The 288,358-nt window shown below is 40.1% G+C and overlaps 15 protein-coding genes and 1 pseudogene across 25 annotated transcripts; 7 read left to right on the forward strand and 9 right to left on the reverse strand.

Annotated features, from left to right (window-relative positions):
• Positions 1-2,502: 2,502 nt before the first annotated feature.
• On the reverse strand, positions 2,503-7,202 carry rtn4rl2a (reticulon 4 receptor-like 2 a). Its single transcript, XM_063476887.1, has 4 exons — positions 7,033-7,202; positions 6,237-6,463; positions 5,880-6,113; positions 2,503-5,702 (listed from the first exon to the last, which is right to left on the reverse strand). Exons 1-4 carry the CDS (start codon positions 7,088-7,090, stop codon positions 4,842-4,844), a joined length of 1,380 nt encoding a protein of 459 aa, XP_063332957.1. The 5' UTR covers positions 7,091-7,202; the 3' UTR covers positions 2,503-4,841.
• Positions 6,493-61,953, forward strand: cryba1l2 (crystallin, beta A1, like 2). Of its 3 annotated transcripts, none has more exons than XM_063476888.1 (6): positions 6,493-6,565; positions 53,685-53,761; positions 53,853-53,971; positions 58,790-58,931; positions 59,153-59,295; positions 61,348-61,953. In XM_063476888.1, the coding sequence occupies exons 2-6, from the start codon at positions 53,687-53,689 to the stop codon at positions 61,493-61,495; spliced, it is 627 nt and encodes a 208-aa protein (XP_063332958.1). In that variant the 5' UTR covers positions 6,493-6,565; positions 53,685-53,686; the 3' UTR covers positions 61,496-61,953. The 3 variants fall into 3 exon arrangements, with proteins under 3 accessions (XP_063332958.1, XP_063332959.1, XP_063332960.1); XM_063476889.1 differs by lacking the exon at positions 6,493-6,565 and adding an exon at positions 49,416-49,421; XM_063476890.1 differs by lacking the exon at positions 6,493-6,565 and adding an exon at positions 53,355-53,455.
• On the reverse strand, positions 44,708-47,582 carry LOC134628748 (beta-crystallin B1-like). Its single transcript, XM_063475503.1, has 5 exons — positions 47,487-47,582; positions 46,962-47,080; positions 46,339-46,471; positions 46,089-46,231; positions 44,708-44,885 (listed from the first exon to the last, which is right to left on the reverse strand). Exons 1-5 carry the CDS (start codon positions 47,580-47,582, stop codon positions 44,714-44,716), a joined length of 663 nt encoding a protein of 220 aa, XP_063331573.1. The 3' UTR covers positions 44,708-44,713.
• A 1,193-nt stretch (positions 61,954-63,146) lies between the features above and the next one.
• unc93b1 (unc-93 homolog B1, TLR signaling regulator) lies at positions 63,147-77,940 on the reverse strand. Its single transcript, XM_063475504.1, has 13 exons — positions 77,802-77,940; positions 75,268-75,384; positions 74,971-75,112; positions 74,710-74,863; positions 74,465-74,626; positions 72,761-72,890; positions 72,570-72,666; positions 70,872-70,996; positions 69,415-69,597; positions 68,972-69,245; positions 68,770-68,891; positions 68,560-68,682; positions 63,147-65,871 (listed from the first exon to the last, which is right to left on the reverse strand). The coding sequence occupies exons 2-13, from the start codon at positions 75,382-75,384 to the stop codon at positions 65,626-65,628; spliced, it is 1,875 nt and encodes a 624-aa protein (XP_063331574.1). The 5' UTR covers positions 77,802-77,940; the 3' UTR covers positions 63,147-65,625.
• A 1,396-nt stretch (positions 77,941-79,336) lies between these two features.
• On the reverse strand, positions 79,337-83,478 carry timm10 (translocase of inner mitochondrial membrane 10 homolog (yeast)). Its single transcript, XM_063475505.1, has 2 exons — positions 83,263-83,478; positions 79,337-80,515 (listed from the first exon to the last, which is right to left on the reverse strand). The coding sequence occupies exons 1-2, from the start codon at positions 83,331-83,333 to the stop codon at positions 80,320-80,322; spliced, it is 267 nt and encodes an 88-aa protein (XP_063331575.1). The 5' UTR covers positions 83,334-83,478; the 3' UTR covers positions 79,337-80,319.
• A 14,634-nt stretch (positions 83,479-98,112) lies between these two features.
• On the reverse strand, positions 98,113-129,007 carry ctnnd1 (catenin (cadherin-associated protein), delta 1). Of its 7 annotated transcripts, none has more exons than XM_063476893.1 (23): positions 128,955-129,007; positions 119,907-120,054; positions 116,485-116,559; positions 116,266-116,391; positions 115,753-116,042; positions 115,548-115,638; positions 115,072-115,262; positions 114,742-114,994; positions 113,970-114,041; positions 111,842-111,992; positions 109,666-109,867; positions 107,222-107,339; positions 106,924-107,080; positions 106,096-106,113; positions 105,716-105,781; positions 104,141-104,268; positions 102,148-102,298; positions 101,809-102,004; positions 101,490-101,674; positions 100,670-100,717; positions 100,281-100,363; positions 99,471-99,525; positions 98,113-99,002 (listed from the first exon to the last, which is right to left on the reverse strand). In XM_063476893.1, exons 2-23 carry the CDS (start codon positions 120,045-120,047, stop codon positions 98,944-98,946), a joined length of 2,856 nt encoding a protein of 951 aa, XP_063332963.1. In that variant the 5' UTR covers positions 120,048-120,054; positions 128,955-129,007; the 3' UTR covers positions 98,113-98,943. The 7 variants fall into 7 exon arrangements, with proteins under 7 accessions (XP_063332963.1, XP_065327211.1, XP_063332961.1 ...); XM_065471139.1 differs by having other exon boundaries at positions 99,429-99,525; XM_063476891.1 differs by lacking the exon at positions 128,955-129,007 and adding an exon at positions 128,700-128,873.
• A 7,129-nt stretch (positions 129,008-136,136) lies between these two features.
• card14 (caspase recruitment domain family, member 14) lies at positions 136,137-149,675 on the reverse strand. Its single transcript, XM_063477330.1, has 20 exons — positions 149,462-149,675; positions 149,084-149,221; positions 148,673-148,998; positions 146,514-146,621; positions 146,248-146,367; positions 145,818-145,943; positions 143,485-143,634; positions 143,278-143,397; positions 142,206-142,306; positions 141,685-141,740; positions 141,206-141,266; positions 140,534-140,759; positions 140,323-140,449; positions 138,627-138,867; positions 138,452-138,515; positions 138,232-138,343; positions 137,932-138,096; positions 137,391-137,509; positions 136,998-137,113; positions 136,137-136,344 (listed from the first exon to the last, which is right to left on the reverse strand). Exons 1-20 carry the CDS (start codon positions 149,673-149,675, stop codon positions 136,137-136,139), a joined length of 2,898 nt encoding a protein of 965 aa, XP_063333400.1.
• Positions 149,676-156,664: 6,989 nt separating this feature from the next.
• ccdc40 (coiled-coil domain 40 molecular ruler complex subunit) lies at positions 156,665-171,109 on the reverse strand. The gene is made up of 18 exons (XM_063477331.1): positions 170,981-171,109; positions 170,490-170,577; positions 170,257-170,372; positions 169,997-170,080; positions 169,058-169,277; positions 167,617-167,774; positions 167,383-167,505; positions 165,262-165,383; positions 164,761-165,004; positions 164,477-164,659; positions 163,447-163,692; positions 160,698-160,911; positions 160,434-160,603; positions 160,253-160,344; positions 159,705-159,819; positions 157,680-157,868; positions 157,439-157,597; positions 156,665-157,042 (listed from the first exon to the last, which is right to left on the reverse strand). The coding sequence occupies exons 1-18, from the start codon at positions 171,107-171,109 to the stop codon at positions 156,803-156,805; spliced, it is 2,892 nt and encodes a 963-aa protein (XP_063333401.1). The 3' UTR covers positions 156,665-156,802.
• Positions 171,110-174,136: 3,027 nt separating this feature from the next.
• On the reverse strand, positions 174,137-212,077 carry LOC134629514 (testis-expressed protein 2-like). Of its 3 annotated transcripts, none has more exons than XM_063476900.1 (13): positions 211,913-212,077; positions 211,325-211,416; positions 188,587-190,108; positions 187,825-188,025; positions 187,310-187,634; positions 186,966-187,204; positions 186,458-186,622; positions 185,573-185,672; positions 179,505-179,631; positions 178,097-178,204; positions 177,596-177,805; positions 177,163-177,283; positions 174,137-175,952 (listed from the first exon to the last, which is right to left on the reverse strand). In XM_063476900.1, exons 3-13 carry the CDS (start codon positions 190,093-190,095, stop codon positions 175,803-175,805), a joined length of 3,255 nt encoding a protein of 1,084 aa, XP_063332970.1. In that variant the 5' UTR covers positions 190,096-190,108; positions 211,325-211,416; positions 211,913-212,077; the 3' UTR covers positions 174,137-175,802. The 3 variants fall into 3 exon arrangements, 2 of the variants coding, with proteins under 2 accessions (XP_063332970.1, XP_063332969.1); XM_063476899.1 differs by having other exon boundaries at positions 178,097-178,210; XR_010094064.1 differs by lacking the exons at positions 174,137-175,952; positions 177,163-177,283; positions 177,596-177,805 and having other exon boundaries at positions 178,104-178,210; positions 179,234-179,631.
• Positions 212,078-212,856: 779 nt separating this feature from the next.
• LOC134628751 (myeloid-associated differentiation marker-like) lies at positions 212,857-214,086 on the reverse strand. Its single transcript, XM_063475506.1, has one exon. It carries the CDS (start codon positions 213,822-213,824, stop codon positions 212,949-212,951), a length of 876 nt encoding a protein of 291 aa, XP_063331576.1. The 5' UTR covers positions 213,825-214,086; the 3' UTR covers positions 212,857-212,948.
• A 10,335-nt stretch (positions 214,087-224,421) lies between these two features.
• On the forward strand, positions 224,422-227,197 carry LOC134628752 (perforin-1-like). Its single transcript, XM_063475507.1, has 2 exons — positions 224,422-224,957; positions 226,030-227,197. The coding sequence occupies exons 1-2, from the start codon at positions 224,422-224,424 to the stop codon at positions 227,195-227,197; spliced, it is 1,704 nt and encodes a 567-aa protein (XP_063331577.1).
• Positions 227,198-233,675: 6,478 nt separating this feature from the next.
• Positions 233,676-236,099, forward strand: LOC134629819 (perforin-1-like). The gene is made up of 2 exons (XM_063477332.1): positions 233,676-234,211; positions 234,929-236,099. The coding sequence occupies exons 1-2, from the start codon at positions 233,676-233,678 to the stop codon at positions 236,097-236,099; spliced, it is 1,707 nt and encodes a 568-aa protein (XP_063333402.1).
• A 746-nt stretch (positions 236,100-236,845) lies between these two features.
• LOC134629820 (perforin-1-like) lies at positions 236,846-239,154 on the forward strand. Its single transcript, XM_063477333.1, has 2 exons — positions 236,846-237,381; positions 237,987-239,154. The coding sequence occupies exons 1-2, from the start codon at positions 236,846-236,848 to the stop codon at positions 239,152-239,154; spliced, it is 1,704 nt and encodes a 567-aa protein (XP_063333403.1).
• Positions 239,155-245,375: 6,221 nt separating this feature from the next.
• On the forward strand, positions 245,376-255,332 carry LOC134629822 (perforin-1-like). The gene is made up of 2 exons (XM_063477334.1): positions 245,376-245,911; positions 254,162-255,332. Exons 1-2 carry the CDS (start codon positions 245,376-245,378, stop codon positions 255,330-255,332), a joined length of 1,707 nt encoding a protein of 568 aa, XP_063333404.1.
• Positions 255,333-256,083: 751 nt separating this feature from the next.
• LOC134628753 (perforin-1-like) lies at positions 256,084-259,829 on the forward strand (annotated as a pseudogene).
• Positions 259,830-271,111: 11,282 nt separating this feature from the next.
• Positions 271,112-275,792, forward strand: LOC134628754 (perforin-1-like). Its single transcript, XM_063475509.1, has 2 exons — positions 271,112-271,644; positions 274,712-275,792. The coding sequence occupies exons 1-2, from the start codon at positions 271,112-271,114 to the stop codon at positions 275,790-275,792; spliced, it is 1,614 nt and encodes a 537-aa protein (XP_063331579.1).
• The last annotated feature ends 12,566 nt before the right edge of the window (positions 275,793-288,358 follow it).

Raw genomic sequence — 288,358 nt, forward strand, 5'->3', positions numbered from 1 at the left:
TGAAAAAGGAAAAACCATGTATCAGGGAAGGTTCTTGGTTCAAATAGGAAGCAAAGTACAGAAATATGAGAACAACAACAGACATGACGTCAAGTGCGCTTTACAGAAAGAGATGTGTGAAAGCAGGAACGCAAAGACCTCATGTCATCTTCGATTTGTTGCACAGGAATCTGAGAGGTGGTGTAAATTCAGCTGCTCAGCATAAAGTCGAAAGACATGCAAATTGCGTATGCACGTGAGAAGGTGTGTGTGTGTGTGTGTGTGTGTGTGTGTGTGTGTGTGTGTGTGTGTGCGTGAGAGAGAGAGAGGGATGAGGCCCAGCAGGTGGAAATAAGTGTGACAAAGTAGTGACGCACTTGAACAAGTGCAGAGAAACGAGCTTCCTCCTCGTTTCTGTGCTGCTCCCTCACTTCTCTTCAATAACTCTGTAGTCATTAATATTCATCTATTCAACATACTGTAGCTTATACAGATACATTCATGCCCTGCCTCCCCACTCTACTCGCTGTGGTTCTGATTTTGCCTGATTGAGTGACATGGACGTCATCCAATCAAACCCACACAGTTTAAATGGACTCTACGACGAAGTGCGTCATAGAATTTTTCTGCCAAACAAAAGCTTGGAGACCAATAGGAATGTGAAGGATGAGCTGTCTGATGTGCTTGTTTCATCCTTATATAGGCATGACAAGCTGTGATTCCACGGAGCAAGCTCCATGCCACAGAGAGTGGTGTGTGTGCAGCAGGAGTCTGTGACTTTTGTATGTAGCAGCTTTGTGTTTGCACAGATTGAAATCTGCCACACACATGCTGTTGGACAATGTGAAAAGATTAGGAATTCGTTCCCATATTTGCATCAAAGCAATGAAACAATTTAAACCACTTTTTTTTTTAAATTTTATTAAAGATGTTTGCAATCTCTACTAAATCATCTATAGTTAAACTAAAACTCCCACTTGCCAAGTAGGTAGGTAATTACCCTGCCAGCTTGATAACTCTGTGCACGGTCCATTATTGCTGCATTCTACTAAAAAAAGAAATACTTCTCATTAATTTGTATAAATTACGATTTACTTCCAGAGCAGCTGGAAGGGATCTCAAAGCACAAAGTTTTTTGGAAACAAAAAGAATTTTGTATGGGTACTTCTTAGTTTATATACAGCCTTCATTTCTCAGATACTCCCCAAAACACCTTTTTTTCCTCCCACTTTTCTCACTTATATCCAGATTTAAAGATATCCCCAGCCTGATGAAAGAGTTTAGTAATGTCCACCTCTCAGATCACTGAAATTTCTTGTATTTTCTACAATTTCCTATTCTCTCTGGATTCAACCAGTAGATATGCTACATGCAAAGTGTCCTGTGTGGCTACTTTGTACCCAAAACGTCTGTGGTCTGTGTTTCACTCTCTCTAAAATGGATCGTTTATGGTCACCAGAGGATGAATCATAATTACTTTGATGATCTGCTGATGTATGACATCAATAAATGCTTTAGGATTTTGGCAATCTTTGAAATTTCTTTAAAACCAGACTGTGCAGTTTAGATCTAATAAATCTGGTATGACAAGATTTGATGTATGGAAAAGGTTAAATGAAAATAGGCACACCACTGTAATACACATCATATACTTTGCTGTAACCTGTCAGCTCAATTATCATCATTTCACTTTCCATGTTTTTGCTCTGCTTTTATTTTCCACCTTTTCTTTGGTCATAAAAGTGTCACAGTGGTAACTTTGAGCATGTATCACAGGATGTCTGTTATAGAATTAAAGTATGGTGATGGTCATCTTTCTTCTGAGTGGGTGCAAAATCAATTAGTTCAGCTGTATCCAACATAAGTCAGATTTTCACTCAGATTGATATCTGAGGCTTCAAATGACCAAGTATAATGGAGTTCATTACACTTAAAGTGCAACTTCCTCCCAGACATTATGATCAGAGGAGAGTGTTTGAGTGTTGTAATAAAGTTTTGATGATATGCAAAATCTCCTTTAATATCAGTTGTTTATTGAAAAATGTTCCAAAATTTTTACTTTTCTCTTTTTCCTTTTTTGGCAAAAATAACCCTGTGGCCATAAACAGTGCTTATGATCATTATATTTTGATTACTATCATTATTGGTGTCTCTTTTTGATTATGTGATCTTACTGCAAGAGCAGGTGCTCCTTATGAGGCAGGTTGAACCTTAAACAGTGAATAGTTTAACTCTCCTCACTGTTTTCACCCCCACATTTCCTGTTCTCTTTCTCTGTTGAGTAGTTGCACCGTTAAGAAAGCTGGATAGCTGCCTGGAGGACTTACACAATGGCAACTGTGTCTGTGTGTCCACGTGATTTTGTGTGTGCGTGCATGCTTGCATGCATATGTGTGCGTGCAGTTTGATTGCTTTGGGTGTTTGACTGGACAGTTGCCAAGACATAGAATGAAACACCCACACATTTTTAGAAAATGCTTTGTTAAAACAAATATGAATTTATTCTTTCTTTATGGTGCATCTTTGAAGAACATCTTTTATTTTCTTTTACAGTAAAAATAAATACCAAATAAGCAGATTTTTCATATAGTATCATTTCTTTTTCAGATACAAAACATAGAACATGCAGACAGAAAAACAAACAAAAATTGGAAATGGTATAACTGGCACTTTGGTCATCTGACAGTGACCTCACTGTCATGGCCACTGAAGAGCACCCGGGCTCAGTTTGACCTCCTCCGTTAGACTTTGAAAGAGACTAAAAAGCTGACAAAGATGACACTGAATATTTTCCAAAGTCATTCCTAATGGGGAACTCAGTTGGCAAAAAAAAAGAAATTCTCAAAGAGGAACTAGTTTTCTGTAACCCTTGCAAGGCCAGCTGGCTTGTACGTGGCTCACTACCTCCTACTCTTTCACTCCTACTACATCTTTGCCTTGCCCTACTCACCACCGTCACAGCCAGACATCACCTCCTTTCATCCTGTCTTTACCCTCGAGAGATCAAGAAATCTTTCTGATAACAGTGAGTAATTTAAAAGACTGTTAGGAAAAAGAGTAGCTGTGCATGAGTACACCTACACTATCTTTCCCTTTTTTCCAAGTCCTTACAGTAAATTGTTTTCAAGAAGAAGCAATTAATAAACCCTCCTGATGGATATCTAAAATTTTCATGTATAAGGTAACTTCCTGCTGTTTCTTTTGTTTTTCCCTTCTTGTGTTGCTCCATCAGAGCATTTCTCCAGTCTGCTGCCTCAGCACATTTTTCCTGTTTCACCTCATATCATTTCCATTAGTCTTTCTGCATGTCAGTCTTTGAGCCTAAATTTAACTCTGATTTCTGTCTCTCTCCAGACTCTCTCATTGCTCTCTTGGTGTATTTACAAATCAGCCAGTTTGCGCTTTGTCTGTCCATTTGGCATCGCCTGTTGATGAATCACAAAAGTGAGAAACCTACTGACGTACTTGCCTTTTGCAGTGTTGCCTACTTGTGAATCCATTCATCCCCATTTATGCACACACACAGATGCCTGTTAAGTCAGAGCTTTCCATGTGGCCAAGTGATCAGTCCTTTCAGTCCAGTGTCGTCACCACACTTCTGATGCACTGAGACAATTTGTGCATTTTTGATCCCACATTTGTTTTATGATGGTGCATGAAGTGCACCTCAGAATTCCTTCAGTTAAAATATATTCAGCAAAAACTGCCCCAAAGAAAAGAATGATTCAAGAAGTATTCAATATATCTTTTTTATCAAGATCTTCATCTGCATCCAAGTCAACAATCATCACACATTATATCAATATGTCACAGAAAGACATCCAAAAAACAAAATCTCTGGCTTCCTGACAGGAAGCATTCATTCCCTGTGGTTGTCGCAAAACAACACTATATATACAGAAAATGGTGAACGGTATGAGTATAATGGATGGAACAACTACTGATGAGTAGATTTATTATTTGTCTCCTGCAAATTGCTGCTTCTACCGCCAGCACTGTCCTCTGTTCTGTCTCGCTGTTTTTCTGCTTCTTTTCTTATTGCTGCCTGAACACTCCCCTCCCCACCCACATCTTCTTCTTTCTAAAGCTGTTTCCATTGAAATCTCCTCCCCTCCTCTCACTGCCATTTTGTCTCCCTTCCCTCTTCTATGACGTCCGTGCATCTCTCTCTCTCGTTCCTTTTGCTCCCTCTCAGCCTCACAGTTTGTTTCCCTTTCTCCTCTCTCGCTCTAAGGCCCTCAACTTCTTTGCGCCTGGTGCTCTGTCCTGTAGAAGCACAAGCCTTCACAGTTTTTCTGGATCAAGATGAACATGATTGTGATGAACCACAGATATTAGTTTGAACACTCACAGTACACATAACTATTTACATGACACTTTAAGTGGTTACAGTATTTTCATTACTGTGCACTGATTCTAACAGTAATTGTAGCATTTGCAGCAACCAGTTAATTGGATGCACTAAAAGCACTAGTAGTTTTAAATAAGTTGAGGTGACAGAATTGACAACATCATTCACAGCTGCTATCAAATTGCGTTTGTACTAGAGATGGACTCAGCCCTCGTAGCCCTGATTACAGGGCATCATAACATGACATCATACAGGTAAGGCAGAGAAAGCCATACCTGCAGAGCATTGTAGATAAATATATACCTTAGCTGAAGAACTCTTAGCAGCCCTGAAAAGTGTTAAGCCCTGTAGTTGGTAGATTTCAAATCTAACCGTCCCCCCATCTCCCTTGCTGTGCCTTGAGGATTTGCTTACAGCAAAGCGGGCAAAGGGGGTGTAGAAAGTCTAACAGGGATCCTCACAGCCTTTAAAACAGGCTGGAAGGGTAGGGGTGTGGTACTAAGAGTCAGATTCAGCCGAATAGCAGGTGGAGGTTGAGGCAGAGGGTGAAAACAGAAAGGGCTAGTAGTAAAAGAAAAGAGGGTGAGGAGGATCTGGGAGAGGAGGAAGATGGAGGCAGGTCGAACTCAGGTGGACATTCAAGCTCAAAGCACCGCAGGGTGACACCTGAGTCCTCATTGCCATAGTTTGCCCAGTACTCTTCTTGCTCGAGTTTGGGCAGCGCCAGCTCATCCTCTCCCAGCTCATACTTGACTGCTGAGGTGATTGTGGACGGGCCCTTTCCGTACAAACCGGCCTTTACAGTCTCTGAGGCTTTCTCGAAGACACCTTTAGTGGATGACTGGGGCTTGTTCTTGTGGAACCACCAGCGGGTCTTGGTGCTGAAGGTGGTGGTGGTGGAGCCGGCAATGGAGCCAGGGTCAGGCAGGGGGCAGAGGGCGAAGTCCATCTCACGAAGGAAGCGGAGATCCTGGCCACGACGGGTGGAAGGGGAGGAGCAGATGACTTCAGATGAGGAGACACGGGCCTCACGGAACCACTCCCACAGGGCACGGGCCTCACAGCCACAAGACCAGGGGTTGGCATTGAGGCGGAGGAACTCGATGCCCTGGGTGTCCCTCAGAGTCTGGCTGGGCAGCTCAGCCAGAGAGTTATTGAAGAGGAAGAGCATTGTCAGGCGGCCAAGGTCACGGAAGGCCCGACGGTTCACCTGTCTAATGCGGTTGTCGTGGAGGAGAAGGCGATCGAGGTTGACCAGGCCACGGAACACGTTCTCTGAAAGGGTACGGATACGGTTGCCATGCAGGAACAGCTGACTCAGGTTGATGAGGTCAGAAAAGATGTCATCCTGCAGGAAGTGAAGATTATTCTCCTGCAAATTGGAGAAAAAATGGGGTTTAGGCTCAGAAAATCAGACACAGTGAATGTGATTGGTAATATTGGTAACACGTGTGATGCTGCATGTGAAGGCACATGTGTGGGTGGATGCATGTGTTTCTATGTGTCAGAGTTATCTGTATGCATGTGCATGGCTTTCCAGCGCCCCTACCTGCAGATAAAGGAACTGCAGACTGTAAAGCTTGTGGAAGATGTCATGGGGCAGGGCAGTGAGCCGGCAGCGGTGCATGTGGAGGCTCTGGAGCTTCTCAAGGCCACGGAAGGCTCCCCCCTCCAACCTGTGGAGGTTAGGGTTATCCCCCAGGTCCAACTCCTCCAAGTCCCTCAGCTCACTAAAGGCCCCTGCCTCAATCCACGTGATGTTGTTGGAAAACAGCCACAGAACCTGAAGGGAGAAAACGTATTTATGAAATTAAATTTTGATTATATTTTTCATTATTTTTAAACTTTCAGTGTGGAAAAGCAACAACTTCGCACTGTAGATGCTGCTTTCTTGATTCTTTCTTACCTGAGTTCCGAAGCCAAAAGAGCCAACTCTAAGCTCCGTGATCCTGTTGTTCTGGAGAAACACGCGCTGCGACTCATACGGCACTCCGACAGGAACGGCGGTGAAGTTCTGCGCCTGGCAGCTCACAGTCATCGGCGTCGGATAGCACACACACAGGTGCGGACATGCCGATGCCGGACTTGGCTTACCAAGGACTAGCCACACCACCAGCCAGAGGGAGAGACCGCCTAGAAAGAGCGGGGACAGAGAGAAGGAAGTGAGTGGGAGCTGTCCATGGTGCGATAATCATCCATTACCATTCAACGAAACATCATGCAGAGTGCATAACGGTAAATATCTGCCTTCATTTTTAGATAAGAAAAATATTTAATTGTTTTAGGCGATTATGGCTTGCATCTACTCATATTTTCTCTGAGGTTTCGCAGTAAATTAAGTTTACACCTTGGCACTACACTTACGCCGACCGTTACGCACAGCGTAATCGGAAAGGAATTTAATCAAATCATAGCAACGATTTCTCAGAGTCAAAGAAAAAGCTCTTAACACACTTGTACATCCAATTTAGCTCAAATAAATCACCAAACAGGCAGAGAGCTGACAGACTTTCATTTCAATTTTGTATCATCCATCCATATATCAATTTTGGATGTTCTGATTCATATAAGTCAAAGTACTTCACGCATTCTTACATTTAAAAAAAAAACTTAAAAGTGTTTAAGTTCTAAAGCAAAGCAGCATTGACTGTCATTTGAATCCAATGCGTATCCAAAACCATAGAAGATAGAGAGAAACTTACTTTTGCAGCTGCGCATGATGGAGCATCGTCGGCTCCGAGAAAAAGTAGAGGTTTCCATCCTGAACCAAAGCCCAAAGCGAGTTAGCCTAAGACCGCGAAGTAAAGCCTGCTATCTCCGCTGATGCCCTGGTTCCCGAGTCGGAGCGACTGAGAGTGTGCCGGTTGATGGCTACCAGTGTCCCATATATACTCAAGCACCTTGTCATTGCCTACGGCAGTAGGCACCGTGGAATCTCCTACGTCACTGATCGGGGTCATGAATGAGTGAGGGCGGTAAGAAACGGAAAGGGGAGGGGCCGACCGTAGGGGATTCTCTTGGAGAGTTTGCTCGCGCGTAAAGGCTGGTTGGAGACGTGCGCTCAGACTCTGTGAGAGGAGGAGACTTTTCGACGCACATTGGGAAAAGAGGGAGGGAGTGCTAAAGAGTGAATGTAGAAGCAGTGTAGGGAGGGGTGAATGAGCCAAGGCACGGTGCCCGGTAATGATGACTGAGTTGTGGAGGAGCGGAGGACGGGTAGGAGAAGAGCGCATAGCTTGTTTCCTGGCCGACGCTTATTATGGTCTGCTTCCGGCGCGCAGCAGCCAGACAGAAAGATACAGAAAAAGACTTAGATGGTCCTGTCTTAGGAAAGAAGGATGCCCCCGAATCATGATTCAACCATAAGGGAGAGCTTGGTGCCAGAAGAGAGTCACTCAAAACAACAGTGATTGAATAGTGGCCTGTTTGGTGTGGAGGTTAATTACGACATACTCCAGTCATACTGTTGGTAGATTAATTATAGCTCCTGACATAATTTGATGATGAAGATATCAAATGGCAGTCATTAGCTAAAACGAGATAGAAGTGGACATATGAAAGCGAGGTTTCATTTACTATTTAAGGACATTTGGGCGTGTTAAAGCAAATCTGAGATATAAGGATGAGAATGGGGTTATCAAACACAATTCCTCTCTCTCTGCTAATGTCTTTCTTCTTGTTTTTCTATGTTTTTATTGCACTAGTTGAAATATTGTTAATTAGGTTAATAATGGAGGGGTGATTGGCTAGTAATGAATCCAAAAAGGAAAAAGACAGTAAAACACAACAGATGCCTTCATATTCATGCCACTTGAAAACTGTTTTGCTGTCTGTCTGTGCCTCAAGCTGTCATTGCTTGTGTTCAGCCACCAGCTGTAAGATAGCAAGATAGCATCAGATGTAACAGTGCCACCATGTGATAAATTATGCTCTCATTTGACTTTTATTTGATCACATTAAGTTTTAAACATGCAGTCCACCATCTGAAGGAGTGTACTGGGTATGCAATCAAGGACAAAAGTCTTTTGTAGTCTTTCAGCTTTTTTAGATAAACTACCCTGTGATGGACTGGCAACCCAGGGTATGCCTTGCAGATAGCCCCCACACATTACCTGGTTTGGACAATCAGTTAAACAAACTGTTTGCTGTTTTGTGCAATTTTAACCATAATATGACATTAAGCAAGTATATTTCATAACTAAGCAAACCTTTTGGGGGGCATTCCCCACCTAGAATCCAGCCCAAACCTCAGTTTTTATCCAGCAATAACAATAAAAAGAATCCGAGTTTCATTTCAGCAATAAGGGTCAGCACAACATCTTTGATCTATATATCCTAACATGCATCTTACATGTAACTGATTTTCACTCCTGCTGTGGCTCAATTTCCTCACCAGTGAGTCCAGCTCCACTATTTGAAACACTGGCCTAAGGGGACAGACATGCCACCAGGTATTGCATCTGCAGTCAGTAGGACAGAAGTGATTGCAATACGTTTTTTTATTGTGAATTTTCTGCTCATTTGTTGAAGACTTGCAATCATTTAAGGTCTCTTCAGACTGATGAATGTGCTTTCCTGTCTACCTTCTCGAGATGACTCAGTTTTGCTTTATTTAATCATGAATTCGATTGACATGCAAGAGTTGAATAAAGCTGCATAAAAATCTATGGATAAACTGTTACAGTGTGTTTTTGGCGAGCACTTTGTTAATGTGCCATTACACAAGCAACACTTTCAAAATACAGGAAAATAACCTTCACACTAACAATAACTGTGAAATTGCATCATTCAAGCCGCACTAGAGTGGATCAGAGTTGACCTTGAAGAATAATTTCAGCTTTTCTTTGTGTGTCTGACATTAAAAATAAATGTAGACCGCTGCTCAGACCGAGAGATGTGAGCATGTAGACAACAGAAGCATGCCCATTCATAGAAACACACAGGCGGCTCAACAGATGAGCGTATGAGTGAGGAAAGAGTCACACATTTGGGCATGTGCACGGGTGCATACATAAGCACACACAGTTTGTAACTGCCATTCTACACAAAGCCAACTGAGCCGCAGGCACGATAAACAAATGAGTAATTGAGGGGATCCATTACACGGTGTGTGCTGTTATTCCTTCACACCTCCTGCTCTGTCCTTAACTGGACTTGTGGACACGCAAGCTTCAGTAGCCGCTGGTCATCCACGACCAGCACCTCATTGGCTTCCCCTTTCCACACACCCACGCCGCCAGCTGTGGTAGTGTGTCTGTCTGTGACTGTCTGTACTTGCGTGTTAGCATGCTTGCCTGTTGAGGCAAACTTTGTCTAAATGCCACCGCAGTGTGTCAGTCAGTCAGTGTTGTGCCAGTCACCCACACAGCAGGTTCGCAGTACTGTGTAGGCACGGTTTCGGTGTGTGATGATGATCGCTACGTCGTGTTTGTGTAATCCCCACACAAAAAACAAACCGAGGCTTCCCCGGCCTGCTCCCACTCCAGCACATCTCCTAACCCGTCTATCTGTCCATTTGCCTTTCTGTCTTTCTATGTCAGTCCTACATCGCTTTATCCAATCTATGCTGGGCTCTCATCCACCATTAGTAACGAACTGAGGCGTGCGTCACTGCACCTGCTGCACTCTAAAATAAACTGATTTCACTGTCAGCCAATCAAAATGGGCCTCTTGTACTCTTGTCTGCAGGTGTGCCTGCGCAATTCTGTCCCGTGTGACGTCACACTGATAGGAGGTTGCAGTGGATGCCAGTGAGTGTAATGGGATACTGTAGTAAAGGTGTGTCTGTTGCCAAGGTAACAACACATCCCTCTCTTCTCACGCCTTATTTGGAAGATATTAAAAATGGGTTATAGCTTCCTGGTATTGGATTTTAGCCCCATTGTGAACAGTTCACTTAAACACTCTCGATTAGCTGTTCTTTCTTTAGAGTTGTTGATATAATGAAGTTCAGTAAAGGTGGACGACTTCTGCTCGCTCATTCCTTCCACGAAACTTAATCAAAGAACTATTATTGCATGCACAACTTGTAGACTCAGTGTATTTGTGTCCCATAGGCCCAGAGTAATGAGAAGAAACGAGAAAGACAGGAGGATGTGACCACATGCCTTGCGGTGGTTGCGTTAGATAAATAAAATATCTAATAAGTGAAATACAATGATTCAAAGACACAGACAGCACATAGACAGTGCAGTGTCACGCACACAAACAGCAAAACAAAAGGAGCCCCGGACAAGTACTTCTTGAAGGTGACTCAACATGTCATATTGTTTTGAAGCAAATTAATACATTGCTCACTGGCACAGTCCGTCTATCTTCCACACGCGTATACAGAGGCACCAGCATTTTTCAGCATCTGTCCAATTGTCACAGACAAAGACGCTCGTGCTGTTCTCCCTCATCTTGCTCGCCTCCCCTTTCCTGCATCCCTTCGCTCTTTGTCTTCCAGTACTCCCTCCCTTCTTCTTTATTTTTTATTTTTTTGCCAGTGTCTTTCATTTGTTTGGTCTCTTGGCGTCACCACTTCCGCTTAACCATATACTGCGACTGTCTTTCCACACACTGGCACACACTCTGCAGCACAATGGTTACTGGTGTGGCATTTAATTAGTTCCTTCTACTTATAAGGCAAGTAGTTTTTTGAGTTTCAGAAATATAAGACAGCCATTCAGGGAGCACGTCATCACTATTGTTATTTGATGTTAGCCTCTTTTTTTCCAAAGTTGACTCCGTTGTTCTTCAATAATAAGATAAGTCAGTGTAGAATAATGAGATGTCTTCCTTTTACAAGAAAAGCTTGCTCACAAATTTGTTAATGAATGTAGATAAATCAGTAGAGAATAATGAACTTGCTACAAATTAATTAATTCCACTTGATATCATTATTCTCACAGGGTAATTAAATTATAGCTGAATTTGGTTTATCATTTTTCTTAGTCCCCTCTCAAATAAACATTCATAAGCCTACCAGTCTTTTTGATCTTTGAGTTGTATATAAAAAGCTTTGTTTATTCTTCTTCATATTAAGCCCGTGAAAACAGTGGTCTAAGGTTTTCTGGAAGTAGAGAATACCCATATTAATGGCAGCACTAGCTGATTTCGGTCTGAGTTTTAAAACCTATATTATTATTATAATACAGCAACGTTTTACTGCTCATTTAAAAATACAGAATGAGCCATTGTTTAGTGTGACTAAAGCAAATGAACAAAGTCATAACATATTGCCTACTGTTGTGTACTCCAGCACCCTCAGTAAGCAGCCAGTATGCACAAATCAAGACTTTCCATGTTAGTTTTTTCTATAGTTTTTGGTTATCATCTACTTTAGATACGCTAGCTGATTATTTAAGAACATCCCCAACATTAACATGTAAAATAATAACAGTGATAAAATGGTGAAAATCATGTTCATTTAAAATTTGAGGAGCTATGCTGAAGATATCCCGCAGAGGTTTCGTACAGACAAATGCATTTATTCATCATTTCTTAAGAAAATGCAATATGTGTTTCTTTTGAGGTACAGTTCACTGCATACAGCTGTTGTGGTTCATTGTTTATGTTCCTTGCTTACTGCTTTGATATCATTCAAAGCAGTATCATTCACTTTTCACCATCCATCCACTTTTTTGATCCAGCTCAGGGTCACAGGAGGGCTGAGGGTTATTCCATCTGCGACAGACATTTATTAGGAGCTCTGTGATGGATTGCCGTCTGGCGAGACTCTGTCTGTATTGTGATTTTTGTGGACCTACACTACAGAATCAACATAAAATCTACAACAACCTGGGTTCATGCAATAAATCCAGCTAAACACTGTTGGTTGTCCAGTTGTGTTGTTAGTTGCAGGTGTGTCTTTATGTTTCTCAGGTCACACATTGTAATTGTTTGTAATTAATCATTTTAGTCACAAAGGTTAAGACATAGTGTGTATAATATAAACAGGGGCCACGCGACTCGTTGGCACACTGTGGCAGATGGCTGGTTCTGCCGAAGGTTACTGTCATTAAAAGGGAGTTTTTCCTTCCCACTGTTGCCAGGTCGTTGCTCATAGGGGTTTGTCTGATTGTTGGGGTTTTCTCTCTACTGTTGTACAGTCTTTACATTGCATATAAAGTGCCCTGAGGTGACTGTTGTTGTCATTTGGCTTTATATGACTTGAACTGAATTGAATTTTATTAAGCTGAAATAGGCTAAGTCCCTTTGCATTGCACTAAAATTTATTAAATCAATGTAACTAAAATTGACTGAATTCACATAAAATAAAAATAGATTAAATTAAATCAAGTTAAATTAAAATAATGCTGTCCCAATACCTGTGCTGAGTTACGTAGATAGGATTGGAGTCGCTCTGCTTTTTTTGGTCAATACAGCTTCCTTTCCTCATCTTTCATCAAGAGAACAATTGTATAACTCTCAGCCATACATGTTTGCATGCATTCAGATCAATGTTTTCTACTCCTCCTCCTCCTCCTCCTCTTCCTCCTCCTCCTCCATCATCCCTCTCTCACTCACTCGCTCACTCACTCCATTTCTCTTCAGAGCTAATCTGCTCAGTGTCCACTCACTGCTTCCTGTTGGTATTACAAAAAACATGAAAGCATTTTCCTGACAATATCTCTCCCTCTATTGATCTACAATCATGTGAAAAGAAACTACACCCTTTTTTCAGTTTTAAGGTTTTACATATCAGAACATAAACAAATCATTTAATTTATTCCAAAGCTATTTAAATATTCCCCCAGATGAACAACAACACTTGACATATTACATCATGTCATTATTTATGATTATTTGATTATCAGCTAAGCTGGCCACCTCTATAAATGCAGAAGTTTTGACAGTTTTCTTGGAGCTATAAAACAATATATGTTAACACAATGCCAAAGAGGAATGACATCAGCAATTATCTTAGAGAAATAATTGTTGCTGCCCATCAATCTGGGAAGGGTTTAAAGCTATTTCTGAACAATCTGATGCTGATGCTGATAAAGATTATTCAAGAGTAGAAAGCATTCAAAACAGCTGTCAGTATTCTCAGGAGAGGACATCTCAGCAAAATCACCCCAAGGTCAGACCATGCAATGAAACTGCAAATAATCAAATTCAGTTCAATTTATTTATATATAGTGCCAAATCACCACAATAGTTACTTTATATTGTAAGGTAAAGACCCTACAAAGAGCTGCATCTCAGACACTACAGGCCCCAGATAGGATTTTAATTGTTAATGTTCACGAAAGGGCAATAAGAAGAAGACTGAACAAGTATGGCTTGTTTGGAAAGGTTGCCAGAGAAAGACATTTCCTTCCATCCATCCATTCTCTTCCACTTACTCTCATCAGAGTCACAGGGGCACTGATGCCAGCTAGCATAAGACAAAGGGCAGAGTTCACCCTGGACGAGACAGACAGCCATTTACACTAACATCCAAACCTATGGGCAGTTTAGAATCATCAGTTAACCTAACCCCTCTAACTGAATGACTTTGGACTGTGGGAGGAAGCCAGAGTACCCTGAAAGAACCCACGCAAGCACAGGGAGAACATGCAAACCTCACACAGAAAGGCCCCGGCCAGGGACTCAGGACCACTGCACCACCGTGCTGCCCTAGAAAGCCATTTATCTAAAAAAAAAAATGACAGCACTGCTTTAGTTTCCAAATTTGCATCTGAACAAATCATATTGTTCCACTTCTGGAAGACCAATGTGGAGATGTTTGGTCATAATGCGCAGTCCCATTTTTTTCAAAACTAAACACAGCCCTCCACCACTGTGCTTGACAGTTGGTATAAGGTGTTTGTGCTAATATGCTAATGATCTGGGGGGGATTCGCAGCCACTGGGCACTTTCCAATCAACTCCACCATAACCTTCTTAGTATACCAAAGTATTCTAGAATCAAATGTAAGGTCATCTGTCCAACAGCTTAAGCTTGGACCAGCCCACACTGGGTCACACAGCAGGACAATGATCCCAAGCACCCCAGCAAATCTACAACAGAATGGCTGAAAAAGAAAAAAATCAAGATGTTGCAATGACCCAGTCAAAGTCCAGAATCAACCCAACTGAAAGCTGTAGTGGAACCTTAAGAAAGCTGTATATAAACAAATGCTTGCAAACTTCAATGAACTGAACCAATGTTGTCAAGAAATGTGGGGTAAAATTCCTACGTAAGAATGTGACAGACTAATAATTTCTTGCAGGAAAAACATTGTGTCAAGTTATTGCTGCTGGTGGTAACAAGCTGCTGAATAATGGGACCTACAAAGTTTTCACACACTGCTTCTTCCTTTTATTAAATGAATAATGGCATGCTGTATGTCATGTTTTGTTGCTCATATGAAGTTGCATTTGTCTCCTGATACTTAAAACTTTAGAACTGAAAGAGGGTATGCTTTCTTTTTCATGTCTATATCTGTCATTTCCTCATTTTATAATGTAGCTAATTTCATATTACTAATATATGTTATTATATTTTAAAATTAAATATGACAGCATTCCCCAAAGCATGCTTGAGATTGCACTTTATTAACATTTTTATGACTAGATTTATAATGTAGGAAGCCATGTACACATGACACTATCCTTGATGTGCTGATAACTCATTAATCTCTGCATTTCATTTTATTCAGTCACATTTGCAATTTTGTATAGTTTTAGGTTGCCACCTTTTTAGGTGGCTGTTGCATTTCCTGACACCAGCGTTATTTAATCTGCTATGATAGCAAACACAAGCCCTTAATGACTCAGCTGAAACAGAAGAGTAGCACTCCCTTGGACTCACTCTGCGTAATTATATTGTATTATAGTATAACATGAAGTGCTGATGAATTATATGTACAGTGCATTCTTTCCTTCTCATAATCAGAGAGGACCACAGCTGGACTCCAGCAGCCTTAGATAGTGTTCAAACAGATTTAAGTTTTCTTCATAGACTTTCAATAGTTCAGGTTCTTGGCATTAAGGGATTGAGTGAAAATGTTTACAGTAGTATGGGTGGAAAGGGGAAAGGGGGGGGGGTTTAAACTATGTTTCTATATAAATATATATCATGTTATGTTTCAATATTAAGGCTTTGTTAAAGTTGCATACATGAAAACTAGACCAATCAGCCACAACAGTACAATCACAGACATGTGAAACAGATAACACTGCTGGTATTGTTGCTGCTGGGAAACCTTGAGTCCTGGCATTCATGCTTATGGTGTCTTAACAAGTTCCACCCACATAAACATTGGAGCGGAATAAGCTTAAACAGCATCATAGTAATGGTCCTCTTCATCATGACAGTACACCTCATTGCAATAGCTGAAGTGCAGCTTAAGCAACATGGGAAAAAGTCCAGATTGTTCACCCAAATTCCAGACTTATCATTGCCTAGTCTTTTCAATCATTGTTTGGACTCCACTGGAAAAAGGTCTTTCCAAGGAGGTCTTCCCCTTGCAAGCATTTAAACCCAAAGTATTCATACCAACACTGTGTCACCAGTGTCGAGACCTAGACAGTACCTCTTACAAAGGGTATCTGCAAAATCTAAGACAGGAAGTTTTAATGTTGTGGCTGATGGTACATAATCAAAAGGTAAAAGTTAAAGTATTATCTTTAAGTAAATCCTTGACAAAATGCATATTTAGCAGATTCCAAACGGTTCTGCTGGAAGTGAAACTATTACAGTATTAAAGCCACTTGGCAGCCACAGCACTACCACCTGCACCTCATCTTCGTCTTTTTAGTGTCAGCAGTAAAAACAAATGTTCATTTCGCATGTAGTTCTATAAAAAAAAAGCAACTTGGGAGGCTCAATAAACAAGAGACGCAATTTGTTATGCTGAGTTTACGAAAACCTGCAGCCACTTCTTAGATAGCAACATAATCATTCATTTGGAGCCTCTCACCACCTGGCAAATGTAAGTCCAATTTACACTATTGTTTGGCTCCGTTTTTAATTTTTACCAACTCCCAAAGAAAATGACTCTTTAGCTGCTCCACCAGCTGTCCTCCAGCTTGTTCCTAAATGAGCAGAAAGTGTAAAGTTGGGTTTTGATGGAGATGATGCTCATTGCCAGCTCCATATTTATTCTTGGATTCTAGTCCAAAAATAAAATATGTAAGAGTAGCGCTGCATGCTTCACAAGTTTAATTAAATTGTATTTAAACTTATTTTGGGCATTCATGAAGCTCCTCCAGTTTTTTCATTGACTGAAAAAATGTGTTTTCAATGTTTAACCTTCAATTACACCCTCGCTTTAACCCAACTTTGTTCTGGCTGGCTCATCCTCACAAAAATAGAGTTTGAACAGCAGGTGTGTGGGGTGAGTGTCTTAGATGGCTAAAGAAGTATATCCCCTCATATAGAAAACACAGACATAGTACAGAAAACACAAAACTGCCTGAGCATTTGTCTCACAGGGATTACTTATACATACAGTGGCATCATTACTTAAAACTATGGCCATATTTAATATAAATTTCAACCCCGGTAAGAATATATCATTACCAGTGCTGGGTGTAACGAGTTCCAAAGTAATGCATTACTGTAATCTCATTACATTTTTCAGTAAATGTACTGTGCTAAATTCAGTAATCGCATTACAGTTACAATTATGTTTCTATTTGCGTTACAAGACCCTCTGTGAATTACATTCAGAGAGAAAGAAAAAACTTTTTTCCCCACACAGGTGTGCTATAATGAGCAGGGAGAAGGAAAATAGTGGTGCGGTCTACAGCTTTTGGAAAGTGGAGATATGAACACTGGCTTTACTTTTATTGCATGAAAGGGCAACAGTGCAGTAGTAAAGTGCAAACTGTGTCCAGCACAGAAACTTTTGCATCATATTCAAAAACAGCATCAGCTCTTTGCAAGCATCTGAACAGACAGCATGCTAACACAAAGCTAGCCAAGAACTGAGAGCCAGGTTAAAGCTAATTGTATACTGACTCCAGCCCAGCAGCCAGAGTCTGATCTTCAACAGGTAACAAAGGCAGTTACAAGCAGCACTGTGGCCTCCTTTTTTCCATTTCATTCACTTTGCTTTATGCTGTTTATTGTTATTATTATTGTTGTTGTTGTTGTTGTTGTTGGGGGGGGGGGTCAAACATAAGCACTAAAAGAAGCATGTATGTGTATGACTTGTGGACTGTAGTGTGAGGTTTAAATAATTTCTGATAATTGTGTGACAATCCATTTCATGTTTTGTTATGAAGTAACACAAATGTAATGTAACAAGAAGTGTAACAGATAACTTTTTCCAGCTAGTATTAAAGTAACATACTTCATTACGTTGCTTAAAAGTAATAGGTAATACACAAATCTTTTTAAATTAATGACTCCAACTCTGTGTATGACAAAAAGGCAGAGAATAATAGGTCCTCTTTAAATGCTTTTCACTGAAAACAGCTGCCTACTGTAGCTAAAAATGCCACTATAAGATGAAAATAGTGAAGTTGTGCAGCATACAGAACACCTATGATATATGGTTAACAAATGACAAGTGTTACAATTTCCAAGCACTTAAAACAGTAATTGATAATCTCATCGATGTCTGGCCTTTTAAAATGCCAAACATAAGGTTGAACCCATAGTACACATATAAAAAGATGGATGTAGCCACCTTGATGCTGGCTGATGATATTTTGTTGCGTTAAGCTGAGTATTTTAGCCATCTTCATGTTTTGAAAGTGGGTGTGAAAAGTGAGGAGTGCACGTGACTGAAAAACTATTCATGTTCATATGGTAGCAAGGTAAACCCTGCATTTATGTTTCTTCTGAGCAGTAATTGGCACTAATATTATACAAAATGAACATTATGTAAGATATGTTTATTCCTGTGGTTCTTTCTGGAACCAGAAGAGTTGCTGCCTGCTGGGTACAAGAAAGAAAAATAAATATCTATCCATTTTCTTAAAACACGGGATCGTCACAGGACTAAGACAGAGGCAGCTAACAATTCAGACTCACATCCACAGCCAGATTAAAATCAATGATTGATCTAAAAAGTCCTAAGACTCTTAGAGGAAACAGGAACCCACTTGTTGTAAGATGACAGCTCTAACTACAGCTTCAACGGCCACCCTTATATATAATATGCAGTACACATAAAACACACTTCTGTTTAAAGAAAGCCAGCTCACACAGAGTGTCTGGGTCTTGGAAGGATTCACTGCAGAGAATCTATGGCACAGCTTGCGTGTGGTGACCCATAAACACTCCACTCTCCTTTTTTTTCTTTTAAAGCGTGCTTAATCTTCAGGGAGCAGGTGAATGTTAATATGGTTGATTAGGATCTTGCATAAAGAACAGATAGTAATCAGCTGAGGCAGATTTTCTGTGTCTGATAAAAAGCTATTTTGTTTCACTTTCGTCTGATCTGTATCAGTGTTTAATTTGCTTCACTGTCCTCTCTTGCCTCCATCTGTCCCTGACGTCTGTTTGATTGAATTCACTGAAGCTTTGCTGGCATCATTATAGTCCTGCTGATGGTAGAACTTCTGAGAGTCACAGTTTTATTCTGTTCTCACATTTCTCCCACTTGCCTGACGTCATCGTTTCTTCCAGATATTACCTGTGATTATTTCACCTGTGTTTTTGTGTCTGCCTACGTCTGCACATACATTTTCTTATTAACACTTCTCTCCAGGTGTTAAATCTTCTGGTCTTGTGAAAATGTTTTCACTCCTACTTCAGGATGCTGTGTCTGTTTCAGTTTCATTGAAATAAGGCAGCCTTTAATAACTGCTCTCCTGTAATAGTAGTGCCAAATCAAAACTGCATGGATCAAATCTGTAGTAATGACATTAGGAGGAAAGTAAATTGTAATGTTTTCAAACAGTAGCTTTATAAATTAATATGAGACTGCATTAATGGATGCACTGAAGAATGTAGGAATGTAACCTCTAACAAGGCTGTGAATCTGAGAAAATCTACCAAGGCTTAGATCAGACCAGTTCCAAAAAAAATCTTTCACCAGCAAACAGGAAATGGGAAACTCAGACAAGCCACAGCAACATGACAGGATAAACCAACAGACAATTAACCTCAATCCATATGTGAGGAGCAAGTAGGCTGACGTCAGTGATGTGACGCACAGAGACCAAGGCGAATCTCTCAAATCCCAGCAACTACCCATGGGAGGTCAAAATGAAAAAATAAGTCAACGAGATGAGTATCAGAATAATGGATTCTCAGCAGAAGTTATTCAGACTACAGTGAAATATTCAGAAGATGAAATCTTTTCACATTTGATGTGTGAAGCAGATTCTGACTAATCAGGAAATTTTCTTGTTACTGAGCATCAGGAAATATTAATTACCCCCATTTTCCATTATCTATTTTACGCCAGCAATTTCAAATGATAATGTGGCTGAAAAGTAATACTTTTCTTCAGTGTGTGCCCCCATTCGACGGGTAATGGTGAAGAGGTTGATGAAAAACAAGCAGTGTGAGAGAGGGTGGCAGAACGTTCGGTTCAACAATGAAAGGAGGAAGGAACAAAATTTTCAGTCCTGTAAAACGACAGAAAATAATGACAGGACCCCCCACTGGCGTACCAATCCTGATGTTGGAGCTGATAGAAGGGCTGAAAGGCACGGGGAGAGATTAACATGAAATGAAAGAACGTGGAAGATAAATCACTGAATGAGAGTAGTGACGTTAAAACTGAGAAGGGGGTGATTTTGACATCGTGGGAAAACATAAGTGACAAAGAAAAGAGAGGCTCAGGAAATAGCCACTACCACCAAGAGGAGCCAAGACAGTACGTGAGAATAGAGCTCCTCCTTATTGAACTTGTCCATAAGCTGCACGGCAGATATTCCTCAGGAAATGCATTATGGTCATGTGGCATGTGCTGGAACCACTCAGGGTGCTTCTAGTGAACTTTTAACATTAATCTTTAAAGCAAAGGTCATAATAGTACATAAAACATTGCTACTATACTTAAGTAGAATTTTCAGGTATCTGTACTTTACTTGAGTAGTTATTTCTCTGACACGATTTACTTTTACTCCCTACAGTTTTAAACATCTATACTTTCTACTCCTTACATTTTCAAAATGGGCTCGTTACTTTTGGTTTGACGCCTAAACAGTAACACATGGAAGGCAATCCTGTTTGCATGTTAATCCCATAAAAAGAGATGAAAGAGGAAAAACTGTGTGCACACTGTGTGGCAGTGGGGGTGTAAAAGTGGGCACAACTGCAGGTGTCCGTAAGTTGCGGTTGCTGCACGTGTAGCTGGCCATGCAGAATACGAGTGAGCATAAAGGGAGTAACATGTTGTGGCAGGTAATTTCAAATGCAGCATTTCTTTTTTTTTTTCTTTTTTTTTTTCTTTTTTTCTTTTTTTTGCCTGTCCCATTTGGTTCTTTAGCCATCAGAATTGTTGTCTGACGACCAACAAGGATACCCAATGGATTTATTTTGCCAAATGGATCATCATGGCATTGCCGTATTGGTCCATTTGATCGACCTTTGTTTTTATTGTTTATTTTATTTTATTTTCAGTTGTTACAGACGGGACAGACATGAGTGGGGGATAGGAAAAGGGGAAAGAAAGAGAGGAAGGAAAAGAAAAACAGAAGGGAAGAGGGACAGTGAGAAAGGGGAAAAAAAAATCTCCTGGATCACCTGTTGAGAGAAACAGAAGAGAAAACAAGCAAAAAAACAAAGCAACATACTAAACACAACATCATCGCATTAATCTAGCTAAGTGTAAACAGCAGTAAATACTAAATATTGAATGTTATTGTGTAGCACGCAGGACAGACAGCGCACAATGTGCTTTGAAGTAGCAGCCAAGAAAGGTGTAGTTTAAGTCTACGAACAGTGAACACCCGTGTGCACACCTGTGTGGATCAGCGCGCTTGTAGTCAAAAGGTTTCCCCATGTAATGGTCTGCTAGAGGGTGTAGAGGGCCATAGCCCCGTCCCCCAGGGCATGAAGCAGGCATGGAGGAGGTCCAGGCTCCAGACATCCAGAGGCCCCAGAGTGCGAGAGCCCAAGGAGGACCACCGGAGGGGCATCCGTGCCACCCTCCTGGGAAGGGCTGAGGGGATCCCCAGACGAGGGGTCACCCAGTAGCCACGGAGCAGAAGCCAGAGGGGGCTGCACTGGCGTGCCCGCCGGATCTGCCGGCAGCCAGCTGTGCCAGGAATGCAGCATTTCTATCAGCAACAAACATCAGCAAACACACAAACTGTTTGTGTGCAGTTTGTCACACAGTGTGTTGCTATAGCTAAAAGGCCAGCTGCCGTATTTCACAGAAAGAGATAATTTCACTCAGAGATGGAGAAAGATAAGAAAGACAGGACAGGAGAGGAAGAAGAGAGGTTAGATTTAAAGGTAAGGACTGCTCAGTGGTTGTGGTCGCAAATTTTAAAGCCATCCTGATAACCTTATCCCACCAACGAGGTGGTGATCCAACTTTTTTAGATCCAATTAAAATCAATGCATTCAAAAAGAGTCTCTGGAAAAGAGTAGAATTCTTGGAACAGAGTTTAATACACAGAATCACATGAACAGCAGAAACGTACATTTACAGCAAAACAATAACAGAAAAGCGAAGCGAGGCCTGGGGTGAAGAGCCTTTAAGCACAAACAGCTCAGACACACAAAATGACAGACAGGGAAAAAAAGCAGTAGCAGCAGCCCGGGGCATCTCGACCCTCCTCTTTATGTAGGGTCAGTGACCCCTCCTGCTGATGTTGGGTATTTTTCCATTCCTTGCTTTTTCCCTGTTCCATATTAAAAATTAAACTAATAAGTATTTTCTCAACTCTACAAATGTCAACATTAACACCAATTATCAATATGATATGTTTGTCAATACTTTTCCCCAATCAATTGTCAATTTTGCACTTTGTTCTTCTTAAATCTCCGTCACTTGTGTTACATAACCTTCTGGCACTGCTCCATAACTCTCCGAGCACTGTTCCCAACATCAATCATTTTAATTGCGTCCTTTTTGACAGTTTTATGACCAAAACTACAGAAAACTACAGATATCGGATAAGACTACGGATATCGGAGCAAACGTAGCAAAAGACTCATTGCCCTGAAATGCAGAACTGACCGCCACAGGAAATCCTTTGTGCCAGTGGCAATAAGACTGTTTAACTCTTCCTCACTCTGTAGGTGATTCTCCTGAGACGATTACCTATGTTATTCTGTTCCCTCCCAGACCGTGCAATATTACCCAAGAGTACTTATTGAATATTTGTTTTCATCCCCCCATCATATGCTGCTACTCCCTTTATTCTATTGCACAATACTTTGTCACTTTCTAGAATCGCCTGCACTGATAGTTATTTATTCACCAGGATATAGTTATGTATATTACTTCGTTAGAGTTATCCGATACTATGTCTTGCACTATCCTACTGTATATTACTGTACACTATTCTTATTGTATATATTGTATATCTTATATCTTATTCATCTGTTCCTCTGTCTCTCCTGCTGCTTTGAGCATGTACATGACAAAAGAATTTCCCTCGGGATAAATAAAGTTGTTCTTGTTCTTATTCTTATATCAAACATACAGCAAAGAGAAAACAATTAATCTTCCTGACAGCTTTGTCAGGTTCGCTGCCAGGGGTGGGCTACTATAACCATTAAAGAAGGGTTTTTCACAGTTTTGGCAACTGGAGATTGGAAAAAAAGTGTCCCAGGTGCACTCCCAGGCAGGCAGAGTTTGTTTACTTTATGGGTTAGAGATCAGTGCTTCACCACCTTCTGGCAGCGGAGAGGCTCCCAGGTGCAGCTTCAGCAGGGCCAAGTTTATTTAACCCTTTGTTTGGACTAGTTACCATTGGTCATAATACAGTCAGAGGTTACTTATTGATCCTAATCACTACATTTCAGACAGTATTGATCACATATGCTCATTCGACAAGTGGCACAAACTTCACTAATATACTTGTCAATAATAGTGGATCTTGTGATTTTAAACATGCAGGTTAAATGCTTATCAATGTGATTCCATTTATATAAACACTCCAGTGCAGATATATATATATAGTATATGAGTATATATGATTACATAGTGTATATGTGAGTATATGTCTGGTGCACACAGATATATATGTCATAAAAATCCACAACATGGTGTTTCATAAATTGTCTGTACATGTGAGATTATGTTTTCTCATATTATGAAACCTGCTGCAAAACAAACCGAGGTAGACTGACTGGGTTATTTAAAGGTTGCATGAAGAATCCTCTGCAGGTTACTCCAGAATAAACAGGTTAGTTTGCTGTACTGTGATGGGTTTAAAGTAAAGAACAGTCTGTGACTGGTGCACAGTGGCCATGGTTTCACGGTCAGAGTAAGGTACAGAAAGGGTAGCAGAGATGAGTTTGAATTTAAGCTGATGATCACTGAATTTCACTTTCATACCAACTTTATACCATCGGGGAAAAGACAGCATAAACAGTGTAGAGTGACTGAAATCAGCCAGCCCAACTCGTGAAACATCTGGTTGAATTCATGTGTGTACGTCCACAAAGAGCAGCAGGTCAGATGATCACAGCATGTACACTGAGAAAATCTACCGGAGCGCTCAATAGAAGTTTGTGTGGGGAAAAGAATTGTGATTCTTTTCCCCACACTGAGCCATTACAACTCATTTTAGGGTTCCTCACCTGCCGAGTCCCACTTTAACCTCTTAAGTCAACCTCTACAGTGTAGGTTACAGAAAATAGAGCTATTTTTTTATTTTCCTTCTTTTTCTCCGCTCATGTTCTATTTAACTGATTCAAGCTCAGGGCATTTATTAGAATTCAAGTTTAGACTGAAGTTTGTATTTCTATCTACTCATATTATTTTATTATTAATATTATATAGCACACGGTTCAGTTAGCCTTGCATAAAAAAAGATGGTAGATGAGATAAGTACATTTCAGAGCCTATACTTTTTCACTTTTACTTGAGTAAAGAAATTGGAATATTGGAGTAAATAGTGGAGTATTTTTTAACACTAGTATCTGTGCTTCTACTTCCACTTCTGCTAGTTACCATCATATTCATAATTTCTTTGGAAAAAGAGAAAGCTCTTTGTATAAACAGCCAACACTGCATTTAAAGGGATAATAATCAACATTTGGCAGCAGCACTCCAGTCCTCACACTGATGATGTGGGGTTCACACATCCTCCAACACTGACCAACAGGAGCTGATGTCTGTAGGATTATTAGCAGCTAAATTTAGTAAGCTAACAAACACTGTGTTGCTCCCTATAACTCCTCTGCTTAGCAGTCTGTCCATGAACACACACACATCAACACATTTTAAATCCAGCCCCAGTTCCAGAAAAGTCAGGCTGAATGCAATGATTTGCAGATCTCATAAACCCTTATTTTTATATCTTATTCACACTAAATAAGAAAAGGTTTAAATGCTTAACCTGAGACAACAATTTGATGATAGCAACACTTCATGGAAAAGTTGGGCTGTGGCTGTAGAGAGGAGTATCAGCCATCACACTCTTCTACTACAAAGCCACGCTGTTTTAATTGATGCATTGTGCACTTTAGTAATGTCTTGCTGAAATCTGCAAGGCCTTTTCCGAGAAATACGTCATCTAGATGGGATCATATGTTTTCCTGAAACCTGTAACGTTGATGGTGCATTTCCAGACATGCAAACTGCCAGTTTATTAGGCACTAATGAGGCACCCTCATCCCATCAGACATGCAGCCTTTAAGTCCCCCTCCTCTTCAGTCTAGAGGATGTAGTATAGGAATTTCAGAATTTCTAATTCATTGGCATTTCTGTATCATGTTTATATGTCTTGTTTACATACAGCTTATTCTTTGCATGAGAGATTTTAAACTTTGTGTATGGCATGGTGAACTGTGTTCAGAGACAGTGATTTCTGGGAGTGTTCCTGAGCCCATGCAGTGATTTCCATTACAGAATCCATTACAGTGCCCCTCTAAAAATCACAAGCTGATTTTTGTGCTGGTTTTTGGCCTTGTCCCTTGTGCACAGAGATTTCTTCAGATTTTCTGAATCTTTTGGTGATATTATATACTGTAAATGATGATGTATAATTCTTTACTATTTTACATTCATTATTACATACCTTATTCTGAAATTGTTCCACAATTAGTGGAAATATTTTTTTGCAGATTGGTGAACCTTGGCATATCTTTCCTTCAGAGAAACTGCCTTTCTAATCTTTTTATACTCAGTCATTTTACTAACCTGTTGCCAGTAAAGTTGTGAATAACATATGGCTTTGTGAGATTTATATATTATTATACTTACATTTTATGCAGCACTTGAACTTTTTTCAATTCAGTTTTATTTATACAGCACCAAATCACAACACAGTCACCTCAAGGCACTTTATATTGTAAGGTAGACCCTACAATAATATATACAGAGAGAAAAAACAACAATCATATGACCCCCTATGAGCAAGCACTTTGGCGACAGTGGGAAGGAAAAACTCCCTTGTAACAGGAAGAAACCTCCGGCAGAACCAGGCTCAGGGAGGGGCGGGGCCATCTGCTGCAGCCGGTTGGGGTGAGAGAAGGAAGACAGGATAGAAGATAAAAGATAAAAATTTCTTTGGAATAACTACTACTTGGTGTCATATTGTTCGAGTGCAGCGGAGCCTCCAAACACTGCAACTGGCCCTGCAACTGTTGAACAACTTTAACTTTCAAATAGCCCAGCTTCTGTCTCTGACAGCACTGTCATCTGAACTTGTGCATTACTTAGACTGACCAACATAAACATTGATATTCATCTGGCAGCATAATGTAAAGGCTGGATAAAATGACAGTCTCCACATCACCTGTTCTTTATAAGTTCAAACCAACATTAGTATTCTTATGAAGTACAATCCAGAAGTTCTACAGTTCTCGCTAATAAAAATTCAATATCATACCCAAACAAAATTTGCCTTCAACATTGCCACGTTGTGTACCGATGTAATTCATCTGTCTTTTTGCTCACTACTTGCATGTGTGTCAACATGGGCCTGAAACTTGACAGATCAAACTGGTGCAATATAACCCAAAAGAACTTTTAAAGTGTTAGAGTGTAAAGTTTTCAGGCCTGAAGGCAGTGCATCAGGTCAGAACTGCAAACAGAAAGTTGTCCCTAATGATCAGACAGAGTTTCACTGTAACATCCTGGGGCATCTGATATAGAACATTCAGAACAAACAGTCTGAACTCTGGTGCATGCCATTATGCCACTGTAGATCAGAGAAGCTCAAGTGCAAATTGGTCCAGACGGGACTTTGAGGGAGCGATGTAAAACAAGCAGAAGTTGGAAGCAGTTCTGCACTGTACGAGGTAAGAACCTTAAAGGGGATCTCAGATAAATTTAATTACGTTTTTTTTATGCAGGACTTTATGACTGTACCTCTTAGATAAGGTAAAGAGGGAGCTGTCAGATTGTGTCAAATGGTTTGCATTAACTGCAGATTTGTTTGGTAATATAAACCACTAATGCACAAAACCACAAAATGGTAAAGTAATTTGCATTTTAACAACATGTATAGATCAAAAGGTTCTATGCATTTTTCCAGCATTGCACACTAGTAAAGGAAGTGGGGGAATGTGAGGGATGTTTTTATTGGGGTTGATTTAAAAACCTGCAACCATGAAAAAAAAAATATCCAGATTGTGTCAAAGCTAAGAACCAAACAATGAATAAAAGAAGTCTAGAGAGACTAAACCTCTGTCTGTGTTTATCAATTACAGCATCAAGTTGGTAAATATTTCTGGATAGAGCCACACAAAGCCAGTTTTGTAAAAATATGGCATGATATGCATGTTTGAAATATAAAATATTGTAACTGTAACTGTTCACCTTAACCTAGAAGATCATAAAATAACTTCAATTTAAATCTTATTTAATCATTAACCTTTAACCCTAAACTTAAGTGACTAGCAACTTTACTTTGAGTGTGACTCAAACTAAACAAAAACTATACAAGTTTCTTCTTTTATATTTAGAGAGCAGACACCACACACGACGCAAGTCCTCCCATCACTTGGGACCCACATGCTTTCATTCAGATCTTTATTAACCTCAAGCAGACAGGATTCAAGCCCTGTTTAAGCCTGTTTCTGTTCCACCACAGTTGCAGATAATGGCCTTCAGAACAAATATATGAACAATTGATGGATGGGGTGTTTTTTTAGTTCTATCCTGCGGGCTGGTGCTTCTAAGGCCAGTCCTCCCTCTCTTCCTTCTCTCGCCTCCTCTCCCCTCCATATCCCTAACCCTAGTCATCAGCCCCCTCACCTCTCTTTTTGCATCCGTCTGTTCCCCTTTCATCTGTTATTTTTAACACTCAGCCATGCCTCATGCGTGACGCAGATGGGCGCGTAATGCGGACACAGTAAACTAAAGAAGGAAAAGGCCTTCGCTGGAGGCATAGAGAGAAAGAGAGAGACAGAGAGAGTGAGGGAGAGAGAGAGAGAGAGACAAGGGAGGGAGAAAGGTGGGAGAAAGACTGAGTTAAAGACCACTAGAGGCAGATAGGTGGTGAGATATATTAGAGAGAGGCTGTCAAGATTCATTTTACACATATCGCACAGCTAAACAGGTAGATTTCCCAGAACATGTCAGACATGAGTGAAATACCGCGTCAACAAACTAGAAAACATAATCAAGGCTGCATTATTCCCACTTCTTCCCTCTCCTTCACTACCAGATCTTCCTGAAAGCTTAACACACCCACTCGTTTGTCTGAGCAAAAAGAAGAGGAGTTACATATCAATCTTGCATCACTCAACAGTCAGCCTGAGACTTTTCATAGAGGCACTGAATGAGCATCAGCACCACATGACGCACACCAACTGTCAGGCTTGAGTATCTATGCGCTTGCACGTGTCCGCTTATGTGTGTGAGAAGTAGTGCAAATATGTGAATGGTTCATTTGAGTGGCTGCATACATATCTAGAAAGTAGCTCCACAGAATCATACAGCAGACCAAAGAAATTTTTACTTCTCCATATGCTCTGCCACCTCACCTCTCCTCCCTCCAGTTTATAATAATGAGGTAACATTACTCATAATTGGACAATGAGGCTAAAATCATCAGTAGACTCCTACTCGACATACGTGTTCAAGCTGTTTCCACACTTATACATCACAACTTCTGCACGTAACAATGGCTGCATCCAGACTGTGATTACTAAGGCTGTATGTAGGACTTAATTATTAAAATAGTAAAATTAGTACAGATGACGCATTCTATTGCAAACAAAATCTTGTATTATAGCAGCTAACAATGCAAAGAATCCTCCAAATGATTATTTTATTTTATCTGCCTGCAAATCTGAAGGGAAAAGCAGTAAACAGTTACTGTGCAGTGAGTGGGAAGCAAAGGTAATTATTTCATACTTAAATATAGAGGATCAAATGAGACAGAAATTTGAGTAAATTGGAGAATACATAACTCCATACACTTTTTTCTCCTTATTTAGTTTAGGGTCACAAAGGACCAGGACCTGGCCCTGTGATGGCCAATCCATGCCATCACAGGGCCAGTGGCAGGATACGCTCTGGACAGGCTGCCAGTCAACTGCAAGGCTAACACAAAGAGGCAGGCAACCATTCACAGTCACGTTCAAACACAAGCCAGGGGAGAACATGCAAACTCCACACAAAATCGCCCCAGCAGGCTGCTATTTCTGAAGCCACAATCTTCCTGCTTTGAGCCAACAGTGCTAATCACTGCCCTGTGTTCAGAATATACAAATATAAAATAAACAAATGCATAAAATTATAAATATAAAAGATCAATATATATTTTTAAGTGGATGTAAAACACACCATATAGTTAAGCAGGATGCTGAAAATACAGAGTAAGCTGATGATCAGACATGTGTCAGTTCAGTTGGGGGTGCCAGTGGGGGGTTGTCAGTCAGACTTCACTTATCTAATTTCAGGTATTCCTCTCAGGATTCTTCACACATTGGAGGGTCAGGGCAGCCTGAGAGGTGGAATCTGGGACCAAATCCAAAAGCACTCGCTGCTGCTCCTGTAACTTATTACTGTGTGCAGAGAGCATCCCTAAGAAGCATGCAATCATTTTTATCCAGTTAGAGCTTTGCTCGTGGCTTCATCATAGTTTAGTAAGGAAAATAAGCCCCTGCAGTCTCGTTTGGTTTTGAAATTGTTAATGGACATTGTGTTTGTTTGCTTTTGTTTTATTTTATGTTTGTTTTCATTTTGCACATTAGAACAAAGTAAATCCCCAAAAGTTGATTCTGTTCATCTAGACATAGCATTTTGTCATGACAGTTTGCATATTAGTGATCAAGGAACTGACCTCACAGCCTGTTGTTCATTCAGTGTGCTAGTTTCAGTCATTGTGCAAATGTACTGTTTATAAGGGTGGGAAAACCTGCAGTCAGCTGAGACTGAGGAAGTCACTTGGATGAGTGATGAAACGTTTCTCCCACTGAAAACATCACGTCCAGATGAACAGAATCAACTTTTTGGGAGGTTCAGCGTTCTCAGGGAAAGATAAAAGTGATATTATACATGACAAACTGTTGTGCGTTTCTTTCTTCCTCTAATATGTCTTACTGTTTTTTATTCATTTCTTATTGCATTTATTTATTTATTACCTCAAGTTAATTTAGCATCCTCATAGGCCTCCGAAGTGAAGAAACGACTGTACATTCTCGCTTGTGTAAATGAAACTCAATTACTCTTTCAATCTCAGTCTGATCTTGACTACAGTTGAAATCTAATAATAACTATCCTTTCACCAACTCTTGAGACCTTGTGTGAACAAAGTCATTCTTTTGACTTTAGCAGGTGCAGCTTTCTACACTAGAAAAATTGTGTTAAATCCCATTGTTGTTGTAAATTCCATTGTTTGTCACCTCCAGGTACAGGTACACTAGAGTCAGAAAATTGATTTAGCCATATTAATCCACCGCTCAGTTCTTGTGTTCCTGTGAATTGTGACAATTGTCTTGCAGCATGTTGTAAAATGACACTGTTGGTGAATGAAATATGTGCAGTATCATTGTGAAGGATGTTTCAGTGGCCTGGATATTAAATTGCCAGCTGTAGAATGTGTCTGAAGTCCTTGGAGAGGAAACTCTCTACGGTTGTTGTTGCTTTGTGAATGTAGCATGACATCACTCACAGCACTGTAGCAAGCCTGGAGAGAAGATCACTGTAAGAAATGGTATCAGTCATAGATAATCCAGACTACACACTGCACCGTTTACTGAACATGTAGAAGAAAACTTTCACACACTTTCTCAGTTCCACTGGCACAAGGACAATTATGGGAAATGTTTATTGTTTAAATTGCCTACTTATTTTTCTTGTGATGATTTTATTAAATATGTTTCTCTATTTAATTGTGTTCCTATCTTTTGGGTAATTTTTGCCTTATTGATCCACTTGGTCTTTTCATCCACCCATTTTTTTCAGCGTATCCAAATCAGAATTATAGTGCAAACGTCAGGTACGCTGCAGACAGGTCAACAAGCCTTCACAAGACTAAAGATACAGAGATGCAACTTATTGTCATTTTAGAATCACTAGTTAACCTAGGTAGGACGTACTATATTTTATTTTAGCAAGATATATTCTAATTTATTTAAGTAACTTTGTTCTAGGCTATTGTAACACTTGAATTTCCCAGCTCCGGGATTGATAGATCACATCTCATCTTTTCTAATCTTATATGGTAGCGCTTCTGGGTCTGGGCTATTTTTATATTGTTAGAGAAGACTATCAAAAAAAACCTATGCTTATCTAGTCCCTGTAGTGAAGAATATTTTGAACCCTTGGCTTGTGTCTAAGCCCCACCTTGCAGGTCACACCCAAATTAGTTTTTTCCAGGAAATGTCTCATTTGTCAATGAGATTATTGCTGAGCAGCAATGGAAGCTGTCTTTTAACATAGCTGTTTTTGACACACTGCTCTGCTTTGCTAGCTTTATCAGTTAAATCTGATTCCCACAGGGCATAGAGGGTGTCTCTATGCCCTGTGGGGCATATGGTAATCAGATCCAAACAAACAGTGGGTCAAAGTGTTCGTTTGTGTTAGATGATGTGAGACAAGGTTGCTTGCACTCAGAGGAAGATTTCAATTTTGATATATGTAACATAAAGAACAAACATGAATAATTGGTTCAGCTGTTATTTAGGATGCTTTTGTTGCTCCTAATTTAGGATGGATTTCAATATGCAGGCATCCATTCATGTGGATGCCTTCATGCGGCTCATCTTTTTGAGCCACATGAGACACATGTTGCAGCCCGTGTATCATGACTTTGTAAGTTTCCACACTGGAAACAGCTTTGGCAGCAAAACATTAACCTGCACTTATGATAACAGCAAGTCCTTGATTTCTGGATAAAACAAAGGCTTTAGAAACTAATCTATCCTACAGAGCTGATTTTTAAAATCTAGAGTCAGTTCAAAGATATAAAAGACACAGATAAAGTTGACCTGTTCATGTTTGTGAGGACTGGCCATGCAATGGAGGCTTGAATAAAAGCCCTTAAAGTAGTTCACCAATACAGTCTTTTTTCTGATTTAGATGTGTGGATTATTTCCCCAAATTTACAGTGTGGATTAATAAAGTCTCAAGATCTCAAGAAGATTTCAAGATCTCAAGAATATGACTGAGGGGAAAAAATTAAAATTAGCAAAATGGAATTTAACAACTACAGAAACTGTCTTACATGATGCTATAGCTTATTTTAGAAGGGCCCCTGGCAGTACAGCTGCAGCAGCGTGCTCAGCATGGTCTGACGCACACTGTTTCTCAAGACGCTGCTTTTATAGTCTGTGGCTGCCAATCTAGCACTAAACTAATTTATAGTAGTGCTTCAAAATAAATTTATAATAGTTTGGTAGTGGAAAAGCATATCTAGTTATACTAGGGGAATGTTAAACTGTCTGTTTTCAGTCTGCCTAAAATCAACACATTCTGCAAACATAACCCTCCCTCTGCCCTCAACCCAGATTTCATGAGTGATGGGGCCATATGACACACACTATAGGTGTGGGGATCTCCACGTTTCAACCCTACTGTGGCCTAACCCTGCTATAGATGAGGTGCTGAATCACTTTTAACCCCTATCCTGCGCACAGTCAGGGAAAATGAGTTACTAACCTAGTGTCCAGTTAAGGTATTGAATACCAATGTGACTCATGCTCTGAAGTATGAGTCTGGAGACTGTCTAAACAGCGCTGGTTTGTTTGTGCCATTCCCCATGCTAATGTTGTGGTTCAGTTGCTGCAGGGATACTCAACCAGAAGTCTGATTATGACCCCATTTCCAGTTCAGAAGCTGTGTAAAATGTAAATTTAAAAGAAAATGCATTGATTTTCAGATCTCATAAACCCATATTTATCCACAGTAAAACACAGAAAACATGTCAAATGTTTAAATGAAGAAAATGGACCATTCTGGGTACGTACATCACAAATAATCTGTAAATGTCTGGGAAGACAGGAATGAGAGGAAAGTTGTCTCATTCGTGTCTGATATATGATGCTCACCAGTCATATATCATATTTTGTTGTTTCATGATGCACCAAATGTTTTGAGTTGGTGAAAGTTCCAGTTCATCATCCGACTCTTATAATAATGTAATCGATGCCTTATGCAATTTAGCATATTTGCAGAAGCAGTTCATTGCAGATATTTGCTTCTGAGAAAGTCTGCCTCTCTGAGATGCTCTTTTTATACCCAATCATGTTACTGAACTGTTGCCACCCACTCAAGCAAAATTATTACTACCAATTATTAAAAATTTCCTTTAGCTGTTTTTCCTGTTTCCTGATGCCAGTTCCAAACTCATAGGTCCAGGTGTGCCTTTGACTTTTGTGAGAACCATGCATTGTTACTCCAGTTTACAACTACAGAGAAGATTACAAACGAATGGTACATTTACTATATCAGGACTTTGCACATTTTATTTATTATGTATTTATTATTTTTATTCATTAACAAAAAATCTTTAAGAAATTTTTCACAAGGCTTCCAGTTTGTTTGCACAGTTACAAGGCTGAGGCAGTAATTAAAGCATAACTCATGAAAACCCCTAACTGATGCTGTGGAGGTTAACAGCTCTCAGAGTGTTTCCTCTGTTGAGAGACGTTGCTGAATGCTAACCTGGTGCCAAGCAAACTAAAGATGCAATTGGACACCAATCCTCCCTTTGGAGAGAAACTTGGCAAAACACTGATCCAAACCAGAAACAGCACCAGAGTTTATTGGATTGTGTGAAATTGTCTAATAAAGCAAATGAGGAAAGGTTAGCAGAGTGGCAACACATTCAGGTGTAAAGCTAAGTCAGAACACTGCAAATAGGAAAGGTGGCATGTCAGGTGTCAGGTTTGAAAGTTACTGGCATATTGCATATACATTTGCTAACATTTTATACGGAAGAAATTACCCAAAGCAACCAGAAAGCTCTGCTGTTCTGAGATCTGTTGTAAATGTAGATTGCTCAGCTCCTTGCATTCCTTTTAGCATGAGTCATCCTATTCATACCACAGTCCATTCAGGTTTAAGCAGATGAGAAGTTATACATGTAGTTATTGTCAATGAGACCAAAGGAACGACTCTTATAGGGTGAGATGTTCCACCTCCTGAGGTCATGGGCATGAATTTGTTTATATAAGGTCTTGAGAGTAGGTGTATTTATTTATACAGTCATCTTTTGGTTGCACAGATTCATTTTATAGCTTACGTTATTATATGCACTTTAAGGTCGATACCTAAGTGAGTTTATTCTTATAGAAGAAATGTGATGAGGAACATTCTTGGCTATCAAAGTGTGAGCACACATCTCATATTCTACATCAGTTTCTAATGAATTATTCTGTCTTCTTAATTCATTTTCTTCTTCGTGTTTTGGCTGCTCCCCTTTTAGGGGGTTGCAGCAGTGGATCATCAGCCTCCATCTCACCCTATGCCTAGCATCCTCTCCTGTCACACCATACCTTCTGCATGTCTTTAGCGCGTAATGAATTTGCCAATGCTTACTGATGCGAGTGATAAGATAAGATAAGATAAGATAAGATAAGATAAGATAACCTTTATTAGTCCTACACGTGGGAAATTTGTGAAGGACTACCTGTGTGAGCAGTCAGCCAGGCCGTCAACATTAAATCCCAATACGGAGTGAAAGTGGAGCTTTACAAACGGATTGTGAGAAAGATTTGCTGAACATGAGTGTATCTGTGTGTGCATGTTAATCCTTTGCTCTCTTTCACTCTTCCCATTATTTAGCAGCATTGTACCTCAAGGAATCATTAAGCTCTCATAAGCCTTCCCATAATGCTCTGCTGCTGAGACAGTCCCAATTCACAGAGTGACATCAGAAGCAGGGCTAGAAATAAGAGTAGCCTCGTGTGTGTGTGTGTGTGTGTGTGTGTGTGTGTGTGTGTGTGTGTGTGTGTGTGTGTGTGTGTGTGTGTGTGTGTGTGTGTGTGTGTGTAAGAGAGAGAGAGGAAGAGAAAGTGTGAGAATGTGTTAGAGTGTGTTAGAGTGTGTGCATGCATGTTTGTGTGTGTGAGGGCCAGCTTGCGCTCTGGTCTACTCACATATGAAGGCCCATATGTGTGTGTTAACTTGTGTGTCTGTGCATGTGAGTGTGTGCGTGTCAGTCTGACGTCAATACTCCTCCGATCCATATTTAACTGCATAGTGAGGAATGCTCACAGCACCTTGTAGGTGTCTTTTCTCAGTGTATTTATAGAATGAACTAAACTGGGTGCCAGTGTGACAGGTGAAGTGTGCCTTTCCCTCCATTTTGAATGCTTGAGGACGGCTGAGCTAAAACGAGAGTGTTTATTTCTGGAATGGGTCTGCAAGGAAATGCATTCTGGTAAAAATGGGTATTACCCTTTTTTTACATAGAAGTTTGAGTGAATGTTAAAAATATGAGGAAAGTGCATCATCACTTATTAAAATAACTCTATGAAGCCATTTAGCCATTACAAGAACATTAAACCAAAACGACTCAAAGAGAACTTATTTATTGAGCTCATTGGATGTGTCTTTACATGGAGATATATTCACTTTCAGTCAGCTGGAAAACTTCTTCCCATTGGTTTTGCTATTTATGTTGCTTTTTCCACCTACATGTTAGTGTGGTGATGACTTTGTGCTGCATTCATTCATTCTGAGAATTCTCCATTGATTGCACAATATGCATTCATATAATAACATATAATATAATAATTCCTGATGGCTGCTTCAGGAGAGAACTTTATAAAACAAAATGTAATAATGCTAAATGTATATTTTAGAATAACTAGTTCCAAAAATGACTATAAACATTAATTTTTCACAATGTTTCTTTTAGCAAGCAAACCTGCATTTGCAGCATTAGTAAATGTCCAACCTAACCTGCTCCACAGAATGTTAGGTTCAAGATGACATATACAGAATCACTGCTTACTAATGAATTAGTTCTCAGGGGGAAAACCATGTTAGAAGATCCCTCAAACCTTAGTGTGTGGTTAGTAATAAGGTCTACAGTTTTAAAAGACTAAAGGTTTAGAAGATAAAAGTACTTGCAATCAACTGGTAAACGTGAATGTGTTTATAGCCAACACCGTGGACTGACTAATCAAATAGATGACCAAGTGATGACCATCACTTGACCACTTAATCCATTTGTGGGGCTAAGGGATGAGTGAAGACAGATAAGGAAAAGACATCCTGATATCTCTTTGTTATTCATGCCCCAGAGGTCCTTATTTGCAATTGCTTTTTAATCTGCATTATATTAAATTCAGGGAAAGTAAAGCAGCTTCAGGTGCTACTAATGGAGTAACAAAGCAATTAGTTTTTTAATCAGGCATTTAAGGCAAAAAGGAAAGCATCAACAACCAGGTGGGCAGGGCTTGGCAGAGTCGACCATTTCAGTGAGTAGTATTTTCACATAAATGCAGCTGTCCCCAACGTAAGGAAAGGTCATTTGGAAGAACTGAACATCTTTTACTGTCATACAGAATATGATCAATCATCTATTTGGTGATCAGACTCTAATGAACCATCATAGCAGGAGTCCCAGCAGTTATAGAAATTAGGACAGGACCCTTTGGAGTCTTGCTAACGGTGGTGAAGATGAAGATGAGGGCTTGGATGAGGCTTTGAATGACCAGGGCGAGGCAGAGCTGGGGAGAAGGCAGGTTGTACTAATGAGAGTCTGAAAGGCAGAATGACAGAAGAGCACTATTATCTATTTGGAATCACCCAGTGGTGAGCTAAAATATTTTATAATAGATTAAACTTGTTAAGTCATGTTGTTTCCCAGGGAGTAAAAACTGGGAACTTTACTGGAGCAATTTTCCTTTTCTGTTGGAATATTTTTCTCTGTATTTTGATTTGTGAGCTTTATTTCTCTAGAGCATGCACATGCTATAGCATTGTTTACAATTAGTATGTTGTCAGGTGGTTGCTAGGCAACACAATGACTTCTTAACATCATGCCTAAATGCAGTTTTGTGTATGTAAATGTTCAAACTGATATGAATCTTTTATAAAGAGTTGACTACACATTGATCAGTTTTGTCCGTTGGTAGGTTTTCTTTTAGTTAATATGTTGAAATATCATATCTGATACATATAAGAACCTTACACATATCAGATTATGAAAGAAGAATGTTGTGGCTGCCATAAATCTGGTTTATAAAAGTTAGAAAACTTTTTTAAAAATGTGTTTGATAATATTGACACATAAAATTGAGTCCATCTTTCTAAAAAGAAAGATTTGGGCTATGAATTTATTCACCCATAGTTCCTGTACAGTCCAGATTATCCAGTCATTACACTTATTCATCTTCTCAAACTTTTTTTAATGCATTGGCTGCATTTTTAAAAAATATTATGCTTTATGCCTTTGTATTAAGGATAAAAAGAGGGTATAAGATAAAAAAAATTATCTCAAAAGCATTAATTCTGGATAGCAAGGATCGATTTCTTTGAAGCTTTATATGAACTTAGTTATTGTTTTTGTATATTTCATTCTAAAGTTAGTTTAAAAGTTAGTTGTCCTTGATTAATGTGTTAAGAATTGCATATTTAAATGTATTTCAAATAAACTGGTATACTGAAGCATGTTGTTGTACAGACTTAAAATTCCCCATTTTGAAAGATTATGTTTTAAGGCAGATGCCAGGAAGCCGAAGTGCTGCAGAGTTACTTTGATCTCTCTCACAGAAATCCTTGCACATTGAAAATGATGTCAAAATATGTATGGAGAGCCACTCTGCAGTTCCAAGAAAAAGAAATGGAAAACATGACAACCTTGGTGGGCCTATGTATGAAAAGGGAAAAACTTTGAGTGTTATTTAGAAAAAGAAAACATGATGTTGTTGTTAGTGTCTTCGCTAAGATGTGACTTTCAGTATTTTAGAAAACATTTTAATTGAGAACTGATGCGTAACTGTGTGTCAAATCCCTGAAAAAAAAATCCAAAACATTAAAAACTCTACCCACTAACAGTTGTTTTTTTAGTTAGCAGTTGCAGCCGTTTTACATTTTAATTATTGCAAATATTGCATTCATTAATAATACTGAAAATTTCTGAAATATGGAGAGCATTTAAGGACTCATTCTTTAAAATATAAACAATCTCAATCATCTTTCAGAAAATGACTTACTGTGTCGTTAGTTTTAGTTTTACAGTCTTTGATATTGTGACCTTGTTTCATCTCTTTATGTTTTGAATCTAGCGAGAATGAATAACAGCAGCTCCCACTTCAGAAGGCTTTGTTGTTGCAACTAGGATGAAAAACTCAGAAACGAGTAAATTCTTCCAACTCTGACCCAGAATCAAGTCAGTGATGACATTTGAAATGCAAAAATATATGAATTATTAACGAGCGTCTGCAACCCACAACCCTTTAAATTTAACCTCGGGGATTTTAATTTAAGTTCAGGGACTGAACGTGTCTTAATACTTCATTCAGAGTTACTCTAAATCCCTCTCCAATAAACACACACTATTTATGTATATGATATTTTAATCAGTGCTCCAGATCATTTCAGCAAAAATGATCACCTAAAGTGATTAGTCAGTAACAAAAAAAAATTTCATGACCAAAAAAATGCAAATATGAAAAAAGGATATAATTATTAAGAATACAAGATCAATAAAGCTGAAAGTGTGACGAAATAAGCTAAATGGTTTGTAATGACAAACATAAATTAGGGTGCTTTTAAAAGAGGTTCTAACAGATGAAGCATAAAGAAATGGAAGCAGTTTTTCCAAGTTCAGTCCACACTTGCAGTGATTGCCAGTCAGTACATTGAGTCTGATATGGCCTGGAGCACCAGCCTAGCACAGAGGTGATGTAAAGAGGCAGCCACGAGACCTTTGAAGATGAACAGAAACATATCCCTCTGACGACTTTCAGACGGACGGCAAAGACCACCCAACTTTTTCATATGACATACAATGACGAGTACTATAAACAACAGAAGTAATAAACATAAGGGAAGGAAGGATTTACAAAGGAAGTTTTTTTTCTTTTTTTCTTGGGGGGGCAGTGAGCTAATGCAAGAAAGCCATGAAAAAGTAGTCATACACCTTTATCCTGAATGCATCACCACTTCATTATATGCAACTGCTTTCCTGCAGGATAAAAGAGACAAAGAAAGTGGAAAATGAAGAACATCTAGTCCTACAAATCAGTGGAAGGTGTAACGATCTGCAATAGAAGTAAATAATCACAATATTTATTTTTTTATCTTTTACACAAGTTCTGTCCAGCATGGCAAAGGAAGTTTCACTAGCTGGGCCCACGTCCTCATTTTAGGTTTAAGTAGGTAAAAGTGAATGCTTGGACATGAATTGAGCTGCAGTTTGGGGAAGGCCTCGAAGGGGACTGGCGATGGCTCCCGGGCCTGGCAGATCCCCATGTACTAAATAGAAGTGAAGAAGTTAAAGAATGGAGAACAAGGAGGGAGGGAGGGTGGGGCACGTAAACGAGAATGATCGGCTTGCAGAACTGGGGGAACCTATATAGATGACAGCCGGAAGAAGCGTGTTTGGAGGCGTGGTCCCGCTCCTGAAATTCCGATACATAATCTCCAGTTGTTAACTGCAGGAATTCAGAGATGCACATAATCAACTTTAAAAACTTTTCAATGATAGAACACGAGATGAGTCTGATGATGATCAAACTTTGATCAAATGATCAAAATTTAAACTACAAATTAGTTAAACTTTGCTCAGATTAGTTTGTACTGTGTGTCTCAAAGATAAGCCTACTGAAACTTTTGTCTTGCACATCTGCCTTGTCATCCAGTCTTCGTGGCCAGGCTGATATTTGGGAGGCACCAAAAATCAAAGCAGCCCTGTCCCACACTTTAAGCTTTACTGCCATCCACATACATGAGAACAAATGCACTCACCTGCCAGCTGTTACGAGGAAGAAACAACATGTGTAAACCTGCTTTTAATCCTGTTTAACATAATAATCTATGGGGACTGGTTCACTTTTCAAGTGGTCTTTAGAGAAACTCCAGCCTTTGGCACTTCTGCTCTGCCTTTATTTTTGAACCCCGGAGGTTGCCAGTTGGCTTAGCTCAGACATATTTCAACAGTGATTTTGTGGGCCTGCTAAAGAGGGCATTCCTGTCCACTCTTTGACCGCATCCTATCATTGTTGGTTCAGCCCTCACTTTTGAAATGAAAGCCATGTTATGAATGATTTGAAACAGCAAACACTGACTCATTGTGCAGCGCTGCAAAGCATATGCAGCCCTGCACAACAACTGATATAGTCACCTGGGAATGAAACACTGAACCTGACTTGGGCGCTTATCCTAAAATTCATACTTGCAGTTTTAAAGAAAGCAGACACATAAGCATTTGCACAACAAAAAAATCCCTGTATATGTTTAATAATAGACAAATCAAACATACAAGACACGACGCCTCAGCCAGACGATTGTCTGACACTTAATCAACCGTAAGTGAAAACTGAAGGCCTCAAAGAGTAGGATTGCAGGTGCATCACGCTGGATTTCATCAGAATGTGCAGGTGTTTGAACTTTAAGGACTTCTTGCATGTTTTATGATCATACAACTAGACAGCATTATTTTGACTGCAAAGAAAGGTGAATGGAAACTGTCTCTCTTTTCAACAAGGTAGTGCTGAAGGAGAGAAAAAGAAATAAGCTTCAAATTACTTCCTGGAACTGTGACATCAAAATGGCATTGTGCTATATTAGCTATTGTCCTTTTAGATTATGTCATTAGTGTCAATAATCAAGTTTTGGTGTCTATTAATAGAAAGCAGTACAATGATCAATGGGCTGGATGTGGTGAAAACTAATGGAGGGAGATATTTCTGTACCATATCTATCATTTCTGGGTTAATAGTGATTGAATAATAGCCTAACGCTGTTTACTGAAAGCTGCCTTATTATATTTGCATGATTTCAAATACTCAGCAATACAAAAGCCCTCTTCTATAAAATTGATGTCATTGATGATTCCCTTGATAAACCGCAAAGCATCGATATCGTGTGCAGATTACATCATGAATGATGGAGTTTGGTATTCATGAATATTTCATAAGCTTGAGGGGAAGAAGAAAGCATTGCATAATTTATCACATATGGAAAAGGATGTGCGAATACTAAAATGCAGTCATATCTGTCTTTGGTGCTGACGTTGGCACAGCTGGCCATTAATAATCTCTTTGGTGAGAAAGACCTAAAGTGCTGCTGTAGACAGAGTGCTGCGGTGGCACAGATTTTGATTTTCTTTTATAGAATAACAAATTGGTCCAAATTGCTTTCCATCAGTACAAATTAAATCTGCATCTTTGGAGCAGGCATTATGCCGGGTGAATACGCAGTGGGTGGACTGGGGATAGAAACTGTAAACTGCCTCTAGATGTTCACTAAAGTAACAGATTTATTGAGATGTTCTATTCTTCGAGTTACTTGGAATCAAGAAAAGTTGATTTTCTGAGAAAGGCAGACTCTTCCGACTCTTTAGTGTGGTGTTTAATAACAGAGTCATCAGCCACAGCATTAAAGCCTCGCCCAGTTTTGTGAACGTCTCCCCCGTGATGCCAAAATAGCTCTGAACCATGGGAAGATGGACACAGGGCATTCGTTTGCCTCCTGTGGTTTGCAGTGGTCGGGTGCTGGCAGTGTATCATTTAAGTCTCATGTGCTGTAATGTCACCTGTTTTTCTAAAGCATCATGGAACTTCCAACTTCACCGGATAAAGCGCTCTCGGTACAGTTGTTATGAAGGGGTAAATTAGCTTTTTAATGCTGCAAAGTTCAGGATTTTAAAAAGGGGAGTCTGTGGGGAATTTTAACAAATAGCTTTTAACAATTATTAAGTCCAAGATACTAAATATGTTTAACATTCTAGTTTGCAAGTCACACAAGTGAGCTGTTGAACTTTACAGTGTGCATGAACATTGTTTTAAATAAGTTAGAAGTTAATGTTCAGTCCTCTCTCAATGATGTTATGAATACGCAAATCTATCTATTTTAAATATATATGCGAATGTTTCTTACGTCATGGAGAGAGCAGCACAGGTTCAACTATCCACGTTACACTTCAGAAAGTTGGTAACTGGGGCAGGATCGACTTCCAATCCCCTTAAATGACTCCTGCTCGCATATACTTGTCTTATTATAGGGGAGCTCCGAAAAACTTTCTACTTCCAGCAAATTAATCTGAAAACAGCTTTCATCTGTCAAACTGTGCAGATGCACCACTCTGCACAGTGAAAGCTAAAAATCAAAAAGAAGCACAGAACCGTGTTTCTGATCCATAACCAAGTTTTTTAGCTCTTAAAATATGAAGGGATTCTTTAATATTGATACGTTGTTAACCCTCTCTTGCCAACTCAGATCTAAAGTTTATTTTCCTGTTTTGTTATTTTCCCTGTCAGCTGCATGATCAAACACTTCTGGAGATCCTGAGATCAGGTTGTATGTGATGTACAAATGCAGCCACCACCATTTTTTGAAGTTTGTCAAACATTTGCTGAAATGGTCACCTAGTAAATCATCATCCCAGGTCATAGATGGCAAGGTTTTGAGTTTTTGGAATGCTTAAATTCTGTCCATAGTTAAATATTTTTCTTCTTTGATTCTTAGTATTTCTTCTTTGTATATCTCCTCAATATTTTGTGTCTTAAGTTCCTATTTCAAATTATGGTGTTTGTTAAAGTTTGCTAGTTCCTTTGTTCTGTTTTACCTTCTATGTCTTCCTTCTCTGTTGTGTCTTTGTGTTAAGTTTATTTTCATGTCTGAGAATCCCATTTTAATTAATTTTCCTACCTCTTTTATTTTAGTAAGTTGTCTTACAACTAGTTATCTAGTTGTACTTCCTCCTGTCTTTTATGTGGATTGTGTACTCCCAGTTGTCTAATCCCTATTAGCCCTCAGTGTGTGAGTATATAAAGCAGTCTAATTAAATAGCTCGATTTTTGTTAAATCCTGCATCCCTCCCGATTCCGTACTTGGCTCTTTTTCCTTTAGCCATGTGACAAAAATATACCTCGGGTTTCAAATGACAACAAATTAAACTCCATCAATTGCCGACATTTCATACTGGCATCACAAAGGTTTCTGAAACAAAGTGGTAATAAAGCTAAAATCTCTGTACATCTGATTCCAACAGCCTCTGTAAAGGTTATTCAAAGATTTAGGTGTGCTGGACCAGCAGTTATGTCAAATATAGATGGAAGAACTGAATCACTCAAGAGTCCATCTGGCCTCGCTGGATGATGTGTAGAAAGTGAAGAAAGAGAATGACCGTTTATTTAGACTTAGTGTGCTGGAAATCATGGTGGACTGTTTTTCCTCTTCTTTCCTTATACGATGGAGCAGATTTCCTTAAAACGATAATTTCCCGGGTTCACATCTCTGACTTTGATCACAGAACTCCCACCAACTTGTTCTTCAAACTTTTTGTTTACAAAGGACAACCAGTCAGAACCAACTTTGCTTAAAGGAATAGATGAGCTGCTTTCAGGCACAGAAGAACCGAGAGGCTGCACCAGTGCACATGTGAACAGAATAGTGATTATTTTGAACTGTGAGTGATACAGAGCTACTCTAGCAGAGTCCAAGAGTAAAAACATGTTGATGGACATGATGGATCCACTTTAAGATGAGTCAGATTGTTCTGAAGAAATCTCAGGCAGTATAATTAAATGTGAACATTTTTATAATAGGCTGTATTATGATACTATTAGGCTCATGGACTAAAATTAGTTAGACTCCCTGGACTAACTATTCCTGAAAACCAGCTTTAATTGGCATGCATACATCCCTTGGGCCACTCGAGGCTAAGAGAAACGAGTCACAATAGCAACAGTAAAGCTGTGTTTAAACCAGATAAAATTAACTTGGTGTGCTTATTATACGCTGAGTTCCCTTGTTATACAGTGAGTGGCAAATGCAAATACACAGGACTTATTTTTGAAACACTCTAATGTATTAGAAGTTAGCTCATACTTATTGAGTTTCCCTGTTGTTCTTTTGTGGCTCTTTAGCCATTGAATCCAGCACAGTGTTCATCAGCTATGATAAATAGTTCCATGATAGCCATGAGAGTGCTTTAAGGCTCCACAGAGTTGTAGACAATGACTGACTCAGCTGATTCTGCTGTGGGGTGTTGCTCCCACTGTAGACGGGGGAAAAATATTGATTGTAGCAGCTTTAATTTGAGGATCTGTTTTTACTAAATATAACAGGGTCTCATGCTGGGTTCAGTTTTTTTGTGCATTTGCTAAATATATATAAAAGTCTGTTGAATAAAATGTCATTCCAAGTAAAGCAGGTAGTGAGATGATTTATTGGGGTTTAAGGCTGGTGTGGTAGCAGGATCTGAGCAAAGAGCAGTCACCGCCATTTGTCTCTGTGGTTGTTTTCTTCTGTCTCAGTGCCCCCTTCACACAAACAAACACAAATACACGCTGGTACCCCTTCAGTCAGGCTCTGACAGGTCGAGCGAGCGCTGACGTTGGTGAGATGTGGAATAATATATGTGAGGGGAGAGAGGGAGGGAGGGGAGGAGAGAGAGGAGAGTGGGGAGCCAGAGGCTGACAAATGGAGACGGCGAGAGAGGAAGAACAAAAATGGAGAGAGCATTTATTATCAGAAGCAGTCTCTGTGGATAGCGTAATTATCTCCTCCTAAACTTTGAATAACTTTTCATTGGCCGCTAAATTACAACTATAAATGACAACCTAATGTACTCCCCCCATCCTGCACTCAAACCGTCAAGAGATTTTAGGACAGAGGAAACATTATTACACCCTCTCCCTCCTCCTCTCCTTCTTTGCTCTTCCTCCTCCACCTCCATCTCTGTGCCCGCCCTCGGCCTCCGCCTCTCCTCCAGTCCCTCTCTTCCTCGCCCTCGCTGGGTTTCACTTGGAGGACATGGTGTAGCAGCCGTGTGGGTGCCACTGCATGTCACGAATGCGCCTAATGGACTGCATCTGGGGGCAGCGGGCACCAAACTCATTGAAATGCCTGTAATCACCCTTCTCCAGCAGAAACTGGCTGCCACGGTAGCCGGGGAACTGGTAACCCACCCAACTGAGGAGAGAAAAAGGGAGAAGAGAGGCAAGGATAGGGAATAAATAGAGAGGGATTACAAGGTTGGACAGCAAACTGTTCAGCAGAGAAAACGTGAGGCAGCAAAAAAGCACGAGGTGAAACAGAAGCAGCAGACAAGTGAGAAACGTGATGAAAGATGCTAGAAGGACACATGCTAATAATTTAGAGAGAGTAAACATCGAACAAATGAAGTCATCGATCTGTTTATCGTGCTTCTAGGTGTTAAAGCACAGAGTCGTCTGCTTTCCAGCTGCCTGTTTGGAGACTGCGGGTAGCAGTCCAAATAAAGTAATCACAGCAGATAAAACAACAGTGTACGCTGCCTGCCACGCCTCTGGGAGCGCAGACAGAGACATGGAGCTGCTGACGTTCGTGACACCCTCATGTAGCTGCTGATGAAAAAGCCTCTATTCCTGAGCACATTCCCAGACAGAGTGCTGTTTCTGTCAGTTTAAGAATGACGTCACCAATGTAGAAATGGTACAAGGAGCTGGACTTTTTTTGACGCAGCTGTTGCAAAAGCAGAGTGTGGTGTTTGTAGTCAGTGCTGCTGAAAAATGCATGATTTATCAACCAGAAGGCTGGAAAAGGTAGCAGAGTTACAGCTTCACAGTCAGCCTTAAAGAAAATGCAGGTCTTCTAGATTTCTGTTTGTTCACAAGGCTGATAGCACTCATATTTGGGGCTTGAAACAGTTCAAGCCTTGGTCTTTCACACTTGGAAAAAACACCCCCAGACTGTTAAGGTTCGCTAATTAAGATGTTATACATTGTTTATTGAATTCTAAAAGAATAGGAAGTGTAAAAACTTCATGAAAGCTGAGTTTTATGGGGTGCTTTGCTAGCTTGTTACCTCTTTGACAGAAAGACTTGTTGAAGCTGCTGCACCCAAATCAGGCCCACAACCACAAACTTTTGTTTTATACCAATGTTTCATGGTTTTGTTGGAATCACATAGCATATAGCAAGTTAATTTGTGAGCTTTGCATGTGCTGTTAAGCTGACTATTACTTTCAAAAAGATCCAGGTAAGCTTAAGCCCTGTTTCCAGTCTTTATGCAAAGTTAAGCTAGCTGGATGTTGGCTTTAGCCTCATATTTAGCACACTACAGAGTGGTATTATTCTACTCATTTAACTCTTTAGAAAAATGCAATAAGATGTTGTAATTTCACAAACTACTCACGTTCCACAGCTGACCATGATGCTGCCCACCCTGTCAGTGAAACCATAGGAAAACAGGCTGGGAACGTCATCATCCATGATTTCCATCTTGCGGCCCTTGAACTCTCCAACCTCATACAGGCATATCTTGTGCTTCTCGGGATCCTGCGAGGTGGCGGCCACGAGGAAGGAGGAAAAGAAAATAAGGATGTAAAAATGTAAAAATAAGGAGCAAACTTCCACCAGTTGAGTGGCTGGAACATAGGACTCACCATGCGGACAGGCCTGAAGGACAGCAGGTAGTCATTCTTCTGGCAGTTGCTCCAAGAGTCCCAGCGGGGGTACTCGCCCTTCTCCAAGATGAACATTTCTCCACAGAAGTTCATCTGCTCAAAACCCACGAAGCTGAGGACGGGGAAAAGGTCAAGATGAAGAAGAGGAAGGAGAGTGATCATTGAACGTCCCTCAAGAAGAGTCAGCTCACTGATTACACTCAAATGAATGAGCTGACTCCTCTTGAGGAGTGTGCAGCTTGTAAAAATCTTATAGCATCTTGGCCTCTGCTGCTTTGATTTTTAAATTTGTCCCTTGTTGCACTACTCCTTATCTCCTTGCTTATATTTTCTTTTATTAAATGACATACTTCCATCACTGGTGCGTTGTGTGCTTTATTATGTTAGCAGCCAAAGTTCTCTCCACTGCTGTACTCTCTGCAAAATCACCCGGGATAAAAGCATCAGCATAATGCCAAATGCAAAGTGGGGAAATGTCGCATAATGGTGGAGTGTAGCTGTTAAATCACCTGCTCTTCTCTCAGAGGAGTGTGGGTGCTGCTGGGTACCACACTAGCACATGTGGGTGTATACGTGTCACAGCACGCAATCGGAGTACTTACGGCCCACAGTCGACACGCAGGGAGCGCACCTTGTCCATGCCCAAGTCACACACGTTCATGCACTCGCCGTTGATCTCAATACAGCGGCCCTGGAAATTCTCCTGGTCGTAAACCCACATCTGAACGATTGCAGTGGGGAGCAAAGAAAATAATAATGGAAGTCACTGAGGTTCAGATTCATGGGAAGATATATGAAGCAGGAAGTGTGACACGGGGAGATAAAGATGAAGTGCCAATGTTGTTATGACAGCTACCTCCACAGTGATTTAACACACTGGGTTTTTTTTCTGTCAGTTATAGTTGTCAGCCACCCCCTCAAAGAGCTATAAGAACCAGCAGGTCGCGCTAACAGACGTCAGCTCACAAGGTAAACTGTTACAGTGGTGTGAGGCCAGCTGCTTCCCACTGTGTGAAAAATACTGTATGCTGTATTTGTGATGTTTAATCATCTGTTTTACGTGTGTGTGTGTGTGTGTGTGTGTGTGTGTGTGTGTGTGTGTGTGTGTGTGTGTGTGTGTACTGTACCTTGTAAGATGTTAAGCCCATCTCAGACATCTTGGTCTGAGCTGCTTTCCCATCAGTCTGGGAAGCAGACTTGGATTTCTCTCCTCCAGCAGACATGACGACTGGGAATAAAAAAATAAACTGTTATAGCTCTAGTTTGACTTTTACTGTCACACTAAGAGGTTGTACAAAAATTCTTTTCTTGAGAATGGGGTCTAATGATTTGTTATTCAGGAAACAAGACCTTTAGCTTTCACATGTTCATCTGATCCTGTTGAAGTTGAATTAGGAATGACCAAAAATAGCAAAAATGAGGGTCGTTCTTTACAGACTCTTTTCTTTATACATTCGTTATTTTTACTATTTTTACCTTCCTGTTAGAAAAAATTAATGCCCTCAGCTCAGAAGGTTCAAAGATTCATACATCCTAAGTCATTTCTGTACAGTTTCTAAGCATGCTGCATTTACAAAGCTGCCACATGTGTGTTGAAGTAATCGGCATTAAAAGAACCAATCAGAAAATGTCCCAAAAACCTTTACACAACTAACATCTACTTCACAACAAAAGCTAAAAAAACACTCATCAAAAGCAGATTTTAGTAGCTTGAAGCTTTTCTTGGCTCTGAGTCTGAAGTGTTGCACATTCAATGCTGCATTTGTGAAACCAGCTTGATTCCCAGATCCCCATTGGAATTTAAAATGTAAACATTAGTTTCTAAACTCCGGTGCTTTTTTCTGAATATGCCCAAGTGCATTTACTGACAGCTGCTGGATGTGTACAAAAGAAAAATCACATTTTCGCCAACATTTGACTTCAGTTATAATTAGCTTCCTAGATTGTCCCCTGGGTTAGTGAAAAGTTTCTATCTTTCTGTTCTGTTCTGTATGTTTGTCCACTGTCTTACCTGTGGCTGTGTGTGCGTAAAGGAGTAGACTCAGGCCTGAGACTGGTGGTCTGTGTGAGAGTGCGCGGGGCCCCTCGTCGCTTTTATATGCTGGCGCCCAGAGAGAGGGGATTATAGACACAGAAACAAACTCGCTGAGCTCACAGCCCCCACAGAATAGAAATACCCCCATCATCAAAGAGAGAGAGACGGGCAGAAAGAGAGACAGAGCATATGGTTGAAAGAATATGAGGAAGAAAATATGACAAACTCAGATATATCAGATATATCAACACATGTTCGACCTCAGATGACCGTATCTGGAGTTATAATCAGGATCGACTTTTGTTTTAGCCAAATGCTTAAACAAGCAAATGTTGAGAATTTTGAATTTCAAATGAAATCAAATACATTTTTGTGTTCAATTTTTTTCTTGTCGTCAGTGATCTGCTACATTTTGATAGGTTAACAAAAGGCAAAATAACCTTATCAAAGCTTGCTCATTGTATGAACTCATGCACCGAGTGAAAGAAATGACAGTCAAGCTGGAGTAACGTGAGATAATGCACTTTTCTACGCCCTTACAGTTTCAGTGTAATGACAGCCAAGCTGACCAGGTTCACATTAATGAGCCTATTGCAAAACCATTCCCTCCTGTTCCCTTCAGTGCTATAAAAACAAGAGGCGCTGGGAAAAACAATAACAGGAAAAACAATAAGCTGTGAGAAGCAATAACGGTCCAGTGCCTGCACCTCAGGGTGAGCAAAGAGGTTCAAGGTTTGCATGGACAATAATCTGATTCTGTCTCTGTTCATCTCAGTAGGAGAAGGCTTTTATACCAAAGCTTTGCCTTTTTTCCCTGTATGGGTCAGTAAAATATTACAGTGAGTGTTAGCTGGAAAATGTAAAAAGTGTTTGAGATGTTTATTTCAAAGCACTCACAAGAGAACAAGCACAACAGTCGTAGTAGTAGCAGGCGAGGTCGCGTGCTGTTCTTCATCAAGGCTTCAGATGACGACAGGAGGGAAATAGGAGGTGCAGCTGAGTGCCACTTGAGATTGTGAGCATTCAGGTAAAACCATTCATGTCTTCAATTCAATGTTCAGACTTATTAATTTTAAAACTTGAATTTGCTCAAATCATTACGCTCAATTAAGCATCATTGAAAGGTCAGTGGAGGAAGTGATGCAGGAGTGAATCAGACCCAGTGAAGTGGCTGAGGACTGCAGAGAGTCTCTTGAAGAAGAAAAACAAGGGAAGCAGGAAACAGCACAATAATACACATGAAAATGGATTTAGCAGAGCCGTGGAGGGGTCAGCACTATTACCTCTTAGCTGTTAGCTGGTTCTGGGTTTAAACTGATTGGGGTATTGCATGTAGGTGTCTTCCCACACTTCAAAGACATGTTGGAGACAGATAGACAGAAAATAATTTCTATGAGCAAAAGTGAAAGTAAATTATAGGTCTGGGTGGTGCAGTGGTTAGCAATGTCGCCTGAACCAGCCGGAGTCTTTCTGTGTGAAGTTTGCATGTTCTCGCTGCACTTTTGTGGGTTTTCTCTGGGTGCTACAGGTTCCTCCTAGAGTCTAAAGACATGCATGTTACATTAGCTGGCGATTATATTTCACTATAGGTGTGAATGTGAGTGTTATCTGTGTCTCTGAGTTGCTCCTGTGATGGACTGGTGACCTGTCTTTACCTCGCCTTTCTCCCGATCACAGCTGGGAACACCTGTTATTTAACCACTACTAATTTAACCACCTGTTATGTGTCTGTTCCTTAAGCTAAAGATGCAGATTCAATTGATTTGTTTCTGTTCTGGTTAGAGAAAGCTTTAATGTTTTCTGAACAAAGTTGTACACTCTGTTGTATGATATTTTCCTTTTTTAACTTCCTGCATACAATACCCTTCATAACCTAGATCAAGATTCTTCAAGAATCTTTATTTTATTATATTTAAACCCATAAGATGATTCATATAATCCAATAGTCCAATGCATTGTTTTTGTAATTGGATAAACTATTTCCAGCTGTTCTGAAATGATTTGAAAATTTTGTTCTGATGACCAGTTTTTCTTTTAGCATATTAAACTTATTTTAGATAACACAGTGTGCTGTTGGAACACAGAAGTGATGGCTGCTGAAAATATACCTGTGTATGTTTTATTACATTGAAGTTACAAGCTATGATTATTGATTCCATTAATTATTATTTACAAACCTTCTGAATAGTGACATATTATAATAGGTGAAAGCAAACTGACTTCTTTCAAAAACAGAGCCATGTCCAACTGGCCATAAACATACAAGCAGTTGTGTATATAATAAAATTCCCATTACATTTTAAAGCAGGAAATTAATGCATTTTTCAGCATAAATCTCTTTGTAACAATCTAACAAAACTTCAAATACTATGCAGTATTTATACGAAAGGCAGTCTTTCATAAGAAGTGGCTGTCCTTTATAATACAATATAAAGTCAGATCATACATGCAAGGCATGAGTACTAACATGTTTTAGTAGATCTGGCATCGAATATTGAAATAGCCAACAAAACTGTGACATTTTCCATGTGCTTTGATAAAAGATCTTCTTCAAAGAGCCCATTGATCGATATGTGGAGCACAGCGGATGCACATCCACAAATGTGAAATACTCCGAATAATGGCTGAATACTGGTTTGATTGATTTTTCTCACTTGGGGAAAAATATGCCAGATTAGCTTTGCCTTTAATGACATTGTATGCTTTACTCTTCATACGTAAGCTTGTTTTTATATCCCGTGTTTAACAAAGACAGCCCATTTTGCTAAATGACTCAAATCCTGTTTCATCCCCTTCACCCAGAGCTTTTACAACAATTTCTACAATGACTGAAAATCCATCCACTGACCCCTCTATGTGTCTATTTTTCATCATATAATTTTTGAAGCTGACATTTACAGCACAGCACTAAAAAACTTCTCATATGTGTATCAGTGAAATGAAAGTTTAGTTAATTATAGTTGTATGTATTAGAAGAGAAAAGACGGTGGAGGCAATGCTATGCCGTGGCCACGTATGGCTGCTAGTTGAAGTGGGCCACTGGTGTTTATTGACTATTGACGTTGACAGAAGTAGTAGGATGAATTCTGAAGTGTACAGAGCTGATCAGACAGTGCAAATTGATATTGAAAAGTGCAAGATTGTCACTTGATCTCAGCCCAATAAAACATGCTTTTCAGTCACTGAAGACAAAACTGAAGGCAGAGAAGCCCACAACACAGCAGCAACTGAGGGCAGCTGCGGCCTGGCAGAGCATCTCACTGGAGGACACGCAAAATTGCGTGATCTAGATGGGTTTTAGATGTCAGGTAGTCACTGACTGCCAATTCAGGTATTAAAAATAATAATTACATTTAAAATATTTTTGTCCAATTAGTTTTGAGCCTCTGAAAATACGACTACTAAACATTTAATGTGATACTTTTGTAAAACCCCTTCTGCTAACAGTAACAAGTATCAGATTTCATGTTTTTTCCCCCAAAGGTCTGCTTAATGCTTTCTCCCTCCAACACCCAAATGAAACCTCTGTCCAGCCTCATTCATGTCTTTCATGTAAAACAGCAGATCGAAGCACTTTGTCCAAGACAGGTTTCTTCTGGACAAACCAACACAGTGTGAGTAAATTTTGATAGAGCACAGCAGGATAAAAGCTGGGAGTCGTGACTTAGAGGTCTTTGAGTTAGCCACTGCCTTTTCGTGTGTGTGTTTGCCTGTGTGATGTTAAACATGTTAAGGAGAATTTGAGGCTCTGTTGATGAAATGTCAAGCAGCAAGGGGCTGACTGAAGGAGGTGGATGTTGCTGTGGTGACTGCAGTCCTACGTTTAAAACAACTGAAGGGTCAAAATGATCTGTCAAAGGCTCGCAGTGATGTTAAAACGACTTTGCTTGTATTTTTTCACAACTTTTATGCTTTCTTTTATAGAATCTATATAACATGTATTATTAATTAACAGTTATCAATAACGTATTGAATTTAATTATTCGGTCCCAATTTCCTCCACTTTTGGAAGCCACCATTTAAACAGACTCCCCGGATGACTCTCCAAATCCTCCTCATTCTCTGCCTATAGCCCCGGCCATTGTTGCTCTATACGATGGCACTGCTGACCTATACGAATAGACTAAAAACAGCCACGCATTCATCGCCCGCATCTCTGTGACTGCGCTGTATATGATCTGCTGAGTCGACAGGCCCCATAGGGTTACAAAGAGAGAGAGAGAGAGAGAAAGAGAGAGGGAGGTAAGGGGTTGGGCGTGTGGGGGACATGGAACGCGAGCACTGAGCCCGTGCGTAAATTCGCAGTTGCGCGTGCACAAACCGCTTTTACGCACGACCCCAGGAGCGATTATTTTCTCACCTGCGGCAATTTCCCCACACTTACCGGAAGTTTTCCTCAAGCTACCTTCAAAATAAATGTTGAGGGGCTCCACATATTAGGTGTCGTCGATATGATTAATATACAAAATGCACTCAATATATGCGAAGTGATTATTTTATTTATCTTCTATAAGCAAAATTTACTAATCTCAGAACTTAAAGCTGATGACTTCAGAATGCTTGCTGCTGATGCTGTGAAAGTGATTCAGTAAGTTGTAAATTTGTTTGAATCAGAATAAATAAGCAGGAATAAAAACAACACTAACTTGAGGACTTAAAAATGTAATTGAATATGTCAGCAGTTTAGCTTCTCTGTGACAAGCTGATGGAAAATAATAATAATTATATATATATATATATATATATATATATATATATATATATATATATATATATATATATATATATATATATATATATATATATATATATATTCTAAGAGTATAAAGAGCTAGTGCTGTACTTTAATTTTGAAGAATTTAGCCGGAAGACATCGGTCATGTTCCTGTCCTACTTCAAACACTCACCGCTTTCACGTCATTGGAAAAGAAGGGCGGCACGCGCACACTAACGAGCATGAGCATCCCGCGTGAACGCCAGTATAAAATAGAACCTCCAGGTTCAGACCAAAGTCTATGCAAAGAGCATTTAGAGTGTGAGGAGTGTCAGCAGCGCATCCAGGTAAGATGCCGGAAATTTCCAGCTTCAAAACTTTCCCACGGGAGTGGATTAATTGATTAAACGGGCCTGGTTGGTCGTATTGTAGATATGAGAAGGTGGAGGTTAAATTTATACAGAAAGAAATCTCAAACAGAAACTGTTGCTGTGATTTTAAAAACTACTCCAGACATGCTGCATTTTAATGCTCGTTCATATTCTCATTCATGCTCTTTATCTCTCTTTACTCTAGAAATGAATAGAGTCGTTAGAGCCCACATGACCTCACCTATGATGTTCCCTAGAATGGACACTGCTCCTTTCTTTAAGGTGAATTCACACACTTTTTATTTACACTCATAAATGTAAAGTGTAGACATGCCCAGCTTCACCCATTCTCCGTGTCTCCCCCCGTGCGCAGGTGACTGTGTTTGAGCAGGAGCATTTCCAGGGCAAGTGTCTGGAGTTCACTTCTGAGTGCTGCAACATCCACAACTGTGGTATGGACAACATCCGCTCCATCCGAGTGGAGAGTGGAGCGTGAGTCACACAGCCTGTACGCCTGCAAGTCTCTGTGGACAGCTGACTGTGTGTGTGTGTGTGTGAGAGAGAGAGAGAGTGTGTGTTTATGTAATTGTGTTTCTGTGATACAAGGGTAGAGAATGAGGCACCCACTACCAAACATGCCACCACAAAGGCCACTGCATCCTACATGTAGGGTCCACACACCAAGGCAGTAATGGGGGGTGAAAAGGAGTCTTTTATTTTAAAGACATTCAAATTGCTTTCACCATTTCTGGCTTTAAAAGCTGTTATACATTCCTCATCATTCATTCTTTAAGGCCACATGAGTGGTTTAATTTTTATAGCTTGCTGTGCACCTTTTTTTTTTCATTGCTTGTATGTGAAGGCCAGTGTCAGGATCTCTCAGATAAAGATGATGCTTTTAGAAAGAACTATCTATTTAGAGTAGCTTTAAAAAAAAAGATATCCATTATGTACTACCAGTGCTGTTATAATAACCTTTTGTGAAGTACTGGAAGGACTGGAAACGCTTTTGTGTTACTCAGATATTAAGATTTCTTAATGAGTTTAAATATTTTAGAGCGGGGATGTCAAACATAAACCCTGGGAGGCCCTAATCAACCCAGCAAAGATGGGTCCACTGGACAGCTTTAAAAAATGTGAAGGACTGTGCAGATTTTAAACTTTTTACTGTATTTTCATAGGTTTTACAGCTTCTTCTATTCATAAAGACCTCCTCCGTTGTCATTCATAGTAGTGAATTAACAGGCAATAAAACTATTATCTACTGTAAAACTTCATTAAAAGTGTGAATTAACAAAAACTTTATGTTTTATAAATATAAAACAGTTAGTTAGTTAGACACTAGTTATTGAGCTACCAGAACTTTTACAGTAATTTTACGCATTGATTATGGAAAAACTGAGACGTACTGTTGGAATTGCAATTTTATTTCTTTAATTCTACGTTAGTTCATCTCAGGGATTAAATATTTAGTTCAGTGTCCTTCACTGGTCCGGCCCACGTAAGATCAAAATGTATGTAAAACAAGTTTGACATCCCTGTTGTAGAGTTTGGAGTTTTCAGTGGTGAGAAGTAAGTTGAGTACCTGCTTTGAAGTACTTGAGCAGAGTATTTCTATTTATGTGAGTTTATATTTCTACTCCATTTGGTATCAAAATATCGTGCTAATTTTCAGCAACAAATAGATGAACGTGCTGACTACCCAACCATCATAAACCATTAAATAACTCACTACAGAAGTTGTAAAGAAATCATCTATTTAAGAGACAAAAATCTGAATTACATTTTAAAATTATCCTCTTGCCTGTGATGCTCTGTGTGCATGTACATAACTTTGCTTTTAATTATAATGAAATGAGATGCTTGCTTTGTTCAAAGCTCCAGAAAATACACTGGACTGTTCTGCGGACAGGAGCAATGGGCCCTTCCAGAAATCATGACCCAAACACAAACAAAACAAAAGCCACAAGCAATTTTGTTCTGAAAGATTTTATGTAGGACATATTTTCTTCATTCACCAGCCAAGAGTGGGTGCAGCTAGCTAACATTAGCACAGCTGAAGGGGAACACCCTCCTTAGAGACTCTTTCTTCTGTGCGGTGAGGTTAGCGGTGACAGTGGACAGAACAGAAAATTGCTCACAACAGGGTTTGTGGGTATTTTGGGCTTGAGTAAGACTTCATTTGATTTTTGGGTGAACTGTTCACTTATAATTGTGATTAATAACTTTTTTCCCCTCCATTTGAAGAAAAGAATCATGTATTTCAAATCTTTCCTTGTAGCTGTTTTTCGTCTTACCTAGCTCTCACTTTCTGACTTTTTAGTTCACTAGCTAACTGCTAGCTGGTGTTTTTAAAGCCTTTATTGCAAAAGAAAATATTGATAGTTAAGCACAAAAGTACATTTGCAACATGCTGTTGAGTACTGGGCTAAAATTTGCTATAAAGTTCTGAAAAACTGAGCAGAGCTGCACATTCAATCAGTAGCTCCTGTTGTTTTATCATTAAAAGGACTGCTCCACTTTTTATTTTCTACTTTAAATTTACAGGTTTAAATAGTTTTACACTGTCATGATACATTTATCTTAGGTTTAAACTCAGCCAGGCCAAGAGTAATCAGTAGCCCTCACCATCCTGACTCGTGGATTCAAACATTATGTTCTTGGTTGAGCATGAACATGTGTGACATTTCCATCTTTTGCAGGTTTGTTTGTGTTTATGTAAAACATAACAAGAAGCTCATTTTGATCATATATTCTTAAGGACTTTAATGTGACCCACATATTTGTTCCTAAAATGTATAGAAATGTGTCAAAACAAGAAGTATATGAAAAGTTTAGCAAACATTGGTGACTGCTTTTCTGGAAGTTGTTGTCAAAGCATTTTACAGTCCAGTAATTTGTTTAGAGGTGTATCACGTTGTCATTTTACTCTGAATTAGCAAACTAATTTCAAATTAACAGAAAGTTTTATCAGACTCACAACTTAAACTGTGAGGCTCAAGTTGTGAGTCCTAAAGGAAAGTGTAGTCCCTTCCTCTGTAAATAATGCAGCTGTCTGCTGGTGATGTCTCACAGGGTCAGAAAGCCTTTGGACTTCTCTTAATTTAGGAGCTGAGCACTAGACGTAACACTCTGGGACATTTATGCATGCATTTATTCTTAACGCTGAGTGTAAGAGCAAACTTGTGTCTGACGCACTTAGGACCAAATCGTTGCTGCTTGTATCCTCATACGTAACCGCCCAGGCCTTAGTCATGGTGTGTAAAGCCTGCCAGAGTAGTGATTCTCCAAACACATGCTGCTTTCGCCAGTTCTATCTTATCAGTGGAAAACACACACTGAAAAGTAAAAGATGGTGAGCACTGCTTTTCACTAACAGTGCAGTGTCAGCTATTTGTGCTCCCTTCCTCTGTGCAAATGTGTTACTATTTCGTGGGAACAAAAGTGGGGACTTCAAACTATATACCAGTTTTTAAATTGCGTTGATAGGCCAAGTAAAACCAGAGTCATGATAACAAAAAATATATGCGATGTTTTTTCCTGAATACTATCGCTATGTTTACTGCAGGAAGAAACAGTAAAACTGCGTTTTCTAAGGAAAGCACCCAAAAGCACTCTCTGCTTGCAAACAAAAACAAAAAACCCTTTCCTATTGATGGAAAAATTTACCATGTCGACCAATCAGAAAATGATTCTATTAATTCAAGTCGCATGCACAATAGTCCACTCTGGTAAAAGTCACTTTTATCAAAAGGCACAGACTATGGAAAAATGGGCAATGTGACAGCGCCTCAAAAAGTCGAGACATCTCGAACTATCTCGGCTGGCCTAGGGAGGGTCATTAAGTCCACATTCTCAATGATCAAGTAAAGTTTACTTAAGTGTTTTTATCAAAAATACTCCTCAAAAATCGTTTGGCAGTTTTATTGTGTGGACACAACTCAGAGTTTGGTTGCAATTTTTTTTATCTAAGGCTAATTTAATTACAAATAGATACTTTTTAAAAACATTGTGTTGCAGTGGTGCAGTAAGCACAGAAAAGAACTATATCTGCCTGAGCTGGAGGCGGCAGAGCTGAAGATGCTTAGATTTTTGTTGGGAGTGACCAGGAGGGACAGGATATGAAATGAGTATAACCGAGGATGTAGAGAGCCAAAGCTGAGGCCATGTGGACATGTGCAGAGGAGGGCTAGAGGATATACTGGACAAAGGATGTTAAAAATGGAGCTGCCAGGCAGGAGAAACGAGGAAGACCACAGAGAAAGTTTGTAGATGTATTGAAGGAGGACATATGGGGTCGGTGTAACAGAAGAGGATGCTAGGGTCACGGGGAGACGGAGGCAGCTGATACGCTAACCCTAGCATCCTCTAAAGGGAATAGCTGAAAGAAGAAGGTTGTAGAGTAGTGATCCAAATTTTTAGACTATTTAAAATGAACTACAGGAGAGTAAAAATACCATCAAACATTGTAGCTTGATTACTTCCTCTTTTATCTGTGTTAATATACATTCTTTCAGATACATTTACAGAACATTATCTGAACACTGGGGGGGAAAGTTGAGCTGAAACTTCTTTTAGTTTGTTGATACATTCGAGTTAAAAGTTTTTTATGAAGTATTGACTGGGCCTGGGTGGTTTGGGTACAAATCCCATTTCAGAGCAGGTAGGAAAAAAACACTGACAGCTGTTTGGTCAATAAAAAAAACAGAAGTTGCAGTGCATTGTGTGAAGTTCTCTCCATTGTCTTTAAAAAATGTATGCTAGTCAGACTCAAGACAGGCAGTCTTTTATTCACAACTTTTTCTTTCTCAGACATCATTTGGTGGGAAAAAAACACTTTCAGGATTGTTTTTCACTTTTTGGTCCTTTGTCTTGTAGGAATAGGATGACATGTGGGACTGCACAAGAATTTTATCCCTGGTGTTTTTGAAGTTCAAACATATCAAACATTCAGATCTCTCTAAATTAGTACGTATTAACGCATTCTTGCTCCACATTAAGTCTTGTTAATGGCTGATAACTCATTGTGGGAAAGTTACATAAGCCACTGATGATGGCTGACCGGTTGGTTGTAAATATGAGTTCGAGAATTCTGTTTTTAATTTTGCGTGTGCAAAAGAAACAGGAAAAAAAATCCAAAATAGGACACTCACAGCTTACGACATGATGCATCAGCACTCATGAGGCTGACGAGCAGGCCCTCTCATCCTGTCTGATGTCACTTGTCTGATTTATGTTCAGACTGATTTCAAACTGTGCTGATTATCATTTTTGCGCTGATATTTTTATCTCTGCCACTCTTTTTTCCAGCTGGGTGGGTTTTGAGCACCATGATTTCCAAGGCCAGCAGTTCATCCTGGAGAGGGGCGAGTACCCCAACTGGGAAGCCTACAGCGGCTCTCTGTCCTACCACACCGAACGCTTCATGTCATTCCGCCCCATCTACTGTGCTGTGAGTAGCAGCAGAGAGAGGAAAGGGTTGGGGGATACAAAAATGAAAGGGTACAAGATAAGTGGCAGTGAGAGAGATGATGATAGTGAGTGACAGAAGGTGCAGTGAGCCACACAGCGGGTGACTGAGACAGCTCAAAAATAGAAATGAGACAGTTCAGAGCTAAATCTGTGCTCCCTCTGCGCTAACATTAGTCTGTTTCTTTTTCTCTATTTCCAAAGTCTCACCACAGCAGCCGTATGATGATCTTTGAGAGGGAAAACTTCATGGGCCGTTGCACCGAACTGTGTGACGACTACCCCTCCCTGGAGGCCATGGGCTGGTTCATGCCCGAGGTGGGCTCCATGCATGTGCAGTGTGGCGCGTAAGTCAGACACGTTCCTCCGTAAATCTTCAAGTTTAGGTTTAAGTAAAAGCCAACATGAGTGGCTTCAAAGATGCTTGCTTTCCAAGTGCTTGCACATTGGGGATCATTGGGCATCGCTTCATAATGTTTCCATTACAATATAAAATACTTTGGGGAGTAAATAAAACTGATTTGAAAGCAGCTGCATAGATAGAGGAGAACAAAATCGATTAAGAACTGAGATTAAAAACACACCCTACTTTACATGCTAAAGCCAGTTTCACACTCCTGAAATGTCTAGAGTCGTTCTTTCTTACATGACTTTTCTTGTGTGGTATTTTCTCTCAACTCGAAATGCTCAATGTTTTGATGAGGAAGTTTTGAGGGTATTCAGGAGGTAGGTCACATGATCCACCATTTCACCAGATTATCTGCTAATCTCTCAAATGGGCCTGACTGTACATTATATCTTTAATTTGTGCCTCCTCGTCTCGTCTCCACCTTCTGACTGTGACCTAGAAATGATCTCAGATGTCAGTACTGAAAATTGTGTCAGTTACTAAAATGCACTGGAGAGGAGAGAGAGGAGGCTGCAGGTCTTACAAAGACCAAGTGTTTTTACCTCAGATAAAAAAAAAGAATATTTTGTTTTAATAGGTTGTTTCAGTGATTTAAGGTGGTCAGCTATGTGATCAATGCATGTGTGAAAAAGGCTTCACTGTCAACGTTCCGAGCAAGACTTTATTCTCTTCTAGGAGACATATTTTTATTTTAAAATACACGCTTAGTGTTCTACATTTCATACATGAGCTTCAACAAAAGGTTGAGAGAATAAAACTGAGGCTCTGTTCCAAGTTATCTATTTGAAACATGGATCGCAGAGCAGGAGATGCTTTGCGTCAGCAGTGCTGTCAGTGATGTTTAGGTGAAGATGCTCGCCGATGCACACTCTGAGCAGTGTATTAGGGAGTTAACAGTGTAACAACTCAGAAGACAGGAGACTGTAGAATAAATATATAATCCGAGCTTAGATCGTACAGTAGGAAGTCAGTCAACAAAGCAACAAATGGGCAAAAACAAAGAAGAAAAAGTAAAAACGTGAGAATTACTAGCTGCAGAACGCTGCAAAGTCTGAGTGCGCAGAAGTAATTAGCTGATGAGAAGGAGGTTCGACTAGGTAAACACAGATGATGCTAATGTGGGCGGGGCAGATCATTACAAATGTGGAAGAACTAACAAAACGGAGAAAGTAAAACTTTCTGAACACAAAAATATCCCTAACCGCGACGGGCAGGTGATAAACTCTCTAGCATCTGGTCTGATTGTGTCAAACATTTGCGCTGTCACGTGTATGTATGGCATGTGAAGTATAGAAAAGTTCAGAGAGCTACTTTCATCTTTATTTTTGTTTTTTTAGCAGCTTTAAAAGGATGACACAGTTATTTTTAACACAGTTAACAGAGACAGTCGTGTGAATCAGGCAACTGCTTTGGCCAACTGGGAAATATCTCAGCCTGTAGCGTAACATTCAGTCTTTTATAGATGTCCGTGTTTCCCCTGGGGTGAAGTGCAATATCTTTTTATTATCATCTTCAGCCTGGCCTCTGTTCTTTTCTTTATGACAGAATGTCTGCAAAATAAAAAAAACATTTTAATGAGCATGCTAAAATAAGAAGGGTCTACACTGTCTGCTTAACAGGGTAGCGGCTCATGTGCCGATGTGACAACCTCTCACATTTCTGGTGTGTCCTGTCATATCAACTGCCGGACTTTGGTGTTATTTATTATGAGTGTCACCGCCTCAAAGAGCAGCTAACATGACTCTGTATTTTTGTTTACACATTTCCACTGAATTCGTCATGACACATTTGTTATTTACGACGATTTTTCATCAAAACAAGCCCTCAAATAAAATTGGCATACGGTTATGTGCCTGTCACAGATTTGTTGACTAATCACTAAAATCATATAGTTGTGCAGTAATATCAAAGATATGTTTGCATTCATTTAGTCATCCACATAGTGACTGTTCTTAATGAATCTCCTCCTCCTGCCTCTGCGTTTCCACAGCTTTGTGTGCTATGAGTACCCCGGCTACAGAGGCCAGCAGTACATCATGGAGTGTGAGAGGCACAGCGGAGATTACCAGCACTGGAGGAACTGGGGCTCTCACTGTCAGACTCCAAAGATCCAGTCCATCAGACGCATCAGGCACTGAGAGGCGGCAGATCAGGACAGCAGCAGCAGAACAACCTGGGCTCTGGCTAACACCTGTGTGTTCAAATTTAGGGGCCCAAATCATTAACCTACAGTTCTGTGACACAAACCATTAGTGATGTAGCAGCTACCTCTTTATTCCAGCACGTGTATTTGTTTCTCTTAAAAATGAAGTGTGTTGTTTTCCATCCATCCGTTTACACAATACAGGCTCACGGGACGGTTGGAGCCTATCCCAGCTTACATGGGACAAGAGGCCGGGTACACAGAAAAACAAACATTCAGCTAATTTCACAAATATGTCTTTGGATCACGGTACAAACCGGAGAACCTGGAGCAAACCTCATAGGCACAGGGAAAACATGCACACTCCATGCAGAAAGGACCCAGCCGGGCGGTGGATTCAAACCCTGGACTACCTGCTCCACTGCTACCACTATGCCAGCTACAGTTTTCTTTTGGTACATGTAAAATAAAGATCAGAGTGAGAATGTGAGACGTTATTCCTGTGTTGTGTGAGAATGCAGGACAGTGTTCGGTATCGGATCAGCTGATCTCCAAATGAGCACTGAGAGTGAGGTGACAGGACAGTAACAAAAGTCAGTGAATAATAATGACTTGATCGCATACTAGACTGTGTAAAACTATTAAGGTGTCAGTCGTACCTGAGCTGAAGAATCAGCACTACATGTGTACCTTGTGGCGTAGTAGCTCATCCAGCTCACGAGCCACCAAAATTCACAGGTTTTTGTAACATTTGAAGTACAGAAAGAAAGTGGTACGATTTCTTATTTGTTTTCTCTTTTGCACAAACAAAAGAAACTTCAAATCCACTGAGAAGTCAACGAGGTGCACAAACAGCCATTATTTGCCATATTACTGGTGTTACAATAAAAGCGACACAAAGGCCCCAACCACACCTTCCTCATATGGGAGTCAGCTAATGGAACCAGTCCCTCCATGATCACAAACACTAAGCTCAATATCATCAAAATAACAGGATACGAGTGTTACACGGCATGTGTGGCAGTGAGATTTCAAGCTATTGCATCATTTTGTATTTTTAATCTTTTTTTTTAATTATTTTGTATTTGGAGTTCTTCAACATGAAGAATCGTATGTTATGGCACAGGCTCGTGAGCACCTAGCTTAAGACATTATTTTGCCTTAAATAAACCTAATTAAAAGATTTATGTATAGATGGTAGAGAGGCACATACAAACACTTCTATGAACATTATAATCCAGACAAATACTCTGGGATGAGTAGTGATATTTGCAAAAATGTCAAAGTGGCCAGTCAACAAATAAACTTGAGATGACAATTGTGTTTAGGTTTGATTAAATTCTGCCCAATACTGTAGGAGGAGCAGTGATTCTTGTGAACTGTAGACAGACTGACAAGTGATGAATACCTCATGTGGCACTGAAGTAGCCTATTATTTATAAAAATATGCTGTGTGACAATAATTGCAAACCAATTTACTTCAGTCTTGTTGTTCCTTGTACTGGTTACACTCTGGTTACATTTTCAGGTTTCCATGGCAATGACTAGCCGTCACCACTACCTTAATAAAAAGTCAGTGACTTTGACAACACACCACCCACTAGTCAGACGTAAACATCACAGTCAACAATAGTTTGATTCAGCACATCTTTTTACTTAAAACTGCATGTTTATACTGGAGAAAAGCACAAAATACATTCTCAGGGTCAAAAATTACATAAACTGAACAACATCAGCACAGCAATGGTGCAGCTAAGCTCTCTAAAACGCTTGCAATACAATATAAAGTTAAATTAAATGTTATATGTCCACCGTAGGATGTTGATTACATTCCTTCCTCCTACAGTTGGTTAAAATAGAAATCTGTACCTTGATGACTGGAAAAGAAGAAGCTGTGGTTCAATTACATCCAACCTTACTATACAAAACTACTACAGAAAACCACAAATACATACACACACACACACATATATGTATATATATATGTGTATATATATATATATATATATATATATATATATATATATATATATATAACATTTAGGCTTGCAGTTCTGAAAGCTTAGGGAATACAGAGTGCTGTCAAGTAAATCTAAAGTTACCTCAGAAACCATGAATACAAAGTAAAAGAGAAGACATGAAATCCATTTAAGTAAAAGAGACACAATAAGAAAAAGTTTTGGTATATATACACAGCAAAGGCTGCACAGTGATGTGGAGAATTCCCTCATTTTTACAAGGCAAATAGTTGACAGGTGAAATTTATGATGGTGTTCCAGCATGTGTTTCTGCATGCCATGAGGGCGAACCAGCCATAGATTGAATAACAGTTTAACTTAGACTTCAGTTTTCAGTCCAGAGGAACCGCAGTGCCTTAAACTTGTATTCTTTCTTATGGCCAGCAGAGGGTGACTCCTCTGGCTCCAAAGTATTGTCCAATATATTAACATTTGAAAGAAATTGACTGTAATGCTCACTCCATTTGTGACCACAGCAAACACTTTCCTGATAATTTCATGGAGTCAATTTCTAGTTTCAAGCCTTATTTTCAAATCTTATTAAATACAGCATGATGTTCACTTTGTAAAAATACTTAAACTAAAATAGACTGAGTAAGCTTTAGGGTGTGGAGACATTGTGTCAAGTCCCTACTTTACGACCATAGTGTTTCTTTGTCATATCTACCTCTTGCTTGTCATGTCGCAATTTTCTTTTAGAAAACATAAAAACATGACGATGCCTATGATTATAATATTGAGTTCAGGGCTCTAAAGGGGACTCCACTAACAAAGGACGTCTTCAAGGCACTCACATCCATCTTTTAAATAGCCTACACTTTCACGTCTTTGAAAGTGTAGCCGTCATTAGAAATAATCATTCAGCACAGAAAAGCAGTTACTGTATAAGCAAAGAGGTTTCTATGTTAGACCCTTTGATACTTTAGTGAAATGATACTGTATGTATGCAGGTTCAAAAAGCATATTTGGCCCTTTACTGTTTTGACATGTACAAAACACTAAGTTATGTATGAGTGTTTGTCTTTTTAATTTAATTTTCTGACTGACATCTCTGACCCTTCATCTAATGCCCCTGAGAGAATGACATTAGTGGGTTTCCATTTGTAGCACTCTATTTTAAAGTGCATGAACCTTATCTGGACTTAGCATCGTCTTCGGCTAATCGGCAACTTGTAGCAATAACAACAATTATTAGCAGAGCAAAGTTCACAGACACAATGCTAATGTACTCTCAGCTTTAACATGCACTGTGCAACTAGTGTCTGGAATGCCCATCGTATCAGCTGCTACAAACCAAGACGCAGCAAGCAATGTTGCAGGGCTACAGGCTAATGTTAGCATATAGCTCGTGTAGCTGTAGCCCTTTCTGTTTGTTTGTTTCTGAATATTATTTTAGATTTCTTAAATGTATACCTTACTGGGATTAGTCAGAAAAGATTGAACTACACACATGCTGAATGCTGCACTTCATTAAATATATTCAAGCTCATCTTCTGCATCTCACAGCAGACAGTCCTCTGAGCTTCTGACAATGCCTTGTGTGATTCCAGATTCTCTGACCAATGTGCAAACACTATTAAATGAAATACTGAAATTATAAGGAATTTAAAAAACAAATATGGGGCTTTTTATGTTGCTTACAAGAGGCAGGCTTGTTTTTCTATCAAAACACACTTCACCTTGTGATTAAGCTCAGAAAATCAATTCCTTCATTTTGCCGCTTGCTTTCAAGTCTTTCTATGCAGATTTTTTTTCAATAATAAACAACAAATTCTGATGAAGAAGAAGCACAAAAGCAAGTGAAATTGCTCTCTGCACTTATCATTTGGTTAGCCAGTCTACATAGAAAGAAAAAGGACTCAAATTTTTTTGTTTTATCCAGAATGTGCTGATGTATTATAACAATATAGCCGTTGAAGCCGGTGTACTTTTCTTATTGATGACTGTAATTTCACTTAAGCAGTTACCTATAGCTTTCCTTCAAAGTTAGAAAACAATAAACTATTGGGGCTTTTTCTTAATTTTTATATTTTCCACTGAAAAACAAAACAAAGTTACAGAAAAATAATGAATAAAAGAGCATCTAGTGCTATTTTAACTCTTCTTCTCAAATCTCTCCGTCCCTCTCATTCACACGGCCGTCGTCCTGTCCACGGCCCTCAGCTCCTCTTCTCCTGGCTCTGGGTGAGTTAGCTCCCTGATACCAACCGTCTTGGTCCCTTTCCTCCCCGTCCAAATTTTGCACTACATCACAGTCGTCTTCCTCCCTCTCGTCTTCTCTGTCGTCCTCCTCGCTCCCCTCCGAGTCGGACTCATCGGAGTTGTCCTCTTCCAGGTAGCGGTAACCTTTGACCTGAGGACAAAAAGTTGAATTAGTTGCTCTGATGTCAAAACATGTTTCTAGCTTAGTATGCCGTAGCATTTTTCACAATAAAATGCACTGATCCTTGGATTACCTTCTTCCAGAAGAAGGACAAATCAATTTTTAGCAATTCTAATCTAACCACATAACAAAACACTATATTCTACTTATATAAAACGCTTATGCAAGCAGACAATCTCTTAACAGCCTGTTCTATCTACTTCTTTTGGTCTGCCATCACTCAGAAACCTCAAAATAAAACTTCCATTTACTTTAATGTAAAACAAATAAAATCCTTCAAATCTTGATTGATGCGCCTTTTTATATTTTTGCGTGAAAAGCTAAAATCTAAAATCAACAGAGAAGGAGTCAGCGAAATAAATCAGACTGAATCCACAAAAATGCCATCTCAAGGATTTTCTGTGTGTAAATACTTGTTTCTGATAGGTCACTGTTATACACAGCAAAATCCATGCATAGAATATAACACAATTATAGCAACAACCATGTGTATTCAGTGACTTCACACATGTTTAAACAGTGACACGGACTTGATAGACATGTAATATTATTTTCAGATATTGTCCTAAAGGACACCTTCATGGGTAACACTGCTCATACATTTGCAGATAACTGTAAACTATGTTTGAAAAACTAATTTGCCTTTGGTGTGAGTTTTTTTTCTACAAAAGAAAATGTAGGAAAAAAAGAAAGAAATAATGAGCTTATATCTACTCATTCCTCTTCAAAGAAAAAGTTCTTACAGACTGCATGGGGGAGTTTTTGGCATGCCCCAAAGTAATTTCAGCCAGAGCATAAGAAAAATAATCAGCTGCCTCTTAATTAGGGTTTCATTTTTGTCAGATTATCAGAAATACAGGAATATGCATGGATGTCTGTCAAATACGGTAACATGCACTAATTGCCTGTATTGTCTGCTTACAAACACAGTCACCTCCCAAAGGCCCACAGAGACCTTTATGATATGTTCAGTTCAATATCACAGAAAAACTCTGATTGTTGTTGAAATCTAAAGAAACGATGACAGCTCGTGTAGAATATGCGTCACTGCTCAGTTTGTGGTGTAGTTGATAAACAACACTGTATTTAATCTTCTTTAAACAGACTATTTTTTGCCTGCTGCCTTATTGCAAAACCAAAAATTCAGATCAATCAGAATATTTTTATTCTGATTTATGTATAATATCTAAGTATATCTTAAATCTAAACTAATATATCTTAAAGCCACTATAATATGTCCACAGAAAAGTCGACATACTCGAGGAGCTGACGAAGGAACATGAGAAGTTGGAGTCAGGTGGCAAAACAAGATCCTCGCTGCGTAGCTTCAGTTTACAGTCAATTAAATATCAATTAAACATGGAGTTGGTCACAGCTGCATAATAAATTGCTACGGCTGTATTTTATTACGTGAGGTTTAACAGTGCTCAGAACATGTTTCATATTTAGGGACACTTTTAATTAAATTGATAACATGGCACAATGTGACAAGATTTTGAATTATCTTTTAACCACGCACACAGAATCTATGAAAAGCAGAGAGTCTGGTGAAATTAAATGACTGAAACAACAAATGAATACAAGGTTTTAAAGAGTGTGCCTGTGGCCATGGTTTGCATATTCCAGCTGCGTGCCAGTGCCTGTTTTACAAATTGACACTTCACATGTGCATCTTCAATTATAGCCTCTGCCCTTCAGGTGGATTTTAGGAATTGAGGCATCCTCCAGCGTGATGTACTGAGACCAATTTCAAGGTGACAAGGAGGCGGATGGAGGACAGAGGAGATGAAATTAGAGAAATGAGAAAAGCCTGCCACACCTGAGTGCTGCAGCTGATCAGCATTCTGCTCATTCATGAAACTGCATTTCGCTCCAGCACTACTAAACCACTCCTTACTGTTTGGCCACTGTGACCTGTGTTTTCAGGATGAGCCCAGTAAAATTCAAAACGTGACCTTTAATCGTAACTTGAGGTAACTTCTCTGTCTTGTTATGTTTGAGTAATTTTGCCTGTAAGAATGTGGAAGCTTGGTAGGGGTTCTCTGCCATGTTCTAAACAGTTTTCCTCTGTTTGTGACTAGCAGCAGAGGCTAATTAGTTTATAGTCTTCGATGTTTTTATGTTTTTAACACAGAGCTCTGATTTCTTTTTTTTTTTTTTCCATGGTTTTGGTGGTGGTGTTGGAGCAGAGGTCCAGGGGTCCAGAGGTCTAGCCTTGGAGACCCTGAAGTCTAGCTTCCTCCTTATTTTATTCCCCTTTTTCCTTCTTTAATTATATAACTTGTTGACTTATAATGATTTATAGCAGAGGAGAGGCCTGTCCATTAGTTCTGACTTAAAGTTTGCTAGTGCCCACTCTTTATGTTACACCGTGTGTCACCTTATACTTCAGGTAAAGACTATAACACACTGTGTGAGCAAAGAAACCTCTCAAGGTTCCCACTGAGTTTGTCATGTCCCCAGCGCCCTGCATGCTCTAATCAGGTGCCCCCAATTTTTTTTTTTCCGGAGAGAAAACATGTCGGACAAACTCTCCTGCTGTGTGGAACGTGACAAAACAACTTTGATTTTCCTGAAAACATGCAGAGATCATGTTTGAAAAGGGCTTATTACAAAGACCAGATTCATGTATTGATCCTCGATGGACTGACTAGTTACCTTGTGTCGCGGCCGAGGGATGCGAGGCAGTCTGAATGGCACTTTCTTGGCCAGGCGACGCTCCATCACCCAATAGCAACAGCAAGCCAGCAACAAAGTGACTAGTAGTATGGAAAGTTTTGCCTTAAAGGAAAGTGAAGAAAAAAATAGGTTAGAATAGGAACAAAAAATGGAGGGAAAAACTAACGACATAAACACCGAGTCACATACCCTCATAGGAAGACCATACCAAAGGTAGACTATAAAGATGGCGATTGCCTGCCACCAGTGATAGATGGTGTAGACAAAGTCCAGGCGTTCCTTTTCTTCAGCGTACAGCATTCCGAGAAGGGCTGGAACACACAGAGGAACTCATGTTGTCACGTGTCATAGCTGAAGACATGCAAACACAGAGACCATGGATGATACTCACTGCTGACGCCTGTCTTGTTCAGGGCGGTGCCGAGTCCCCATAGCGCAGAGATCACTAGTAGAGGGGCCTCATACTTGAGGCGATTCGGCTCTGGAGAAAATGCCATGAGAACCACCACAAGCACTCCATGCACAAAAGCACCACTGATGAGACACACCCAGCGTGGAAGCAGTAAGAGGGAAAGGCTGAGGGAGGAAAAGACGGAGGCGGAGAGGCCGTAGACGACGATGAGAAGCCACAGTTTATTTAGACCCAAAGCACACACACCGTAAGACTGTTGAGAAAGAAGGGGTGGGAGATACATTCTTTCAACATTTTATGTCCTGATTCACGACTCTGCTTTCTCTCATGACATCCTTAAATCCTACAACCTTACATCTGTATTTCCGTTTCTCTTTAACAAACTTAAACTACTGTACAGACAATCTGCATGAGTTTAGTACCAGGGTGAATCCAGAGATGGCAAACAGCGTCTCGAATCCACTGTAGATGAAGAAGGGGCAGAGCAGTCGCAGGCGGTAGTCCCTCAGGTGTTTGAAAGGCAGCTGAAAGATGTTTCCCCAGCCTATACTGCGAAGGTCGATCTCTTCTGTTGGGCGGTAGGCGGCCCCACACAGCCCGAGGAACTGTGAGTAGCAGCACACAGAAATCACTTTATTCAGAATCATTTTCAATGGAGCTTGTGCTTCAGTTTGTTTTTGTCCCATGGTGAGGTTTTAAAAAAAGTCTAAGAATAGAACAAACACAACAGATGCCTGAGAGCAACATTAGCTCTTAAACTAGCAGCTGGTACCCAGTTAGTACAGACTAAAGCCAGTGAAAACGTGTTTTAGCATCTATTAGCTTATTGTTTTAGTTTTACAGTCTCATCACTTTCATCATTTCCAGCAATTCGTTAAACAAATTGTAAGCCAAATGGATGCTAGCTTCCCAGCAAGAATCCCAATTCACTGACTTTAAATACCAGAGCTCTGAGTATCCTTACGAGGTGTTTTCCAGTGCTTTGTTCATATCTTGCAAGTAGCCACAAGAACGGTTATAAAACGTCTGATTGGATCACCCTACATGGTATAATGTGAGCCTAACAATACTAGAATACTGTAAAACAACTAATATAGAACATTCAAGCACAAAAATTACAGCTAATGAATGTCCTAATCAACTCTGTTACAAAACCACCACAGGCCTTATCTGTGAGGATGCCTGGAGTTGCGTCGCTCTGCTGCATCTCTGTTTACGGCTTTATAGTTTGCAGCTTTCCTTATGGTAGCTCTCCTGTGATTTCTTTTATAACATCAATCTGAAAGTCTTGTTTATTGAATATTTATAGCTTCTCGTGGGTTACACATGCTAACTGTGAGAGAGGTTCTCAGCTGCACACAACATGCCATATTTTAGACATCAATACAGGTTTGAAAAAGGCTTAATTTTTTCCTTTATTTATAAAGATTTGATATTATCTAAGGATTAATTTCTCTTCTCTGTAAATCCAAACATTCTTAAGAAAACTTTGCAAGTCTTTTATCACATGTAATTCCATCTGAAATGGTTTCCTCAGAGCATTTTTACATTTATCTTTTAATGAGAAAGTGATGTACACAGGGATTTATAAGAATAAGATTACCGTTTCAGCTCGGTGTTAATTCCATCAGAGCATTTTTGGGTACCCAATTCAATTCTCTCTCAGTAATTTGCTCTTTGTTTTGGTTTTATATGCTTGTCTAGTGACTACTTAATGCTGATGTTTTATTGTTGTTTTGCAACAACGTCACAACAGGAAACAGCGACACAGATTATACAAAAGCCTGTCTAGATAATTAGAAAACAAACACCTAAACAAACTGAATACCTCCGACCTCGAGTCCTCGTGTTTATGTGCATGTGTAGGAAGAGAACTTACAATGATCATGGAGAGGAAGGCGAAGCCCATGAGCACGCTCTCCACTTGGATGAGCAGCATGGAGCTTGGCAGTTTTTTCAGCACGGTGGTGTTGAAGCCAGGGATCAATCCGGTGACTTTAGCACCTGGTTTAGGGACAGGAAAGAAATTAGAAAATAACTGATGTCAGCCAAACAGCCTGTGTTAATCCTACAGACTGTTAAAGTGTCTGTACATTTAAGGAACAGACTTTACTTTTATTGCATCCGTACTTTATAAAATTACAAAAATGCTTTAAAAGTCTCTGAGTGGATGAAAGGCAGATAGGAATGCTGATTTAATAAAACCTAACAGAGCTGCAGACTGAAGAAAACAAAGTTATTTATGCAGTTGTGATGTAAATCGAAGAGGTCAGCCACAGTCATGTGATCCTCTACCTCAGGTCTGTTTCCTCCTACTGTTAAAATGTGTGTTTTTTAGCCAGTAAACCTACTTCCGCTTAATGAAAACATCTGAATGGGGAAACTGTGACACAGCCTGTCAGTTGGTGATGTTTCTCTTTAAGTTTCATTTTGAATAATACCAATGTTACCAACTATTTTTATTTTTTACCACCTGTTTAGTTTTGCACTGCTGATTTTTTTTTAAAGCAGCTGTGATCAAAGTGCTTAAATAGTACTGAAAGTACTGTGCAAAAATCTTAGAGGCATAGAGCAATTTATTGAACCTGCATAAGGCAAAAACAGCTTGAACAATTCTAGCTTGCGGGCTTTTTGAAGGACATTCACAGCTCTACTTTGGCTGTTTCTGCCTTTTGTTCATTTCTCTGTCAAGATGATCCCCCACTGCTTTAACAATGTTGAGGTTCAGTGCTCTGGGGAGACCAATCCATGATGTGTTTTTTTATCCAGGTTTTTTTTTCTGCACTGGCAGTGCAGGGATCATTGACATGTGGAATAATTAGGCTCAATCATTACATCACTAGCAGTCTTTGTAGATAAGATTGAGTACTGAACATCAGATTTTAAATTTGCACTGAAAGTTGAAAATACAAATTGACATTTTATTGCTTTTTGAAATTCACAAATCCAGCAGGCACAGAACAATATGTGGATATTTCAACCTGTTTCCAGCACCTGGTGAGATAATGAGCCTCCAGGTTTGGCTGTGGTTTGGTCTCTGAGAGAAGTGTGTGGCTCTTTTACAAGCCTCTTGCTAATTTTACTTTTAGTACTTGGATTAAACCAGGTAACATAAAGTGGCTGTGTCAGCTTTTTCTTTTTTAAAAATAATTACGTTCTGCCTAGTGAATATTAACACTCGGGCAACAAAGTGTTTGTCTATGATTACACTCCACAAGGCACTAGGGGAACTAATAAAGAGTAAGACGGGAAGACTGATGGACTTCCTCGTGTGTGTTTACAAAATAAAAAGCAGGGATGGGAGTTAAAATCCCTAAAATATAATTTGTTATAAATAGAAAAAGCTACATAAATGAACTGGTTTTAAATGACAGCCTCACACTTAACAGGATAGATTGTTTTCTTTTCTTTTTTGGAATGATGATGGATTTAGTTGAAAAGTTGATAAACATTCCTATTTCCCATACTCTTCCTCTCACTATTAACATGGAAGTAAACTGAACTTTTATTGTCCCGAGCTTATTGTGGTGTATGTGTACTGAGTCGCTACTGGAAGTGAGGAGGCAAGTGTCTTTACCGCAGTCTTTCACTTGGGCGAGGATGTGGGAGTTTTCATGGAGGTAAACGCTGTTGAGGACGAAGGCCATGGGGAACTCGGCGAAGACAAAACTCAGCTGATGTAGAAGAAAAGAAAAAGGTTTGCCCATTTGTTCAGCAAACAGTATGATATTAATGAAATCATTAATGAAGGAAAGCTGAAAGACTCACATTGAAAATTATGTTAAAGACCGACTGGAAGACGATGATATAGCTGTGGCACGCTCCCTTTGGGAGCTTCTTCTGCTCCTGCACGTGCTCCTCCTTATAGTTGACGCATTCATAGTACTGCTGTGCCATCCTGCACATATGAGAGAGTGTTTATGGTGTTAGAAAACAAATTTAGAGGCATTTATTTTCTACTTATCTTCAATTAATCACACAAGACCCTTGTCTTTGTGTATGAAGTGTTTAAATTGATCTATGCTACAAAATCACATAGGCTGTGTCTCTGTTTCACACTTTAACAACTACGCTTCGCCCTATAACGGTCTATATTCAGGAGGTGTAAAGAACCCGAGAACAAGCTTTACATTCACATTTCCTCTTTTCGGATTTAGCGACTTCATAAAAGGCAAAACACATCAGAGCAACAACAAAAAAAAAAGAATTCTGCCAGCAGCATTTATACAAAAAGAAAGATCAATACAAACTGAACACGCGGTGACAGAAAAAAGATCTCGGCTTGTAGTCAGCGCAGCACGGCTCAAAAGAAATACAACAAAGAGCCTGGTAAATTGTTCTTTCAGTCTGCCATTGATTAAACTGATACAAGGTTTTGTTACATCTGTCGGTGAAAAGACATTTTAAAAAATGCTCACTCGATGATGCTTTCTGAGAGCTTTGTTGTGCCAGAGGGACACGTGAAGTAGGGACGGGTATTCTTTGAAAGTTGTCTACAGTCCACTTCAGCCTGAATGTATTTTTAACTGTCAGTGTCTTCATAGAGCAGCAGCTCTTATCATCCACATGAAACATGTAAACATTAGACCTTACATCTAGCAGCAATATGGAGCATTGCTCGATTAGCTACTAGGAAAATTGTGCCAGGCTCTAAAACTCCAGGAGTCCCATTTTTGCTTGAAGAGCTACAATAGCAAAATGTTCTTTACAGAGCTCTACTACTGCCTACAGTTGAGATCTTCTTCTGTCGCTCTGTTAAATACTGTAGCTACTCATGATAAACACTTAGTTTCAAGTAATGATGTCTGCATATAAACAAATAATTCCTGTGAGCCAAAAGTGTTTAGAGCTTCAGACTGCTCTAAACACTTCTATTGTAGTCTTGGCTGTTTCATGTCACTATGGCACATGGATCTGGCTGTGACCACAGAGGCCTCCATTTGCTGTTCAAACCTTCTGCTCATGAGCAAGTCAGACAAAAGCTGGGATACAGGACTGGAGAGAGGAGCTGAAACGGCGTGTTTCTCACAGAGAATGAACCGAAGAGCCGCACTAAAGCCTTTTTTATAAGGGTTTGGGTTTTTTTTTTTTTTTTTTTTTGAGATTTCAAGCGTCCTCTTTCATCTAAAAGTCTGCTGACAAAGCCCACTACACCACTGTATTGTGCCTCCCATGGAGACTTTGTTGCTCTTTCTGCTAGTTTGTTGTTTTACCTGATCGGCTGTTAAAAGGCCCGTGATTGGCTCGCTTTTAAAAGAATGAATGAGGCGAGAGGAATAGAAGGTTTCTACTTCCCTCTCAGAGCACTGGAATAGAATATCCTGAAAGGTTACTATAGTTTTGGGGGTTTTTGGTTGGTTTGTTTTTTGTTTGTTTGTTTGTTTGTTTGTTTTTATTTCTTTAAATCTTAAGACGCAGCAAGGGTTAAGGAAACACTTCCACCCACCCGAACTTCTACTTCTTCTTTCTCACCGTGTGATATAATTTCCCAAGGAGGCCCACAGGGGCACAATGGCTACGCCGATGGCCACAGCCGATGGAACGAGGGTGTAGTAACGCTCCCAATAATTGGTAGAGACGAAGAGAGCGTAGATCCCCGAAGCCAGGAACATCATCCACTTAGTACCTAGAAACCTGGATGTGAGACGGGGTGTTTAAAGGAAGAGCAGGGACATTTATATAAAGACATGTTTTAAAACTTAGGTTTATGTTGCTACCTGATGAGGAGAGGCGTGTACAGGAGGCCTATGATCGGTGTGACGTTAATCCCCATCAGCATCTTCTGGTCGATGTCCTGCAGGCCGAGGTTGCTGTACTTTACCTCACGGTAGGTCGTATCATAGTGGAGGATCAACTGCATCTGCAGGAGGCCTGTTTCACACATGTACAGGTACAGTAAATGTTCACGAGTATTCAAGTTACCCTGTCTGTGTGTGCCTGTTTGCCAGTTTCAGCACCCCATCTTCAGTGAAACTCACCCATGTACACACTGTACACAATCATGGCTCCAATACTGGCTGCAACAACATTCTTGATGATTCCCAGCCTCTTCCTTCGATAGTACTTCTTCTCCTCCTCCTCCTCGTTGTAATCTGCCTGTGGGCCCAAAAACTCCTCCATCTCAAGAAAGAAGGACAAAAAGTTATGCAACACTTAAGCAGAGGCAGAGGCGTGTTTATCAAATTAAAATAGGATTGTTCTGATCCGTAGTACTCCGAAACTGATAACCAGAGAAGCTGGATTTATGAAGGTTTTCTGAAATCAGCTGAGCTCACCTGGCCCTGCATGTTGTCTTCGTGGTCCACATTGAGCATTTCATTCACGTTGCCATTTGGAGGCACTACAAACTGATCATCATGAGGGATCAACGCTTCATCGCCAGTTGCCTCCATCTGGTGACCAGAAGAAGCAGCACGCTATATTAATAATTCACTGCACCTTCTGCCATCATCGAAACCAATCGGCCACCTGCAGCCACCGTGGTTTTCAAGCTGCTGCACATGAACGAAACTCTAATTATAGATGCTTAAAGTTTTCAGAATCAAATTAACTGCAGACGTAAATATCATTAGTGTAATTACTATAAAGTTGTATTAAACACGCCTGACTCCAAATCACTTTAGATGCATTTTCAGATTTATTTTTAAGTATTTTGTTCATTTATTTTTGTTTTGAGTACTCTGAGACAAAACATAACTGGCTAATTTTAGCACATGTATTTATGGCTTTAAACTGAACACGTTATAAAGTGAGATTGTGTTGAAATTCACAAAAATGCATAAATATTTTATTGTCACGATTCAGCATGTTTTTTCCCCTGTAGCATTACAGAAGCCATACTTCCTCTTAATTGTTTCTCAATACAACGTGCCAAAACTTTTTAAAGCTTGAAAAGCTATTTTAATACAAATATTAAGAAATCATACAATAGGGGTGGCAGTTATATAGAGGATATGTTCAGATAAGGGACTACTCACATTCACATCAGGATATAATATTTTCATTTACTTTAAAAACTAGCTGAATGAATACTTTAACACGCGACTGTTTAACTTATTTTATGCAAGTTTTTATTTCAAGTGAAATTATTATACGTAAAAGTCCAACATTTAATGAAAGTTCACATTTAATGAAACATAAAAAAAGACGAGCAGTGTGTGATATTGTTTAAAGAAATGAAGTTTCAGTTGTATGTCCAGAGCAGTTTGGCAGGTTGACCTTCCTGTGCACCGTGAGCTGCACGTTTATTACGCGTGCCGATCACGGTGCAGCTACAAAAGTCCAAAACCTTCACATGTGGTTTTGGAGCTAAACAACTGCAGCGTTTCTAAATAACTAAAACTTGCAACTCTTCTTACATTTTTATGCCTCTGTAGTAATACTGGAATCACCACACCACAAGCTGCAGTGCATTTTCTAAAAAGCTGGTGACATTTATGACATCACTGCAATTTTTCCACTTGTAAAGCCGTCCACTATTCTATGCTGGACCTTTTGAACCAGTTCTGGTGTTGTGCCAAAAACTGACTTCCAATGTTTCCAATGTGTTTTGATGTCTAATGTCTTTACTTATGTTGGCAGACTTTGGTGAACAGAAATCACACAGGGGTTATATATGAAATTAAGAAATGGCCTGTTTTGCAAGTATCTTTATGAGTCTGCGTTATTGTACCTACATCATAACTAACCCAGTCTTTTTTGGCCACTGTGCTTTTTTGTTGTTTTATATAGATTCCTCTGGACTGTACATCTCTGCTGTTTGCTATTACTATTTATATACTCCTGCATAGTTCGTGTGGAGTACCCATAATTTAATTGTGTATGTACAGTGATGATTAAAGTCCTATTCTATTGAACTCTCTTTATACAACTGTTATGTTAAATTGTTGCAGTTTCTGCTGCCCTCTTGGCCAGATCACTTTTTAAAAGAACATGTTTCCTTTCAGTGAGGCTTTTCAACCGGATAAATAAAGGATATATAAAAGTCACTTTGCCAAAAACCGACAGCAGCTTCTACATTGTGACAGGAATGTTGTTTGTAGCTCAAAATAACTTGACGTCATTCATGAGGGATACATTTGACATATCTTTCACATATTAAAGGCCAACAAGTCAATAACAGAAGTTTAAATACATGCAATCACTTTGTGGCCTCGCTCCTCAGTGCCTATGTTTAAGTTGTTAAGTGATAATGTTTTCTGTTTTTGAATTAACAACCTGCCAAATCAGTGGTGAGTATACTTGGTGAGTCAAACCCCCAACTAGAGAAAATTAACTTGCATGGGATACAAGAAGTGTTTCTTTTAAATTGTATTTACATCACATTCTTTTGCATAATTAATATTATTCTTACTATTATAGGTTACCATTCACAGTTCATGGACTCCCCCTTCTCCTGTAATAATTACTGAAGTGTCTTTTGTTTGTTTTATGACTTCTTCTTTTTTTTTAACCAGATTTATAAACTGCATTTTTATAAAAGCAGATGTGATCCATCAAAACACATTTATCGTCAGAAAAGCGTGTCTGTGTTAACAAACCAACCTTTCAAACTCATTCACAAGACTTTTGTTTGCCTGACTTCTCTTTTCCGTCCCAGTATGGAAACTATGAAAGGGATGGTGTAACTGCGTTTAACCCCTTATTTCACATTTCTTTGACAGCGTCATATTGTGACCCTTGTTATTACTTTCATGACAGTTTGCATCCAGGTCTTGTTGACGTTTCAGCGTTTCAAAGTTACCAGTCAAACCCACGTTCATAAAACAATCACGACCGTGTTTTGCCATCTACCCTGAAATTCACTTACCGTGTCAGTGGAGCGGGGCTGGAGCAGAATGAAGACGGGGACAGAGACACACGGACATCCCCGCCCCTGTGTCCCTTTCAGACCCTGTTGTCGTTACTTCTCCTTTCTGATATTAGGTGCAGTATAAATAAAAAGTTTTGTGGAGGAAACGAAAGTTAGCTATCTTCACTTCCTCACTTGTGTGCCTGTTTCTCTTAAAGCCACAGACGCGCTTTTAGGAAACACGCCCCCCTCACGCTCTATGTGTATGTGTGTGTGTGTATACATGTTTAGACGTCTTTGTGAGGACTTATGGGGGGACAAAATGCCCGTCCCCACGAGTTTGAAGGCATTTTTGAGGCTCAAAATGTGATTTTAGTGTCAGAGTTACAATTAGTTTATGGTTAGGTTTAGGCTGATGATTAGGATTAGACATTCATTTTTGATGGTTAGGGTTAGGGTAAGCGGGTTGGGAAAGCATTATGTCGGATGTCCCCACGAGGATAGCAAACCAGACATGTGTTATTAAGAATTATTAAGCGCGGTATCACCGGTTGGGGATGGAGGGGGCATGGGAAAGCGGATATATAAAATTAATACTGAAGCAAACCGGTTATTATAATTCCGTCTCAGTTGCGCAGTTTGCAGTTCTGTTATAACATCACACGTGTTGTTCTGTTGAGCGGTGGGAGCAACAATGTCTCACACTTGCTCGGTTTGGTTGATTCAGAGCGACTCACCAGATGGCTTTGCAGAGTGCGAAAGCTGCAGTGAACTCATTAATTATACATTTAATAAAAAATAACATGCATTGCTGTTCCTGCTCTGGTGACGTCATGCTGGTACACAGGAGTAAAAATGCACTAACTTTATTTATTCTAGAGAAAGATCTTTAGATCCAGACACTGGCTGCATTATGGATAGAAAGCTGAAAGCCGGTTTCAGTTACTGCTTGTTTGTGGCTCTCTCTGCCTTCAGTAACTGAAAAGCATGCTCTATTGGTCACAAATAAACACTATAGTGGCCCGGTTCCACTGCCAGCCATACATGCTCAAACTATAACACTGTCTCTACCATGTCTGACAGATGGTGCCGTGTTTGAGATCTTAAGGTGTGTCTCTAACTTCGATGCACAGGTTTTCATCTGTCCAAAATGACTTTTAGTTTTAGCCAAGCAGGATCTTTGACAGGTTTCTTTGCAAAGTTTAATCTAGCCTTCCTCTTCTTGTGTAACCAGTGGTTTGCTTCATGTTTTAAACCCTCTGCATCTGCATCTCTTGATTGTAGATATGGTTAATCAGCCTCCCTCCTTGCGAGCAGTCCTGCCTGGCTAGAAGTTGTAAAGCAGTTTTTCTTAAACCAGGAAAGAGTTCTGTGAACATGTTTCACAGAACTCTTCACGGAAAATTTCATATCAACCAAACTTTTAGAACCTTTTTTTCAGAATGTAGAAAAACATTGTGTTGTATCTGTAATAATCACACGAGATTTCATTGTATATGATCTTATAGTTACTGTATATTCATTCACACACACTCTGTTGTCCACATACTGCATGAGAGTGAAGTCGAATCATACCACAAACCTCGTGTGAGGGCCAGAATAAATACTTCCAACACTCATGATGCTAGGCTACACGATGACAGCGCTTTATTAGAGTTAAAAGCACACTGTGCAGCTTCTCTGCAGTGCAGATGAAAAGCTGTGTCACTGTGGTTTAAACATGAAGAAAAAGAGACACGCACACTAAAACATGGTCCACTGACACACAGCACAACACAGTCTACACAAGCATGACAAAATGAGCAAAGTTCAGGCATTGTTATTTTTTTATCTGAGCTGTTAAAGACAAAGAACCAACCAGGGTCAAAAGAGTAAACTATGAATAGTACAAAAAAGACATTTTGGCTCAGCCCATAATGAATTCTGTGCATGCCCTGACCCATGATTCGCTGTTTCTGAGGTGTTGCACAGGACTGACATGTCTGCATGACAGACAACTGTAAATAAACTATTTCCACGGGTTGAACTGCAGCTTTGCAAAGAGTCTATATTTACTTTCAGTGCCTTCCAAAACCAAACAAGAAAAATCTGACCCCAGTTCAAAGGGTGAATTGAGATAAAGATGTTGAAGTTGAATCATTCTTTGCATTTGTCTGGACCTGTCACATGTAACCAGGTTTCTGGTTTCTAGCTTTCTGATGTTAAGCGTCAGAGGCCTTTCTCCTTTTCAGTCAGATTTTCAGGTGACTTCGAGAGTCCAGGCTCAACGTACAGAAAGTGGAAAAAGATCCAGAGTGTATGGTCCACTGTGAGCAGTTTCAACATGTCCTTATGCTGCTGATCCACCAAGTTTCTGAGGAAGAGGCAGTTTCTCTCAGCGGGCCCTCGACAGCATTAACTCCACACTTTTTTATTTTTATTTCCCACCCTTTAATTAAAATACAAGTCTCTCATTGTTTGAAGCCACACATGCTAACCCCAACCCCATGACCTTTTGATCCCACATCATTCTCCACTTTGTTTTCTTCATCTGCGTCTATCCGCTCCCCACAGCCGCCTTCCTCATCATTTCCTCATCCTGGACGGAGAGCTCCGTCAGCTTGCGTCCTAGCCGCTCGTGAAGGTCCAGATATTTGGCCACGCAGCGGTCCAGGCAGACCGACTCACCCTTGGTCAGCTCTGCCTCCTTATAATGTGGCGGTACGCACTTCTTGTGGCAGGCATTAGTCATTCTGAGAGAAAAAGAAGGAAACAGTCAAGATTCTTCAGTATTAAGAGTGATGATACAAGGACATTTTTAAAACATAACAAACTTGTTACTAGATGATGTATTCACGCATAAGTACCTTATTGTGGGGTCCCATTATGACTTGCTTGCAACAGTCACTTAGTAAAACAGAACAGCGCCATCTGCTGGAGTTATTTTTGTGAACCTAAAGTTGGCTCTGAATACTCTCCTTTTAAAATTCATATTTTCATATGACCTGATATAATAGTTATTTAATTTCTTAAAGATGTTCAATTAACCAACTTTTAGGTCAAGAAAAGGTGCAATTAAGAAGAGCATTTAGAATTTCTGCAAATAAAATGTATTCTGGTTCATGTCACAGCAGAAATGTGCTTCCCAGTTTTGACACAGATCCTTCATCAGAGCAGGGAGAGACACAGATTCAGTTTAAATATATACTTCAAAGAAGAACTAGCAAAAAGTTAAATGGCAACTAATTACTTCCTTTGTCCTCAAAGTCTTCACAGGGATAAGCCCCGAGGACAGAATTTCATACATCCTTGCCCAACAAACACCACATGACCACCGACGGACATTAAACCCAGTTCCTCTTCACTGCAGGAGATTCACAAAGAGACCAAACTCAAAACACATTTCACATGAAAGTCATCAACCTCTCATTTCACGGTGCTGAATGAGTCTATCCAAAAGCACTTCATCTAGCCAAATGTCTTTTAATACAACACCATACTCATCAGAAGAAGCCTTAAGGTCCTTCTGCAGGTCACCATCACCGTATGCCTTAGGAGACACAGTGGTGGTGACCTGATAGGACCTTACCGCTTATTCTGATAAATCACATTTCAGTGGATTATTTCTTTAACCCGATTAAAATTATTGGTTAGGTTCTTCACATCCAGCCCCAGGATTCAAAAAACTGCAACAAGGCAGACGATAAGCCACGAACGCCTCTAACTGCCTGAAAGACCCGGTTACTGTCATTGTTGTGGTGCACTACAAGAAACAGTTAAACTGTTAAAAACAGGCATTTTACACTATGTACTTCTAAAAGTATTGCCAGCATTGGGATGCCAATAAAATCCCCTAAATCTGAACCATCAACTTACTGACATGTCAAAATGTTTCCTGTGAAAAGATACTAAACATAACAAACAAACATAACATGCCTCGCCTACCACCAGACCCAACTAAACAGAACAGCCCATCTGACAACGTCCAACAACTGTGTGACGCCATCACATCAATACAGACCAAAATCTCTGAGGACTGTATCCACCGTTTTTTTTATATCTATGCTAAAGGCAAAAGGGGAATTATCACGTATGAGCAAGCACTAATCAGGTGGCCAGTAACATATCTTTAATGGCTCTAATATGTTGCCAGGTATCATATGAATGTTGAGAAAATTTTAACTAGAATTTGATAGAATTATTGCTCACTTCCATCCACAAAATGTAAACAAACATTAGTATTTGGTTTATGGAGTGATGTCAAAAACTGGGTGCCATCAAATTACTGCAGAAGAAAATCCCAGCAAGATGATAGAGAGCCAAGAGCCTCAGTCAAAAAAGTAAAGCAAGCAAACTGCTTGTTTGTTGCTCTGAATGGTTGAACAAACCCATAACCCATTGCTCATGTATATTTATTTGTCTCTCTCAAGCCGAACACACCTGCATAAAAGTACATAAATTATTTTCTTTGGCAACTGACTGAATCTGACTCAGGCTCAGTGGATTTTAACTGCAAGACTTTATTAAAAGCGCATGAATGTATAATTTGTGCAAGGTCATTAAAGGATGAATATTAACCAGGCTAGTCTTTTCTTCATTCAGAGATGCAGGTCTGTGCTGCAAAGGTTTCTTCCAAGTATAAAAATACTTGTGATCAAAACCACTTTGAGGGGGGGGGGGGGTTAAAAGTGAGGTTTAATTTAATAAAAGCTTAAATTGATTCTTTTGTTTTTTGTCAGTTTTTTTGTAAGCCAAAAAGAACAATAAAATCCACACACCTGTCATCAGGTAACACAGCCTATTTCCTTTAACTATACGTGGACGTGATAAAGAGAAACCCTTTGTGAGCGCTGCATTTTAGGTCCACATTTATAACACATGTATTTCATCACTGACCTGTGCACTGGCGCATAGCAAATCATTATCAATGCTTCTCTTGCAAATAGAAAAATAACTTTGGCTTTTCAACAAAGGCAATGACCGGTGGGCGGGCATCATATAAATGGATGTACTCTTACTCTTACACCAGTGACGGCATTTAAGTAGATTACTGTGTTATGACACAAGGACACACATCTTTATATTATGAGAAACAGCCGTACTGTGCCTATACTGTAAAATTGTGACATGTGAAGAAAATTCAGTGAGTTAAGCACTAAACTCAGGTCTTTAATTTTTAGTCAGTATAGCTCTTTTTAAAATAAATGCTATCCCAGACTGGATTTAACCCTTGCCAGCCTTTAGTAGAAGCCACCCCTTGCCTTAAACATGCCGGCTGGTGGGCCTTTATAATATTGAGCTTCACCAGCAGGACACTGACTTTATCAGGTGTTGCTGATATTAACGATGAGCTCTACAGGCTCAGCTTCACTAAACAGTAATTATCTTTGCACATTATTCTGGCACACTGTAAATAAATGTAAGTTTGACACATAAAAGCCGCGACACTTCACAGCAGAGTGCTGTGGCTAGCTGAGAGGTTAGCTTGTTTGGGCTTTACCGGTTGTACATGTCAGCCATCATCTCCACCTCCAGCTCCGCCGCCAGCTGCTGCGCCTTCACAGGATCCATGGCTCCGCTTCAGTTCTGCTCACACCGGGTCTCGAACCACAAACACGCCGTCCCGCTGAGCCTCTCCTCCGGACAGCAAGCAAGGAGCACTACCCGCTGCTTCTGTAACCTTCAAACCTGCACGAAAACACGTGTGTACCGTTTGCTTCACACACACTTCCGGTGACAATAAAGTTGGATTCAAAAAGCAGAAACCGGAGCGAGCAGGAAGCGCGCCCTCTACCGGTGTGTGTGTTAGAATGTGTATTTCTCCAAAGTAAGATAAGAGCCTCACAGGGAAATGAAGGACCAAAAAACCCGCTTAAGTTCAAACTGAACATCAGAATGAGGAAGAAAGTTGGTTTGTTCTGCATTTCTGAAACTTCTGTCTCCATTTATTTATTCATGCTATTTGTATTTTATCTATTAGTACATATTAACCGGCATGTGTGTGGACAGCAGAGAAAGAATTTCATTGTACAGCGAAATGCTTTTCTTTGTACACATGATAATAAACGCTTTGAATCTTCTGAGATGTTCCAATACAGAGAGAGATCAGAAAAAGATCAAAGTGAGCACCAGTTCTCTGGGTAAAAATGAATTGTAGATGGCAGAGGACAAAGGAAAATGGGCAGACTGCTGCAAGCTGATGAGAAGGCAACAGTAACTCAAATAACCACCCGATTCCTGGTTTTGGGGTTGGAAAAACTGCTTCGTAATTGGACAAGTCTCTATTTCTTCTGCAGTATTTGGATTGTTGGGCCAGAATTTGGTGTAAACATGAAAGCATAGCTTTACCTTGCTTTGACTGTCATGTCCATCCCTTTATGACCACAGTGTACAAATCTGATGTCTGCTTCCCGCAAGACACTCAAAGGGCCTCCATAGATACCAGAGCTCAGTCCAAAGTATTGCATTATAAATGTGTAGCTCATAAATCTGCAGCTGTAACATGCGATGCTGTCATGTCAATATGGACCAAAATGGAAAAGGAATATTTCCAGCACTTTGTTAAATCTATGCCAATTAGAATTCTAGCAAAATGTAACTAATAATGTGGCCAGTGAGTGTATATTCTGTAGTACCCTCTTGTGTTCAGCTATGGTGCTTTTTAAAGAAAGCAGGCTGTCACATGAAAACGTTTAATAAACCATAATTATATTATGTACTGATGTACATAAAACAGTTTTACAAATATAGACTTAAAACAACAGATCTTTTCCACAATGGAAACATACAGAGGGAAATCACTAAAGGCCACTCAAGTGCCTTTTCCTCTATTCATCAGACAATTTCGCTGAAAATGTAAAAAATTTATAAAATTGACAAAAGGAACTTATTGAAAACAACTTTTTCTTTAGAATATTATTAATGGAAATGAAACATCTTTTTGAACAGTATACACAAGGAACTAGACGAAAACCCAAAGTGGTGAAAACATGAAGTGAAGAATGTAAAAATGAATCTTTATACGTAACTTCATGTGACATGTGAACATAAATACAACCAGAACAGAGACAGCATTAGAGTGAGAGCCGACCACTGGACGGGGTAAAAAATACACACGTTACGTTACTCTGCCTCGTCTCCAGTCACGTCAATCTCATTCACATCATCTTCCTCATCTTCATTCGGAGTCATGTCTATGTTGTTGAGGAACCCCTCACACTCTCTGGTCTGAGATGCTTTTTCTGGGGAGCAAACCAGAACATCCACCTCTTCTTCTTCATCCTCCTCTTTTCCCTTTTCGTCTGTACTGGTTATCTTCACGGTCAAGGGGTGCAACATGAAGTCCAATGCTGTGTTTTCTTCAGGCAGGAGGGTGTCACTGTGAGAGGAGCAGTCATCATTGAGGAATGGAGACCCCGTTGTATCCAATTTCCCTGTGCCACACAGAAGGAGACTGTGAGGGTAGCAGGAGCATGTGCGTGCATGTTTGTGTGCAAGCAGAAAGAGGCATACTCACACTTTCCGATGATAAATAACTGATCAATAGTCAGCTGCCTCTACAGCCAGCAGTGAGCTTTTGACGTTAGTGTCTCATCTGCAAACACCGTCAGCAAATAAAATATATGATCAGCTCCCTTTCAAGTGATTCTGTTCTTGTTCTGCTCTGCAGCCCTGGAGAGCTCAGCAGACCAGCATGGACCAGCATCATCTCAGTCGAGTGGCCACTAAGCTCACAGTGCATCTCCAGACCAAACAAGAACTTTAATCACCAGCTGAAGTCAAAGACAGTGGAGCAGGAGTCCATCCACCTAGACCAGGGGTGTGGAACTCCAGGCCTCAAGGGCTGATGTCCCGCAGGTTTTAGATGTGTCCTTGATCCATCACAGCTGATTTAAATGGCTAAATTACCTCCTCAACATCTCTTTACATTCTCCAGAGGCCTGGAAATGAATTAATCATTTGATTCAGGTGTGTTGACCCAGAGTGATATCTAAAACCTGCAGGACACCGGCCCTTGAGGCCTGGAGTTGGACGGTGACCGCCACAAGAGCAACCTGGTCAGGCTGCCACCTAGTCTTGGTCCTCCACAGGAAGGACCAGGGTTAGGTGGTTAGTTTGAAAATAACAGTTAGTAGATGACAGGAACCTGCACAGCCAAATGGAAAGAAAGCTTTATGGCATGCTTTAAATGCTCGAGTGCCATCTCACTGTTGTGACAGATAACTGAGGACATACAAAAGGAAGAAAAGAAGAAACTAAATAGCAAAAGCAAACATGGACACATGCCTACAGAGAGAATTTTAGTGTTTCCTACACAAAACACTGCATTCTCATTCCAAGGTAGATTTTTTTTTTTAATGTAGTAGATCCACTGAAAAATGAAGGTGCCGTCCAACCAGACTGCAGGACAAACAGCACTTAAGTACATTTTGTTCATGCACTGGATTGTGCAACAGCACGTTTTTTAAAAAAAATGGCCGTATTAAGGCTGATGTCTGAACAGCTACTGAAATTCTGAACAGACTTAAAAAGACAAAAAATATTAAAAAGGTAAATTTGCTCTATTGCAAGGTTTAAACTGAAATGATATTCAGTTTTTTTTTAATTAGTTTTTTCTCTTTTTTATGTCTAAATCTGCATCTACTTTAAGAAAAGTTTTTTGGTCTCTTGAAGTGAAACTATGCGGCTTTGAGTCAGCCCACATGGGGGCGACACAAACACCGTGCCTTAGCTCCAACATGACAGTTTATGGTCTGTGTTTTTACAGTTCACTCCCATCTGCAAGAGACAAATGGCCTGAAGCCACAGCACACTATGCCAACCCATCCTCGGAGGTGCCTATAGGATTGGCATAGAGCAGAAAAATCAATACTACCAATGTAATCATTCATTCTGAATAACAACCTTCAAAGTAAAATCCAAGTAATTTACCATGGCAACAGAAACAGCAAAATTCAAAGTACCTTCATAAGGACTTCCCAGTGGTTGCTCTCTCTCTGTTGTCACCTTGGCTTCATCTTCTTCCACAACGTCTAAGGACACTGGGTGGTCTTCATCACCATCCAAACTCCTCTTCTCGCTCATACGACCGTTTGTCTCTGCAGACGGGCTCAAAAGAAGATTGTGATTTTTATCAACTGCGATGTTTGAACCTTTGTGATGTTCTTCAGAGTTTGTCCCATCTTTAATGTCCACTCCTTTCTCCAATATGTCATCTGTGCCTTTTGCAGGTTCATGTGTTTCCTGGATCTGTTTGGACTTCATCCTTCGTGCGTGTTGCCATTTAATAAGCTTCTGAATGTCCTTCAGAGTGACCATGTGCCGCTGATTCACTGTCCCGGGTTTTACGTCACAGTCATTGGTTTCTTCAGCCTTTTCAGTGTGCTCGACACTCGCAGTCTTCTTCACTGGGCTGACCTCCACCTCGCTCTCATTCCTCCTCCGTTTTCTGCACGTCTTCTCCATTTTTTTCTCCTCCTGCTCGTTTGGCAAGTCCCTGTCGACCTGTGCATTGTCCACATTTTCATTGTTTTCAACAATGGCAGGAACACTTTGTGTAGAGTCCTCTACAGGTCTTATTTTTCGGGGTCTACCACGTTTCCTTTTCACGAGCGAGACGCCATCCTGACTCACAAGCTGAGCTCTGCTGACGACAGGCTTGAAAATGCAAGGCGTTTCAGGTGGGGTTGTGTTATTTGCTGCCTCTTGAGATTTTTTTATAAAGCCCCTGGTCCTGATCCGAGACGGCTTGGTGCCAAAGGGTTTTTCTTCCCCAATGTCAATGACGGGCAACATTTTGCTGGGTTTCCCTGGAAGTCCAGATGGTGCATTTGAAAACCTGATAGCCACTTCTCTTTCCTTCAATAGCACATTGTTACTCGACAAACTCACTGAACAATTCTTTGTTCCATCACTGACTTTTAAATCTTTGTATGCAGAACAAGAACCGGTGGAGTCTTGTTGATAATTTGTGCGCCTTCTCTTCCTCCCGTCACCTGTAGTGTCATCATGTCTATATTTGAAACTCTCCTTCAGCCTCCTGGAGTACGATTTTACTTCTGCTGCTGATTTTTTTCCTCTCTCTTTCAAGCTATTCCCTTTGCAACCTTCTGCACGGGTTCCTCTATTTTTTAGATGCGAATCCTTCTCCTGCTGCTCTTGCTTTGACTGACAGCTGCGATCTGGATCTGGTGATAGAGATGTACTTTTATGACCTGTGCAAATGATGCTGCTAAAGGGAAACTGCAGTGAACCAGCGTTGTCCGAGAGCCAGGGTCTCCTACGTAAGGATGGCTGCTGCTGGACACCGTGTTCAGGGTTTGCTTGGTTGTTGAGTAGAGGCTGACCTTTAGCTGCAGATGAACTTGGCTCTAATGGGGAGAGACGCTGAGGAAGCCGCAAGTCATCCATGCAAGGTGAGGAAAAAGTGGGTTCAGACTGTGTCCCATTTCCATTTGGCAGAGGCAAAAACTCGAGACTGTGTTGATCATCTTGTGAGGATGGTGGCTGAAATGCTGGGTAATGGAGTTTCTGGCCTCTGGTGAAGAAAGCTGAAGACAGGGCTGAGCCTGTGGGTGTTTCCGGATACAGAGAATTTTGACTTTTGAATGGGGGCAAACCCTGGCAGCTCAATCCATCGATTTGCCATAAAGATCTGACAGCTGAGTTGCACTGGAGAGTCGGCTGCTGCTGCTGGATCAACTTGGGCTGGTTTGGAGCTGCAAAGCAACAATGGATACCTAAAGAGCAAGTGGAAGGATGACTATCAGTTCATCTTGAATACGTGAATTGTAAGTCCGGTATTTTTATAGACATTTCCTGTGACAATATAAAAATCTAAAGTACCAATTAATAAGCCCCTGAAAACTGAGGAGGAAGGGCAGCAGGACGGGTAGCAGACTGAGTTGAACAGAGTCAGATTCAACTCAGTCTGCTTCTGTAATAACATGTAATGTGCTTTAAAAAAAAAGAAAAGAAAGAAAGAGGTCCTACTGTGTTACTCTCTGAAAATACACGTCTGCCTTTTTAAAATCAATATAAAAAGGACAGAAGTCCGGGCTAAAACAGTCGTCTACAAACTGCTCAACCTCAGCTGTCCCTCCTACTCACATCCAGAGCAAATCTGAGCATCTTCAACTGTGCCACATCCAGCTCCTGCATTTTTTTGTCAGAGCCCCCCATCTCCAAACCACAAACCTGCTTTACTCCCAGTACCTCTACTATTGCAGATTCAGTGTTACACCAGTCTCCCTCTCATTCATACACATGTATTCTTTTTTTTCTCTTCTATCCAGGCTCTCTTCCACCTGCTCCCTACTCTCAGTTAATTCTTCAAATTCATTTTCTTTGCAGAAACACTAAAAAGTTTAATCCAAGGAATGAAGAAATGTTTGAGGTTTCAGACAAAACAGGCTTCAGTTAATTATGATGGCCATTTCTCAAAGAAACAAGGTATAAAAAATAATAAAGACAAACTGTAAGGCTTTACATGTTGTTAAAATGTAACTAAACAAACACAAAAATCACCAATAAATGTTAAATGATGAACAGTAAACTTCAGTACATTCGCAGTGAGGGGTGGTCAGGATTTTTGAGTCCTTATTCTAAAATTGATCAATGTCTTGTCTCAAAATACTTAAAAACAAACAAACAAAAAACCCCAATACTGGTAAGATGTAATACACTACTGCACTCAGAAGGTGGCAGTAATGGACCTAAAAACTGTTTGCTAGCCACAATTAAACAATAATAGAAAAACAGGCCAGAAATTAGACCCGTGGAGCCTGCCTTTACCTTACCTGCCTTTACCTGTAAGGTAAAGGCAGCATAACACAGGTTCGCCACAACTATGTCATAATGTGATATTAAAAATATATGTGTATTTACAAAGAAAGCTTCTACCTGTATCCACTGACGTCTGGTTGCTTTGTGAGTCCAAATCTTGGAAGAACGCAACCTCTGCTGCACTGGCAACAGGATCCATCCGACCCTGGGCTGCGTCACCCTGTGAAACTGGGACTCGGCAAACATTGTGGCTTGACTCCAACTTCTTACAGTTACTCTCCAAGTTGGGCAGGATGTTCAGACTCATCATGACGTCCTCTAACAGCTTCTCTATCTGCTCGTCACACTCGTCCACAGAGCCCTGCGGCTGAGGCGCCGGCGCTGATTCAAGCTCAGTGTTGGGGTTTGAGGTGAAGCTGCTGCTGGAGAAAGACTGGGATTCAGAGGAGGTGTTGTGGTGTTGTTCTGGTTGTGTGGGAGAGCTGGTTACAGCAGGTGGAAGGTTCTGGATCTCTGGTTTCTGAACAGGGCATGGGTGGACAGGAGAGGGAGGAGGCTCGAGTTCCTCAGCATCTGTCTGTGGCTTTTTGAAAGATGAATAGGAAACCATTAAAACCATTACAAAATATCACCTTTCATTCAAATTTTAAAACAAAGGTGAATTCATCTGTCTGCAGATAAACTGGACTAAAACTATTTTATTTAGGTGCTAAGTGCTTTATAAGGTAGGTGAGGTAATAATAATACAGAGAAAACAAAAAACCCTTAACAATCAGACGACCCCCTGTGAAAAAGCAATTTGGCAACGGTTGAAACGTGATTGTCAGATTAGGGGCGAGGGGACGGAGACTTTATTTTACCACTGAAATCTAAGTTTCATATCAAAGTTTTGATTTTCATTCCTCCAGTTCAAATTATTTGATGAGAGCTGGAAAGGAAGACTGAAATCTCTCTCAGCAGAAACCAGGTAAAATATTTAACACTCACTTTTCTGATCACCACAGTTTGAATAAAAAACGACTTCACTGTTTGCAGCACTCACAGGAAACAAAGTGAAGAAAAAGAAATTAATTGATGATCGTGTCATTTTATAAACACTTTTTTCCAATTCCTATTTTTCATATTCACATTAAACAACTGACAAATTTCTAGACAAGTATAAAAACAGATACTGCTTTACCATCAAGACATCAGAGATTCTCGTGGTAATCTTTTACCCTTTACCAGGTAAAAGGATGGCAAAGTTTCCACAGAGCAAATATGTCTGCTGTGCTGCTGATCTCAGGGGGAGAACATGATGAAACGAACCTTCTTTCTAGTCGAGCCTGAGGCAACAGCCGTGCTAAACCTGCCCAGCTAAGGTTTTACACCACATTTACATCATACCGCTGCTGCTTACTTCTCACAGAGCACGGAGTGAGACTTTAACGTCTCGCCAAACCATCGGCCAGGCCACGTGCACCTCCTCCTCCTCCTCCTCCTCTTCAGCCTACTCTATTCTGCAGAAATGCACCTTCCCTCCTGCAGTCTCTATTCTTGTTGACAAATGGATATTTCCAGTGTAAGCTTAAGTTATAACAAATGCTCAGTTGTCATGCTTTCATAGGTAATATTTCAAAACAATGCGAAACATCTGGCATCAAAAATAAGCTCCAATGCCAAGCAACGGTCTTCAAGCACATTTCAAAGTATAACAAGGTATGATTACTCGTTTCTCAGGTCTCTGCCTGGGTCTATAACACAGTATAAACAAAGATTAAGAAGAAGAAGAAGCTGGTTATTGTGAGGTTTTTAAAGGGCATCCTATTTTTTTATCAAAATAAAAGTTTTTATCACAGGGAATTCTTCCACTTTATGAAAGTCTTGATGTTCACTCGATTATGCCGTCTGTCAGACTCAGAACTGGGAATTTAAGTGATACTGAAATGTACTTTTCTAAATACATCAAATCTCCCAATAGCTCATGACAAACCTCATGACACTGTCACACTTAACCATGTAAAGCCTGAACCATAAAAAAAATTGCCAGAAAATTCTAATTTTTTTTTAAGAGCGTTTAGTGAAGCTTCAAAAAAAATGTAATTAAATATTAATTTCTTTTGCAATTTATTCCTTAAAACTCCTAAATACCTGAGTCAGTGATGTCAGGACTGACGTCTCATTTGGGCTTTGTACCTTCACCACCTCCCACATCTCTCCTGTCGTTCTTCTCCTCAGCTTCACCTGCACACACGTAAGACAAATACAGTTCTGACAAAAACACACAAAGTGGGAAAGGTGTCCAACACATGTGGTGTGACATATAACAAACTAATCCAGAGACAACGAACATACATGATACCTACACTTAATTCAGGAAACAGAACTCTTGCTCACAATACGAAAAGAATACAATTTCTTCTCACCTTGATGGATATCTGTGCGTCTTCCATCATCTCCCTCATCTTGGTTAGATCTTTCACCGCTGCGCTGCATTGTGCAGGACTCCTTTCACTCGAGTTTTCTTTTTCGTTCATCTCATCTCCGCAGACCTGTCGTGGCTGCTCTGCATTTACGTTCTCAGCTGGCGTGCCGTTTGATTTTCCATCCTCCAATCCTGCCCTTTCTCTGGCCAACCAGCGGACGCTGTCCCCAGACTTGGATGACTCTTGGTAACAGTCGTCCTGAGCTTCCGAGGAGCTGGAATCATTACGGATGGTAGGAAAAGGCACAGTGTCAATGGAAAAAGATGAAGTGGATGTGGGATTCGTTACACTGTCACAAGTTTGGCCAAATGCAGACTCTGCATCACTGGGAACGGCGGGGCGGGGCGTGAGATGTGGAACAGTGATACAAACATCCGGGCTTTGAGCTACAGAGGAGGCAGGCTCTGGATTTCCAAAATCCACTGAATTTTCAGCAATGGTTACTGTCTGTGTGCCAACAGACACGCTGATTTTCTTTCTGACTGGTGAATTTTCCTCTCCCGTGCCAGCCACCTCAGCCTCAACATGTGTCTCCTGTATTTTTAGGCTTCCCCGTCTCTCTCTGCAATTCCCAAGACTCGGCCTCCTTTCCTGGACTTCTTTCGGCCCTCCACCCTTCTGTCCTCGTACAAGGTCTGTGATTCCAAACTGGCGGGCTGCAGCCAGCACATCACTCTTCTCATTGTTTCCTTTTACCTCCAGCACACCAGAGTAAAGCAGACCAACCAGCTTGAGCAGAGTCTGGGCCTTCACGGTCTGGAGCTGGAGCTGACGCTTCTGTCCAGATGGAGGTGAGGGGGAGGCTGAAAGCTTCTGAGACAAGTACGGGCTGAGAGCTGCAAGGACGCAGCTGTGGGTTGGGATTGAGATACCTTTACATAAAGAATAAGTCAGGAAAGAATGACTCAATTGTGCATTTTGTACATTGTTTTACATCACAAAGACCTTTGTAATTTTCCTTCTTTCTCACCCTCAGTTTGGAGCAGGGTGTCACAGAACTGGGCACTGTTCTGTTGTCTCTGCAGCCCCTCGAGAAGCTGCACCTCATAACCAGGCCACAGGTACCTCTGCATGTCCACATGGGCACTTCTGTTTGAAGTACAAACAGAAGCCGTCTTGAAGTTTGCAAGCAAAATCAAACACGCACAAGAGCATTCGCAGCCAGAGGGAGTTTGCAATTCACATCCAAAGATACATTTTTAACGCAACATCAGAGGCATAAGAGAGACATGGCGAAGAATCCTTAAGTGAGAATTCTGTAACAGCAAACACGGTGGCTGAAGCCCAACCTTCAGATGGAAAAAAGCATTTCAAAGTCTTATTTTGGCACAAAGTGTGCAAGCGTTTTAAATCAGATTTAACAGGTGATTGTAAATGTGCAGTTTTTATTCCTTGGTTACATCTCAGATAATGATAACGATTAGATAGTCCTTCAAAGTAACTGCCCAAATAAGGGACTACAAGAACTTTTATCTCTGTCAAATGAACATGTGCCTGCATGACTTCCTGACTTATCTGACTGTGTGTGTGTGTGTGTGTGTGTGCTTGTCTTCATCTTCTGATCTGGAAGCTTATAAACCAGCTGCCATTTGGAATTTTTCTCAGACCTTTATGAGTCATTTCATTAAGCTTACGGAACATCACAACACTTATTTCTATGCAGACACGCACATTCCAAAGATTCTCAGTGAGACCCAAACCGCTTTGCCACAATTTGATCCGGATGAATGCGGCCATCTTGGAATATGTCCATGCCATCAGGGAAGAAAAAAATCCATGGATGGAAAAAGCTGGTCATTCAGAAAATTCAGGTAGCTGACCTCATTCAACAATGCTGAACCTAGATATGAGCAACTAAACCAACCACAAGACTGCCCCCACGGGCTTATGTTGGTGCATTAATTTATCTGTATCCCTCAGTATGATGTGCTAATCACTCTTAAGCAGGGTAAATCTGGGCTCAGACTATCTTTAAGCGCCTAAGCAAATTGAAATCTTCTTTCCACCCTTACAGCCTCACTGAGAAGTGGTTTTCTTAGGGCTATGATTGCATTTAGTCCCAATGTCTTGGGTTTGCTACAATGTAAGATAAGGAAATGCCATGACTCTGTTTTTTGGAGGTTTCCTCCTGTTAAAAGGGAGTTTTTCCTTTCCACTATTGCCAAGTTATTGCTCATAGATGGTTTTCTGATTGTTGGGGTTTTCTCTGTATTATTGCAGGGTTGTTCTGTTACCATATAAAGCACTTCAACGAGACTGTTGCTGTGATTTGGTGTTATATAAATTAAATTGAAGTTTTTACAAACTAAATATTTCAGTAATCTCCGATCAGGATCATTCAAGATTTTGTCCATTTCTCCATCAAAGATGATGGTTCACCACAACTCTTACAGGTTTCAATAATGCAATAATGCACTGGACAGTTATTAACCCAGTTTTCGTCATTTTAGGAATCTCCTGAGTTTTTCCCCTGCTCAGGCCAATAATGTCACCCTTATAAAATAGAGTAAGAACTTTTCTACAACCCCAGGATACGTCTCCAGACATGGTTGTTTAATAGAAGAGAACCTACCTACTCACTGCCTTAGGTAGGGTTAAATAACCTGCTGCCAGCTAAAACATTAAATCACTGCGATAATTATTTAGTGGAATGGGTGGACAATGGTCACAACCCTATTTCTTTGGGTGGTGACTACTTTTTTTTTCAGCTTGGCTATACCATATGGTTCATTAAAGGGCATGTGAATTTAATTCTGGATAATGGTTTCATTTATTTTCTATTAATCTGAATAATACCTCCAGTTTATTTATACCGTTTATCTTTTGTGTTGAAGAGCTTTGTTTCCTAAAATCGAAATGAACATTTCTGAGGAAATTGCTCAATTGCTGCATTCATGGTTTGGGGGAAGCCTCACTTTTGACCTCTACTTATAATTTACTGCAGGTTTAAATTCTTGGTACAATTTGAGATCCTTAATTTAATTACTAGGTACACCTCTAGATACCTGTTTTCTTCTGACAGTGTAATGAGTCACGGCTAGTTTCCTGTGTGCGGTGTGTACAAAGGCGGTCTCTCTGGCAGGATCACAGCTAACACCGACTCTGGGAGCATGTGGACCACGTGGAGGAGCCCTACAAATTAATTAGCATTAGTGAACTTCACTATCGGCTTGTTACCAATCAGACAACCTTTTTATTTGTTTGTCTGTTTCATTTATTCCATTAATCGCAATTTTCTAGACACCTAAGCCGACTTTTTTTTAACAAAATTCGTTGGTTAATCATCGCTGTCTAGACTTATCCTAGCTAGCTTAAGAGGTAGCTACATGTTAGCACAAAAAGGCAAAAAACCAAAACGCCCTTCATTTCGCATAAAATTTTGCCACTTTATTCATACACTACAACTTAATAATCCTTCCATTCCTTAGAATGAATGTTTAATTGGCTCAACTTTATTAAGCTGGCTAACTCTGGAGTGATTTCAGACACTGTGGCTAATGTAGGTTAGCTTTAAAATTACACTTACCAAAATCTTCCTGTAGCAGGAGCAGAGGGTTCATGGAGTATTATGTTTATTTTACTCACTGGAGTTAAAGCCAGAAATTATAGTCGCACAATCATATGCAACACCTCACCGCCCATCACGAGTTTTTGCATCCGAGATGGTGTTGCAATGTGATAGCGACACCTACTGACCGCCGCGTGAAATGACACCGAGCGCTCAGTTATTAGTAAGTTTGGTGTCGGCTCAGAGTGGATTCACTTTTAGTTTCACTGGTTTAAAATTTTTAGTTCCAATTTGTTTTTGTGATAGTGAAAAATAAATAAATTTATGAATTAAATATGCAAGTTGAAAATCTTTAGTGACATACACTATGTAGTTTGTTGATACCAAAACAGCATTAAACAGAATCAGCGGAAACCAAAATGTGTATATATGAGAGGGAGAGCCCTTTTACTTGTGTTTGTGTGCATGTTCCTTCTTCCTGATGTCGGTATCCATCGGTCATCACAATAACTATCACAACTACGGTCTTCTCCTCCTTGTCAGTCACCATTATGTGTGGTTGGCTGGCCAGTAGCTGCTTCTCTGTCTGGAACTTGAACAGGACCGTAGTCCTGTTGTTCTCAACCACCTTGGTGGTCTTGCATCAGGACTTGAGAACTTTGAGTCTACAGATGTTTCTGTACACTATCCCATCTACAGTGCATCTATAGATGTGTGACAGATATGGGTGTTAAAGGTTGTCGTCGCGGTTATTCTGCCAATGCTTGACAGCAGAAGGTGAAAAAACATTTCACGTCACAAAATATGCAGAATTATGTGAAATATGGCAAATACTACCACAAAAAAAGCAAACGCAGCAAAAAAAACAAAGACCAAAGCAATTTTGGATTAAAAAAATAAATAAAAAATGATGGATGTTTCCCCTCAGACACCCAAAGGTTTTGTAGATGAAACAGCAGCAGAAACATGTAAAAAGGAGACTACATGAGTAAAGGGAGACCTACATAAGGAATAATGCTGGCTGTCATTTATGCTCTTTGTGTTCATGCAGTGAGGGTGTCAGGAATGTTGCTTTCAAATGGAATTTGTCCTTCACATTATAAATGGCTCAGAATTAGTGTCCCAATTTTAATTTGCTGGAATTTGGTCACCTGACTCGCAGCCATGTGGAAATCCTACAGTGTCACTAAAAGTCTGGACCAGTTCCTTCTCATGCTCAAATTACTGCTACTTAATTTCCTCAATATGTTTTTAAAAGTATAAAATACTTTTGTTTTTTCTTTGTTTTTATTACCAAGATTTTCAACTATAATAACCACAAGTAAATGATACTGAGGGACTACAAAAATCATAAACATCTCCTTGTTCCCATTAAAATAAAAAAAAAAAATAGAATCTGACAAAAGAAAACACGGGCACTGAGAAATAATTTTCTTTTTTATTAAAAACATTATTGCTAGTTACATAATTCATTCATAAATGAGAATGTGCAACTTTAAGAGCCAAGGCAAAGAGATTACATTAGTCAACAATCTGTTTTTTCCTTCCCATTAGTGTATCTGATGATGGTGTCAGAGGATTTCTGTTCAGCTAACTTGGTTTTGCTTTCAATTAAGACAAACTGTTTTCAATCAAACAAAAAAAGAAAAAAAAAAAGATTGCATATGCATTCACCCAGAGCACCCGAAACAATTAAACCCAAATCAATATATATATAAAAAAATAATAATACATAAAACCATTAAAATTAACAAATATTCTCTTGTATATATAGTTTAAATGTGCTTTTACTTTTTTTTGTGATTTTATCTAATAGATTCTGGTCTATGCCTCCCTTTCTAACACTAGCCCTCGCTCGCTATCATTTTCACCTTTCAGTCAGTCAGTCCAATCTTGAAGACAACTTGTTAATTTGAGAAAAGGAGGCTGTCATATTTCAACTGGCATGAAAAAAGGAGGTTAAAAAAAGAAAAGAAAAATCACACTTTACAACCCCGTAGTGCTTCTTTTAATCATCCACGCAGTAAGTATCTACATCTCACTCAGCACTAAGAATAAGCATTCCTCTTCAGAACAAACATCGTACTAAAGAAATGTGGGCAAAAAAACAGAGACAGCACTGTGTCGATCTGTAGTCTTAAAGCCAGGCAGGTTATGGATTTGTGAAGCAGTAAGTTATACAGAACTCAAGAGTTTAATTTTTTTTAAAGAAATATCCAATAACATACAAGATCACATATTCTCGCAGAATAAAAACTTCTGAGTTCTATATACAGTACTCCCAAATTGTACGCTGCTGTGAAAAAACAAAAAAAAACAAAAAAAAAAACAACTTGACCAGTTACTCAGGTCACGCTGGACACACCCATGAGACCCATCCTGAATAAGCGAGGCACTCCAGTTAGCCCACGATTAAAGACAATCTTGCATATGTACACATTCATAAGATTATGGACCTGCAGATAAGGAAATGCGTCAGCCGGATCCTTGAGATATCCACTAAGAATTACCAAGAAAAAGGGCGATGCATTTAACAGAAAGATCACTTTAGAAATAGACTCTGCCGTCTGTTCCAACAAGGAGAAGGAGGAGAATCATTCGTCTGCTTTATTTCTGGCTGTATAACTAACCTTGTACAGTTGTGGATCATCACAATCAAATGCAGAAACAAGCAGCACGCCCGTGCATCTTTGGGCTGTCACCAACACAAGATGCCAACGAACAAAGCGGATGACAAGTTTTCAGTGTAGCTGCTGGAGAAAAGTCTGAGTGTGCCATGTTGCGCGTTAGCAGTGGCAGTCACAGCAGTAGCAGTGTCATTTGGCACGCGTACGTAACGAAAAGTACACAGCAAAGCGAGTAGAGGAACAACCGCTACCAAAACAGAAGCAGAAGCTGTACACATATCTAATTAGACAGATAAATACAAGATCCCAGCGGTAGGAAATTACTCATATTTTGTAGTGTGTGACCATTAAGGAAAGAGAGAGAGAAAACCAATGACACATTCCCTCGATTTCTTCAAAACAAGAGTGTGTTAGCCATTTATGGAAAATCTCACCATAAAGTGTCCTGATATGATTCCAACAGTTCCTTTTTAATTAGTTTAATTAGTCTTTGCTCTGACCTCCAAGAAAATACCAAAGAAGCCACAGTCTCAAAGAAAGAGAGCATTAGTGTTGTCCAAGCAAGCTGTAGTGCTGATGGAGTGGTTTTGGAGTCAAGTGGTCGTAGTGTCACATCCGGCTGTCCACAGGGAATGCAGAGCATCGTCAGTTTTCCATATGGTTTCATTCGAGTGTTTAAACTGCAATGGAGGAATGTAACAGAGAGACAGAGGGAGGAAGAGAAGCTGCAAGAGAGTGAGTGTAAGGGATGAAGTTTAGTCATGTCGGTAGTGTAGCGGTAGTCCCCCATTGTCAGTTCAGCAAGGGCAGTAAGTGGGAGGAGGCTGTCGTCTTGTGATGCACACAATCAGTTTTTCTGCAAGAGAAGAAGAGGTACAAGCGTGTGAACGGATCACATGGAGCGGCTAAGGGCGAGGCAGCCATGCCTGGGCGGAAAGAATCACACTTTTAAAGAAAAATAAATAATTTAAAAAATACAATACATGATAAAGGGTGTGAGTAAAAAACGTTACTTAACATTGGACAAAAAATAAATAAATTACAAACTGTGCAAAGCAGAGATAACAAAAAATGTGTATATAAGATCCAAGTAACCACAAAAAAATAAAGATTTGACACTTTTCACCAGCAGGGGGAGCAAAACAGTCCAAAAATAGTACAATGGAAGCTCATTAAAAATCAAAGTCACAATTAGAAACACACAAATAGTCACAAATCTTACTACAAAACTAATATTAGGCCATGCGTTGAGTTGTGAGAGCAGCCAGTGGGACACACATACCATGCGGTGACATGCAGTGTGACACAGTGGGTGTAGCCTAACCATCGTAAGAATCCATTAGAGGCAAGGAGGCCTGCCTCTCCCCATACATCCCTCCCTGGGAGAGAGAGACAAAAAGAAAGAGGAGAGAAGGACAGATAAAGATGAGGAGAGAGAAGAGTCCAAAGGAGTGGGTTAATAAAGAGGGTTTAGTGTGAAAAAAGAGGAGGTGAGTAGACAGAAGGGGGAAAAGTGGAGGGAGTTCAGGATGACGAAAGAAAGAAGAGTTGCAACATGTTAGTGAAATGTTAGGTCCTGTTTTAAGGTTGGAAAAAAGGGACAAGGGTGAGAAATAACGCGCAAGATAAAGATCAACTCCTGTGCTGTACCGAGACATGCATCAACATGCTGCCTGTGGGTGTGTGTGAGAACATGTCCATTCACACGGTAACTTTCTGGGAAACCAGTGTGTGAAATTAACACGATTAATTGTTTTTGCCCTTTACATTCATTGAACAACAACTTTAGCAGCTTTGTGAGAGCGCAGACTGAACTCAGATGGCGCCTAAAGTCAGGTGAAGCACTGCAGCTATAGCACAGCTTGGTGATTTTGGCTTCTCGGATCAGCAATCCTCAACCCCAAAATATTCCATTTATAATCAAAAACAACAACAAGGTGTGGACTGGCTAGATAACTTTAAAAATTAAGTGAAGCATTATGTTACATTGGGGTCAGGAGAGAGATGTAGCAAAGAGCAAAGTGCATGTTAGGAGTGAGGCAGTAAATTCTCAGTAAAGGTGCAGACATGCGGGCTTATGTCTCTAGGCAAAGGTGTGAGGAGTGTCAGTGTGTGTCATGAGGTTGGCCGATACCTGATCTAAATCTTTGTCAGTAGGTCCGAGTGTGTTATCCAGAGTGTTCCTTCTCCCCGTCTGGTCCAGTGTGGAGTAGGCATCTGAAGAGGAGACGCACGTGTTTAATTGGTACTTCCAATAAATACACAAAGGGCGTAGAATATGGAGCTAGCAGGAAAGAAAAAGAAGAAGACCGCAGAGGAGATTTATGATGTAGTGAAGGAAGACATGCAGTGGGTTAGTGTGACAGAGGAGGATCCTAGGGACAAAGGCAGGTGGTCCGCTGTGCTGACTCAAAGGCAGCAGCTGGAAATCAGTGATGACTTGATGACAATGAAAGCAAAGACATGTCGGACAGCTCTTCTGTCAATAGTATCTGTTTGTGTGTTTTGTGTTTGCACACTTGCCTGGTCCCATGTCATTCATTGGAATCATTTCCCGGTCACTTTTGCCACCTGTGTGTCAGAGAAATATTAAAACAGTCAGAAATACATGTATTTCTCTGTAATTCTAAAGAAGTAAGTCGAGACAAATACATTTTTTAATGCAACGAATGCTGACCAAAGTGCTCTACAGGTAAAAAAACAAAACAAAAAACAACCAAATAAATCACCACAACTAAAACATAAGTAAAAGCAAATGTCCAGATTCAGTCTACTTTGAAATTCAAAGGATGAACCTGTGCTTTTAAAACGGTACTAAAAATGTCCTGAGTTGAGACTTCAACAAAAATTGCCACACACTTCAGGCGGCCCGGTCCCTTCTATACCTTAAACCTGACCTCAGTACTAAGGGAGGAGTCAGGAGGGTCCAACACACACAGTAAAAAAACAAAAACATGCAAAAATCACTTAGAAAACTGACTGGGAGGCAGTGCAGATCAAATATGCTTTCACTATTCTTGAAAATTCCCCATGTGGTAAAGCTGTAAATGTAATGAATCCAAAGTTGACTGAGATGAGTAACTCCATATCTGCAAACAGCCTGTTATCATTCTGCACAATCAACTTCCGAGTTGCAGTCATGCAGAGGAATCGTTCAGACTCAAGTTTAGAGAGATCTAAAAAGGAAATTATGTGAAACTCTGAATAGATACTTAAAAGGCCAATTTGAATAACAACTGACACCACTACACAACTTATTTTATAAAAACAAGAAGACTGGTAACAATCATTACACTGAAACCTTTTAAGCAAAGTGGCGGCTATTTTGGCTCCTACCACTGACCTTTGTCTATAAGCGGCAGAGTGCTTTCCTCATATCCGTTGGGTTTGTTGGTGGGAGGGTTTAAGTTGACCATGAAATCTGTCTTCTTCCAGCCATCCTTTTCCAAAGTGCGCCGCAGGTCCTTGTAGCCCCAAACTGTCTGCAACACTAGGCCGGCTCCACGCACCTCCCGATCTGAACGATTACTGAAGAAGAGAGGCACAGAGAGGGAGGAAGGTGCAATTTATGAAAATAACCCGTTATTGCAATTTCAAGATGCTCTAAAACGTGGACAGAAAAAAATTATCCAAATGATCTGTATCCATCTGTCACTACGTACCCATCCTTGTTGATGAGCACCAGTCTCTCGATGCCATTCGCAGCCCTGAGGGTCTTGGCTGCTTCCATACTGGAGCCCAGCACCTCATGGAGCGTGCTCAGTATAGACACCACCGTCTCTTCTGACACTGCTCGCACCGGCTGACTCTGACCAGCACCAGGCAGGTTATTTACCAGGTTAGGCACCGCATGTTTACCTGACAACACAGGGAAGATTGCAGCATACTTACAACTACTGACACTGGTATGTAATAAAGCTGGGGATTTTATTTTTTTGTTTTTTTAAACTCTGGTTAAAACCTTTTGACTGAAGCTCAGTCACACGAGTTAAATGTCTCACCTAGTAGCTCTTTGTTTCGCCCATCAATGGCCAGGTTGCGAAGGGCTCCGGACATGGCTCGGACTACACGGTCGTTGTTATGAGCCAGCTGCTCCGTCATCATGGATAAACCTTTCTCCCTGCGCACCAAGGCACGGATGCATCTGCCATACTACAGACACACAAAGTGCTTTTACTGATTTAGAAGACCATCTTAACGACCATTGCTGCTAAATCTCGTGCTTGGTTTTTAACAAACTTTTCACTCAGTGGGTTACCGTTACCTGTCAAATGCTACTTACACAGGGTAAAATAAGTATTGGATACATCACCAATTTTCTAAGTAAATATATTTCTAAAGCTGTCACTGATATGAAATTATCACCAGATGTTGATAACAACACATCCACTCCACACATGCAAAGAAATCAAAGATAGATGTTCGTAAATTTAATTTTGTGCAATAATGATAAATGACATAAGCAAAACGTATTGAACACACCGACTGAAATTCATTTAATACTTGCTACAAAAGCGGTTGGTGATGACCGCTTCGAGATGTCTCCTGTAGGGAGAAACTAGTTGCAGGTGTGATTTTGTGCCAGTCTTCCACACAAACAGTCTTTCGAAATCTAAGCTTTAGTTCTTTCTAATAGGTTTTTAGTTAGATTCAGGTCAGGCGATTGGCTGGGCCATTCTAGCAGCGTTATTTTTCCTTCTCTGAAACCAACCATGAGTTTCCTTGGCTGTGTTTGGGAACATTGTCTTGCTGAAACGCCCCCCCCCCTCGTTTTATCTTCATCATCCTGGTAGATGGCAGCAGATTTTTATAAAGAATATCTCCGTTTCCATGGATCCTTCCTTCAATCATATGAAGCGTGCCAGTACCATATGCTGAAAAACAGCCCCATACCATGTTGTTCCCACCTCCAAACTTCACTGCTGTTGTGGTGTTTTTGGGATGAGTTGCGGTGCCTTTTGACCTCTAAACATGGTGTTTATTATGGTATCAAAAGAGTTCCATTTTAGTCTCATTTGACCAGACTACATCTTCCAAGTATGTCTGTTCACCAAACTTTAAACATGCTTCAACATGTTTTTTCTTCAGCAACGGAGTCTTGTGTGGCGAAAGTGCATGCATGCCATGGCAGTTGAGTGCATTACATGTTTTTTAAAATAATTTGTACCTGCTGATTCCAGGTAGCTTCCCACAAGCGGTCCTTTGCTCTCTGACAACTTTTTACTCTTCTGTGTGAAATCTTGTGGGGAACATCTGGTCGTGGTTGTTTATGGTGAAATGATGGCGCCTCCACTTCTGGATTATGGCTCCAAAAGCGCATCATGAGCGGATCTTAATTTTGACTAAGTGGCAGAACTGCTTTCTAATTACTGATAGATTTCAGGCATGATGTTCCACACCTCCCTTTCTTCAGGTGTTCAATACTTTTCCCTCTGTCATTTCTAATGATTGCACATAATAATTTAGGGACACCTATGGTTTGATTTTTTGCATGTGTGGACTGGATGAGTTGTTACCATCCAGTGAGTTGTTGCTTTTGATGTAAGAGAACTAGCAGCTCTGAGACCCTCTCAAATAACTGAGTTTATCACCCTCTCTAAAGCTGTACCCAGCCTTCAGAGGAAGCTTGTTTCTGCTGCTTTGACCTGTAGCTCTAGGCCATATGTAAGCATAGGAATGTAGATCAACCAGTAAACCAATACTTCAGCTCTTTAGGTGGAGTGTTGACTAAACAAATACCACTGTGATTTTTCTCATTTGCACAAAGTCAAAATACTTGTGTGTTACATGACAGATAACCTCTAAGAACAGACAAATCTAATAGAAATCCTCAGATGGAGTGTTTACTAATGTTCCTGAAATAACCTTTGATTGTAATGACTAATGCTAAAACAGCACCATTTATTCCGACTTCCCAATCTGGTTTATTTACTTAGCACATAAAGTTCTGGTACTGTAAAATCGAAAACGATCAGTATAGATGGCAGTTCTTACAGTCCAGTGTCCAGCGCACAGGTTCTGAATAGCTCCAGCTGAAGCTTCCAACACTGTGGCGTTTTGGGACTCCTTTACCAGAGACATGTAGATGCGAACCACCTCCGGCTGATACAAGAGCTCATAGCCTACAGGAAACAGGCAGAGAGTGGACACGTGTGTGATGGGAACATTGATAATGTAACAGGTCCTTCATAAAGAAATAATCTTTCAGGAGTATAAAATACAGACATATTAATTATTGAACAACATGTGCAGAGATGCGTTACGCAGTAATTCTTGAAAATCAAAGAGGATAATTGTATCATTGTTCCTGAATGTGGTATCAAGATGGAGTGATATCTAATCTTTATCGAAGTACACAGACGGTTTTCTTTATACCACCCTCCAGATAAGAACACAGCAAACGTCTATACTATCATCAAGCCGATAGGCACTCGGTAAGGGCTTCAGTAGAGACAAAACAAATGGTGCCCAACTGTCTGCTCATTAAGCTCCAAAAGCCTTGGACAGAAGAGCTTACTCCAAATATTAACTCTTAAAACAGCAGAGACGATTGATGGAGAAGCAGAAGACTCACCAGCACAGGAGGAGTCTGACCACTATCACACCTACATTTGTCATAGTATAATAAATCTTCCTTTACATCAAACCCTGTGATAGAGAGAACATCTCTGTTGTGGTGTCTTGAAAGCCTCTTAAAGCACAGCGAGTCCAATCAGAGAAAAGGGCAGAGATCCCGTGTGTGTCTGTCTGTGAGACTGTTTCCACATGAATGCAAACAACAGGCATCCACTACTCCTAATCTCCCATGAAAAAGTGCACAACAACAACAGCTCTTTCCAGAAGCACGTTATGATGACGTATGAAATCAAAAACAACAAGAGAGGCAGAAATCTGCAAAACTTTCAAAAAGCAAAGGCTGTAACTCATTTCCGTTACTGTCCTCATCCACTTCCTACGCTGGAAGGTATGTCTGTCTTTTAGCACTCACATTGGCTGCCCTTACATGACCACTCTGCTCAACAGGACATCATCTCATGAGTATTCATGGTCCAAATTTTGGTTTTTGTCCTGTAGATTATTCTAAGCTGTATTCCAATAACAGTCGTATGTCAAAAATTCTGTTTCCAAATTCTAATTACAGAAAGTATACTATAAACAATGCATCACCAATTAATGATGCATTATTGCCATTTGCAATCAAAAAGAGAGGTCTTCCGAGTCCATGTGGATGGAGCGAGGCACAGCTTACATCAAACTGCGCGTGCAGTAGCAGAGCCAGAGCAAACTACATTTTCAGAAGTCTGAGCGCTTTATCAGTTGACAAGGAACATGGTGGTTTTTTTGACACCAAATAAGTTTACCTGGCATTTGTAACAAATAAGAGATAACTCAGGTGTACTATGACATCCTCTCTACGTGTCTGCCTGTGAATGGAGCTGTGGCAAACAGTCATCTAAAGGTGGATTATCTGAATGAGAGACCACTGTCACCACAACACGTTCAGTGTTTTGAACCCCATGTCTATAAAGGCTTAATTCAGTAAAAGGCGTTCATAGAGCCTTTGCTTACCTTGAGCGGGTGAGGTCCTTTTTGGAATGTCTATTGTATCATCAGCTGTATCCTCATCTTTCCTTCCTGGAAGCAACATTAAACATTAACATCAACAAAAATGCCAAAACAATCTGCTGTTGACCCCGAGTGTGATGGCTGTTTCAGACTGACACATGCACTGTTAGTACATGTGTTCTGATTTGGTTAGACACATGCTCTGCAGGGCAAACACGAAGATTTAAAAACTATAGTGCACGTTCTACAAGTGTTCCGCTGTTAAGAAAAAGGGCATGTTAGTGCTAGTAAAACATTTCTGTTATCTAAGCCATGATTCTACTGCTCCCACTCCAAGACAAAAGTACAAAGCAGAAGTGCATAGCCAGGTAAAGAAAGCTTACCTTTGGAAAACCACTCATCTGCAGCCAGGCCGAAGGAGGATGTAGGGCAGGGAGGGGAAAGAGAAGAGCAGCAGAACAGGAGGAAGAGAGAGCATTTAAGTAAAAAGGAAAGCAGCCGTAATTGAGCCACTCAGTAAACACCTGTTTACACCCCAAAAGCAGCACTGCCACCACACAGAATCAGCATGTGACATGCCATGTATGAAGGCCAGATAAAGCAAATGCAGGGAAACGCCCAAACCAAACAAGTAATTTCATATTCACATAAAATTGTACATCAAATGTATTAATAATGTACAAGTAGCAATCAAAGTGTAGAGTAGCTGCAAACACAAAATAACTACCTGGCGGCTGCCCTATACCTCACCTGCAGCAGCCTGAGTTAATTTGTGCCCTACCACCTCACCACTCACTCTTATATCATCAGTCACTATCTTCTAAAAGTAAAGAGTCAAATCAGAAATAAAGGGAAAAAAATTAAACTAAAAAACTAAACATTTGACATATTTATACCAACATTAACACGTGGTTGTTGCAATTGATTTTGTAATACAAAACCACCAAATTGTAGTGGGGGCTACAGTCTGACAAAAACAAATCAATACTCTCGGTGAAACACAAACAGAGCAGCTGAAGAGAGGATAAGATTTCTCTAAGGGGGGGAGGGGCTAACATTCCTGTGCTGATGACTGGCTTTGTTTGTGTAAGTGTGTTTGTCTAAGATTGTGTGTATGTGCAAGTATCAGCTCAGTGAGATGATGTGACCTCACCAAATGCTCTCGATACTGAATGAAAACTACGCTATCTCTGTCTGTCTAAGGCACACACCTTTGCTCTTGCGGGAACCGAAGCAACTGCCCTTATTGCTGGAGTAGGCGGGGCCTTGGTGGTTTGGTGTGGCCTCCAGGTAGCGCTCAGGGTTGGGGATTTCACGGTGCACTTGGTAGGACAGGTTCCTCAGCAGACACACACAGTTCTCTGTCAACTGCAGAGATGGAGAGAAAGTTAAGAATCACCAAGCCGCCTTTCTCATTGTAAATTCACAGGTAAATGTTACTGAACACACAAAAGCAACAAGGATCAAACAAATGTGTCAAAGGATTTAATCAATCAGGATTCCACATACCTTATTGTCCACATCTTTACAGTCAATTTGGGACTTGACAATGTACATGAGCGAGTCGACCAATCCCGTGCACTCCCTGAGCTTCCTCCTCGCCTCACTTCGCTCTGAACTCACATTTCTTTAGTCGAGAGGAAAGTTAAGAAGAGGAGAAACAAGAACGCAGATTAGAAGAGGTTAAAGGGGAGCGGAAGGAGTCTGCTATAGTGACTACAAAAGGATTCCAGCACATAATGCCCGAGCACACCCCCATTAAGTTTGAATGAAACGCCTGTTAAATGTACTAGTTTACAAAGAGAGTACAGTTTGACAAGATCGAGTTACATCTCTGGGCCAATTTTCTCAACTGCTCTCTGACTCAGCCGCACTTAAAAGATTCAAGAGAGCTGGAAAACTGAGTGTCGTGGCCTCTCGTCTTTTATGTTTCCCGTCGGCAGACACACCCTTTCACATAATACCAGGACACATTCTCTTTCACTGCACAGGGCACTCATCTGACTTCACTACATAGTTTGAGAAGTTTATTTACATGCTGCGGTAGGCAGAGATTTAAAATAAAAAATGCTGACTGAATCAAATCAGGACTGCGGCAGGGAAAAGGAAAAGAGTGTCCCGGTTTCCAAAAAAACGATGCTTGAAATTTGCTAAACTTATTTCAAACAAACGGAAAAAAGCAAGACGATATCTATTTACATATTCAAATAAAATAGTGCTTGACCCTAATCCTCTTCACTAACCTTAGCTATAAAAGAAGACACACAAGGCAGACATTAAACATGTGTGCCACTGTTCACGATATGCCTGCATGACTTCTGAAGCCATAAAAGTTTAACTCTGCCTTCCATCTGTCGTTTACAGTTCGACAGTGAAGTGGCACGAAATCATAAAGTGAAACTAAAGGTTAGGTTTACAGTCACAGAGATGAATATTTTCAGGAAAATCCACTAAGTATTAAAACTTAAAGAAGAATTTCCTGAGTAAATATAGTCATTAAATACTCTGCAGAAAACAAGTTCTCTGTCAAAGATCTCCTACAAGTCTTGAATTGAAAAAAAAGAAAAAAAAAAAAAAAAAAGCATTAAACAGGAATGACACTCATCGTTTCAATGACCCATATGTAGATAGTGGCTACCACATGCCCAAAACTGGCTATAATTTATACTATAATTAAGGCACTCATATTGCTGCGTATATACATATCCATTAAAGCAAAACAAACTGCACTCATAATGACCTTAAATTAACCATTAAACCCAGCAGTGCAACTGAAGCTTCACTGACACAAAATCTCTGCAACTGTAACACTCCCTGTCTATTTGGCAACAATGAAGAGAGCGTTCTTGTTTGTTTGAATATTATTAAGTGGAATTAGAAATAGACAAAAGCTTGTAGGAGCTTGGCATTCCCACTCCGTGTGAGCTCTACTCTTCAACTGGTCTGAACAACGTGAGCTGAGAAATTGCAGAGTTTGGCTGCAGGAAGGCCAATTACAACTTGTGCTACAATTGTCTGGGTCAAAGGGCGTAGTGACCCAGCACTAACTATGTCACAAACATGCTAGTACAACCGCCCAATTTTTAAGAGATTGTTTAGCTCTGGCATCTCCTGCGTAATGTCAGGTTGAAATTTGACGATGCTGTCCAGACCATTTCTGTAAATACTGAACTTTTTAAATCCTCAAGATAAGATGCGTTTCCACACCTGCGAGTAACCCTTTTATAATTAGACTTATGGCTGAGGGAAATCCAAGATAACAGAGAGACAGGCCTGAACATACTGTTTATACTAGAAAAGTCAATGCCCCACTGTCCTCTGCTTGCCTCCTCCCTGTAAACTCTGAAATTCCCCTCCTGATAGCTCAGTTACTGGGCAATTTTTCTTTTCTTTGATATTGATATATAACTGACATTTAACCCAGAAGTGTTTATATGTACTAGTAATTAGAATAAGAGTCTTTAACATGAAAAATATCTTTGATGCATCACTCCAATATACTCACTTTTTTAAGTCTGAATTTTTGAATCTGCTTGGAGTTTTTGTTCCTTCTACAGAAAAGATTGTTTTAATTAAAACATACTTCTACTACACATGTATGTATTTACACATAGCATCTTATAAAGACCAAGTAAATAGAGCTCTGATTTTTTTTAAAAAGAAAAAAGTTTTGAGTTTAATCTGACTGAAGACATTTGTCTTCAGTATTTTTTTTATTATGACTCCACCATCATTCTCCATCTTCACTATGCCTACTCCATGATGCATTTCCTGCTCTTCTGCTCTGTTAGCTCATCATTGCTTCCATCCTCCCTCACACATCCCACTGCTCTGTCAATCTGTTGACCTGGCAACTTTCCACTTTCTTTTCCCAGCTACATAAACCTCTCTTCTTCCATCTCCACTATATCTTGCTTCTCTAATGTTGCTTCCATCCTTCCTTTGCTCCATACCTCAGGCAGCCTGCTGTGTTGGTGAGGGCAGTCTCCCATTCAAGATGTCTGGGCTTGCAATTTTCCTCCCCACCACCTGCTCCGTTGCTCCCTCGCTCCCAGCCTGAATGGGGAACCATCACCTCGTCGGAGAGGGCGTGCAACGCATGGTCCACAATCTCCATTTTCACAGAATCATGAGATGACAAGTTCCACAGCGTTCCTTAACACAATAAAATATAAAACTGAAATTTACAACACAACATGCAGGTTAGAGCATTTGTATTTGTCTCATCTATGAACAGTGAATGTGGTAAAAAGCTTTGTAAAATCTAAAAGACAACCCGTGTACTACACTAGAGCTGAAAGCCACCACAACACCACCACAATGCTACTTTCAGTGCCTCAGAAGCAGCTGTCCACTTTCAAGTCCATTATATTATATTATAACTGTTTTCTGTTTTGTTTTTTAATTTTAAACAGACGCTGCAACAGAGCAGATAAGGAGGGAAGGTACCACATAGAGAATATGCTTAATTTTCAAAATAAAGCATCCTGTGCAAACACTCTTGATGAAATTTGTGGTCTTGCAGAGGACAAAAAAAAAAAAAAAAAAAAAAAGGATCCAAACAAAAGAAACATGCAACCGGTACAAGTTTGTTTCTGCTGCCAAAGCAGACGAGAAGATTCAGTTAGAATTTTGCACTTTTTTTTCTGCAACTGATATCACTGAGAAACTTTGCAAATATTGTTTTCTAATAAAGCACACATATATTATTACTATAATGGACTCCTTTGTGTGGTGGCTACACATGCAAGTGTGACTGGTCCCAAAGGAACAAGGAAGAGAGTCTGTGCTGCCTGACTCAACAGAAATGATTGGAATCACCCAGTGACTGATTTTAGCACATTAGTATGACAGTTGTCATCAATATTGGAGTACTGTAACACCTCGGTGAGTGACAGAAAATAAGAAAAATTCAATGCACCCACTTTATTTCCACACAAGTTTAAATTCAGGGTTTTTCTTGGCTCAAACAGGCCTTTGTGGGGTGACTACGTTGGCTTACTCAAAAGAAATGTAAGTGTTTTTCTTTTACATCATAAAAAGTTGAGTTTAAGCCTGAGTAAATTAAACATTAAAACACTGGTTAAAGATTTATCACAGCCTTCGTAAAATTTTCTTTGGGGGAGGGCCAATGTCGTCGATGAGTGCCAACATTTTTTATATGCAGGATATACCCTGTGGACTATATTTTGATCATCATCAAGTCTTCTTGTGTTTTAAACTTAAACGTACTGAAGGTTTCTGCAAACTCAGGAATCCTATAGCAAATGAATAAACAGAGTCCTTCCAAAAAATATTTAAAAAACGCCGGGCTGGCTAATAAGTAAGCAGGAGTTACATTATTTCTTTTTGGCACAATGCCAATTTGATGTGGCTTTTGATCCCTCTTAGGGTTCAAGACGTTGCCTGTCCAAGGTTCATTTGCTTTACTTTTGGTTGCATCACTTCCTCCCTTTTTCTGCCTCCTGCAACAGAAGACTTTTTTCCCCTGGTAGTTTTTCCATATTTAGCTACCAGAAGTTTCCATGGAAAACAAAAGCCCTACCAACTTACTATTTTGGTTGTGCAATGTGGAGATTTGGTCCCAGAGGCAGACAGAGCTGCTTTGTGAAAGCGAAGCTAATGTTACTGTCACGTTAAACCTTGACAGTGTCATCAATTCTACAGCCATAACATTATGAAATAAATGTTGATTGCACAATGAAAAGCAACAATATAGCCTATTGCCCATTTAAAATGCACAGTTTAAATAAGGTTGTATGACAGTTCTATTTTATGTATTAGTACAAACTTTGACCCTTTTTTAAATAGACAATCTGTTTTAAATCCTGACTTGACAAAATTTCTCTTTCCTTTGTGTACATTTTATATTAAAGTTTATTTTGGTGTAGGATTTTGGAGATTTTGCAGGGAGCTGCATGGTTCTTGGCGGGATTGCTGCCAGTTGGCTAAATGACTTCAAATTCATGTCCAATAGCTGTCCAACTGGTGGTAATTGTCAGCTTTTTCTAGTATGAAAATCTAAATTGGCACACATTAATTAAATTAATAATAGCCACCTTAACAAAAGTAAACAACCACACTGAACAAGACTGAAAACAGAGTCCAGGATCTCTATGCACCGTGTACCTGTGATAACGTCCGTCAGATCCTGGTCATGAGTCTTCCTCAGCAGCCTGACCAGAGCCGGGACGCCATCGCAGTTCTTGATGGCTATCTTATTGTCTTGATCTTTGCCATATGAGATGTTCTTTAGTGCGCCACAGGCTGCGTAGTGAACCTGTAACATACACGAGCACAGCTTAATGGGCCATCAGCCACGACGGAGTGGTACTTGAAGGCATTGATTTCAAATGCATGGAGAGTGCTAGCAAGAAACAGTCATGACCTCGAAACTGTACTACACGCATTAAATAGGTCTTGGCAGAGCTCCTCATACGAGTAATTACTACAATTAGTGGTAAATTAGCGGGCTGCATTTTGTACACATTTACACATTAAAGAAATGTTAAAGGGGAACTATTATGCTCATTTCAAGACTCATAGTTTTGTTCTTGGTCTCCACTAGCGTAGCTTTTCATGATGCACAGTTTAATTAATTATATATAAGGAAACTTTTTTTTTCATCCAGTTGCTCAGTTTTACTGGATCCTTATATATTAATATTTTTCAGAGTTAGGGAAAAACAAACAAACAAAAAAAACCCTATACACGCTGCCGGTGTTCTGGGAATCCATCCTACCTCACAAAGCAGGGTAGGATCAGGTAGGAAACAACTACCCATTGTTTCTGCGCATACGGACAACACAAAACCCAAATTTACTTCATTTTTAAAGCTATTGTGAATATTTGTTATGGTTATGGTTAGTCAGAAGTCACCGTCACATTATCATATGGGTAGGACAATTTGCTAAAGTAGGACAGTTTCTCAGAACACCGGTATTACAACAACAGAAGGTGTGGCTGATGTATTTAGCCTTAAGTAAAAAATATAAGGTATGTCTAAAGCTGCTAAAGTAATAGATGGTAGCAAACTAAGCTAACAGTTTATCTGCATAAAGACATTCTATTTGTAACTGCGTTATATTTCTATTTCTAAATGTGTTTCTATTGTGGTTGAAATGCAAACAGCCTCTTAATTTCACTTTAATGTGGCTACAATTCTTTCTGACAACAAGAAAGAATCATCATTGGGGATGACCACAAGCTAGCTACTCAACTTATCCAAGAGAAGTGGCCTAAATTTGAAACTAGGCATCTTTAATTTGAGCATCCACCTTTATCACAGTACATATTTGGTTAGAATATCAGATATTTACAACATGGTAATTATGGCCCACAAATATACAATACCTCAATAATAGTATTTATTACTGCCATAATACCTCACCTATCACTTTGTTTTGTGCATTTTGTCTGTATTAAAACTTGTATGTATTATATAATAATAAATGTATGGCTAATAATGTGAAAACCTACAGAAAAAGAAGAATTGCACAATGGTTTGCAACATTAGAACGTTTGTATCTGATTTATAATCAATGGTGGTGAACTCTTGTGTGTATGACAGAAAAAAATAAAAAGGAAAAATGCAATACTTCCACTTTATTTCCACTAAGTTAACAAACATCCTACAATTTTTTCTCCGCTGTTGCTTTGAAAGTTATAATAGTCTGCATTCCTGGACCATTTTTTCATTATATTATACTTAATGTGGACTCGTTTTTCCATACACACAAACTTATTTGATGGACTCTTTAAAAACCACTTTCAAATGTTTAGAAGATGCAGTTGCAGTGTGACCCATTTCCTCAGTCAGCAAGTTATCGCGCGCGCACACACACACACCAGACTTCAAACCTGTCACTGGCCACGGAGCATGAAATGTGAAATTAAGATGCTTCTTTGCCTCGGGACTGGAATGCATGATGTGGTTTCCTTGGTAGTGCCCTTACAAACATCAGCAAAATTTTGCCACAACTAGACCGAAATGAAAGGGAACTGGAGAAAAACCACTGAATGTTTCGGCCAAAACCGGATTTAGAACAAATGTCGCCCTCCAGGATTTGAAGTCCAATACATGCAGCTTGTTTATAGTTCACATTCATTTGGTATTACAGGTAAGTCTACAGTTCACCTTGTCCTCACAGTTTAAAATACACTTCATCCCTTAAGCTTCACTTTTAGCCCAATCATAACAACCTTCCAGAACAGCAAAGAGCGAACAGAAAGCCTTGGAGAAAAACAGCAAACTGACCTCTCTGTGTGGGTTGTCGAGCATAGAAACCAGTGCTGGAATGCCTTTCAGACGACGCACATCGGACTTCACCTGCAAATCAAAAGGAGGGACACAGCCATAGTGTGAATGGGGATTTGTTATATTATTTAAATAGAAACCATGCAAAACAATTATTAAATCAAGAATGAATAGACAAGCAAGGGCCCAAAACAAGGATACAGGGTAACAAGTGAGAGACACTGAAAAATCGTTGAAAAGACAATAAAAACCTCAAGCATTTTAATCTGTGAGGGAATTTCCCATCAACATTGAGGGGGAAAAGCATGCACACAAAATACTTCTTAAGCCCTTGGAACAATCAAAAATGGCTCTGTCAGCTCATGCCATTTTACAAGTTATTATCTCTGATTTTGCCGTTGCTTATATTTGTAAAGCTTAGTGACATGCTCAAAGTTTAGCTCTGGTCTGTTCTATTTGTTTTAAATCACGTCTCAGTCATTCCTGCACTGTGCAAACTACCACGAATTAAAATTAAGTGAGGGAAAAAACATTTTAGTTAGAAATAGAAATAAAAACTACACTTTTATAAAAAGATGAAAACCAACTGAAACGACGTCATGTGCTTACAAGATGTGCTTTCAACATGACTTAAAGTCCACTACTTAAAAATCAGCCCTGTACAAATCCAGCTGACATTATAATGAGAAAAATGAAACATTAAATCTAGTGAAAAAAATAATATATAAACATATAAAACCTTACAAACTTTATTGCGGTGAAAAAAAATGACCTTATCATTCTTATAGGTGAGATGCTGCAGATAAGCAGCTGCGTTGCTCCTGACGGGATCCAGCCTGTAGTTGAGCATGGCGATGACCTCAGGCAACTCTGGCTGACGCCAGCCACCGGGGCCAGGGCCTTTCCTTAGAGTGCTGTCCAATGAAGCCATGCTCCCTCTTTCACCCTGAGCCAGCGGCACACCACCACCCCAGTAGTAATCTCCTGCACCGCTCATGTCGCCATCCAAGAGGCCCTCATAGCTCCTGAGAGGAAAAAGGAAGAGATCTGTAAAGGCTGACACTAAAATATATTATGGAAAATCAAAGATCACACAACTTACCCGGTCCTGCGAGGCGGAGCACGAGGGTAAGCATGGGGGTTGCGGGGCACAGTGCTGTAATGCATTGGAGGTCCCATGCCATAGTCGGGCTCATCAAAGCCCATGCTGCGTTGGTCATCCTCCAGACCGTATGGCTCTGGAACAAACCTTGGAATGGAGGAAAGCTCCATACCACTTCCCATAGGCCCAACCTACACAGAGACAAAGACTGTGATCCAAAAACAACTGAAACTATGGCTGCACTCTAAAATAGATTTTCAGTGGCTTGTGTCTGAGCTTGGAAACTCAGACATACACATTATGATAACAGTACAATTAATTGGTGGGAAGGGATTGTTGGAGACAGTTTTGAATTCCTTCTTCTTATGTTCTCGCTGTCTCGCCAGAAAAATGTGTCGTGTGTAAAATTCCCGCAAAGTAAAATTCTGCCAAGAGAAAAGTGCCAGAGCAAATTGGGCAATGATTGCTTAACACACCTGTGGCTGAGCAGCATAGGGGTCCAACTGGTTCCTACTGGGGGCTCTGTAGTTGGGATCTAGAGTCCTATACCCATCTGGATGAACCGGTCTGGAAAGGAGGAGGAGGAGGAGGTTGACAATGAGACAAAACATTATCATGGAAAAGTTTAAAAACTGAATGCCTTGAAGCCTAGATAAACAGGAATTTCATTGAACATGTTACCTGTAGCGATCATCCATGTGAGCTCCCCTGTTGAGGCTTGTATAGACCTCAGATGGAGGTCCACCGCGGTAGTCGTCATAAGGTCCCACTGGAGGTCCGTAGTGGTAGTTTCGGGGCACAGTTTGAGTGGGGTAGTCCATTGGCACAGCAACTCCAGGGCCCTGCCTGTAGATTCGGTCCGCGGGTGTAGTGTATCCACCTGTCACAGAGCCTCCACCATCCATTGACAGTGTGTCTGACACAGAAGGGATGACTGTGCGGGTGGTGGTAGTCTTTACTACTTTCTTTACCTTAAAAGGGGATGACAAGTCAGTAAAGAGATGAGATATCAACGCTGAATGATTACAAGTATGAACTTTTCTGCTTTACAGAGATAGCATCCAAAGCAAACCTTGCAATAAACCAGAACAAAAACAAGAATGAACCAGTTTGGCCAGAATGCCACTCTTCCCCTTGTGTTACAGCTGGAAACTCCTTCGCAACAAGTGACTACTATTAGCATCTAGCTCTTACTGTGGTTTCTGTACGCTTCGTTGTCCCATCTTCACTGGTCTCCACAGACACAATAGGTGGCATCTCCTGGGGTTGTTCCTCCACCGTGAATGTCTCCTGCACCACCTGACCAGGCTCCATCCTGAACTGCACACATTTGGATACATTTCAGAGTAAGATTCAAATGTAGGTTACACACTCAGTAACCCTGGATCAACACTCTATCTGAAAGGTGCTTACGTGATGTGTCCCGTTGATGTAACCCTCGTTCAATGTCAGCCTTTCTATGTCTGCATCACAAGGAATGCGGCCGTTCTGTAGAAATAGAGGAAGAAGAAAAAAAGTACACATGACATGGCCCAACACACAAACTAAATGAAAGAGGAATGTATGTAGCCATGAACAAATATGGACAACACTACTGACAGAGCAGGTTTTCCACATATATTGAGCAATATGCAATACATATACATGCTTCCAAGTTTTAAAAAAGAATAAACATCAAAAAACAAAAGTGAAAGAGTCGCAACCATTGCCAACTTTCATTTTAACTTATACCATTAATCGAGATCAAATAAAGTCATAGAAGGCTTAACTCTAATACCCATTTTCACAAAAAAAAAGTGTGTAAAAATAAATAAATATATATATATGTTATGAATGAATGTGATGGCAGAGAGAATAGGTGAAGAAAACTAGACTTGTAGAAATCAGTCCAGGAGTGGCAATGGGTGTGGTGTACTTCCCATTCCAGCCACAGATGGAGCTCTATCTCTGTTACTACAGCAGGTCAATCTTCACTACAAGGACACAACCAGGAGGGTAATTGCTCAACACTGATTTAGAAATATGAGTCATACTGATAGAAAAGCCGTAGTCTCAAATTTACACGAGAAAAGATGTAAACACCATGCTGAAAAATGTGCTGGTTAGAGGTGCAATAAAACTGCAGCCAAGCTCTTACAGGCAACACGTAGATAAGCAAAACAGCCTTGTGATGAAGGCTCAGGCAGAGAGAAGATCAGAAAGTACCGAGCAGAGGCGAGCGTGTGGGAACTTGTCAGTAAAGACTGAGGTTGTAGTGCGCTGCCTTGAGAAAGTGGCAGAGGCATGTTGAAAGCCTCTGGGCTATATAAACACAGAGCAGCGATAAGAACTAGAGCAGACTACACTTCTCTTCTGCTGTCACTGTGACACACACTGCTCTTTATTAGCCTGGGACTGAGAAGCGTCCCACTGAAGGCATGCCAACATGCTACAGTGACAAAAGACAGAAGGAAAATAAGGAAGAGACCAAGTTTAATTGGTATGTTGCAAAGGCCTCCTCAGGGCCAAAAAGTGTGCGCAAGGACACACCTGCTCTTTCAGGCATGCTAATGGCTGTACAATCAGAAAGCGAAAGAATGAGTGAGCGTAGGCGTCTGTGAGGTAAACTCAGAGCATGAAGTCACTCTGAAACAGGTAACTGACTCTAAAGATAAACAAGGTGCGTGAGTGCATCATTCTCGGAAATCAAGAGTTTTACAGAGAATTTCTGACTCAAAGTCTGACTGCAGCCCAGGCAGGGCATTGGTCTCATATGAAATCTGCTGGTTGTTACTGCAAAGGTGAAGTCTTGTTTCTGGCATAACAAAATGAAATATTATTTTAAACAGAAAAAACATCTGCATACTAATACACAGAATTTGTAAGTAAGACATATTTTTTGGTACAGGAAGCGTTCTGCTCTCTGTATTTTTGAGCAGAGTCTGGGTGTATGCAGGTAAACAGGGGTTTTCCTGGATCACAATAAGCTTCTGTGTAAGCATGATTAGCTCGCCTACCTTTAAGGGAAAAGAGGTCAACGTTACCTGAAGTGGCAAAAGAAATAATTTTCGTGTTATTTTCGACCATTTATTTTTAGTCTGAGTAAAGTAGACCTCAGATAGTTTAAAGAAAAAAAATCTCATCCTGGTAATTTTCCTTTGGTGGAACCCAAAACTTCTTTGGAGGGACAGCAGAGTATTTTAATATGCAGAAAAAAATGCTCTAAGTCAGGGCTGTCCAACTCCAGGACTCAAGGGCCGGTGTCCTGCAGGTTTTAGACGTCACCCTGGTCAGCACACCTGAATCAAATGATTAGTTCATTACCAGGCCTCTGGATAACTTCAAGACATGTTGAGGAGGTAATTTATCCATTTAAATCAGCTGTGTTGGATCAAGGACACCTCTAAAACCTGCAGGACACCGGCCCTTCAGGCCTGGAGTTGGACAGCCCTGACTTAGAGCATTTTTTTCTGCATATTAAAATACTCTGCTGTCCCTCCAAAGAAGTTTTGGGTTCCACCAAAGGAAAATTACCAGGATGCAGGAAGCAGTCCATGTAAAGGCTAAAATATGGATTTAATGGACTAGCTAAAACACAATCTTGAAACCAAAGGCTGTTGTCAGTTTAGCTTGCATTTGCAAACATTAACTGATAACTGATATCCACAGGCTACTCTGGAAATTTCCACTGCTCTCTAAAGGCTAAATAAGCGCACTATCCAATTTTTATATTTATATATCTTTCTATTAGAAAGAGATATATATATATATATATATATATATATATATATATATATATATATATATATATATATATATATATATATATATATATATATATATATATATATATAGGATTCTGATAGAAAAAATCTGGTCTGGGCTTTGCTGCTTAGGCTGCTGCCCCCATGACCCAGCCCCGGATAAGCAGAAGATGGATGGATGGATAATTTTCTTTTTATATAAATCAGAACAACAGATAGATGCCTTTATATTGTAAGGTAAAGGCCCTAGAGTAATACAGAGAAAACCCCTACAATCACTTGGCCCCCTATGAGCAAGTGCTTTGGCAACAGTTTGAAGGAAAAACTCCCTTTTAACAGGAAGAAGCCTCTGGCAACTCTGGAAACAAGTTGCAGTTATTTTGTAAAACATTGCAACAACTTATAATTTGTATTTATTTTTTTTTATTTTATTTTCCCCCTGAGATGTCTGATAAATGTAATAACGCATTAGTCTCACTGGCATAGTTACTTTGGCCAATATTGGGATGAACAATATTTAAAATGATTACTTAAGTTGTTAAAAATAGTGGATTTATAAAAATGTTTTTTGTTTGTCTTCTCAGACTTTAATTGTAATTCAACCCAAAATAAATCAGGAAAAAAACAAAGACAAAATATCAAACAAGACAGTTCTGCATGCAAACACATTGGGTTTGTAAGGTTGATGGAAGGATATGATGATGAGGATGATTAGACTTATGCTGAATGAAGAATGGGTGGTTTACTGAGGAAATAGAGAACAGGACAGATGGCTGATAGGACGAAAAGTGTGATCAAAAGCTGCGAGGAGAAACAGCAGGTGTAAAATACCTCCTCGGAAGACTTTACTGAAAAGCATCTTCGCTTGACTTAACTTAAGTTCGAAAACTCAAGCAGAATTCAAGCAGTTATCAAGAGTCCAGTTAGATTAAACCCAGAGAGGAGGTATGTTTAACCCCAGTCCACACAGAGAGGATGGGGGTGACCGTGAGGATGAAACTCGCTCGGATTACAGATGAATCCAAGGGGTGTTTTGATGGAAAACAATGCGTGACGGATGGTGGTGGTAGGGCGGGGTTTGTTTGGTGTTACCTGCATGTTGGGGAGGGGGCGGGGCAAGGTGCCAGCACACGACCTCCGCTCCTCCTCCAGAGCTCGGCTCAGCATCTCAAACTGCCTCTCCTGCTCCCGCACCGAGGCCAGCAGGGAGGCCGTACTCGCACACTGCTCCATTCACACGCTGAGAGCAGAGCACAGGACAGGAAAGGACAGGACAGAGTCAACACCAGAGAGCAAGATGAGATTCAACCAACACCAGGATTTAACAAAGAACAGACAGAATAACCCAAGTACAAAACATACAAAAAGAAGAGATGGCACAGTGTATCTGGGAAGTGCTAATGAAGTTGATATTTAGAGGCTAAAAAGCAGCTGGAGCTGACGCAGGGAGGCAAAGCGAGGCGAGATCAACGAAGGAACAGGAGCGAGAAAATGTGATTTAAGTTAGAGCATGTGTGAGAAATGCTGCAAGGATGAGCAGTAAAAAGAAAGCATACTTATTTCATTAAAAAAAGATTATTCAATTCAAACTCAAGGCGGAACCAGCAAAGCAGCCATGGATGAAAGCGCCCATCACCTTTTTTTTTCTTTTTTCCTTTTCCCCCTCCACCTACTCCTATGCTGGGTTAAAAATAATAAGCGCGATGCATAATGAGAGAGAGAATTACAGCGCGTTTTCAGCTGCAGCGTGTGGAGCTTGTTAGCACTTCCTCACTCCAAAAATGCAGATGAAGTGAGAAAGGAAGAGGGAGATGAGTGCGAGAGCAGAGAGGAGATATCACGAGACAAGAGTCACGCCAGCAAGTTAAACTAAATTTAAAAAGCCTGAGGTGTTTAAAACTCTCAGGGTGTGACCTCCACAGCAAGGAGATGACAGAAAGGCCTGCATCCCTGACGAGGGAAAAATGCAACATGTGTGAAAGCACTGTTCAATACTGCCATGACAATGATGAATACATGCAAATTACTTAGACAATTCCTCTGTATTTAACCTCATTAATTTACCTGTTAAATTATTTTATGGATTGTGGGACAAGACCCTACCACTTTACCAATTCTGACTGACCACCTTTGTATCTATTACACAATTACTCTAAAGGGAGTCTGGTGTAACATTGCTAATAGGAAAGCAAACTATGCTTTGCCACAGTTTGCTGATGTGTTAAACAAGGGGGGCTCCAAATCGTTTTAGTTAATGCCCCACATGCAGCTTTACCAGTAAAACAATCATTTCATAACAAACAATTTAAAATAGCAACCCTCAAAGTGCATGTATACTCTAAAAGGTTATTAAAAAGCTGAAACTGTAAGCCCAAGTGTAACACACCCGTCTCTCCACTCACTTAAAACTAAAATAAAGCATCATCTTTGCTAAAAGTGTGAGTCATAAAAAAAAGAAAGAGAGAGATGACATGACAATATATTGAGACATGAAAAACACTTTAGATTACAACAGTAAGTGTGATTTTAAAATTATCTAATTTTTTCCCACATTCATTGCATCTGCTCTCATTACATGTGCATTTACAGTGGAAAGGCATAAAAACCCTCACTCAGAAGTAACCACTCCAACGCAGGTATTTGCTACTCTTACCAAAGACATCCTTGAAGGAAGTCCTAAAGGGATGCTTCCCATACACAAATTACCTAATAAAAAACTGCCTTTAGTTCTTGCTCGAGTCTCTCGATCAGTTTAAGATGTTTGCTTCTTCAGTTTAGCTATTGATTCACTATCCTGCTTCATTAAAAAAAATACATAAAAATTCCAATGTTTAAGTCTATTTCTGCCACAATCTGATTAATAGTCACACTATAAGAATCTCAGATAGAGAAACATAAGCTTGAATGGCTTTTAGACTTTAAATGTAAATACATTTTTTAAACTAGAACTTCCCTGCTCCTCCTACTGTGCTTTTAACTTTGCAACCATGGTGGGTTTACCAGTTACTTGAATATAAATAATATTGTCTGACAAAGTACAGATGAAACCTGCAACATGCTCATACAATTCAAAATAACCAACAGATTTATATAAAACTTTTACTTATGTAAGCAATAAATCCTGAGCGAGAGAGAAAAGTGCTAGCAAAGAAAAAAAGCTGTAGCTGCAAAGGAAAGTAAGTACAAAACTTGTTGGGGGTTTTTTTAAACATAAACTTGGACTTTACGAAGGAAATGCATCATGAAAAACCACAGATGACCTAAGCCTAAATTACAGAGGCAAGATAAAAAGGAAAGGTCCTTCTAGCCCAAATTAAGACAATGACAAAGTCCTTTTTCAGAGACGCTGACCCTCAGCAGGGACACTGGTGAGGAAGGAATGAGGAATTTAGGAGATGATTGCTTCAGCAGTGTCTGTCTAATAAGGAGATGACATGAGTGTGGCTCATCTCCAAACCAGAGCAAAAACTGTTTTGTACCTCAAAGTTCACTGAGTCATGTAGATCAAATCTGCTCTCCATCCAAACATACAAGACGCTTGGAGCAAACAAAGACTCCAGTCAAAAGCCCGAGCGCACACTTACACCAGCACAAGTGTGTGTTCACATCTGTGTGAGGGCGAGTGTGTGAGTGTATGTGGGTCAGAGACTAAATAAAGGTGGCAAGTGAGTTCGGCTGACACCGCTTTTATCCTTGAATACTCAAACAGATACGCAGCTGCTTTAGGCAAATTTAATGCGGTTTAATTTTGTTCCCTGGAAAAGTAAATAGACACATTTCTGAACAAACGCATATGAGCCGCACAAAAAACACATGCACACACACACGTCCTGCCATTGTCATACATTCCACAGTAAGATTCAGCGTGTCATATCCTGTCTCAGCTGTTGGAAGCTGTCCTAAAAAGGGAGCCCTTCATTCTTTCTTTTGTGCTGCTCTCATCTGTCTTCGACAACAATGTTTTTCCCCAGACAAACATTTAAATCTTGGAAATGGAGCACAGGCACTGTTTTTTTTTTCTACAACCCAATCAGGGCGTCCGGGGCTCACAAACTAACAGATGTTTTAGTGTCACAGAGTTTCTGCCAGAGGTACCTGGTATATTTACCTGGTACATTAGTTTACTTCACAGCTTTTTATCCCAACTGTTCAATGTTCCTCAAAATAAATTTAGATGTTTAAACCTTAGAAATACAAAGGAAATCAAGTTGACTTGTTTGAAAGTAAGAGAACAGTCAACACTAAGCGACATTAAACATCTGCCATACATGCATTGTGTATATAGTCAAGACCCATTCCAAACATTCTGATTATCATACTTTAAGCTGTGCGTAAGACTGTAAACTAATGTGATATTGTGTGTGACACACAGTGCTAGCACCAGAACCCTTCCTTGCAGGTTAACATAACATGTATCAACGATGCTCCAGTCGAGCTGTTTTCTTCTCAGTCTACTCTGATGCAGCCTAAATACAAGTGTCCATTTTCAAAATTTCTAGAAACCCACAACTAAGCTTCTGTCCTCAGTTCTACTTTCCACCTTACTTCTTTACAACTTTGCATCACAGAGAGACAGGTGTTCCCACAAGTAGCTGTGCAACGTCTTAGAACTTTGTACATTAATAAAATAAGCAAACAATTAATTTAACAAACTGGTATTTCTAGTGCTAACCAAGCAGCAATATTCAACAACTAATGGTAACAGGAGACTAGGCGAGCCAACGGGCATGGAAAATATTGATGGTAATGCTGTATGGTCTCGAGGGTGACAACATCCTTGTGAGAAAGCCATTTCTGTTTCTCTAAGCCTGAACAGTTTTAGTGTAGGGATCTTTTTGCACCACTCAGCTCAACCTTATAGATGAACTGTGGTTCACTTCACACATCAGCTTTTAGAATATGAATTTGCCTCGTATCTTACTTTTCCCTAGAGGCAATAATAACAAGAGCTGTGTTAGCCCTGTGACAGCCTGGTAACCTGTTCAGGGTGTGTCCTGCTGTTCACCCTATGACAGCCGCAATAGGCTCCAGCACTCCTGAACCAGGAAAGTGAAAGAAAATGGATAAATGAATGGATGGTTAAAGGCCTCATCATGTGATCATAATTTGATCTGAACCATAACCAACGGAAAGTTGCTGTTGTACCTCGGTGGAACTGTAAAATGGTACGACACACCACTGTGGTTGCTACATCCTCCTTCCTGAAGTTTTTTTCAGGGAGCAGTCTGTCATGTCTTACAGACACAAAAAGGCGTCACATTATTACTATGTACTTGCCTAAACTCTGACAATTATCTGAACCCGGCATTACAGAAAATGGAAATCAACTAACATCACACAAACCAGATAACACCATGGTTTAGGATATGTTCTTTGAGGCTTTGTCAAAAACATCAACACTTTTTGTTAGCACTGATGAAGATTGCACCTCAGTGTAATGGACTTTCAGATGCACACGGCCTCTACAGCCATGAGAGCCACACCACTAACATTCTTGTGGCAGGAAGTAGTTCCTTCTTAAAGTTTAATGGCTTTTGCCACTTAAAGTCTGGCCATTATGCTTTTGTAATCTACTGTAAGGCCATTAGCAGCAACGCTAAATTGTATCTGCTAATGGGATAGACTTGGAATTACACTGCTAAACCACTTACTACTCAGCCAGAGCTACCACACAACACTCACACACGCACACACACACACAGTTTGTGTCCACTACTCACTGAAAACTTGCTAACAGTTTGTTAGTCTGGAGAATTGCCTTATTATCATATGCTATCACGGCTATTTGAGGGAGTTAGTCACTGGCGGTTGTGGCAGGCTGAAATACACCCTGTTCCTGTCTATGCGCGCACACACAGCTGAGGTGAAGCTTTGGTAAAATGCTGTTGTGGCTTGGCCAAATGCTCTGCTGACTCAGCCTCATTTGAATGGTCACTCAGAGATTTGGCCCGTGTGTGTTAGTTTAGTTTTTCCTTTTTTTGTGTAGCTTTGGCTCACATCCAACTACTACCACCTTTCCCATCAAAGTAAAACCATGTACCACCCCCTCTCCACACACACACACGTATACACCGCCCACCATGTGGTGTACAGCGTGGGCACGCTGTGGAGAGCACACATTCACACACACCCACACACACTTTGCAGGGACCACCACAAGGCCAGCTGCCCAATCTGCACAACACCAGCGTACTATTCTTGGTGAGAAGGAAACATGCAGCCCCATTTGAGCGGAGGGCCTTTTAACTGCAGCTCGAGTCTAAAAATGAGCAAATAAGTTCAAATATGTGGACGTCAAGCTGGAGCTAGGACTACAGATATGATACCACCAGTTTTTGGGAGTTATTGGCCTTGCCCCAAAGGAAAAAACACAAAAACCCAGTACTGATTTTTTTGGCAGGTGGGGTTTCATTTAATCACGCATAAAATAATATTTTGTTTACCAAATGGCTAAAAATGACAGGAAAAAGCACAGACGTCTGTTAAATCGGGTAACAGACTCTTTGTGTTAACTACATGCAGACCAACTGCAGTTGCATGTGTAGCTGCCCTTCAAAGACTCATTTTGAACCAGGAAAAACCCTGATACTGATAGGATGCCATTAGTCACTGCAATGCATTTTTGTTGTACTGCTTAGTCTCAAAAGCAGCATTACTTTAACAACTACATATCACTTACATCTACTTATACTATAAAAGGTGGTATCAACAAATACAATATTTATTTTTATCATATTTGTTATTTATTAAGTCAAAGTTAAGAAACTTTAACAAATCCAAGAACGCACTTTGAGTCTAACACATTAACTTTATATCATATAAAACAGATGGATGAGTGACCTCTACCTGCTTGGTTTAATACAAAGCCAGTAGAGGTCAGTTAATTTATTAGTAATTAACTGAACAACAACATACAACGAGTGCAGCCTGCATGCTAATTCCAGAAAAGACAAGAAAACAGTAAAAAAAAAAATACTTTAAATTTCTTTTAGCTCTAGTTTATGTCACAGAACAGAATCATTTCCATCTGCGTTAGCTCGTCTTTCCTTCTCACCAAAGCTGACTAAACCTTCCTGAAATTAATAAATAGAGCTGGTAACTAGAAATGAAACCAAATCAATCAATCAAAAGGCCACTCTCTGAACAAACTGAGGCTGCTCAATTATGGCAAAAATCCTAAGTACAGCAATTTTCATTGATACTGGCATTTAACACAATTACTCACAGACCTTAGAGCGATTTATTAAACTTAAAAAAAGAACGCCCTTTCCTTTTTTTAATTAAGTGACTATCCCTGAACTTTAATTAGAACTGGAATGAACAAACTACATAAATAAATAACTGAACTGAAATAAACCTACCACAGAGGAGAAAGAGATGTGCTGAAGGGCAAAACAGAACTTATTTTATCTTGTTTAATTAATCCGTTGAATCCAAAATGGAATGGAAATTAAAAATGAATTAATTGCCCAGCCCTACCACTGACCGTTTAGAAACAGTATCTAAATACTCAAACACTTGCTCCCTAAACTGGCACTAGGTCATCAAAGCTTAGACAACTGGCTGCTATGAAGTCATTAAATTCAACAATAAACATTTATAAATGAAATTAAATTAGATTTTATCGTGAGTCAACTAAATGTCATCAAATAATCATATTCTGCTGTGTGCTCTGTGATAGTGCTAGATTTAATTAAGCCTCTGGATACCCTGACATATCGAGCTTTTTGAATCCAGAAAAGATGACATTTGCCCATCTCAAGTGGCCAATATTTATCTGCTGTGTCACATCACTTCACACTGGCTAAATGTTCAAATGTTAACAACTGAGAATTTTTGTTTCTCTCACACAAACAGGGGTGTGAAAGATTACAAAGATACAAAACTGTCAGCCAAATGTTGTTAAAGAGTTGTACCGTTAGGATCACAATTTTCCAATCAGTGCATCCCTGAACCTACCTGCAAAGGTTGCTCAAGATTCACCCTCATATTTTAACTTTAATCAATATCACTACCAGAAAACACAGAAATTATGCATGCAGCAAAACATTCCCTCTTAAGTGCCTCACTAAAAAATGGTCACACAAACTAAAATCCAATATTCAGCCATTGGTAAAGATTTGCCACAAGTGAACCGCAAACAAGCGTGCAATCACTTCTAAATTGCTGTCGTGAGGTTCATAAACGTGCAAACCAAACTCAACTTGTCCAAGAAAATAACCATCAGCACAGAGGGAGGGTGCTGTACGGCTGTTTTGCTTCACAGCTTCATACCCTGTACACTCTGATTTCACCCATTATCACACATCTCCCATGCACACCCAGCTGAAGAGCTCAGAGTTTAAATAAAAACAGACTGCAGGTGTGACTGCTGGAAATAGACTGAGGAAGAGAGAGATAAGTGGGGAGACATGGAGGAGGAGCAAATATAAGAAAACCCCAGCTTGTGTGTGTGTGTCAGTCAAAGGGACACACCCATGGTATTTCTCTGAAAGCCCGTCATTACAGAGGCTCACAAATGATAGCCCTGGCTAAAACAACTGGCTGAGCAGCAAGACTTCAGCCTCCACAGACAACATGGTTAGGAGCAAGAGTGCCCAACTTCAGATTTTTCTTTTTTCCTGTCCCTCATTTCTAAATCTTTCAGAGAGGGCAAATCACAGCAAACAACTTGTTCAAACTTGTCCACAATCTCCTCTATCTCTGCCCCAACAGACTCAAACAGATACGCCTGCAGGGTATGAACAGGAATATGTAAGGCATGTCCAATCAGCTGACTGTATCAAACTAAATCAACAATCCAGTTACTTTAGATCAACTCTGAAAACACCATCTTATGCTGGTCTGTGTGATATTAATGTTTTTCTTAACATCACAACGAAGCCACATGAAGCAAACTGAAAGCTCAAAGCTCACTCTAAACAGGGACACACACACCTGCTCCCTCTGGCAATTTACTGTTTTACCTCCGTAAAACAGTAAATTGAGAAGGCGTCTATGTTGTAAGCTTCTACACAAGGGGCAGAATAACGAAGGAACCAGCACACCTTCCCGCCTGCCTGCCAGCCAGCCACCTTACCACACCCCGTCCAGACCTACACAACAGGTTCTTGCTTTTGTCCTTGGCTGCCGTTGATCCGCCACCACAAAAACCAGCACCACAAATCCCGACTCTCTCCTCCTCTACCTGGCAAACCACATCAAAAGACAGCTGCAGAAACAATAAACAGTGACTAAAATGAACAAAATTAAAAGCACAAGCACACACCGTAGGCGCTGGAACACCTGGAAGCGCCAAGAGTCCACCGAGAATGGGCGTTTCAGGCGTAACATAATAGGAAATTGATAAGCCGAGATTGGACTTTGACTCCACTAAAATCTACGATGCAGTCAGCCAGGTGCCACACCACTTCCTTGTTCTCTCTCACCTGCCCTGGATAACCCCCTAGCTAGCTCGGGGAAAAACGGCAATACGAAGCTGTTCATTAAAACCTCGCCGTTTTCGTAAACAGAAGATTCGACGTGTAATGTAACAGCACTGCACACCTTCCAGCTCACCAAAACCACAAACCATTCAAACCACAAAGTCCCGTGTTTACGGAGTGCATAGTACGTTTATACCCTTGCCTCTCCAGCCCAGTTCATACCTTCATGTTATGAGTTTTCTTAAACTTTCCCCGAGCCTCACTCTACAAGAGTTATTCATCAAGCCAGTGCTAACGTAATTAGCTTCTACTGCGCCTCACTAGCCTGCTAGCGCGGTGTCTACAACAATCAAGTTCACTAAGAAAAACAAAATCTGCCTTCAACAAATCCTAAACACTTGCATCGAGCAAAAGGTAAAACAAAATAAAATAAAATAAACACCAAAAGGCAAACCATTACCGATCCTGGAGACTGTTAGGTTTGTTTTGCAAAGTCCATAAGTATTTGAGATGGGAGATTCAGGCCTAGCCTAGCTTAGCTTAGCCACTGCCGCTGTCGCCGCTCCTGCGCTGACACGATCCAAATATCAGAAAGAGTTGGGATGAAACAACAAAAACCACCTCTACGTTGTCGAAGGTACGCCCTAAAAGAGAGCACAAGAACTGAGCGCCGCGGAGCGAGAGCACTCAACACGAAGACGGGGAAAACACCCACCTATACAGTCTCCTGTCTGCCTGGCTTTGGCTTGTTGTTCACTTGTCTCAGCTCTTCCTCTCTGCTGGGGGGAGAGGTGGGGGCGAGCTAACGAGAAAAAGAGAGCAGCATCGAGGAGAACAGACAACAGCAGGATAGCTTCATGTAATAGACACAAAAAAACGGTCTAATAATATTTGTTGACAGTATGTCTGACTCCAAAGCAATACTAATGATTTATTTTATTCATGTAACAATATAAAAAAAAAGCTTCTGTTTGTCTCCATTTAATTTGCTCTCTTCCATTATAAAGGAACAAAAAAAGGAATTTCCATGGCAACTCGCTCCAGCAGGTGAACTGTCAATCAATCTGTCAACTTTCAATCAGTGGAAATTTTTGGAGGACAAAATTCTACGATATTTTATCCTCCAAAACTGCAGGTGACATTTTTGGAGATCTCCTGTTGCCCTCATGTGGTCATAATGTTATAGTGCTGAACTTTATTTACTGTTAGGTCCCTAAATATTTGGAAGATTTTTGTAATTTTCCCCCTTTAATTACATTTCCCTTATACTTGAAGGGGTTTAACAAAACGATTGCGTTAACTTCTTAGGAATTAGCGATTTTTTTTTACGCATTCACAAGATTTTCAGAAACCTTGACCTCCAGCCTTGAAGTTTCCACTTTTATGAGACTTTTATTAGAAATACTTATGGTGTTTATTTGGAAATCCTAGATCAGATCTTTCTTGAGTTGTTGTGCTCACAAAATTTTCAGAAGGCTTTACCTCTGAACTTGACAGATTCAACCTCATCTGAGATTCTTAGTTGACGCACCTCTGGTATCAACGTAAAACTCTACATTGCCTTGTTGTGTTCACAAAGTTGGGTGACCACGGTACCCATCTGGCTGGCAGATTTTTTTTTTTAAGTGAGCCAATTCATTTACAGTGTTTAAGATTTTAGTCAAATGATAGATTTTGGTTCAAAATGAAAACATGTGCAGTCATACATTTCTGCAACACCACAAATCATTTTCAGCTTGTTTTTTTTCCTTCTCTCAGATCTGTAATGTACAATATTGAAATGTCCTTCTAAATGCAACAATTAATGCAACAAAAGATCAAATCTGTCTTAATGTTTGAATCTTACAGTATGTAATACTGATTTTGATAAATATTAAGCATAAATGGCAAACATTCAAAAATGTCCAGAGTTAGTGACAGTGTGTAAATTCGATTTGCTGATTATTCAGGATCTAATGGTAAATGATATTCTGTGTTCTTCTGCCCACACAGGTCAGCTGTAAGACCATTTTCAGATTTACACAGTGGAATAGTTTAATACTTTTTGTTTAATACTTATGTTTTTTCCTTTGCAGCATCCCAGCATCCCTTTATCAGTACTGAAAATATAGTGAAACAGTGAAACTGGCCATATGGAACAGATATCTGAAATATTATTTTGTTCTACGGCAGCATTGTAGGACACTGATAACATCAAACTGCTCCTCACTTTCACTTTCTTTGTTTTTTAACTGTCTGTTGGAGCTTCCGTGAAATATGTTTTGGTGATTTTGAGCCAGCTTCAATCCATGAAAACATTTTTAGGATAAATTTGCATTATTTATTTTATAAATCTTCAGTAATCTGGCTAAAAAATGAACAAATTTGCTGCATGACTGTCAAAACGTCTCCCTCTATAGCAGAGATGTCAAACATAAGGCCCGGGGTCTGCAACAGGCCTTGGATAGACTCTGGACTTGCATTTTCTAAAGCCACTAGATGGCGTTAGAAAATGTAAAGAGATTATATTTTTGGACTTTTAAATTTTTTTTAATAAGTTCTCCAGTTTTTTGAGTGAATGAAGACCTCCCTACATGGCCATTCACACTACACTACTGTAACTAAATAACTGAAAAGTTCCTGATTTTTCACTATTGATTATAGAAATTTGTTTATTTGTTTTTTATAAATTGTCTACAAAAAAGGACTTTTTCTGTGAGTTCAGTTTTATAATTACAGGACAGTCTATTGAATATTTACTGAATATTTACTGTAATTTTACACATTTATTTCTTACAGTTTAAGCCCAAACAGTCATGGTGACAAATTTCTTATTCTATAGAAAGTCTAATACGCTGCTCTTCTGTTACTTATATTTAGATATCTCAGGAATTAAATGCGTAGTTAAGAAAGCAGAGTTGCGCTGGTCCGGCCCACTCAGGATCAAAGTGGGCTCCATGTGTCCCTTGATATAAAATATTTTGACTTTCTTGCTCTACAGGGTTCGGTGTTCCTTTGTGTCAGATATCGTGTCGGAATTTAAATTTAATCTGCAATCACACAACCTGTCATGCACAATAAAAAAAACCTGGACAAAAACAGGAATACAGGAGTAAAAGTTAAACTGAGTTGTTTGCAAGCAGAGCAGTGAAAACAGTCATTTCCAGACTGGGCTTCACTGCTTGGCTAAAGCAGAGGGACAGGCAAGCATCTGTCTTTTCAGACTCTCTAGCCCTGTCTTGACATTTCTCCTCAATGCAGAACACATCTAAACAGAGGAAAGAAAGGTAAGTTTAGCACAAACAAGTTTATCAGCTTGGATAGCACAAGTAGTGCAACAATCTGGCATGACCTCTGGGAAAGCGCTAGCCTTAAGTAGCCCAGCTGTAATAAGCAGTTTCAGGTGTGCAATCAACAAAGGCGGAGTCCAAGGAAACACTTCCCCTCTGCAGCACAGAAGCAAACACACACACCTATACATGTCTTAATTATATTGTGTTGTCCATGAGTTTTGAGTTCTTTGTGAGGACCACAATTTCAACTGTAGCTTGAACAGTGCAAAAATCAAAACTTTCACTAGGTGGGAGTGGAGAGTCAGAATGTCACTGCATTCTTACTTTATTTCCGTTGATTACCACCTAAAAATGCATGGAAAATGCAGTTTAACAGTTTCTGATGTATAAATTGCACCTAAACAATGTGCTACTTTGTTTAGCTGCAAACCTCTCATCTGTAAGGGTAAAGCTCAGCACAGCCACATATGCTTGTGGTGCATCCTGGTTTGTCAGCTACAAAATATTCCTCCTCAGTAATGGTAACAACTCTTCCATCTTTAACATGTGGCAGTAATGCTGTGTAGACTGTGGTTAACTGATGGTTTCTTGTAGAAACATTATAGTTTTTTCATAATTTTAACAATTTATGAACTTTTTATAAATGACTATTTGCACACAAATGCACAATAATTCAGGGAATAGACACAATTTGGAATCTTAAAAATCAACTGAGATAAAAAACAAATGTAGAAAAAAAAGGAACAATATGTAGACTTTAACCTGGTTTTAATATGCTGCATCATATTTGGTTAATAACAGCAAAACTGTAAGGTAAAACTGAACCACGTTGGCCCCCTGGGCCGAACTAAAACATAGCACAACAAATGCTTCAGGCAGACTTGAGGTTCATCCATGTCACTCCACTGTGTTCAATGGCATGCTTGGCAATCTTCAAAAAATGTCCCTAGTTTTTATATTTTTATAACAAATGCAGCAGTATAAATACCTAACGTGTCTAAGGTGAAACATTCTGAACTCACTGATCCAGCTGTTGACATAAAAATGAGCTACAACGCTTTTCTTTTCTGTGCGTTGATGGTGGTACAGATTTGGTTCTTTACTCTCTGGCTGTGACTCCTAAGTATCGATTCTACTTGAAGTGCCTTAAGACATGTTGTTTTACAAAGAAACTCTCTTCAGGGTGATGTACTGACCCAGCTGTCACCACACTGCTGCGTTTTCACCTGAACTCCAAGGCCTGTGATCAACAGCTCTTGGTTTGAGAGAGTGTTGACTCATCGGTGTAACAGAAATTACAAGTGACAACCTCATTAATAACTACAAAATGTATGGGTGATTTCTCTTCCCAACTATTTTTAATTATTTTTTTAAATTAAAACTAAAGAAGCAAACAAAGAAAATGACAGTTTCTGATAAATCAATAATTTAGAGACTTAATAACCAAAATGGATTCACATAGTCTCATTGAGATCTCTTTCTCAAGAGACCTATGTACAAAAAACTAACTAGAATTGCCAATTAAACTGAATTTTCATTCTGCAAGGCAACTAATGCACCTTTTTGTTATATTGGTTTACTCACTACATCCTCAAGTTAATTAGCGTTCTCCCTTACTCCTCCCTTTCCTACTTTAGCCATGATGAATTGACTGTAATTTTTTATAGCACTTTTTACTCCTACCTAGCACTCAAAGCACTTTTTACACTGCAAGCTATATCAACACACATTTTTAAGACTTGAGCACAAATGCAAACCCAGATGGATGCATCAGGCGGACTTGGGGCTCAGTTTCTTTGACAGCCAAAAATGGAAATGGCCACCATCTTTTAAATGGCTAAAGTTTTATCAAAGAAAGTAATCCTACAAGAGTTTATGTACCAATTTTGCTACCTTTATCCAGGTGCAAAAGTAGTTATTAGAAATATAGCATTAAATTATCTGTTACATTAGCACAAAAAGTATCATTCAGTTACAGTCAATTTAATATTATTTCACAATTTAAAATATAAATATGAATAAGATGCAAAACAAAGTGGGAACTATAAAATGTCATACCTTATTCATATAGCTTATTAATCTCATGAAAATGTATGTATATCTGTAGGAAAAATATAATTGAACACTGCAGGAATATTATGAAGCAACGTCTTCTTTGACGTCTTTCACCTAAAAGACGCTTCAAAAGAAAAGCAGCCACAGAAAACATTACTGGACACAGAGTTTATACACCTTTTCCAGGGTCAAATTCGAGCACTTTTAAGCACTCAATGTCCATTTTCAAGCTTTTCCAGTACATTACAAAAAAATAAATAAATAAATGCATATTTCACTATAGATCACCCCAGTAAGACCATGTGCAAAATAAAACAAATCATCTTAGGTTGAATTAAATGTCCCTTTTCCCCCTTTTGTTAAAAACATAGAAAAACGCTCCATACAAAATACTGCAATAGGAAAACGTTGCATTATATGCATGTAATCAGGGTATAAACTTAAAATGCAAATGTCACTTAAAAATTAAGATGTGCAAATGTGAACCAATCAGCTTGGTACAGGTATTTATATCCTGTTGAAAAACAAACAAACCACCAAACAAGAAAGCTGCACCACCTCCACATGATGATCTTGAATACTTTTATTAAAGGGTCACCTTACTGCTGACTGTCTGCACTGAAGCATAAACAGCAAGCCTCATCACAACTAAAAACAGTAGTCTTGATTAAGGCTGTAGAGAATAGATGAGTCTGTCCGTCTGAAAACTATGACTGTCTACGTCCTCTATTGTCGGCATATAAAATAGATCATTATAAATATGTTCTTATGAAACTTTAGTAGCAGAATTTTCGTTTAATTTTTCAACTTTATACAATAATTTCGGTTAATCATTTCTATATTTGTTCTTTCATTTTAGTTCTTCCTTTCGTCCACTAGGTGGCAGTACCACATCAAAATAACTCAAAAATAAATCCCTGGAGCGCCACCTGCCCTGTTCCGGTTTCCTCCCACAGTCCAACGTCATCCTTCAGGGTTCACTGGCGATTCTTCACCCGCGGTGTGAATGTGAGAGTGGAATAAGAGGTTGTGTGTCTGTGCTGCTCCTGTGCTGGACTGGCATATGACCGGGTCCCAGTGTCAGAGCAGGAGACCTGTCACCTGTGGAAAACTTTTTCAGAATTACATTCCAAAAACATGTGATGAAACATAGTCTGGAATCTGGAGCATATGTTCTCCTTACATCCCAAAGCTTACAGTCTTTAAAAGAACGGGTTAAAGAAAATGACGGCAAACAAAGCATAGTTCACACGTATTTTTCTAAATTTCATTTCCTAAATGAATTTCCTAAATTTCCATGATAATAAACTTGTTGGATTAACATCTGGTTTGTTGTCCATGTTTCCATTAGATCAATAAATAATACAAGTTTATAGGCAGACACCAAATTCTCACATTTGAATGTATAAATGCTGTGTGTCTCTGCTTGAAAAAGCTTTCAGTTGATTAATGAATGTGACCAATGAACATTTAAATACAATGCTCACTAATAATAACAATAATCATACTATAATGATTCTAGTGCGTCTATACATGTTTATACATTCCCCATCTCCTCTTAGACAAGTGGACCAATCTGGATGAAAATTTCTGAGAGTTTCTGTGACAAACAGTGTGGCACCAGTGAGGGGCTTTAGGGACGGATACAAGGAATAAGACTTCTTTACATCTGCTCCATAGAAACGTATTACTGTGCAAAAGCTGACAAGTTTCTTTTTGAGTTTTTCCTTCCTTTTTTCGATATTTGCATGAGGATTTATTTTGCGCTGATATTCTCTGAAGATCCAAAACCTGGAGAGATTTTTCTTCACTTCCTCTACAAGTCAGCAACGTCTTTTGATATTGTTTAGATTTACTGCTAACACAGGTCAAAAAATTAAAGGAACAGGCTGTTTGTGACAAGCTAAACCAATCACATGATGCTCTGCAGCTGTGCTTAATTTAAAAAAACACAAACAAAAAACAACCTGTAAATGTGTTCATAGTGCCCGGCGTGCGCCGTCCCGTATACGACAAACAACATTCACTCATCTGTACTTACAGCACTTCATTTCACACTCGCACCAAAGAATGCACCATCTCCAATGAAATCTCACTTTGAAACCCCACGTGACACAACAGCTCAGATTATTATTATTTTATTCTAAATCAAGGGTGTGACTTACAAAACACAGCATGTAAGCAAGAAAACATAGAAAATGAAAAATTATCTACAACATTTTGTACAGATGCAGTAAATGCAAGCGTGTGTTTCATGACAAAACCTGTGTCTTTAGAGGACACTACACATGTTTGTTTTAAACAAATAAGTCAAAAAAAGGAGGCAGCGTGCAGCATAAAACACGTTTCTCAGTAAGTAATGCAGCTACATGCACACTAAATGGTCCTCCAGTTACTCATAAAGTATCACAGATACATACTCGTGTTTACAAAAAGTTTTCTTGTAAAGCTTATTTATCCTTTTAATATTAATGTGTTTTTTTAATGATCCAGTGAACAAAAAGCCCTTTAAGAAATTTACATTATTTACATAAATGCTCTGAGTTTTTCATCTGTTGCCTTTTCTTGCCCTACCACAGGTCAGGCTCCACCCACACAATCTTCTTTTGCTCCTCCCAGATGATGGTGCGCAGGCTGGTCAGCAGGGAGGTCTGGTCACACCAGGATTCTGGATCCACACTGTGATACAGACACGGCAGCTTGTCCAGCAGCGGCTCCTCGCTCCTCGAACACGCCAGCAGCTGCTCCTCTGTCTGACTGTGACGGTGCAGCTTTGACCTAACGTAAAAGTTAGATAAATAAACTATAACCTCCTGCTTTTATGAATTTTTGTATTAACATGAAGTAATATCAACACATTTGTTTACACTTATTTATTTTTCTAAAAGTTTCTCACATAGAATAGGAAGGAAAATGTTTTGCTTTAGCTGATATTTTTTGTACATACAGTCGAAGTAACTGATCTGTAAGTATGAGAGAATCTGTTTGCTTAGTAGGCATAATTGCACAACTGGCCTGGGCTCTTTATTCAACAATTAAAAAAAATGTGGGTGCCAGCTGAGCTCAGTGGTTGAGCAGCCCAGGTCTCTTTGCTGCATGTCTCCCTGATTTCCTGTCTCTGCTATTGCTGCACTAATAAAGGTGAAATTAGTTAGAAAATTGATTTTACCATTAAACTCTATACATGAATACATCAGTTCCTTTTGCATTTTGTTTTACTTGTCTGAAAATATGAAGTTAAATAACAACTCTAAGATATTTGTGAATGAATCTGTGTGCCATGGAGTCTAACTGGAAAAACAAGGAAGGTTTTCCGGGAAAAATGTTGACTCATTATTTTTGCCCCATTCTCTCGCTGCTTACGATCGGAAGAAAAATGTAATATCAGAAGCATGAGGTGGCATTGCGTGAGATGAAGAAGACGAATCTACCTCAGTTTACGTGCGCTACGTGCAGACTGGCCAATGAAGATGATAATGGGGAAGATCTCAGAGCGCTGCAGCCGGCGCACGCAGTCGAGGCCTAATGGCAGCACGCAGTGGATGCCCTGCAGGTTATGAAGAAATAAAGAAAGAAAATTAGTTTAAGTGTGATTTAAGCGCAGTGCTGTTACATGAAATACATTTTAAAGAATCTCTGGTACTGTGATAAAGTAAAATACTGGTTTAAACCTGATGATGGTGCTAAAGTCATCAGATAACCAAAATGTAATGTTTACAACATAAATCTCATTCATATTTGTACAAAAGTTGTGGCTCAACTGGCCGTCATCTCTTTAGCATTGCACACAGTTTGTTGACCACAGCTTCCTTCTTTGCTCTGACCTTCTTCATGACCTTCTCGACACTCTGCAGGGTGTAGCAGCGGCTCCCGCCCTGCTCAACCTCCTCCAGTATCTCAGACCTCTGTAGCTGAGCTGCATGCTCACTGGAGCTCAGCACCTCTGAAGCAGAGAAGAAAGAGATTATAACACACAAGATAATTCTGTGTATTATTGGAAACACACATTAATTGATTTCGTTTGGTGTAGCCTGTTATTTCCTCTAAATATTCTACACCTATGTTGCTGTAATGATGGTAAAGATTTACACTTTATGGCTGCTGTCCTTCTTTTATTGATATTTATTTCCTTCCTGGTTTACAGTAACACACAAACCCATCTCATTGTATTTACTACGCTTCCATTACAGCATGAAATCGGAAATAGAGTGGGAGGTGTATGAGCAATCTTGCCCATAAAACATGAGTCAGCTCAGGAAACCGTGTCCCTCCTGCTTATCTAACAATTTGTCTTCAGCTGTTTATTCTGTAGCCGAGATTCACATAAGATTTCATGTCAGCTTATATCAACAGAGCATTTCTTACCAGGCTCACAGAGCTGAAAGCCCTGCCAGCTGGCCAGCTTCTTGTCCAGGATGCGTCCCAGCACCGAGGGCAGCAGCAGGACAGGCCTGCAGACAGGCGGATAGCGTGGCGTCACCAGGGTGTAGGGCATGAGAGTTACACAACTTTTGGGTGCAGATGTTGCATCTAGAGTGGAAAGAATAGACAGTGCAAATGTAGATCTCTTTTTTAAGTGCAGTTAATGCTGAGATTCACTGGCTGTTTGTAGAATATGTGGCCCCGAGGAATTCTGCTCTTTTGTGACCACTGGGGTTACTGTACCTGACTCTGCACTCGCGCTCTTCTCCTCCTCCACGCTGACCCACAGTGGGTTCCTGCCCTGGCGCCCAGTGCTGACAATCCTCACAGTCTTCTGGGTCATCACACGCTCACCCTGATGAAGCAGAAGAATATTCCCAGGAGTTAATTAGGGGAAAGATGTAATTTGTGAAAAAAAAACTAAACAAAGCAACAAAAAACCAGTGCTTTAGTTTATTCTTACCTTTTCAGACTTCTTTGCTTCAAAGCTCATATCCTCAATAGCTCGAATCAGAAGCCGCTGTGCCCTGTGACATCAAGAAATCAGTGAGTAGTGATCTGACTCCATTCTCGAATAATCTGAAGAGTGCACAGTTGCCTTTTGTGAACCTGAACTTTTCATTCATCAGTGCACCAACCTGTAATAATTGGGAACAGTTCCACTCTGCAGGTCCAGCTGCTGACACGGGTGAACGTGACTGGCGTGCCACGAGTCCTCAGTGCCGGCGGGCCGCGTGTTCGTCACATGCAGGATGTCGTTACAGGACACAGCCAGGGTTCCTCCGGGGCCGGCAGGGAGGGACATGTTAACACGTACGTAGAAGGAGTCTCCTGATGATGTCTCACTGCTCTGCAGCTGTTGCAGCAGCGCCTCGTAGTCTGAGCAGACAGAAGAGGAAGTTAAACCACTGGACTGACACTCTGCAGTGGATTACACCATGTGGATGATATTCAGAACTGATGTCAGTTGCTGTACATGCTCTACATTTCATTCCAGTGATGCAGAACTGCCATAATGTCAAGTTTAAAGAACAATATACCTTCATGGTAGCTGTACTTTATTACCTCCTATGCTTAATCCTCACAGCCAACATAAGCACATGCCTTACCTGTAAAGATGCATTTATAAAATTCACCGATAAAAACTAAACCTATACTAGACCTTATTTTATCAGATCCCCTTCAAAGCTCGTCCCGTTTAGATCACTTACACCTGTGTGTCTGTGATGAGGGCTGGAGCTTCTCCAGAGTAGCAAAAACAGCACTCCTTCAAACTGAACTTTCTTGAACACCCTGCTCTCCTCGCGAGCAATGATCCACGCAATAAAAATTAAGATTTTACTCGATAGTTTGAGGGTCATGGTGAAAATGCAGAAGTGGTCAGAAGTGGACTGGCAGGGTGCAGTCACAAAGTAGCATCCAAGCCAGAGTGGGCCAGATGTGCACAAGAAGACAGGGAAATCAAATCAGGTGTGGTTTCTGAATACATGAGAACTTTGAGTTCATGTACATGCATAAATAATCTGCTGAGAACATTTAAAAGACCAGTTTGTGATGCAACGCGTGAAGGAGAGGGAATAGCAAACAAACAATCATTTTATTATGTCAACCATGCAGGGCCTGCTTTTTTATTATGTTCTGTCTTTGGATACGTGCCAAAAATGTGGTTTACTTTTTCCAAATGATAGGGTTTCAGAGCTGAATTCTTTGCGTGACGCAAAACAAAAACACCCTCATGAATGCAGCATGTTCATCATATCCAGTTTCTACTTCCTCATGTCAGGCATCCTTTTAATGTCAACAAGCAGCCTCCTTCCTGAAGTCAGCTGTAACAATAAAGTCTTATTTCGCAGCTACGCGTGTAAAACAAACACAAAGTATAATACAGTACTGCCAATACTCTTGCATGTTTATGGGCATGTTTACAGCTTCAGTAAGTTTAGATAATAGTGTGGAAGAAAATAATAACAGAGAACAATTTGGCTTCAAGACTGCAGACATGTCATAGAGCGAGATCTAACATCTCCACTAAAATGGCATATAAGTGATTCAAGATGAGACTAAAACTTGATTTAGACTTTGCGGGAAATTTACGTCCTAACTTGCGTAGCAACAGGAAACTCTTTTTATCCCTATACCGCAGCCTTTAAGTGGTTGTGGTATGCACTGACCCGACATGTAGTCACATTTCTCAGGAGGCACGCCAAGCCACATAGAAGGCTGCGATGCAGGGTTACAGTAAAATGGTGTTCCGGTTATGGTGCAAGTTATATGGAAATATGACGCAATTCATGTGTAAGTTCTCGATGAATCAGTACAAGAAATATGACGTACCATCTTGCCTGGGGCGGAGGGAGAGATGACAGATGCCTGCAACCTGGCCAAGAGCCCACATGGCTTCCTCTAAAGTGGAATCTTCCAGCACCATCCTCAGAGCCTTCTGATTCTTCTCGTACTTCACCTGCAGACCAACAGCGTGGTGAGACTCACCTTCACAACAGGTGATAAGGAGAAAAACTGCTTTTACGCACACATTTGCACCTACCTCCACTATCTGAGCCCCGGGGCTGATGCCAACAGTGTGAGCTGCACTGCCTTCAGTCACCTGATGCACAAACACTCCCGTCTTATTGCCCCCCACTACTGCCAGCTGGCTGAGGAGCGCCTCACCCTGGAAGGAGATGCTGAGAACTCTGCCACTGACACGGATCGCTTTTGGACGAGAACGCATCAGGAAGGGAGGGACTGAGGATCTTGACAGGACGACGATAGAAAATTAGGGAAGTTATTCAAACTCTTTAGCAAATATTGATCACTAATAATTACAAATAATTCCTGCACACTGGGATTAATAGAAAGTGGACCTGCTCTCCTGGACTGATTTTGCTACAGCAGTGCACACTCACATTTGAGTACAATATCCGGTTATTTGTAGAGCACTTTTTTTTTTATAAATGGGCATATGTTCCCAAGTTACTAAGTGTAAGAAGTAAGTGTGGAAGAATGTGATCTGAGACACTGAGGAGGTTTTTTATTGTGGTGTAAAATTCTCAACTGGTGAAGAGTTGTTTTCACTTCACCAGCTAGTGATCAACAATGTCCCGTATGTCCCATGATTAATAGCCTGCATTAGATTTATGATTGGCCTTAAAAGTGTCCATACACTTTGGGTCGAGTAGCATCTAATTCTATTTAAAAATTCGTGTCACTGTCTCACCTGTGAGAGCTGGACCTCCTATGAGAGGAAAGCCTGAATGTCTGCATGCTCTCGTTCACCACTGGACAAAAGAGAGAATGTTTAATGATTAGACATCAGGGTTGTTTCCCAGGAAATAATGTGTCGGGGTTAATGTGTCACTCTACTTTGGCAAAGACACAACAGGGGACAAAAGCTAATGAAACTCCCCTCAAACAACAGCTATAAGGTAAAGAATGTACTACAATAATAGAGAGAAAACACCAGTGATCAGATGATCCCCTATGAGAAATATGGAGAACAGAGAAAGCACTTGGTGACAGTGGGAAAGAAAAACTCCTTTGTAACCGGATGAAAAATCTGGCAGAACTAGGCTCAGGAACGGGCAGCTATCTGCTGTTCCAGTTGTGGGTGAGAGGAAGAAGGAAAGAAGGTCTCTTTCTAGTATCTCTGCACACATATACAGTAATCTAAAGAAGAATAATGCTTTTAATACACACCGCTGGGGAGCAACACAAAGTCGTCCAATAGACTGTCAGTCTCTGCTGCCTCTGAGCTACAAGAAAAAAAATACAGACAAACGCCCTTATCAGATCCAACAAATATGGACGCACACAACAATGACGGTATGCATTTTACACTGAGTTTACTTCGCAAAGAAGCGTGTGATAAATGGAGATAATGTCTACAGACTGGTTTGGTGGGTTGCTATGACAACAGCAAGACACTGTGACAGGTATATAAAGTCTACTCAATTTGTGATTTCAATTGAACTTCTGTGGCTCCTCAACAAACTTGTGTTCTTTAATTAGCTGTCGATTGCACTTTTCTTCTGTCTTTCTTTTTCTGCTGTAAATCAATAATCAACCTGAAACTGTGCCATGATATGAACACAGAAAGGAATGCAGAGGTCAGCAACACTGCTCATTCATCCGTTCTGGTGAAATGTTTCCCAAAATCTCATAATGTCAGTAAGAAATTATGAGATTTTGATATGCACTTCTAGGAAACACAGGCATACCTGCTCTCTGCATACAGAATTTCCTTCCTTCGGCGGAGAGAGTCCGGACTGGGAGGCTCAGCGTTTCGGGACCGCATGCTACACGTAGCACCATCTTCACACTACACACACAAGCCAATATACACGGCCAACAGACACAGAACATAAAATCATGACTGCAAGAAAAGCGACAGTATGTCACAAGTGTATAGTTTGAATGAGAAAGCAGGAACATACCACTCTGTGCACTGTGGTTAACTGATATGTCAGGGTTTTTCATTATTAATCTCAAGAGCAGTGCTATCAGGCTTCGATTACACATGTTGGTATTTGAACTCTGGTGGTTGTCACTAGTGCCTGGTCTTGTCTCCATCTCACCTTTTTTCCCACTGATAATGTGCCAGCACCCAATTTAATATTGGTTGCATGCAGTTGAACGCCATAAATAAATAACCTTTACTCATGGCGAAGAGTTTCCACTATAAACTATAACTATAAAACTGTTGGGTGCATTGTTGGAAGCACTAACAACGACTGGTAGGTGCATCCTACAGATTTTGTCCATTTTAGAAATTAATCTAACCACCCTCTGCTGGCAGTGAGTGGAAGAAAAGAGGGATTTGTGTTGGTGTGCTCAGGTGTGGCTCTTTAGTCACTCTTACTGTTTACCTGACCGGCCACACCTACTCTTTGTCTATTCAGCTTGGCAGCTGTAGATTTCATCCATTACTCACTGCATTACAGAGTCTACCAAAGTGGCCACAGTGTTCATCAGGCCGCTGGACAATAAGCCCTAGTTTCTCTTGTTGCTTTTTGTCTGCTCTGTTTTCTTTGTGCCCGAGATGACTCCTTAGAATCATTCCAGTCTACAAAGCAAAAACTCCTCAGCCACTCCACACATCAGCCAGCCACAGCCTCGCCTCCACCTCATCTAACTTCTACGAGTTGACCCTAATCCTTGTGACTGTATTAACTCTATTCTTTAAAACTGGAGAGCTGTACAAAAACATCAGATTTAAAATACATGATTATATTATTACATGTGGGAAAAAATTAACAGAGCATTTCACAGCTATTTCACACACTCACACACCTCTGAATTGCAGGAAACCATTGAAGGATTAATTGCATCCATGCGGCAGAGTCTGCGTCGAGATGATACGGGGCATTCATCACTGCTGGAACTCAGACTATCCCAGCTGCCCTCCGTCTCCTTAGGGTAGACATGAAATTAGTCAGTAATAGCATTTTCCTCTAAGTGTTGTGCATACGTGAGCACGTGTGTGTTTAAAAAATTTACTTCGGAACTCTGGTGCAGTTCTGTAGAGCTGCGCTTATTCTGTAAGCTGAACACCTTCTCCTGTAGCTCCACCAGCTGGCACCTCAGGGTGTCCTTCTCAGCCAGGACACGTGCGATCATGGCCTGGGCCTCATCCCTGGACTGATAAGCCTAGAAGCACATGAATGATTGACAGTTATTTAAGACCGTTTAGCTGACTGTGCATGAAACTACTTTGATTCTTAGTCAGGCACACAGACACAGCTGAGCCAAGTTTAGGCCTCATGTAAAAAACACAAAGCGGTGATAACCACAACTAAAAAAAACCGTCATGCACCACCTGTAACATATCACCATAACTTGCACGTGTCCCCGAGGACTGTTTGCTGAGATACTAAAGTACGTGCTGGCTTGGATACAAGCATGTGGTATGCAGTCGATTGTCAAAGCGGCGTCAACAGCAGACAGCGATCTATTTTTCAACACCTTTCAGCAAACACACCTCTGGAACAATACTCGATGGAAACTTAAAAATAGAAGTACTGCATTTCCAAGTCATCATGAGTAATACATCACTCACTTGAAAAACCTCATATGGATATAAATACCAAAACACAACACTTATAAATGTTCTTTATGACATCAGATTGATCGGTTTTAAATGAATGATTAATATAATTACATTAAATTATTTATAATTTTTAATGAAATATATGGTATAATTCAATTTAATTCAATTCAATTTTATTTATACAGCGCCAAATCAGAACAACAGTCACCTCAAGGCGCTTTATATTGTAAGGTAGACCCTACAATAATACACACAGAGGAAAACCCAACAATCATATGACCCCCTGAGCAAGCACTTTGGCGACAGTGGGAAGGAAAAACTCCCTTTAAACAGGAAGAAACTTCCAGCAGAACCAGGCTCAGGGAGGGGGGGGCCATCTGCTGCGACCGGTTAGGGTGAGAGAAGGAAGACAGGATGAAAGACATGCTGTGGAAAACATCTCTGTGGTGTTCCAATGGCACACTGAGTTACTAATTCATTATTAGGAAAGCTATTGTCCAATTATGTTTTAAATCACCACCAGAAAACAGGAAGTGGAACAGGAAGTGGGAGACTTTAAGGCACAACTGGGCGAGACGACAACAGCATCAGAAGCTCTAGTTTGGGAAACAGCTTTGTTAAATAGTTAATGCGTCAGTTATATTTTTCAGGTGTGTAAGATATACTTTGATCGCGCTCTGATAATTTTCATGAAAAAAAAGTTCTTATGTTTTGGCATTTTCAGACGGTATTCAAAAACTGGGAAAAAAGGGAGAAAAATCAGTGATTTAAAGAGTTTCCATCTGGGCTAACCTGAACAATTAAACTTTTAATGTGATAAACCTGCATTTGGTGACACAGTTTCTTACTGAAACACTAAAGTGGACATCTGTATGCCTAACATGATTCTCCAAGGAAATACTCGTAGGAATAGGAGCATTTTTTTATTTTCTTTGTATGAGAATACTTGTTATGAAAACTCAGAGGAAATGTTGTGCGCAGCATCAAATAAATACAAATATACATATACATGTAGAAAGCAAAGCACAGTGAGGTAAAGTAAGTCTTTTTGTCATTAGTTGATTGTCTTTTAATTTTTTTTAAACAATTTCAAATTACACTAGATTAAAGTTTTTCTTTAAAAAACAAGCAAAGCCAACTATAAGCAGTGTAAGTCTGAATATGTTATGCCTACAGAAGTAGTTCTATAATTGAAGGTACTGTCTTGATCTTAATTATTCTGTGCTGTGGAACTCCAACACCTTCATTCCTCGAGCTTGTGTGTGCGTCACACCATCGCACTCGAGACTTGTCTAACAAATCAAATTCCTCTGCTTCAGTGAAGCAGTTCAATGCTGTTAAATGCAATCTGACAGTTTTTAGGGTGTGGTAGAATTTTTCATTTCATTGTTTTCAGAGGAAAGGGTTCAAGTGAGTGACAGCTGATGTTAAATGACTTTAAAGTGGATCATTTCTTCATGATGGTTTCATGTGAAGGTAAGAACATACATGTTAGAAACAGTATACCGCTCCTTTAAAAAAAGGTATTATTTATAACAGAGAGGCGCGTACACTGTGTCCTTTATCAAAGACACACACCTACACACACAACAGACAAGTACAGAAGAACGGCGTAATATCTGACACTTAAAGCACTGAAACAATGCAACAATGAACCAGAGCAAAACCGATGCTCTCCGTAAAAGTAAAGTCTAAAACAGAAAAATGCAGCTTGAAAATGTTAATTCATTTGTTTATCAAATTCAGGAAAGATTGATTAGAGGCACCGTTATCAATTCCTTACCTGGTCTCTCTCGGCCTGGAGCGCTTTCATCTGGTTCTGGATCACAGCGCTCTTCTGCTGCTGCATTTTGCAGTCCTGAGTCAGCTGCTGCACCTGGAGGCTCAGAGACTCGTTCTGATCCAAGAGCTGACAAATACACGCATATTTTGACAATTTAGCTTCCATTTTAAGTCTATGTTACATTAGAAAGTCAATTATTATGTAAAGAAGTATGTGGTATTCCTGGTTTCATGGTTTATTTATATTAGTGTTAGGTAACAATAACTAACAAATTGCACACTCTCCAAGTAGCAGCTGAATACTTTTGCCCATCATGATGCTGAGTGGGAGTCTGAAAAGGTCACTTTCCATCAGAGATAACTGGTTGAATTTGTATGACATTTCCTGGTCCGGTTACTGTAACCACTGAAGGAAAAACAAACAAACACACCTTTTTTTTGTCTCTGAGCAACTGTTCGTTCTCCTCCCTGTATGATCGGAGCTGCTCTGCTAGCTCCACCTGACTGTCTATGGCCTCCGCCAGGTCTTGAGCCAAGATGTCCTGACGAGCCTGATGCAACAGAAGCAGCAAATAAGATTTCACCTTCTAAAGAATATGAGTGAAAAAATGGTTTAAGTGAAAAACAAAAAAAGAACAATTGCGCTCACGGGGTCTAGTTTTTCTGCCTTCGCCAGCTGGCAGCGCAGGCTCCTGACTTCATCTTGCAGCTGTGGTGACTCAGGACAAACAGACTTGAGTGACTGCTGCCTCTGGAATTCATTCTCTGCTTGGGCATTTTGTAGCTCAGTCTGCAGCTGATACACCTGCCACCACACAAGACAAACAAGACTTGAGACATTGTACATCTAATTAGGTGTTTTATGTTTTTTTTATAGTCTGTGGTAAGAAACAAAGAGAGTAAATCAGCAAATCTGAGACACTGGAGAAAATTCAATTCAATTCAGCAATTAGATGACCCCCATCCCCTGATGAGCAAGCACTTGGTGACAGTGGGAAGCAACCAGGTTCAGAGTTTACTGGAAACTAAACGCAATAATGTTGTGTGAAAACAAGGCGAGAGAGAAGCAGTGGAGGGAAAAGAAAAGCTCAGGGCATCATAAGAAGCCCACAGCAGCCTGAGACTACAGCAGCAGAACTAAGGGAAGGTTCACAGTCATCTGATCCAACGCTAACTACAAGCTTTTTGAAAAATGAATGTTTTAGGCCTAATCTTAAAGGTAGAGAAATCCAAACTTGAAACTGGATTCACAGGAGAGAGGCCAGGCTTTGCATCCTATTCTACTTTTAAATACCCTCGGCTTGACTTTTCAAGATCTTGTATGTGAGGACAAGGATTTTAGATTCAATGATAGAGATGCTAGTAAAGGAGAAATATATTCTCTTCATCAAATGACTTTGACCAGCTGGAAAACAACAGAGGTGAAATGACTTTGACAAAACAGTTCTGATGATCTGAAGTCAGTTCTGATATCCTTGCATGATTGAAGTAAACAGGACTCTTTCGTGGTCTCCTTTCACCAAGTTCTCTGTTACCCATCAGCTCAATTCAGTTTAATTCAGTGTTATTTATCCAAATCAAAACAACAGTCTTTTCAAGGTGCTTTATATTGTAAGGTAGACCCTACAATAATACACACAGAGAAAAACCCAACTATCAAATTACCCCCTATGAGCAAGCACTTTGGCGACAGTGGGAAGGAAAAACTCCCTTTTGACAGGAAGAAACCTCCAGCAGAACCAGGCTCAGGGAGGGGCGGGGCCATCTGCTGCGACTGCTTGGGGTCAGTCCTGACCAAACCAACCACACAGTCAGGATAAACTCTGAGTTATTTTAAACTCTCAATAAATTAAAAGAGTTGTTTTTCTAAACAAAAGTCTTTTCAAACATGAATATTTACTGTCATACAAAATGTTCTCTTACCCAACTACTAATGCTCATACTAAACACAAATCAACTTGGAAACAATGTTTCTGGGAAATATAATAGAAATAACAATTTTGTTATTTAGAAAAAAAGACTTTTATGACCACATTCAAAATGACCTTTCACTCCTGAGTGGATCATGCCTACATACTGTCTCACACAAAAACAGCAGCAATTTAGCACTATACTTCTCCAAGATTTGGAGACTTGTGGGAGGAACAACTGCAGATACTGAAGTAGCTTTACAACACCTATATGTGCAGTTTAGAGCTTTTGCTGTGCCTTTAGAGGAAACCAGTTAAAAGTCCTTTGTAATATGCTTTTGTTTTGAATCTGCAGAGGTCAAATCTGAAGATTAAAAGTTAAAAGAAAAAAAAAGGTATATGCATTTATGAGGGTGTAACCAAATGGAGCATATAAGAACTGTGGAGCCTGCTTGTTATGTTTGCTTGAGGATAAATATGGCAGCCCTTTCTGTAGGGAGGACAGAAGGACTTTGATTTTGAGTGGATGGCTCAATCATTAGAGTACAATTTAAAAAAGGAAAGTGTGACATGTTACAGAAGGAAAGATCCTGAACACTTCCCACTTTTGCCTTTCATTTGTTCTGCCTGGTAACTTAAACCCCACGGCTCCTGTATGTAGCAAAGACTTTTTGCTAAATACCTGCTTCTCAGATTACTTGTGAGGTGTCACTTGAGTCTGAGTCTCAAGCGGGAGAACATTTACCACAGCAAAGTATACAACTTTTTTTCAGGCTGTGAACACAAAACGACAAAAGCCTCCCTTGGCACTGTCTAATCCTTTCAAGCTTTAATTTCACTTCTTTAACATCAGCCTTTTGAGGATTTTCCCCAGGGATGACAGCTTTGAGACTCAGACAGAAGGTCTCCTGCAGTGAACAAACAGACTCTAATGACATCCGCTGACCTGAAGGTTTAGCTCGTGGAGCCGCCCGTTCACAGCTGATTTCTCCTCGATTGCTGCTGTGTAGCGAATATACAAGTCACACTTCTCATCCTTCAGCTTGGTGACTTCACGTTGCAAAGAGCACAAGTGTCTCTGGATCCGTTCGTTGTCGGTGCGCAGGGTTCTGGACTTCATCTCCTGCTCCATCATCTGACTGATGTCCGCCTCCAGAGAGGCGCAGTGTGCTCTCAATTTGCTGGCCTCGTTACGGGCCTCCTGCAGCTCTTTCTGCATCCCTGTGACGGCTCTGACCAGATACTCAGTCAGCTCTGAGTATTTTATCAGGCCTGAAAGAGAGTGCAAGGATTGCAGTCAGCAGAACAAAGAGAACAAACACATCCATAAGACATACAAAGACTTTGAGCCACTCACCACTGAATCTTGAGGGCTCAGTGCTGGGCTTGCGCCCAGTCACCTGGGTGTAGAGTGCTGGGTAGTGGATCATTAAGCTCTCCAGCAAGGCCATACCACCATTCTTTCCCTGGGTTCTCAGCAGATCCAGCATGTGGCCTAGAAATAGTAGATTACAATAAGACTTCCAAACTAACCTTTGAGTTAATGTCATCAAGCAACAGCAGCGATGCAAATAATCAAAATTCTAAATCTGAAGAATTTTGTTTTTGTGTGACATGATGATTTTATATGTTGCTGCTACAGTTTTCTAAGTGGTTAACTCAGCAGTCTACTGTATCATCTCATGGACAGGGTTTTAACTGACTTTAAAATCCATGAAAACAATGAAAATCTCACTCGTTCTCATGCAGCGGTTTGTGAGGTTGTGGCAGGAAAGGATCTCGTCCTCGTCCATCTCATTGAGAACCCTGGCCTGCCTCAGGTACGGGATCAAGATGCACGGTCGCACTCCTAGCGAGATCCGATGGCGGTTGTCATTAATCAGCTCCCACAGCTCCTCCTCACCCATCTCTTTCAGGTCTAAATCCTCAGGGACACATTCCTCCGCCATGCTGGGTCTACTGAGTGTGTTTTAAAGCGTAATGGATGTTGGCTGCCACAGAGATGACAGCTCTCAGTGGAGCAGGTGGACTGAGCACACACCTTTTGCAGACAGAGCAGCGGACTGACTCTAAAAGGAAAAACTGTTCTATAAACGTGTCAGGCATTTTCCACGCCCAGTGGGTGTTTATATCCAAGTGCTGGCGTGTGGGCGTGTAGGAAAACCTGAAAGACAAGCTCTCAAGGATTCGACTCACAGGCTGATGCAAACTGAGTTAAAGGACACAAAACACCCACACACATAGTCACTAACACCCACACAAACACACACTCAAAAACAATCAGTCAGTAAAGCCATGATTAATGCCCATCTCTTATATTTACACTCTGGGTGTTAGTAATGTTTGTTTACCCTGAACAGCTAGCTCGGTGTGTACTCGCGCCACACACAGGAGCCCCTGCCTCTGTTAATGAGTGAGGCAGAGATTTGTTTACTGAAGAGCGCCTATGGCACTGATGAACAGAGCCTCTCGCTTACAGAGAAACGCTGGATGCCATTTGAGCTCACCTTAATAATTTCTAATCACACAAAAGCAAACACACACCACACACACCGCAGTGCTGACAGGAGCAAACACTAAGCGGCAAAGTGCAAAGTCCTGTGTTAAAGAAGGAAATAAGCTCAGTTGTGGTCATCACAAGGATAATGCCTTCCTCGTAATAATAGCTAACTTACAGTTCTTGTGTGTGAACTTACTGTCAGCTGTACTGTAAACTGTCTATGCAAACAATTGGAAGACATCAGGGCAATCTACTGTAAAGTATATATATATACAAGCATTAAGACTATGGAGGATGTCACAACCAGTGAACTCACCAGGTTCAAACAGGATAAATGGGCATGTAGGTGTTTTCTAAGAACGTATTTTAACCGCAAAAGAAAAATTATAACAGCAGCTGAGACATAATGTCATGCGAGGAGCTTAGAAACAGACCGACGAACAGACCGACGAACATCTGCCAGTAAACTGTATTTATTTTTTATTATTAGTCCTTTATTTATCCAGGTAAAAATCCCATTTCCAAGAGAGACCTGGCATCATGGCAACAAAAGTCAAATACATGTACTACATAAGTATATAACATTTAAAACAAATACAATATCCCGTATGAACATGTGAATACAATAACAGATCAATTGAGAGCGACATCAAAAACAGTCACACTGAGTAAAAGAGTTATTCTCTCATTCCTTTAAGATGAATGTAACCTCTAATTGACGTAACCAATTCTGATAATTTCAGTTCCTTCTGCAGATTATTCCAGGAAGCAGGGGCAGCGTATTTAAAAGTCTTTTTCCCTAATTCTGTTCAGATTTTTTGGGACAATCAATTGTATGATATTGTGAGAATGAAGGCTGTAGTTGGTTGTGGTTTTTACACATGTAAATACATAAATAAGATGGAACCAGACCAAGGAGAGATTTACAGATAAAGATCAACCAATGGGAGAGTCTGCAAATATACAAAGATGGACATTTAGTAGCAGCATACAAAGAACGATGATGTACACGATTTCCATAGCCAGTAATAAAACGTAAAGCACAATGGTAGACAGTATCCAACCTCTTTAGGTAGTGGGCAGGTGCATTCATAAAAAGCAGGTCACCATAATCCAATAAAGGTAAAAAAGTTCCATGAATCAAGTGTTTTCTCAGTTGGAGGGAGAAACAGGATTGATTTCTAAAAAAGTAACTTAGTTTTAGTTTTAACTTCGACACAAGTCTTTGAATGTGAGTTTTAAATGACAAATTCTGATCTATAATGATCCCTAGATACTTGTAAGATGTGACCATTTCAATTTCAGTTCCTTGAATAGTTTTAATCTTAGGAGACATAGCTAACAACTCTTTGCCATTTGAGAATAACATGAACTTGGCTTTCTCTGGATTTAACCAGATGCAATTTTAAACAGCAAAAGTCTTCTTATTGTGAGCGAGAAATAAGTGTGTCGCAGATGTCCAGTCCACAAGTTCACTACCCCTTGACAAGACAGTTAACAAAATATCCTCTTGCCTGGCTTTCTGCAAAACTCAAAAGCCCTGCTCTCTACAGTACATGATCCAGTGTTCAGTAACCCAACCGGCTTCTGTCAACAATGCACAGTTTGTTTATCTCGCACATCACGTAACACCATGGGGACGGCTCAATACTAGGAATTTCCCCTTAGAAGATGCATAATAATATACAAGACAAACAAAAGTGTAATAAAAGAAGATGTGGGGGAACAAAACCTCTCTCCAACTCCCACATTTCTCACTGTAAGAAGGAAAAGAAAAAAATGGGTTTTGCAGTTGTCCGTAAAGACCATTTGTAAATCTTTTAAAACAAATCATTAATAATTATTACCAACAAAGCCTCCTAAAGCACGGTCAGCTTCGAGGTGTAAAAGGATGGTAGTGAGATCATTTCAGATTAGGAATTTTTCATGGTGTTTTGATGTTTATCTATTATTGTAGGGTCTTTACATAAAATTGAATTGATTTGGTGCAATACAAATAAAACTGAATTGAATTCAGCTGAGTGATTATGGGTGTTAATTTTACATTAACTCTAGTTTTAGACCAATAAAAAATTGACAGTCATTGATGTGTGTCAGTCAGAATCATTATTGTATTTGTTCCCTGATTCGCAAGAGAACAATCTTAAAAAAAAAAAAAAAAAAAAGCGGTATTCTGATTCCCTGGGATAGAGTTAAGGTTAGAGTTGGGATTGGGGTTAATAACTAGACACATTAACAGTAAAAGCTCAACAAGTAATTGCAGTTTACATATTAACAACGGTTTTCTGGAGAAAAAGAAATTCCAGTGAGGATTGCATGTGTGATGAGCAGTAGCTATGCAGCATTATCTTTCTAAGGTTCACTAACATTGCAGTTAACTGTTGGCACACACTGGCTGCTGAAATGTGACAATCATGAAAATATCTTTGATCAGTGGCATCATTCCAACAACTGAGGCCTGCATTTAGGAAGACATGATCTGGAGTGACTGAGAGTTGGTTATTTCAGTCTGGTGTTACCAACGTGAAAGTTTCCATAAACGGTAATCATGAAAATATGCTCTTTTTATACATTTTGAAAATTTTGCATAATACTTGTATAAGTTGTATCAAACTGGATGCATGTGCATGTGGATGTTTGCATGTTCTGCGCTTTAGGTCATTCATTGCCCGTCAGGTTGTGGCATGTGGATAAATAATGCCCCATCTCTTCCTCCTGGAAGTATTTTTAGAGGTGATTTGCCTTTTTGAAATCTAGAGTTACAAAAATGACCTTCAAATAAAGCTTCCTCATTCCAGTTCTGTTTGACATTGTGAAAAAAATCAAGTCCCCGCTGTTTCTTTACTTTTTTTTGCCATGAATATTTTGTGTTCTTTCTTTGTCCTGATTTGTGGTCTTTGAGGTTGTTCTTTGTTAGGACTGGTCTCTGATTTTGTTTTATTTTTTATTTTTTACCTTTGACAGTAGAGAGATAATCTACCAAACACTCCAATCAGGGTTGGTAACAGTTATAGTACACCGAATGTAATCTGGTCCTTAGCACGTCTTAAAATTCGGCAAATGCAACCTCAGATGAAGTATACACCATGAAATATCACACCGTGATGCAGAAGCAGGCCTGTGGAAAACTAATCATACTCTTACTGCTCCTATAAGAATTAAGGATTAGTAACAGTCAGGAGCTATTAATAAAATTGACATGATGGACTGATCATTATTAGTGTGAACTGTTAGGTGTTAAAGTTAATGACAGTACAACTAGAGCTAGAATGATCAAGTAAAGACTGTCTGGAAAGGTTGCCAGGAGAAAGCCTCTTCTCAAAATACATGGCAGCATGGCTTGGGTTTGCAAAGTTGCATTTGAAAAAAACACAAGACTTCTGAAACAATGTCCTTTGGACAGACCAAAACCAAGTAGAATAACGCACAGAACCACATTTGCCAGAAACTACACACGGCATATCAGAACAAACACCTTATATACCAACCGTCAGGGCTCATGATATGGGCTTTTTCTGCAGCCATAAGACCTGACCTGAGCGCTTTGCAGACACTGAAGTCCTCTGTATACTCAAACCCATGCTGAAGTTTTTATACTGTGTATAACCCTCAGTTTTAACTTGATTTACAAAGTTTGAGCGCCACAAAGTAAAAGCACATCATTGCACAGTAGTGGTTTGTATTATGGCTCGATGCAAAGCTCAGTTTTTCCGTGACTAATAATAGTGACCATGGTAATTTTTCTGAAATAAATCTATTATTGTGATGAAAATCTGAACACACTATGCATTTCTAAAGAAAACTAGCATGCTTAGAAATGCTATGTTGAAAATGTCTTGCTCTATTAAAAGAGCACTTAGGAAAGATTTGTCAAAAATGTTATTGGGGGGCGTGCTAGTAATTTTGTCTTCATTGGTAGCTCAGTACGTAAAGTGGCAAAATAAAATGAAACTGCCAGAAGATAAAACAGAATAAAATAAATTCCTGCATTAAAAGCTAAATAACAAAACTGCTTGAAATTGTTATGCGGAGACTTGTGTTCTTCAGGTGCTGCTAACCTGATGGGTGTACACATCTGTACTTGCTTTTAACATTCACGTTTAAAATCTCTGCACCACACATACTGCAGGTCGTGCAAAAACTTTCTGCTTTTAGTTTAGCTAGTGTCAGTTGGGTGTGTCTGAGCAGAGGCATCATTTACGAGGAAACTGAATTCTCTGTATCAGCTGCATGTTTTGCTAAGCCTGTGCTATTACAGTGGGATGGTGAAGGTTTTCCATGTGCTGTGCTTTGCAAGAGGCTGCTATTTGAGCAGCAGGTTTCACAGCATTGCAACATTACAAGGCTGGTGCTAACCTGACTTTTGGTTCTTTTCTCTGCTCTGTCACTCGAGATGGTACGTGACAGTTCTGTCCCTACTACGCTTTTGTGTCATCTTCAACTGATCTTCGACATCAACTGATAAGGAATGAGAAAAAAAACAAAGCACGTGTACTACTGACAATAGAAAACCAAAATAAGCTTGCGTCAAGTTGCACCAAGTACTGATAATATAGCGTTTTGTGTACTTTAGGGCATGTGTACCGTGTAAAGTGGCACGTTTACAGAAATGACACAGCATATCAGGCTATTTTAAAATAAATATTTTTTAAGTGAAATCCAATCTAATAGTTATGCTGTATTTTATGATACATACTGTTTAGTTATAAAGCACTTTTTTTAAAAACACAAAGTGCTATACAAATCACCAAAACACTACACAAAAACTCAGCAACAACAACAGTGATAAAAATAATACTGTAAATAAAAGCTAAGAGTGCACTATTCTCGTTCAGATTTAAAAGCCAAAGAATAAAAAAGAGTTTTAAGATATATTTTAAAAAGAGGTAACAAGAGGACTGGGCAGGGAGATCATTACACAATAAGCGAGTGAAAAGGCTTGGTCGCCCCTGGTTTTTCAGAATTGTGTTAAAGATTCCACTTTACCGTCGCTGAAAGCATTAACATGGCTGCCTTAGCCTGATGAAGTTGACTGTTACAACAAAATGCGAGAATTTCTTCCAGGACTGAGCTGAACAAAGGCAGTTCACTCACCTGGTGATGAGTGTACTTTTACTATTTCTTGAGTGCTTTTGAGTTACTGAACACTGTTTGAAGTATCATTTTTATAATTTCTCCAGTGAAAGCAAGCAGAACTGAAGAATGAAAAAATATACACAACAGAGATTTATATATTCAGATTAATATTATTATGTAATGTGGAACACATGTTTGACAAAATATCCGCAAAACTGTAAATGTAAAGTTAAAGGTTCAGTTAAACGTGAACCCAAATGAAGAAGAGAAGGAAATTAGCTAAATAGAACTGTTGTGACACAGTGAACGGAAGCTGTTTCCAAGGTTGCTCAATCTGAATTCTTTGTGGGTTTTAGAGCTCAAAGACTTCAGAAATAGTTAGAAATCCTCCGTCCATCAGTGACAAAATCATTTTCAACAATAGAAGATGAGACTATGAATAAAGGAAACCACACAGAGCTATTACTGTAAGTCTACAAGTGATGTAAGTTTGCTTTCAAACCAGTTTGTCTGTAATCAAAAGTTACGTTTAGATTTGTGACCAGGACAGCCTGGAGAACAATACTGAAGTCTACTTAAAAGAAATCTCATCTAAGAGAGTTCAAGCTGAGCTGAAGAATAAAACTGGTCACACCAAATATTGTGTTTCAACAACATCAGAACTCTATAAACTTTGACTTTGCCTTATATACTTAGATTTACTTATGTATCTTTTAACAATACACCTGCACCTATTTTTCATAGCAAAACATAAAGATCTTTGCACATTACTGTATATTTGTGACACAATGGTGAATGCTCATGTTAAACATGGCCAAAGACTGAGGACAGTGTATGCAAAACTAATCACTGCCAGGCTTCAGTTTTGTGTGTGAGTAGATATCCCCAATATGGAAGTTTGTGAGCACAGACACTTCACTTATCTGCTGTTCAAACCTTCTGTTTGTAAGTTACTGCTGTACGATGCTGCAAATGTTGCCAATACCAATGCAGACACTTTGAACCTATAAAGGCAGCTTATGTAGGGCAGAGCAGTGTGTCATGGATTATCAGATGAATCGTCATCAATTTGTAAATTCAGGACATATTTTAATGATCACCAAAGTACTGTGATTTTTACTTTCCACAATAATTAGTTAATACAACAAAAACATCTTTTTGCTTTTCAGGTATTTTGTAACTGGCTTTTTTGAGACCTGGAATTTAAATGTGCCAGTCTAAAAAGCCCTTGGGGTCAACTTTAACACAATTCAGTGGGCCACATAATTAACTTTGAGATTAGAAACTTATTAGCGTTAACATTAGCTTTTATTTCTTAAATTGTTTCACAAACAACATTTCAATGCATCAAAGAAACCACACATCAATATGAACAAGCTGTCATCCTTCCCTGGCTGTTACTTATCTAAGCTTTCCCTTTTTTCACTCACATGTCATTCCTGTGCATTGTCCTTCCAGCGCGCACTGTCACGTCATCTTTTCCTGACTTCGGGATGTTTTCTATTCCACAGCCTGTGCATGTTCAGACAGTGCTCGTGACAGCCTGCGGAGCGCCCCCTGATGTTGGGGGAACTCCTCACATACGCGGTGCAAGATGGTGCTGATGGCATGCAAGCGCTCCGTCTGCCTCTCTAGGGTGGCTTCCACGGATTCGGGGGTGGACAGTGCTCGATAGCTGCCTTCACACACTGTACGCAACCTCTTGGCCCGACTCTGCAGAGCCACTAGGTGTGCTAGGTTCTAGAGAGAGGGAGTGATAATGACAGACTAATGACGTATTAATCAAACAATGAGTAGTTATATTTTATTCCTGATAGGTCGGATAGGTGTGAGTATTTTCCAAGAGTGGAAACTGTGATGAGCAAGTTCTGTGTACGTGACCCAAAGAAAAACAGGTTAAACATTCTCACCACACCTTCATTAAGTTGGGCAATGGTGACAGTTTCACTTCCCATTAGACATTTGTATTGACACATGCTGGGTATTATTGTTCCTTTAACAATGAAGAGTGCATCGGATTAGAAGCCAATGAAAAGTGGATCACACCCTCACTGTACATGCAACCCAGTGCAATTCAGAAGAATAACCATTTTAAAGTACAATCACATATTCACATTCACAGTCTGTGCCCCTTACCCTTTCTTTGGTATCCTGAAGATTAACAAAGTCAGAGTTGAGGATGTAACTGGTGCTGCACAGTTCTGTGAGATGAGTCTTCTTCTGCGCGATCCTGTCTCTCAAACTCTCCTTCTGTTTTTGTAGCTCCCCAATCACCTGCTCATACTCTACCACTTGCTGAAGACAAATCCTGCATGTAAGATAAACGCTCAACCTGCTCCAAGCACATATGAATTAATGTTCCGTCAGCCTCTTTTACCTTGTGTGCTTCCCGGATCTTGCGCTGTAGGCCCTGTATAGAGAGGCTCAGGTCACCCTGTGTAGCCTGTTTGAGGGAGTTCCTCATCATGGCCTCCTTGCGCAAGACGATGGTTTCCCTTCTCGCCACTGTTGCTTCGCTTTCCCTCAGCAGGCATTCCCGTTGCCTCATTAGCTGGCTGAGTCGCACCTGCACAGACACAAACACACTTTGGGTAGAATTCACAAACATTAATCACCCTAAGAGCAAATTGTTATCCAGCGTTCTTACAACTTAGTTTTAGGACTTTCAAGACAATTTTAAAAATATCACCAAATGAAATTCAAGTCCAACTTCACGTTAACCAACACTGAAGAAAAACTTGCCAAAACTTTAAAACTACATGATATATGTAGCCTCCATGTGTCAAATGTATAACCAAGATGACTTGCTGAAGTCCAAACCAAGTATCAGAATGGGAAAGAAATGTGATTTAAATGACTTTGAACACGACAGTGAGTTCACTGACCTCAAACAGCATCTACAGATTTAATCCAAAAGAGCACCTTTGGGTTGTGGTAGAACGGGATCATAGATGTCCAGCTGGCAAATCTGCAGCACCTGTGTGATCCTATCATGTTGATGTGAACCAAAGACTCTGACAAATGTTTCTAGATTCAAAAAATTGAAGCAGTTCTGAAGGCAAAAAGGAGCAATACAATCAAAAATATTTGTATTTGTTGGGTCTATTAAAAATATTTGAACAAATCTGCCTCCTAATGTGATCCCAGTGTTAGTCCTTTTAAAACTGAGTTTGAGTTAAAGTATCTATACATTAATTTTGCAGTTATACGTTGTATGCATCAGTAGTTCATAATGAGAGAGCAAATGAGCCATAAGATCTAACACATTTACAAAAAGCTTCAATAAGATGTATTTTTGCGGCTTTCATATCTCCCTTCACCTTGTCTCATACAAGCAGGCACTGATTTATATTCTGAATATATTCTGAATATATCAGTATTATGTGCTGTAACCAGACACCAAGCTGCCAGATTTATCTGCTTCTATAGAGAAAATAACACGACTGTGAGTTTGGAGGAGCTTGAGATTATTTTTTTCCCTGAGTAGGTACGAGAAATACAAAGACTGAGCTGTTAGTTTTCACATCCGATTGGACCTGGAGCCCTTTTTTTTGTCTCAGATACCTTTCTTTGATGGAAACTCAACTTTATGTTCCACAGTACAAAAAGGTTGGAAACTCCTTATATATAAAATTACCCTTGCTTAGGGGTTTAACAGCTCTGAAACTATGACTGATAAAAGTGTCCACAATATAGTTCAATCTTCCTTTACAGTGATACCCATGTTGAGCAGTTAATGCTTAATTAGATCATGCTGATGAAATCATTTTAATGTTTAAAGATTGTTCAGGTAATGAGTAAACTGGAAATGAATAAGACTAGGTTTACTATTCATTCATTATTGATTTCTGATCATATAATTGAGCTTTTAAATATTTATTCCATCTAAAGAAGAACTGAGAGTGAACTGTGGGTTAGGAGAATCGTTACACCACTACTGATGCTGTAAAGTCATATCCACATTTTGTTTCTATTCTTTAAGTTGTAAATTGGAAAATTTGCTGAACTTAACCCCTTAACGCCTCATGTATCATGCCCGATACATGAGCTTTTGAGGCTTTTTCCCTTGAAAAACTAAAAAAACATTGCACAATACATTTTTAAGCAATAAATTATAAAAAAAAAATGCTGGATGAAGCAAATATGATACAAATTAAAACTTATATTAGCAAACTTATATTTATTTAATAACATAAATTGTCAAAAGGATCAATAAACAGTCAGTTTTCCCCAAAAATTAATTCAAGGGTCAAAGTGATCAAATGCATTTCAAATAAAGCATATCCCACTCTTATGTGTTTATGCATTGTACATAAACAGCACATTTGCACATGGCAGGCTAAGGCTAAAATGTAGATGGAAAATCAACCTTATAGTCTGTCTGTAATCGTACTGTGTTTACCTCCATACGATGTATTTCAGCTTTCATTGTGTGGCTTTCTCCCTGCCCCACATCCATAGCTGAACGCATCTCTTTTACAAGCTGTGTCTTCTTCTCCCACAGCATGATTTGCCGCCTGTATGCCACACGTGCCAAAGAAAAGAAGAAAATACACACACACACACAACAAAGTACACTATTCCATTAAAAATCGTTGTGTTTCTCTGAGTATGTGATTCTTCCGAAAATAACTCTGCATATTTAATGAAGCCCTGCAAAATTTTACCTTCATACTATGAATATGTTTCAAGTTAGAGGTATTTGAGTTACACGGAGCTGGGTTGAAATTTGGCACTAGGGATGCCACGATTAGTCGACTATCAAAATCGCTGACGACTAATTTAATAGTCAATGCATTGTTTGAAGCTTTGTAAGATCTTGAAAGATGCATAAATAAGTAGTAGGATTTAAGAGTTGAGAGAGAGAGATTTAAGAGATTTAAGAGTTGATTAGATTAAATTGAATATGTTTAAGTCAGAAGAAACAAGGACAAAGAGAAAGTGACTGACTCAGCTTCCACCAGACTGTTGAGGAGCCTCTCCTTTTCCTCCTGCGTCTTCTCGACTTTCATCTGCATCTTAACGGCCTCCCTCTCTGCATCCTGGTCACATTGTTTTACATAAAGTTATATATTAATATAAAACAGAAGAAAAGAAGAAAATATAAAATGACAAAACCCGCCTGTCATGCCTTAAGTCTGTGAATGAAATCTGTCTCCATCACGGCGTTCTCCTGCTGCAGAGCCTGGCTCAGTTGTCCTTTCTTGCTGAGCAGCACGTTGAGCTTCAGCTGATCACGCTTCAGCATCTTTGAGCTCTTCTCCAGCTCAGCCTCCTCGCGGTGCTCTGATTCTATCTGACCTGAAAGGGTTAGAGTTGGTGTGAGAATGAAGTGGAGATAGTAGCATACAGGTTGTGACTTGGACAGAGTATGCAGCACGTGCGTTCTGCATACTCTCAAAGTAGAGTTTCGTCTGTTGCCATCCTGTGTACTCCGCCTGCAGTTTGAGCAGCTCCTTGCTGTTGGCTTCTATCGTTTGGGTCAGTCCCATCAGAATCCCCTGTCGCTTCATCCAAAGCTGCTGGTCGCTCTTTATATTTGCTGCCAGCTCCTCAATCTGAGCTATTATTGACTTTATCTTGATGTGCAGAGGACCGAGGTCATCATGCTGCAAATGCAGGAAAAATAAATTAAAGCTGGCAGCCTCATTTTTGAAAACAATTCAAAATGACACTGAATTATTTTCATTCACTTTCTACTTTTAAAAGCATAATTGATCAATTGAGAAGTTCGAACTCGGCTCATGATTTCCTCCCATCCCGGATTTTAAAGGATGGGTTCGATGTAATTGGGCCTCATTTCTTATCATTGATTAACTTATCATTACTCACGGTCCGTGTCCCATCTGCATTTAAACGTGCAGTGGTGCAACGTGTCCTAAAGAAAACTAACCTCGACCATACTGACCTTGCGAATTAGAGGCCAATCTCTAAACTTGCGTTTTTATCTAAAATATTAGAGAGAACTGTCCTCTCCCAACTACAGGCCCACTTAAACACAAATAACATTAGTGACAAATTTCAGTCTGGTTCTAAACCTCGCCACAGCACTGAAACGGCATTGCTGAGGGTTTTCAATGATCTTCTTTTAATTACCGACTCTTGCCCTGCCATTTTAATTTTATTGGATCTGTCTGCTGCTTTTGATATGGTAGACCATAAAATTCTTTTAGAGAGACTGGAACATGTTGTAGGCATCAAGGATTCTGCCCTTAATTGGTTAAAAAACTGATAGATGCCTTTGTGACTTCCAGATTAGATTATTGTAACTCGCTCTACTCTGGACTCCAACTTGCTCACCTCCAACGATTATGGCTCAATCAGAATGCTGCGGCTCGTCTCCTAACCGGAACTAGAAAGTTTGCCTCTACTATTCCAGTGCTCTCTGACTTACATTGGCTGGTTATTAAATTTCGTATTGATTTTAAAGTTCTGCTGCTTACTTGCTTCCTCACACTCCTCAGCCTCCCTGGGAGAGTCTATGCCAGGGTGCTGGAGAGGAGAGTCCGTTCGTTAGTCGAACTTGGATACAGGAGGAACAATGCGGTTTTCGTCCTGGTCGTGGAACACTGGATCAGCTCTTTATCCTCTCGAGAATACTTGAGGGTGCATGGGAGTTTGCCCAACCAGTCTGCATGTGTTTTGTGGACTTGGAGAAGGCATTCGACCGCGTCCCTCGAGGGGTCCTGTGGGGGGTGCTGGAAAGACACCCCATAGACACCTATGGGGTGTCTGTCCCATTGCTACGGGCCATTCAGTCCTTATACAACCGATGCAAGAGCTTGGTCCGCATAGCCGGCAATAAGTCGGACTCATTCCTGGTGGGTGATGGGCTCCGACAGGGCTGCCCTTTGTCACCGATTCTGTTCATAATTTTTATGGACAGAATTTCTAGGCGTAGCCAAGTGGCGGAAGGCTTTCACTTGGGTGGTCTCAGGATTTCATCTCTGCTTTTTGCAGATGATGTGGTCCTGTTGGCTTCATCGGGTGATGGCCTCCAGCTCACCTTGGAATGGTTTGCAGGGAGCGGGATATCGACAGACGATTGGTGCAGCGGCTGCAGCGATACGCACGCTGTACCGGTCTGTTGTGGTGAAGAGAGAGCTGAATGTAAAAGCGAAGCTCTCAATTTATCAGTTGATCTACGCCCCTACCCTCACGAGGTGAGGGGTAGTGACCGAAAGAACGAGATCGCGAATACAGGCGGCGGAAATGGGCTTCCTCCGAAGGGTGGCTGGCCTCTCCCTTAGAGATAGGGTGAGAAGTTCGGCCATTCGAGAGGGGCTCAGAGTAGAGCCGCTGCTCCTCCACATCGAAAGGAGCGGTTCGGGCATTTGACAAGGATGCCTCCTGGGCGCCTCCTGGTGAGGTTTTCCGGGCATGTCCCACCGGGAGGAGGTCCTGGGGCAGACCCAGGACACGCTGGAGATATTATATCTCTCGGCTGGCCTGGGAACGCCTTGGTGTTCCCCCGGACAAGCTGGAGGAGGTGGCTGGGGAGAGGGAGGTCTGGGCTTCTCTGCTTGGGCTGCTGCCTCCGCGACCCGGCTCCGGATAAGTGGAAGAAAATGGATGGATGGATGCTTACTTTGAAATGCCTAAACAACCTTGCCCATGACTATCTCATCGACCTTCACAGTCTCTATGGTCTCAGCTGTTCTTTACGATCATCTGGTCAGTCACTTCTGGCCCAGCCCAGGCACCGTCTGAAGACTAGGGGTGATCGTGCTTTTGCCTCTGTAGCATCAAACCTCTGGAATAGTCTTCCTGCTACCATTCGTGCCTCTGACTCCATCCAATACTTTAAAGCACGCTTGAAAACTTACCTATTCAACCTGGCTTTTCCAACTCGCTAATTCTCACCGCTCCTTAATTGCTGTATCGCTACTCATTTCTCTGGATAATCATGATTTCTCCCTATCTCTACTTACTAATGCTTTTGTTTGTTTCTCTATTTTCTCTATTTTACCTTGTTTTAATCACTTACTGTTCAGTGCAATTATTTACCGTTATTCCTTACTGTGAAGCACTTTGGTGTACCCCCTGGTTTTCAACGTGCTATATAAATAAAATTGTATTGTATTCTATTGTATTTATTTATGATCTTAGTAACAAGAAACCACAGCTTCTCCACAGCCACTCACCCCAGTGGTGGCTGCTATTTGAGAAATCTTCTTGTTGTATCCGATGATCGTTGACTGCTTCTGCTCGATGACTCTAACAGATGAAGTAACCTTAGCCTCAATGGCTGTGATTGACTTGTTGTACTTTGTGATCTCCTGATCAAGGGCCTCCTGAGTCAGGGCCAGGCTGTCCACTCGCTGGCTGACCAGCTGGCTCTCCAGCTTCACCGCCAACACCTCCTCCTCTGACTGCTTCAACTGGTACATCTAAAGGGGGGAAAGGGATGATGAGAAGCACATAAATCTGATATCTTCACATATTTGTTTTATTCTCTACACATTTTACATTAATTATTTGCCGCACTAGCTTATTTTCTTTTTTACATTTTTGAATCTTCCCACTCTTATTGTTCAATATCTGGTTTCAGGATACGTATGTGTTTGTATTTATATGCTAGAACAGTTTAGAATAGAATAAGACTTATTTATTCGTTTATATCTATATTGTACATATTTTACAAGATAAGAAAGAAAAAAAGCTAGAAATCAAAATGAAAAATGTAATCCTGTCACGTAAAAGCATGAACAAAAAACGTTAAAATTAGTAAAATAATAATACTGAAATTGAACAAAGCTAATTTGACAATATATGAATAAATTGCATTAAAATCTCTATAGCTCTATAGTGTACATTAACCTTTATACATGTACTTATTTAACACCTGTTACTACTACTACTACTACAGTTACTAATCCTGTAGAGCTGTTGTTATTTGCATTATTCTGTCATTTCAAACCAAAAGACTTCATCAGTTGCTTGTGAATTCTCTCTCTTTCTTTATCTATAACGTGATACTGCTGTAGAGTGCCTTTCACTAAAACAAGCCCAAGTCAAAGACCTGGACAATATGTAGGGTATAGTGAATAACACTCTTATGATAATACTAGAGATATCAAAGAAAGGGGATTTAGTGTGAATGGTCTGAAGAGTGTTATCATAAGAGTGTTATGACAGTCTAAGCATTTTCAATACTTTCCTGCTTTTAGTTACCTTCTCTTTTTTGAGTCTGGATATCTTCTCAGTGAGCAGTTGGGAGTACTTGGCAGCGTTGTTGTGGAGGAGCTTATGCTGCATGGAGCTCATGATGTTGTTTTCCAGCTCCAGCCGTGCAGAACTCTCTTTCTCCAGCTGCTTACTCTGATCGTTCACTTGAGCCTGGAGTGACCCAAATTCCTGGAAAAATTAAGGGTGAGATTAAAGAAAGACAAAAACAAAATCAGGCAGTGTAATGTTTCTAACCTTGTACCATGACTGCTCTCTGGACAAACACTGACCTTTGAGAGTCTAGCGAGGGTTCGCTCTGTCTCCTGCAGAGTGAGGAGGAATGTGCTGTAGTGGGCCTGCAGGGCCTCTTGCTGAGCCTGCTTGTCACTGATGAGCTTTCTGGTAGTGGTGCAGTCCATTTGAGACCAATTCAGCTGCAGTGTCAGTATCTCATTTTGCTCCTGCTCTGCATTGATGGACTTCTTGTAGCCATCAATGTCCTTGTCCAGCAAGATCACCTGGTGCTTGGTTTCACTGAGAAGAACAGAAAAAAAATGAATGGCTGCTCACTTTTTGCTCTGTGTTACTTTTGAATAAAAAATCAAATAAGGGTTAATATTATCATTGAGTGTTCTAAAAATACCTTTTTTATAGACATCTGTCATTTTCTATAGACATGTTTAGAGCATGGGCATCATTTGTTACATGTACACTTGAAGCGCATTAGCACCTTTAACGTTTACTCAGTAGGACATAAATCAGAAACAGCTTCCCACATCCATCAGTCTCACCGGATGACTTCCTGCATCACACCGAAAGCCTCGTCTCGTCTCCTCAACCCCATGAGGCAGCTGCTCCACTGCTGCAGCAGCTGTTTACGGGCCACCAACAGTGACTCCATCTCCATCTCAGCCTGCACAAAGATGTAAAAATGAATGACTGATGTTGTTTGACGACTGCCATAATCAGAGAATTCTTATTTCGTTCATGAGTTAGTAAACCGAGACAAAAACATAACCTGTTTGTCTTTTTCTCTCATCCAAATATTTTTGTGTTGACTGTATCCATTTACATAATTACATCAACTAGTAAGATACACCAACCAGCCACTTCATCAGTTACAGGTAGTTCAGGTTGGACAAACTTGCCTTCAAAACAGCCTTTTTTTAAATTGTGGCACAGAATCACAGATGCTCTGTTGGACGGAGATATGGTGACTGCTGGAGGCCATCTGACTACAGTGAACTCATTGTCATGGTCAAGAATCCAGTTTGAGATGTTCCGAGTTTTGTGACATGGTTCAACATCCTGTTGGAAGCAGCCATTAGAAGATGGGTAATATGTGGTTGTGGTCATAAAGGAATGAGCACCAACAAGAGTCAGGTAGGTGTGGTATTTCATCAGTGCTCAGTCGATACTGAAGGATCAAAGGTGTGCCAATAAAATATCCCCCACACCATTACACCAGCACCATCCTGAAGAGCTGATACTGTGTGAATTGCCTCCACTTCCTGTTCTTATCTGAAGGGAGATTCACCCTTAGTGATTTTCTGCTGTTGTATCCCATCTGCTTCAAATCATGCCTTCAGAGGTGCTCTTTCTGCATACTTTGGTTCTAGCAAGTGTTTATTTGGCTTACTGTTGTCTTCCTATCAGCTCAAAGAAGTCTGTGTCATGATCCTGGGTCTTATGACCCAGCGGTTTCAGTTTTTGTGTTTTGTTATTTTGTATTATGGTTTGAATCCACCTTGTTAGTTTAACGTTTTAGTCCCTAGGTTGTTATGTTTAGCTATTGGTTGTCAGATTTCCTTGTGTAATTGCTCCTATGTCTCCCTCTGTATATTTGTGTTCATATAATTCTGAGCTCCTGTGCCTTGTTTCCCCTCGTGTTTTGTCCCATGTTTCCCCTGCCCATGATGTCAGTCCTCGCTCCATGTTCTCTCTCTCCCCTCCTGTCTGTGTCTCTGTGTTCTTCCTGTGTTACGTTTAAGGTCTGCACCTTGGGTTAGTATTTTCAGTTCCGTATCCTCCCTGTCTTGTTATGCGTAATTGTCCTCAGCTGTGCTCCCATATGTTCCCACCTCACTCATTACCTTCTGTGTATTTATGTCAGAATCACCCTCTGTTCCATGTCGCGTCGTCCCTCATAGCTGTGTGTGATTCTCCCTGTGCCTCCTTGTGCATATTATAATTAGTTTTTCCCAGTTTAGTTTCGTATTGTCGTATCGCCTGTTTCCCAGCAATAAAGCCGTGCTTTTGAGTTTACTCCCCGTGTCCCCGTGAGTTTGCGTTTGGGTCCTCTCCTGCCTGCACACAGCCGAAACATGACAGTCTGGCCATTATCCTCTGATCTGTGGCATCAAACAATTTGTCTCAGACAACTGCTGCTCACAGAATATTTTCTCCTGGTTGTGCAGTATATCAGCAGTTTTAAAAAAAAAGACTAGCTCATGTGCTCCAACAACCATGCCACGTTCAAGGTCACTTAAATCACCTGTAAGAGACCTGTTCTGATGCACAGTTTGAACTCCAGCAGGCTGTCTTGTCCATGTCTACATACCTAAATGCAAGTACTTCAATGTGAATCCATATATCAAGGAAAATTTTCACTCAATCAGTCACTGGATAAATGAACTGGACTGTTGTTTTAATGTTTTCAGTTTTACTAATCGATATAAAAGCAATATTCACATCAATGAAATATTTATTTGCTATGGGTAATATGAAAGTTGACACTTTTAATAGTGAAATCACCCACCACTCACTAGCACCTTATCTCACTAGCTCACTATTTTGCTTTTATGTCCAAAAAAGGTCTGGTGGGCAACTAATTCTTGTTAAAGCTGCAGGGATAAAGTGCTCATCTCTTCATATAAAGATGCAGCATATAACTTTTATGGCACAGCAGTTACCTCTGAGAGAGCCTCTTTGGCTGTCTGTGTCTCCTCTGCTTGAGCACTGGTTTTGGCTTCATACATGGCTATCTGCTGCGTCAGCCTGTCCAACTCCTTTGTTAGTCGCTCCACATATAAATCCTGATGTAACAGATGAGTATTTTCGCTTAGTTAAAATTATGTTGATATACCAGATAGTGTATATATCGACAAATACAATCAAATCGTAATAATTTACATGTGAGTGTCTACCTGCTTTAATTTCTGGTCTTCTGCCTGGGTCTTCTCAGCTCTCGCTTTGTGTCTAGCGTTATTCATGGTTTTGACTTCAGAGCGCAGACCTTCACTGACTCCTTGGATGAAGATGAGATACTGTGTCATGCTGTCTAACTGTGCCTGTAGCTGGGACACTGAGGGAGGACAGAGGAGAGAGCATAAACATAATGGCTCAAATCATAATTTTAGAAACATGAACCGATACAGATGTTGCCTTTCTGTTGCTCAAACAGTATTACATAGGCCCAACAAAGGCCGCTTTTAAAAGGGAAGGATTAAAAAATTATAAAATCTGTTTAAATTTATTTTAACTTCTTAACTTGCGCCATTGAACTTTTAGGGTTTCACATCCATCAGATTCTCACTTATACTAACTAGGGGTGGGGGAAAAAATCGATACTGTGTAGTATCGTGATATTTTGTTTGCTAATAATGTATCGATACAGGGACAGCAGAAATCGATATTTTGTTACAAAAAAAGTTTTTGTGGACTGGAACACGCTCTGACTTCAGAGCATGTTGATCAGCTCCTTTTTCTGAGCAAGAATCCTGACATTCCTTCACTGTCCAAATGTGTTTAACTTTTTTATGGCAGCAATAAACATGACAGTTTACTTATTTTAATTTAAGACATGTTTTATTTTAATTAAGTTTAAAACTTTTTTATTTAATGTAAAATTATATTTTGTTTTAATTTACGTTCAAATTCTTCAGTTGCTGAAGGGGCTGCATAGTTTTCACAAATTGCCTAGTTCAGAATAGCTATAATTGTACCAGATGGTTGCATTCAGTTAAGTTGGACTAGACTGTAATACAAACCGTTCAGATTGTCAACAATAAAACTGACTGAAATGAGAGAAAGACTGAGTGTGAGACTTTGTTATTAGATAAAATGAATATTGATAAAGTTTACCTTTATGTACAGAATCTGAATATCGCAAAATATTTTAAAAAATTGCAATAATATCGTATCGTGCGTTAAGTATTGTGATAATATCATATCGTGGGATGTATGGTGATTCCCACGTCTAATACTAACATAAAGCCAAATGCATAGAAAAGAGTTGATCTTAAAGCTTCAGCTTTTGGCTGAAACGTGTAAACCTAAGGGGTGAATATAAAGAAGTTGCATAAAGTGGAATCCTAATGTAATTGAATTTCACAGGATTTTATTTAATTTTACTGCAGACTGAGTAACAATCATAAGTAGTACGAGTGAACTCACAGTGGAAAACTACCCCAAACAGAGAATGAAGCTTGATTCGGATGGAGGATAATAGTAGCAATAAAGTTCTCTTTAAAAAAAAAAACGTAATCGTAATGTGGTCATTGGGACAGACATCAAGAGTCATATAAAATCAAAACTAATCCTGGATCAGCACAAAGACACAACCTCTAAATGACAGTCCAGGCTCACCATTGGCTCTGGCTTCGCAGACCTTTCTGGTCATGCTGGAATGTTGACTCTTTATCTCCTCCAGCTGGTTCAGAGCCTGCTGGTGTTTGGCTTCAGCCTGTGTCTTGGTCTCATGGAGGTCATGCAGCCTGTTCTGCTGTCTGACCAGCTGCTCCTGAATCCTGAAGACCTCCACACCTAATTCCTGATTGTGGCTAGCATCATCCTTCGCAACTGCATGCTGATGGAGGAGGAGAGCAGTTAGAAATCACAGAAAAGTCAATAATTCTAGACGATAACTGACTTCATACATGCTTTTATGTTGGGTACTAAAATGTCTTTCCTTCATCCAGGACAAAGCCCAGTATAAAAGTACTGGTTCCACTTTTTAGTGGTTGCCGGTTGGAACTGGAACTGAAAAAGATTTTATTATATTTGTAACTTATTTCCAACATTGTAGCCCTTTTGGGGACATTTTAAAAATAAATCTGTGACCTTCAAACATTCATCATGTGAACATTATGTGAACCCATTATGTGAACATGTTCAGATAATGAGGGGAACTCTTAAAACTGTTTTATACAAAGTGCTTTAAATTTCAACTCATTACATACGAAATATACTGTACTATAAATCAATATTCGCTATACATACCATACATGACATTTAATATATTGTGTTTGTCATCATTACCCATTTGAGTGATGAAAGCCTCACACCTTAACCCTGCAACAAGTGTTTTTCTTGGAAAGGTAAACAGTGTGGGGGCATTGCATCTCTCCTAAACACCTGTCTTATGTAATACAGAAGATGTGAAGTGTTCTGCAGTTGCCATACAGTTCTACAGCACCATCTTCTGGACATTTAAATAGAAATGTTGCCTTTGTTTGTATAGAAACTAGCTTGTTTGCTCCTGCATGTGTGAATCAGTGTATTAACTGAGTCAGAGAAGTGGCCAACCTTTTCCCTCAGTGTCTGGTTGATCCTCTCCAGCTGTTTTCTGAGCTGGATTGTCAGAGCAGCTTGTTGTCTTCTGACCACGGGCTGCCAACAGATTAAATATAGTATCAGTAACGTCCCAGTGGAAGACAAAGATATGTAGTATTAATGCTTCACATCCATCATAATTCAATTTTGTTTCTGATGAGCACTAAGACAAAAAATCTTTTCATTATTTAGTAAACACTGGTCGTGTAAAGATTAAAGGTGAAGCTACAAACATGCTCAGGATCAAGAACGATCAACTCCTCTTCCTCGTCTTCTGGCAGTGGCTCATGATCCTCCTTCTCCTCCGATGTGTGTGAACGGTAAGCCATCTGAGCAACATCCTCTTGCACTGAAATACAGTGAAAGGCATAATTCAACCAAAAAAATAAATAATCATGTAAAAAGGGTACATATTGCTATAGAATATATAGAAGCAAATCCCACAGAGGATTAATGTGTGACTTACTTAAATTTGTGGCCGCAGGGAGGTTTTCATCCACTACAGTGAGGTCAGGGTAACGCTGGGCAGCAGGGCTCTCTGGCTGTGGCAGTGACTGAGCATGTGAGTCCGGAGACAGACATAAAGCATGAATAGAGCTCCTCAATAGCTGCTGTGATTTAGACATTGAGAACTGTAGACTGAAGATGTCAAACATGAACCTGCCCACCAAAGGGGTCAATCTGGCTGAGTGAGTGGTTTTGCAAAATGTAAAATTTGCAAAGAAGGAGGACACACTTCTTTAAGAATGGATCCTGTCATGAGAGTCCAAACTGCTGATTCCACTTGAGCCATATGACTAACACTACTGCAGTATTTTATGCATCCAACAGTTAAGGCTGTGAGTGCAGCAGCACAGCACCTGGCCAAACATCCAAACTGCATCAGTGTTCAATGAGCTGTTACTAAAGCAGCAACAAAGTAAGGAAACAAAACCTCAGCAGATACACATCTCTAACCTGCGGAACATGTGAGGCAGTCGCTCCACTGTCTTCTTCTGCGTCGTCACTTCCATCCTGCAGGTTGGGATCTGTCTCATTTCGGGGGGAGCTTTCCTCCCTTCCATCATCATCTCCTGGGTTCTGCATTGGACCTAAAACTTCACATGAAGATTTATATTTTCTCCAGGTGACTAATATGTGTATTTGCCCCAAATGTCAAAGGCTAATGGTGAGAGAGAGAGCTTTTGAGAAATTTTCCGACTTTTTTCTTAGCAATGCTGAAAATATAAGAGCAAATATTTTAACTTGTGGCGCTAATCTATTTTTTATTAGTCAGCTATTGCCACGTTTGAAGATTCTGAACATGTTTTCTTTTCTCAGATGTCATATGACATGTTCCACTTCTATAACAGATGTCCTGCCTGCCATCTTGGTTTTTAATTTAATAGGCTGTGGTATTCTCTCAATTATAAAGTCCAGTCATTCTTAAAGAATCAAAATTTGGAAGTGGATGTCTGGAGTCTATAGTCTTTTGGCTAAACAATATCTATGAGATCTTTTAATCAGGTTTCAGGGTTTTTCCACAGTGTTAAATCTTCTCTCTTGAAACTGAAAAATTATATTCTAGTTGATACCTGTTCAGGTGATTGTTCAGTTTTAGTTCTGCTGAACTTGAGTGCTGCTTTCGACACCCCCATCATGACTTACTCTTTGAGCACTGTGTTGGAGTCAAGTTTTGACTCTTAAATGGTTTAAATCTAATATTAAACTCAGAAATTTCTAGTTAGCGCTGGATAATACACTTCTGCATCAACATTATCACATCTACAGGTACACAGGGGTCAATTTTTTTCTATGTCCACGCTCCCTCATGGTCAAATTATTTGTCAAAATAGCATCAGTCTAGATTTTGCAGCTTATTTTACCTTTGAATCGTGGAAATGTTATATAAGACTGCTCAATGAGTTTTGGATATAAAAAATACAGTGTCCTACGGTTTCTTAAACTTAACTGAGTGCAAAACAGAGGTCATATTGTTGTGTGTTGCCCTTCCACTAAGGTCCATATAGGTCTGCTTCCCTACCCTATGGAATCAGGGTGGGTCCTTCGTAATTAATAAATAATAATGATCAGAAACAAACATTATCTCTGTCAGTGCGCCCCAGGGCAGCTGTGGCTACAATGTAGCTTGCCATCACCAGTGTGTGAATGTGTGTGTGAATGGGTGGATGACTGAATGTAGTGTAAAGCGCTTTGGGGTCCTTAGGGACTAAGTAAAAGCGCTATACAAATACAGACCATTTACCATTTTTTTATTATACATAATGAAATTAAATGAGGAAATAGATTGCACTCATTTTTGATTTTTACAATTTCATGTGTTGACCAGAACAAACCTCATATATTCAAGTTTTTCTGAGGCTACTTGAAAATGAATAAAATATCAAGTGGAAATCTGAAGATTTCCGGGCTGGGCTTATGGGTAACAAATACCTTCCTTGTATTTAAAATGAGCTATGTTTCTGGATTCGTGCTAGCTTCGCGCTAAGTCCTCAACAATAGAGAGGGTTTATGAGGATCACATTATAATAACTGTCAACCTGACTTTGGCTCTTTAATAGTCAAAAGAACAACTTAGAGTTTGCGTACCAATACCATCGCACTATATCGTACCAATTATATAATTTAATTTTGCATTTAGGATACAACTTACCACGGTAGCTTTACGGGTACAGTTGATAAAGGTTACTAGGCAACCGTAAACTTCCGTAGCTGGCGTCTGCGCAGTCTCAGTCAGACACCAGTCGCTGTGGAGTTTTAACATACAGGCTGCACGTAGGATGTACACGCTTATTTACGATCGCTTACAGAATAAAAGTCATTTCTAGGAGTTACTGGCATTATCAAAGCTATTTTCTTAATGCTGTGGTAACATTTTATCTCCAGCTACGGGCGCAACAACTCTGTGAGAGGCCTGGAGGAGCCTGTAAGAGAGTAGACAAATATTTAGATGCAATTTGTGGCCTCATTTTGGGCACTGATCTTTGTTTTGATAACCACATAAATACGGTTTAAATACTGCTTTCTATCACTTAAAGATTATATCTAGGACTATAAAATTCCTGTCTCAAACTGACTATGAGATGCATTCATCTCATTCATGGGTTTAAGTTGGTTATATTATTGCAGCACTCTATTTGAAGGACCAAATCATCAGCACAACATCTCTGGCTTATTCAAAATGCAGCAGGCAGAATCCGTACAGGTAGATGGAAATTTGACCTCATTAACTTAGTTTTGGAGTTACTTCACTGGCTCCCAGTGCTATATAGAACCTTTAACATTCTTCTATTAGTTCACTAAGCTCTCAATGGTTTGGCCACCCAGCATGTCTCTGACTTGCTGACTGTCAACAACCCAGACTGGGTCTCTTAACTGTTCTCAGAATCAAATCTCAGTCTGTTGAGGGTGCTTTCAGTTTTCTGGAACAAGCAGCCTGCTGACTTGAGATCAAAAACAGACTCAAAACCTTTTTGTTCACACAGGTCTAGAGTCAGTAAGTGTTGTTGTTTCGCTTTGTTCTGTCTTTAATGTCTTCAGTTTCCGTGTTAAGCACATTCAGTCTCATGTATAAAATGTCTTGTATAAATAAAATTGCCAGAAGGAGAAAAGAAAGGAATAGGGAAGAAGTGTTCAGTGAATCAGTTCCACTTCCTGTCAGTTATGATCATAACGAATTACAGTAGTCCTGCCTAGAAGTAATAAATGCATGAACTAGTTTTTCAGCGTCACTCTAAGACAGAATATTTCTAAATTTAGTGATACAGTTCCACATATTTGTTTAATATGTGGATTGAAACATATCCGTCTCTTGATGGCAACAGTTATAAAACGGTATGTAAGGACTGGAAAAAGTTACATCACAACTAAAACTTCCAGACATGTAAGAAAACGATGAAGCTCTTGAGTTCTTTACCTATAATACCTTTAGGCACAATAAAGAGATGGTCGCTTGTTACAGCTCCAACTATAAGCTTTAATAAAAATCAATGTGATTTAAGTGATGAAATGAGCCCAACATCAAATTATTATTATTATTCTATTATGAAAACAAGTCCCACTGCTAGAGAAGATAAACTAAGCATTTGCAACCCAAATTGTGAGAATCCAAAGCATAAAACGACAATAAAAAGCTTTGACAAGATTTATTTTGCTCTATAAATAAGGCAGATACACATAATCACTGGATTTGGCTTTAAAATTAAAATGTAAATTTTAAAAAGTCATGAATAATTCACAGATACAAATAACTTCATGAGCTTTACATATATCATCAAAAAAATTCTCTTTTAATTCTCTTTATACCAAAAACATTGACACAAAACCTGAAACCATAACCCACTTAGACTTCCAAAATACAAGAAAAAAAAAAAACCCTCAACATTAACGCATGTATTGTAGTACATCTGTAAATGTCACTTCACAATGCTTTGTCAATACAAGATGTGTACCTGTGAGCAGAAAGAGCAGTCCAACTCTACGGGCCTAATTAAAGGACTTTGGTTAAGATTAGAAACACAGTTAAAAAGAGCTTTTTTTTCTTTTTTCCCCAGAAGGGTGCACATTCTTGGCAATAGGTTTATGAACCAGTCTGTACCTTAGCTTCACTGAAGTGTCCTTCTACATACAGTGTGGAGGTTAAAGTCGTTTTAAAGCACTGTCACATATCTTAATTAAAACTGTTAAGTGCATCGATAAATAAGCCACTCGGCTCTCCGTAAGCCCGATTATCGAATAGGACATGTCTAAAATGATATGCAAGGTGAGCTAGTGTTTATCATAAGAAAACCTTCATTAGCATTTGTGCAATAATTTGCATATCCCAGCCAAACTTTTGCCGGGAGAAAAGACGTTCCCATTCAAAAACAACTGAAGCCACAAACACCCGTACGTACATTCAGCAGACGTGTTACAGGGCTCTTACTTCTCAGACATACACTTATAGTCTCTATCATTTTAAATTCTATGTAGCATTTCTAACATTGCACTTATTTGTTGCGTACTTGTCATAAGCATTAAATTTACGTTGTGAACGACACAGTTCCTACATTACGCATGTTTGCTCTTGAGCATTTCTTCCATGTTAACACGGATAACGGCATCAGTGGCATTAATAAAAAAAAGGAAAAAGAAAAAAAGAACAGGGTTTGGCAAGTGAACGGGGTGTTCAAGATCTGGTCACAGCACAAATCAATACTGCAAGTTAACACCTGATTAAAAGTCGTTGACACAAAGCCACTTAAAGGTTTAATCTTTTCTGGTAAATAAACATCAAGTATCTGATTTATTTCGCCTGTTTCTCTAGAAAAATCTACATACGTCACGCTGTGAGCTCCACTTGCTCAGTCTTTAAACTAAAAAAAGCCTACCATGCGCCGTCTCACTGTCTCGTCACGTGCAGGCTATAAGGTATGTGGTGAATGCTTTCACATTGACATGTTCATAGCACATTATATACTTATATGTTCTCCTCTTATTAGCTTAACCCACTCCCGGTTTTGAGCCAAATGTGACTCCCTTCATATGTCCATCCCTGCTCAATTATATAAACTCTAAAAGACAAATCAATCTATCCTCTGATAAATACCACTTAAGGGAGCAGCAAGCAACAGTTTGTTTGTCATTAGTGTTTATTTGGTCGACTCTACCTTGTTCTTGTAGAATTCATAGTCTTTTCTACGGGAATGTGTTTGTGTTACAGTAGCGTCAGACCTATCGACTTTGGCTCCGGTTTCCATTCTAAGACCCTGTAATAGTTAGGAAATACTGTAAACAATCATCATGGCTGGCTGGTGCTCTCCCTCTCTGGCTGGGAAGGCTCTGGGTCCACTGAGGGGCCAACTAAAGGGCCACCAGCTGTGCGTGGGTCCATGGCAGAATGCATGATCAGCAGCCACACGTCATCCATGTTTGGCATTACAAGGATTTTCTAAAAGGAGAGAGATAATGGACAGGCAGTATTTAATATGCTTGACTCATGACTAGCTTTGCAAAGCGTGAAACCTAAAATGAAGTGGTTAATTTGCCCAGTTTATTAATAAAATGCACTCGTATTCCTAGTGCATTAATAGACTAGACTGAAAATGGGTGAAAAATTTGAATAATTTCTAGTCTAAGGCGCTCGGAAAAAAAGCCACTGGACTTTCTTGAACACTACGCACTTTAAGAAACTTAAAGACGACCAGTCGCTTTCTTCCAAGCTGCTTAGACTACCACGACCTGGAGGACTGAGAACCGACACAGACAAAATAATTTCTAGTATTTCTAGTTGTTTGAATCATAAATAATCAGATTGTTTACTTAAAACAACTTGAGATGTGATGTTTTTGTGCTTTTGCAAACCCACTGTGATCTAAAAAAAAAAACAAAAAAAAAACATATCATGACGAATCAGTTATTTGAAAAGCAGAGATATTGATCAAATTCTATTTAATGGGTCACTCATTAAATGGAATTAATTTGACAACAAATAATACATTTTTAAAAAGGGACAAGAGCAACAGGTGTGCTTTACTTTGGCTTATATTTTCCAGTTTTGTCATCAAAATTACATCGTTTTGTTTGCCACTTGCAAAGTAGCTTGTGCATCTCAACCGTGTGTCTTGGGTCTGACTGAAACATCTCCATTGGTAGGTGTTCAGATGCTTGAACCCACTCAACTGAATCCCTTTGATGTGAAGTAGCAGCAGCTCCCTAACTAACATGCCAGATAAGTAAAAACTGCCAAAAAGGTAATTAAGGAGCTGAAATGTTGACTGTGTAACAATCTACAGCTAATGATGTTAACACTTGTTTTTAACCTCCACTCCATTACAAAAGTGGATGCACCCAAAAATGTGTCTCAAGTGCATCAAATCCTCTAAACACGATCTGCTGTTGTCATAATTGTGCGCATGGTCGAGGACTACAACTGCTGGCATCACTGCCTTGCTTTACACTTTACCCTGCATACTAATATGCATGCATGCATACATGCATACATACATACATACATAGACGAAGACCATAAGCACATCAGCAAAGTGTGTCTTTTTAGCTCTACCTTCTGTCCGGAACCATAAATAAATGTTGCTGTGCTGCGAAGTATGACTGTGTCAGTGACTTACAAAAATTAACGAGAAATGTTGTGTTTACGATACCTCGAATTCCTGCTTCAGTTTTTTCTCTATCCAGTCTGTGACATGAGCCAGAGTGACTTCTCTTTCTCCCAGTTTAGGTCGTGCCTTCAGTTCCAGGTGAGGTGGTGTCCTGAAGCCATACCTGCACCAGAAAACAATCAACACCCTCACCATCACGGCTAACGACTGACATATGGCCACCACTAGAGGGCAGTAAGAGACTGTAAAAAGAAATACACATTTATTTAGCTGAGTAATTTCACCTGTTCTGGGTATCCTCACAGTTTACTTAGTAAACAAAGGTAGTTGGATTTGAGTTTAGAGTAAAGGTATCTGGAGTCCTCTAAAAAACCTGTTTACAACAAATGTGTTGTTGTCATTCTGGTTAACCTGCACCTTCACTCTGTGCATTCCACAGGTTACACAGCAGGACAACAAGACTTTCTTCACATACCATATCCTGTCAGTAGGAGGAGGGGGAATGTTGACTGCCAGTGTTCCTTGGAGCTCCTGCACCTCCACCGTGAGCAGCAGCGGTGTGTTGGACACTTCTTCCATTTTCTTTTTGATGAACTCCGTCTCTGTGGCCTTCTGGAAGTATTTGGACTTTGTGATCTTGTCCACAAAGCGCATGATCTTGCTCGATTTATGTCCCCCAACAAAGCTGTATTTATTAAAAGGAAGATTTAGGTTAAACAATGCAATCCAGTAATTCTATTTTTTCATTTTTATTTCTTCTATTATTTCGTTTTATTAGTGAAATAAATACAGATGTGACAGGTGAGATTATTTTATAATTAGTTATCAGAAATGAATTACACATACATTTTTTTAGACAGTCTCAGTTCCAACTAAATTTAACCAGTACTTTTGTAACCTGAAGTAATCTTAACACTCATTTCCTGTTTACATTTACAGTCCTTTGATTACAAAAAGCACGCCCCTTTACACTCACCCCTCCGCTCCAGTCAAATCATTGGAAACATCTGAGGAGTCTTCCTCATCTGATGAACCTGCGCTGGATGACTCTTCATCACTATCAGCCAAGCAGTAAGTTCGTGGCCTGTATCTAGAAACACATGAACAAATAAATGAGGATTGCAATGTGCTGGTGTCTATGCATTTATTAACAAATGCAAACGGTTTTGCTTTGTGCTCTTTATCATTTTTAATATGCCATCTATTAAAACAGCGTTATAAGCATGTGTGCATGTGAGTAATCATAAACAATTTAGTAAGTTACTAAAAAAAGAAAAATAAGCTTCACACGAGAATTATTTTCACAATTTTTCAGGTGGAGTACACCTCGTTTCCTCACGAGACCTTGCAAAAAAGCCCCCTTTTTATTACTTTTGGGAATCCCCAAACATTCATATTGTAGACCAGTGGTTTTAACTTGCACCATTTACACCCAAAGGCAATGGAAAATTTGACAGGACACCTGTAGCCGTATCTGTCATGTGACATGTTCTCAGTTCTTCTTTTGATTGTACTGTGAGACAGAGGAATTTTTGACAGCCTACTTTGGTTCAGGCCCAGTGGCCTAATCACTCTCAGACGTGATGTTTAGTTTCCAAATGCCTCTTTGGCATGCTTGGCAGAATGGCCAATGTCTCCTGACAGCTGCTGAAATCCCCGAGCTGACTAAAGCCAGAAGATAGAAAGCTTATTATTTTTTCTCTTGTCTTGAAAAGTGATCCTTTGACAGGAGTGACTGGATGAGAAATGGATGGATGGCACAGATGACTGTCAATACATGACCTTATCCTTATTTAATGTCAGAAAATCAATTATTTCTGCTGTCAGATACTTTTTACTCTTTCAGAGCTTTCTAATAACTCTTGACAGTAGTACAGATTGTCACAACATACCAGGACTTGAAAAAAGTGGAATCTGTGCCTCCTGATCTGTATTTACATTAACATACTAACATATTACTGCTCTGTAGTGCAAAGACGTAATCTGAGGGATGAAAATGGAGAGAGATGAAGTAAAAGCTAATGAGATTATAGCTGGTATTAAGAAATGACGATTCCCAAACTAAAGAAACTGTAACTGGAAAATGAAAGCTGATGCTGATTAAAGCACTCACCAAGGGAAGAAATGCATCCGATTAACAACCCCATATAGGCAGAATCCAAAGTTAACAGCAGGGAAAAAGAAGGGTGGGGGGGTATAAGAGACAGAAAAGACACAAAACACTGAGAGAAACAGGTGAGGTACCGGACAGTGTACTAGATACTAAAGACCACAAGCATCGTTTAAGTACCAGGAGAAAAAACAAAACAAAACTCTGCATTAAATCCAACAAAGGCTGTTCCAACAGGTGCACACAGTATTGTGGTGAAGATCGACTGTCTTACCCATCTTTGCCAAATTCACCTGGGCGCAGGCTTTCTCCCTCCTTGCCCAGGCGAATGAGATTCATCTTGGTTTCCAGGGTCATCAGGAAGGAGCCACTGTAGGTCATCTCCAGATCAAACCACAGACCTGAGGGAAAAAAAAGATTATTAGGAACTTCGATATGAGGAAAAAAAAAAGTAAGATATGAAACTGCAAAATGTAAGATTTGCAGATCACTGTTATATTGTAAAAAATGGTTTCCCAATCCGGGTCTATTAGTGACAGTGGAAAGAAACATAATTACTAATTTTGAAGCTAAAACATTGAGAATTTTCCAGGTCACAGTCACCCTCACCACCTCTCGTCTCAGTCTTACTCTCACTATTCTCATAAAGCTGTGCTGCTCTTTCTGTGACACCTCTCATTCCCCTCCAAGCATCACTAAAGCAGGGAACCCAACTGATTTTATTTTCTTGATCTCTCGGCTTAGATGAGAAAGACACACTGATGCACCCCGAGAAGGAAGGGAAAAACTGGAAGACATCCTTTAAACGTAGGCTGAACAGTTGGAGAGCACACAGCCTTTCCCTAAGCCCCTGTTTGATAACAGCAGGGAGATCTGGCTGCAAAAACAGGGCTCTCCTTTCCCTCCTCTTTTCTTGTTACCTCTGTACTACCAGATTTGCTGTAATCTGGATAGTAGAAACTTGTACAAAACCTCCTTGGCTTGACTGGGGCAGGCTGTGTATGCTCAGAGTTCTTTCCCCCCTATGTTTCCCCATTTTTTTCCACCCCCAATTCTCTCCTCATAAAACAGAGTCACATGGTCTTTGTGTGCAAAGACTTACTATAAACTTGTTAGTGTTGTTTCTCTTGGCACCACTAGAGGGCAGCAAAGTTTGAGAGATGAGGAACTGATGAACAGCAGTAGGAAAACTAAGGGAGCCAAAAAGTCCACAACCTGGGTAGTTATTTAACAGCTTCTTGACAACAGCCCATCGAGAACAGGCTTTTAAATCTGAGTAAATATGCATTTAAGGACAGACGATGAATTAAGGGTCTAATCTGAAACCTTTTTCCCTACAGTGGGCTCTGGTGGGCGAGACAGCTATTGTGGGTCAACTTGGTCCCCATCAAACAAAAGTGATCTTTTTTATCCTTGACGAAACATTTTTGGGATTGAAAGAAAATGTGAAATGTAATTTGCATGATATATGACCTTCATAGTCACCAGTTCTATACGTGAGGGACATTATTGACTAATGTGTTAGACCACACTGTCCAACATCATCATTAAAAACACCAAAAAAGGAAATATCTTTTGAAAGAATAGTCTTTAATCCCTGCAATAGAGATCCAGAGACTTGGAGAATCAATGTCAAGGTGCACTTAAGCTGTCCTGGAGCAGATGATGGCCCCACACCTTTACAAGTGTTCTAATAACTGGAATGTTGGTGGTTTGGTTCCTGGCTGCTCAAGTTTATGCCTTTGGCAAGATACTGACCCCTAAAGGTCCTGTAACATTGCGATGCAGGAGAATGCTCTTTTTGGTTGACGCTGGATCTGACTTTAGCACATTTCAAGCACTTTTTCTTATCACTGCAGTGCAGATAACAATCAGTTATATCTCTCCTTTAAGGACTAAGTTGCAGATCTTGCACAGGTGCTCAGATGTTGGGATGGCTGACAGTTGTCTCCACTTTAATGATGGGAAAACAGAAGTCCTTGTTTGTGCTCCCGACACTTTTGTGGTAGGTAGGTAAGGTAATGGAAACTTTGTATCCTTGGCGCATTTGCCAAATCTTCGATCAGGAAGCTTAGGCTAACCTTTGACTCATGCTCATGTTAAATCTCTGAAGTACGCTTGTTTTTATCACTTAGAAATAATGCCAAGTGAAGTTCCATTGTGTCATGCTGAACTGGAGCTTGATGGTCATGCCTTTATATCCATCACATTTGGATTATTGCAATTCACTGTTAATTTGTCTTAACAAAGCTTCCCTAAGTTATTCAAAATGCCAGTGGGAGGTTTCTGACTAAATCTTCTAAGTACTTACGCGTCACACTGTTGCTAATTTGGCTGCAATGGATCCCCATTAGCTTCAGGGTTCACATTATGATCCTGGTTTTGACTGTTAGAGCCTCTGAAGTGCTATGATTGGTCAAAAAGACCAAAAATGTTGGGATGTTAATATAGGTTGTTGCTTAACAAATCATCTGTAATACAGATATTTCGGCTTTGGATACTTGTTGTTGCTGTTTAAGTACTAGTACTATCAAAATGGAAAAATTATGAAGGAAACTTGTTCAGACATTAACAAGAGCTGACATGTGGGAAAGTACACAGGACTGAAACTGCATGCTTTGTTTTCACTGTTTTCCTGCCTTGATACCGTTGGTTTGTGTTAAATGACTAGATAATGCCATAAGTTCGCTGTGCCAGACAGAAACACAGAGTTAAAGCTGTTAAAGACAAAACCAAAAGTTGAGGGTGGAAAAAAAAGGACCTGGAACAAATGAAAGTACAGAAAGTACAGAGAGTTAGTAATGTCTGACAAAACAGATGGTTAAAAATAGACAGGAAGTCAGAAAGACTGTGAGGCTGAAAGAACAGCTTCGATCAGCTGAGCCTAGAGGGCATTGATGGACCCACCAATTTTGAGAGGTATGAGCTGAGGCAGGTTGGGTTAGGGGCACAGAGTTTTTGTAAGTCTGGACAAAGAAGACGACCTCGGTGTAAGCAGCTGGATCAGAGCAGTGCTTCCCTAATTGGGGTGAAGCCCCAACAAACAAACTGCAAAGAAATACCTTCACATATGCAGGGAGGCTACTTGTATTCTTGTGTCCATCAGAAATTGACATTAAAAAAAAAAAAAAAAGCATGTAAAAACAAACATGCATGAATACAAATGTGCAGGCACGCAGATACAATTGCTTGCCAAGACATGCACACATGCACAGCTGGAAAGATTCATCGATCCATTGCACTCAGCAGGATTGTTACAGGAAGGAGCGGCATGAGACGAGATAAAGGCAGAACCTGAGCTGCCTGGAGGATTTAGTCCCTACAACACCAGTGGAAATTTCCAAAGGAAACCTAAACTGACCATTTTGATCGCAAGTTTCCTAAAAACTGAAATACCTGGCAGGAAAATAAGATAAAACACTTGCCCCCGACCTCCAAGAAATATGGCTAAAACAAAAATAAAATAAAAAATCACAAATTTTAATTGATTGTAAGTGATATCTGTCAGTTCACTTACTGTCTGTGATAAAGAAAAGAAATCTCTGGCAACCTTAGCTGTTTGGGGAGTAAGTACAATTAAAACTGACAAAATATCAACATCATCAGTGAAAATGAGCTCCATGCGAACTGATTATGTTTAGAGAGACTTCTGATGGGTGTTTTGTCTGGAAATGAACCAAGAACTACTGTTGCCATCTCAGCTGGAGACACAATCAATTCCTGCCCTTATTATAGAGTTATGTGAGTGCTGCTGGAGTGATGAAAATGAAGCAGTGACTCATAGCGTTAGGATGAGAAAAGAGTGAGTACAGCCACAAAGAGGAAGATGAAATGAAAGGGAAAGCAAGGGGAAGAGAAAACCAGGAAGAGAAATAGGAGATTGTGCATGCGAAACAGATGAAAAGAGAGATCAGTTACAGAATGTAGAATGACAAAGGTTACGTTGTACAAGGGAAAGGAAAGCTCAGTGCACCTGCATTACTGAATAGTCACAGAAGTATTCATGTAAAAGCTGCTTGTGCTCTAGAACATGCATAGTTATTCAGAGCTAAGACCTCACATAGCTAAGCCTCGATTTATCTGGAGCACATAAAACCATAAAACCTGCTAAAGTGCCGTGAAGTACGACTTGCCTGTATGGATTATGCTGTATATGAGAACAGAATTAAATTTCTTTAGACTTCTAAACAAAGCCTTAAGCTTTAAATAAGTTGTATTCTGTACAACAGTCTGTAGCATGCCTGCTGAAGGGTTTTTTGTTGTTTTTGTTTTTTGCATGAATCAAATGTTACTGTACACCAGTTCCACTCATACATCCATACAGTTAGCCGAACTCAAGACAACAATACAGGAGCTCAGGGTTCTGAGCTCCTGTATTGTTGGTCAGATAATCTGGGAGCAACTCGAGGAACAGAGAAAAATGTGAGCTTTACTGAACCGACTCCTGCCCCTGCCTGACAGACTGAGTAAATGTAAACGGCTGTTACTGCCCAGTAACAGCCGTTTACTCCTCTGGTTTATTTTTTTATAAATTATAATTAGCAGCAACCACATTCAACCACAACCACAGAAGTTATACCAGGTAATGAAGTGGCCCTAACTTGCATTTGTTGCTGTTTCTACTGCTGCTATAAAATACTTTTAAAAAGACCTGTACTATACTACATATTATATCATTTCCTGCTCCACATTTTTATTGTTGGACTCTAGCGCAGCAGTCAAAAATAATCCTTATTTATTTGTTCTGGGTCTTGTTGCAGCCCCTCATTTTTCCACAGTGCAAAAAACTCTTTTAGCCCTCGATCTGAGCCAACATTCTTCTGATTGGCTCGCCTCACAACTAGAAGGACTAAACAGCAGCCATGCTTGGATATTCCAACTCACTTGAGGCAACTCTTGTGAATTGATGCAACAAAAATTTAAATAAAGATGAAAAAGCTGAGTCGTTCCAGTTTAACTAGTTCTTTTTTGTTGTCTATAGCACCGCGTGCATCTCAGTGTAGACAGTGTTGCTTTCAGTAAAGTTAGCACAGCGATCGCCGGTGTTGTTGTTGTTTGGATGGAGAGCACAGTCTCAGAATTGTGAACTTATTAGTCACAGCAAAAAGTCTGGGAATGAGACCCACGGCCAGTCATGAGGCAAAATGTCATTTCTGAGGTTTTTTTTGTCCAACAAGCTTTAAAAATGACATTATCTAAAGTTTTGACAGTTTAAAGTCTGGAAGTTTGGACTGCAGAGGCGGCCTGACACTAAATATGAAAAGCAAAGTCATAGCAAAAAAAATCTGGGTAGGAGTTCTTGTAGAAAGAAAGCTTTGACATATAGTGTCATGTTTGCTTATGAAAAACTTGTTTATGTGACCTAGAAAACTACAGTAAATAAAACTAGGCTACAGTCCGTTTGAGGTTAGTCACATTCATGTTTGACAAGAGATTACAGTGACATTTATAGTAGAGCTGATGTTCAGACAATATCAGCTATAGATAACAGCAACTCTAAGTGGTACTGAACTGTCTATATTTATAAATGGTCAAATGCACCAACAATAAATCATAAATAATGTTGCTGAATATGTCTTAATTTGTGTTTCCATAAGTGAGATTTCCAAAAGGGAGCAATTGTGCAAAAGTAAAGTTAAATTATTTTTCAGTTTGTACCATGGAGACATCTCCAGAACTAAGAAATGAAACCAGTGTGTGAGTGCCAAACCCTGCAGTTCCTTAAATGGCCACTAGAGGAAGACCCCGACAGCGAGACTCGCATGGTAAAATGCCCAACTGTACAGCAGACCACAGACATGTTCACAGCATGCTACAAAATATGGTTTTGCTCACCAACAGTCAACTGTCATCCTATCATGGTTAGTTAAACTGCAATATTTAATCTGTATTTTGCTTAGCGCTAATTAGCACTGTATCTAAATAACAAAGCTCACTACTGTTAGCCATTAAGTGTTAACAAACAAACAAAAAATCCCCTGAAAGCAGGAACGCACATCTGTGACAGCTTTATACAAGCAACACCAAACCACTTGTAACTTTATAGATAACAAAGATTAGAATTTTACCCCTTATCTTTGTTATCTCTACCATGGGCATAGCTATCTGACTATGAAGGGCCTGTGTAGAGGTGCTGTGTTTTTAAAAACACGAGATACTCGAATGTTCTCCGTGGCAAATATTGCACAATAACTAGAGTCTTCTGAGAAAAAAAGAAAAAAAAAGAAGAGTGCACAGAGCTCATGTTTGCCAGTGCATCTTTTAGTCGTTCACTTTGTGTGTGTGTGTGTGTGTGTGTGTGTGTGTAAGTGTATTATGGTTCCAAATTGATTTCTCTCTTGCCTCGATAGTTAATGCAGGGTTTAGATGCCCTGAGGATTCTGGGAGTGGTCGAGCCCATGTCCAGTTCTGTCAGGGTGAGCTCATTCATGAAGTAAGGCAACTGAAAGACACAAGCATACAATTTGGCTGAAGATACTCTCCGAGTATACTTAGTAAGCAATAACAAAACAACAAACAAAAAACCTTGACTACAGCAGATATAGACGTTAGTGTATCATTTTTCAAAATCTAAATCAGTATCAAAATATTTTTCATGAAGTGAAATAGGTTTTGCCTGGGGGGACAGGATTAGAGTGAAACTGAAGGGCCGAGCAGTTTCTTCTACTGCATTAAACTGCATGTGGCGCTGTAGAGGGGGGTCAGGATCGAGATGGCTGGGAGGGGGTCTCCAACTTCTGTTTTGATTTCGACATATTCACACAAGCCAGTTTGCTGCATGGTGCAGCTGCAAGTTGTGGTTAGAGTGGGCGTCTAGTTCACGGAAGACGCTAGCCGGTAAACAACAATTGAACTTTCAAAATATGTGTGGATGGATGTTTGGATGGATGGTTGGAGGCGGGGAGGGTTTGAAAAAAATACAAAACAAAAACATGACTCGCAAAATATACAGAGGAGGCCCGCCCAATAAAGTCTACATGTGCAAAATGCTGTTTAAGGGATAGAATAAATGATGCAGTGCCTCTTTCTCTCTCCCTCTCCTTGTAAACCCGGTATGGAGCTTCTGCACTGCGTCATACACACACACTGACATTTGGAGTTTGTTTGTCTCTTCTCTGTGTGTGGTCAGACACCTGTTATCAACAGGAAGCTGATCATGACTCCTTTTTCTCTTGTATGCCTGTCTTGGTCCTAAAGGGAAAAGGTTATGTGCTTTGTTCCACACACCCGTATCTTGCTGAGCTTCATCTGAATCTTCTTGGAGACCTGTTCAATCCAATAGGGCTCAGTCAGGAAGTCCCAGAAGATCCTGCCTACAGTGGCATTCACCCAGGCAACCGAATCGTCCTCTTCTCCGTCGGGCTGCACCTGAGCCGATGTGGTGCTCTGAAGCTTAAAGACAGAGCAGATGAGTTACTGTAAACACCACATAAACCTTTTATCCCAAAAGGGATTCCAAAATATCACCCAATCCCCTAACAACACAACATATTGTGCCCCTCTTATTAGGAATACAAATAACTTTATTGATCTCAAAGGGAAATTCCTATGGGTGCAATGTTGCAAGGATATGTGCAAATGTAAAATGTATTATTATATGTCACAAAATGATATTTTTATTGCGTATAGTCACTGTTTAGTCCAACGAGGTTACACCGCAAATGAGACAACACCTCAAAAAGGAAATTAGAGAGAAATGTGTTACGAGTATGAATGTGAAATGAGTATGTGCTACCTTCTTATCAGCTCCAGGGCTGCTCTGTGGACTCTGAAGAACAGGGCTGGCAGCTGTAGGGCTGACTGCAGACTCTTTAGGCATTAAGGAACCCATGTAGACACTGTAGTCCAGCAGAGGCTTGGTTTTGGCACTGCCCACTGTTGTGGAAGAGACTGATGAGTCTTTTGACTTGGTCTGAGATGTCAGGGCTTCATCCAGACTGCTGCGGCTGCTGTTGCGACTGTGACAGCTCAAAGCTGTGGGCCACAGCAAAAGTAACAAAGAGTTGATGAATTTCTGCTATAAGAGCATAACTATATTGTAAGAATAAATGACTTTCGGCCCTTTTAGCCCTTACTCACCCTTCTTAATTCCTACAACACTGGAACTTTTCTTCAAGCCCACCTTTAGCTTAGAGGCTGACAAAAACCGCTGGAACCACTCCTCCTTATCCCTGCCAGTCCTTCCAAATAGGTAGAGAGTCAGAATGGAAGAAGATGATGATGATGATCTCCGCTCTTGGAAATCTCCCGTTCCCTCTCCTCTCTCCCGTGTGCCCTCACTGGCCTCCATTCTTTCACCTTCTGCCTTTGACATGAAGTCATCCTGCCTGCCAAGTTCAATGCAGATAGGGTATTTTTTGTTCCAGACTCGCTTCCTGGCGAGACCCTGAGGCACGAGATACACCTGAGGGAAGAGTTTGGTTAAAAAAAAAAAAAAAAAAAAAAAAAAGATAATAGCCAAACTAAAAAGTTTAATTTCTTTAAATTTCTTTTAATAACAATTTCAAAATTTATAAAAGACTTATGATACATTAAAAAAGTTAAGCTGGAAGAATGTATAAATTCTGTTCTAATGTATGCATGTAACTACTTACTTTGCTGTATGTAAGATCATAAATCTTCTGACTGATGTAGTTAACATCAGGTTTTGGTTCATTGTGTGAGGCACGGCGGGCGATGTTGTGGTTGGGTTTAGACAGTCGAATGATGGATCCCTCCAATCGGACATACACGGACTGCGTCAGTGTGGCATGATACGTCTCTGGGTCATAGTTCTGTATCTCATTCATCCAACCCTGCAAAGATATACTGATTTTACGTGGAGTTGATTATATTTAAGGACTGTGTTGCAAAATAGTTTTACCAGAAAAGCTATTGCTATCCTCACACACTGTATATTCTTTCCAGAATTCAAACATGAAGAAAAACTTTTTTGGAAGAGCCACAAACAAGGAGACAAAATCGATCACTGTACCTGGAAAATGGAGTAAACTCTACACTTATGTAACATATTTCTACAGTGATTGAAAAGGTTACCCAAGTATCTCCATGAACCATGTGTCCTAACCACCATCTTTTCAACTGAAAATACAAACGGCTTGTTGTATTCACTTTCTGTGGCGGGTTTTTAAATTGATCTGGATATAGTTCTCCTAGGATCCTGCTCTAAGTTTATTTGCTGCTTTTTCACTTTGTTGTCAAGAAGAAAAAATGATTTTAAATCGCACAGCTGCTGTAACTATGTACAAATCTTTCCCGAATGAAAGAAAATATGTTGATAAATGTAGATTATGTGATTTGAAGTTTGTCTGAAACAAGCCATGTTGCCTCCTCTCTGTTGAAAACGTTTCACTGACCTTATAGATATCTGGTTCCTTAATGTCCAACTTGGTCATATTGAGCAGCTTTCCATGCTGTCTAGGTCCCATGTTGTTCCTTCCAGAACGTTTTGGTCCTGCCAGCCACACAAAACCAATGGCTAAAAGGAATCCCAGCTCAATCCCAAGCAGCACTCCTCCAATATAACTAGGCAGAGGCAATATAAAACACCCATAGAGGAGTACAGTAAGGATGATGAGAGTATAGTATGGAACACTAGGTAGGGGCTCAATATATTCAGATTCATCCTCGCTGCAGGGTTCAGTACTACCACTTAGTGGCACTTTAGTTAGACTACTGGTTCCAGTATTATCAGTTTTATCAACACCATCACCTTCTGTGTCTGTAAAAGTCTCAAATTCCTCATTGGACAGAATGCAATAGTCCTCTTCTGCCTGCTTCGCAAGAGCAGACATGTAAAGCAAAGATGATTTGCTGGGACTTTTAGTGGCAAAGGCAGTGCTCAGCGGGGATTCTGCTGAAGCAGAGGCCTGTCTGCTTGGGCTTTCACCCTCCCAGTCAGTTCCTTCTTCCTCCTTAATGCAGTAATTATTGTTAGTCTCCATTTGACCATTGATAGAACCAAGACTTGACAGTTCTGTGGCACTGGCAGAAAGTACCTTGGGCCGGTAAATGCTGCTGCCAACTAAGTTGCCACTCTTTTCATCCATGATCTTACTCAGCAGCTGAAGCGGTTCAGAAATTGCCTCCGATAGACGACGCTTGGTGTCTTCGATTCGTGCCTCCACTTCTGAGACTTTGAAGAAGCTGCGATTATCTGGTGATGTCAACGGTGAGGAGGGGGCAGTTTTAGAATCACTAGCTGATGACATGGCAGCAGATGATAACCGGGACTGAAATTGCTTAAAGAGTTGCAGGTTAAGGCGGGATTCTGGAAGACGGTAGGATGCTGACGAAGAGGACGAATCCTGGGATGTGTCTGAAGACAAAGATTTAACGAGAGTCTTCATGAGATGCCTGTGCCTTACTGATGGTGCGGGAATAGAGGAAACCCCATCACGTGACTCGGCATCAGAGGAGATGGACTTCGCTAGGCTTAGAAAAGGTTTGTCACTGGAGGGAAAGCTCAAAGATTTTGTAGGAGAGGAGTTTGAAGTTGAGGTTGAAGACAGAGTCTGAGTGGTAGAATTGATAGTGTGATGTCTTGAAGGGGAAGAAAGTCTGGATGTTTCAGGAATAACACCAGCTCCAGCTGCAGAGGCTGATGGCACCCCGTCAAACATCTCCTCACTTGCTTCTAAGGCTGTCACGATATCTGAGTCATAAATGGCAGCTGAGGGAGTGGAGACAGTTGTACAGTATAGCTCTTCTTCCTCCTCCTCTTCCTCCTTCCCAAGGGCTGAGAAGTGGATGGTAATGTTCTCCTTTGACAGAGGCCGCTGGACATGGAGCCTGGGTGTGAAGGCAGGTGGCTGTTTATCCGTGGAGTGAGTACTCTCTCCATGGCCAGGATGCTGGCTGGTCATCTCAATACTCCCACTGAAAAGAAGGAAAAGAGATTTCACTACACTACAGCAGGAACGGTCAGTCCATTAAACAATTAATAATAGTAATAAATGGAAAAATGTTGGAAATTTTTCCAAGATAAATCAGCAAAGATGGTCTTGATATAAACGCTCATTAAGTATCAAGCTGTTTTAGCTCTTCTTTCTTTAAGCACAGCTTCTTTAATTTGATTGACACTTAAACTCATAAACACAAGGCTTAAAAAGTGGGTGGAGAATCCATGCTTACAGTCAGAGCTGTCTGCATGAGATGACCATATTAAAGATATGCAATATGAGAATACAAATCTTCAAATCCATGCGAAAGCTATTTAAAAGGGCATGCACAAACATAGGGGGTATTATTCCACAGTAGGAAGTCAGTAAGGGAGCACTTCCTTGTCAGTGCATCAGCAAATCCCACTGAGTAGTCTGAACACCAGCACAGATGGGGACTAAGAGCTGGGAGACTATGTGAACAACCAGTCAGTCCTGATCAAGCTTCTTGCGATCAGCATCGGAAGCATAGATATAGAAAATGTGCGTCTATATCTATTACTGCGTGGGTGCTCAAAGAAAAAGGAAAGAAAGAAAAGGTGTTTTACGGCTCAATCAGATTTGTTATGTCAGACTTAAGAGGCAATCAGGCATCTTAAATTACCACCAAAACACATTTAGTGATTAGAACCCGACGTCTGACGCATTACCTGCTACCACTAACACTTCTTTCAAATACTTAGCAAATGACTCAGCAAAAATCAAGCAGCATCCTTAGAAGTAATCACTGCCAAAGTCTGATAGACTGAAGAAGCTTTTCCAAACATGACTGACATTTTTAATAAAATATTCAATTTTATTAATACAGCGCCAAATCACAACAACAGTCGCCTCAAGGCGCTTTATATTGTAAGGTAGACACTACAATAATACATACAGAGAAAAACCTAACAATCAAATGACCCCCTATGAGCAAGCACTTTGGCGACAGTGGGAAGAAAAAACTCCCTTTTAACAGGAAGAAATCTCCGGCCGAACCAAGCTCAGGGAGGGGCGGGGCCATCTGCTGTGACCGGATGGGGAGAGAGAAGGAAGACAGAATAAAAGGCATGCTGTGGAAGAGAGCCATAACACAGGACTTCAAATTGACCCTATTTGGCTTTTTCTTATTTTCATATGCACCATTGTAATGGTGGTTGCTCATATCAAACAGTTTCAAATAATGAAGTCAGGGTATGTACAAGTAATCCTTTTGGACAAAAGGTTTATGCTTCGGAGTCTTTTCTTCCCTACTTTTAAACCTGCATGATATCCTATCCCTAATATCCCGAATCTGACTTTTGTAGACTTACAGGTTTGGTCTCCACCCATCGACTGTTCTAAACCTCCGTTTGTAAGGGCTAACCAATAAGAAGAAAGCTCATTTGAAGGCAGATGAGTCAAAATGGCTAATTTATGAGAGTAAATGAAACAAGGGTCTATACCAAGACTTCATATCTGAATGACCAAATTACCACTACCACCAATTCAGCCCTGAGATCCTCGCAGTTTTGCCTGTACTGGATAGAGAAAGCAGTGAAAATAGACAGGAAAGTGGGGAGAGAAGGGGAAGACACATAGCAAAGGGCCTTGGATCAGACTTGAACCCAGGCTGCTGCAATGTGGCATATGGTCAAAAGCTCTCAAAGAAGGTGGAAACTCAGGGGAGGAGGGTCGTGTCCATCAAAGGACAGCTGGTGTTGAAACAGTGTTTTGATATGTAACCGAATACGAATAGGTGAAACGATATTGGAGCTTACTTTGCTGGATTTTATATAGAATTTCTTTTCTTTTTTTTTCTAAAATGACCTTCTGAATACATGATCGGAATAAACTGAACAAAAACAAACAAGTATATGCAACTGCAGCATTGTACTGCCTTGCTACCAAATTGCCTACCAAGGGAAATTACCAGTTTAAGTGTATTTGTCCTTGGAAGTTTCAGGATGGCAGCGTTATCGAAGTCATGGATCAATTTTCAGGTTTCCATATGTCAGAACTTACGGATTTAGGCCTAGTGTAACATAAAACAAGGTTGTTATAGTAAAAAGAATCCACTGTAGAGATGTTTCTTTTTATTACCAACACACTTCCTTGTTGCTATTCAACACTTTGTATGTGGCTTATGATAAAAGTCAAATGACAACACTGACACACAATTTGCAATTACTAACACTGTAACTAATGATTAAAAGTTGATACAGTGACTTGTCAGTCTAACTGCTGGCTCTTTGCTTACATCCTCTGGTAGTCAAAATAGAATTATGGTAATATCCTGTTGACATTTGGCACTGGCGTCCTTGTGCTTTGTCTGGATGACAGAGGTGGAATGAATGTTGGCTAACTCATTTACAGGCTCAACTTGACCACTCATTGTCACATGGGTCACGAGTGAGCTTGTTACCCAGTCAGGCAGTCTGCCAGCCACCTCTGCCCCCAGTTAGACAGCCTTCAGTCAGCAGCAACACAATGAGGCCATTTCAGTGGACTGCCAGCTGGACATGAATTTCATTTTACCATACAAGACTAAGGACCTGGAAGTTTTTGCCAGCAACACATTAGGATTATTGATAGTGGGTAACTATGTACTTGTTTGGGTCAGATTTGAAAGCTGGTTCTATCTCCTAATCGAGCACTATGGAAATGTAACAAACAAACAGCTAAAAAAAAAAAAAAAAAAAAAAAAAAAAAGTCGGCATGTGCTGTATATTTACATATTTATGATTGGCCTGTCCATCAGAGGCTATATCTGTACACGCAAACCATGGAGATTCCTGTTTGTCTTGTGTCTCCAGAGCTTTTCCTTGAGCCAATGTCCAGACTTGGTGGACAGTGAAGAATGAATAATGCCACTGATACTGATAAAGCTAATCGGTGAAGCAAGCCAGCCTCATTAACCCTCATGTTTTGCACTCATTAGGGACATGTTCACAGCTCACTTCTTTGTAAAACAAGCATACACTGGCAAGGAGAAAAGCTCCACAGAGCTATTGCATGCACTGAATGGCTATTCATAGCCTTGCTTGTTTAGTGTTGTTAAAATGAACTGGAGAAAAATGACGTCGCCTTAGTTCCTGTGCTGTAGCTTCATTCATATAATACCATACAAAAATCTGTACCAATAAAGGAAAACAAATCACGCTAACATGAAAATAGACACACAAAAATACATACAATAAAAATAAGATTAGTTTATTTAAGATTATTTATGGAAAAAAATATCACACAGTACTGACTATAATACTGAGAGGCAACTGACTGTAGTTTATAATCCTTGCCATAATCTTAACTATTAGTGTAATTTGTCTTATTTATTTGGATGCTGCAACATCTGACAGCAACAAGGAAACTATAATCAGAAATCAGTTAACCATAAAAAAAGGGTACAAACAACTACTGTTTTTATACAGTTTTTGGAAAACTGACAAAAAGATGTGGATAAGTGCTGTGTTTATTCTATCAAGAACTAACATTAAACTGACTGGTGAACTGAGTAAAATAAAGACAAGTAAAAAGGGTGATGTTGTGTCAGGCAGACCTAACTGATACAGTGTGGACAATGAGCTGAAGAAAGTGAAATTATGGTGAATGAATATATTTTATAAGGGAATATAAACAAGCGCAGTTAAAACTCTGAGGGCTGCTATCAGACTACCTGACTTCTGACCACTGAGTTCAATTAAAGTTCACAACCAGAACCAGAAATTTCACAATGTCAAAATAATAAATGTGGGAAGTCCCCAAGTGAAGCTGTAAATGCAGTCACATGATGGAAAAAAATTGTTGCCATAAAATCTTTCTTCTTCTTTTTTGGGGTTAAATGGCATAATTAATTCATCAATGATCCAACATGAGGGCTATAAAAGCGAGAATATGCCTTTCAACATTATTTATACGCCATCATGCTTGAGGAACTTTAGTTCTCTTAATGGGGACAGTTATCATTGTAGCATGACTCAGTGTGTCCAAGCACAGGACCGCCTCCAACATGACCTCACCAAAAACTTCAAATCACGCTTCATCAGCATGTCTGGAACTGCTAATGTGACTGTAAGGAAGTGGAGAAAAGCCTCCCTGGTACATGTCATGTGTCACTTACTTCACCTCTTTCTTACAACACATTCACAGTTCGATTTGCTAATTTGTTAGAACCACAGTCTTATGAGTATATCAGCTTTAGAATTTATTTTACAGCTAATAATTTAATACACCAACTTCTGGGTTTCCAGAAAGAAAAAGACTGTCCAACGTAAAGTATTACCCAGGTGAATCCAGAACAAAAGAAGTCATACTTGGCACTCGGGGAACAAAAATTATATTTCAACCAATATATACGTATTATAATCTTGTGAAGTGTGATTATTCCAAATAAAGATCAGCCAAAACAGAAGCAAAGGAAGTATAAAACCTTTTTAATGCCAAACACCCACTGTTTAAAGGTCACAGTGGATACCAACACAGTGGAAAACACTGGCTTATGGGTCTTCAAGTGCCTTAGCTCTGTGTTCTTTCTAATGGCCAAAAGAAGTCTGTGGGAAAAATGACCTTCTGTTACCTCGCTTTATGGCCTCAGTAAACTTTCATGATGAGTTTATGACCTCAGCTGATAGTTTTAAGTCTTACTGCGAACAACCTGACGTTACATTATAGTGACTATTAGGATCCACAAGAACAATAAAGCAGGATATGCTTTAGGGCAGTCCTACAAATGTGCAATGTCTCTTGATCAGCTCTACTTCTTACAAAACTAAACAATGTTTAATGACGTAGACTGTACAGAGACATAGCCACTAAAACATTACAGCATAAAAATAATAAAATAATAAATTAATAAAACTGACTAGTAAAATGTACAAGTATACAGAATTCTGTAGCTTTAGTGTGCTGCACAAAATCTGATTATTGTTCTCACTTCTACACACTGCAGGGTGTTTGTGTTTGTTGCAACGTCACCTTCACCCTATTTTTCAATGTGAATAAATAAATATTTAGCAAACAACAAACCATCAAGGAATGACTTGTGCATGAGTGACTAGGTTTTGAATTTTGACCTAAAGTTCCCTTTTTTCATTTTTCACATTTCAGTCACTTCTTTAATTATGTGCCTGACACCCAAAATATGGTGGAAACACTCGTGACCCTCATGTTTTCTTCCCCCCTGATGATCAGTATGATCCGGCACATGATGGACATCATTTTCTCAAACAATGTTTTCCCAAGACATGGTCAACTGTTCACTTTTCTCAAAACCACTAATTTGTAACTGAGTTATAATTAATCAACGTAAATCGAACATTTATGTAAATTGCTTCTATGGTATATGAGAAAAAAAAAACAAGACTGAAAATGATTTTTCTGAGCATTTGAGCCTAAAATAATCTTAAATTGGGCTAACAGCATTTCCACTGATTGCAGCTCAGTAACTTCACTACAAGAGTATTTTTGCAAGTCACCGTGCCTGATGCTCTCTGCCAGAACAGCACCACAAGCCAACCCCCTCAGAGAATCTCAAATGTCATGCTCCACTGTTTCAGATAATCAGCAGCATTTAGATGACGCTTGCTAAGGGATGGAGATGAAACTACAACGGCAAAACACACCAGTAGGAGGCATAATGAAATCCCAGAACACTTTCAAGTTGCCAGGGAAGGGATTAGAAGTAGTCCCGCTTTAAATCCAGCTGTTTATTTGCAGAGTTAATAGCTTTCCCAGTGCCGACACTCACGGCTAAGGAAAGTGTCACACCCCATAAACACTAATGTCAACATTGCAGAAACAATAAGTAATGGGTACAGACATCTAATAGCTGCACACACATTTTATGCCTAATTTTTTGTGGCAGATAATAAAAACTAATGTTGAAATGGGAGAAATGACTCAACTCATTTCTAGAGAATGGCTCCCTGTACCTCTATAAGCCTTCTCTCACCACAGCAATATGTGAAGGTGCAAGTCTGCTCAATAACTTGCCTTTACGGTTCTGATTCTTGTGCCCTGATTTTGTACATATTTCCACAGACAGAGAAGAGAAGAACAAAGCAGAAGAGCACACATAAAGCAGAGTAGTATGGCACTGATGTGGCTCAAGTTAAAACAAAAGCTTTCTGAATATTGCAGTGTGAGTATAACAATAGAAGACTACTGAGGCACCGTGTCTTCTGCTAAGATCATACCTCATGTTTCTTAGACCAAATATGTAGAAAAATCAGTTTAATCTTCATCAGCCTTCAACAAACACACAATGAGACAGAATCAAATACCAGCCCCAACACATCTGGCATGGTATATAAGTCATAGATGGCACTAAAAAAAATAATAAATACTGGTCGAAGCAAGTGGTACCCCTAGGCCTCCAGGGCTGGTGTTCTGCAGGTTTTAGATGTGTGTTTGATCCAGCACAGCTGATTTAAATGGCTAAATTACCTCCTCAACATGTCTTGAAGTTCCCCAGAGGTCTGGTAATGAACCAATCATTTGATGCTGACCCAGGGTGGTATCTAAAACCTGCAGGACACTGGCCCTTGAGGCCTGGAGTTCCCCACCCCTGACCAAAGGTATCAATTACAAAATCCTAAGTGACTTCCTTCTTCTTTATCGCATTCAAAAGATTTTAAGGAAACTTGACCTCTGACCTTGACGTCTCTGAGATTCGAACTTGTCTGATATTTTTAGTAGACGCAGCTATGGCGTCAATTTGAAAGTCCTAAGTCACTTCATTCTCGAGCTCTCCCATTCGCAAACCTTGGTTTTCATGCTGCCCGCCCACTTGGCACAGTGTTATCAACACTCCGTCAGCCTTTTATGGGTCAGGGGTAAAAAAGCAGAAGCCACCCACGAGTCAAAATAGTACAAGTAACAAATACTGAAGGATCATTATAAATTCAAGAGAAAAGAAAAACATGCCAAATTTATAACATTGCATTAGCATATATAAAACAGTAGCCCAGCAAATCCACATTGACATATCAAAAGTTTTAAACTTTAGCCGATGAAAGAAAAAGGCAGAAAGTCTACCTCGCCGCTCTGTCCTGGAAACTCATCAGTGATCAGCGACATTACAATCCAAAATGTTTCAGTTGGAGAAACCTGTTACATGGTTCGGTGTCACTTCTAGAGTGACTGCTTTAAAAGAGTTTGGGGTCCCATGATTAGCTTGATTGTAATGTATAAGAAATGCATTTCTTATACATTACACTCATCAACAAATACACGTAGATTACTTAATTTGATAGACTACTCATACAGTAAAAACCTTGAAACTACAATATTTTCTTTAGATGCAGAAAAAGCGTTTGACAGAGTTAACTGGAAATTTCTATTTACAACTTTACACAAATTTGGTTTTGGATCTTCTTTCATCAACTGGTTAAAAATATTATATAATTCCCCAACAGCTTGTGTCAGAACAAATGACCAGACATCCTCCAGCTTCTGTCTCCTGAGGGGCACCAGGCAGGGATGCCCACTCTCCCCTTCACTGTTTGCAATTTTTATTGAACCACTAGCAGCAGCAATTAGACAGAATTCAGTAATTAAGGGCATAAAATGCAAGAACGTGGAACATAAAATCAGCCTTTATGCGGATGATGTGCTACTCTTTCTCCAAAATTCACAAACCAATATCTCTGGGGTGATTGAATTGATAAACTCTTTTGCAAGAATATCAGATTACTCAATTAACTGGTCAAAATCTACAGTCCTTCCGATTAATTGCTCCTTCCATAATTCCTCTTCTACTCCACTGCAATCGGGAAATATAAAATATTTAGGTATTAATGTTTCTCCCAAGGTTGCAGATCTAACTAAATTAAACTATATCCCACTTTTAAAGAAAGTAGAAGGCGATCTGGCTAGGTGGAAATGTCTACCCATATCACTCGTGGGAAGGGTTGCCGCTATAAAAATGATGGTCTTACCAAAAATAAATTATTTATTCTCAATGATCCCAACTAAACCGCCACAAGATTGGTTCAGATCTCTAGATTCATACATGTCCAAATTCCTTTGGAAAAATAAGCCCCCACGTATAAGCTTAAAAACACTACAAAAGACCAAGGATAAAGGAGGATTAGAACTACCTTACTTTCAGCACTACTTCTTAGCCAACAGGCTCCAATTTATCTCAGGATGGCTAAAACATACCCTCTTAGATGAACCTTGGCTAGATGTAGAACAAGCACTTTGCAATAATCTAGAGATTTCAGATCTACCATTTATCAGCTCAAACATTCAACGACATGAATGCTTCAAAAGCGTCAACATTAGCTCCTCTCTGACAGCATGGTGGGAGTTTCTGAAGTTGACAGAGTCTTCATTAATCCCATGCAAACGTACACCTATCTGGAACAACCCTGACATATTACAAAACAATAATATGATAAACTTTTCAGATTGGAGTGGTAAAGGAATCAAATATTTAGAACATATACTAGAAGGAACAGAATTTATTCCATTTGACAGACTAGTTACACAATATGGGATCAACAAGAAAAGATTTTTAGAATATCAACAAATTAAATCCATAGTAAAAAAGAAATTTAAACCGGGTCAAGTTGAACTACAAACACCACCAAGTGTGGTTCAATTTCTTACTCTTAAAACCCCCAAATTACTATCCAAAATATACAGAATGCTTTCTAAAATAGATGAATCAATATCACTTCCTATTGCAAAATGGGAAGCGGATTTATCAGTTAACTTAGACCAAAATTTCTGGTCTCAGATTTGCTTAAAAACCTTTCATCTAATTAGAAATCCCAGTCTTCAATTAATTCAATACAAAATACTACATAGAGTGCACTATACAGGTCATCGGATGTTCAAGATGGGCTTTACGTCTACCAACAACTGCTCACACTGCCAAACCAATTCACCGGACAATTATATCCACGCTCTTTGGTTCTGTCCACCAGTTCAGAAGTTTTGGCGTGAGATATGTGAAGACTTGTCGAAGTGTCTGAAATGTAACATTCCAACTTCTCCTTTAGTGTGTTTGTTGGGCAGCTTAGATAATGTCACTTCAGAAAAGAATATAGCCCACATGGTTTTCACTGCCCTATGCATAGCCAAGAAAACAGTCCTCATGAACTGGAAAAATAAAAATAATCTTAATTCTAACCAGTATAGAAATTATCTATTAGATTACATTAGTCTTGATACAGCCTCTGCCACCACATCAGATCAATTGCTCTGGGCTCCTTTGATCAGCTCCATCACCTAGCGGGGGTGGGGGGTCATAGTTTGGTCCCACCTTCACTGTTGTGATTGGTGTGGGGGTAGGGACAGGCTTAGGGCGTCGGGGGGTTCCCCAGGAGCATCTTCCTTGGGGGGCTCAACCCGGGGTAGCGGTCATGGCCAATTAAGGGCTCTGTTGGCTCTTAGGTGACGGTTTCCTCGTGGCTGCGTGCAGCGGGGCTAGGGGAGGGTCTGTGCTGACGGACGTGGGTTACTGACCTGGTAGCCTGGCTGCCCCTGGGTGGGTCCGGGACGGGCGTGAGGTTCTGGGAGCGCTCCGTCTCTGGGCTGGGGCCCTGGCCGGGCCTCGGGGGCTCGGGTCCTGGTTGGTGTGTTGCTGGGGTTGTGGGCGGGTGGGTATATGGGGGCCCAGTCCTGGCGCAGGGCGCCACCGGTGCATCGAGCCACCTGGGGGACTCTTCAACTGGTGGGGGAGGTTATCACATCTTGCAGGAGCTTTCCTCTCCTCAGGAATTCTCTCTGCAGGAGGGGGAGATATAGGAGAGGTGGAGGAAGATCTCAGCCTGGGCGTCTATTGTCTTGTGTAGTCTGAAAGATGAGTGGATGATGGGGTGGGTGCAGTTTTCTCTGTAGTGGGGTCAGGTGGGCTGTCCCGGGCTCTGTAGGGCCGGGCGGCGCTGCTGCACTGGGCCCTGGTCCGGATGGGCCTGGGCCCCCTTTCCCTGGCGGGTTGCAGAGCATGGGGGTGCCTACTGGGGTCAGCGGGGGAGCTGGCCCCAGGGAGGGGTCACTTGCCCCTCCCTTTCTTCCTTCCCCATCTCCAGCTGCCTCCCTCTTCCCGCTCCACCACAATCACCCACACATGCAGGGCCTTGGGGTAGGGGTGTGTCACCAGGGTGCAGAGGAGGCATCCCCCCCCTCTGTCCCCTTCTGGCTGCCTCTGCCTCAATTTTATCTCACAACTTAGACATTCACATTACTCACACTCTCATAACACATACATATAGGATCTTGGGGGTGGGCTCACAACACGGACTCCAAATTACCATCAGGGTGTACACCTCACCCCTGGCGTCGTTGCCCACCTCTCAATTTTAAATACACGTAGACATTGAGGGCTATCAGGAGGGGCTATGCGCTTACCTGCTGCTCTCTGGCAGGTAGCTCCATGCCCTCCTGGGTTTTAATTGCACCTTAGAACACATATACATCAACACTACATATGAGCGGGTAGAGGGAGGTTTGGAGTCTTCTCACACCCCCGGTCTCTGCGGCCTGCTGGAGCGGGGGGGCTAGGAGGAGGAGTTGGCCGTCCGACTGGGGTCTGGTGTGTGGGGCCTCCCTGCTGCTGCGGAGTCGGGGCAGTCTGCTTCTCCCCACTGCAGGGAAAAGGGTAACACCACCTGGGTCTGGGTGCAGTTTCCCCCTCCAGGGGCAAGGGTACCTAGACCCGGTTCTTAGAGTACGCTTGGGGAGTGTGATTGTGTGTACAGCGTCTCTTTATGTCTGTCTCCACGTTGGTTGAGTGTGGAGTAATTGCCTATGAGAGCATGAGGGTGGGAATGGATGTTTGTATTTGAGTGTGCCTGTATGTCTGTGTCTATATGTCAGGTTGGGTATCAGACGCCACCTCTCTGGGGACATCTCAGGCCCTCCAAGGTTTGGAGGCCTATCTCCCCCCACCACTTCCCCTGCCGGTGGCAGACGCCCTCAGACATCGATGCGTTGGTGGTTCTTTGTGTCCGGGGGTGGGCGTCCGGGTACACACCGGCTCACTCCTTGGTGGCTGCTTATCGGGGCCTGGAACCTGGGGCTCGCTCGGGCCACTTCGGGGGTGGGGTGCCCTCGGCCTCTCGGCCTGGGGCTCGGTCACTCAGGCACAGCTGGCTGCCGGCGGAGCTCACGGGCACGTCACTGCAACCCCCCCTGGCTTCTGCTCCGCGGCTGCTGAGTGACCCCTCATCTGGGACTCTCCTCAGCTCTTTCTGGGACAGTGGCGCGGCTGCCCCTCTGTTGGTCTTCCTTGGTCTCTTGTGTTCTGGGGGCCTCTGGATGTCTGGAGTATTGATCTCCTCCATACCTGCTTCATGCCCTGGAGGATGGGACTGTGGTCCCCCACACCCCCTAGCAGATCATTACATTAAGGAACCTTTTAAATACAAGCGCGCTCATGCTCACAGGTGTACACACAGGTGATCACACACACAAACTACACCCTTTTTGGCTCCTACCTCAAAGCACACTGTGCGCTGTCGATCTTACGTGCTGCACAATAATGTTTAATATTAAGTATTTAGCGTTATATTCCCATATATCATTGTGATGTTGTTTATTCTATTACTCTCGTTTTCTTCTGCTTGTTTTCTTTTTTCTTTCCCAACAGGTGATCCAGGTGATCGATATATGTATTTTTTGTCTGCTTATTTTGTTGGTTTTTGTTTTTTGCCCTTTATCCCCGTCCCTCTTCTTCGCTGTTTTTTTTTCTTCTTCCCCCTTTTCTTTTCCCCTGTCCCATATCTAGCAAGTAAAAAAAATAAAAAAATAAATAAAATAAAATAAACAATAAAAGGTAAATCAAATGGACCATTACGGCAAGGCTGGGATGGTCCATTTGGTAAAGTAAATCCGTTGGGCATCTTTCTTCGCCTTTAGACAATAATTCTGATGGCAAAAGAACCAAACGGGACAGGTTTACAAAAAAAAAAGAAAAAAAAAGAAAAAAAAGAAATGCATTTCTTCATTTTCTATGAATATTTGAGTGATTGAACAAAGGCTGAGATTTTACTCAATTTCTGACGCACAGACGGACAGCTGCAGAAACCACAGACAAATAACTGTTCTTATCTGTGGCTGTGCGGTCATGTCAACAAGCTGAAGGTTACATGGGTATCCACACTGGGCTTTAGGTTTAACTTTCAATGACAAAATTGACATAATTCGGACTCTTAAAGGACACCTAAATACTCACAGAAGCACATACTAAAACATTGGTGTGGGAGGATCGGGATGGACTGATTTATTAGCCAATGTTTACCTTGTTAACTGCCTCTGGCTTCCTGGCAAAGAAGACATTCATAAATGGCAGGGGCTGATAATTATGTGTTGCACCACATGAATCTCTCTGTAGCCTAGATCCAGTTTCATAACTCTTTATGACTGAATTGGTCTGCCCTCAAAGACAGTGTGATCAAGGGCTAAATGATTTTAAAGTGGGTCTATTCTCCTCATTTCCATCTCCATATTTGTATTTGAAATTTTCTTTTAGAGTAGCTTTGTATGATCACAAATTCAAAATGATTCTTCTTTAGATTCACCTTGGTATGGCTCCTCAGTTAATCTAAAACAAGACATTTTAGCTCCTTTTAGTCCAACTTTATTCAGCAAAGCATCTCGAACAGTGGGTGGGTGGGTGGGGTTTCTGTGCATGTCTACCTGAGATGCACTAATCAGGGACATGTGCTGTCACTGAATTCATACAGATTTGAGAGTAAAAACAAACTAATAAATCTTTAAAATGGTGCGTTTAGAGCACTCTAAAGCCTGAGCGCTTGGTTTCCACAAACACCTTTTTGTTTCAAAACATTGGCTTGTTTAATATGGGCAGGGTTTTACAAAAGTTATTTCTTTAAAATGAGGCCATCTTTGTTTCCAAAGCACAAAAGTGGGGCATGGGAATAACAACACAAACAGCAAAAATCTTACTCTAAACATCAACATGGAGTCATTCCAAGTGCTGGAGACAAACAATAGCAGCCCAACAAAACAGAAACTGTTCTGAAGAATGTTGAGGAACTGGTGCGACAGGCACGGACTGAAATGTTAGGCACTGGGATCACTGCAGGTACCAGCCCTCTCCGAGCACTCCTCGGCCAGCTAAAGCCACTGAAATCACACAACCAGCATAAAGTAATGAGAAAATACGATTATGCCATTGATATCTGAAGGTCAGTGTGCTCTTTTATCCTGCACAGTCGGGATAAACACAAACTACCAACAGTGATCATATTCAGCTCAGGCCTCACTCGTCACTGCTGTAAAACCAGTGATGAGCGAGGTTTCTTTAAATTCTAATGCTACAGTCGGAAAGGTGAACGAGCCTCACTCATTGGCCCCGATTAAAACCGAGAAATCAGTAGTGTGTGAAATATGACGTCCATAAATTATATCTGATTTCACCCTCTGCTAAACTCCCTCCAGGTGCAAAGTTTCTGTTCCATGATGGCACTTTATCAGAGAGTATGTGCAAAGCTTTGAAAATATATACCATATATACTATAAAGGTTAGTATGACTGTGGTTGTGATTACTACTCATGCAGTGTGCAATCATAATGCATGATGAAACTGAAGAGGCAAGTTTCTGATCACCAAAGTAAAAATATATTAACTACAGTTTTAATTTGGTTATTTATATATTCCGTCAGACACTTGGGAATTTACATAGCACATCTAAGTAACCCATTCACACAGAATATGCGTGCACATTAAGAGCTTTAGTCGTCTCACCATTAACCCAACATGCAAATCTGTAGAAACCACACATGTACAGGAAGAACACAAAGTTTGAAGCCTAAACCTTTTTTTCTGAGGCAGTATTGCTAAGCAGTGCACATTTCATGTTAATTTATCCTGCACACCTGTTCCACAGGACGTCAGGTTTAGACTGGCTAATAAAAGGGTCCCATTTAAACAGTTTGTTTTCTGATTATATTTTTAAGCAGGTAGAATCAAATGCTCAAAGGTCTAAGCTTTATAACGACAGTATAATAAAACTTCAGTATATAGCTTCAATATATAATACATCAGTTAAGCTGTGCACACAAGACTGCCAAGGTTTTAATATGTGAGTAACAACCTTTTATAACTACAGAAACAAGAAATTATTTAATACAATTAGGTACTAAGTACAACTAGCTTACATTTTCCCATCTTTCTTTGCAAATATGCAGGCATTTTTATGACAGTTGGCACTGGTTTCCAAATAGCCATGACGATTGCTCAATTATTGCACGCAATAGCTTGGTGTTATGGATCAATACAGTGAAAGAGCACGAAGACTCATGACGAGCATGTGATGGGCCGTCTATCGAGACTAGGAAGTAAAAAAAAAAAAAAAAAAAAAAAAAGAAAAGAGAAAAAGCCTGTTTTCAGCAACAAACAGAGAGAAAGGCAAAGAACAAGGCCAACAGCAGGTTTTCAGAGCACAGTGACCCCGGCGTTACACAACCACATCTACTCAGACAAAACACTATTTTCATGATTCACAAACAAAGCACTTCAAATCCAATTTATACTTGCTCCTATGTATTTCAAACCATGCCAGTTGTTCCCGCTAAATAATGCACTCCTCACTTAACTGCTTAAGCTCATCAACAAGCCCTCATTATTTTTGAATGAGCTTCTTGGCAGCAGCGGTGACAAAACGGTAACAGATCCGCCTCTCTGCTCCAGTCACAGAGACTCGTTCAGCTACAGCCCCAACTCCCAGGAGACATGTCACCTTTTATTCTTTCAGTGTAAACTAAACATTTGTGACCTACAGCACTTTAAGTAGTTTTAAAGCTTTTGCTGCTCTTAACCTTTTTTAGCTACTAAGCAATAACCCTGAAGCAGCGAGTCACACGGGCAGTTCTTCCTGTAAAAAGCGAGACACTGATAAGAGTATGAGGATTACTGTTTTATTGCTGAAGAGGAAAACCACATCATGTTTTGTGCAAATGCCGTTAAGGCAAAGGGCTCTTTTCATAAGACCCTGACCTAGTGCTTAGTTTCTGAGAAAACTGATTAAGTAATAATGGCATGGGTCTCCTCAGGATTCAGCACAAACTCTTGCCAAATGTCAACATAATATTTTAATTAATTTTCTGAAATGATGACTGAAAAACTCATAATTTCTCAGAGTTTAAGATCATTTTAAAGCTTAAAAAGCATCCCCCCCCCCCAAATCTGTAAACTGGGACTGTGGGTTTTGCCTGCTTCTGATTCCATCCACCACAACTGTAAAAGGCAGCTAATCTGTCTGCAGTAATTACATTTCATGCTACTCAATGCACTTCCATAACAGTGAGCTTCTGAGGCCCACGTGAGACATCAAACGTTGCTGAGAAGCCACTTCACAAGCCAATAAAAGATGAAACAAACTCTAAGGATTAGAGTGCAGATTGCACAGCGGCACATTTAATCAATAAAACACTAATGATTTTAAATGATTTCCAACATTTGATGCAATTAATAGAAAATGTAAAATAATGTGGTAAAAAAAGAAGAAAAATTCCCCTCTGAGCAGACACTTTAATTGTTGCCCACTTGCACAATGAACAGAAATAAAAACCTTAGCAAAAGTCGGGAATGCTGTAATCGTGTATTTTTCAGTGCTGGTCAAAGCAATAGGAATTAGGCAAAGCAAGTCCCAGCCAAACTGTAATGACAAAAGACCACATTGTGAAACTGTGAGAGCAGCTCATTGGAGACTGAAATAGCAAATGACTGCTTGAAACTGCAAAGGAGTGGCTTTAATCTTATGAAATAAAGCTGTGCTGCTCCTCTGGGCTGACATTAAAACTGTAAATAAATTCACAGATTCTCAGAAATCTCTCTGATTTTTGCTTTCATACAATCTGTTGCCTGCAGCTTTGTGAATTTGCCTCAGTTCCAAGAGAGAAATATTTTTAGAAAAGCTATATTTAAACACCTCCCCGCCCCCTACCTTGCCCGTGTCTCTCTCCTCTGGTAACAGAGGTGATTATTATGATGGCAACAGTGAACTGAGTGTTGAGTACGGTGCAAGCAGAGCACAAGTGAGGCAGAGCCTGAAATCACCGAAGCCTGATAGTGTGACACATTCTCCTGATGTCCCAGTAATGGCCATTATTCCAGTAAGGGAGCGGCACCTGTTTAAGGCGTCTGCTGGCACCTGCATCAAAGATGACGGAGCTTACAAAAGGTTCCTGGCTTTACTACAGGAAAGAGCTAAAGTTAATGCCAACATAGATTTAATTCTTAGGTAGTTTATCATTTTTTTTTAAAAGTATTAGGGCTACATTAAGAAAAAACTATTATCGATCACTTCAAGGATAAAGTCAAAATTTTGAGATTAAATTTGTAATTCTAATTCATTGTGGTGATGAGTATGTGGATGTTGAAAACATGATGCAGAAAGCCGACTCTGGTCAAAAAACAAACAAAAAAGAAAAACAAAAAAAACCCCCACACAAACTCAGAGGAGTGGATTCGGACAAAATGAAATGGCTAGCAGTGCACAGATGCAAGGTTATCAGTGGTTAAACCCTCATACGATAAAGAGGGTGTATTTTGTATCACAAGACGGCCAATCATTTTGTTTCACCAACTCATCAAAACAAGGCATTTTGCAGAGGGTATAGCAAATGTGGCAGTTTGTCTTGAAACAACAACGTAATCTCCACATTTCGACTTTTTTCCCCAGAATAATATTTACTTTTCTTTAACTTTGAATCTCAAAATTTTGACTTTATTCTCAAAATAATCAACATCATGTTTTTATGTTAATGTGGCCCTAATACTCTGTCGTACAGTATAGTTGCCCTGCCATGGAAACTACCATTATGTTCCTGATCAACATCACTCTTATCTACTGAAGTCTCAATGGACTTGTATAAAAATCAACAAATCACACCCCTATCAGGAATTCTTTAAGCTCAACAAAGCCTTGGAAATTGATCTGATAACAGAAAAAAAAAAAGTTGCCTGTAACAGCACACTCACATGTGACAATGGGCTCAGCTTATTGCCTTTTACATTGTTGTAAAGATTACAAACTATTAAAAATCTGGGCCACGGTTCATGGAGAAACACTTTCACGTTTCTTTTCATTTAAGTAGATAGCCTATCCCATTCATTTGCAAAATCTCTCTCTGTTTGTTTGTCGCCCAGCTCAACAACTGTTCTTCACTTTAAACTTGGCAGATGTATCAATGAGGGCAGTACTGAATGTGAGCTCTCGATGAGCGGTGTTTTGAATAAACATTGTTTTCCATTGGTTTGTAGGGGAACATACACACAGTCAGGCATGTTTGGTTATCTCTGAGAGGACACTTACTCATATTATTACAGTTTAAAGCTACTTGACTCCAACTTGAACTGTAGCAGGTAAATGCCAAACACATAATCTAACCATTCCTTGAATGTAAGTGACTTTAAAAACAAATTTTAAGACTCAAAAGAGGAAGTGAAAAGGAAACTGAGCTAAAAAGTTAAGTTAATGAGACATCATAATTCTAATGCATGGATAAAACTCACGCATGCATAAAATAGCTGGAGAAGTATGAACCCTTTTTTGTTTTTCAATCTGTGGTTTCCTTTAACAGAGGCCTTCATTCATTCATTGTTTAACTGAGAAAGCTGTAAATCACAATGAGAGAGTGTACCCCGTGTAAAACTGCCCCACATAGCCTAAGTACAATAATTTCATGTCAATATTTTGTCATGTTAACTCCCAATCATCTGTCTTCTTCAAGGCTTTGTAGGTACAAATGCTACCAATAAACTTCCTGCCACTTGGCAGCTGTCTTGGAGCACATCGGGGTAGTTATTTTGTGTATGATACATAAATTATCTTTAATTCTGGTGAGGGCCAGGACATAAACATGTATGAAGAAAAATCAATCACAAGCCAAACACAGAAAACCAAAACAAAAAAGGTTTGCTTACCTTTCCCCCCAAAAACCTTTTTTTCTTCCTAAAAGTTTATTTCATTTCATTCAGAGTCTGTTTCTTTTTTTTTTTTTTTTAACCTTTTTTAAAAATACAGTTTTATTTAAAAAAAAAAGTGTGTCTACATCTCAGCTGAAGAAAAATCTGATGTAAGAAAAATAAAAAACGAATATTCCTGATGTTCGAAAAATAGATTTGGTCTGCTGAGAACTTGGAAGACAAGAAAGTGACTCAAAGCTATGAACAGGTGTAGAGTCACCAGGGCGCAGGTACATATGAGCAGCACATGCTCTTTGTCTCACAGTGAAAAATGAATAAGTCAAACTCTATTAGAGGAACAACACTAAGGAGGTGATAAAGAAACACAGCCACTACCTGTTTTACTGCATTACAACAGCATCAGAACATGTTTGGCTCAGAAAGTAAAACATCCACAACACAAACTAGTTGGTGTGTGTTTTACCAGTCGGTACAGATTTCTGTTTGGGCATACATGTGGAAAAGGCTTCCATTTTGAACGGCTTTCATTCGGCAGTTTTATTTGTGACATGCTTTCTGAGACAGGAAATGAAAACGTGATCCAAATCAATGCTGCAGACACACTCAAACCCTAAGGGGTTTGAGTGTGTTAAGGCAGCTTTTACTTCTCCTTTGGTTGGCAAAATGACACCTTTCTCTCTGCATCCTTTCAACCACATCCTGTCCTTTAGTTTCAGCACTTTCAGCATGAATTCTTCCTACAGGTGCTGTCTGTGCCGCCGAGGTCTGAGCAGCTTTTAATGTGTTTGCTGACATATGCCAAATCAGGCTTAGGATACAAAGTACCTTACTTCATACCATGTAGGCTTCAAAAACAAACAAAAAACAAAACGCCACAGGTTGCGGCTCTGGATGCTTCTCTCATGTTTATGTTCAAATTTTTCTACATTTCTGCTATTCAGGCCACCGTTATTACTTATTCAGTAAGTCACTCATCCAAGTAATTTAGTGAAGAAGTCACTTGGACGAGTGGCCAGATGTTTCCCCCACAGGAAACGCAACGTTCAGATGAACAGAATCAACTTTTTGGGTTGTTAAATTTAGCTAAAACTAAACTAAAACTAAAAGACAAAGATAAAAGAAACAAAAAATAGAGTTTAGAGAGATGAAAAGTAACCAAACAATTAATCTGTAGTCACAAAATGAATGAAAATAAAGAAAAAGTGTCTTTAGTTTTAATCTTTTACATAAAGCATTAAGAGGCTTTGGTGCACATATTTATTGAGAACATAAGCATGAATGACCTAACTGACTGCCTTGACAAAATACTTTATAATTATATTCTGAAATTCTTCTTAAATCATACAAGTACATCCCATACCAACTACCAATAAAATAATAAAGCTTCAATTACATAAAATTTTCTAATAAAAAAACCAATTTTGAAAATTAGCTGAAATTAATTTAATCAAAAAAAAACAACCTATATTAACTCTGATTCAGACACAACCATATCCGTTACATATATCCTTACCAGAAACAAATACAATAAAAAACATTTCTGAGAATGACAGCCTACATCAGACCAAACTTTTCACGTGTTAAAACCAAAATGTTTTACATCTACTATCTTATTCTTTAGCTACATCTAGAATGGGTTCACTTTCTTATCCAGACACAAAAATCAACATAAACATTACGACTACAGAGTTAACTGATTTGCATAAATGCCTAAATACCCGACCAGGAAGAGAGACCTTAACGTTCACTTTTTTTGCCACCTTGAAGCAGGCTTAACTGAAGTCAGCAGGAGTCTGGCTGCATTACTCAAGCTCTTTTAGAACAGCCTCATGCAAATCTTAAAGTCAAATTCCTCTGTGAATTACCGTGAATAACTGGCTCACCAACACAGCTAACTGCTACGCTTTATTTAAGATCTACTATGAGACAATGTGGCAGTTAAGGAACAACCTGCAAAAGAGAACAATGCAAGTTTAAAGAAGTGGAAGCCTACAGAAGATAGCATTATTGGATTACTTGCATTAGACCTGAAACTGAACATGTGTTTAAAGGAAAAAGAAACATGTTCTGGTGTGCGGGCTTTTACCACAGCCTGTGGGTATTGCTTTGAATGTCATTTCACGAAGCAGCAGCTTCAGTCATCTAAAAATAATGACTACATGACTTGAAGCTTCTTGAGCACCAAAACAATAAGCTCCATGAAGACGTTTGGATGACAACAAGTGAAATCTTATTCCTTATAACACTATGCAGCACTAGTGTTTCTTTTAGTATGAGCAATGGCTACTTGACAAAAGTAGTATTGTTCTCATATAACCTATAGAGACCACTGAGAGGAGCATAGACTTACATACAAAAGATGGAAGTAAGTTTCTTGTCTAAAAGGTGAAGCCAATGCATTTTTGCACTCTTCAGGTTGCATAAAGTAGTTAATTTGAACAGAAGTTTACAGTCTTTTTGTCTACTTTACCATGTGACTGGGAAGTTACTGTGGTATCACTCAGTTTCTGAACCTGATCCACCTCGCCTTGTCAAAACGCTAAAATCAAGGCAAGAAAATGGTCAGCTTGAGGCTAACCAAGGAGTGACATGACGATGAGCTACATACGTTTTTATATAGTGTCTATAGTGACGAGTAAACCAGTTAAACGAGAAGAAAACATGCACTGCAGGTCTAAGAAATTATTTTTAAATATAACCTTAAGTCAGTATGTGCAAAACAAAAATAAATAAATAAATAAATCAAACCAAACAAAATAAAACCCAAGAAAAATGGTAAAACTCAACTTTAACTATCTGCGTTTAAAAGCATTTGCTGAAATGTAAATTTAAAGTCAGAGCTTCAGAATGGAGCCTTGGGCTCATCTCTTTTATTTGTATGTTCGAATATAAGACTCCATGCTTGCACAAGGCTTTTAAGGACCACGGTGCTACCAATCATCTGGTTTTGTGACAACATGTTCAGTTTTGTGAATGACAAAGCTGGGAATCCCGGCACTTTAACCCTATGTGGTAAGACAAACACACGTTACCCATTTTCCTTCAGGTCACCAATACCTGAGGCCTGCTTCTAACTCAGAGGTTTTATTTGATCCCTATTCTGTGAATGCCAGTTGTTCTGTAATACTACTCAGTTCTTCACCACTCAGAGCTATGTTTGTCCTTCCTATCCTCCACACGCACTCTCTCTTAAGCTTTCCTCTTTCCATCTAGACTTTGGCCCCACTGAGGTCATTTGTAGCTCAGGAAACCGATCAATAATGAGTCCAAATTTACTGGCTAAGTGCTTACCTTGTATCCTCAGTGCCATTCAATCCAGCCTGGGACTTGCATCTGCCTAGAGCAGAGTCAAGTATCACATGTCCATGGTGCTCATGGGGCTTCTGAGAAACACAAGAATTAAAGGGCCAAAGATAATTATGGCTGTAAAAAATATAAACACAGAGACCTAAAATATAAAGGGAGTGTGTTCCTCGTAGCTCAGCTTTTAGCTGGTAGCCATTTGTGGATGGAATATAACCATATGGCAAAATATAGGGTTTGACAGTAGGAGTTAGCATGAGGATGATACTGGGAGGTGTTATATGGACTAATATGGGTACTAACGTGGTCATAATATTAATTATGACCTTACACGGACCAGTGAAACCAGACTGTCTTGTGATGCAAGTAAGACAACTAGCACACGACAGCATTAACTAACACTTATTTTCACTGCCATTAGCCCAAACATGACTTAATATCAAACCATAAACAATGAGTGGACGGAAAAGGAGAGTTTTCCTGTTTAAAACTGAATCCCGAATTTGTTCCCAAGTCTGTTTTTAGACGAGCTTATTTAACCAAACTGGAAAAATTTGTTTCGTAATGATAGCTTACCGTTTGTGGGAGCCTTCATGTTCGCCTGGATACACACGAAAAAAGCAAAACTTCCAAACGGGCTCCAAAGATTCACGCACAGTAATGTGTGTGTATTCAGTTCCACGTACCAACTTATTTCGACCCGTCTTCTCCCTCACCCTGTTGACAACGACTAAACTGCACTTAGTTCCTTAAAGAAGAATGGAAAAAAACGCTGGAGTCACGGGAGGCCAGAGTAATCGAAACCGAGCAGCCGGATAACTCCATTGCAATGCGGTTTGGGATAGCCAATCGATGTTTTGATAGAGCTGCTTTGCAGGCCTGAGCTGGTGAGGCAGATGTGTAAGGTAAACAGTGTAAAATGTAAATAAGTCGGGAACACTAGTGTATAGTTTTTTTCTGGCTTATCTTGGAGGACACAAAATTTGCAAAATTGAAATAAACTCCTTTTGTAGATTATCATAAAAGAAAAAGAAAGCAAACTCATCTTTTATTTTGCCCACGGGAGTCCTGTGTGCAAGCTAATCAGTTAAAAACAAATCTAAGTGTGTGAATAACAGTCACATCTAATTAGTATTTAAGAGCTAAATGCATTAAAGAAGGATGTGATTTACAGCAGTTTTTATCTTCACAAAAAGGCGCAGCTGACACCTGCTGAAAATAAGCATTCAGTGTAATGTACAGTTAAAAGTTCCCTCCTGTGATTTAAATAGTGTTACTCTGCTAATGTCGTGTTGCCATCTAGTGTTAGCAACTGGCAACTGGCCCCATTAAACTGATGGTACTCCAGGTTGTGTTAAGGTATGTAATAAAAAGAAAATAATTAGTCTTTCATGTATCAGTTACATTGGAAACAATTTTATTATTAGTCTGAATGCCTTTGGGTTAATCTTCTTTTTTAGATTCTTTATTCTGAATAACTAATTTACAGTTTGATTTGTTAAGCATCATGAGTAACTGTTTAGGAAGTTAATTATAATTATCATACATTCAACATGTTATTTTTCCCATATTACACCCTTCAGAACACTTTTCACACAATATATGAGGACCTTCACATACGACCCCTGTCACACAACAGTTTGATGGAGAAAGCGAGATCCACTGTGTAAGCTAATAGTGTAATACTGGATATAACGGTTTCCATAATAACCAGCTGTTGTGTTATGGCGTTTTTGTTTTCATTCAGCTGCAGTATCTTGGTAAAACAAATCACTGTGGCCAACATGTAGAGCAGTACTCCAATTAGGGAGAAGCCAGCCAAAAATCTGTCAAAAGGCAGAAGACATCGCCCAGCAAAGTCACCTAGTATAACCACCAGTGTAATTAGAGACATGAGGATGCAGACACCATATGACACACCAGAGACCGAAAGCTGCCATTCTACTCCATTACGGAGTTCATGGACCATCTCCACAACCGGAGGTATGATCATACAGCCCCCCCATAGCTGGATGATCTTGAGGAGACCCGGCATGGTGCTCATGTAGCCTCTTTGCTCGTGCGCTTGGGTGCGGAGCACAATTGACTCTGAGGTGTAGGCCAGGAAGGTGAGACCTGAGGCCACTGCAGCCGCCACAGGACGTGGTAGTTCCCCGTTATGATCCATCACCATCCAAGGGAAAATCACAGATGTACTGAAAGTCATCAGTGCCCCCAACACTGCCACCGTCATAGTTAGGTTCTTCCAGGATACTCGGATAAGACTGTGAAACTGGATGATGCTCAGGATGTGGATGAGCAGGGTAAAGGTGAAGAAGAAGCACCAGATGAACATACAGAAGATCCTAAAGGTTCTGTTCCAAATTGTGTTATTATGTTCCACAGAGGCCACAAGGCTGAATGCTGTGCAGGTTGTTAGGACTTCCAATGTGCGCACCAGGAAAAGGGGACTGGTGAAGTCTCTGGCCTCTAGTACAATCACAGGCATTGTCACACCGTGCACTCTGAGCGATCTAGCATCCAGCAGTATATTTAGGCGTCTTGAACAATACCTCAGTCTCAGTTCCTCAAGGTTTATTTTTTTTATATCTTGTAGTTCAAAAGTTCAGCCAGCTTGTATAAATCCACAAATATCCGTTTAATCAGGGTTTTGAAGAATAGTCCAGTAGTGTCCATGGAAGCAGTTAACTCAACAAGATCATAATAATACAAAAAAACCTATTAAATCATGAAATTATTTCACTGTCTTCCTTCCGTTCTCCAGCACCTAAATATGTGTAAAATGAAACTTCAAAACAGCACCTCTTGGAATATATTTTGAAGCATGGTTGGTGTCAAAATAGACCTCGCCTACTTCCTTTTTGAGGTTGCAGCCGTGCACTTTCAGTCTCAGTGGAGGTAGGTGCAAATGGCCACAATAAAAAGCAAATGCAAACAGAGCAATCTTCCTCCTACCTTCAGTTCTCATGAAGCGTTGTTCCTTTTTTTTTTCTGAAGTAGCAGTAATAAGATAGAGCGGGAAACTGTTCTTGGGTTTTTTTTTTTTTTTTATTGTTTGAAGATGTATGTCGTGCATTTGTTTTAGGACAATATTCATTGATCTGTGGAGTGCTGTAGATCATTTAAGAGTTGCTTGGTGGATCTGTTTGTGGGTGTGCCCTGCTGTACTCTCAGGGGAGAATAGGCTGATATTGTAAAGAGCATCTGTTACCCCCCTGCCACTACCACCCCCACCCCTCACTTTTTTGTAACATTTGGAAATAAGTTGTGTTGAGAGCTAGAAGAAAGCTGTAAACATTTTACTGCTTGATTGCATCCATGGGTGTGACTTTGTCTTGCATACACTGTAAATAGATTTACAATGTAGAATCACTGTGTGCGTGCATAATTATCTGCATGCATGTTTTCACAGGGAAGATATAAAAGTGTTCCCGTGTGTACATGTATTTATACAAGCACAAGATAATCTCTGTGGAAATAACCAATCACTTTGCCTCTGTGTTTTGCCACATGTCCTGTTTGTGTTATATATAGATGCTGTATACGCCATTTCCCCAGTTACCGCAGTCTCAAGAGCAAAAACTTTGACAGAAAGCTAAAGACACATCTGATAAGCAGCTGAGGTAATGGCTGTGATGCGTGTATCAGGGTTTTGAACACATCTGTATATAGCTTAACAATAACCCAGATCTAAGACCAAGGCTTGTCTCAGTTTCAAAGATAAGTTTCAGAAGTTCCTTTTTTAAAAATCTCTTTTTGCAAAGATGTTACTGTAAAAAGCCACATGATGAATGGCTTACATTTCTGATTCCTTATAGTGCCCTCATGTGGTAACAAAATGAAATGCAACTTTTTAAACTTACCACAGAATTTCAGTAATGATGGAAGGCTATCTGTAGTTATGGATAAGCAGCAGCAGAGGGTGAACTTGTTTATAATATGAACAAAGAAAATCCACCTTAAAATTCTGAGTAATTGCACATATACGCTAGTTTATACCTTAGTAGTTTTCCATTCAATTACAAGAATTTAATAGATGGTTTTAAGACAGGGAAAATTAAAAACAGTTCAAGTTCTTACAATTTACTTGGGGAAATGTGGCAGGTTTTCATCTGAAACCCTTTTGTCATGTCATCTTTTATATACTGAATTCCCCTTTCTGTAAACTCCTGGTCATTGTGCTATCCTCAATGATGCTTGATTCATAGTGTAAGATCATTTATTAATATTAATATGTGAATGAAAACTTACAAAGAAGACTGGAAACATTAAGCTTGCTTGTTTTAAAAATGGTTGAGCCACATGAGTCTAGTGTGAAAAGCATCAGATAAGCCCAACAGAACAAAAAAACCAACAGTGTGACATTTTGGTTCATGTGTTGTAACAGCTTTGCTGTTACCAAGTAGGTATATGGCAACAAAGAGAAGAACTGTGCCGTTTTTATTCTGCTTAAATCTGTCAGCTAATGCATTTTTGTTGCAGTAACTGACTTACAAACCATACCAGTCTTTATATGCTGTTATACTATTTTAGGGATGCATCTGCAAACCTGCAGCACTGACAGTGCACGGTTCCACCACATCACAGGAAGTACTCTGTCTCTCTTGAGATGACTGTGAGAGTCGTTTTTACTCTGAATGTTATTAGCATGATTCTCTGAAATGCCTTCACATGCCATGTAGCCTACTGAGTTTAAATAAAACCTTTACCCTCTGATCCACATTGTGATGATAACCTGAAAATTACAAATAGTACGACAATAAAAAAAGGCTTAACGTACATTTGACTACATATGTTTTTACCACGTACTTAGTACAGTATTGAGTAGTCAATCACCGATGGCTCGTACCATTTCCTGGTGATTTTTTTTCCTCAAATTTTGATGCTTTTTGTTTTTATGATTTCATGGTTGCGTTTAGTTTTGAGCCTTGATGGCTGTAAGTGGTTGTACAGCTAATTATTTTATTACTGAGAGGTTCTTTGATGCTTGGTGAATCATGAGAGATATTCTAGCAGCCTGAGCCTATAGTAGCATAAGTAAGCGACAGTTTAAGCTCCAACTTTAGCTAAAAGGAAATTTTAAACTCTGACAAGTAGAGCTTTTTCTGACAACCAAACTGCTTCCATTCTACTTGTAAAAACTCTGGGAGACACAAGTAATCAGTTATGAAAAAAGTACATTCTGTAGGTCTCAAACTAAATGCATCTACCCTGTATGTGTTCAGGCGTATTGGGCATTTGGCTAACAATTCACTGCAAAGCATACCAATAAGATGCAGTGTTGTGACGTTTGAGTACCATTCTTTTTTGAATAAATAGTATTGTGTGCTTTTATTCCGTTAAAATCCTGAAAATAAGTCGACATTAACATACTAAAAACTTTTACATATTGCGAACTTTGCAGTATGTTTGATCACGTGTCAGATCAGTCTTTATATTTTTTTTAATAAACTGTACTGTACTGTTTAGTCAGAAAAGTTGCAGCAACAACAAAGCATAGTTCACACTCTTAACACGGTGTAATTTTAACACTGAATGCCTAATAATTCTGTGAAATGTTTTCCAACACCTTGTATTGACAGTGTAAACACCCCCACCTACCCACCCCACAGACACGCACATGCTCACTCTTACCCTCAATCATAGTTTAGACAATTTGAACTTCATCATACTATTAAACCAATAAGAGACATGAACTTTTTTTCATGATACACTTTATTAAAATCTAGTCTGATGGATGTAGGTGATAGTGTATAACAGACAGTGTTCAAACGAAAAACACAAAACAAACCATAAAAGCAGACTTCATATTCACTTTTATTGTTAACTGGATGGAAATTTTCGGTACAATTCATGGCAAAAATATACACATACTGCAGTGTGCCAAGAAATCAATAATCTCACAAGGACAATGGTAATATCTCTTGATTGAATTCCTCTTCTCCATGACAAGATCATTAAAGAGCATGAGTTTTCTTTTTTGCTAAAGGTGGATTTAACTCTGAATAAGCTTTTAGCTGGAATCATGTTAATATTTACTGACTTCTTACCAGGAACTGCATTAGAAATGTCAAGTTGGTTTCAGTGGTTTTACTCCAGAAGAACTTAATCTTGAATTCTTAATGTTCAATAAAAAACTGTTATAACTAAAATGGTGGTTATTGGTGAGACACATTTATAAGACAAATATGCGCTATAATTGATATAAATCTAATGCAAGCTTCCAGGTTTCCTTATTCAGCTAAATTAGTCAGATCACATCAGAAGTGTTGAAAACGAGATAAACTAAAGAGAGATAAGCTGCATTTGAATAAAGGAAAATGGTGTAAGTACTTGGTTTATGTGGTATGAGAATAACACAGTCTGTGTTGGTTGAATACTACTGGTTGGTTGTGTACAGTGTAAGACCCTGAAATGTGTGTTACTGTTAGAATATATAAGATGCCCTAACTCAAATCGTGATCTTCTCTGTAGTCTAACCAAATAGTTTTTTGAGCCTAATTCTAACCAAGCAGTGATTAAAAATGAAACTAAACAGTGGGTGAAACAGAAAACAAACTGCGGTCTCCAGCTTCACACTTTGGCCACTGTACCTGGTCACCTATGGGTATTTTAGGCCTTTGTTGGGTACTTGGTGGCTCCGGGGTATCTGACTGAGTGTTTAGGTGTGATTGGTGAGCTGTTTCCTTGGGGGATGTGGCCAGGGGTGGCTTGGGCTTCTTCATTGTGTGGTGGGGGCTCTGCTGGGTGTTGGGCGATTCTCGGGGTCCGGGACCCCATCCTCAGCTCGTGCTGAGGTGGCCGTTCTCTGGCGGGGGTTGGCTGGGATGGACACACGGTTGTCATTAGGAAGTGTGGCCTCAGATATTCAGCTTTCTTGACTCTCCTCGGTCTCCTCTCTTTGTTTCGGCCTTTAGGTGCTGCCTATCGTTTGAGTGTGCTTTGTTACAGATGCAGCAGTTGGAGTCCTAGCATATCTGTTTGCTTCATCCTTGACTCCCCCCCCCCCCCCCCCCCCCCCCCCACACACACACACACATATTCTTTTCTCTCTTTTTTCCTGGTCCTTTTCTTCTTCCATTCCTCCACTCCAGCAATATTATGAATTATAAAATGAAATAAATGAATGAAACAAAAACATCAACAAGAGGAACCTACAGAGAGTCTGCAGTGCTCCTCTTGGGAAAGCAAATGTGTTTGGCACAACAAAGCATTCGGACCATTATTCTGCTTGCTTCTGAGCAAGACAGGTTTGAAAAAAGAAAAAAACAAGGGTAGCTAGGAATAATAAAATAATAAATGGGCAACCTGGGCGAGATGAAGACAAATGTTTAGAGAAGCTGACAAGAACACACAGGCTCCTGGTTTGATGCTAGCATCTCTCAGATGACTCTTGGATCACTGACAAAAATAAGCATGAATTAACTCATATTTAAAAAAACAAGTTGTTCCTGTATTATGGTTTCTACGGAAACTGTGAAAAGCAACAGCTACAACAGGAATCAAAAATTGCACATTTATTTAGCATGCATAAGACTCTCTAGTCCAATCAACATCATATAAATCTCTGGGAGTAACAATCAAGGCAACCTCACTAATCAAGGTGTGATGTGGCTGTGACAGCCACAGCACACACAACTGACTGGCACACACAACGTCACACACACAACAAAAAAACAAAACTTTTTTTAAAAAGTGAGAGGCAAGTTGGCTCAATAGTCCAGCTGACTACCTTTACTTTCTGCTGTCATGCAAAAGCGCTATACTGGCTGAAACTGAACACGGGTTACCTCATGCAAAGAGGCTACATTTGTGTGTATAGTCTTTTCGACTGATCTAGAATTAAGCTGCATATCTGAGCCCTAGTCTTTTAAATGTCCCAATTCCTAATTAATATAGCAGAGAAGTAGGTAGACGTTTCATAGCTTGCCGAGAGAGGGTGCATGCGCAGACGTTTTATGTTGGAGACTCGGAGAGGTTCGTCAGTAACGTGATTCCCAGGAACGGTGCTCCTCACGGACAGTCAGTTTACTTTACCGCTGTTTAGACCTTACCGGTGTAAAGTATTTACTAAAACGCGGACGAAAGAGTTTACGTGTAAATACGCGCGTCACTTCAGGCGTTAGATAATCAGTCCATTTTAATGCTGTTAGGTTGCTCATTCAGTGGAGTCCTACGGTAAAATACATTAAAACAGAAGAATATTTAACATTACAGTTTAAAAACAACGACGCAGACCTAATTCAAAACTTAATCCACGCACACACAAACGGGCTCTCGATCAGCGCCCTGCTGCCAGTAAGAAATAAGGTAAATGAAAAAATCTCCAGCGAAAAATTCAAACCACAAAAATTGTTACAAGCGTTATACCGGAATTACAGACTTTTTAAGAACACGTGTTGGTTTTTATGAGCAGCGACTGTGTGTATGTGTGTGAGTTACTTGCTGCCTTGCTCTTCCCAGCTGAAAATGCCTGCGCGCTCCCAGAGACACAGCGGTATGCACATTTGAAATTAATCAAAGGGATGTGCCGTTTTATGCCACTGGCAAATGGTCTTGATTCTGTCTTGATGCATGCTTAATCATCCGGGTAAGGAAATCCCCCAAAAAGTTGAATTTGCCCATCTGGACGAAGCGTTTTCAGTGACAGAAACGTTAGAGTGCCTAACGCCAAAGCACTAAGTGCCAAGTGCCTCTTCAGTCTCAAGTGACTGCAGGTTTCTCCAACCTTATAAACAGTACCTTTACATAACAACTGAAACTAGCACCACTGGCTAACAATGGGCTGTGAAGTCAGTTTCTTCATTGATCAACAGCCACTGATCACAGACCATACCCTGCAGTTTTAGTTTAGTGCAGGATAAACAGGTTAGTCTGCTGTACTGTGATGGGGTTAAAGTAAAGAACAATGTGTAACTGGTGCACAGTGGCTGTCGTTTTAAGGTCAGAGTTAGGTACAGAAAGAGTAGCAGAGATTCATATGAACTATAGCTGATAATGCTTAGATCCATCGACTGAATTCCACCTGCATACCAACTTTATACAGTCTAGTAAAGAGACAGCATAAGCAGTGTACTGTCAGTGTGGAGGATGGAAATTAGCTGGGACAACTCATGAAACATCTGGTTATATTCAGGAGCGTGGTTCTTAACACAACCCGTCGACAAAACTATGTCAAATAACACAGACTTATGATCTGAAAACACTGCATCTAAAATCATCAAGTTTAAAACAAGCAGGCTATAGGATGAGACAAGGTTCACTGTATGCCACATGTGTGTGCAGGCCCAGCCACCCACTGTGTGAGATTAAGCTAAGACTTTTTAAAAAGTCATTTAAGAAGTCCTTATTGTATTTAGGTGGACAGTAAATCACAACACATAACACTGGGTTAGAGCAGCCCTGCTCAAATAAGGTCAATTGAACACTGGAGGAAAATGAGGGAGAAAGCTGCTTATAGTCGTATATATTCCAAAAAAACAGTTGCTATTCCCCCACCTTGGCCTGAAGTCTGGGGAGAATTAAATTAAGCACAGTTAGGCGGTGCCCAGTAGTATTCACTTGTCTTTCTTCATACACAAATAACCTTAAGTGACATCCCAATCTTAATCCACAGGGTTTAATATGGTGTTGACCCACCCTTTGCTAATATAACAGCATCAGCTCTTGTGGCCATTGTTCAAGAAGTGCATTTGTGAGGTCAGACTGATGTCGTACAAGAAGACCTGGCTTACTTCATCCCAAAGGTGTTCTATCAGATTGAGGTCAAGACTCTGTGTAGGCCCGTCAAGTTCTTCCACACCAAACATGCTCATCCATGTTTTTATGGAACTTGCTTTGTGCAGTGGGGTGGAGTTATGTTGGAATAGGTGTGAATAGACTGCACAATAGACTGGAGGGTGTTCGCTCTGTGTTGTAGCGTCCTGATGACACTCAGTTTGTGCTCCAGTGGATGATGAGAGTCAAACCTTAAATACTGTTCTGTATATGTTGGTTTACGGTACACATCAACTCTTAAATGTCCCCCATTACTGATAGAAATCTCAGAGTCTAAGAAGGCTAACATGTAATTTTTCATATCCTTCCTAGTGAAGTTGATGTGTTAGTCCACCGAGTTAATGTTATCTGTGAATTGCAGTACGTCCTGAGATTAGATTTTTTACCCAGGTGTCATCCACATACCTGAACCAATGACTTGATGGTGCTCCAGGGTAGGATAACAAAGCCCTCTTTTCCACTTCTTCCACGTACAAGTTGGCCACAATAGGTGAAACTGAGGAACCCATGGCACACCCATGTTTCTGCCTGTAGTACTGACCCTTGTATGTGACATTGGAGGGATTTGGACACAGTTCCAAGAGAAAACACACTTGGTTGGTGCTGAAAGTGGTCCTGTTTCTGAGGTTTGGGTCATTCTGTAATCTCTTACAAACTACCTCCACTGCTTCAGTGACTGGAACACAAGTGAACAGACATGTAACATCATACAAGACCAATATTTCATCTGCCTCCATAATGATATCACTTCCCTTCTCAGCAAAATCCAAGGTGTTCTGGTTGTGGTGTTTAGAGCTGCCTACCAGCAGGTTGAAGATCCAAGACAGAAACTTGGGTGACCGAGTTGATCACGAAGACAATTGGTCTTAAAGGTACACCCTGTTTATGTATCTTCGCTAAACCATACAGACTTGGTGTAGCTTCCCCTGGGTATAGCCTGTGGTATGAGGTCTGGTCCATAGTATTGTCTTCTTCTAACTGCTATCACCTTCTTCCTGTAACCACCTCCTGGGTCTTGTTTCAGGGGCTCATATTTTTGTCACTGAGCAGTGATAACATTTTCTCATGATAGCCTTTCTGGTTTGCCAAAACCGTACACCTACTCTTGTCTGCCAGAAGGATGATAATGTTATTGTCATTACTAAGTGATGTGAGTGCCTACCTCTCCTCCATGCTGATGTTGGATGCTTTCGTCCACAGTTGCTCTGCTTCCATTTCTGCAATTTTGTTGCTGTTTCTGTGCCTGTGATCAGTTCCACTAGCTGGATTTATCTTGGTGTCACAGCAAAGTTCAATACTTTTGCAAGGATGTTTTTCTCTGCTTGTGTGAATTGTCTGTCAGACAAATTTTTCACCCACTTGTCCCCATCCTCAGTGTGGCATACTTCTCTCTTTCGTCCTCTGAGGACACACTCTGTATTTTGCTTTGGTTTCCACCAAACAGCAAGTAAGTCAAATTTCCTTTGTTGCCTGGTCTTAAACTTTTCATGCTTTTCTCAGTGAATTCAAACACCTTTTGAAGGGTATTCTCATCTATAGACATGTAAAGGTTGGGGAAACCTGCAGTCAGCTGAGACTGAAGAAGTCACTTGGATGAGTGACAAAGTTCTCATATTTTGGCTAAAAGTTTTTCTGCTAATTATCGTTGCCCCAAAACTGACTAGACCTAGATTCTAGTACAGATGAAGAAGTGGCGTTTTGATTGTGCCTTGTTATTGTTGCACATTTAATAAATAAACTTTTATCCTTAGTAAGATTTTATTATCTAAAATTTGTAATTCTATATAATAAATTTTATATAAAAAATTCTTAAAATAGTTTGTAAGAAATTATTATATAATTTTGCTGACAAAAGCAAAGCTGTCATGGGGCTCTGCAGGCCGGTCAAAAACGACACCCTTACTACTTCCATAGGAATGCAAGGTAAGTAACGGCCAGGTGCTGATAATCCAGTGCACTTGATTAACTGATTATCAGCATGTCTGGCCACGTGTGTAGAAGCAGAGGATTTGGCAGTTTGGGCTGGTCATTCAGGTGTATAATAACACAGTGTCACAATCTTCCTAGGAGTGGATGTTCTAGCAAATTTGTTTGGGTGATGATTTGTGCTTGTTTTGCATCCACAGGATTCGGGCGTCTTGCAATCACTGAATCGACCATGAACTTTTTTGTATACCGTTTTCTAGGGTCAAATGTGAGATCATCTGTCTGACACCTAAATCCACCGAAACTTGGTCTTGCAGCAGGCCAATAATCCAAAGCACAGTTTGGCTGAAAAAAAGAAAAGAATCAAGGCCCAGTTCAGAACTCAGGGGACTGAAATGCTGTGGACTGCTGCAATATCTGCATAACTGCAAGACATTGCTGGTAAGGAGGATTTCACAATGGGTGTACTTAACCTTTGTTTTATTTCAATAATGTGTAAAGAGCAATAGTTTCCACACACATTAAATATGTGTGAAGGAAGTAAAACTGGTGCGCATACATGTTCAGTATAAAATCTGCACCAAGAGTTTGGCACAATTAAAACTCAACGTCTTCATCTGTACAACAGTCTAGATCAGATCATAGACTGTACTAACCAAAGCCTGCGGTCAACTGTCAAAGTAAGACCACCAAGTCCTTTGTTTCTTTAAGAATGATTACATGCAGGGTTAACAAGTTTAATAGCCTTTTATTTATAAATTGTTGTTTGCATACCCACACTTACTGAACGTGGAGAAATTAGATTTTTTAAAGATATCTTAGCAGCATTTGTTTTCTGGAATATTTTTAGGAAAGTAAAGTCTGTCTAAATTTTTTTAAAGTGTACTCAACTTCTCACCAGATTAAGAAAAGCAAACAATTTTTGTCTTTTTTTCTTTTATATTACATTGTTTTGCAGTGGTCTACTTTAGACCTGTTTTGTTAACATTTCTCTTCGTCTCTTTTTGTATCTTTACTGTGCTAAATAAGAACTGGTACTTCACTTTAGTATGCACAGGTACAATATAAAATCACAGTAAACACAACTTTACCACTGTTTGGCTTAAATTAAAGAGCTGCCAGGGTAGAGTGAGGTAGGTACTGAGGCAGGATATAGGTTGACTACTCCTGAGCTATAAATTAATCAAACTGTAACCCGCATTTATCTTACATAGACACAAAAGTTTAACTGTGTGATTTCTGGTTTCACATACATCTCCACTGAGAAATGACAAATTATTTGGGGGTGAAGTGAACATTTGAAAAATAGTCTATTATATTTGTCATTTTTTTAATATTTAAAGTTTAATCATCATTTAATCTCTTCTCATTGTTCCATTCAGATGGCAAAGCTGTGGCACCTCCTGCTCCTGTGTTGGGCATGGAGTCCCCTGTGCCTTCCTTCCAGTGTGAGCTTCACTGGTACACCACAGGAGTGTGAAAAGGCTCACTTTGTCCCTGGTTACAACTTGGGTGGCGAAGGCTTTGACATTGTGACGATGGAGAGAAAAGGTGCCTATGTGATTGACACTGAAACATGGAAGACTGGAAATGGTAACTGCAGGATGTACCGTAACCGTTACATGAATGGAGAGAAACAGAAGGTCCCCGTTGCTGTGGTGGACTGGAGAACCCTGCCCAAGTGCAGTTTGAAGGTCTCCAGTGTGGTCTATGATTCTGTTGAAACTCTTGTCAGTGACTCGACATCATCTGTATCCAACAACTGGACAATTGGCCTTGACGTCCCGGTAGATCCTACAGCAAAGGTTGGGGTTGGCCTTGGAGGTTCTCACTCAAGAGATTCTACCTTTGCCATGAAGAAGTCAAAACAAGATCACTACACCTTCTTACACCATTCTATCAACTGTAAATTCTATGGGTGAGTATGTCAGTGGATATTTATGGAAGCCCGTTTCTGGAACTTGAAATTTTGAGAAATGTAACTCGAAATTTCGAGTTAGCTCCGCCAATCAGTAATCTACGTGGAATGCGCACTCAAAACCGGATCGCAACAAATTGGCGCTTTCGAGAGTACGTTTGCTGATAGTAACGCCATGTGATTCAGCTAATAACACAAGGATTTCATAATTTGTGAAGCCACGCTGAAAATAATCAGCAATTTGTGCATTCATGACTGACTGTAATACTGATAGCTTAGCTGTAGCATTTGTAGCTGAGGGCTTCAGCTTCTGGGTAACAAGGAAATGACATCATTCACGTAGATTACTGATTGGCAGTGCTAACTCAAAAAGTAAGTTAAAATTTCGAGCTACTTTTATTCTAAATTTCGATAAAAATAACTCTAAATTTCGTGTTATGGATACTTTTTTTTTTAGTGAGGGAAACACGCTTCCATAGACATTTGCCTTATTTTATTTTTTTTATAATGGCAATTTTTATTTCATTTGAATTTACGGCAGTGGTGTCAAACAGATTTTCAATTATGTGTCACAAATAGCCTATTTTAATTTTAAGTATGTAAACCATTACAGAAAAAAACTTAAGTGTAAAAAAGCCCTATTATATATAGAAAATGTTTACAGTTATTGAAGCACATCGTTAAGTTTGAGTTTTCCCTGTTTCTGTCTTTGGATTAATTATTGTTCCTCAATATGGCTGGCAATGGTTAATGTATTTGGCAGTAATATGATGTAAAACGGATGATGAACATCTAGTTGACATGAACTCAATATGCAAACGCATCATAATGATTTTTAAGACAATGCTTCCTGGTGCAATATACTGTGAAAAGCTAAAAATGATGCCAATCTGTATACTTTGCTAAGCCATCCACTGGATCAGATTGGCTAGTGAGTCATATATTTGACAACACTGTTTCTTAATAGTTTGCTGCCATTTCCTCTGGGATTAATAAAGTATTATGATTTGACTTAAAGGAAACAAAATCTAAAGTGATTCACTTTTCTGTGATATGCTTTTCTGTTCCACAGCTACAGACTGGCAACAAGTCCTCCTTTGAGTCAGGAATTTAAGTCGGCTTTGGATATTCCCCCTTATTCGTCTGAAACTGCACCATTATATCACAATCTGATTGACACTTATGGAACACATTACATCACACAAGTGTCTCTTGGAGGTGAAATTAAAGCAACCACTGCTGTCAGGACCTGCATGGCTACAATGGATGGACTAACAGATACTGATGTTAGTGACTGTTTGTCAGTTGAAGCTTCAGCTACTTTTGCAAATTCTGCCAGTATTAAAGCAGAGTATGAACACTGTCAGAGAAAGAAAAAGAAGTTAGGGTCTAATCAAACTTTCAGCAGTTCATTTAATGAGCGACGCACAGAGGTCATTGGTGGAGATATTGATGGAGGTGATATCCTCTTTGTAGGCCAATCTGACCCCTCGGTCTATAAAAACTGGCTCATTTCTCTTAAAACGATCCCTGATGTGGTCCAGTACAACTTAAAACCCCTACACACCATACTGCCATTAAATCATCCTGCCAGGGCGGGACTGAAGCGAGAAGTGGAGCAGTACATTAAGAAAAATGCAGTGCTGAAGAAATGTTCAGAAAGCTGTAAGATTGGGCACCGATCAAACGTAAGAGATCCTTGTGCTTGTGTCTGCAACAGTAACCAGAATGTCAAGTCAAACTGCTGTCCTGCTGGGAAAGGTCTGGCAACCTTAAAGGTGTTCAAACTTTATGCAAAGGGTCTGTATGGTGATGACTGGAGTCAAACAGATGGTTCAGTGGAGGTGACATATGGTGATCAGAAAAAGCGCACTGATATTATAAGTAATGATGACAACCCTAAATGGAGAGAAACATTTGAGTTTGGAACCATCACCATCAACATGAAAACCAAACTTACATTTGCTGTGTATGATGAGGACACTTACTGGAACAGTGATCTGTTAGGCGAGTGTTCATTTGATCTGCGAGCAGGGAAGGTGAGCGACAGCTGCATGCTGAATCATGGGACCTTCTTCTTTTCCTACATCGTAGAGTGTGCACCAAGTCTTAGTGGGAACCAGTGCCAGGAGTATATCCCCTCGGCCATGAGTCCGTCTTTGGCTGAGGTTTTCCACACCAGAAATGGGGTTCTTCTTGGAAAGATTGGGAATAAGTATGAGAAGCCAGTCAATGAGTGACTTTAAAGCCACATGTCATTGTTAGGAAATGAGTCAGGGGGAGATGATTATGTACTGGATATCTGTTTGCTTATGTTTTTGCTTTTTATTGCAGCTAAAATGTTTACATTTATCTATTCAGTGGGTGTAATGCATGAAGAAGTCATGACAAAGAACAGTTGGCCCAGTTTGTTTTAGGTGTGAAGGAAGTAAAACTAGCACACGCCTTTGTGGGTGTTAAAGTAGTTAAAAACAAAATCTGTGACGACAGCAGACTCAAGGCTCCACTTCTAGATCAGTTAGTATAGCATAGGTCGAATAATAGATCTATACTGCTCTATCGATCAGAGCCTGCTGTTCACCGTCAGTGTAATACTACAAAATGCTTTGTCATTTTCAAAACATTCTAGAGTTGCACAGTTGTTCACACGTGCATCTCCAGTGAGTAATGCCTGAAAACATTTAGAGCTGCAGTGCATGTGTGAAAGTTGGTTAAAAGTTGAGGATGCTTAACTTTTGTTATTTTTATCCATGTCATTTCATATCTTCTCATTCTTAAATGGTTCCATACAGATGGCAAAGCTGTGGCAGCTCCTGCTTCTGTGCAGGGCTGTCTGGTTAGAATGTAAACTGCATCTGTCATGTTCATATCTATTCAAGTTTCAGACATTGTATTTTATATTCAGGATAAGCTGTTTCTTCTGTATTACACTTTTTGTAACTATGTTGCTCATATGTTAGAACTGTGAACTTCATTTGTGTCTTGCAGAGTACAGTACATAAACTCAGGACATGGCTGATCAATACAAGCATCATTCCATACTTTCTGTGCTGGAGTTTACTGCAGACTAACCATACAGAGTTTGTATTGATATTTTGTATCTTTGTCTGTGTGTACTTATTCTCTATGTCAGAGCACAGTATCCTGCCATTTGCATTATGTGTGAACCTGGAGCTTTACAATTGATCTCTTTGCATACATTTACATGGCTGAGATGACAATAAAGTTCACTTTGACTTTTACTTCATGGGTCACATACAACCCGGTTTGAATTTAAGTGGGATCAAACTGTTGAATTATAACAAAAAACGATAAACGATAAAAAAAACCCCTTAACTGTAAAGAAGTACTATTGCTGAAAACTTTGACATTTAATGAATCATACTTTATAAAGTAAATAAATATATTTGAGTTCTTCCTGTTTTTGAATAATGTGTTTGTCAGTAAGAAGGATGTAAAGCTGATGATGAGATTCACTTATGACTCATGATGATCTTATAATGACTTGCAAGATAATTCTTCCTGGTTTCAAAACACTGAGAAGCAAAAATTGTTGCCCTCCTTCTCTGAAACTGTCAACTTTACAAAGCCAGCAGTTGGCCTGTGGGTCAAATGTTTGAAACTTATTTTGGAAATATGAAGTAAATCCATTCACAGGTGAACCTGTTGTGTTTGTGAGCTTTTAATTAGCCTTTGTAAAGGGGCCAAACAATAATAAAGAGTACAACAGCAGTCTGCATGGCTTTATACAAAGGTAAATAATCATCATAAAATCATTTAGCAACACAATTTATCTACATTTTGCACAGAATACAGTCAGAACATTCAGTGCAAAATGTAACTTATACATCATCAACTCAGTTGCACCACACTGTTATCTGTGTAGGCTAAACCCATTTGATACAGAAGGCCTCACAATATGCGACTTTCACTGCACATCGAATCATTAGTAGTCAAAAGGTCAACTTAGTGTGACATCAACAGAAATTCGGAATAAAAAAAAAATATAAGTAACATCTATCTATCTATATATAACACACACATCTGGGAATATCCAGCAAACTAATCTCTGGTTATCTAAATATTATATGTTATTTTATATAGTAGAAAAGTAGGTAGATGTGTCATGACTTGCTGAACATCTTCCATCCATTTACTGGGGAGAAAGTACTAAACCCAGGTGCAAGCCCTGGCCGACTAATTCAGAATATTGTGGCTAGAGCAGTAAGAGGGGCTCATTCTGTTAGACTCAATATCCATTTCCTCTTCGGAGGAATAAAAGACGCATACCAGATAAGAAGTTGGAACGCTCGTTTGCATACATTAGATGTTCTGGAGGAGGAGAGACATTTGTTCAGAACTCTTAAAGATGTCAAAGAAGCAAGCTCCGTAAGCAATTACTTTGGTGTTTCTCCACCGCAAAAGAAGCGAGTATTCTCTGAATTTCCGGGAATACTTTTATTTTGACAGCGAATGCACACCTGCGGACCACTTATGTGCAGCCCTGACTATAAATCATGTATGTTACTGTGTAAAAATTAATTCTTGATCCATCAGAAGTGTAAGTGGATCAGTCAGAGTTGCTAAGAATGAAAGTTTCATAGAAGATTCCATAGGAACTGCTTGGGGTCATTTTTGAAGAGTGGGGTAGTGATACAAAAACTGCATTTTTTTTAAATTAATGAAAAAATAAATAAAAATGCAAATGGCCTCATGTTACAAACATGTTTTATGAGGAATACCTGGAATATGAATATATTACAACTTTGCACTTTAAAGATTTTGAAGAAAAACAACCCGTGGGGTCATTTTTGACCCCACGTGTGCATCTAAGGGTTAAATAACAGTTTAAAAATATGATGGAAATCTAATTTAATAGCGAGTGGACGTCACCGCTGGGGGCACTGACCTACTTTAAAGAACTGCAAAGTACTCGGGAAGCTGCAATGGTGATGGTGGGAGGACCTGCGGACAGTTTTATACAGGAAACCTTGGTTGAGCTTTACACTTACGTGAGGATCGGATTAATAATTATTTTTAAAAGATGAAACTTAGATCAAATATTGCAAAGTCTGATAATCTATCTTTGTAGTAGGATATCATTTCTCTATTTCCTGTCTATATATTTTGGCTAAATGCTTTTCTGCTAATTACTGTTAAAGAACTTGAGTTTAAAATGTGCCATACTGTTGTTGCAGATTTCATACCTAACCCTAGCTAATAATTATATAAATATGCAGTCACATGCATGCAGTAATGTAATTCTGAATGGCTTTGAAAATGTTTTTTTTGCTTCTATATGGAATAAAACATATATTAAATCTGTTAAACGATGGCTAGATAGTTAACGAAAAAGAATCAAAGCCCCCACACAATTAGAGCTGCTGAAGGTGGTTTTACAAGGGGTGTACATATTTTCTCAACAGGATTTTGTACACGCCTGAGAACATTTTCTTTCTCACATGACTGTATGTATATTTTTTATTCACTTATTGTAACATATTAACAAGTCAAAAAAACCAACAAAAAAACCCCAGCAGTTTCCCCACTTGTGAAACCGGTTTGAACAAGTCAAACACATCACTGTGGGTGTTAAAATCATCAGGTATAAAAAAGCGTGGTGCAACTGAAACTCCATTATTTCATCTTTACTACACTCTAGATAAGATAATAGAAAGTACTGACCAAAGCTTTCTGCCAACTGTCAAGGTAAGACCACCAAGTCCTTTGTTCCATATGATTTTCTTTTTGCCCTTTGTTTAATACTTTAGTGTAGCGGCTCTGAAAATATTGGTCATGCTCCAGTGGAGGTGCATGAAATCACTGCATGACCAGTGGAAACTAGATAAGATGGTTAATGTAACAAAACTATGCAAAACACGAGTTATTTCAAAATTCAACTGCTTACAGTTTATTTTGTAATCGTGAAATATTATATGTTCTTAGTTGTTTAAAAGTAGAGTAACATGTTTAGCCAAATATTCTACTTAAATTGCTGGCTGCCTGAGTGGTGTCCAAAAATGACATGCGCTTTATAACAAAACCTGGTTTTGTTATGAGAAACAGAATCCAGTCCATTTTGACAGAGCAACTCTCATTTCTAGAAATGTGGCCAAATTTATTAAACGCCAGCAAATTGTGAATATCCAGAGTTGCCGACAGAAACCTTACTATTCATTACTGTTTAAAGAAAATAAGAACAACCTGAGGTTTCTCTTCAGAAACCTCAGGTTGTTCTTTTTAGCCAGATTGAACTAGAGTCAGAGCTCTGTCGATGCCATGAATTTCTTCGCAAATAAACTTTTAGCCATTAGAGAAAAAATTATTTTGCTCAAAGAATTTACACTATTATATGTTGTTTGAGCAACTCGCAAGAGTAGTAACAGGGACTAAAAAGGGAGATCATATTTCTCCCATATTGGCTTCTCTTCATTGACTTCTTGTTAAAACCAGAATCAAATTCAAAATTCTTTTCTTCACATACAAGATGTTGAATAACCTGACCCGGTCTAATCATAAAGACCTTACAGTGCCATATCAAAGCAATAGATGTTACGGCTGCGGCGGCAGGCGTGTGGAGTGGTGAGACAAGGATCCAAGTGCAGGCAATGACTTTACTGCGATTATTTACAGTTTGTGAGAGAAAAACAGAAGCGGAGGGACAACATCTAAGAAAACCCTAAACTGGGAAAACTAACAACACAAAACGTGCAGGGAACAACAGCAGTCAAGACTCGGATAGAACACAGGGGATGACAGGCAGCGATGACAGGGAGGATGACATGCAGATGGACCAGCAACAAACAAAGGAAAACACAGGGCTTAAATACACAGGCGGTAACGAGGGAGTGAGAAATAGGAGGGAAATACAGCTGGGACTAATACACATAATTGACAAGGTTAAAGCAAAAGTAACACACTACACACGGGACTGGGACTATCAGAATAAAAATGGAAAACATGACATTCATAGAGATGCAGACTAGACACTGAGACGTGGAAACACAACAGACCTGGGAAGAGAGGAAACATGAGTCACAGAGACAAAAGTAACCAAATCTGACAGAACAGAAAACCTATAAACCAAAAACTATAATTACAATAAAAACAGAAAACCAAAAAGTATAACTTAACCCAGAAAACACAAAACACTGGGTCATCGACCCAGGACCATGACAATAGAGCACTTTGCTCAGCTTTCCGGCCCCTCTTCTGTGGAATCAGGTCCCAGTTTGGATTTGGAAGACAGACACCTTCACTATGTTATGATTAGGCATAATTCTTACCCTTTTTATTAACCTTATAGTGAGGGCTGGTTCAGATGACCTTGAATGCTCTCTTAGTTACACTGTAATAGGCCTAGGTTGCTAGGGGCTTCCAATAATGCATTGAGTGTTTCTTCTTCACTCACCTTTTTTCACTCACTGTGTGTTTATACAACACTCTGCATTTAATTATTAATTATTAATCTCTGGCTCTCTTCCACAGTGAGTCTTTTGTCTTGCCTTCCTCCCCTCACCCCAACCAGTTGTGGCAGATGGCTGCCCCTCCCTGAGCCTGGTTCTGCTGGAGGTTTCTTTGGCTACGTCCACACTAGCCCAGATTTTTTTGAAAACGGCGTTTCGTCTGAAAACGCTCCGAGTCCACACTATCGTTTTCAGTTGTTTTCACAGAGTTGTGTATCCACATTGAAACGGCTGAAAACGCTTACGTTCCAGTACTACGCAAGACGATTCAATTCAATTCAATTTTATTTATATAGCGCTAAATCACAACAACAGTCGCCTCAAGGCGACCTGCCTCATTTGTGTCTGCCGTTTATTTACTCTCCGGCTCTTTGAAACATCCCGGGAAAATGTCAAGGAAAAGCACCGAGTTTTTTAAATGGAATAACAATGAGGTGGAGTTGTTGCTGCAAGTAACACAAAAGTACAAAGTTGCAAAAGTGAGTGAGAATTAAAGAATTTGAAGAAAAGTTCTCTGGAGCATGTACAGACTGATATTAATCTTTAATAGGGCTGTCAAAATTGAGAGCAAACAAAACAACTGCTGTATAATGTCCTCCGCTATCTCAGTTTAATTGGTCACTTGACTGCATCACATGACTAAAATTTGTCATCGTTTTCAAAGAGTAAGTCTCAGTTTTCGCTGTCCACACTGCGACGCAAAAGCACCGTTTTCAAATGTATGCGTTTTCGAGAGCGTTTTCAAAACGCTGCGTTTTCCTTGAGCGAAAACGCTGTCTCAGTGTGGACGGGAGGCCAAAACGGAGAGAACGTAGCCTTAATTTTAAAAGGGAGTTATTCTTTCCCACTGTTGCCAAATTCTTGATCACTGAGATCAAATTGGGCTTTATCATCTTTACTTAAAAAAATACATTTGTGCACTGTATTCAAGAAGAACTGTTGCTTCACTCATGAGGATTCATGTACATTAGAACTTCACAGTAGACAAGTTTTAAATACTCTGCTTGGTTTTGCTGAGGAAGCTGCCTGGATAGAGTGAGGAGGAGGCGGGATATATGTTGACAACTCGCTAGCTATAAAATCATAAAAAGCTATAAAAAGTGTTACCTGCACATACTTCACATAAGCAATATAAAATGCAAGGACTTTGCGTGAGGTATATTGGATATTTTGGGTATTTAAGTTTGTACTAGTGAACTTGTTTCTTGTGCATGCCATTCATCACTTTTCCTTGTTAAATGATTCCATTCAGATGGCAAAGCTGTGGCACCTCCTGCTCCTGTGTTGGGCATGGAGTCCCCTGTGCCTTCCTTCCAGTGTGAGCTTCACTGGTACACCACAGGAGTGTGAAAAGGCTCACTTTGTCCCTGGTTACAACTTGGGTGGTGAAGGCTTTGACATTGTGACGATGAAGAGAAAAGGTGCCTATGTGATCGACACTGAAACATGGAAGATTGGAAATGGTACCTGTAGGATGTACCGTAATGACTACATGAATAGAGAGAAGCAGAAGGTCCCTGTTGCTGTGGTGGACTGGAGAACCCTGCCCAAGTGCAGTTTGAAGGTCTCCAGTGTGGTCTATGATTCTGTTGAAACTCTTGTTAATGACTCGACATCATCTGTATCCAACAACTGGAAAATTGGCCTTTCCATCCCGGTAGATCCTTCAGTAACGGTTGGGGTTGGCTTTGGAGGTTCTCACTCAAGAGAGTCTACCTTTGCTATGAAAAAGTCAAAACAAGACCGCTACACCTTCTTACACCATTCTATCAACTGTCATTACTATGGGTGAGTATGTCAGTGGATATTTGTTTTAGTTGTTCATTTTAATGAGAATTTTTAAATTGTTTTTTAGGTTGTTTTTTTTTGGTAACAGCATCCAGTGATTTAAAATCAAGTGGTTTTTGCAATATTCAAGTATTTATTACATTTATTGAAAATTCATAGGCAGTGGTGTCAAACACCTTTTCCCCCATACATACATCTAGAGTGTTCAGGAATAATCAAATCATTTTATAAGTTATGTTTTTATATGTTGTACTATGTGGAAAGCCTTATGAAGATAAATTCTGAGAACCTTTTTAATTTCACCACATTAACAACCAGCTAATAATGTTTTAGTTTTTCATTCTATGGCTTAACTGTTATTATTTGGTATAGAAGATCATGACTAATGTGTTTATCAGCAGGATTTAAAACTGATGATGAGTTTCCTGTTCAGTTGAAAGTATTATTTTCATCACTTGCAAGACAGTGCTTCCTGGTGCAAAACGATGTGAAGAGTCTAAAACTTATTCTTAGCAGTTTTCCATTTTGAAAAGCCATCCAGCAGACCAGATTTTTGGTTGGCCAGATCAAGCCCCATAATGAAATGTTTGACATCCCTCTGTTGCTGATTGTTGGAATCAATTTGAATTAAAGAAAACAACATAAAAATATTGTAAATTAAGTGGAACTGGACACACAATTAAGTTAAACTTATTTATATGCTTTTCTGTTCCACAGCTACAGACTGGCAACAAGTCCTCCATTGAATCAGGAATTCCAGTCGGCTGTGGACTCCATTCCCCCTTATTCCTCTAAAACTGCATCATTATATCACAATCTGATTGACACTTATGGAACACATTACATCACACAAGTGTCTCTTGGAGGTGAAATTAAAGCAACCACTGCTGTCAGGACCTGCATGGCTACAATGAATGGACTAACAGATACTGATGTTAGTGACTGTTTGTCAGTTGAAGCTTCAGCTACTTTTGCAAATTCTGCCAGTATTAAAGCAGAGTATGAACACTGTCAGAGAAAGAAAAAGAAGTTAGGGTCTAATCAAAGTTTCAGCAGTTTATTTAATGAACGACACACAGAAGCCATTGGTGGAGATATTGATGGAGGTGATATCCTCTTTGTAGGCCAATCTGACCCCTCGGTCTATAAAAGCTGGCTCATTTCTCTTAAAACAATCCCTGATGTGGTCCAATACAACTTAAAACCCCTACACACCATACTGCCATTAAATCATCCTGCCAGGGCGGGACTGAAGCAAGAAGTGGAGCAGTACATTAAGAAAAATGCAGTGCTGAAGAAATGTTCAGAAAGCTGTAAGATTGGGCACCGATCAAATGTAAGAGATCCTTGTGCTTGTGTCTGCAACAGTAACCAGAATATCAAGTCAAACTGCTGTCCTGCTGGGAAAGGTCTGGCAACCTTAAAGGTGTTCAAACTTTATGCAAAGGGTCTGTATGGTGACACGTGGACTCAGACAGATGGTTCAGTGGAGGTGACATATGGTGATCAGAAAAAGCGCACTGATATTATAAGTAATGATGACAACCCTGAATGGAGAGAAACATTTGAATTTGCCACCATCACCATCAACATGAAAAACAAACTTACATTTGCTGTGTATGATGAGGACAGTTACTGGAACAGTGATCTGTTAGGCGAGTGTTCATTTGATCTGCGAGCAGGGAAGGTGAGAGACAGCTGCATGCTGGATCATGGGACTTTCTATTTTTCCTACATCGTAGAGTGTGCACCAAGTCTTAGTGGGAACCAGTGTCAGGAGTATATCCCCTCGCCCATGAGTCCGTCTTTGGCTGAGGTTTTCCACACCAGAAATGGGGTTCTTCTTGGAGAGATGGGGAATAAGTATGAGAGGCCAGTAAATGTGTGAGTTTAAAGCCAAATGTCACTGATGAGAGATGAGTCAATAAGAGAATAAGGATTTGACCATCTGCTGAATATCTATGTGCTTGTATTTCATGGCATTCTGTCTTTGACTTTTATGTGCAAAAATATTTTTTGAACTCAAACATGCTTGTGAGAACTCAAAACTGTAATGCACTTCTTATGCTTCGTCTCCATATTAGTTCAAAAATCTAGCAATAAAGCATCAGCAAAGACAACGTGTGTGTTTCATTTAATTATTCAAAAAATAATGTGTTACTGTTTATTAGGTTTCTGTAATGCATCAAGAGGTTATCACAAACTAAAGTTGCCCCTTGTGCTTGAGGTGTGAGGGGAAATAAAACTTGTGCACATTGTTGCTGTGGGTGTTAGAGCAGTTAAAAATAAAATCTGTGAAAAGAGCACAATGAAGTCTTCACTTCTACATTAGTACTATAGCATACTTCAGATGACAGAAGGTACTGATCTGAGCTGGCTGTCAACTGTCAGGGTAAGACAACAGAATTATTTCTTGTTTAAAGAAATTCCTTGACTTCAGCATTTGTTGTACATTTCTGGTTCATTTCTGGGCTCACGTGCATCTTAATTGTCAAATGCCTAGAAAAGGTCAGGGCTGCTGTTCATGTGTAAAAACTACTTTTTTGCATCAGAAAAAAAACATGAAATATCCAAACTTAAAAAAAAAATAAAAAATCATTTAATCAACTCTCATTGTTAAATGGTTCCATTCAGATGGCAAGACTGTGGCACCTCCTGCTCCTGTGTTGGGCATGGAGTCCCTTGTGCCTTCCTTCCAGTGTGAGCTTCACTGGTACACCACAGGAGTGTGAAAAGGCTCACTTTGTCCCTGGTTACAACTTGGGTGGTGAAGGCTTTGACATTGTGACGATGGAGAGAAAAGGTGCCTATGTGATCGACACTGAAACATGGAAGATTGGAAATGGTACCTGTAGGATGTACCATAACCGTTACATGAATGGAGAGAAGCAGAAGGTCCCTGTTGCTGTGGTGGACTGGAGAACCCTGCCCAAGTGCAGTTTGAAGGTCTCCAGTGTGGTCTATGATTCTGTTGAAACTCTTGTTAATGACTCGACATCATCTGTATCCAACAACTGGAAAATTGGCCTTGACATCCCGGTAGATCCTTCAGTAAAGGTTGGGGTTGGCTTTGGAGGTTCTCACTCAAGAGATTCTACTTTCGCCATGAAAAAGTCAAAACAAGACCACTACACCTTCTTACACCATTCTATCAACTGTAAATTCTATGGGTGAGTATGTCAGTGAATATTTGTCTTTTTTGTTTTAAATTTACTGAGAATTTTTGCTTTATCTGATTTTACAGCAGAGGTGTCAAACTATTTATCATTATATTCCATATATAACACAATATCACTTTATGTGGGGTGGAGCAGAAAACCATCACATAAAAAATATTAAAAACATCTTTAAATGTAAAGAAATTATACACTGAAAATTTTCACATTCATGGTATCATGCTTTTACTAATCAGATCATTAAGTTTGAGTTTTTCCTGTTTCTGTCTGTAGCTTAAATATTGTTACTTCATATTGCTGGCTGTGGTTAAAGTATTTGTCAGTAAGACGATGTAAAACTGATGATTTTCCTGTAGTTAAGATTGAGTAAAGATGCAATCTTTTCATCGTGATTTAAAAAAAAATGCTTCCTGGTGCAAAACACTGGGTCAGATTCACCTGTGGGTCATATGTTTGACACACCTGTTTCTCAGCAGTTTGCTGCTGTTTCCTTAGTATTGTGATTCTGTTTTGAATTAACTGAAAGAAAATCTAAAGTGAGTAAAAAAAAAAAAGGTTCCTTAGACATTAACGCAGTTATATGCTTTTCTATTCCACAGCTACAGACTGGCAACAAGTCCTCCTTTGAGTCAAGAATTTAAGTCGGCTTTGGATATTCCCCCTTATTCCTCTAAAACTGTGCCATTATATCACAATCTGATTGACACTTATGGAACACATTACATCACACAAGTGTCTCTTGGAGGTGAAATTAAAGCAACCACTGCTGTCAGGACCTGCATGGCTACAATGGATGGACTAACAGATACTGATGTTAGTGACTGTTTGTCAGTTGAAGCTTCAGCTACTTTTGCAAATTCTGCCAGTATTAAAGCAGAGTATGAACACTGTCAGAGAAAGAAAAAGAAGTTAGGGTCTAATCAAAGTTTCAGCAGTTCATTTAATGAGCGACACACAGAAGCCATTGGTGGAGATATTGATGGAGGTGATATCCTCTTTGTAGGCCAATCTGACCCCTCGGTCTATAAAAGCTGGCTCATTTCTCTTAAAACGATCCCTGATGTGGTCCAATACAACTTAAAACCCCTACACACCATACTGCCATTAAATCATCCTGCCAGGGCGGGACTGAAGCGAGAAGTGGAGCAGTACATTAAGAAAAATGCAGTGCTGAAGAAATGTTCAGAAAGCTGTAAGATTGGGCACCAATCAAACGTAAGAGATCCTTGTGCTTGTGTCTGCAACAGTAACCAGAATGTCAAGTCAAACTGCTGTCCTGCTGGGAAAGGTTTTGCAACCTTAAAGGTGTTCAAACTTTATGCAAAGGGTCTGTATGGTGACAGGTGGACTCAGACAGATGGTTCAGTGGAGGTGACATATGGTGATCAGAAAAAGCGCACTGATATTATAAGTAATAATAACAACCCTAAATGGAGAGAAACATTTGAGTTTGGAACCATCACCATCAACATGAAAAATAAAATAAAATTTGCTGTGTATGATGAGGACACTTACTGGAACAGTGATCTGTTAGGCAAGTGTTCATTTGATCTGCGAGCAGGGAAGGTGAGCGACAGCTGCATGCTGAATCATGGGACCTTCTTCTTTTCCTACATTGTAGAGTGTGCACCAAGTCTTAGTGGGAACCAGTGTCAGGAGTATATCCCCTCGGCCATGAGTCCGTCTTTGGCTGAGGTTTTCCACACCAGAAATGGGGTTCTTCTTGGAAAGATGGGGAACAAGTATGAGAAGTCAGTAAAAGAGTGATTTTAAACCAAATGTCATTGTTAGGAAATGAGTCAGTGGGAGATGATTATGTACTGGATATCTGCTTGCCTGTGCTACATGACATTCTGTGTTTGACAAACAAACACACTTGTGAGAAGAATTACACTTTTCATGCTTCTTTCTTCTTTGTTCCAGAATCTAGCAATAAAGCATCAGCAAAGAAAACACTTGTGTTTCATTTATGTAATCAAAAACTCTGTCTTCATTTGTGGCTTTTGTGTAATATGGCAATGAAGGCTTTCCTGTGAAATCTTACATAGAATGTGCTAAAGTGTGTCACACATATAATACAACAAAACAGTTAAACAGCCTAATATTTGGGATAAGAAGATTCCCTGATATAGACTTAACCGATAGATAACCTGGCAGTGTTCAAAAGATTAGAAGAGAGAAATGTAACTAATGGAGCTACAAACTTTTTTATTGCAGCTAAAATGTTTACATTTATCTGTTCAGTGGGTGTAATGCATAAAGAAGTCATGACAAAGAACAGTTGGCCCAGTTTGTTTTAGGTGTGAAGGAAGTAAAACTAGCACACGCCTTTGTGGGTTTTAAAGTAGTTAAAAACAAAATCTGTGACGACAGCAGACTCAAGGCTCCACTTCTAGATCAGTTAGTATAGCATAGGTTGAATAATAGATCTATACTGCTCTATCGATCAGAGCCTGCTGTTCGCCGTCAGTGTAATACTACAAAATGCTTTGTCATTTTTAAAACATTTCTTGAGTTGAGCAATTGTTCACACGTGCATCTCCCCCGTGAGTAATGTGTGAAAAGGTTTAGAGCTGCAGTGCATGTGTGAAAACTGCTTTAATGTATTGGTAAAAAGTTGAGAATGTTTACATTTTGTTATTTTTGTTATTTTTATCCATGTCATTTCATATCTTCTCATTCTTAAATGGTTCCATACAGATGGCAAAGCTGTGGCAGCTCCTGCTTCTGTGCAGGGCTGTCTGGTTAGAATGTAAACTGCATCTGTCATGTTCATATCATTTCATATCTCTTTAAGTTTCAGACATTGTATTTTATATTCAGACTATGCTGCTTCTTCTGTATTACACTTTCACGTATTACAAATTTGTAACTGTGTAGCTCATATAAGTTACAACTGTCCACTTCATTTGTGTCTTGCAGAGTACGGTACATAAACTCAGGACATGGCTGATCAATACAAGCATCATTCCATACTTTCTGTGCTGGAGTTTACTGCAGACTAACCATACAGTTTGAGTTTGTATTGATATTTTGTATCTTTGTCTGTGTGTACTTATTCTCTATGTCAGAGCACAGTATCCTGCCATTTGCACTATGTGTGAACCTGGAGCTTTATAATTGATCTCTTTGCATACATTTACATGGCTGAGATGACAATAAAGTTCACTTTGACTTTTACTTCATGGGCCACATACAACCCGGTGTGAATTTATGCAGGATAGAGCAGTCGAACTATAACAAAAAACTATTAAATAAAACCTTCTTTAAGTGCAAAGAAGTACTATTGCTGAAAAGTTTGAGATTTAATAAATGATACTTTATAAAGTAAATGAATATATTTGAGTTCTTCCTGTTTCTTTTTGGATAATGTGTTTGTCAGTAAGAAGGATGTAAAGCTGATGATGAGATTCACTCATGATGTGATCTTATAATGACTTGCAAGATAATTCTTCCTGGTTTCAAAACACTGAGAAGCAAAAATTGTTGCCTTCCTTCTCTGAAACTGTCAACTTTACAAAGCAAGCAGTTGGCCTGTGGGTCAAATGTTTGAAACTTATTATGGAAATATGAAGTAAATCCATTCACAGGTGAACCGGTTGTGTTTGTGAGGTTTCAATTAGCCTTTGTAAAGGGGCCAAACAATAATACAGAGCACAACAGCAGTCTGCATGGCTTTTTACGAAGGTAAATAACAATCATAAAATCATTTAGAAGCACAATTTATCTACATGGTCACAGAATACAGTCAGAACATTCAGTGCAAAATGTAACTTATACATTTAAGTATATTTTGTGTTAAAAGGTTAGATGGATACAGAACATGATCCTACAGAGCTGTCTATTCAGCCAGGTCAGCCTGGCACAGAAAGGGCTTCTGTGGCCTTTGTTGCTCAGCTTTAACAATATGAGTCCTTCCCATCAACTCAGTTGCACCACACTGTTATCTGTGTAGGCTAAACCTATTTGATGCAGAGGGCCTCACAATATGCGATTTTCACTGTACATTAATTCATTTGTAGTCAAAAGGTCAACTTAGTGTAACATCAACAGAAAAAAAGTAAATTAAAAACAATAACTATACAAAAATATGCCATATTGCGAGTGAATGGAATCTGGTAGGAAAGTTATCCAAACCACATAACACACACATCTGGGAATATCCACAAGACCCCCGAAACACACACACACACACACACACACACACACGCCGGTGTCAGATTGAGGTGAGCAACAGCCTTTTTATTTGTGACAACATGGACTGCGTTTTTTTAGCCTTTCAGCTCAGCACACAGACACACTGGATGGCTGCCACCGACTTCTTTCCTGCTCGGCCGTCACTGTCAAAAAAGCAGACCTACAGTCATTTAACACCTGTTCTTGCCGCCTCCGCGCTGCCCTGCGACTTCACTGCGTCACCCCTCCTCTGCAGCAGGCCAGAGGCCACGCCTCCGCCACACCAGTAAAACTAATCTTTGATTATCTAAATATCATATGTTATGTTATATAGTAGAAAAGCAGGTAGACGTGTCATGACTTGCTGCAACCAGAGACGTGTTTATGACAGAGACTCGGAGAGATCCGTCAGTTTATTCCTGCGTTCGTTATTTCATCGCTGTTCACGGCAGGTTAATGTGATTCTCAGCCCGTTACGGACAGTCGGCTGCTGGCCGTTGAGGTTACCTCAGTCTAGATTTTAATGGTAGTAAAGTCTAAACCAGTTTACGTTTAAATACACGTATCACGTTACAGATTAAAAAAAAGAAGAAGTAAAAAAGTGTTCGATAGATAATCATTCAATTATAACGCGGTTAGGTCATGACGGAAATCTAATTTAAAAGCCTCTTGTCACCTCTCGAGGCACTGACCTACTTTAAAGACCCGCAAAGTTCTGAGCAAGTTGCAGTGGTGACGGTGGGAGGACCTGCGGACACTTTCAGATAGGAAACTTGGTTGAGCTTTACACTTACGTGAGGCTCGGATTAATAATTATTTTTAAAAGATGAAACTTAGATCAGATGTTTCAAAGTCTGATATTCTATGTTTGTAAAAGGGTATCATGTCTCTATTTCCTGTCAATCTTTCTTGTTCTTTGCCTATATGGACAACTGTTTGTGGATTGCTAAGAATGTACAGTGCTGAGTTTGAGGTACTTTGATGAGCAATTCTCATATGTTGGCTAAATGCTTTTCTGCTAATCAGCTAATCACTGTATTCCCCAAGACTGACAAAACGTTTTTTTCTGGGACTGATAATGTCATGGTGCTGGGTCGTTGACCCAGCGTTTTGTGTTTAATATGATTATTGTCCTCTGTTCTAGTTATTCTGATTTTGGTATTCTGTGTCCCCCCCTTGTGCCCGGTTCGTGTTCTGGATTTCCTGTTTTATTCTGAAGGTCTGTGTCTGTTGTCATTGTGTTCAGCTTGTGTCCTCCAGTCATCATGTGTATTAAGATCAGCTGTTCTTCCCTCCTGTGTGTGATTACCCGATTACCTTGTGTGTGTGTGTGTGTGTGTGTGTGTGTGTGTGTGTGTATATAGTGGGTGTCGGTCTGTGCTCGTTGTCGGCTCGTCTGTGTTTCTTGGTGTCCTATTCGTTAGTCTGCGTCTCTCTGCCTTTCACCCCGTTTCCTGAGGATTTCAAGTTTGCTCTTTAGTTTTTCCCAGTTTAGGTTTCCGTTAGTATTTCTCATACTTCGTTGCCTGTTTCTGCCACTGCCACTTGTAAATAAACGTCACACTCTTCATCAGTCAGCTGCCTGCATTTTGGGTCCTTTTCATTCCACAACACGACTGCTGCCCCAGCCGTGACAGATAAAGAACTTCAGTTTTTATTGTGCCCTACTATTGTTGCAGACTTATATGACCAAAAATTATCAAAGCTCCAACATGAGCCAGAACTCCTCCACAATGGTGTTAAGGACCATTAAAGCCATACATGAAACGATTACTGCAAGAATTTGCTGCTCAAAGGTGTACATATTCTTTTCCACAGGATTTTGTACACTTCTAAGAACATTTTCTTTCTCACATGACTGTCTTCACTTACTGGAACATATTAACAAGCCACAACAAAACAGTTTCCCCATGTGTGATATTGGTGTGAACCAGGTAAAACACGTCTTTGTGGGATTGTGGGTGTTAAATTCGTGAGGTATAAAGGAGAGCGTGGTGCAACCTAAACTTCACTCTTTCATCTTTACTACACTCTAGGTAAGATAATAGAAGGTACTGACCAAAGCTTTCTGTCAACTGTCAAGGTAAGACCACCAAGTCCTTTGTTCCATATGATTTTCTTTTTGCCGTTTGCTAATACTTTAGTGTAGTGGCTCTGAAAATATTGGTCATGCTCCAGTGGAGGTGCACAAAGTCACTGCATGACCAGTAGAAACTAGATAAGATGGTTAATGTAACAAAACAAAGTTGTTTTTTTTTTTAAATTCAACTGCTTACAGTTTATTTTGTTATCGTGAAATATTACAGGTTCTTAGTTGTTTACAAGGAGTAACATGTTTAGCCAAATATTCTACTTAAATTGCTGGCTGCCTGAGTGGTGTCCAAAAATGACACGGGCTTTATAGAAAACTGCAAAACTTTTTATGTTTTGTTATTAGAGACAGCATCCATCCCACTTGGAGCAACTCTCATTTCTAGAAATGTGGCTTATCCGGGGGAACACCAAAGTGTTCTGAGGCCAGCCGAGAGATATAATCTCCCTCACAGTCCCAGTTAGTAAATTATTTACTAGTTGATCATCATATTTATTTACTTATAATTTACATCATATTTAGCTCCTCAGAATTTGAAAGCCTTGAATCAGAAGTACTTGGCTTGCTGGTGTAACTCTCGTACTCATATCTTAAAGCAGATAACCCATTAGCTGGAGAGGAGATAGTGTCTGACTAATTTAGAAGGTCTACAACAAATTTCCCACGTGTGGGACTAATAAAGGTTATCTTATCTTATCTTATCTATCTTATCTACGCTGGAAAAAGAATTTATTGCTTTATGAAATAAAACCCTTTGTAAAGCTACACCTTGCAACCTTGATTAAATGATCGTGGCTCAAGAGTTGGGAGTTTGCCTTGTAATCGGAAGGTTGCCGGTTCGAGCCCCGGCTTGGACAGTCTCAGTCGTTGTGTCCTTGGGCAAGACACTTCACCCGTTGCCTACTGGTGGTGGTCAGAGGGCCCGGTGGCGCCAGTGTCCGGGTCAGGGTGGCTGTGGCTAAAATGTAGCTTGCCATCACCAGTGTGTGAATGGGTGGATGACTGGATGTGTAAAGCGCTTTGGGGTCCTTAGGGACTAGTAAAGCGCTATACAAATACAGGCCATTTAAAGAAAATAAGAACAACCCCAGGTTTCTCTTCAGCACTGTAGCCAGGCTGACATGGTGACTGCTTCTTCACTCTTGAGGATTCATGTACATTAGAACATCAAAGTAGACAAAGCTGCCTGGGTAGAGTGAGGAAGAAGCAGGATATATGTTGACAGCTTGCTAGCTATGAATTCAAATGTTACCTGCACATACTTCACATGAGCAAAATCAAATGTAGTCAGAAAAGATAGGAACTTTGGGTGAGGTATAGTGGATATTTTGGGTATTTAAGTTTACACTGGGGGGCATCATGGTGGTTAGCACTGTTGCCTCATAGCAAGAAGGTCCATCAGTCCAGGGTCTGTGTAGAGTTTGCATGTTCTCCCTGTGTTTGTGTGGGTTCTCTCTGGGTACTCTGGCTTCCTCCTACAGTCCAAAGACATGCAGTTAGTGGGGATAAGTTAATTGGTAGCTCTAAATTACTTATGGGTTTGAATATGAGTGTGAATAGTTGTCTGTGTCTATGTGTTAGCCCTGTGACAGACTGGCGACCTGTCCAGGGTGTACCCTGCCTCTCACCCTAAGAAAGCTGGAATGGAATTTAGCACTGTTTAACTTCCCTTTTGTTCATGTAATTTAATCTCCTCTCATTGTTAAATGATTCCATTCAGATGGCAAAGCTGTGGCACCTCCTGCTCCTGTGTTGGGCATGGAGTCCCCTGTGCCTTCCTTCCAGTGTGAGCTTCATTGGTACACCACAGGAGTGTGAAAAGGCTCACTTTGTCCCTGGTTACAACTTGGGTGGTGAAGGCTTTGACATTGTGACGATGGAGAGAAAAGGTGCCTATGTGATCGACACTGAAACATGGAAGATTGGAAATGGTACCTGTAGGATGTACCGTAATGGCTACATGAATGGAGAGAAGCAGAAGGTCCCCGTTGCTGTGGTGGACTGGAGAACCCTGCCCAAGTGCAGTTTGAAGGTCTCCAGTGTGGTCTATGATTCTGTTGAAACTCTTGTTAATGACTCGACATCATCTGTATCCAACAACTGGAAAATTGGCCTTGACATCCCGGTAGATCCTTCAGCAAAGGTTGGGGTTGGCTTTGGAGGTTCTCACTCAAGAGATTCTACCTTTGCCATGAAAAAGTCAAAACAAGACCACTACACCTTCTTACACCATTCGATCAACTGTCATTACTATGGGTGAGTATGTCAGTGGATATTTTTCTTATTTGATTAATTTGTTGATAATTTTTATTTATTTATTTTTTAGTTTAGCATCAAGAGTGATTTAAAATCTCACTGAAGTATTTATTACATTTACTGCAGTGGTGTCAAACACTTTTCCCCCCACATGGTCACTCAGAACACATACATACAGATCTGGAGTGTGCTGGAATAATCAAATCATTTTATAGTTTTTTTTAAAATATGTTTTTATGTGTTGTATGATGTGAAAAGTAAGGGTAGTTTTTAAAAATTGATTTTCACCCTTCAAATCGATTTTAGTTTGAATAATGCAATATCGATTCATTAAACCCTGAATCGATTTTTAAATAATAATGTATTTTGCCAGAAACTCCAGAATCTCAGGTTAAAGCTCACAAAACTACTTTAACAACTGCCAAATAGCTAAAACAGGTGAAACATCTTCAAGCAACTTAAAGAAGTCCAGATGATTTTCTTTCCAAGCTCCTTAGACTTCAGAAAGTTACACACACATAATAGGGCGTGTTGCCCACTACTGGCGATAGCTTGTGTAGCACACTATATATTTCATACATAACATCTTCTCCCCGCTAAGGTAAGCGACCGCGGCACTACCCACAGAAATATTTCACTTAACCTAAATGGTACTTTTTTCTTTTCTTTTCTTTTCTTTTTTCTTCTTTTCTTTTTTCTTCTTTTCTTTTCTTTTTTTTTTTTTACAACACGGTAACAAGCGGGTGGCTTACTGACCCTCACTGGGTAATGTCTAACAATTTCTGTAACCTGTATACACTCAGTGTTTCAATAGACTGGTGTGTTTCTGGAGGTATTGTGGTCCGCAGAACTTGTTCAACAGTCTTTTTTCCTGATGAGATGTACCAGGGTGGAGCAAGGTGTCATTATCACTATCACTCTGGGCTGGTGACATTTAGAATAGAATAAAATAGAAACTTTATTGTCATTGCACATGTCAAGTACAAGGCAACGAAATGCAGTTTGCATCTATCGAGAAAGTGCTTTAGCAATAATATGGATATATTACAAAAATGGGTCTATTATAGGTATGAGGGTACAAAATATGGGTCTATTATGGGTATGTTACAATGTACACGTTATGAAGGTATGTTATGAATATGCTATAACTATAAGTATGTACAGGCTATAGTGAGTGTACAGGCTATGAACAGGATATAAATATGAAAACTATACAGAAATATGAAACTATACAGAAATATAAACTATACAAGTTATAAACAGTTGTAAACAGTTGTAGAACTATACTTATTATCGTACAGAATGATTGTCTGTACAGAATTTACAGTAGTGCAGTTTAGATCAGTGAGATATGTGGCTAATTTCTACAGAGGTTATATAAAGTGCTAGTGGTTGTGAGTGGTGGTTCAGTCCATGTTATTATTGTGTGTATGATGGTACAGTTGGCCATTTGTTTGTTTTTGTCCATTGTGTGTTCAGTAATGGGTGGTTGTGGGTGTGTGTATGTTCAGTCCATGGGTTTAATGTGGGTCAGATGTCAGGAGGCAGAGTTCAGGAGTCTGACAGCTGTAGGGAAGAAGCTGTTCTGGTACCTGGTGGTGTTAGTCCAGTAACTCCTGTTGCACCTCCCAGAGGGCAGGAGGGTGAAGAGTGCCGGTCAGAGGATCCACTGCAACCTGCTGAGATACTGGCTCAGGACATGTCAGCATCTGATCCACATGATGTTTCCACACTCCTTGTGCTCCCACATTCACTTTGTATGACACTGGCCTAATCCTTTCCAATACGACACCGTGCGTCCACTTGTTCTCTCCTTTCCTATAATCACACACCAAGACCGGCTTGCCAACAGTGAACCGTCTGTCCCTGGAGTGTTGTTGTCGGCACTGTTGTTGACCATCCTGTGACGCACTGCTCTGGCCACACTGGGCTTCAGAAAATCCAGGCGAGAGTGCAGCTTGTGTCCTATGAACAACATAGCTGGCGTTTCTTGGTGCATGGGGGTGTTGCGGTACGTCAAGAGGAACGTGTCAAGTCGTTGCTGCACAGGTGCTGTACCCCTGAAAGCTTTCAATGCATGCTTGAATGTCTGCACAAAACGCTCAGCCAAACCATTAGTGGCATTAGTGGATGGCATGGCGCAGAGCGGATATGTTTGACTCCATTAGCTTTCAGGAACACCCTGAATTACTCAGAAAAGAACTGTGGTCCATTATCACTCACCAGGATGTGAGGAATGCCATAGCAACTAAAAAGACCCCGGAGCACTTGTATGGTTTTACCGACCGTGGTGCGATCCATAATATGCACCTCGGGCCACTTGGAATGTGCATCCACCACAACCAGGTACATATGACCCGCAAAATCCACATGGATCCATTCCCACAGACAGGAAGGACACAACCAAGGGTGCAAGGGCGCTAACCCAGGCTCTTTTTGCAAATGCTGACAAGAGTGGCAGGCTTTAACTTGAAGCTCAATTTGCGCATCAATGCCAGGCCACCAAACATAACTGTGAGCTAAGCTCTTCATCTTCAGCACCCCTGGATGTGCTGTGTGGAGCTCTTTTAGGATATCAGAGTGCAGCTTAGGTGGCACAACCACTCCCACGCCCCACATGAGGCATCTCTGCTGTATAATGAGTTTCTGTCTGCGCAGCAGACAGGGTGACAGCTCATGATCTGCGTCTTTTGCAGCTGGGAAACGTCCAGTTGTTACCATTTCCAGGACACGAGACAAAGTGACATCAGACACAGTGTCACGTCTGATCTCGGCAACACTGACTCGTAATGTGTCCAGTTGAGATGCGTAGAATACCTCTACTGCTCCCCATTTCTCTTTATGTGCAAGAGGCAAAGGTAAACGTGACAGTCTGTCAACATTGGCATGATGCACACCTTCCCGGTACTGCAAGGTATAATTATGTGCTGGCAGAAGGAGTGCCCAATGCTGCATTCGCGCTGCTACCATTGATGGTGTACCTTTCAGTGGACTCAGAATGGAGGTCAGTGGGCGATGATCAGTGAGTAAGGTAAACTTGTTACCATGGAGATACTGGTGAAACTTGTGTACTCCTAAAACTATCGCCAACGCCTCCTTCTCAATCTGAGCACAGTTTTGTTCGGCTTTGCTGAGACTTCGTGAAGCATAAGCAACTGGCCTTTCTTGGCCATCAGGTATGACGTGTGAGAGCATGGCTCCAACTCCATATGGTGAAGCGTCACACGCCAGACGGAGAGGCAGTTCAGGATTATAGTGGGCGAGTACTTCCGGTGATGCCAGACGTTCTTTAGCTTTCTGGAAAGCAGACTCATAGGTTGATGTCCACTGCCATTTCCTCTCTTTACTGAGCAGCTCCTTCAGTGGTTTGAGGACCGTAGCTAAATCAGGTTTGAAACGTACATAACAGTTGAGCATTCCCAGAAAAGAATGGAACTGGCTGACATCACCTGGTGCTGGAGTTGACTCCTGCACCACCACTGACTCCTGGAAAAACAGCTACTTCTCCTGTTTGAGATGCAGGCCATAGTACTCTAGCCTGCTCAAAACTGCCTCGAGGGTTTTTAGGTGTGTCATTTTGTCAGGACCACTGACAAGGATGTCATCCAGATAACAATGGGTATATGGCAGTCCTAGAAACATTTGATCCATAGCCTTCTGAAACAACACTGGTGATGCCACTCCAAAATGTAAATGATTGAAACGGAACAGCCCTTTTTGAGACCAAAATAGTCTGCAGCTTCTTAGACTCCTCTTCTACCTCCATCTGTAGATATACATTTGCTAAGTCCAGCTTACTGAAATGCTGACCCCCTGCCAGAGAAGCAAACAGGTCCTCAATGCGTGGAATTGGGTACTTATCCACACAGAGCTATGAATTGAGAGTGACCTTGAAAGCCCCACACAGTCTCACTGAGCCATCCTTCTTGTTGCACCACAGGTGTGGCCCAGTCACTATGCTCCACTGGTGTGAGGACCCCAAGTTCAGTCAGGCATTTCAGTTCAGCCTACCTACACTCGAGGTCAGAGAGCACAAGGCATGTTACATGGTGGACAGAATTTGGGTACACTATCAGGCCTAAGAGTCAATCTGGCTATAATTCCTTTCATTGACCCTAATTCCTTAGAGAAAACAGCTGAGTGTTTCTTTAGCACAGCCTCCAGATTGTCATTTCCACTTTGCTCTCTGGCATGAACATCTTTCAAGTTCAGTTTAATAACTCTCAACCACTCCCTACCCAACAGTGGTGGGGCATCCACCTTTACAAGGGTAGTGTTGCACATTGCTTGTTCAGTTCAACTTGCACCTTGACGACCACTTCTGGTGCCAGCGGTTCCCCAGTGTATGTCTTCAGTATGATGTCAGTGGGTTGCAGCAGCAACTGACTCAGCATACTTTTGTACTGTTCCCATGGGAGCAAAGACACACCACCCCCTGTATCCAGCTCCATCTTCATTTTCTTCCCATTAACTACAGGCATCAGGGAGATAAGTGAATCCCTCTCTTTTCGAGACAATGAATACAGTTCCAACTCACTATCAGTGTCAGATCTGACTCCTTCACTTTCACTTTCCTCACCAGCAACATGATGAATTCTTCTCTTTTTGTCCTTCCCTCTGTGTTTAACTGCATTACCTTTCAGTTCAGGTTTTCCGTCTTTCTCTTTCCTGTTCCAATCTTGGCTGCTTCTGGCTCTACCTTTACGCATGCGTTTCGTGTGGCCTTTCCTCCTCAACTGGTGACGGTCACGGTCCTTGTACCAGCAGTCATCATCAGTATGATTCATTTTCTCGCAGCGATGGCATCCATCACCTTTTTGCGACAGCACCGTGTTCACTTTAAGAGAACCACTTAACTGCTGAATTCACGTGTTGCTGTCTCTGCCAACATGGCATAGTCAACTGCATTGCGGAACGTGAGATCCTTTTCTGTCAAAAGATGCTTCTCCACAGTTTCACACTTTAATCCACAAACAAATCTGTCCCGTAGAGCATCTTCCAGATACACACCAAACTCACAATGTTCCGACACTCTTTTCAACACCACCACATACTGTGCGACTGTTTCCTGTTCCCCCTGATTCCTCTTGTGGAACCGGAACCTTTGCAAAACTCCCACAATATTGTCATACTGCAGGCTTGTTTGGTTACTCAGCAGACCATACGTTTTGGGACCCATCACACTTAGCAGCACTGGCACTCATTTCTCAGACTGAATGTCATTAGCCAGGATGTAATACTCAAAACATTCAATATATGTTGCTCACTGCTTACCAGCATCATCAAAGGGATCCATCTGCCCAATCATTCCAGCCATGATGCATCCGCTGTCTACAGCCAACACTGTCGTTTCTGACTCGTCGGAGAAAAAGCAGCTCACCGAATCCACAGCTCAGAAGTCCTTTCACCATGCTATTGTTCGTTTTCCATCCACACTCAGCCATGCACAGTAGATGGCCAAGTCTTCCAGACTTCACAACACATAACAGGGCCCACTACTGGTGATAGCTTGTATATCACACAACATATTTTGGCTCATACATAACAAATTCCCTCTTGCTGTTTTGCTTCCACCAGGATAAAATCACACTCCCTGCATGGCTCTCTCTCACTCTGTACTTCAAGACCAGTTTGCCATTAAAAATCTCTGTTTTCTGCATTACTCTGTTATGCAGACGTCTACCGTCTATTCACTGCTGTCGGCCAAGAAAGCCTAATTTCTGCTGTTCAATAGCGAAGAAATATAAGCTTTTGTAATAATTGACTGATTGATAATACTTTATTCATCCCGAGGGAAATTGGGTTAGGGCTGCCAGCTGTGCCAACGCCATCTTACCCTTCCGACCATACATACATTACACAAACATCACATGGGGTTGACAGGTCAGAGAGGTATAACAATGGAAAATGCACAAAATGAGGAAAGATAATAATGATAAAACCGAATAAAACCTCTGTAACTTTGCTCTGCTTCACTTCAGCAGCATCAGGTAATGTTCATATGTTGCAAATTACCTGATCTAGTGATCTACTGCAAAATATTTTTAAGGTGCGTATCTGCAATAAAAAGTCAGACCAGGAAAAACTCATTCATATTTTTCTGTTTTATCCTCACTTAATTTGACACAAAGGTATCTGCTGTGATGATTACACCTCTGATGTAGTCTCACAAGTGTCAGCTTTGTTTTTATTAGGGATGCACTTTTTGGAAAACAAGTACGAGTACGGGTACTTGCATTTCAGTACTCGCCGATACCGAGTACTTAATAAAAACATGATTTAAATTTACAGGTAACAGCTTTAGTCATATAATTTAACAAAAAACAAACAAACAAGGCACTAGTTTGGAATTAAGAACATTTATTTAAAATGAAAAGCATGTTGTATGCAACATATTGTTGCATACAAAATTTGTTCGTCTTGTTGTGGAAGTTTTTCCACTTAAATAAAGCCTGCAGACGAGCGGTGAGCGGTAGCCAACATTCTTTAATCCAGACACACAAAGACAACGGACAACCAAGCTTGATGGAGAGCCTGCATGACGCGGGGCAGGTCAGCAGAGTTCTCACTGAGCCTAGCATGGCTCTCAGTTTAAATACCTTCTTCAGGAACAAAAGGCAGTACACAGCTGTTTCACACCTTAAGGTTCACACTCCCTTGCTACCTCCCAGAGTCCTTGAAGAGACAAAAGACTCTTCCTGTGGAGTGGTCTGCTCCCCCCCAACTTCCCTCTTACAGTATGGGTGTCAGACATGGCATTATACAATAAAATAATGTGATTAGTACATAAGTGAAAGAAATTCCATTACAATCTGTTTCTCTGTTTAGAAGTCTCACTAGCACAGTCACAGCTGGGATGACATCAGAGGCTAGTGCTTCGTAGCTACTCACTCTTTTAGTTAGTTCCTCAAAAGGTGCGAGGATGTCAACAGTCTTCTCCATAAGAGCCCATTGGTGAGCGGTGAGATAGTCAGGGAGTTCATGCTCGGACGCATACACCCCCAGCACTCGCTTTTGCTCTATGAGGGACTGGAACATGTAATACGTGCTGTTCCAGCGCGTCTGTACGTCCTGCTGCAGTCTCTTTATTGGCTGGTTGAGCTGTCCCTGAATGTCCTCGAGGCGGGAGTAGGCTAAGGCAGAATGTTTAAAATGCCCAACTATTTTCCGCCCCACATCAGCTATGCTCCTCTGTGCTAATAAGCCCTCGTGAACAGCCAGTTGGAGCGTGTGCGCGACACACGGCAGACTTGGGAGCCCTGCGTCATTCATGTAGGCTGTGGATATGTTTTTTCACGGACTCGTGTAGTTTAGGCAGCTCCGTGTCAGTCATGTAGTGGCGGCTTGGGACATCGTATCTGGGCTCCAGAACATGGAGGAGACGCTGGAATCCAACATTTTCTAACTCCGAGAGTGGCTGGTCACTAAATGCAATGTACTCGATAATTGCCTGTGTTATTTTCACAGTACGTGGATTGTCTCTGCACATTTTCTCTCGCAAGAGTTTGCTGCAGCTCTGAGCTGCTGCCGGGGCCTGGGGGCGGGCACTCGGCGCCTGTGATTAACCCCTTACACGCCGCTCAAACATAGACATTTCTCAGACCCCGGTATCGGGGGACTTTTAACGAGTACGAGTACTTTAGAAAATGTGGTATCGAGGCCGATACCCGATACCGGTATTGGTGCATCCCTAGTTTTTATACATAGATATAAAAATATGGATATGTACTGATAAATGGTCAGAAATGAAATATTTCTGAATGTTTGAGTCAAAATTGAATTGAATTGAATTGGAATCGAATCAGTTATAGAAATTGAAATCGATAACCAGCCCTAGTGAAAAGCATTCACCATGTTACAAAACAGCTGATAATGTTTCAGTTTTTCATTCTATGGCTTAACCGTTATTAATTGGTATAGACAGTCATGAGTAATGTGTTTGTCAGCAGGATTTAAAACGGATGATGGGTTTCTTGTTCAGTTGAAAGTATTATTTTCATCACTTGCAAGACAGTGCTTCCTGGTGCAAAACAACGTGAAAAGTCTAAAACTTATTCTTAGCAGTTTTCCATTTTGAAAAGCCATCCAGCAGACCAGATCTGGCCCGTGAGTCAAATGTTTGACATCTCTCTGTTGCTGATTGTTGGAATCAATTTGAATTAAAGAAAACAACATAAAAAATAATGTAAATTAAGTGGAACTGTACACACAATTAAGTTAAACTTATTTATATGCTTTTCTGTTCCACAGCTACAGAGTGGCAACAAGTCCTCCATTGAGTCAGGAATTCCAGTCGGCTGTGGACTCCATTCCCCCTTATTCCTCTAAAACTGCACCATTATATCACAATCTGATTGACACTTATGGAACACATTACATCACACAAGTGTCTCTTGGAGGTGAAATTAAAGCAACCACTGCTGTCAGGACCTGCATGGCTACAATGGATGGACTAACAGATACTGATGTTAGTGACTGTTTGTCAGTTGAAGCTTCAGCTACTTTTGCAAATTCTGCCAGTATTAAAGCAGAGTATGAACACTGTCAGAGAAAGAAAAAGAAGTTAGGGTCTAATCAAAGTTTCAGTAGTTCATTTAATGAACGACACACAGAAGCCATTGGTGGAGATATTGATGGAGGTGATATCCTCTTTGTAGGCCAATCTGACCCCTCGGTCTATAAAAACTGGCTCATTTCTCTTAAAACTACCCCTGATGTGGTCCAATACAACTTAAAACCCCTACACACCATACTGCCATTAAATCATCCTGCCAGGGCGGGACTGAAGCGAGAAGTGGAGCAGTACATTAAGAAAAATGCAGTGCTGAAGAAATGTTCAGAAAGCTGTAAGATTGGGCACCGATCAAATGTAAGAGATCCTTGTGCTTGTGTCTGCAACAGTAACCAGAATATCAAGTCAAACTGCTGTCCTGCTGGGAAAGGTCTGGCAACCTTAAAGGTGTTCAAACTTTATGCAAAGGGTCTGTATGGTGACAGGTGGACTCAGACAGATGGTTCAGTGGAGGTGACATATGGTGATCAGAAAAAGCGCACTGATATTATAAGTAATGATGACAACCCTAAATGGAGAGAAACATTTGAGTTTGGAACCATCACCATCAACATGAAAAATAAAATAAAATTTGCTGTGTATGATGAGGACACTTACTGGAACAGTGATCTGTTAGGCGAGTGTTCATTTGATCTGCGAGCAGGGAAGGTGAGAGACAGCTGCATGCTGAATCATGGGACTTTCTATTTTTCCTACATCGTAGAGTGTGCACCAAGTCTTAGTGGGAACCAGTGTCAGGAGTATATCCCCTCGGCCATGAGTCCGTCTTTGGCTGAGGTTTTCCACACCAGAAATGGGGTTCTTCTTGGAGAGATTGGGAATAAGTATGAGAGGCCAGTAAATGTGTGAGTTCAATGCTAAATGTCACTGATGAGAGATGAGTCAATAAGAGAATAAGGATTTGACCATCTGCTGAATATCTATGTGCTTGTATTTCATGGCATTCTGTCTTTGACTTTTATGTGCAAAAATATTTTTTGAACTCAAACATGCTTGTGAGACTCAAAACTGTAATGCACTTCTTATGCTTCGTCTCCATATTAGTTCAAAAATCTAGCAATAAAGCATCAGCAAAGACAACATGTGTGTTTCATTTAAGTATTCAAAAAATAATGTGTTACTGTTTATTAGGTTTCTGTAATGCATCAAGAGGTTATCACAAACTACAGTTGCCCCTTGTGCTTGAGGTGTGAGGGGAAATAAAACTTGTGCACATTGTTGCTGTGGGTGTTAGAGCAGTTAAAAATAAAATCTGTGAAAAGAGCACAATGAAGTCTTCACTTCTACATTAGTACTATAGCATACTTCAGATGACAGAAGGTACTGATCTGAGCTGGCTGTCAACTGTCAGGGTAAGACGACAGAATTATTTCTTGTTTAAAGAAATTCCTTGACTTTAGTATTTGTTGTACATTTCTGGTTCATTTCTGGGCTCACGTGCATCTTAATTGTCAAATGTCCAGAAAAGGTCAGGGCTGCTGTTCATGTGTGAAAAGTACTTTTCTGTATTAGAAAAAAAAAATCAAATATTCAAACTTATATATATATATATGTGTATAAGTCATTTATCCTCTTCTCATTGTTAAATGGTTCCATTCAGATGGCAAAGCTGTGGCACGTCCTTCTCCTGTGTTGGGCATGGAGTCCCTTGTGCCTTCCATCCAGTGTGAGCTTCACTGGTACACCACAGGAGTGTGAAAAGGCTCACTTTGTCCCTGGTTACAACTTGGGTGGTGAAGGCTTTGACATTGTGACGATGGAGAGAAAAGGTGCCTATGTGATTGACACTGAAACATGGAAGATTGGAAATGGTACCTGTAGGATGTACCGTAACCGTTACATGAATGGAGAGAAGCAGAAGGTCCCTGTTGCTGTGGTGGGACTGGAGAACCCTGCCCAAGTGCAGTTTGAAGGTCTCCAGTGTGGTCTATGATTCTGTTGAAACTCTTGTTAATGACTCGACATCATCTGTATCCAACAACTGGAAAATTGGCCTTGACATCCCGGTAGATCCTTCAGTAACGGTTGGGGTTGGCTTTGGAGGTTCTCACTCAAGAGATTCTACCTTTGCCATGAAAAAGTCAAAACAAGACCACTACACCTTCTTACATCATTCTATCAACTGTAAATTCTATGGGTGAGTATGTCAGTGGATATTTGCCTCATTTATTTTTTTAATTTACTGACAATTTTTGTTTTCTTTGATTTTACAGCAGAGGTGTCAAACAATTTTTAATTATATGCCCAGTGATAGGGAGTAGCGGAATACATGTACCGCCGTTACGTATTTAAAATACAAAATATGAGTAACTGTATTCCGTTCCAGTTACCGTTTAAAAAGGTGGTATTCAGAATACAGTTACTTTGTTGAAATAAATGGAGTACACGGCGGTCTTTTCCTGTTTCATATGTTAGGCTGTGCCCTCTCTATTTTTGGTAATTCCATGCTGGTGGAAACCTAAACAAAACACGCATTAAGAGGCTCTATTGCTTGTGTGTTGAATCAGCCCCCCCATCATCCTTAAGTGACAGAGACAGGACTCATCACCACATTCTCATATCATCCTGATCCTTCTGGCCTCGCTATAGCACAAGACACTTTAACACCCTTCCCACGCAATGTACACAAGCTGTAAATTTCCAGATTGTTTTATTTTATTTCCATTTATATTTACATAACTCACCCACTTGCTGCACATAGTGTCCTCTTTGTATATACTCATTCAGTGTATATAAAGTTCTGTCTGTCCTTCTCTTTTTTTCCTTTGCACAGTCGAGGAGCGTATCAGGTCACATTTCACTGCGTGTTATTCCTGTATAACCATGCACGTGACAAATAAAGAATCTTGAATCTTGAAAATCTTGTGTCTCAACCCCGCGCCCCATGTCACCCCTACTTGCGGCCCGCATAATGTCGTGAAGACACATTTTTAAAAATCATTATTCAAAAAAGTATTTAATATGAAGGCAATAGGCAGAGTGTTACAGGCATCGCCCTAAAGAATGTAGCCTCATGGGCAGTGTAGTCCGTGCTGCAGGGAGAATGGACTGACATACCCGTTATGTGTCAGTGAGCGCGAGTGAGGGAGAAAAAGGAGAGTCAAAAAGAGTTGTCACCGACCAGAAACGGGAGCTGGAAGCATGTAAATATAAAATTAACCACTGCAGCCAAAAAGAGTGCCTGACGAGCGCAGTTGTAAGTAAGCTATTAAGACTCGACTGTACACTGTGTTCGTGTTTTCCTCCGGAAACAATAAGTTCCGTTGGAGCAGCCTTACAACGTCTCTCTCTGTCTCTCGCTAGCAAAGTTGACCCAGACAACAAAGTAAAGCTAGTTTTCGGCTACGAGCCCGACGCGAACCCGACGTATTAGTCAGAGGTCCCTTTACTACGGTTCGGAGCCGCGCACCTGTTTTATTTACGATTTATGATGATATATTAAGTAATCCAAAGTATTCAGAATATGTTACTCTCATTGAGTAACGTAAAGGAATATGTTACAAAATATATTTTGGGGCATGTATTCTGTGGAATACATTTTAAAGGTGACCTTCCCAGTACTGTATATGCCATATATAACCCAATTTCACTTTATGTGGCGTGGAGCAGCCAAACCATCACATAAAAAAAATATTAAAAACATCTTTAAATGTAAAGAAATTATACACTAAAATTTTTCATATTCATTGTATCATACTTTTACTAATCAGATCATTAAGTCTGAGTTTTTCCTGTTTCTGTCTGTAGCTTAATTATTGTTCCTCAATATTGCTGGCCGTGGTTAAAGTATTTGTCAGTAAGACGATGTAAAACTGATGATTTTCCTGTAGTTAAGATTGAGTAAAGATGCAATCATTTCATAATGATTTTAAAAAAATGCTTCCTGGTGCAAAACACTGGGTCAGATTCACCTGTGGGTCATATGTTTGACACACCTGTTTCTCAACAGTTTGCTACCGTTTCCTTAGTATTGTGATTCTGTTTTGAATTAATAGAAATAAAATCTAAAATGATTCAAATAAAATGGTTCAGACATTAATGCAGTTATATGCTTTTCTGTTCCACAGCTACAGACTGGCAACAAGTCCTCCTTTGAGTCAGGAATTAAAGTCGGCTGTGGATATTCCCCCTTATTCCTCTAAAACTGCGCCATTATATCACAATCTGATTGACACTTATGGAACACATTACATCACACAAGTGTCTCTTGGAGGTGAAATTAAAGCAACCACTGCTGTCAGGACCTGCATGGCTACAATGGATGGACTAACAGATACTGATGTTAGTGACTGTTTGTCAGTTGAAGCTTCAGCTACTTTTGCAAATTCTGCCAGTATTAAAGCAGAGTATGAACACTGTCAGAGAAAGAAAAAGAAGTTAGGGTCTAATCAAAGTTTCAGCAGTTCATTTAATGAACGACACACAGAAGCCATTGGTGGAGATATTGATGGAGGTGATATCCTCTTTGTAGGCCAATCTGACCCCTCGGTCTATAAAAACTGGCTCATTTCTCTTAAAAGTATCCCTGATGTGGTCCAATACAACTTAAAACCCCTACACACCATACTGCCATTAAATCATCCTGCCAGGGCGGGACTGAAGCGAGAAGTGGAGCAGTACATTAAGAAAAATGCAGTGCTGAAGAAATGTTCAGAAACCTGTAAGATTGGGCACCGATCAAATGTAAGAGATCCTTGTGCTTGTGTCTGCAACAGTAACCAGAATGTCAAGTCAAACTGCTGTCCTGCTGGGAAAGGTTTTGCAACCTTAAAGGTGTTCAAACTTTATGCAGAGGGTCTGTATGGTGATGACTGGAGTCAAACAGATGGTTCAGTGGAGGTGACATATGGTGATCAGAAAAAGCGCACTGATATTATAAGTAATGATGACAACCCTAAATGGAGAGAAACATTTGAGTTTGGAACCATCACCATCAACATGAAAAATAAAATAAAATTTGCTGTGTATGATGAGGACACTTACTGGAACAGTGATCTGTTAGGCGAGTGTTCATTTGATCTGCGAGCAGGGAAGGTGAGCGACAGCTGCATGCTGAATCATGGGACCTTCTTCTTTTCCTACATCGTAGAGTGTGCACCAAGTCTTAGTGGGAACCAGTGTCAGGAGTATATCCCCTCGGCCATGAGTCCGTCTTTGGCCGAGGTTTTCCACACCAGAAATGGGGTTCTTCTTGGAAAGATGGGGAATAAGTATGACAGGCCAGTAAACGTGTGAGTTTAATGCTAGATGTCACTGATGTAAGATGAGTCAATGAGAGAATAAGGATTTGACCATATGCTGAATATCTATGTGCTTGTACTTCATGGCATTCTGTCTTTGACTTTTATATGCAAAAATATATATTTTTTAATTCAGCCATGCTTGTGGGCAATGTAATCCACTTTCTATGCTTCGTCTCCATATTAGTTCAAAAATCTAGCAATAAAGCATGAGCAAAGACAATGCGTGTGTTTTATTTGAGTAATTAAAAAAATTGTCATGGTCCAGGGTGTTTTTGACTGCCTGTTTTTGGACTTTTGGACCGTCATTTTTTATTATTGTGTAGTTCTTGGTTTCTTAGTCTTGAGCTTTGCTTCCTAATTTAATCTTTTGTTCATTTAGTCTTTTACTTTTTGTGCTCTGTCTTCGTCACTGGCCTCCTGGTTGCTTTCCAGATCTCAATTGCCTGCACCGCCAGCATGAGGTGGTCCTGCAGAGCTCCTTCGTCTGCACGGCTGGCCACACTGTTGGCCTCCTGAACTACTCCGTCTCCTTTGGCCACTTGGCTGGCCTACTGAACTGCTAGTTTTTTGTTTTGGACTCTTATGCCCCTGTTTTTCTTTATGTTCCAAGTTTATTTTTGTAGTCCTTGTCTCACGTGTATTTTGTTCAGGTTTGCTTCCCCCGTTTTGTTATGTGTCCTTTGTTCCTCCTGTGTTCCTGCCTGTTACCCATCCCCTCATTTTCCTGTGTGTGTATATAAGTTACCTTTGCTTGTTGTTGCGTCATCCACGTTGCTGTGTGTTTCCTTGTGCTCCTCATTTCCCTTGTTACTCCTAGTTCCCAGTTCCTAGTGTTCGGTTTTGTTTTGTTTTATTTAGTGTTTAATTGTTCTTTGTACAGCTACCTTGTTTAGTTGACCTCATTGTGTTTGAGTCCTGCGTTTGGGTACTACTTCTACAAAAATACTGTGCTCTTTTTGTGTTGTTGGTGTATCACTTGCAATGAAGTTTTGATTAGAGAGTGCTAAAGCGTGTCATGTATATAAAAAGATTAGAATATTGAATTTAATCTAACACCAACAACTTAGGCATTTGATCAAAACAACCCATCATTAACTCCAATACTAGGAGACTCATAGATCACCTCATGGTCATTAAGAGGTTAAACAGTAACTTAAAATGAGATCTACAAGGGTTTCACCAGTTTGGAACTAATAAAGAACTAATAAGAGAGGACTATAAGCTACTGGCATACATGAAACCACTAACTGAAGTAATCGTATATTCAAAATATACAAAATTTCATAGTGATATTTAAACTAAATTTACATGATAAGTAGAATTATGTGTTGAGGAGTAAGCGAATTCCGATATAAAGACAAAGACATCTAAACAACCTCCCCGAGCAAGATCCTTTTTACATAAAAAAATAAAACTAATGCTCTTACAAACTTTTTATTGCAAGTTTATATTGGTAACTGTTTATTCAGTGCATCAAGAGGTTATCACAGACTACAGTGGCTCTATGTGTTTTATGTGTGAGGTGAAACTAACTAGTGCACATTGTTGCTGTGGGTGTTAGAGCAGTTAAAAATAAAATCTGTGAAAACAGCACAAGGAAGTCTCCACTTCTACATCAGTACTATAGCATACTTCAGACGATGGAAGGTACTGATCTGAGCTGGCTGCTAACTGTCAGGGTAAGACGACAGAGTTATTTCTTTAAAAACATTCCTTGACTTGAGCATTTTTTGTACGTTAATAGTCTCACATGTATTTTCAGTAAGTAATGCCTGAAAAGGTTTAGGGCTGCAGTGTGAGATGTGTAAGAATGTTTAACTTTTGTTTTTTTTATCCATGTCATTTCATATCTTCTCATTCTTAAATGGTTCCATACAGATGGCAAAGCTGTGGCAGCTCCTGCTTCTGTGCAGGGCTGTCTGGTTAGAATGTAAACTGCATCTGTCATGTTCATATCATTTCATATCTCTTTAAGTTTCAGACATTGTATTTTATATTCAGACTATGCTGCTTCTTCTGTATTACACTTTCACGTACTGCAAATTTGTAACTGTGTAGCTCATATAAGTTACAACTGTCCACTTCATTTGTGTCTTGCAGAGTACGGTACATAAACTCAGGACATGGCTGATCAATACAAGCATCATTCCATACTTTCTGTGCTGGAGTTTACTGCAGACTAACCATACAGTTTGAGTTTGTATTGATATTTTGTATCTTTGTCTGTGTGTACTTATTCTCTATGTCAGAGCACAGTATCCTGCCATTTGCATTATGTGTAAACCTGGAGCTTTATAATGTATCTCTTTGCATACATTTACATGGCTGAGATGACAATAAAGTTCACTTTGACTTTTACTTCATGGGTGACATACAACCCGGTTTGAATTTAAGTGGGATCGAACAGTTGAATTATAACAAAAAACTATTTAAAAAGGTGTAAAAAAGTACTATTGCTGAAAACATTTAATAAATTATACTTTATAAAGTAAATGAATATATTTGAGTTCTTCCTGTTTCTTTTTGAATAATGTGTTTGTCAGTAAGAAGGATGTAAAGCTGATGATGAGATTCACTCATGATGTGATCTTATAATGACTTGCAAGATAATTCTTCCTGGTTTCAAAACACTGAGAAGCGAAAATTGTTGCCCTCCTTCTCTGAAACTGTCAACTTTACAAAGCCAGCAGTTGGCCTGTGGGTCAAATGTTTGAAACTTATTTTGGAAATATGAAATTAATCCATTCACAGGTGAACCGGTTGTGTTTGTGAGGTTTCAATTAGCCTTTGTAAAGGGGCCAAACATTAATACAGAGCACAACAGCAGTCTGCATGGCTTTATACGAAGGTAAATAACAATCATAAAATCATTTAGAAACACAATTTATCTACATGGTCACAGAATACAGTCAGAACATTCAGTGCAAAATGTAACTTATACATTTAAGTATATTTTGTGTTAAAAGGTTAGATGGATACAGAACATGATCCTACAGAGCTGTCTATTCAGCCAGGTCAGCCTGGCACAGAAAGGACTTCTGTGGCCTTTGTTGCTCAGCTTTAACAATATGAGTCCTTCCCATCAACTCAGTTGCACCACACTGTTATCTGTGTAGGCTAAACCTATTTGATGCAGAGGGCCTCACAATATGCGATTTTCACGGCACATCGAAACATTAGTAGTTGAAAGGTGAACTTACTGTAACATCAACAGAAAAAAGTAAATGAAAAATAATAACGATAAAAAAATGTTCCAAAAGCTATGTACATGTTAAACTAAGATTTAGTTTTTTAAAAAAATATATATTATATTTTAAAAATTGCGAGTGAATGCTCGTTTTCCCACTATGTTCATCTTGTAGGAAAGTTATCCAAATGACATAACACACACATCTGAGAATATCCAGCAAACCAATCTCTGGTTATCTGAATATTTTATGTTATATTATATAGTAGAGAAACAGGGAGATGTTTCATGACTTGCTGCAACCAGAGACGTGTTTAATGGTGGAGACACGGAGAGGTCCGTCAGTTTATTCCTGCTTGTTATATTATGGTTAACGTGACTCTCAGCCCGTTACGGACAGTCGGCTGCTGGCTGTTGAGTTTACCCTGGTTTAGATTTTAGTGGTAGTAAAGTCTAAACGAGTTTATGTTTAAATACACGTATCATGTCAGAGGCTAAATAAAAAAAAAGAAGAAGACAAAAAAAGTGTGTGATAGATAATCAGACCATCTTAACGCAGTCAGGTTGCTATTTTAGCGCAGTCCTACGAACAAAGTACAGAAGACTATTTAAATAACAGTTTAAAACATGACGTAAATCTAATTTAAAAGCCTCTTGTCAGGCACTGTCCAACTTTAAAGACCCGCAAAGTTCAGACAGGAAACCTTGGTTGTGCTTTACACTTACGTGAGGCGATGATTAATAATTATTTTTAAAAGATGAGACTTAGATCAGATGTTTTCTGTCTATATATTTTGGCTAAATGCTTTTTCACTAATCACTGTTAAAGAACTTGACTTTTGATTGTTCCCCACTATTGTTGCAGACCTAACCCTAGCTAATAATTACATAAATATGCAGTCACGTGCATGCAGTAATGTAATTCTTAATGGCTTTGAAAATGTTTTATTGCTTCTATATCCAAATACACAATAAAACACTCATGCAAATGTGCATGTCCAAGAGGCGCCGCGGACACACGCAGCGGCTGCTCCCCATCCTGACAAAACAGTGTTTCTGTCTTTGTTTTGCTCTTTTTCTTGTTTTTCACAACACTCATACAGTAGTGAGCTCCTCAAAATCAAGAGAAGCAAATCCACTAACTTTTTAATCACGGAAGAGCTATGAACCACACTGAGAAACTGTGGACTGCTTTGGAGGCATCTACCACCAGCAACCCCTGCTACTACACCTCGCCCACAGTGGAAAAGTCGGGGGCATCTACCATCAGCAACCCCTGTCACAAGATCTTGCCTACAGTGGAAATGTCTCAGGTGGTGCGAGAGGAGACAAAAGAGCGGGGAGGCATCCGAAGCAGGCTAGCGGCTAATCCACACAAACCCGCTATTCCCACCATCGTACTGTCCAACGTGCACTCCCTGGACAACAAGCTGGATCATGTACGCTTACTTCAGTCCACCTTGAAGTCAGTGAGAGAGTGTTGTGTCACCGTCTTTGTGGAAACTTGGCTTAATAATAACATCACCGACACCGCCATTCAACTTGACCGGCTAACATGCTTTCGAGCAGACAGAGCTCACTCTGTGTTTACATCAACGATGGCTGGTGCCCTGATTCTGTTGTGGCTTGCAAACACTGTTCACCTCTGCTGGAGCTTATGATCATCAAATGCAGACCGTTCTACCTACTGAGGGAAATTTCAGCCATAGTGTTTGTTGCTGACTCTATCCCTCCCTGCTCCAATAACAACAACAGGAGTGAGGCACTGAATAAACTGTATCAGCATGTCAGGGAGATGCTTTTCTTGTCCTAGTGGGTGATTTCAATCATGCAGATCCAAAGACTGTGCTTCCCAAACTGCACAAACACTGAATTTCCCACACGAGGAAACAACATTTTGGACAATGTTTTCACCACTCTGAGAGGAGATTACAAAGCCCTCCCCCTCCCCGACCTTGGTGCCTCTGATCACATCACTGTTATGCTAATGCAAGCATACAGACCCCTGGTCAAAGTCACCAAACCAGTTTGTAAGCAGGTACGTGTGTGGCCAGAAGTGTTCTCAAAGGCACTGCAAGACTGCTTTTCCACCACAGACGGGGAGATCTTTAAACAGGCCGCCACACACAGCAACACCACAGGCCTGCAGGAATATACGGAAACTGTCATTGGCTACATCTCAAAATGCATCGATGACATCACAGAGACCAGGACCATCACTGTCCGGGCCAACCCGCTCCTGAGGGTGAGAAATGCAGCCTTCAGAGCTGGGGATGAGGTGAGCCTAAGAACAGCAAGGGCAAAACTGTCATGTGGCATAAGAGAGGCAAAAAGGCAGTACTCCAGGAGGATTTCTCAAAGCTTCAGTGACAGCAGAGACACTCTTTGGCAAGGGATACAGACCATCAAAGGCTACAAGCCCACTCCGCAGACTGTGGACAGAAGACTCCACCCTCCCCCCAACGATCGGGTGGTGACATGACAGTGTGTACCGAAGAAGTCATCTCCCTCCTGCTTTAATGACGACTGTCCGGTCGCACTCACCTCCATCATTATGAAGTGCTTTGAAAGGTTAGTCATGCTTCAAATAAAGACATCTCTTTCCCCCAACCTGGATCCATTTCAGTTTGCATACCTGTCAAACCACTCAACCGATGATGCAATTTCAACTGCCCTTCACTCAGCCCTCACACATCTGGACACTAGAGACTCATACGTTAGAATGCTGTTCATAGACTTCAGTTCAGCATTCAACACCATCATTCCCCAGCAACTTATTCACGAACTGGATCTGCTGGGGATCAGCACCTCGCTGTGTAACTGGCTGCTGGATTTCCTGACAGGAAGACACCTCCAGCACAAGAACACTGAATACAGGGGCTCCCCAAGGATGTGTCTTGAGCCCCCTGCTCTTCACTCTGCTGACCCACGACTGTACACCATCACACAGCTCCAACCTTTTCATCAAGTTTGCAGACGACACAACTGTGGTAGGTCACATCAGCAACAACGATGACACCTGCTACAGGAGTGAAGTTAACCATCTGGCAGCAACAACAACCTGTCCCTGAATGTGGAGAAGACTAAGGACTCACACCCTGCACACCCCACTAACCATCAATGGTGCTGATGTGGAGAGGGTAAGCAGCACCACGTTCCTGGGTGCGCACATCTCAGAAGATCTCTCCTGGTCAAAAACTACTGCATCACTGGTCAGTAAAGTCCAACAGCAACTCTACTTCCTCCACAAACTGATGAGAGCAAGAGCCTCAACCCCTACAACCTTCTACAGAGGCACCATTGAGAGCATCCTAACCAGCTGCATCACTGTGTGGTGTGGCTCCTGCACTGGGTCCTGCTGAAAAAAGATACAACGGGTAGTGAGAGCAGCGGAGAGGATCGTGGGTACTTCTCTTCCCTCCCTCCAGGAGATCTACTGCACCCACCTTATCTGTAAAGCCCTCTGCATCACAGGTGACTCCACTCATACGTCCAACAGCTTCTTCAGTTTGCTGCCATTAGGAAGGAGACTGAAGAGCCTCCGGGCCAGAACAAGCAGACTGAAAGACAGCTTCGTCCATCAGTCAGGATGCATTGCCCTTTCACTGACTGCCCCACTCCCACTGCACACGAACTTGCCCACAATCACTATGATTGCGCTGGACACTGCTGTTTAAATAATTGCTAAGTATTGTATTGTGCATAAAACTTTTATTTTATTTTATTTTATTTTTTTACTTTTTTATCTTTATATTTTTAGTGTACACTCAGGGCCATGGGAGCATTGCAATTTCAAATTCCTGTGTATGACTGTACATATGGTCTTTGACAATAAAGCTGACTTTGACTTTGACTATATGTGTGTGTGGGTATATACATGATAAAAAATCATCAAGGCTCCAGTGTGAGTTAGAATTCTTTCAAAATGATGTGAAGGACCATTAAAGCCATATATGAAACAATTACTGCAAGAATTTGCTGCTAAATGTGGTTTTACAAGGGGTGTACATTTTTTTTTTTCCACAGGATTTTGTACACTCCTCACCACATTTTCATTCTCAAATGACTGTATGTATATTTTTACTTCACTTACTATAATGTATTAACAAGCCATAAAAAGACAGCTTCCCCATGTGTGAAATAGGTGTGAAAGAAGTAAAACACATCATTGTGGGATTGTGGGTGTTAAAATCGTAAGGTACAAAAGAAAAAAAAAGGTATAAAAGAGCGTGGTGCAACTAAAACTTCACTCTTTTATCTTCACTACACTCTAGGTAAGGATAATAGAAGGTACTGACCAAAGCTTTCTGCCAGCTGTCAAGGTAAGACCATCAAGTCCTTTGTTCCATATGATTTTCTTTTTGCCCTTTGGTTAATACTTTAGTGTAGTGGCTCTGAAAATATTGGTCATGCTCCAGTGGAGGTGCATGAAATCACTGCATGACCAGTGGAAACTAGATAAGATGGTTAATGTAACAAAACTATGCAAAACACGAGTTATTTCAAAATTCAACTGCTTACAGTTTATTTTGTAATCGTGAAATATTATATGTTCTTAGTTGTTTAAAAAGTAGAGTAACATGTTTAGCCAAAATATTCTAATTAAATTGCTGGCTGTCTGAGTGATGTTCAAAAAATGATGTGGGCTTTAAAGATAAATGAAAAACGTTTTAAGTTTTGTTATTAGAGACAGCATCCATCCCATTTGGAGGGAGCAACTCTTATTTTCTAGAAATGTGGCTTATCCGGGGAACACCAAAGTGTTCCGAGGCCAGCCGAGGATATAATCTCTCCAGCGTGTCCTAGGTTTGTCCTCTTCTAAGTCCCTGTCAGTAAATTATTTACTAGTTAATCATCATATTTATTTACTCTGCCTTTCACCCTCCATTTTCTTCGGTGACATGTGCCAAAACAGTGCAGAGAAACTACTTAAACTCTACTCCCACGGAGGTCAATTATATTGTTAATATTGTTGCATCCTCACTGTGTATCACTCTGGATACTGTAGCTCCTCAGAATTTGAAAGCCTTGAATCAGAAGTACTTGACTTGCTGGTGTAACTCTCGTACTTGCACCTTAAAGCAGATAACCCATAAGATGGAGAGGACATGGTGTTTGACTAATTTAGAAGATCTACATTTACGCTTTATAAAATAAAACCCTCTGTAAATCTAGAACACCTTACTATTCATCACTGTTTAAAGAAAATAAGAACAATCCCAGGTTTCTCCTCAGCACTGTAGCCAGGCTGACAAACAGTAAATGCTCTATCAAGCCACATAAATTTCTTCACACATAAAGTTTTAGCTATTAGAGAAAAAATGATCTTGCTGACAGAAATTATACCACTTGTTGAGCAACTCTGGAGAGTAATGGCAGGAACTAGAAAGAAAAAGTATATTTTTCTCATATTAGCTTCTCTTCATTGACTTCTTGTTAAAACCAGAATCAAATTCAAAATTATTTTCTTCACGTACAAGATGTTGAATAATCTGACCCGATCTAATCATAAAGACCTTACAGTACCATATCAATGCAATAGAGCACTTTGCTCAGCTTTCAGGCCCCTGTTCTGTGGAACCAGGTCCCAGTTTGGATTTGGAAGACACCCTCATAATGTTATGATTAGGCCTAATTCTTTCCCTTTTTACAAACCTTATAGTGAGGGCTGAATGCTCCCTTAGTTACGCTACAATAGGCCTAGGTTGCTAGGGGCTTCCTATGATCCATTGTGTGTTTCTTCTTCACTCACCATTTTTCACTTATTATGTGTTTATACAACACTGCATTTAATCATTAGTTATTAATATCTGGTTCTTTTCCATATTGAGTCTTTTGTCTTGCCTTCCGCTTGGTTTTCCTGAGGAAGCTGCCTAGATAGAGTGAGGAGGAGGTGGGATACAGTGGCTTGCAAAAGTATTCGGCCCCCTTGAACTTTCCCACATTTTGTCACATTACAGCCCACAAACATGAATCAATTTTATTGGAATTCCACGTGAAAGACCAATACAAAGTGGTGTACACGTGAGAAGTGGAACGAAACTCATACATGATTCCAAACATTTTTTACAAACAAATAACTGCAAAGTGGGGTGTGCGTAATTATTCAGCCCCCTTTGGTCTGAGTGCAGTCAGTTGCCCATAGACATTGCCTGATGAGTGCTAATGACTAAATAGAGTGCACCTGTGTGTAATAAATAAACAAATACAGCTGCTCTGTGACGGCCTCAGAAGTTGTCTAAGAGAATATTGGGAGCAACAACACTATGAAGTCCAAAGAACACACCAGACAGGTCAGGGATAAAGTTATTGAGAAATTTATAATAATAATAATAATAATGGATTGCATTTATATAGCGCTTTTTGAGACCCTCAAAGCGCTTTACAATACCACTATTCATTCACTCTCACATTCACACACTGGGGGAGGCAAGCTACAGTTGTAGCCACAGCTGCCTGGGGCAGACTGACAGAAGCGAGGCTGTCATATTGCGCCACTGGCCCCTCTGGCCATCACCAGTAGGCGGTAGGTGAAGCAGGCTTAGGCTACAAAAAGATTTCCCAAGCCTTGAACATCCCACGGAGCACTGTTCAAGCGATCATTCAGAAATGGAAGGAGTATGGCACAACTGTAAACCTACCAAGACAAGGCCGTCCACCTAAACTCACAGGCCGAACAAGGAGAGCGCTGATCAGAAATGCAGCCAAGAGGCCCATGGTGGCTCTGGACGAGCTGCAGAGATCTACAGCTCAGGTGGGGGAATCTGTCCATAGGACAACTATTAGTCGTGCACTGCACAAAGTTGGCCTTTATGGAAGAGTGGCAAGAAGAAAGCCATTGTTAACAGAAAACCATAAGAAGTCCTGTTTGCAGTTTGCCACAAGCCATGTGGGAGACACAGCAAACATGTGAAGAAGGTGCTCTGGTCAGATGAGACCAAAATGGAACTTTTTGGCCAAAATGCAAAACGCTATGTGTGGCGGAAAACTAACATTGCACATCACTCTGAACACACCATCCCCACTGTCAAATATGGTGGTGGCAGCATCATGCTCTGGGGGCGCTTCTCTTCAGCAGGGACAGGGAAGCTGGTCAGAGTTGATGGGAAGATGGATGGAGCCAAATACAGGGCAATCTTGGAAGAAAACCTCTTGGAGTCTGCAAAACACTTGAGACTGGGGCGGAGGTTCACCTTCCAGCAGGACAACGACCCTAAACGTAAAGCCAGGGCAACAATGGAATGGTTTAAAACAAAACATATCCATGTGTTAGAATGGCCCAGTCAAAGTCCAGATCTAAATCCAATCAAGAATCTGTGGCAAGATCTGAAAACTGCTGTTCACAAACGCTGTCCATCTAATCTGACTGTGCTGGAGCTTTTCTGCAAAGAAGAATAGGCAAGGATTTCAGTCTCTAGATGTGCAAAGCTGGTAGAGACATACCCTAAAAGACTGGCAGCTGTCATTGCAGTAAAAGGTGGTTCTACAAAGTATTGACTCAGGGGGCCTGAATAATTACGCACACCCCACTTTGCAGTTATTTATTTGTAAAAAATGTTTGGAATCATGTATGATTTTCGTTTCACTTCTCACGTGTACACCACTTTGTGTTGGTCTTTCACGTGGAATTCCAATAACATTGATTCATGTTTGTGGCTGTAATGTGACAAAATGTGGAAAAGTTCAAGGGGGCCAAATACTTTTGCAAGCCACTGTATCCCACTGTGTTACCTGCATATACTTCACATAAGCAAATCAAATGCAATCAGAAATGATAAGAATTTTGGGTGAGGTATATTGGATATTTTGGGTGTTTAAGTTTACACTGGGGGGCAGCATGGTGGTTAGCACTGTTGCCTCATAGCAAGAAGGTCCATCAGTCCAGGGTCTGTGTAGAGTTTGCATGTTCTCCCCATGTTTGCGTGGGTTCTCTCTGGGTACTCCGGCTTCCTCCTACAGTCCAAAGACATGCAGTTAGTGGGGATAAGTTAATTGGTAGCTCTAAATGGTGCATAGGTTTGAATATGAGTGTGAATGGTTGTCTGTGTCTATGTGTTAGCCCTGTGACAGACTGGCGACCTGTCCAGGGTGTACCCTGCCTCTCACCCTAAGAAAGCTGGAATGGAATTTTGCACTGTTTAACTTCCCTTTTGTTCATGTAATTTAATCTCCTCTCATTGTTAAATGATTCCATTCAGATGGCAAAGCTGTGGCACCTCCTGCTCCTGTGTTGGGCATGGAGTCCCTTGTGCCTTCCTTCCAGTGTGAGCTTCACTGGTACACCACAGGAGTGTGAAAAGGCTCACTTTGTCCCTGGTTACAACTTGGGTGGTGAAGGCTTTGACATTGTGACGATGGAGAGAAAAGGTGCCTATGTGATCGACACTGAAACATGGAAGACTGGAAATGGTACCTGTAGGATGTACCATAATGGCTACATGAATGGAGAGAAGCAGAAGGTCCCTGTTGCTGTGGTGGACTGGAGAACCCTGCCCAAGTGCAGTTTGAAGGTCTCCAGTGTGGTCTATGATTCTGTTGAAACTCTTGTTAATGACTCGACATCATCTGTATCCAACAACTGGAAAATTGGCCTTGACATCTCATTAGGGCCTTCAAAGTTTGGGGTTGGCTTTGGAGGTTCTCACTCAAGAGATTCTACCTTTGCCATGAAAAAGTCAAAACAAGACCGCTACACCTTCTTACACCATTCTATCAACTGTCATTACTATGGGTGAGTATGTCAGTGGATATTTTTCTTATTTGAGCAATTTGTGGATAATTTTTTATTTATTTATTTTTTTATGTATTTTTTTTTAGTTTTGCATCCAGAGTGATTCAAAATCAAATGGTTTCGTTGTCACTGAAGTATTTATTGCATTTACTGCAGTGATGCTAAACACTTTCCCCCCCATAGGGTCACCCAGAACACATACATACAGATCTGGAGTGTGCTGGAATATCATATCATTTTATAAGTTGTGTATTAACATGTTGTATGATGTGAAAAGAGTGCGTTTAAAAAATCGATTTTCCCGATTCAAGATTTTAGTTTGAATAATATCGATTTATTAAATCCTGAATTTTGCCAGAGATGCAAGAATCTCAGATTAACGCTCACAATACTATTTCAGCAACCACCAAACAGCTAAAACAGAAAATGAGAGCAGGTAAACAGATTCCCCCCAAAAATGTAAACACAAAGCGCAGCTCATTCACATATGCGGACATGCCTTTGGGTGCTGAAAGTCAACATCTCACAGACTCTGAAGCTGCAGGTTTCATCACTCTCTGACCAAAAATTCACTGAACCAGCGGCAAAAGATGATCAAAACTAAGCTTCATGCATGATAAACATCATCATAAATTCCCTCTTACTTTTGCTGATAAAATCATACTTCCTGTACAGCTCTCTCTCTCTCTGTACTACTTCAAAAACTGTTCTGTTCACTGTTGTCGGCCGCTGTTTTTTTCTTCTCAAATATGACCTCAGACAAGAAAGCCTAATTTCTGCTTTTCAATACCGAAGACATTTAAACTTTTACAAATTCTGTCAAATTGCAAAATGCTTAGCTCTGTAACTTTGCTCTGCTTCACTTGAGCAGCATCAGGTAATACTCATATGCTGATTCATGGTTTTCTTCCATTTTTGATCTACTGCAGAATATTTGTAAGGTTATCTGCTATAAAAAGCCAAGCCAGGAAAAACTCATTGTTTTATCCTTACTTACTTTGACACAAAGGCATCTGCTGTCTCACAAGTGTCAGCTTTGTTTTTATTCATAGATATAAAAATATGGATAATTACTGATAAATGAATCAGAATATTCTGGAATGTCTGAGTCAAAATTGAATTGAATTGAACCGGAATCGAATCAGTTATACAGATTGAAATTGATAACCAGCTCTAATGAAAAGCATTCAACATGTTACAAAACAGCTGATAATGTTTCAGTTTTTCATTCTATGGCTTAACCGTTATTATTTGGTATAAAAGGTCATGAGTAATGTGTTTGTCAACAGGATTTAAAATTGATGAGGAGGAGTTTCTTGTTCAGCTAAAATTATTATTTTCATCACTTGCAAGACAGTGCTTCCTGGTGCAAAATAATGTGAAAAGTCTGAAGCTTATTCTTAGCGGTTTTCCATTTTGAAAAGCCATCCAGCAGACCAGATTTTTGATTGGCCAGATCTGGCCCGTGAGTGAAATGTTTGACATCTCTCTGTTGTTGATAGTTGATGTTGCCTCTAAGCTGCGCACGTGCGCAATTGTGCACTGCTGGCACGGTCTCTGCGCACAGAAAATCTGCGTTGCGCACAAAAAAAATCTAACCTGAATTGAAATTAAAATTAATACTTCAACAATCCTGTTTTGCAGTGTTAGTCAGTAAGTGACTGGCTGCTCCCATATGGGATTAGAACGATACCACCTTATCCCATAGTCCAGCCAATAATGCGTATATACGCAGCCAATCAACGTCGTTGACAGGCTATGACAGCAAAGCGGCGTGGCTGATGTGGAGTGAAGCCACGTTAATGACAGCGTGTACAACCATTGGAGACGTGAGCAGGACAGACGGAACAACTGACGGAAAAAGTGTGAACTTTATACCAGTTTTTAAATTGTGTTGATAGGCCACATAAAACCAGAGTTATGATAAAAATATGCAATGTTTGGTTTTCTTCCTGAATACTATCGTTGTTTATATTTACTGCGGGAAGAAACGGTAAAAACGGCGTTTTATAAGAAAAAAGGCTTGAAAGCACTCTCCACCTGTGAGCAAAACCAAACCCCACTACCCTCTCCCTTTCCTATTCGTCCAAAACAGTACCATGTCGACCAATCAAAAAATGATATGGCAACGTGGCATCTAGTTGTTAAGAAACGGGGGGAAGTTTTAGGAGTGACGGCGGTGTTTTGAGATGTGAGAGATTTGAGACGTTTAGTGCAAATCTTGTGTAGTTAGTGTGTAGTGTAGTCAATAGTTTTGTTGTGTGTGTCAGAACAATGAGGCGACTGCTGAATGTTACAGGTGTTACAGGAGTGATACATCTCCTGTTGTCAGGCCTGCAGGTATCAGGCTGTTGTTCTCCTTTATCTCATAGTGGACAGAAATTATTTTTTGGAGTGGCACAAATAATTTGTGTGGCATCAGATTTGATGCAGAACAGCTGATTGTTCTGTAAATAGTTTGAAATGTTTATTTAAAAATGCATTTGCTGCATTAAAAAAAAATAGCTGCAAAAAACTTTGTTGTTTGCCAAACTGAGTACTTTTTTGAAGAAGTAACTATGTAATTAATTGCCCAACATTGGTCATTATATACTCTCCCAGACCACAGACTCATAATACAAGTCAGAGCTTTATAAAAAAAATAAAAAAGAAAGAAAGTTGTGTTTTCAAAATTGGAGTTCAAGTTATTTTTACTTCCAATAGTGCTAACATACTACACAGGTCATGAACAAGATTTTTTTTATTTTAATTGTAAGTGGGCTAAAGCAGTTAATTAAAAGTAGTCTAACATAAATGTAAATGCTGTAATTTGATTATTTTAATAAACCATGTAACTTGGATGGATTAGATGCCGGCGTGACCACAGTGCACACATCTGATATCGCTCACAGTGGTCCAAGGGACCGCTCAGGAGGTTTGTGTGTTCGCTCAGACACATGAAAAATTAGAGGGAACATTGGTTGGAATCAATTTGAATTAAAGAAAACAACATAAAAAATAACGTAAATTAAGTGGAACTATACACACAATTAAGTTAAACTTATTTATATGCTTTTCTGTTCCACAGCTACAGACTGGCAACAAGTCCTCCATTGAATCAGGAATTCCAGTCGGCTGTGGACTCCATTCCCCCTTATTCCTCTAAAACTGCATCATTATATCACAATCTGATTGACGCTTATGGAACACATTACATCACACAAGTGTCTCTTGGAGGTGAAATTAAAGCAACCACTGCTGTCAGGACCTGCATGGCTACAATGAATGGACTAACAGATACTGATGTTAGTGACTGTTTGTCAGTTGAAGCTTCAGCTACTTTTGCAAATTCTGCCAGTATTAAAGCAGAGTATGAACACTGTCAGAGAAAGAAAAAGATGTTAGGGTCTAATCAAAGTTTCAGTAGTTCATTTAATGAACGACACACAGAAGCCATTGGTGGAGATATTGATGGAGGTGATATCCTCTTTGTAGGCCAATCTGACCCCTCGGTCTATAAAAACTGGCTCATTTCTCTTAAAAGTATCCCTGATGTGGTCCAATACAACTTAAAACCCCTACACACCATACTGCCATTAAATCATCCTGCCAGGGCGGGACTGAAGCGAGAAGTGGAGCAGTACATTAAGAAAAATGCAGTGCTGAAGAAATGTTCAGAAAGCTGTAAGATTGGGCACCGATCAAACGTAAGAGATCCTTGTGCTTGTGTCTGCAACAGTAACCAGAATGTCAAGTCAAACTGCTGTCCTGCTGGGAAAGGTCTGGCAACCTTAAAGGTGTTCAAACTTTATGCAAAGGGTCTGTATGGTGACAGGTGGACTCAGACAGATGGTTCAGTGGAGGTGACATATGGTGATCAGAAAAAGCGCACTGATATTATAAGTAATGATGACAACCCTAAATGGAGAGAAACATTTGAATTTGCCACCATCACCATCAACATGAAAGACAAACTTAAATTTGCTGTGTATGATGAGGACACTTACTGGAACAGTGATCTGTTAGGCGAGTGTTCATTTGATCTGCAAGCAGGGAAGGTGAGCGACAGCTGCATGCTGAATCATGGGACTTTCTTCTTTTCCTACATCGTAGAGTGTGCACCAAGTCTTGGTGGGAACCAGTGCCAGGAGTATATCCCCTCGCCATGAGTCCGTCTTTGGCTGAGGTTTTCCACACCAGAAATGGAGTTCTTCTTGGAGAGATTGGGAATAAGTATGAGAAGCCAGTTAATGAGTGACTTTAAAGCCACATGTCATTGTTAGGTAATGAGTCGGTATGGATTTGACGACATACTGAATATCTATGTGCTTGTACTTCAAGGCATTCTGTCTTTAACTTTTACGTGAAAACATATTTTTTTTAACTCAAAACTGTAATGCACTTCCTATGCTTCTTTTTCCATATTCTTTCAACTATGTAGCAATAAAGCATGAGCAAAGACAACGCCTGTGTTTCTTTTAAGTTTTCAAAAAAATACTGTGTTATTTTTTTTGTTTTGATATAACATGGCAATGAAGGGTGTTCTATCCAGTTTTGCATAGAGAGTGCAAAAGTGTGTCATCTATATAAAAAGATTAGAATATTGAATTGAATCTAACATTCACCTTAAACACAAGTAAATGTTTCTGCCAGAAGCAGAAACATCCAATTTAGCATCTAATCAAAACAGCCCATTATAAACTCTAATACTAGGAGACTCATAGATAACCTCGTGGCAATCAGGAGGTTAAACAGAAACAGTAATGAGCCTACCAGGGTTTCACCAGTTTGGAATTATTAAAGTTTAAAAGGAAAGGACTATGAAGTATTTTTTCTTATACTTTATTCATCTCCTGTGGGAAATTACTCTCGGCATTTAACCCATACACTCAGGGAAGCAGTGGGCAGCCACCAATTCAGCACCCGAGGAGAAGTGTGTCGGGAGGGTACCTTGCTCAGTGGTACCTCAGGTTAGCCGTTCGGTGGATTTGAACCCCCAATCTTCCAATCATGGGGCAAAAATTATCAATGATCATGATCAAAAATGTATCACAGAGTTAGTGAATTCCAATATAAAGACAAACAAAGACATCAAAACAAGCCCCCTAAATAAGATCCTTTTTATATAAAAATAAAACTAATGGACTTACAAACTTTTTATTGCAAGTTTATGTTTGTAACTGTTTATTCAGTTTAATACTGTTTATTCAGTTTCTGTAATGCATCAAGAGGTTACCACAAGCTACAGTTGTCACAGTTGTGTTTTAGGTGTGAGGGAAATTAACTAGTGCACATTGTTGCTGTGGGTGTTAGAGCAGTTAAAAATAAAACCTGTGGAAAGAGCACAATGGAGTCTCTACTTTTACATCAGTACTATAGCATACTTCAGATTATAGAATATACTGATCTGAGCTGGCTGCTACCTGTCAGGGTAAGATTACAGAATTATTTCTTTTTTAAAGACATTCCTTGACTTGAGCATTTTTCTTTTTTTTACTTGAATGAACTTACGAATCATGGACTTTAAAGTCTTATTTAGCTGTTCCACCAGACAGTCATTCTCAGGGTGGTAGATGCTGGTCAAAACAAACTTAATTTAGCTTGTGAGAAATAAACAATTTGTCCTGGTCTTTGCAGAAATAGCGTGCAGCAGCACTGCTTTGGAATATTGTGTTGCGTAATCCACTAGAACTAATCCAAAGCAATATCCATGTACAGTCCGGTAAAATGGCGTGATGAGGTCCAAGCCAATGCGCTCAAATGGGACCTCCATTAAGTGAAGTGGGCCCAAAGGCACTTTAGGAAAGGCCAACTTGTTCACCAGCTGACACTCCGGGTAGGACACCCATCATCGGCACACATCTGCCCCGCAAATGAAATTGGGCCATTACTCGCTCCAGATTATTATTATTATTTTTTTTTGGATAAGCTTTTTTTGTTTACAAGATTTTAAGTTCCAAATTACATAAAATCACACAGGACAAAGGAAAAAAATAATATAAAAAACAACATCCGTGCACAGAGAAAGAATAAATCAAACAAACATAAAAACAAACACCACTTAGTCAGTCCAAATCAAAAGTTCAAGAGAGTCCGAAGAAAATGATCTTTTGTGTGAAGGTAGACAGGGCAACTGAGAGTTCACAGAGTTCAAAGGATGTGGGGAACAAGTTCAGCAAGGAATCAGCGTCTGGCAGAGGTGTAGTTTCACATAAACACAAAGTCCAGTCAAATGGGTTACAGATTAGGCTGAATCCCTGTTTATATGATGGAGAAAAGCGCCCCAGATTTCAACCAATTTAAAGTGAGACAGACGATAGCTAACCTCTTCAATATACAAACATGCAATCATCTCACATAGCTGAGTAAATGAAGCAAAACAGTTGTCGATATAGAGGTCCTTCATAGTGTGAAGACCTAAATCTGACCAATGCTTATACACAGGGTCTGCCAAGCCAGGTGAAAAAGAAAGGTTGTGAGTTATGGGGGAAAATGGATAGGTCTAGAAGGCACAAAGCACCCCTAACTTGCTTTAAGATCCTAACTGCATGACCTAGGACAAAATCTTTACTAAGATGTTTGGTGGGTATGTTAAGTGTAGAAAACAGAAGAGTGTCAAGTGAGGTACCAAAAATGGATTTAGCATTGTGCAACTCCATAAAAGACCAGGAAGGACCGCTTCCCTTCTGAACAGGAAGAACAGCTGAAACATTATTCCAGAAAACCCTTGTTCTGATGTTGCAAACCCAACAATAGTTCCTGAAAATTGGGAGGCCTAATCCGTCCTCAGAGGTGTGTTTCTGCAAATGTGCCTCCACAATTGTATAGGGTTTATTTGCGCAGATGAAAGGCGTAATGATAGAGTCAATAGTTTTAAAAAATGATGACATGAGAAAGATGGGTGTGTTTTGGAAAAGATAAATAAACTTAGGAAGTACCACGATTTTAATTATATTGACATGTCCAGTTAAAGAAAGTGGAAGAAGTTTCCATTTACCTATCTTACCTAATCGTGCGATCGTGGCTCAAGAGTTGGCAGTTTGTCTTGTAATCGGAAGGTTGCCGGTTCGAGCCCCGGCTCGGATAGTCTTGGTCGTTGTGTCCTTGGGCAAGACACGTCGCCCACTGGTGGTGGGCGGACGCCCTCAGACATCGGTGCGTTGGTGGTTCTTTGTGTCCGGGGATGGGCGCCCAGGTACACACCGGCTCACTCCTTGGCGGCTGCTTATCGGGGCCTGGAGCCTGGGGCTTGTTCGGGCCACTTCGGAGGTGGGTTGCCCTCGGCCTCTCGGCCTGGGGCTCGGTCACTCAGGCACAGCTGGCTGCCGGCGGAGCTCACGAGCACGTCACTACAACCCCCCCTGGCTTCTGCTCCGCGGCTGCTGAGTGACCCCTCATCTGGGACTCTCCTCAGCTCTTTCTGGGACAGTGGCGCGGCTGCCCCTCTGTTGGTCTTCCTTGGTCTCTTGTGTTCTGGGCGCCTCTGGATGTCTGGAGTCTGGATCTCCTCCATACCTGCTTCATGCCCTGGAGGACGGGGCAGTGGCCCCCCACACCCTCTAGCAGATGATTACATGAAGGAACCTTTTAAAAAAACAAGCGCGTCCATGCTCACAGGTGTACACACAGGTGCTCACACACACAAACTACACCCTTTTTGGCTCCTACCTCAAAGCACACTGTGCGCTGTCAATCTTACGTGCTGCACAATAATGTTTAATATTTAGTATTTACTGTTACATTCCCATATATCATTGTGATGTTGTTTATTCTATTACTCTTGTTTTCTTCTGCTTGTTTTCTTTTTTCTTTCTCAACAGGTGATCCAGGTGATCGATATATGTATTTTTTTGTCTGCTTATTCTGTTGGTTTTTGTTTTTTGCCCTTTTTCCCCATCCCTCTTCTCAGCTGTTTTTCTTTCCCTCTTTCTTTCTCCCCTTTCCTTCCCCCAGTCAAGTCTGTCCCGTATTCAGCAAGTGAAAATAAAATAAACAATAAAAGGTGAATCAAATGGACCATTACGGCAAGGCTGGGATGGTCCATTTGGTAAAGTAAATCCGTTGGGCATCTTTCTTCGCCTTTAGACAATAAAGGCGGTGGCTGTGGCTCAGGTGGTAGAGCAGATCAGCTACTGATCGGAAGGTTGGTGGTTCGATCCTAGGCTTCCCCAGTCTGCATGTCAAGTGTCCTTGGGCAAGATACTAACCCCAAATTGCCCTCCGATGCATTCATCGGAGTGTGAATGTGTGTGAATGTAGTTATAGTTTGCACTTGCGTTTAGAAGTGCTTGCATGAATGGGTGAATGAGGCATGTTGTATGCAGCGCTTTGAGTACTCCGGGAGAGTAGAAAAGCGCTATATAAGAATCAGTCCATTTACCATTTAATTCTGATGGCAAAAGAGCCAAACGGGACAGGTTAAAAAAAAAAAAAAAAAAAAAGGAAACCCGAGGGACACGATCAAATACTTTCTCCTGTACACCGTACACTGGTTGGGCAAAACTCCCATGCAAACTCAATTATCTTTGAGAGGATAAAGAGCTGATAAAGTTTTGACTCAACAGTTTCAGTATTGACAGAGAAGATAGGGCGTTCCCTTAAGATGACTGTCATGGGCCTTTTTACTTTTAACTCTGAATGCTATTAGCACTTCATTGCAATAATGTAATGTATACTTTATTAATCCCCATAGGGAAATTAGTCATCTGCATTTAACCCATTCACTCAGTGAAGCAGTGGGCATCCACCAGTCCAGCTCCTGGGGAGCAGTGTGTAGGGACGGTACCTTGCTCAGGTGTAACTCAGGGTAGTTCAGTGGATTTGAACCCCTGACCTTCCGATCATTGGGCGACCGCTGCCCTGGATGATAAACTGTGAATGACTACATACTTACTGCTAAATAGTGTCATATGCAAGTCATCAATGCTGGAGAATCTAATGCTCAAAGCACTGATAGATGTAAATTTGAAAAGTACTTTTTCTATTATCAAGACTCAAACCAGTGCGGTGTTTTCCAATAAACCTGCACCGAAACCAGTGCAGTGTTAACAGTAGAAAAGAAAGCAGACTTCATTCACTTTTATTGCCTACTGAATAGAAATAACAATGGTTCTGTACACTTGACAGCAAAAATGTATGCAAAGAATATTGTTAAGTGAAATAAATTTACAGAGGAAGTGGTACGAACCTTTAAAACAGTGACACATTTATTTAAATGTGAGCTGTTTTATATAGTGCACAGCTTAAATTCAGTTCAGTTTAATTTTATTTATATAGTGCCAAATCATAACAGCTGCCTCAAAACAAAACACACGCACAACGGCCTTACGGACAAAAGAACGCATTAGTCTGAAATCAGAATCAGAAAGAATGTCAATTCACTGAATGTTTCTTCCTTATCAGGAAATGGGTTTGAGACATGGAACTGGTTTCAGCAGTTTTATTGTAGAAGGACATATAGTTAAAACCTTAATATGCAACATAAAGAATAAATGTAAATAAAATGATGTTTTATCGTCACACATAAATGCATTTTATTAGAAAATTGATAAGATCTCCTGCAAAATGAAACTTCCTCATTCAAGTAAATGAGTCAGGCATGAGTCTCAGTGTGAAGTATTTAAATATGTGAGAGATAAACTAAAACAGACAGTTTGGTTAATGTGGTGTGGGAACAAGGCGTCATCTGCGGTCACTGAATCATGTTACAAGTATGTGTGCTAAGCTTTCTAGATGCCACAATCAGATAGCTACTTCTGCTTTTTTTAAAAAAGATTTTACTGTTCAGTTACCTTTCAGTGTTTACTGGTTTCGGTATTAGTTTTAGTTTTTATTGTTTTTATTTAGTTTTATAATATAGTGAACATTTGTCTGGTGCAAAACAGTTATTACCGGCAACACATTGGGATATCTACAAGATGACAGCCTTTACAATCATAATTTGCACCAAACTGACCACAATTAAAACTAAGAACATTTCTTGTGCGTTTTATTCCGGTTATTTATATAGTTATCAAGTTCAATGAGTAAATTTAATGAGAAACACACAGAGGTCATTAGTGGAGACAATAATGGAGCTGATATCCAATTAGAATCATCTCTATTCAAAAATGGGCTCAGCTCATTTAAACCCACAACTGGTGTGGTCTGATACATCTCAAAGTCCCCACACACTACAGCACGTTAAGAAATATGTAAGATTGGATGTAGATCAAATTTAAGAGATCTTTGTGCTTGTGTCCGCAACAGAAGGTGCAGGTGACATATGGTGATCAGAAAAAAACAAACTAAACCAAAACACTGATAATATAAATGACAATGGTCCTTAAGGCCCAGTCAGCTTTAAGACACACTTGTATTTAGTATTTATGATGATGATGATAAGTACTGGCACAATTGTATTGTATTGTATCTTTATTTGAGACATATACAGAAAGAAAAAAACAATATATACACAAGTACACATACTTGCATTTACAAATACGAATATATATGTAAATACACATACGTATGTGCTCAAATAAAAATAAATAAATAAATAAAATAAAACAGTCTAAATGACATGAAATGACAATTGTTAAGTCTGAAGTATGGTGTCTAACCAGATTCTTACTCTGGATGGCATTACCTTGGCCTCCAGTAATGCTGTGAGGAACCTTGGAGTCATTTTTGACCAGGACATGTCCTTCAACGCACATATTAAACAAATATGTAAGACTGCTTTCTTCCATTTGCGCAACATCTCTAAAATTAGAAATATCCTGTCTCAGAGTGACGCTGAAAAACTAGTTCATGCATTTATTACTTCCAGGCTGGACTACTGTAATTCACTATTATCAGGATGTCCTAAAAACTCCCTGAAAAGCCTTCAGCTGATCCAAAATGCTGCAGCAAGAGTACTGACAGGGACTAGAAAGAGAGAGCATATTTCTCCTGTATTGGCTTCCCTTCATTGGCTTCCTGTTAAATCCAGAATTGAATTCAAAATCCTGCTCCTCACATACAAGGTCTTAAATAATCAGGCCCCATCTTATCTTAATGACCTTGTAGTGCCATATCACCCTATTAGAGCACTTCGCTCTCGCTCTGCAGGCCTACTTGCTGTCCCTAGGGTATTTAAAAGTAGAATGGGAGGGAGAGCCTTCAGTTTTCAGGCCCCTCTTCTGTGGAACCAGCTTCCAGTTTGGATTCGGGAGACAGACACTATCTCTACTTTTAAAATTAGGCTTAACACTTTCCTTTTTGCTAAAGCATATAGTTAGGGCTGGACCAGGTGACCCTGAATCCTCCCTTAGTTATGCTGCAATAGGGATAGGCTGCCAGGGGATTCCCATGATGCATTGAGTTTTTCCTTTCCAGTCACCTTTCTCACTCAGTATGTGTTAATAGACCTCTCTGCATCGAATCATATCTGTTATTAATCTCTGTCTCTCTTCCACAGCATGTCTTTCATCCTGTTTTCCTTCTCTCACCCCAACCGGTCGCAGCAGATGGCCGTCCCTCCCTGAGCCTGGTTCTGCCGGAGGTTTCTTCCTGTTAAAAGGGAGTTTTTCCTTCCCACTGTCGCCAAAGTGCTTGCTCATAGGGGGTCATATGATTATTGGGTTTTTCTCTGTATTTATTATTGTGCTATCTACTGTACAATATAAAGCGCCTTGAGGCGACTTTTGTTGTGATTTGGCGCTATATAAATAAAATTGAATTGAATTGAATTGAAATGGAGTAGGAAGAAGTATAACATACTTATTAATCCCTACCCCATGCTCAACATTCTATTGAATCCCACCATTCATTGTTACCCATAATTCCCATCATCACTTACCCCACACAATAAACAAGGAGGACATGTATAAACATAGCTACAGTGATAGATATAATTTAGATACGATTTAGCATAGTTAAATATACAATGGGTGATCAACTTTATCAGTTTCATATTCTTCCAAAAGTAGTTTTCGAAACATCTTTATGAACTGACTAATGCTTGAACATTGCTGTAGGTCCACAGTAAAACTGTTCCACAGTTTTACCCCACAAATAGTAAGACAAAAAGTTTTAACCTTTGTCCGTGCTTTAAGAGTCTTCAGATTTAATTTTCCCCTCAATTCATAGTCCCCTTCTCTGTCAAAAAAAATCCTCTGTACATTTCCTGGTAACATATTGTATCTGGCCTTGTACATAATTTTTGCAGTTTTATATTTTATAAGATCCATAAACTTCAGAATTTTTAATTTCAAGAACATGATGTTAGTGTGGTCTCTAAATCCTGCTTTAGTAATCATCCATATTGCTTTTTTCTGAATTTTACATAATGGTTGAAGTGAAGTTTTGTATGTATTTCCCCAGATTTCCACACAGTATTCCAAATATGGCAATATAAGTGAACAGTAAAGTACCCGGAGTGATTTGGAAGGCAAAAAATGTTTAGCTTTACTCAGTACAGAGATGCTTCTTGACAGTTTAGCTTGTATATGCTTTATGTGAGGTTTCCAGCAGATTTTGTTATCTATTATCACACCCAGAAATTTTGTATGAGAAACTTGCTCTACTTCAACATTATTTATTAACAATTTTGCTCCAGCATCTTTTTTTACAATTTCCAAATAACATAAATGTAGTTTTTTTCAAATTTAGTGATAACTTGTTTCTGTCAAACCATGTTTTCAGTTTAATCATTTCTTGTGTGACAATTTCCAAAAGCTGCTGTGAATTCTCTCCAGCACAAAAAATATTTGTATCATCTGCAAATAAAATAAACTGTAATATATCAGATGTTTTACATATATCATTGATGTACAGGATAAACAGCTTTGGTCCCAATACTGACCCCTGTGGAACTCCACAAACAATGTCCAGGCACTCTGATTGATATTCACCAATCTTCACAAATTGTTGCCTGTCTCTCAAGTAACTCCTGACCCACTCTAGCACCACTCCTCTAATGCCATAGTACTCCAGTTTATCAAGTAATATTTCATGATTAATTGTGTCAAAGGCTTTTTTTAGGTCAATGAAAACACCAACTGTACATTGTCTTTGATCTATATTGTTGGTGATATTTTCAATTAGTTCCATTAATGCCATAGATGTTGATCTATTTGGTCTGAAACCATACTGACTGTCCATTATTATTTTATGTTTATCTCCAAATTTGTCAAGTCTATTAATGAAAACTTTTTCCAGTATTTTTGAAAATTGTGAAAGTAGAGAAACAGGCCTGTAAATAGTGAGTGTAGTGTAGTCTGCAGCTCTGCTGTAGAGGAGAGGTGGTGCAGTGGGATCAGGGGGCAGTGCGAGTATGGCTGGCAAGAGAACTGGATCCAATACGGTAATCATGCTCTCCCTATATCAGTGATGCTGGGACCTGGAGACACAGGTGTGCTGAGCTGCGAAAAGCAACGGTGAAGAAACAATATGATTATAGAGGAGCTGAACCAGCAGGAATCTGACATAAGACATGCTTGACTAAAATACCCTAACTTTAAATTGTCAATTAAATATACATTTTAACAATAAATGTAATATGGACATGTTAATAATGACTGCCCATATAGTAACCACAGAAAATGCTCTTCAGCTGCATGTTTGATTTGGAGTTTTACACTGTTTGCCATTCCTGATGCAACCCACAATAAATTTGTGTGTCCTCCGAGGATCAAATGAAGGAGGTTGCTTAGTTATAATCTATAGTTATAATCTATTATCTATCTATAATTATCTAATTTTGTCTCCTTTCTTTTAATTATATGCCACTTGGTAATGCACATCAGAGTAACATTATTTTATGTTTTGACATCTTTTACACCTCTTGACATCTCTCCTGCACTGAGGTGCTTTTCACCTTCACCTTAAATCCTCACTTGCCTTACTGCTGTGTGTGCTTTGTGTGCATAGGGCAACTGAAACTGAAGACAATGTGAAAAACAGCCACAGACTTAAAAAAACAGTAGGCTCAAGATGTCAAAGATATCACTGCAAGTTGGCCCAGGGTTTAATCAAATGAGGTGTGAAGGAAGTAAAAGTAACACATTTTTATTGCAGATGTTCCTAAATGTAAAGTTAAGTATTGTAATGAGAGTTACTTATTTTTATGCTTTTGGTTGTCCACAGTCTGAATTCCCAACTCCTCCACTGAGTCAGGAATTCGAATAAGCTGTGAAATGCCTTCCTTCTTTCACCGTTGATAACGTGGAAGCATATCATAATTTCTTTGACACTATGGTACACATTGCAAGTGTTTCTTCGAGGGGATATAAAAGCAACCACTGCAGTCGGGACCTGCAAGCCAACCATGAATGGCGTGTCAGCTACAGAAATCAATGATTGCTTGTCAGTCAAGGCTTTGAGTAGTGTCAGGTGTCCTAGCTGTACTGACTCAATAATAAGGCACTGTAACTTAAAGAAGAAGAAGCTTTCTATCCCAAGTTTCAGGGATGAATTTAGTGAGCGGTATACAGAGGTCGTTGGTGGAACTAGTAATGTCTATAAATGTCGGCTTAGCTCATTGAAAAAAAAAGAAAAAAAAAAAGCCTAATGTGGTCAGTACAGCTTAAAACTCCGGCACACCTAACTGCCATTAGATCATTGTGCAAGGGATGGACTGACGCAAGAAATTTCATGCTTTGCCTCTCCAAAGTGTATCATAAAGTTCATCCTTATGCATATCTTAGTCATGTTGCTATAGACTCGGACTTCTCAGGGACTTTCATTGATGTATTCACATCAGTTTCTTCTGCATTCACCACTTTTTGCCATATGCCACTACTTCATGTCATTAACTTGTATCTAAAGTCTGCCATAGGTTGAGTTGTTTTTTTCTCCTTTTGTTTTCTGTTTGTTGTTCATGGTCTCTATTTTCTGGCCGTCCTTCATCCCTCAAACCTGGCTACCCCTTGTAACAGTTGCTGTTGTAATGCAGTGTATCACCACATGGCGGCCCCTCCTGTCTCATGACTCGTGTGTCACCCACTTTTTGTTCTTCTTCGCACTCTCCCTGTAATGGATTGTCCCGTGTGCACGTGGACTAGTGTGCTCTCGAGTAATGTGGTACACCTCCACGTTACACCCTCCCTTAGCTCTCTTCCTGTTAAAAGGGTTTCTTCTTTCCGTCTATCATCAAGTGTCATCGGGAATCATCCAATCATTGGGCTTCTTTCTCTCTATTATAGTATATGCTGTTTTTACCTTATAATATTAAAAAATGCCTTGAGATGACTCTTGTGTGAACAGCTTTTATGACTTCAGCTGAACTGAATTTTAAACCGCAGGTTGCTTCATATATTAAGTCTAAACATGTGACCTGTCTTTGGAGATCCATTGTGGTCATATTAAAAAAGAGATAGTAGCACTTCACAAAACTCCTTCTGTAATTTCCATTCATGTTTTTAAAAAAATCAGTCCTTGGTGGGGGACCAGACAAAGAGCGATTCAAAAGACCTCTACGAGTGTACAATCAAGGGAACAGTTCACCCCTCCCAGGATAGGGTTACTGGGGCCCTGCCCAGGAGCCAGGCACAAGGAGGGGGCCCGAGGGCGAGCGTCTGGTGGCTGGGCCTTAGTTTATGGAGCCCAGCCGGGAACAGCCTGAAAAAGCGACATGGGCCCATCCACCTTTAGGATGATAGTGGCAGTTTACATGAGCTTCCTTCTGTAATCTCCATGCATGTTTTTAAAAAATAAGCCAGAATATTTGACCTTTTATGCCAGCAGGGAAAATCTAATTTTTCTGATCAATTTGCCTTCCAAAGTTTGTACAAATAGATGTCCATATATGATATACAGAATGCGTCATGTCATTTACTCGAAATGTAGTTGTGATGGAGCAGTCCCATTGTTAAATCTATATATTTTACACCATAGAGTAAATACTTTCTTTTACTAAAAACAAAGCTACTATAACTAAAAACAGCTAAATACAACTAAAACTGAAAAGGTAAATTAAATGGTATTAGGCCTGGTAGCACTTTTCTGCTCTACCTAAGCACAGTAGGCTCTGAGTAAAATGGTTTGCTTTTTTGTCAGAATAGATGGCGTTAGTGAATGGTGTTATTTTTTTCAGATGTCAGAGATATCACAGCAAAACAACAGTTGGGCCAAGTTCTAATTAGATGAGGTGTAAAGAAAATAAAAGTCACACATTTTTATTGCGCATGCGATTCTTTTGGTCCTGGTAGAGGACTGGCACAACACAGAAGAGCTAACTTGTCAGGCCAGGACTCTGCAGTCTATTCACACCTACAGGCCAGTAGACACTCTTTCAATAATATAATATAATATTAGACCATAACTCAGATTGGTTAGGTGGGTGGGCAGGGGTGGGCTGTGAGGGGATAGTGTTTGTTAACAGTCTCGATGGCCCAGGTGAATAAGCTATTTGAGGCGCCGACCAGAAGGATGCTGGTCAAAAAGGTGGTGGATGGGGTGCAAAGGGTCACCTGTGGTGGCCCTGTCTTTCCTGAGACAAGGGGATCTGGCCATGGTCTCCAATAGTGGCAGAGGGCAGCCAATGATTTTTTGGGGGGTGTTAATTACCCTCTGTGCAGTCTAATCGTCCATCGGGAATCATCCAATCATTGGGCTTCTTTCTATTATAGTATATGCTGTTTTTACCTTATAATATTAAAAAATGCCTTGAGATGACTCTTGTGTGAACAGCTTTTATGACTTCAGCTGAACTGAATTTTAAACCGCAGGTTGCTTCATATATTATGTCTAAACATGTGATCTGTATTTGGAG

Source organism: Pelmatolapia mariae, linkage group LG6, assembly GCF_036321145.2.
Source record: "Pelmatolapia mariae isolate MD_Pm_ZW linkage group LG6, Pm_UMD_F_2, whole genome shotgun sequence".
NCBI classification, from domain to species: Eukaryota; Metazoa; Chordata; class Actinopteri; order Cichliformes; family Cichlidae; genus Pelmatolapia; species Pelmatolapia mariae.

Coding starts and splice junctions, on each gene's coding strand:
- LOC134628748 (XM_063475503.1), bottom strand. CDS start 47,582: ATGTCTGCTGGAGGAGAGAAATCCAAGTCTGCTTCCCAGACTGATGGG. Junction 46,232..46,338: donor CCTTCAGGCCTGTCCGCATG/GTGAGTCCTATG, acceptor GCCACCTCGCAG/GATCCCGAGAAGCACAAGAT. Junction 44,886..46,088: donor ATCATGGTCAGCTGTGGAAC/GTGAGTAGTTTG, acceptor TTCTCTCCTCAG/TTGGGTGGGTTACCAGTTCC.
- cryba1l2 (XM_063476888.1), top strand. CDS start 53,687: ATGAATAGAGTCGTTAGAGCCCACATGACCTCACCTATGATGTTCCCT. Junction 53,972..58,789: donor ATCCGAGTGGAGAGTGGAGC/GTGAGTCACACA, acceptor TCTTTTTTCCAG/CTGGGTGGGTTTTGAGCACC. Junction 59,296..61,347: donor ATGCATGTGCAGTGTGGCGC/GTAAGTCAGACA, acceptor GCGTTTCCACAG/CTTTGTGTGCTATGAGTACC.
- LOC134629819 (XM_063477332.1), top strand. CDS start 233,676: ATGGCAAAGCTGTGGCACCTCCTGCTCCTGTGTTGGGCATGGAGTCCC. Junction 234,212..234,928: donor ATCAACTGTCATTACTATGG/GTGAGTATGTCA, acceptor TCTGTTCCACAG/CTACAGACTGGCAACAAGTC.
- unc93b1 (XM_063475504.1), bottom strand. CDS start 75,384: ATGGAGGCAACTGGCGATGAAGCGTTGATCCCTCATGATGATCAGTTT. Junction 72,891..74,464: donor TTGGGAAATTATATCACACG/GTGAGAAAGAAG, acceptor TCATATGTGCAG/GATGGCACAGCAGTACTATG. Junction 68,892..68,971: donor GAACAAGACAGGCGTCAGCA/GTGAGTATCATC, acceptor TGTGTGTTCCAG/CCCTTCTCGGAATGCTGTAC.
- card14 (XM_063477330.1), bottom strand. CDS start 149,675: ATGGCGGAGGAATGTGTCCCTGAGGATTTAGACCTGAAAGAGATGGGT. Junction 146,368..146,513: donor CACCACAGCTGCAAGATGAA/GTCAGGAGCCTG, acceptor CTGTTGCATCAG/GCTCGTCAGGACATCTTGGC. Junction 143,398..143,484: donor AACTGCACCAGAGTTCCGAA/GTAAATTTTTTA, acceptor GTCTACCCTAAG/GAGACGGAGGGCAGCTGGGA.
- LOC134628754 (XM_063475509.1), top strand. CDS start 271,112: ATGGCAAAGCTGTGGCACCTCCTGCTCCTGTGTTGGGCATGGAGTCCC. Junction 271,645..274,711: donor ATCAACTGTCATTACTATGG/GTGAGTATGTCA, acceptor TCTGTTCCACAG/CTACAGACTGGCAACAAGTC.
- LOC134628752 (XM_063475507.1), top strand. CDS start 224,422: ATGGCAAAGCTGTGGCACCTCCTGCTCCTGTGTTGGGCATGGAGTCCC. Junction 224,958..226,029: donor ATCAACTGTAAATTCTATGG/GTGAGTATGTCA, acceptor TCTGTTCCACAG/CTACAGACTGGCAACAAGTC.
- LOC134629822 (XM_063477334.1), top strand. CDS start 245,376: ATGGCAAAGCTGTGGCACCTCCTGCTCCTGTGTTGGGCATGGAGTCCC. Junction 245,912..254,161: donor ATCAACTGTCATTACTATGG/GTGAGTATGTCA, acceptor TCTGTTCCACAG/CTACAGAGTGGCAACAAGTC.
- timm10 (XM_063475505.1), bottom strand. CDS start 83,333: ATGGATCCTGTGAAGGCGCAGCAGCTGGCGGCGGAGCTGGAGGTGGAG. Junction 80,516..83,262: donor ATGGCTGACATGTACAACCG/GTAAAGCCCAAA, acceptor TTTTTCTCTCAG/AATGACTAATGCCTGCCACA.
- ccdc40 (XM_063477331.1), bottom strand. CDS start 171,109: ATGCAGAACCCAGGAGATGATGATGGAAGGGAGGAAAGCTCCCCCCGA. Junction 165,384..167,382: donor CCAAAGAGGCTCTCTCAGAG/GTAACTGCTGTG, acceptor ATCTTTGTGCAG/GCTGAGATGGAGATGGAGTC. Junction 160,345..160,433: donor ATTTCATTCACAGACTTAAG/GCATGACAGGCG, acceptor CAATGTGACCAG/GATGCAGAGAGGGAGGCCGT.
- LOC134629820 (XM_063477333.1), top strand. CDS start 236,846: ATGGCAAGACTGTGGCACCTCCTGCTCCTGTGTTGGGCATGGAGTCCC. Junction 237,382..237,986: donor ATCAACTGTAAATTCTATGG/GTGAGTATGTCA, acceptor TCTATTCCACAG/CTACAGACTGGCAACAAGTC.
- ctnnd1 (XM_063476893.1), bottom strand. CDS start 120,047: ATGGAGCAGTGTGCGAGTACGGCCTCCCTGCTGGCCTCGGTGCGGGAG. Junction 116,560..119,906: donor GCCCCCTCCCCAACATGCAG/GTAACACCAAAC, acceptor CTATTTCTACAG/AACGGCCGCATTCCTTGTGA. Junction 109,868..111,841: donor TCTGACGGACGTTATCACAG/GTACACGGTGCA, acceptor TATTGTGTTAAG/GAACGCTGTGGAACTTGTCA.
- rtn4rl2a (XM_063476887.1), bottom strand. CDS start 7,090: ATGGAAACCTCTACTTTTTCTCGGAGCCGACGATGCTCCATCATGCGC. Junction 6,464..7,032: donor CATCATGCGCAGCTGCAAAA/GTAAGTTTCTCT, acceptor CGCTCTTTCTAG/GCGGTCTCTCCCTCTGGCTG. Junction 6,114..6,236: donor CTTTTGGCTTCGGAACTCAG/GTAAGAAAGAAT, acceptor TTCTCCCTTCAG/GTTCTGTGGCTGTTTTCCAA.
- LOC134629514 (XM_063476899.1), bottom strand. CDS start 190,095: ATGACCAGCCAGCATCCTGGCCATGGAGAGAGTACTCACTCCACGGAT. Junction 179,632..185,572: donor ACCCTGCATTAACTATCGAG/GCAAGAGAGAAA, acceptor TTTTTCCCTCAG/GTCTGTGGTTTGATCTGGAG. Junction 175,953..177,162: donor AACTGAAGCAGGAATTCGAG/GTATCGTAAACA, acceptor CTCTCCTTTTAG/AAAATCCTTGTAATGCCAAA.
- LOC134628751 (XM_063475506.1), bottom strand. CDS start 213,824: ATGCCTGTGATTGTACTAGAGGCCAGAGACTTCACCAGTCCCCTTTTC.